The sequence below is a fragment of the Diadema antillarum genome, unplaced genomic scaffold, assembly GCF_040938485.1.
Source record: "Diadema antillarum isolate AM-2024a unplaced genomic scaffold, OU_Dant_1.0 seq00000957_RagTag, whole genome shotgun sequence".
Classification (NCBI taxonomy): domain Eukaryota; kingdom Metazoa; phylum Echinodermata; class Echinoidea; order Diadematoida; family Diadematidae; genus Diadema; species Diadema antillarum.
The window spans coordinates 347,063-601,271 of record NW_027271805.1 but is presented as its reverse complement, the minus strand read 5'-3'; the positions used below and the strand labels follow the sequence as shown (position 1 = coordinate 601,271).

The 254,209-nt window shown below is 38.2% G+C and overlaps 3 protein-coding genes and 2 long non-coding RNA genes across 6 annotated transcripts; 1 reads left to right on the top strand and 4 right to left on the bottom strand.

The window, feature by feature from the left end:
* Window positions 1–7,346: 7,346 nt before the first annotated feature.
* On the bottom strand, window positions 7,347–13,095 carry LOC139741850 (uncharacterized). Its single transcript, XR_011711646.1, has 3 exons — window positions 10,808–13,095; window positions 10,024–10,154; window positions 7,347–8,989 (listed from the first exon to the last, which is right to left on the bottom strand). It is a non-coding gene; the product is annotated as an uncharacterized lncRNA (long non-coding RNA).
* Window positions 13,096–27,177: 14,082 nt separating this feature from the next.
* Window positions 27,178–31,869, bottom strand: LOC139741861 (uncharacterized). The gene is made up of 4 exons (XR_011711647.1): window positions 29,875–31,869; window positions 29,279–29,423; window positions 28,434–28,525; window positions 27,178–27,791 (listed from the first exon to the last, which is right to left on the bottom strand). It is a non-coding gene; the product is annotated as an uncharacterized lncRNA (long non-coding RNA).
* Window positions 31,870–32,557: 688 nt separating this feature from the next.
* LOC139741860 (E3 ubiquitin-protein ligase RNF113A-like) lies at window positions 32,558–63,744 on the top strand. Its single transcript, XM_071652437.1, has 9 exons — window positions 32,558–32,654; window positions 47,292–47,365; window positions 48,163–48,261; window positions 50,019–50,126; window positions 55,038–55,147; window positions 57,981–58,180; window positions 58,574–58,670; window positions 62,468–62,574; window positions 63,234–63,744. The coding sequence occupies exons 1-9, from the start codon at window positions 32,570–32,572 to the stop codon at window positions 63,326–63,328; spliced, it is 975 nt and encodes a 324-aa protein (XP_071508538.1). The 5' UTR covers window positions 32,558–32,569; the 3' UTR covers window positions 63,329–63,744.
* Window positions 63,745–119,230: 55,486 nt separating this feature from the next.
* LOC139741859 (fibronectin-like) lies at window positions 119,231–163,175 on the bottom strand. The gene is made up of 21 exons (XM_071652435.1): window positions 162,833–163,175; window positions 161,540–161,731; window positions 157,465–157,566; window positions 156,465–156,740; window positions 155,523–155,804; window positions 153,862–154,143; window positions 151,485–151,763; window positions 149,178–149,450; window positions 147,996–148,343; window positions 147,048–147,320; window positions 142,019–142,306; window positions 141,387–141,698; window positions 140,268–140,427; window positions 135,400–135,545; window positions 134,859–134,975; window positions 130,179–130,394; window positions 127,960–128,107; window positions 125,913–125,992; window positions 124,575–124,779; window positions 121,336–121,416; window positions 119,231–119,980 (listed from the first exon to the last, which is right to left on the bottom strand). The coding sequence occupies exons 1-21, from the start codon at window positions 162,906–162,908 to the stop codon at window positions 119,974–119,976; spliced, it is 4,143 nt and encodes a 1,380-aa protein (XP_071508536.1). The 5' UTR covers window positions 162,909–163,175; the 3' UTR covers window positions 119,231–119,973.
* Window positions 163,176–174,077: 10,902 nt separating this feature from the next.
* On the bottom strand, window positions 174,078–251,207 carry LOC139741858 (uncharacterized). 2 transcript variants are annotated; one of them, XM_071652434.1, is made up of 10 exons: window positions 251,080–251,207; window positions 246,784–246,916; window positions 245,796–245,993; window positions 244,561–244,659; window positions 240,590–240,664; window positions 239,321–239,474; window positions 238,080–238,172; window positions 232,031–232,230; window positions 175,980–176,192; window positions 174,078–174,628 (listed from the first exon to the last, which is right to left on the bottom strand). In XM_071652434.1, the coding sequence occupies exons 2-10, from the start codon at window positions 246,889–246,891 to the stop codon at window positions 174,545–174,547; spliced, it is 1,224 nt and encodes a 407-aa protein (XP_071508535.1). In that variant the 5' UTR covers window positions 246,892–246,916; window positions 251,080–251,207; the 3' UTR covers window positions 174,078–174,544. The 2 variants fall into 2 exon arrangements, with proteins under 2 accessions (XP_071508535.1, XP_071508534.1); XM_071652433.1 differs by having other exon boundaries at window positions 251,053–251,201.
* Between the last annotated feature and the right edge of the window lie 3,002 nt (window positions 251,208–254,209).

Sequence of the window (254,209 nt, the reverse complement as noted above, 5' to 3'; positions counted from 1 at the left end):
TTACATGCAATAGTCCAAGACTAAGGTGTTATTTCATCAGCTCCTTGCATTACAATGGCTGGCAAAGACTAATTTAAATCATAGCAATCAAGTAATTCAAAAGCTGTGCTACACATATACCACATACATGATAGATTGAAATCTTGTTATACGTGATCAGTCAAAGGTGTCACTCTGTGTATTGGCAGTCTTACATGTATGAAGTATTCAATAATGTACATTACAACACGTGAATGCACATCACGATTTTGCATAAGATACACAATTCTTTTTACATTACTTTCTTTCCATTGATTTTCTTCTGCTCTTTATACTTATCATACCATAAAACAAGCTTTTCCTTAGAAGCATTTGATTTTCTGAATGAATAAATTTCATTTAGTTTTAATACATTTCAGTTTAGGATTAGAGTATCTATCAGTCATTTCTGCAATGCTACAATTGTTGTCTCTTTCTTTCACCTTGTCATGCATTACCAAAAAAGGAATAAATCAAGAAAAATCAAAGATCATTGTTTCTGTCATATTATGTCTTGTCTATTCAGTTGTTTTGAAGTTAGTCTTGTCACTTTTTGTCTTGTAATGCTACTATTTTCTGTTCACTAGTCTTGCTTACGTTGTTCAGGTCTCGTTTCATATTCACAAGCATATTTTGAGTGCATCCCTCAATTCTTTGCACTTTTGGTCATTGCATATTATTAGTAGCAGACATTGTAATGGACAAGCGTACATGTCAATGGATAACGTGTCTGGCTGTCATTATTGTTGTATACTCTACTTATCTCACATTGTTCTGTTTACCTTATTCTGTATTACAAAATGAAATACAATTTGTATATATATAATGAAAATACATTCTAAGTGATTTGAGTATACATTGTATGTGAAATTACTTTGAATACACAGACAATGTTACTCATAAAAAGAAAATTCATTAAAACTGAATTCTAATAGCCTCATGATAACTGTAGTAGAGTGGAATAACTTCAGTGTGAAGTGCATCAATACCTATGCTATATACATGATCAATCAATGTGTCACCTTCTGTAGTAGCGTCAAGTACATGTTGTTGATATCCATAAGAACACATCAATTTATGCACACATGAATCACTTGAACCTTGTCTCAGATTTTCATTGAAGTCACCAATAACTATGCATTTTGTACTTCTTTGCTGCAATTCTATGAGTAATCTCTTCAGTTTCTCACAAAATTGTTTCTTGTCATATCTAGGAGGTCTATATATCACTGAAATGAGAAATGAAGGACAAGTTACAGCAAATGTAATATATTCTAGATTATTGACATGTAAATCCAGCCTACTAATAGATTTGATTTTACTGTACACTGCAACTCCACCATGTGCTTGATTTTTCAGTGCAGAAAATAAAGGACTTTCATCTGAATAAGATTTTGACCGAGGCTGATTGTACATTTTAAACTGATCTAAATTCACATCAAAAATGTCATCATTAAGCCAAGTTTCAGTTAAACAAATAATATCAGAATTTCCAAATAAGAAATTTGATTGCATATCTTTGAAATGTGCTTTAAGACCTTGAATGTTATGTAACATTATACTCATACTTGCAATGGAGACATCTTTGTCAATGTTCTTTTCATCAACAAATGTTGGCATGCTCTCCAAGCTTTCTTTAACAACTGGATTGCAATACATAACTTTTGGATCAAAATCTTCAATTGTTAGTCCACATAATGATGTAACACGGCTCAGAGCTACATATGCTTGTCCGGGCAAAAATATATTTTTCAGAGAAACGACAGCTTTTTCCATCGTCATGCCTTGTACTTTATGTATGGTGCATGCGTATGCTAATTTCAAGGGAAATTGTTTCCTAGTATATTTTTTTCCAATTGATTCCTGTTGCCTTTCTATTGACTGAGTTCCTACTCTTTCGTTGTCAAATTTTACCAGCACACTTGTAGGTCGTGCATTTTCATTTACTCTTACTATGTCAGTTACAGTGCCAATGCAGCCATTTGATAAACCTTTGCTCACATTCACATTTTTGATAAGCATCACTCTAGAATTTTCAGCAATCCAAAGATATGCTGGCAAAGAAGCTTTTGTACATCTCCGTGGTTTGTCACATGTGTTATTTTTACCCTCATCACTGAGTTCAGAATCTTCTGCATCAATACAGATGATATTTGTGCATTTCTTGTGAAGCATTATTTTATTCCAGTCATTTACTTGTTTGTTTGAAGAATATATATGCAATGCATCCTCACATTGTTCTCCAGTTTGGCATGATTGAAGAACTGCTATATCATCACTAGATAATTCATCTTTCTTTTCTTTTATCCTTAATTTGTTCAAAAGAACAGCAAACTTTGCATCATCCTTTTGTCTCATTATTTCATCTAAGTTAATTATAGAGAAGTTGTCTGTCCATAAAGAACTTTGCAGTGTATCTTTATACAAAGGAGTACCTTTTACTGGGGGTAACTGATAGAAATCTCCAACTGCAATAACTGAAACCTTTCCAAATGGAGCATCATCACGTGTCTGCTTTATTTGCCTTAAACGTCCATGTATATACCACAATAGCTTCTGATCAACCATTGATATTTCATCAATTATTAGTATCTGCAGTTGACCCAGCTGATTACGTAGATGACTTATCTTTTCTTCTCCAAGCGGTTGGTATGGCAGTGTAGCAGAAATGGGTATGGACAGAGCATTATGAATAGTACTACCATCAATGTTGTAAGCTGCAATTCCAGTTGGAGCTACTTTCATAATTGAAATATCATCTGGATTATGCATCATTCTGCTAAGAATTCTTGTCCCTTCATTACATATGCATTTCACAAGATGACTTTTTCCTGTTCCAGCACCACCTGTCACAAATATCTGAAATGGTGTAGGTTCTTTTCCATTAACTCTGTCAAGACACCATTGTCGTATTTTGTAGAACACTTTTTGCTGCTTGCTATTTATAGTTCTTAATAAGACATTACTGTCTTCTTTCGAAATGCTACATGAGCGAAATTCTATGCCGTATGACTCTTTCTCCTGAGATTTAGACTCAAGATCTGGGATTCTAAATTCATTGTCAGTATCTTCAACTTCTTCATGGATTTTAGCTGTTTCATGTCTTTCAATTTCTGTTTCTGGACAGAGTAATCCCCATGCATCTTCTTGTGGACCAAATTTCTCAAGATATTCTTGTGCTTGATCAATTATATCAGCATTTTTTTGAAACTGCCTGAGATTTTCATTGACAATAACTTTGACACTTTCCAGGTTTTTATTATACATTCGTACAGATCCAGTTTCGTAAAATTCCTGATATGTCAAAAATTGATTAGGTTTTAACTGTTTATCAGTGCGGAATGGCAAATATAGTTGCAATATACTCTGATAATATTTCTCTGGGCTTACAGTCGGTGAAAAACGAGGATATCTCACTACAGCATCATTGGTTCTTGATCGTTTTTGTACAAAGCCCAGCTGATCTCTCAATTTGAACACATTCTGTTTCTGTTTCTTACCCTTCATATCAGATTCACTGAGCAGTCTATACTTTGAACAAAATGTGGCTAAACACATATTTTCAAATTCAAAACTATCAGGTCGGGCTTTATATTTATCAATTCTGTTTGGCATCCATGGACTCCTATCATCATCGTCTCGTCTGCTTTGAATAATACTCAATGGTAAACTCATTCTTACAGGGTTTGGTCCAACAGGTATAAACTCTACTTTTCTTGAGCATTCTTTCAATCTCAGGCTACAAACACGATACACACTTTCTTGTGCTGAAACTTCACGGTTTTGCATATACACATGTCCTATTTCCTTCATACTTTTTCGAGCATCTTCATTGCCCTCTTTCATTTCACTTTCTGCATTTTTCAAGAGCAAACTCATCTCTCTTTCTGCTTTTGACATGTATGACACAACATAAACAATGCAGGCATACTCATTTGTTATATACTGCAAATCCATATTGGCATTCCAAGCTCTGAGTAAGAATGGATTATATTGATTCACCCATATATCTTTTGGATTTCTTCTCATGACTATATCTTCTTTTGTAGCTACAGCATTATAGGCATCTTCAAATTCCTTTTGAGACATGCCAAGAACTTCAAAGAGCTGTCTCGCATTATCACATTTCCCTTCCATACATGATGAATTCTTTACTGTAGACAGAATATCTTGAGCTTCATCAGTAACTTCTGGATTATCATCAGGCTTCACAACAAATGTTTTCTCAGAAGGTGGTCTTGGAAAATTAAATCTACAAGAAGTTCCCTTTTTCTTGCATGATTTTGAATGTTTCTTTGAGTGAAGCTGAACATTCTTCACTATTTCATATAGTTCCTCATCTTCATCCTCACATGGAATGTTGCAGGATATGTATTTATCAACAAAATCTGTGACAGTTTCATCTTGGTCAATACCCAAGTTAGGTGCATTTTCAACCCAGAATAAACAGTGTGTGTGTGGAGATCCTCTTTGTTGAAATTCAATTCTGTAGAAGTAGTCAATTATCTTGCCAATAGGTTCTGCCTCGGAAAGAATCACTTTGTTCAAAAATGCATGAAAGCGTTTATCAAACATACGAGATACTGTCACTGGATTTGACTTTAATAAATTACACTTATCTGTCCAATCTAGATCATTTGCTTTTCTTCTATCACCTTGTTGATGTAGCAATGTATTAATAACTTCAGGCCATCTCATCTCAGCTGAGGAAAATGATGCAAACCATGTAGGTTTTCCAAGTTGTCTAACCATTGCTAATACATCTTTCTGTGTAGATTGCCAGTATGGAGGTGTTCCCCGTATTTGTTTCAGAAATTTGTATCCTTTATTCGAATCCAGTATCTCACGAACCTTTCTTGCATCTTTGAGATCTGAAGACTGCATCGATGTGGGATTATCTATTTCCTCTGAGCTTTTTCTGACAGCTATAGAAACATTAGAAAGTATTTGTTGCAGTTCATAAATACACTGAGCATAGAAGATATATTCTGTATTTTTTGCAAATCTGTTGTCTACATGCATCAGACGATTATGTAAATAACGACCAAGTGTTATGTCAATGTACCTAGTATCATGAAATGTTGGCTGGCCTGTTGGAAATAGAGCAGGAAAACATTTTGCCTCATTACTCTCATCCATCAGCAGTGATACAGGACTGTTCTTTTCACAAGGTGCACAACATATAATATCATCGAAAAATTGATCAAGCACTTCTTGCCTCATATCAACCTTCTGTAAACATGTGTTTAACTGAATTCCCTGTAACCGTCCAACTTGATCATCCTCTACATCATCGTCATCATCATTAATTTCACTTGAATCCAGCGGTTCAACACAAGCTGCTTGACTATTTTTCTCTGATAAATCAGAGCTCCATTCATTATTTATAGCAATATCAGAATACCACTTATTATTTTTCCTCAAATATTCCAATGCAGCTAGCACATTCTTTTTCTTGACAAACTGATATTCATAATGTCCTTTATATGACAGTTTCCTCTTCAGTTTTACACGAATTAATTGATCATCAGTCTCTGGTCGAGGTAATATCTTTACAGTTTCATCTGTGCGTGAAGGTACACAAACTGTTGGGCCATGTACTCCATACTGTCCTCCTTTTGGCAGGTTCAAAATTTTCATAAATGGAATGTTTAGTGCAATCAAATGTGTTTCCAACTGATTCAGATTTTCAAGTTCGGCAGGAATAGCATGTAATTCTAAGTTATTTCTGCTAGCTTCAGAAGGCATATTACCAGCTAATAATTTCCTGTGGCAAGTGTAACAAATCCATAAAGAATTTCTAGGTGAATTTACTATTTGACAGTCAACATCACAGTCATCACTGCATGTATGCAAGTACTCCTCTTTTAAGCATTTTGAATCATTATATTTTGCCTTCGTGCACTTCAATACTTGATTTCTGAATAATAATTTCAAACAGACACAACATACATATTCAGGGCCGTGTGAAATTATTTCCCTAAATTTTTTCAAAACATGATCACAATTTCTCATATTCATTTTTTCTCGCTTTTTTTGTTTCACATTTCTCAACGCAACCTGCTGTCTGTACACAAAATTTGTCTTGTACTTGATATTTGAAACTTTTCTCATAATTTTCTTACACCTCTCTCTAAATGATGCATTGTTTTGATATTTAGCTCTCCTCAGTTTCTTAAGCCTCTCTCGGAATAAAGCATTGTTTTGATATCTAGCTCTCCTCAGTTTCTTAAGCCTTTCTCGGAATAAAGCATTGTTTTGATATCTAGCTCTCCTCAGTTTCTTAAGCCTCTCTCTAAATGAAGCATTGTTTTGATATCTAGCTTTCCTCAGTTTCTTAAGCCTCTCTCTAAATGAAGCATTGTTTTGATATCTAGCTTTCCTCAGTTTCTTAAGCCTCTTTCTAAATGAACCATTGTTTTGATATCTAGCTCTCCTCAGCTTCTTAAGCCTCTCTCTGAATAAAGCATTGTTTTCATATTTAGCTTTGCTCAGTTTCTTAAGCCTCTCTCGGAATAAAGCATTGCTTTGATATTTAGCATTCCTCAGTTTCTTAAGCCTCTCTCGGAATAAAACATTGTTTTGATATCTAGCTCTCCTCAATTTCTTAAGCCTTTCTCGGAATAAAGCATTGCTTTGATAACTAGCCTTCCTCATTTTCTTAAGCCTTTCTCTGAATGTGGGATCCAAGGAGTACTTGTCTTTTTGCCTCTTCTTAATTTCCTCGTTCTTTTCTAACCTATAAGTTACATCTGTTTGATATTTTACTTTCTTTGCAGCTGCTTTTTTAAGTTTGCGGGATAGGTAAGGCTGATCATCTGATAAAAATTCTGTTTCTAACTGCCTTTGCTCATTTTTTTTCTTTTCTCTCTGTGCTCTCATTTGATCTCTATTTCTTTGTCGGGTAACATTAGCATTCCTTTTTTTTCTTTGTTTTTTCCTTTTTGTAGTCTGCATAGTAGTTTTAACTTCTTCAGATTCTTCAGTGTGCCTACTCATTTCAACTGCAGGTTCCATGTCATCCTCTAATACTTCATTGTTCAATACATTGATTTGACAATCACTGACAGGTTTTGTAACTTTCCTCTTTGTTGTGAGTTTTCTCTTTCTTGTCACAGGTGTTTCCATATCAGAAATATTTTGTGATGTTGACAGCTTTTGACATGAACCTGATTTTTGGATCGTTGGACATACAGATTCTACGACATCGTAATGATTGCCATTTGTGTGTTGCAAGTAAATACCTTTTTGTGATGTAATAATTCCAAACTGAAGTTTGCTCGCACCAAATAATTTCCAATTTGAACCATTATTTTCATATATATATATATCAGTATCTAGCAAATTTGATAAGGCCATTATTTCCAATTCTGTAGCCCATGTGCCATTGTTGAATACTCTTTCCTTTCCAATGTATTTTACAATATCTGTGTATCCTGATCTTAAAAGACTTACATAATCTTCCTTGTTTTGTAAAATATGTTTAACTATTGCTTTTCGAACATCACGGTGAGAATCTTCCTTGCCACATATAACATATGATATAGCTCTGTAAAAGCAATTTCCATCACCAGTAATTCTATAGATAGTCAATGGTTGTGACAGGATAGTAATATCATCCCTTTCTACCATATCTTTTTGCATATCATTACTGCTACATTTGTCATTAACCTTTATACCTAATTTGCAACAAAGCTTCTCTCTATCAGATTTATTCACAGGTCTGTACATGAGATCAATCTTTTTTATTTCTCCCACTTGTCTCACCTCAGATGCATCAATGTCCGCATTTACTGTCTCATCACATGTGTTTTGCAATGGAATTTGTGTCTCTTGCAGGTTTGATACCATTATTTGTTTTTGTGTCATTTTCCTCATTCTAACACTACATTTCTTTAATGTTAGGGTTTTAGTAATCTCACATGATAAATCATGACTTTCCTTCTTATTTTCTACACTTCTATCTGAATTCACATGGAATACAGGTAATTTCCCATTCAAAGTACTAGACAGAACAGTAGTTACACTTTCCACTGCGTCAAAATGATTGCCTCCAGTGAACAGAATATATATGGCTCTCTCAGTTGTTACTTTGTTGTAGTATCCAGGTTTCCTTGCAGACAGTATTTGCCAATTTTCTGTTCGATCATCATACACATATATATCACGATCTAGCATATGTGCCATTGAGCTAATATCAGTGTGACCAGCCCATGTTCCTAAATCCATCAATTTCTCTTGAAGAACAAAGTCCCTGACACTCTGATATTTCACTGTGTCTATCACATTTTTAAATAAATCACCCGTTTCCAGTAAATGTGCCACATTGGATTTCCTGAGAATGAAATGGTTTCTTTCGCTGCCAGTAACTACATGAGCAATACTTCTGTAAAAGCAGTTGCCATCACCCATAACTCTCTTGATATTTACAGGTTTCCCAATATACAAACTTTCATTTCTATCCTCCATTGATTCATTGGCAGTACCACTGTAACTGAAATTCAATTTATTGCACAAAGACTGTTTGTCTACGTATGTAATCGGCACAAATTTGAAATTTCGATCTCTTCTTTCTGTTGTCTTTTCAACTGAAACAAATTCAACTTCATTCTCATTCCCATAGCCATCACTGTTTACATTTACTCTGTTTTTCTTTGTTTCATTTTGAGTCTTACAGCTATCACTGTTAGTTCCTTTAACATGATCACAATGTTTTGAAATGTTGCTATTTTGATCATTTGTATTCCTCCATGCAGTATTTACTGAGTTTGATCTCTTGGAGCCACTAGTTGTCAATGCATTTTTCTTAGAATTGGATTCTAATGCCAGACCGGTTAGTTCAAACTGAGTAGTACGTAAATCACATGCCATTGATTTTGCCAAATTCAAACAGTGTACCTGTATACCTTGCCATGATGAAATGCTAAGCAAGACACTGCATCCATCTTGTACCAAGTACCCATCATGACTTCTGGAATGAGAATCAAATACATAATAACCATTGTCATGTGTAATGATTGCAAATGTACTCTCAGCAAAATTCATAAGACATGCATCATATCTGCATAGTTCTTGTTCTAAGGCTTGGCTCAATGACAAAGCACCAAAATTTGACAAATTGTTTTGATTTCCATCCAACACTCCATATTTTGATTCAGCATAGGTTATTTGAAATTTTTCATCCAGAATATGAAGTTCCTTGGGTAATTCATCTATCATTACAAGCTCTTCATTCAGTGGTGAATCCTTCTTTATGTAATAATACAACTCATTCCCAAGTGTCAGAATCTGATCAAGATCACGAGATCTCATTTCGATTCCATTCTTGGTTTGGGTGTAGAGAACTGCCACAAGGGAATTACATGCACATTGTTTGCCAGCAGTGTAACCAAATCGTTGATCACCTTGATTAAAATTTCCTTGTGCGATTGTTTTGGTCATAGGATATGATTGCCTTCTACCACATTCAGAACTTGAGAGTGAAACATGCTTACAGACGCGTTCTTCAGTCTCTAAATCACTTGCAGCTGGTTCATCATCTAATACATGTACTATTGATTCCTGTACATCATATGAATTGTGGTGGTCAGCACTTTTCGCAGAATCATCATTCATTACTATGCAGTCAGATGGATTAGTAGTTTTTTCACTTTCAGGCAAGAATATTGATTCATTACAAACTTCAGCACACTGTGTAGCTGAAACAGGTCTCTGACATGGAGAGTGAACACTTACATCTGTACAAGAATTCACAGGGAACAATTCCTTCACTGATATTTGTCTGTCACTTTCAACATCTTTTCTTTCACTGTAACATGGGTTCAGTTCATGCACATTGTGCATTCTGTCACGTTTCACTTTGGAGATATCATTCGAGCTTGTGTTGTCTCTACTTGTGGAATTACTGTCCTCATGGTCAGATGTTTCATTCTTACACAACTTTTCATTCTTTGCTACATGTTCTCCTTCAGGAATGTCAGGTTTGACCTTTCCATTATTACGCACCTGTGAGTCAGCATTTTTTTCCGGTAGCACACTTTGTCTGTTGATCTTGGTGAAACGACCTTTCTTTCTTGGTTGCCGTGCATTTCCACCTCCATAGAGCCTGTTCACATTCCAAACTTCTTTTTCAATGTCTGTGGAAGGGACAGAGGCACATGTAGTCTGATCACCATTCGGTACGCAACATTCATTACTCATATTCGGAGTGCTTTTAGCCACATCAGCCCAACTTCTCTGTGTTTTTGCATAGATCTGCTCAGTGTATTTTGCCATCACATGAGGTGACTGAACACACTTTGAATATACATTCAATACAGATTCAGTATATACCTGCAGACTATCATTTCGTTCTGTGTCCAAGTTTGCATTCACATTTTGCTTCACGAGTTTACCAGGTTCTTTTTGCTTTGTTTCTGCATTTGATTTCTTGCCCTTGCTGGTCTTGGCTCTTTTCTGTTTTTCAAGATAGTAGGCTTTCATTGCTTTGCCAATGTAGGTCACACCAGGTTGGAGAGGCACACCATTTACTGATCTCACTGAGCTCTTGTTAAAGGTCTTGGTCTTGGGATTGTCAGTCATTGTTTGGGATGTAGTCACTTTTGTCTTCCTTGATTTCACAGTTATCCAACCATCATCCACTGCAGTTTCTAATGGCTGAAATTGGCTCTTGGTCAGATTTGTCATGAAAGTCGAATCTGATTCATCTCTCTCACAATCTGCTCTTTTCTGCACACACACATTTGTCATTTCTAGAATTCCATTGTCCTTTCTTTTCACATACCGGTACCTCTTTTTCAGTCTCTTGCTTGGTTTCCTTCTCTGGTTGCAGCTCTTGCATGATGAATGTGAAACATCAGCACCAGAATCTTCATCACCAATGTCTTTGAGAAGCTCGTATCTGTTGAAATGACAGGGAATGCCAATTTTGTCAAAGATGCGATGGGCAATATTATTGCTTCCACATGCTGAACATATCCAAATCAACCTTGCATCACACAGTCTAGCCTCAGAAATAGTTCCTGTACACATCACATGAAACTGCTTGCCACAATCCTCACATGGTACTCTGCTTTCATTTTCATTGATCACATTACAACATGCATCACATTCACTGACCTCTAGATTTCTCAAGTCACAACTATGGAGGATATCTAGGATATCACCAATAACATTCTTGAATTCACTTGCTTCCATTGTCAAACTACAGGGCTTTGAAAGTAGGTACCTATTACCAAATAAATGTACTGTTCAATCAATATATTCCTTGAATCACTATACTTATATGAATCAGGTCTACCCCTGGTACTCTGTATTGCAATTGACAACAAAATTGTAGAATTGTATTGCCTTGAAAGCTAATATATACGTGAACTGTATTACACTGTACAATGTACTTGCAATGAGGCTGTGACACCAGTCCTTATAATGTTTCTACCAACAGGTGGCGCTTCTTATCTACCGAGAAAAATTATTTGTACAAGGTGTGTTGTTTAATTAGTTACTACCAACAGGTGTCGCTTTTTGTCTGCCAAGAAAAATTATTTTGTGCAATGTGTGTATTCTTAATTGTTTTCTACCAACAGGTGGCGCTCTTTGTCTATTACCTGCTAGTAATGGCTACTGCGGCAATTTCAGGAATGCGATTATAGCACTCGCACCTTTGCTTATCTTTGTGTACACCTATCTTGCCACCAGAAGAAGACTTGTATTGTCTACCGCAATAACGTTTATCACATATAATGCTTTTGTCTTAAGATGGCGCTCTTCAATTCTCTTTTACCGTAAATTCCCCACTCAAGACACCGTTTCTGAAGTGATGCAAGACTATATTTCTATTTTTAAATTTTCAGCAAACTTCTCGCCTCCTGTAAGAGAATTCTCTTTCAATTATGATTCTCTTCAATTCTGATTGCTTTATAGTTTTCACCTCCTTTACAGAATGCACTCTTTATTCAACACTCCTTAAAACTCTTTTGTTAGATTTCGACTCTTTTTCTCCTCAATTCTGACTCTTCCTCTCTTATTACTCTTTCTCTCTTTGATTCTAACTCTTTCTGTCTTTGATTCCGACTCTTTCTGCCTCTGATTCTGAGACTCTCTCTCTCTGATTCTCTTTGAAATTATTTCAAGTTCTTTCAAGATGAGTAGGATCAAAGATTCAGGTTTGCTGAAGATTCAAATTCAGTTAGAGCAGATAGAGTTTTATCTTTGTAATCACAGTCTTCTATTTGTGCAACTTTAAATATCCCAGGTTGGTTCCCTTTTTTTTACAAATTTGCCTATTTCTAAAGTATGTAATAGCAATTTTATAAGATTGTATTTACTCTAATCAAGCCCGTTTTTTCTCTATCACAATTTATATCCCAAGACAAATTCACAAATGACAATGTTTTTTAGTACTCATACTTTCAGATCTCTGTTTCTCCCTAATATCACTCTTTCCTCTTTTTAGTGTAATATCACTCTTTGTATTTAATCTCCAATATTACTCTTAACACTTATTCTGCAATTCCACCCCTTCTACTTATTCAGTTAAATCACTGGTTGCACTTTTTGTGTACTATCACTCTTTGCATTTATTTATTATGACTCTCTGCGCTTCTGTTCCAGTTTATATACAGGGGTTTCACTCGTTTCTTGTTTTCTTGATTGTATGTATACTTTCCAATTTTCTTGTTATATACAGGGGTTTCACCTGTTCTCCGGTTTTCTTGTTATACACAGGGGTTTCACCTGTTCTCCAGTTTTCTTGTTTTTTCAGGGGTTTCACCTGTTCTCTCGTTTATATACTTTCCAATTTTCTTGTTATATACAGGGGTTTCACCTGTTCTCCGGTTTTCTTGTTATATACAGGGGTTTCACCTGTTCTCCGGTTTTCTTGTTATATATACTTTCCAATTTTCTTGTTATATATACTTTCCAATTTTCTTGTTATATACAGGGGTTTCACCTGTTCTCCGGTTTTCTTGTTATATACAGGGGTTTCACCTGTTCTCCGGTTTTCTTGTTATATACACAGGGGTTTCACCTGTTCTCCGGTTTTCTTGTTATATACACAGGGGTTTCACCTGTTCTCCGGTTTTCTTGTTATATACACAGGGGTTTCACCTGTTCTCCGGTTTTCTTGTTATATACACAGGGGTTTCACCTGTTCTCCGGTTTTCTTGTTATATACACAGGGGTTTCACCTGTTCTCCGGTTTTCCACTATTACTAAAGAGGTCACTATGGGTAACGAAATTATGGTGGCAAAATCAAACTGATGATATCTGCTCTTCATTTCTTTTTTTTTTTTTATAATATAACCGGGAGGGGTAGCCATTATATTAGAGCGGAAAAACTAATATCATTTTCTTCATTCACTCAAAGTTAGCTTTCGAAGTTACTTCCTTTTGTGACCTGAGGGAAGCATAATTTTCCGAGACTTTCTTACGCAATAACACTTGCTGTCTTCCAATATAATGTTTTGTCTTCTAGATCTCCTTTGACAATATATTCCTCATCAATATACATGTAGTATTACCAAAAGATGCATAAAGTTTTGACATATATCTGATGCAAAAATAAAAAAATAGATAAATTTGACTTCTGACTGGCAGGACACTAAATGTGGACTTCATCACTCTCATCAATTGTGAACAAAATTGACATAGCAATAAACAAATAATTGGGAACACATGACCTCAACATGACTATTTTTCCTCATCCTCATCAGCACACTTGATATAATGACCATGATCATGTATACCAATGTACCAAGGGTGACACGACATTTGCTCCAGTCTACATATCTCGAAACATTAAAGGGTAAGGTCAAGGACATGATTTCATTTTTTGTTCAGAACAATGCAAAGTTTAGGATTAGGGTTAGCATTACAGTTAGCGTTAGGTTTAGGGTTATCATGGCAAAAGTAGACCGGAGCTACTGTTGCGAGAGCAAATGTCATGGAACCGTACCACATTAGAACATGATTCATGCAGAAATAAATAATTGAGAGGTACTGAAACAGTTTGTCTTCCAGACCCTAGCGCCCTCTCTCAACGGTATTTTAAAAATATTTTAAAGACATCAATGCACTTATTTACAAATTTACCAACTGAATATCATAAGTTACATGAAGACTATATTCTGTAATTTTCAACGCATTCCATGCAAGCGAACTGATTTTATGGCAAAGAGAAGCTTTCATTATTTTTGTTGGAAATGCCAGCAAAAATTATTTGTTATATAAAATTGCAAAATCTAACCCCGTAAACACATTTTTGTTTTTCATCCCCCTCACAGTTGTTTAAGATATAAACATTCAAATAATATATGAATAGACTGGAATGGTGACATGCTACCTTGATGGAATTTATGAATACTAAGGACAGGCCTTAAACAAAGTGCCAATTTCATGACAAAGTCAAAGTACTTTTTTATGCAAAATGATAAAGTAAAAATAAGGTCCTTTTGTCACAATCTTAACAATTCAATCAAAGTTTTTGGTACCAATGGCAAAGGTATTGGTATCAACGACAAAGGTAATTGGTATCAATTTAATGGCAGAGGTTACTGGTATCAATTCAATGGCAAAGGTAATTCGTATCAATGGCAAAGGTAATTGGTCTCAATGGAAAAGGTATTGGTATAATGGCAAAGGCAAGTATATTCCATCTTACAATGCATCTATTGTGAGTGCTACAGTAGTCTTCACGGATCTGAACAATCCAAAGTGACACACAGCAAACTAGGAAGCAGTGTGCTGATACATTTGGATTGTACTACTCATATCAGCAGGAATGTGAACAAACTCTTGGCATATTTCTGAATTGTGCTTACACACACCTTTTTACTAATTAATATGACATAATTTTTAATTAGCCAAATGGTTTTAGAGCTACACAAGTCTCCCACTTCACCCTTTGTCCCACTTGACCCCAGTCTTCCCTATTCCTTTACAGCAATACTAACCCTATAAACAAGGGATTTTGTAATCTCAAGTCAGTACACATTGCCAGTAATTTGAATCAACCATACAACAGTAGTGTAGTTTGGCAGTAGGCTATAAAAAATTGATGAAAACAAGCACAACTGGTGTAGGGCCTACACACAACACAGTGTACACCACTTAAGTGATGTCAATGTGTGCTATATTCCATTTGTCATCACCCACTGCAAAACTTGCACTTGTGTCCTTAGAGTACATTAAAACCCTCGTAAACAACTTGAAGAAGGAAACATTTCCTTTATAAACAAGACAATTGCCAAAATGTCTCTTGTCCGTTTGCACAGAATAGAAAAAATTCTAACTCTCAAAGTTTGGTAACCCATGTCTGTGACCTTTAACCTTGTAATGACCTTCAACTCTCCAAGAGATATCTACCAAATAAGATTCGTTCCAAACAGACATGTCCGTCAAGAGCTGTGAGAAATTACCAAAATGCACCCTAAAAAACATGACTTTGGCCCCTAAAAGATCATTGACCCCTGCCTGTGACCTTCAACCTTGTGGTGACCTTCATCTCCCAAGGAAACATTTACCACCTAAGTTTGGTTGCAAACAGACATGTCCATCAAAAGTCATGAGCCATTATCGAAACACGCCATCAAACACTTGTCTTCAGCCCTTAAAGTTCATTGACCCCTGCCTGTGACCTTTGACCTTAAGGTGACCTTGCTGTTTAGTAAAATGTGTAACTTTCCATAACCACTCTACCCTCCAAATTTCATTAAAATTGAACCCCTCAGTACAGATATTCCAGTTTTTGTAGCGTTACAGACAGACGACAGACAAGCCGACAATGGACGGTCGGACGCTGCACACAATCCCTTAGTCCCGCCCCTCACCTCCAATGGGCTCAACAAAAACCTACAATAGGCAATCACGTACAACTCAAATGAAGTCGTTCAGTGCCCTGTTCCATCTCTCATGAACCCAAGGTAAAACTGCACTATTAGTCTATTGAAGATACTGGTATCCTCACAATAGACTACACAAGCCTGATTCTTGTCCAAAAAAAAAAAACTGCAATAACTTATTCTCCTAAAGTGAATAATTGTACATCCTGCATAACCTTTAGTCACTACCAACAATACGCAAGTATTTACTTTAGTGGGATATACTATAGTGCAATGCCAGTTATCATAAACACCAATGGCAGACATATTCCTTCACAGGAATACTACATATTGCGCAGTGTTACGTCACATATTGCCTGTATTTTAAAGCTACCATGTAGACCTTACTGCAGTTTGGCACTAGGATGATGACTGATGAAATAACATCCAACTGCTGCACACAGATCACAATCTGCACCCCTGTGTGGTTTATTCAGTCTTTTAACACCCCAGTGCAAAACTGCACATGTGTCCTTGGTACATTAGCCTGCTAAAGATGAGTCCCAAGTATACTCAGTCTGGCGTCTAAGGAAAAAGCATTTTATATCAATATCAGTTCATTTTCATAAAAGAAATACTGCTATCTCCACAGTAGACTGCTCAATTCCAACTCCTGCCAAAAAATAACATTTGTACCTAAAGTGTTAAGGGTAATCGGCAATGCACAATAATTTAGCCCGCTAAAGTGAATTACCCAAACACTATACCACTTTGCTCTGTCCACAAAAAAAAAAAAAACCCGAATCCTCCACAGATCCAAATGATGATGAGGAATTCTGAAACAAAAAACAAAAATGCTATTATTCAATAAAATATATATCTTTTCTAATATAACATGCAAACATAAGTAACGTTTGAATATCATAACAATCATGAATAATTAACATTCCAGTATTCTTGGTTTTGACATAGACTGTCTCTAATGTATCGCATGTTGAATGGCCCAAACTTCTACACTGTTTGCTACTGAAACACATGAAGTAATAGTATTGCAACTCATGCCTTTCTGACTTGACAATATACCACCTAAATTTGGATCCAAACAGACATGCCCGTCAGAAGTTATGAGAAATTATCAAAATGCACCCTAAACAACTTTTTGGCTCCTAAGAGTTCATTGACCCCTGCCTGTGACCTCCGACCTTGTGGTTACCTTCATCTCCCAAGGAAACATTTACTACCTAAGATTGGTTGCAAACAGACATATCCATCAAAAGTTATGAGCCATCATCGAAACACGCCATAAAAAAACTTGACTTCCGCCCTTAAAGTTCACTGACCCCTGCCTGTGACCTTTGATCTTAAGGTGACCATGCTGTTTGGTAAAATGTGTAACTTTGCATAACCACAGTACCCTCCAAATTTGATTAAAATTGAAGCCCTCAGTACAGATATTCCAGTTTTTGTAGCGTTACAGACAGACGACAGACGAGCGGATAAAGGAGGGACAGACACTGCACACAATCCCTTAGTCCCGCCCCTCACCTCCAATGGGCTCGACAAAAACCTACAATAGGCAATCACGTACAACTCAAATGAAGTCATTCAGTGCTCTGTTCCATCTCTCATGAACCCAAGGTAAAACTGCACTATTAGTCTATTGAAGATACTGGTATCCTCACAATAGACCACACAAGCCCGATTCGTGTCCAAAAAAAAAAAACTGCAATAACTTACCCCCCTAAAGTGAATAATTGTATAACCTTTAGTCACTACCAACAATACGCAGGTATGGTGGGATATACTAAGTACTATAGTGCAATGCCAGTTATCATAAACACCAATGGCAGACATATTCCCTCACAGGAATACTACATATTGTACAGTGTTACATCACATTATATTGCCTGTATTTTAAAGCTACCATGTAGACCTTACTGCAGTTTGGCACTAGGATGATGACTGATGAAATAACATCCAACTGCTGCACACAGATCGAAATCTGTACCCCTAATATGATGTCACTGTGTGCTTTATTCAGTCTTTTAACACATGTACCCCAGTCCAAAACTGCACTTGTGTCCTTCATACATTAGCCTCTTGAAGATGAGTCCCAAGTATACACAATCTGGGGTCTAAGGAAAAAGCATTTCACATCAAAATCAGATCATCATCTAAAAAAAAAAATACTGCTATCTCCACAGCAGACTACCAAATCCCAACTCTTTCCAAAAAACAACATTTGTACCTGAAGTGTTAAAGATAATTGGCATTGCACAGTAATTTAGCCCGCTAAAGTGAATTACCCAAACACTATACCAGGAAAATGACCACTTTGCTCCGTCCACAAGAAGAAAAACCAAATCCTCCACAGATCCAAATGATGATTAGGAATTCTGAAACAAAAAACAAAAATGTTATTATGCAATAAAATATATATCTTTTCTAATATAACATGCAAACATAAGTAATCTTTGAATATCATAACAATCATAAATAATTAACATTCCAGCATATTTGGTTTTGACAGACTGTCTCTAATGTATCGCATGATGAATGGCCCAAACTTCTACAATGTTTGCTACTGAAACACATGAAGTAACAGTATTGCAACTCATGCCTTTCTGACTTGACAATATTCGCATGAAACAATGAAAAATTACCTGAAAATTTGTGCAGTTTTGATAGGATACCTAACAAAAATACTAGTCCAAAACTCTTTAAATAATGTCAAACATTTTGAAGGATATTAGGACAGAAACAGAAAAGAATAAAACCTTGTTTCATAATTATTAATAATATTTAAATACTGTAAAACATGATATATTGGCGGCACGAATTTTTCGCGAATTGGAACCGACAGCCTTTTTCGTGGCATGAAATTTTCGCGAAGTGCCACTGGCGTTCAATGCATGTAGTGTAAACAAGGACTTTCGCGTGCATTTTAATATCGCGATTCTTGGCGCTCGCGAAATTAAAGTGCACGCAAAAATTTGTTTTACAGTAAGAAAATTCGGGCAAATGATATCTATTTTCGGGCAAGTGTTTTGCAAGTATCAAAATTACCTAGCCTAATCAGGCAATTGCCCCCCCCCCCCCCCCCCCAAAAAAAAAAAAAAAACCAAGAAATTGTGTACCACCCTGAAACTGCCCTAATTATCCATTAAAGGGGAAGTTCAAGACTGGAACGGAGTTTGCAAATTTCCTAAAGAATCTTAGGTACGGTAATTATCCCAATTCCAATAAAGATACATTTCTGACAATTAAGAACTCGTACCTAAGTACAATGTAGTCTCTTCCCCTGTATGCCCCCTAAAAAAAAGGAAAAATGAAAGGGAGAAATGTTGTTTTTCGTATTTTATTACCACTTTTAAATCATTCTGATTATCTGCGCCACGTCATCCTCTAACCCTAAGGAGTCCATGAAAGAGTCTATGACTGAGCTCATCATATTAGGTTGATCACGTCACGCTCACTCTGTTCTAGGTTTCTGCTTACGTGCCTACCTCTGTCAAGCAGAGCTACCAAGTCTCACGCATGCTGCGCGAGACTCTAGAATTTAGGGGCCATCTCACAATCTCATGCATGACACCCATTTTTCTCACGCATAGGGCGAAGTCTGCAACTTGGACCTATAATAATGAGCATAGCTCAAAAGATTTAAGTGATAGTTGCAATTGAGGGTATATTTCCCTTTTGTCTGTCAAAATAAGAAAAAAAATAATCACTGAAGTGTGCACCTGACCGCACCATTAAGAGCAAAAAATTGAAAAAGCTCCCTACCGTGGGAGGCCACAGGAAGGAAAAACCCTCCCACACCCTCACTCGCGCGCACATTCGCACGCCGAGATACCAAGTTATGAAAATCTCACTCATAAAAATTGTTTGAACTTGGCATCCCTTGTCAAGTGGCAGTGTACAAGATAAATTTCCCTCCACCATAATGGAGTGTGTGCAGTGCATCTATGTACAGAGCATCTATTCACAGGGATGCCAAGTTCAATTTTTAGCTCTTAGACCGTTCTAGTCTTAATGGCACGATCAGGTGCATAATAAAGCGACCATCTTTTCTTTTACTTATTTTGAAAGACAAAAGGAAAATATAGGCCTAGACCTTATGTCTACCTTCAATTGTAACTATCACTTTAATCCTTTGAACCATGCTCCTTATTATGGGCCCTAATTCCAGACTTTGCCCCATACGTGAGAAAAATGGGTGCCATGCGTGAGATCGTGAGACGACCCCTAAATGCTTGAGTCTCACTCACAATGCGTGAGACTTGGTATGGTAGCTCTGTATTCATATCATGCACAGAAATCACTGCTATTACACCACATAAATACGCCCTCTATCGATCTGTTAGCTAAGAAATGGCGTCCGTATTTCGCCCATGGACCTACTGACGTACGTTCTACTATTGACCGAAAGATCGGTCTGTATCTGTCCGTCGGGGAATGTTCCGCGGAGACTGCGTCTGGCTTCACGGATCCCCTCCGTATACAGACCGAAGTCAATGATTGCGGCTCCTGTGTGGAGCAGTCGCGCACAGATCAAACGTTACGATAAACCAAATTTCAGACAGCTTTTTTACATTCAAACAAGTATGACATGACATGACACATTATGCAGCAATATTTGGGATAAATTTCTCACATTGTGCAATCGAAATACTCACATAACCTCGGTTATAATGCAGAAATTTTATCGATATCGCAACATCGCCGTTCGCGAGCAGTAAGTCGCCATTTTGAATCTGTAACAATTGCTAAGCCAATCACATGCGAGGTACGTGTTTTAGTAAAACAAACACGTAGAAACTACCTCGCATGTGATTGGCTAATAGATTCATAGTGTATGTTTCTGCAGTTTGAATGTGACGACGCGACAGGCTGTGTTTTACGTTGAAAATTCTCCTAAAATGTTGGATTATTCATTAATCTGGTGAGTGTAACCTATTCATAAAAAAATAAATTCACCATACAAGCTTAAATTTGCCGACCTAGGGCCGTGAATTAGACGCAATCGAGAAGGGTGAGGTACCTCACCCAATTTTCCATAGAGACAGTGGTTAAGAACATCCACACAGCAATGGGTACTGCAACCTTCCGTCTGTCTACGGGGGACAGCGTTAATGGCAAAATATAAAAGAGTCCTCCGGACAGACGGATCTTTCTGTCTAGTTCTACTACTACCCCTAAATCACTATCTCTTTGGAATTGAATGGAACTTAGGCTTCTTACAAATCTCACCTTGCCCATAGATTCAGGTAACATGGTCTAACATTAAATTCTACGTAACTACGTTAGAAACCTTGCTTGCGACCAACAGCCTCATACGCACTACAACGTACATTCAGGGAGGTATCTCCCTTGATTTTACTTTAATAGCTGCGGGGGCCTGCATGTGGTGCATACGGTGGGGCCAGATACCAAGAATCGAGTAAGGGGGACAGTCTGTGTTTAGACATGCCTGTGCACCTACCTGGTATGGTACTCGAGCTGAAAACTCAGTGTCAAACAAAGGTCGTGTCTTAGGCTAGGAAGAAATTAGACGTAGAGTAGTCGTAGAAAGTTTACAGTTACCATCACACCATAGCTTTACGTACGTCGTGATTGCATACAAAGTACTGTAGCACATCGTACCACTGTAAACACGCGTACTGTATACACGTACACGGTATAGGGATCGGAGAACATGTGTGTACGTGTATAGAGCGCACGCAGTTTGGTAGGTACATAGGCGGAAGCACAGAACATCAGTCTTACAAGGAGTTCTGTGGGCTGAAGACGTTGTCACGCACAAACGCTCAAACTATGGCAAGCCGAGTGTATTTCCTAACCATTAACTACAGTTCAAATTTACGATCAGCTCGATATCCGAAAGTTCGTTATTCCGAGGGCTCTTTATTTTTCTTTCTTTCTTCCACTTTCTGTGCAATAAATCAACAACAACAATGGCTATCAACCACACATTCTCCACATGTTTAGTTCATGTCACGAACATAATTCCATGAAATAACAACTACTTGATCAGACACCATCTTGGGTAGGTAAATTATGGTCAAAGGTCAAAAATGTCTAATCGTGTATCTTGATAAATGCACGTCCTATCTTTCCCACATTTTGCACACGTAAGGAACATGTTGCAAGAATCATTTCATAAAATAACTTTTTGCTCAGATGCCATCTTGGCTGTGTAAAGTGGAATCAAAGGTCAAATGTAAATATTTTCCACACACACATGGACCTCGATAGATGTATCATCTCATAAAATAACGACGATTTGGTCTGACGCCATTTTGGTTGTGCAAATGAGGTATTATCTCTATGGGAGTACATTTTTTCTGGAAATTTTAGTACATGTCAAGCACATATATTTCTCATAAAGTAAGTGATTCATCAGACAATGTCTTTTCTCGGTAAATTAGGGTCAGTAGTCACAACATTTATTTCCGAATAAATCGGATCACCTAATTTGTCAGTGTTGACAAATTCTAAGTCTAGTTATCTAATAGTTTTTGTAAGAAAATTTCGTAGGAAGAATTAACATCTTGGAGTTCAAAGACGTCATTCCATTGTTCTTCGAATAAATCTTGATTCAATGAATCAATATTTTGTGGCGTTTCATTTCGATACGTTTTCAAATACTGTTTGGGTTGGCAACGTATTGGAGTTGTTACAGATCTATCATTAATCATAAAAATCGGTAAATGATCAGATATATCTGAATAAAGAATACCGTTCATACAGGTTTCAGTTATAACATTAGACAGTATAACATCTATTAATGTTTTACTATGGGTGGTGTTATTTATTCCGGTATGTTTATTGATGTGGGGATGCAGTGAGTTGGAAAGTAATATGTCATGGAAATGGGTGGGTTGTAATAATGTTGCAAGACTACAAGGGATCAGCGCAGAATGATTGCAAAAAGATATACATCATTACATTTTAAGCATGGGAGAGGAAAAAAAAATAACCTAGCAAAATAAATATGAAACCTTATGATTATAGAATTTTGTGCAAAGCACCCATAAATAGGTTCAATACTGTAATATAGGCCCTAACATCAACTTGGAATATGGGTACTCCGAATGAGTTTTGCATAGGTCAATCCTTTCTTCTTCTTTTTTTACTCAAAAGACTTTGTTATCCTTTTTTTGGGGGGGGGGGGGGGATGACTAATTTGCCGTCAAGACATGGACATAAGCAACATCGAATGCCCATGTTGCAACATTTTCCCACCGATCATAAATCCCATCCAACACTGACAGAACACTTTCAAAATCCGACGTGAACTTATGTTTTTTTTTTCTTTTCATCATAAAATCACTTCTTAGATATTTGGCTAAATGCGACATGTTTTATTTAATGACTTCTGAAAAAATTATTTAATGGAATTATTCCCGGTGGAATTCTTCCAGTGACGTCGAACCTTTCAGGAGTTGCATACACAGGACGTGTACAGAGTTCTGTTCCGGTTGCATAAAGTATGATACTTCTCTCTCTTTCACTATAATCTGTTCCACGTAACCTTACTTCAGGATACAGGTTGTGACGAAGACGTTATTCCCACTGGCACCAGGGATAAGAAGGTGGAAGAGAGACCACCTCCCTGGTTTCACAAAGCCGGTTCTGCAGCAACCCTACTCTCTAAAAAAGAAAGAGTGAATTTTCACTCGATTTTCACTCCCCTTGGTAGTGACGTCAAGGATCACTAGAAGTGGAGTGAATTTCGAGTGAACAGAAATTTCACTCCAAAAGAGAGTGAAAAAAGACGGAAATGTTTTTGGTGGGATGTTCACTCCTTTCTCACTCTAAATTCACTCCTGACGTATTTCACTCTTTTGTCAGTCGTTTTTCACTCCTTTCTCACTCTCAATTCACTCCTATTTATTTCACTCTTCTTTAACTCCGGAGGTTTTTCACTCCTTTTTCAATCTTTTTTCAATCCTTTTTCAATCTTTTTTCAATCCCAAACGGAATTACACTCTACATGAGCACACATCTCTATCACAGCACTCAGTGCACTAGTTATTCAACCCTGGAAGAAAAAGGTGACAATGGTGATGAATTTGGGAATAATCTAGGTGGTCTGGAGCCATTTCTGGAATAATGAATACCAATCAAACTAATACAAACAAAAACAGCAAGCAACGTTCATAGTATAGATATTTGTTAATATTTATGCATGTATTTTGAAGCCAACGATCCACCACTGGTAGCCCAGTGCATTGCCAACTTTGTGTTTCAGTTTTGAAAGTCATTCCTACCCGGCCGACCTGGATCAATACATGAAACTGAATAAATATAAGCTAGTAATCCAATTGGCTGTTGTTTCATTCTTTCTTATTAATTTATTCTTTCTTTAAGTAGCATTGAGGGGGATATAAGAAGATAATGTACTAAATGCTATGCAAGATATGTTTTTTTTTTTATGAGCTGATTCTCTATATTAAATAAATGTGTGATGTCCACTGAATCACCTGAAATTTAAAAAAAAAGGAATATACCTCTTTAAATATCTAAACTTCAACTATATACAGAGCAGTACACCATTACAAACAGTCTTCATGTGCTGAGTATCTGGTTTTCCATGAATTATGTGGCCAATAATAATTATACATATTTTTATCATTTAAGAACAACTGTCACCATAATCATCACAAGGTCCTTGTAAATATGCTATTCTAGCTGTCATTCCCAAAGCTCTACAAATGAAGAGTTTGTTTGCAAAAACTGATAAGTTCATATGTGCCAAATGGAGATATTTGCGATTAAAGGTCAAGAAAAATACAGAGAATAATAAGAAAATGTTTGCTTCTTTGATCATAACTTCAAAAATGTACCTTTATATGTAGTGACCAATATATACTGTAATTCAAAAGGTATTATTTTGTACTTTATGACAGAGACCGTACTTCAAAATCTTCAAAAATGGACATATCGGTTTTTGCCAACAAACTCTTCAAATATTAGCATCACACATTTCCCCGAAAATATGCCAAATTCATAAAGTTTGTGCAAAAGTGAAAAATTTTACAAGTACCCTTCCTGAACATGTTTAATTTTCGACTACAAGTGAATATAATTATTGCATGTTCAATGATAAGCTACAAAAGACTTGCAATGTATAGTCACCATTATCTATATTATAATACAAAAACAATTACACATGTACCAGGAATTGTGATTGCTTTGAAAAATTGACAAAAATACAGACATTTTCAATACTGTATGGTTAATCAAGTTTGGATCCTCTGTCATGTAACACAGTGATGCTCTACAAGTACATTGCACAAATACCTAAACATACTCGATCAGAGAAGCATGGTCTTGACTTTAAGTAGGCTTTAGGTGGGGTATTTATGTAGATGATAGAGCCAGAGGGGGCCTCCCTGAAACCCCCCAGACCTCGGCCATCAACCGTGCGATCATTACAAAATCCACACACAAACTGCCTGTGACATAATCTATAAAACGGTAATGTTGATTTTCAACAACAAAAAAAGTCACTTGGCTAAATTATGCTAATTTGAGCATGAAATCAGACCATTTGCCATAACTAAAGTTCCAAAAAGGCACATTTGTTTTTTGTGTAAATATTCTTTCTAGCGTCCATAGCAAATGAAAGAGAAAAAAACTGTGCCATCAAAAAATTCTGAAGTATCTATTTTTTTCTATTTACTCATGTATTTCTTTGTTTCTTACTTTTTTTTTTTCATTGCCTTTTCAATGAAATTTGTCAGCGACACGTCCAGCATGAAAATATTTATGTTATTGATTACAATCAATAACCCCCCAAAATAATCATGCCTTCATGAAATTCGGCATGGAATGTCAAAGGGGAGGAGGGCTCATAGGCCCCCCCCCCTCAACCGGGCCTACTATTTATGGAAAAAGAATTGCAATCAATACAGTTGACACAACATGTATCATATCATTAATCTTCTTCACCTAAATAAGGCATCATTGTACAATATTGAACACTTGTAATCCTTCCGAGTTTTGCCAGATGTAGCAACTAATGCTGCAAACTGAATTTCTTATAGAGTGATTTGACGTCATGTTGGCCACCATAATGGTGGCTTCCATAGCAAAGGCGATCAATATTCATTCATGCATGCCTCTCTAACAAAGGTGTTCTTTTGCCTTAGGTTTCCCTGAAGTAAACATTGCTGCAGCTTTTGTATGCAGTCTTGATTTCTAGTCAGTTTAGGCAATTGACTTCGTTAGGCTGCGTTCACATAGAAGTATACGGTATATGGTATTCGCTATTCGCTATTCGGGCACCCAGTACACCATCACCCTCACCGTCAACTTGCCATCCCATGCAGTGAGGATTTCTTCCTCCTACATCCCAGCAAATCTTATTAACAATTTCTAAACTGCATCAGAATGTCAGTCTACATGCTTATTTTTGCTAAAGGGCAAATCCAGACCAAAATTGTCATTATTTCATAAACGTGAGACGGTATATGCTGCAGGAAAATCGAACAAGCTCGATTCCCACTTTGCTACACTATTCTATGCTATTCGGTACATTCAAATAGTGCCCTCTTATGTGAACCGGCGTTAGGAAATCCTATCGTTCGATTCAAGCTATTTGCGTGCCCTCGAAAACGAGCCCCGAATACCCAAATAGTATACTTCTATGTGAACGCAGCCTCATAGTGGGCAATTGTGACATCACTGCTAACACTCTATAACAAAATATGATTGTCAGTTGCAGGTTATCTTAATAATTTGTTATGAGGTCAAGGGAAGAATTATCCATAAGTTTGACTTGGCACATTGGTGAACTAATCTATTTGGCTCCATCTACTCTAATGCCATGGATTTATCAATGATGGGCTGCAGATGTTTCGTGGAAAAAGAAGTTGAACCAATTGAGCTTCTACCCACAAGTTTTTTCAAAGTACAGTACATCAATTACATAAAGGTGAAAATGTACAAAACTCTGGGTCCCGTAACCCTAGGGATCAATGATTCCCATCAATTTTGTTTTATTTTTTTTAAAAGATTTTTCCCTCTACTCCAAAGAAGATGGATGCAATAAATTTGAGCACATGCATATTGTACTGCATCACTGTTAATCAAAGGGGTGACAAATGTATGTGGTAACTTAATCACAACATGGAGACATAATCTTCATCCCAAGAGCATGGATGACCATTGGAAGATCCTACTATTTAGCTGCTATTTGTAGCATTCCCCCCCCCCCCCCAAAAAAAAAAAAAATGACGGAAAGAAAAAAAATACATACGAGTGTCTGTCAACAGTTTTCTCTCTTGAATATTAGACCATAAAAAGGTTTTATTAAAGAATTGCCTGGAGAGAAGGGGGTGCTTAATCATGAGCGCAGCCAGATTCGTATCATGCGGAATGCCAAGCTGTGTGTGGCCAAACATTCTTTCATATGCTTGGAACACCTTACAGATGAATGTATTGATTAACATGTGGCCATGAAGAGGAGATCTTTTCTTGACTATATAAGTCAAAACTATTTTCAGTTACTAGTATATACAACAATCAACAATTTAAAGCATTAACAATCACACATTCTATGCAACAAACTCTTTTCATCGGCGAGCCCTGTTCTACTTTTAATGTTGAAGTGCTGCAGTACATCCTGGTAACAGCTTCATGCTAAACTACCGCTGAGCCTGATGAGGCCGACTCTTCAACAAGAATGTAAGTTCCAACGTCAGAGGAGCATATACTGTATCTCAAAAGAGGAAAAAGCAAGGGTATTTAGACCTATACACCGATGGTAGCTGTCTCTTCTCATTGGGCTTCTAATCTAACGATGGAATGGTGCTCGGTCAGGTGCTTGGTGGGAGCTGCAACTACTCTCTCTCTCTGCCTGAGGTGATGAGTGGTGTCATAGCTCCTCAGGGTCTTAAAACGAAACTCAATGAATCCATGATCCTTGCCATACAGGTATACTCCTGAAATATAACAATGCATTGTAAGTCAAAGCTTTTTCTTGAGTCTCAACAAATTTGACTTTGGCACAGAGTAGACTATAACTGATGAAGATCTGATAGCAGTAGAAATACATGTAGTGGCATTCTTATGGAAGAAAACGAGAATAGGTTTATTATAAATGAACGGCGCAACTGGCATGTTGGAACTTAAGTTACATTACGTTACGTTGAAGTTAACGTTTAATATCGAACCTAAGTCATGGAATCAGGCCAATCTGCACACAACTTTATTAGACATCTATGAGAAGGTACATCAAAGATTATAAAAAGTCCCCACATTGCCTGTATATTTGCACAATAAGTTAATTAAGAAATAGATGCAATTTCCCTGTAAAGGCCATTTTTTTTTTGGGGGGGGGGGGGGGGGGGTCATGCCCATAACCTGAAAAACTTTGGGTCCTTGCCCCCTAACTGAACAAGGATGATCAACTCCTCGTTTGGTTGCTTAATTCTGTCCACTAGCTCTTGAGAAAAGTTGAAAATGTTGAAGGTTTTGCAAGCTAGATGAATAAGATACCATGTTACAAGGTATGTCACTTTAGCTTTCTGCTAAAGAGGGCTAAAAAAGTTGTAGATCACATAAACTTACGAGTATAAACTTACATGTCCTTTTGCACCTTGTGTGGTGTCTCACAAAGTGGGGTACTGCATCGCAACAGCCTTTGCTACAACATCCTTTGCTCACTACTTGGTATCTGAATGTAAAAAGAAAGCAAGAAGAATGTTAATCATATTCTAGGATGCAAATATATAACATCAAAAATTTGGCCCTCATTTTAATCTTTTAAGGGGCTGAACTATTTTTATGGTTTTTTTTTCTTGGCATTAATTTCTATTGCTATTCAGTACCACTGTTTCAAGTACATTTATTGCTACTTGAGCCAGATATCAGTTAATACATGTGAAAATTTCATGCAGATAGGTTAAGTGTGAATGTGCACAGTTAGTAGAAAAAATTTATACAAGATGTGATTATCCATTGAACTTCATGGCACATCAACTCCCACTTTTTTATTAATCATTGTGATGATTAAATCATAAGTATTAGGACTATTAATATGAAATCAATATACATGTGGCCCGATGGGGCTACCAAGAAAATAAGTCAGCGTGGAGTCTTGTACGTACACTCTGTTTACATGTCTCATACAAGTATACCAGTCTTTATTTTTAAATCTATAACCATCACTTCATTAACAATATTATACTTACCGGTCCCTTCTACTTTCTTTCTTCTTTTTTTTTTCGGGGGGGGGGGGGGGGGGGCAAATTTTAGTCTGCTTTTCTCTATACTTGAGAAGACCAAAAAAAAAAAAAAATGAACAGGCAAATTACATGGTTATATATTGGATGGAAATGTAGTACAAGACATGACAATGGGAAACTGGTATTCCAGACCAATAATATAATATATGAATAATAATAATATTTTAAATAATTGAACTTACGCTGTACAGTTTTCTGCTTCAATTTGCAACAACAAATATGCTGCAATGATCTGGGTGTGCAGATGTCTCCTCGGAACAGTCAGAACTCCTTCCCTCAGCTTTTGAAGTATCTCTTTCCCCTTGAAGTGATGTGTGTGTTGAATTCCTGGGCAAATAAGTAAAATTTAATGGCTTTATGAATAATACAAATGGCATGAGGATAGTAGGTTCCTCCAGTTTACATTATAAACTTGAAGAGCAAAATCATTTAACATACATATTTGACATAAGCAACAGCTCTACTTACACAACTCAAGACTGACCATAACATGGTTTTCACTTCTGTCGATACGGCAAGTACACGGTACACATTTTTCTTAAATACAAGTACTAACTTGTCAAGACATTCATTTTCAGAGGGAAGGACAGCTCCAAAACTGCTCCATGAAGTATCTTGAAAATCATTTCTTCAAACAAAATAAAACCAACCAAGCATTCAATCTCTTAATGTAGCCTCTTATGTAATTACTAAGACTCTAGAATGTAAAATAAATATAAATCAATTTCAAACTAGTCTCCCTTCATTAATCATAGTGGAAAACAACAGAATAGCTTACAGCAGGGTTAATGCAATGGAAGTCCATATCTCAGAGGCTCCTTCGCTGATGTTGGCCCGGTGTTTCCAGCATTCGTCAACCCTGAATTCAATGGCTAGTCGTTGACTACATCTGGTACTTTGTAATCTGGTGATCTGCACCCTCTTCGTGTGACAGAGACTGTACAGCTATCAATATCTGTCTTTGTTCCCCAAATGATGACCCCTACACCGAGTTCCTTTAAATCACCATCACTCCCAAAGAGCTGTCATGTCTACGTCTCTATCTGGAGGAAAGTATGAAAACACAAGGTTCAGAAATGGATTTAGAACTCATTTCCACAAGACAATAGTTATGCAGTTGTTTTGTCCACACAAATACTAAGTGAGCACCAATACAAAAGCTAGTACGGGGTAGGCCTAATTACTTTTTTTAGCTACATCAGCATATTTAATGTTAGAATTAAAGACCCAAAGATGATCTCTGCCAAATTTCAATACCGGTAGGCCTACATAAGGTCACCTGTAACTTTCATAAAAAAACAATGTTGAAAATAGTACCAGTCATCATCTGCTACAAGGGGGATCGATCTCCATGATGTGTGAGCACGCTGATCTTCAGCTAGAAGTGTGATGTCACAGTGGACCAACACTTAACACGAACAGAACACGCATCATACTTCTTACCTAGTACAGTAACGCTAGTAGGTGATTACGACACATGACGTGGGAGCTAGTGTATGTGGTATTCTCCCAGCTGTTTGGATGCTCGAATGTAGCGGCAAATAAAAGTCCTTTTTACTACATACAGTGTATATAATGAACAATAATCATAAATCACCAAATTTCACCATTCTTTACCGTCCTGATCGAGATCACCATCTCATCTGGCAACACAGACCAGTGTCAGTGATTCGGCTGTCAACTCAACAATAGCAATGTAGAGTACGTGTCTGGCGCTAGGCGCTTCTTAAATCTATTGCTTTAATTAGCACAGCTTAGTAACAGTTAAAGTTCGATCTCTACACTCGACCACAGTAATCTCTGTGTGATGATTAACTATACACAGCCCAGTCGTTGTACATTAAGACGTACCTACGTACAGCGACTGGGCTGTGTACTGTATATGTGATGATATTATGCTTACGAATGTCAATTCGGCATAATGGCTAACGACCAACGTTTCATTCATCACTCATTTTTTTTTTTGAATAGTTCAAGCCCTAGATCCCAACGTGTACAATTAAACTAAAGTCTAAAGACTCAACGTATTATTAGATCCCAACACCTAGTGTGTACCAGTTGAGTTTCGGCCTCTAGCTGTTCGTATTACGTGTTCTATGGTATGACCATCCCCATATAGCTAACTGTGCCACGGGCGGCCCGGGGTTATTCGTATAGAACCCTAAAGGTAACTTACTTATGATGGTCGTTTACGGAGAGGTATAACGTTAGACTAGCCCGTAATGCTGAAAATAACTCAATAAGTTATAATTATATATAGATCGATCTATGGTTTGCTTACCTTCAAAAATGTGAATAATATCTCCGCCCCACTCAATTTGAAGACAGACATTTTCTCACGTCCATCACGACATCCAGGCTCAGATTCTCACGATTGCACTTACACGCACGTAAATCTGTGATCCTATGCATAATTATACACGCACAGCTAGCACACAGCACGCAATTGCACACAGTCCACGCACAGCTAGGCGACGCGTCGCTGCGTCAGGTAAACCTGCTCGCGCCCAAGCCAGGGGAAATTGCGGCTGGTGATTGGCTTAGAGTAAACACATGACAGGGGAATTCTCAATTTCTATTGGCCTAGCCAAATGCGTTTAATTATGTATTCACTCGGAATTCACTCGGCTTAATTTTCACTCGGAATTCACTCGGCGAATGGGTTTCACACAAATTTCACTCGTTACAAGAGTGAAATTCACTCGACAACGAGTGAAAGTCACTCTTAATTGAGTGAAATTTTATTCACTCCTTCCGAGGAGTGAATTATTCACTCGAAATTTTTTAGAGAGTATCTTTTCAGTGATTCGATAGATACAGGGCAAGTTCATCTTTGTAGAATGGCGACTATTGCAAGTGTTGCTAATAAGGCAACATGAAATAGTCGTCTAACGGACTTCATTTGATACATTGCAAGTATTGTGAAATGGGAAATCATTCAAAAAATTGAGATGTAAAGATGTATAGACGACTCATGTTACCCTGATTCATTATAAGACATCTGACTGAATGATCAGGGAGGTACTATAGGGGCCTACTTTCACTCTAAAAACGCAAATGTTGAATCAACATTTAAAATGGGCCGAGGAGTGACAGCATTTTTGAAGTGTTGCATCCAACTTTTAAAATAACATTTTAAATGTTGAATCTAGCAGGAAAACCAACACTTTGAAAATGTTGTCACTCCTTGAGTCCTTGGCCCTTTTAAATGCTAATTCAACATTTGTGTTTTTAGAGTGTTCACCTCCCTTGAATGTTTTGTGACTTCGAAAGTTTCGACCGGCGGGAGATTTTCACAGTTTCGTCAAAAGAGGACGACATACAGTTCACCCACTCCCGAATCAACCGTGTACCAGACACAGAACTCTTACAGCTGAGTCGAGCAGAGCCAAGTTGATTGCAACGCTCTTCCTACACACACACTACTGCAATTCCAAAGAGTATACGACACTGTACTGAGTTGGCTGTTCGTGATGGCAGACAGCGTCACTGTGTCTTTTAAAAAGCGAGGACGTTTCGCACATGCGAGGAAGAGAAAGACAAGTGACAGCGACGATGGTAAGTCAAGTGATCAGTAATTTCAGGGTTTTCTCCCTTATAATTCTCGAAGCCATGCAATTACTTTATATTCTAAACTGAGTGACCTCTAACTTTAGACTAAAAAGAGGCAAGTGCTGAGTCCCATCTAGTGCAATTTGTGTAGGCCTAACGTTAGTATTCCGCGAACAGCGCAGCCGGCAGTTAACTCAGATCAGCGGGGGAAAATACGCGTAACGTTTATAGAACGTTTTAATAGTATCCACATGTTTTTGCTCCATATAACGGAAAGTTAGATTGACACGGATGAGTTCAGCACAATGCAACCGAAGGCCAACTGAAAACAGCCCTGAGCTGAGGCTAGTAGACTCTAGATAGATCTAGATCTAGTGATCGACTGATGATAGTGTTGTTGACTAAAATTAACTAGAATCTCTAGACTCTATTTACTAAGTAAATTACATTGTACGTAGACTAGACTCTATACAGTTATACACAGCCCGGCCGGCCCTGTCACGCTGTAACGTTACGGTTTTTGGGTTAGTGTTATTGTTTTTTTGTTTTTGTTTTTTTAACTGTATCGAAATATGATAAAGTTACACCTGTACATGATGATGTAGCCCGACCAGTAACTGCGACCAGCAACCCCAACGTACAACGTACAACGTACAGTGTTGGGGCTGCGCCGTTTTGGCATCGATATTTTAATGTTGTACCAAACGGGTGCCGTTCCGGCGCTGTATTTCCTTAATTTTTCAACAAAAACTACTGGGAATACTTACATGGGTCGACTAAACCTAAATGATTCACATCGGCGACTGTTTGATGCATTTCATTGCTTATGATGCAGAAAATGCTGTCTTATAAGGCAAATATCTTCAGCTCACCGATGCTCACTAAAACTCACAATCACTTGCACATGCGCACACAATGCATTCAGTGCAGTGCATTGACAGCTGTATTTACTCGCTACATGATGCATATTCACCGTGCGATGATGCATTATTCATATCCTTTTGCGTCCGTAACGTTGACGTCATTGTTTACGCATGCGTAGATGCGTACTGATGGATATACACGTTCAAAATAGCAGCAAAGCTCTCCACTAGGGCAGACCGCCTACTCCTAAAAAATGTGGAAAATTATGCAGTTTCCAGATAAATTGGTGAGAAGGACCAAGGCAATGGGGTAGTGTATATTTCATTGTATATTGTCACTGTGTTTATGATGGACATTTAGCCATGGTTTATTTGTGAAGTTGCCGTATATGTGGCAATAGGGAGTTGTTCGTAATTCTCACTTGAACGAAACTGCGGGGTAGCCGCCAGGACCCCGCCGCAGAGCGGCGGGTCTCCGGGGCTACCCGACCAGATGCTGTAAGTACGCTCTGCGAATACAGCGTCTGACAGGCGAGGCATGCAGCTTCAAAGTGAGGAATCTCAACACAACTAAAAAACTTATGAAAATTTATACTTTTATTCTACAAAGAATCTTTAGATCTATGTCAGTTCGGGAAACCCACTCACAAGGGGGGCCCCTCCTTATAAGTAACCCGTCCCCCTTATAAGTAACCCCGTCCCCCGGGGCACCCCTTATAAGGAGTCTCCACGCTTTTTTGCAATGCAACGCGAAAAAGAAAGGACTGCGGCAATTCGCTTGATTATTTCCATAAAGCTTCACAAGTTTCCTAGTTACTCACGAAATTTGAGCAAAATCGGTTCGAGGCATCATATCTAAAATCATGGATTTAAATGCGATGTCAAACGACCCATGCGAATGCTGAAATGCGAGCGATTACTGGCGTGAGTGTCACCAGGCGCGGCGGCGCGGCAATGCTTGAGTGCAGACGTGGCGACTGAGTACAGTTTTTGCTCAAATTTCGTGAGTAACTAGGAAACTTGTGAAGCTTTATGGACATAATCAAGCGAATTGCCGCAGTCCTTTCATTTTCGCGTTGCATTGCAAAAAAGCGTGGAGACTCCTTATAAGGGGTGCCCCGGGGGTTACTTATAAGGGGGACGGGGTTACTTATAAGGGGGACGGGTTACTTATAAGGAGGGGCCCCCCTTGTGAGTGGGTTTCCCGAACTGATGTCACTCACGCTAAATGCATGCTTGTGTAGGTATTATGGTACGGGCCTATGATGTAATACCTAACAATTACTCACCGAGTGGCCAACGGGACGACAGGGCTGAAGTAAAGTACCACCAGCAGGAATGGCAGCCGACCGTATGACAGTAGGGTATGGTCTGTAGAAAGCACCAGGGCACCAGTAGAGGTGAACAGTGTCCTTGAAATGGGTATTGCACTTCCCGAAATGATATTAAATAATATGGACTAACTCCGAATGCACTTTGGGTGTCCGAAGACGACAGTGTCCCATATAAATATGTACAAATGATCCAGCGACAGCGTGGAGTAGCCTCCGGGTGCCGCGGCTAGCACAAGCGAGGGTAGAATCCACCGCTGGAGCGCTGGGTCGAAGAACTGCGAGGTCCCTGATAGAGTCTGCACACCACCGACAGCACGCTAGCAGGACCGATGCAGCGATGTAACGACGCGAATCGCGTTGAATGCAGCTACACAGAAAATCCCCAGGTTGGAGTGTAGAGCATGAAGAAAGGGCGAGTCGCGATATAAAAAGGAGCGAATGTCGCGAAGTGTAAAATCCGGGAAAGTGTATCCGTATCGAGTATAATCCGTATGAAATGGCAGTCCACGGCGCGAGGTATCGTCAGCGCCAGAAGACGTGGGACGTACATACGGACGTAGTATGCGGACGTGAGTGACTTCAACGATTAGAACGTGCTCTCGGGATGAAAGCTAATCGTGAAGTGAGGAAGCGTGGAAAATGAAACAGCGTGATCGGAGAAAACGTGTCACGGACAGGAGCTTTGAGAGTGGTAATTGGCTGATGAGAATGCACAGCTCGCCACTAATTGGTAGGTTGTTTCCGTGACAGCAAAACAAGGGGTGTGTTTATGAAAATCCGACTACTGTTGGAATGTGAAATACGCGTACCTCGGCACGATGACAAAGGCGGAGAATGTAGTGCGCACCTGTCATGTGTCGGCGCACAAAGAAAGTTCGCGTGGATGTTGACAAAATACTGGGGTCGCCAGACAGCGTAATTTACAACAGCCAGAATGCCGGACAATATGATACATAGTAGAAAACCGCTACACTTGTATTACAGAAGAATTTTTCACCACACCGGGTCCATTGAGAGCCCTTGCGATAAGTCCGTGGAACAAAAAAATGACAATTTCTGGTGCAATTCCTGACCGTCCGGGTGCCGTTTATCGTTGCAGAATTCAAAATGGCGCCTTCATGCTCCAAAGCGAGCGCAGCGTATGCGGTGAGAACGTACTGTATTACAGAACCTATATATCGTATTGCATAGGGCCTACTGCCTAACGTCGTCTGCTGCGGAGAGATCTTATGTGTGCGTGCGCTGCTTGAGTGTGTAGCAGCACGGTCGATAGCATACAGCTCTATTGGGCATTCACATCACGTATACGTATTTGTATTCAAATTGGCCTGGCGTGAAAGACAATGTACCGTTTGGACATGCTGGATATAATCATCGATTTCGGTAAGTTTCATAACATAAATTTGAATACTGATAGCATAGATATAGAGTCTTATTCTTAAAGATTGTATTAGATGAGTTTGAGGTGACAAAAATGATCTTAAGTATCAAAATTGAAAGCGATTGGAATCCGATTACAGAGCTCTCTTTGCGGTTGGTAGTCCCGCCTGTACAGCCCTGTCGCGACGTACCTACGTACAGCGACTGGGCTGTGTATAGTTACTGTACATGTAGAGTGTAGGTCTGACGTTACACTTACACTTAATGTTACAGGTACCAGGTAGAACCTCAGCCAACAGGGCCCTGATTCTAAATAAAACTAACGATGCTAGTGTACTTTCGCACCTCCTCGTCAATTGATCTCCAAACATGCACAAACTCACTCTAAATATCAAGCAGCCACGAATATTTGCATCTGTGCTGTGTGAGACCCAAGTTCAGTAGACTCTAGAAATGGAATTTTCGCTGTATTGATACTTTTACATTTCTCGGAATAAGTTGATCGCAGCTAGTTTGCTCTGTGACAACTGCGTTGTACAGGAGCAGATGGTGCAGTGCACAATATACAAAATATGTTCACGGCACAGCAGCAAGTGCTGCGATTGATCTGAATGTAGCAATCTCACAGCGATCACAGCAAGTTCTTCTATGGTATCTTTAAAAAAGATAATCTGTTTTTCCACCTTTCCCTCAGCTTGTACCGAGTCTTGCAGTAGCAATTGATTAAGGTTTGGGGTTGTCGTTGATGTTGGGCTTGCGCCTGTGTGTGTGTGTGTGTGTTTGTGAAAAGTGTGGTTATAAGAAAGGGTGAAAGAATATAGAGAGAAAGCATAGGAAAAGGGGGGGGGGGGAAGGAAATAGATGAAAAGATACTAAAGAGGTAAACCTTGAAAAAATGAAACAAAAGGTTTACACTACAGAATAGAAAGTACACTTGAAATAAAAACAAAAAATAATGGAAGAAAAAAAAAGAGAAACTTGCATTATAAAGGAAAGCAAGGGAGAGATGAATGTTTGAAAAGAAAAGCAAGAAGCAAAAAAAAAAAAAAAGATTGACAACAAAAAAGCACTAGGTATTTTCCTAGATAATAGAATGAGACATTCATGAATCAAAACTGGATGAAAACAACGATGAATACGAAGGAAAGAAAGAATTGTACTACTACAGGTTGTAAATGAAATAAAGAAAAGTATACATCAAAGGGAAACAAATGTAGAAGAGAAACTGTATTTGACCTGCTCCTAGTTAGTAATCCAAAGTTAATCACTGATGTATCAGTTGTACCCAACATGTCACTCCGATTGGTTGCCCACTTCTCACAATTGCTAACAGAAGCAAGCGAGAAGGACTTACCCACACAAAAACAGTGCATTTATCTTCAGGCATGAAACATGCAGTTTAATGGAAGAAAAAAAAAAAGAAGGGAAATGAACATCTGAAGCAAAGCAGTTTGGGAAAAGTTTGCTGACTTCATGCAATTTCATGCAAGTTGAAGATAAGCTTGACTTGTTCTTGATGAACGAGGCATGGCTTATGTTCAAAACTGGAATAGAGAAGGGAATGGCAGAATTTACATGAGCTGACATCTAAAGAAGGATGACATACCAGGGGGTACCATTGATCACTAACAAGATTGAAAGGATGATCAGAAGGAGAGATACATGTAGGTTGAACAAAAAAAAAAAAAGAAGAAAAAAAGTCGGGATATGAATGGGCTCCTCCATTTTCAAGAAAATCAAGAAAATGCTGCAACAAGAGCTAAGGAGGGCATATTGGAGTCTCTTTTTTTGTACTGATGAAGACAACACAGAATTTGACAGTATGAAGAGATCTTGGAGTCATTAAGCACAACAGGACAGATAACAGAGGAATGACAGAATTGAAAACTGATAGTGCTACAGTCACTGACTTAATTGCAAAATCTGAAGGTGCTGATTTGACAGTTCAAAGGTGCTTTCACCAAGGAAACACCCATACCTGATGATCTACTATCTGCAACCTGCGGGCTTTAAAAAAATGGGGGATATTGTGTTCACACCTAAGGGTATAGAAAAGTTGCTTTGTGACCTAACGATACAGTGCTCCTCGAACAGATGGTATACATTGTAACTCTACAAGTCATGAAACATTTGGCTAAACTCTAGCTCCCATTTTTTGTGGGTAAAAATTCCGCTTGTCATATGATTTGAGTGAAATATCAAATGACTGGCGCGAGGCAGGTGTTGAACCAGTCTTCAAGAAAGGAAATTGATCCACTTCAGTAAACTACCGTCCCATTTTCATGCCTCCGCCACGAAGTGGTGCCGGAGGCATTATGTTTTCGGGTTGTCCGTATGTCCGTCCGCATTTGTTTACGTGATAACTTGGTTGAAGTATAAAGTGTGATGGGGCAATTACTTGATTAGATTTTGGGTGAAATCAGCCAAAGGTCAAAGGTCAAGGTCAAATCATGAAATTGTATATGTTTACGCGATAACTCAAGACTGGATCAAGCAAATTTCACCAAACTTTGTCAAAGGATTATGTATGGTGGGACAATTACTTGATAAATTTTTGAGTGAAATCAGACAAAGGTCAAAGGTCAAAGATCAAGGTAAAATCCTAAAATTTATCTTTTTACGTGATAACTCAAAACTGGATGAAGCAGCTTTCAGCAAACTTGGTCCAAGGATGATGTATGATACGGCAATTAGTTGAGTAGATTTTGGTGACATTGGCAAGAGGTCAAAGGTCAAAAGGTCAAGGTCAAATGCTAAAAATGTTGCTATTTCCCCATACATGTATCCATGCAATGCCCAAAGGTATTTTCTTGAAACTTAGTGTAGACATGTAATACTGCATAAAGATTCTCCAGAGAGAGTTTCATGTCATAAGGTCAAAGGTCAAAAGGTCAAAGATTAGGTGAAAATGTTACAATTTCACTTTTCTCACAAATGGTTCAATGTATCTTCGTGGAACTTGGTACATACGCATGTACTGACTGGCCAGGATTATCTAGGGAATTTAGGGGTCATGAGTCAATAGTCAGGGGTCAAAGGTCAAGGTCAACTTGTCAAAATTTTACTATTCCCTCATACTAGTATATATGCAATGCTTGCATTATCATTTTTAAGACTTAATATATATGTATTACCTAATGGAGATTCTCTTCTAAATTTCCTGCCAGAAGGTCAAAGGTCAAAGGTTAAGGGTCAAGGCCAGGTTTGAATGAAAAAAAAAAATCTATTTCATACTGTAATTACACTCTTTCTTAATACCTTGAAAATTACTCAATGCATAAACTTATAAAAGGGTCAGTCAGAAGTCAAGAAAAAATCCTCAATTCCCCAAATACATGTACCTGCACTCTTTAATAGACAATTATAGCAAACGTAGTTCAAGGAAAGTGAACATTTAAAATATTTCTGACAAACCTGTCATTTCAGTATTTTGCCAGTTATGTGAAACTGTTATCTCACATTGTGAAGACATTACATCCATTGGGAGAATCATGCATTATGGCGGAGGCATCAGTCGCCATAGCGACATTTCTAGTTCTGACATGTATCAGCTGCAAACTAGTGGAACATGTCCTAGCCAGCAATATTATGAAGTATAGGGACAAAGATAACATTATCTTCCCCCTTCAATATGACTTTTCATAAGAACTATCATGTGAACAATGATTCATAAGCTGAGAATGAGAAGGGCGTTAAGTTGCCACTAAACATATACCGTGTGTCTAAAAAAAAAACTATACACGTTTGAAATGGCTGCCAAATAAGAAATACAGTCAAACCTGTCTATAGAGGCCACCCTAGTGAAACGGAAAAAGTGGCCGTTATAGACAGGTGGCCGCTGTAGACAGGTAATCTAACTTTGTGCGCATTGCGTACATGCACATGTATCATCGTTGTATCCTTACATGTATGTATGTATGTGTGTACGTATGCACACACCGTGTGTTTCATGCATTTAACCATGCCGGTGTACAGGTGTACTGAAATTGTTGCACAGTTTTAGTATGTGTTTTGTCGTGAAGAAAGCTTTACACTAGTGCATTATTATGACTACATGAGGGATGAATGCAGCGGTGGCGATCACTAAACGTTGCCTGCACGGCTACAAAGCAGAAAAACACGCTGAATTATCGGCTCAGCTACAGCTCCATTGGATTTTTGGCCGCTTTAGACAGGTGAAAAACAAAATTTGTGGCCGCTGACCGCGTTAGACAGGTGGTCGCTATACACCGGGTCTTTAACATAGCTTTTCTCTCGGGGGGGGGAGATTTTCAGTGCCCGCTATAGACAGGTGGGGGAAAGGTTTATATGTATGGATAGCTTATGGACTCAACTTTCATATGACACCAAAAAGTCTAAAAATGATTCATGCTTGTATGAGCACTGCTCACTTTTGTAAAGGGTATCAAAATTAGGCTGCGCAGGAATTAGCCTTTAAATTTGCGACGGGTGAGTCCGTTGGAGCATACAAAACTGAAGTTGAAATGATAAATTTATGATCAATTGCGATCAGTTTGGGTTTGCTGAGTGAATTTTTTTGGTTTAGGGCAAGTCCAAGATATCGCGCACCTTACGTATGGGACATTCAGAGATTTCAAACCTCTGAAAAGTTATGAAGGAGCACTTGGATTTTAGTGTTTATCATCAGGAGGACTGGTATCCCTGAGAAGAATATTGTGTTTAAGTTTGATGTCATTTGACCTTGGGTTAATGGTTTTATTAAGAAAAATATGCCAACTTACGTATGGGACCAGAGAAAAACTGGATTTTTCAAAATAAAGTTTGAACTGAAAATTCTCTGAAAGTACCTTACTGATCAAGTTCTGTTTGGAAGTGAAGAAAGGTACAATACTGAAGTATCTTTCAGCAAAGTTTCACTGCAAAAGAATAAAGCATATTTTCATGAAGTTGGTTTAATTAACGAAAGTACACCTTACGTATGGGACATGGCTCAACTTACGTATGGGACATTTGTCTTTAGTGCACAAATGCATTCATGGGAATGACTTTAAATTTCTCCATAGTGACATATTCAGTTCCACAAATCATGCTTCAACATGTAACAAATGAAATAGACTTCTAAGTGGGTACTTTCCCAGTTCAGGTACCTAGCAAAAGCTAGAATAAAACAAATAAAAGTAATTACCAATTTACAATTAAATGTCTTAGTTTACATTCCGTCATGCATTAACACTGTCCTCATGATGTCTACACATACAGATATAGTATACTGACACTCTATTTCTAGCCCATTTGTAATTACTCTAGTCAATATTTTTTCATCAAATGAAAAATTAATGAGCGAATTCTAGCTTGTGACCTTGATATAGCATACATGTACATGTACAATAACTAATTTGTAGTCTTGATAATTTCAACTTTAGAATCAAATGTCATGTACAATGTAATTTGCAAATACAGTTTGAAGTGGGTACTTTCAGTAGCTCTAGGCTTACCTTGCAAGTTGTCTAAGTTTTTATAAAGCTTTATTATTGTTTGAAATGCAGCACAAAACACAACAACAACAACAAGAGTACTTCATTTTGCTCTGTAATTATCATGTTTTGCCATGTGAATTTTAGCTGAACTGCAATATCAATCAAATTTTAATGAAAGTTTTAGATTTGAAGGAGATAGAAGAATGTATGTACCAATGCTGGTTTTTTTTTTTTCAAATTGCTTGGCTTCATGTCTGAAACCAAAGATGACAAAATTTGTGTTACTTTGTACATACATACATGCTTGTGTAGTGATACAGGAAAGATTATCATTAAAAGACATTTGCACATTCAAATCTAGATTTGAAACACTTAAGTAACTCACTGATCTGCAAATTACAATTTTGAATAAATTCTAATAACCTCATTTGATCATACACTACCAGATTGCAATGCATAATGATAATTGTGTAGATGTGGGGTACAAATTAAGTATGAGTTGATGAAGGTGTCTCAAAGCACATCTGTCTCTTCAAACACGAAATAGAAAAGAATATTGAATTCCCTATTTGTTTGTGTAATTTGTGTTTTCAGCACTCCAACCACAGAACCAGTATTGATATTGTGGTTTATGGCAAATGTAAACTATAGTCTTCATTTTACAGGATTTTCAGAAATCATGTTCATGACCTTGATAAGTCATGACATATTCTGAGGGTGAGCAGTTGAAATATTAACAATCATATCAAAATAAAAAGTATTCTCATAGGGTTTTTCCTTTGCTATCAACTCTAGTAATGACAAAGTTACCTGCTGTCACCTCAAGTGATTTTTCTTTTCAGTAAGACCTGTAATGTTGTCAATGATGAGCGCCATAAGCACAATTGTTTTGATTTCCCTTTTGAGGCTGTACAACCTGTAGTACATGCTGAACAGTGTACTGCACCTAAAATGACACTCACAGAATCCCATTCTTGGACAAAATCATTTTGTAGAGAGGTAAAGTTGAAAATGATAACTGAATTAAGAAAATGTCCAATATCAAAATTTTAACGGGGAATGTTAATTTAAGACCAGCTGCACAGCCTGTAATGAAAATAAGAAAATACAAGTATAAATGAAATATTCTTTATTTTCCTTTCTTAATCATAGAATGACTCAATAATGCTGTTCTTACACTCTCCCTGAGGTCAACTGAGTAGGAGAGGCAGATATTTAGACATATCCTTCAGAGTAGGTGCAAAGATAACCATTAACCAAACAAATGTAAGGACATATAGCATCCATGTCAAAAGGAGGTTTTCCCATTCACTTTGCATGTAATGTCCCATACGTAAGGCATTTGTCCCATACGTAAGCAAACTTTAATTAGTTATAGGATGAAGGACTAATCAAATTTCCTCATTTAGTTTTGCTAATCTGGAGTTGAAATGAATAAATTAGAACTTCCTAAAGTATGATTGGTCAATGTTACAAATCTTCAGAAAAAACTTAAAAAAACATACTCAAATCCTTACGTATGGGACACTATGTTCTGGGAAAGTGCATAATTTGCATAATTAATGTGCTGACCTTGTCTTACCAATTGCAGATTATACTAACTCATACAGGGGTCATGTTCATAAAGGAACTAGGTCAAGGACAAATTCAACTGATTTTAGATGAATTTTTATAATTTGTCCCATACGTAAGGTTGGTTTTTGATTTATGCAAATCAAGGCCATATTTCTTGCATAAATTTGCATAATTTAATATTTTCTTTGCTGGAAATATATGATTTAACTCTTTGGATACAACATGATATCAATAACTTTTTGATAAAATCAAGATGAATTTTGAGCATCTGAGGGGACATTATCTTGGACTTGCCCTTTATTAAACCAAACTTTTATGCATGAGTAAACCGCAGTTGCATTTATTTTATTGTAGCATTGCAAATTGCCCTGGTAGACTCAGTGGTGTGTTCATATGAGTCAGGATATTGAAGGTGGAGGTACATGTTGCAATTTTCATGTTACACACTCTCATTTTTTTACAACTGTGACTTGAAGGAAAACCTTCGCCCCACATTGCAGTTATTTTCAGATTAGTAGAATAGCTCATTGATTTACTTAATAACCAGATGGGGATTATGTAAATTCATTATTCAAATACATTTTGTTGAAAAAAGAATGTCACAGCTACTGGCTACTTATTATTCAGGTTACTCATTGACCTGAAGAATAAATAGCTGACATCTTTGACATTCTTTTTTTTTTTTTTTACAATCCATAATTGAATATTCAATGTTGACCTCTCGCAAAATTGGAAGGCTAATTTCTGCGCAGCCTAATTTTCATACCCTTTACAAAAGTGAGCGGTGCTCATCTAAGCATGAAATATTTTCAGACTTTTTGGTGTCATATGAAAGTTGAGTCCATAAGCTATCCATTATATAAATCTTTCTGCCAGAATTGTGTATTTTTTATTCGGTGGGCATTTCAAAAGTGTATAGTTTTTTTGAGACACACAGCAGTGTTCGAGGCAACTTAACGCCCTTCTCATTTTCAGCCGATGCATTATTAGGATTCACATAAACGGCATTTTACACAATTTGGACTTCTATGGTATCAGAGGGAAAAATCTTAAATGGATCCAAAGGTTTCTCCATGGAAGAAGTCAGAGGGTCCTTTTGGATGGCATTAAATCTTCACCAATAACAGTAGAATCTGGAGTGCCATAAGGGTTAGTTCTTGGACCTTGTCTTTTTCTGTTAAATACATTTGACTTGCCTAATGGCCTAGCATCTAAGGTTCACCTATTTGCGGATGATGCAATTTCCTACAGGACCATCAACAACCAACACCATGCCCAAAATCTTCAACAAGGTCTCAACAGGATTGGAGGCTTGGCTAAAATATGGATTTAATGGTTTTGAACACAGACAAATGCAAGGTACTAATGATCTCCAGGAAAAGAAGAAAAGTTCAACATGTGTATCACATGAACAATACCCCTCTCAAATCTGTTTAATCCATAAAGTACATGGTTGTAGCCATTACTTCTGATCTAATGTGGACCCAACACATCAATAATACTGTCACCAAAGCCAATAATGTCCTTGCATTTCTAAGATGCGATCTTAGATGCATAATTCATAGATGCATAAAGTCCTCTTATCTTAAAGCCACTGCTTACAAAACGTTAGTTCAAAAAATTGTACATGTAAGAGTATGCCTCCTCTATTTGGGACCCAGCTTTCAAAAACCTCATTCACAAAGTGGAAAATAGTCTAGAGAAGAGCTGCGAGATTCACTCTGAATTACTACTGTAACACCTCAAGTGTCAACAAAATGCTGCAGGAACTGGATTGGACTACTCTACAACAACGCAAAGGAAATGGCAGGCTATCATGATAAACAAAATGCCCAATAATCTTGCTCATCTTTTGGCACAGGACTATAATATCAAACAGGTTACCCAGTTGACAAGAGCCACCAACCACATTCCCATCAGATACCATACTCAAGAACCAAATTGCGTCATCATTTGTTTTTTCCGAGAATAGTAAGGAGCTGGAATTCCCTGTCCTCGAAAATTGTCGCAGCGCCATCTGTGGGAGCCTTCTGTAAACTTACAAAATTTAACCAGAAGAAGAAGAAGAAGAGGAGGAGGAGGAGGCTCTAAGGCACTGATGACAGAGCCATGTTGAAAAATACCATTCGTAAAACTAATTATTTCTACCATGACAAACCTCTGTTCTGGCTTTAGTTGAACCTCATAGTTAAAGGCTACATGCAACTTTATAGACCTCCGCAAAAGTACAGAATAATCACCAAGGTGGTTGTGGTCACTATCACGGAAGAAAGCAAAGAAGAAGCCTCATGCAATCTAGGGTTTAAGGGGCCACTGCATGCACAGTCAATACTTATTTCCATAGTAAACTGTCCTTGATTAGACATGCTGCCATGTCAGTCTATGGGTTGGTATTTTTATGCCTCTACCACGAAGTGGTGCCGGAGGCATTATGTTTTCGGGTTGTCCGTCCGTCCATACGTACGTCCGAACGTCCGTACGTCCGTGCGTCCGTACATCCGTCCGCTTTCGTTTACGCAATAACTTGAGTAATATTGACTTGAATTCTACCAAACTTGGTTGAAGTATAGAGTATGATGGGGCAATTAGTGGATTAGATTTTGGGTGAAATCAGCCAAAGGTCAAAGGTCAAAGGTCAAGGTCAAATGATGAAATTGTATCCGTTTACGCGATAATTCAAGACTGGATCGAGCAAATTTCACCAAACTTTGTCGGAGGATGATGTATGATGGGACAATTACTTGATTAGTTTTTTAGTGAAATCGGATTGAGGTCAAAGGTCAAAGATCAAGGTCAAATCCTGAAATTTATCTGTTTATGTGATAACTCAAAACTGGATGAAGCAGCTTTCACCAAACTTGGTCAAAGGATGATGTATGATGGGGCAATTAGTTGAGTAGATTTTAGTGACATTGGCAAGAGGTCAAAGGTCAAAAGGTCAAGGTCAAATGCTAAAAATGTTGCTATTTCCCCAATATCTATGCAATGCCCTAAGGTATTTTCTTGAAACTTGGTGTAGACATGTACTACTGCATGTAGATTCTCCAGAGAGAGTTTCATGTCATAAGGTCTAAGGTCAAAAGGTCAAAGGTTAGGTGAAAATGTTGTAATATCACTTTTCTCACAAATGGTTCAATGTATCTTCATGGAACTTGGTACATACGCATGTACTGACTGACAGATTATCTCGGGAATTTAGGGGTCATAGGTCAATAGTCATGGGGTCAAGGTCAACTCCTCAAAATTTTACTATTTCCCTCATACACTAGTATATGAAATGCTTGCATTATTAGTTTTCAAACTTAATATATACATGCATTACCTAATGGAGATTCTCCAGGAAATTTCCAGCCAGAAGGTCAAAGGTCAAAGGTTAAGGGTCAAAGGCCAGGTTTCAATGCCCCCCCCCCAAAAAAAAAAAAAAAAAAAAAATCTATTTTGTACTGTAATTACACTCTTTCTTCATACCTTGGAAATTACTCAATGCATAAACTTATAAAAGGGTTCGTCAGAATTCAAGTAAAAATTCTCAATTTCCCAAATATGTGTACCTGCACTCTTCGACAATTATAGCAAACCCAGTTCAAGAAAAGTGAACATTCATGTCATTTCTGACAAATCTGTCATATCAATATTTTGCCAGTTATGTGAAACTGTCATGGATCACACATTGTGAAGACATTGTACTATATGCCAATTGGGAGAATCATACATTATGGCGGAGGCATCAGTCGCCATAGCGACATTTCTAGTTTGTATATGATTCAGCTTCTTCATCATGCTATTTTGATCAAATTTTGGCCTTGAAAGTTCACCTTTAAGTGCTGAAATTTCACATTGTGCACTTTGTCAGGAAATGGAGTTCCATACCACATGGCCATGGCATTGGTTCATGCATAAGTACTGTACGTTGCCTCTGCACAACATCTGTTGAGGATTCAGACTGTGTTTGAATTAGTGAAGGAATTTATGGATGGAGCAAAACTTGTTGGAGTAGACTTAATTTTGCACAAATTTTCATTGTATGTTTAAATGTGAATTATACTTAATCAGGAAGTGGAGGAGAAGGAAGTGCTGTAGTGAGGAAGGAAAGGAGAGCAGATCTGACCAATCCTATGAAACAAAGAGTAAGTTTGTAATCTCGTAAGCATCCTTGATTTGTTTGGTTTCATTTTGCAATAAAGTTCATATTGAAATTTCAAGGCGTCAAATTATTAGGCTTGCAAAAAAAAAAGTGAGTTCTAAGATATTAATCATGGTGTGGGAAAATGTTTATGCAGAAGTGACATCATTGCAAAATGTCTAAATATGCAATTTAGACACAATGTACCATTATGTTTTTTTCAGAATGAAAGGAATATATTTATCAAGTAGACTTGGAAATTTTGTATGTTTCACACACATTGTAGTTGAGTCAAGTGAGCCTTTATGACACTGCAGTTATTTTGTGAGTTCATTCTCACCTTTTCAAAGAGATATTGCTAGCAGTCAGTGTACCTTACCTTACTGTACCTGCATGATTATCCGACTCTATGTTCTGAAGAGTATACCAGTACTGAAAGAGAAATGGGAATATATATTTTTTTCCTGATAGCTAAGTAACATAATCATATAAATATTGTGGGATGCTTCATATGTGAAGGAAAAATAAAACCTCTGACACTCCAGGGTTGTTTGCCTGTAATAATGAACTCAGCAGCTACATGTATGTCTGTCACCCAGGGCTTATCATTGTTTTAAAGTGACTGATAATGAAACATGTACATGTAACCGCAGGAACCGACACAAGAAACAAGGTTTTCTTGACAAAATAGTACTGGTGTGACACTGAGTGACAGCGAATTATTCATTGTAGTTCATTCTTATTGCAATTTAGTGGAGTTTCTATGAAGTCTCATTCCTTAGAATCATTTTTATGTTGCAGACCAAGAAGTTGATGGGGAGACAAGATGTGACATACAGTGATAGCAGTGATGAGGAATCAAAGAAGACAACTGTGAATTACAAGTCAAGCAGATCAGCTGTAAGTGAAAGAATGTAAAAGGCTGTTGCTACATAATTATAGCATAGGTTTCCAAGATGTTTTAATGCAAACCACCATTTAGATTTCAAGACTGTTTGAATGAGCAGTGTCTGACAGACTGAAATTCGCACATTATTTGAATTTGAATTATAATTTCCTGTACAGGTATGTAATAAAAAAAAGCAGTGAGTGCTCATGCGCTGGCAACCACAGCTTTGTTTCTCTATGTCCCCTCTGATAGGCTGGGCATCATGCAGAGCTGTTACGATAAACTCAGGAAACAACTGATGGCATATTAAGACCATATCTGCTGTTAAAAATTTATTTTTGTAATTAGTCACATGTACCATCAAATTTTTACATGTAAATTGCACCTTTTCTAAGATCTTGGAAATGCTAAAGGGAGGAAGGGGTACCTTATATCAGGGAGGTGTTAGAAAAGGAGAGACAACTCTTCGTAATTCATGCAAACACATATTTTGGTTCAAAGCGTTACAATGGGATGTCTAGCATTCCACTATACGCTTTGAAGTCATGCCCTGCACCGCTCTAGTTGCAAGGCGAAGTTCGAAGATGAAGAACGCATTTCACCTTTCGTTCAATTACAAGCTTTATTTCCATGTAAAATTTTAAATGAAATACCCGAATTGATGAAGAGTAGTTTAGGAAAGAATTCAATATTATAAACATGTGTTTCTAGTTTCTTCGTAATGCGCAAATTGAAATGAAATGAAAATTAGGCCCTCTTTAAAACCTAATATTTTTCTATAATCCGCACATTTCCGCATGTTAGTTTTCTATCCTTTAATCTGGGATATTTTGATCTTTCAAATAAAGTACTCCGCTAAAGCGTGCACCAGCGTGCTTTTAAACTATTTGCTGTTAAAATTGTAGTTTTACACTGCATTTTGATTCGCTGCTCCAATTCAAGGTACACAAATTCATTGTTGCCATCACATTGAAAGAGAGAGAGCGAAATGCAGTAGGGGCAAGTATTTCTAGATGTGAGAGTGCTAGTCCCAATTATTGATGCTCTCTTTTGTCAAAGCACCTGATTTCCACCTGTAGTTACGCGCATAACTTCTCGGCGGTGCCGCGCATGACTTCAAAGGAGAGCAGGAGTTGTCTCTCCTTTTCTAACACCTCCCTGCTTATACAAGCATGGCAGAATCACCACTTGTCCACGAATAAACGATTCTAAGCCAGCATAGTCTCAGTGCTGGTTCCTCCATGGAATTTGGGGATGGAGTGCCATGAATACTCAGGACACTCTAGCCCTTTTCCATGAAGCAGATTTTGGACAACTTCATGTAAAATTATTAAGCTGCCACAAGTAGACATTAAGAAAAAAATGTTTACTGGGGGAAATGTGCAAGTTTGCAGAAGACCAGTGGGTAGGAAGAAAATCTAAGAGCTGCCAGCCAAAGGCAGTAACATGAACTCTAAGACTCCCCACACCCCACTTGTCATTTGCTATGGTAAAACTGGAAATAACGGAATAAGGAATCCAAAGATAGAATATCAAAAGGCAGCGTATTGTTGCCCTTCAACACCCCTTTAGACTGTCTTTCGTCACCTTCTAGGTTCAGCAGAGGTTAAAGGTTAGCTCTACACTCGACAGTGTTGGGGGAATTATGCAGCTACCAACAACATATACCAGGTACTGGACTTTGCATTACAACTCTAATCAGCAAATATGATGTCACTGCTGTTACATGCTCTTTGTGAGAATTTTTGTACATCTGTCCCATAAATAGAAACCAACAGGTCCTGATGATGCAGGTGCAACGGCAACCTTTAATATGGACACTGATCACAGTTTGGATGCCCAGGCACTGTTTGAGCACCAGAAGAAAATCAACGAGGTATGGCAAGATCATGCTTTGAATTTGTTTGTATTTCAAGTTGACATTGCTGTTTTTGCTGTCTTTGTGTGTGTGTGGACATTTGAGTAAGAGTTTGTGCAAGATCATGAAGTCATGTTAAGTTTTAATCTTTGTCATACATTGTAGGCCCACTCAATGTAATTGCAAAAGAGGCATGCAGTCACAGAGGTCATCATGCAAGACAGAGTTAGAGACAGATGTAGAGCAGCCAGTTAGAGACAAGCCCCAGCAAGAATGCACTTGGAGATCTGTTAGAATTTCATAACTTGTACCTATGAAGTGCTGCTTTTCTCTACAAACATTTAATGGCAAGAATTATGACCAATCAGCAAAAACTGTGTAAGAAGATGGGCATATAGCCATTCCAGTGGTTTGAAATGACTAACTGAATTTGTTAGTGCTGAATTATTACGATGAGGCATCATTAATTGAGTGAATGAGGAAAGAACTAAAAGTCCAGTGTTTTGCCTAATCTCTCTAGAGTCTTTAAACATCCATTGTACATGTATGGTTTCATTGCCATTCAGTCTAGCCAGTTTACTCAATTTATCCACCGTAATAATGACAAAAGCGATATTAACCCCAAACCAAAAGATAATAATAAAAAAATGGCTCTGTGAAAACATCTGTTCTATAGAAAAGAAATATAGCTCTTAATATACACTGCATGAGTTGACATGAGAGGGGGGGGGGGGGGGAGGCAAGTCTCTGAATAAAATCTTAAGCTTCTGCCACGTGTGCTCTGTGGAGCAAGAATTTAGTATCAATATTGTATACTCACTTATAAGGCATTAAATAATCTGGCTCTAACATATATTCAATCAGTGATTAAAACTAGTTCATTTCATTGTAGTACTCATTTAATAGCCCCGTAAATGTACCATATCCCCAGACTGAATACAAGAAACATTCATCCAGCTACATCGGGATGTCATTATTTAATGAACTTCCAAATTCGGTGCAAACTAGTTCCTCACTTCAACTTTCTAAAAACAAATGCAAAGGTGTAATACGTAGTCTGTAATAAATTATGTTACATTTACTCTGCACCTTGCAATATGACTAACCCATACAAGGTATTCCTTTTCTGAGGTAGGGGTGGGGGGGGGGGGGGACTAAGGGGTAGGGGAGGGGGAAGAGGGACAGGGACTTCAGATGGGGTAAGGGAGTGAGTTGTAATGTTGGGGGTGGGGTGAAGTTGTATTACTGTTGGTTAATTTTTCTTTTTGTAGTTTATTCCTGTGTTGTTCATTTGTTATTTTCAACAATACTGTGAATTGTTATTCATGTACTATGTCATATTATATTTTACTTTGTATTCTATGTACCTACAGGGCGTGCTTGCAAAGCAGTTTATTAAACTGAATGCACCTACCCTGTCATTTTTTTTTTTAAGAAGACATGAATAAAATAAATACAATAATGTAGTGACCTAGCCCAAACCCCTTTCCCTTTTGCAAAAATGGGGCACATTCTGTGGAATTGACTACAGTTGGCAAAGAGTCTGTAGACCAAACCAGTTATATTAGTTATCTGAAGCACTCAGACAAACATGTTTTCAGTGGGAGTTTTTCATTTTCACCACAGAGTTCATATATTTGCAAGGAATCAAATCTGAAAATGATATGTTGGGACCGTGCATCACAAAACCAACAAAAAGTCGCACACACTGATTTTGTGCAAGGACTGAAAATAGGTGAAATGGGTCAACCTAGCCAATCCTTAGTTTTTCATATTTTCTGAAAGAGCAAGTCTTCTTCGGCATTATGCTAGAGTTTGGGATCATAAAACGAACAGGAAATTGTGTTTTAGTAGTTTTTCTCGAACACTTTCTTGTAGAGTAGTGTGATTAGGCGTGTCTTATACAAACCCCTTTTCATTTCTTCAAACCCTGTACACACTCTTCACTTTCAACTCTAATAACTTTAGAAAGGATGATACTACTGCTTTAAAAGTTGGCATTAATCATGAACAGAATGTGTTAGTAATGCATGCTCAATTGTGGTGGTTTGCATCCTGATTTTTGTCCCATTCATTGCACAGCTAGCACGGCTTGGTAAAGATTAAGTGCTTGAATAGACCCTATACTTCAGAGCCTCTTTTAATACACAGTTTACACTTTTCTGGCATGTGTGTTTTCTTTACAATATCTACATATAAGTAGGTTAGGAGAGTCCATTTGAATTGAGTTATACATCATTCTAAAGCTTAAGGTCTGCTCTTTCAGAATCTGATTTGAACTAAAAATCCATTTCTGGCGACTTTTTGTTGTTTTTGTGGTGTAGGGTCACATTTGAAATAAGTACACAAACTGACTGTTGTTACATGTGTGTATGCTGTAATGCACATCACACTTTTGATTACAAAAATAGGCGATTATTATGGTGTAATATTATAATGTACCATAGTGAAGTAAATTATCAAAGTTTTGATGCAAAGTTATCTTTACTATCTCTTCTACATAAGTGAAAGATAAATGAACAAATACACCATGCGCTGAGAGCCTGTGGTTGGAATTATGGATTCCAAGATGATCAGAATTTTCTGAGGGGCACAGCCCCAAAGAAGATACCGCAATATCTGTCACCAAGGAACTATGATATTACTCGAAATAGTGCATGGTATATTTGTTTTATATCCTCAATAACATCTGTAAAAGAATGCCAAAGGTTTTCACTTAAAATAAATGTACCTCTAGTTTTTTTAGGTTTTTTTTTTGGTGTGTGTGACACACATTGCAGCAAGGATGATCATGCAGTATACCACATGCACAGTGGATGTGACAAAATACACAGTGGTCTTATGACACCAGTATCAATAGCACTTTATACATGCTATCAATGAATATACAATGAATATGACAACGCAGTATAGCTCACTTTTTATGCCTCCGCCACGAAGTGGTGCCGGAGGCATTATGTTTTCGGGTTGTCCGTCCGTCCGTCCTTCCGTCCGTCCTTCCGTCCGTCCTTCCGTCCATCCGTCCTTCCGTCCGTCCGTAATGAATTTTGTGGACAGGGTAACTATCAAAACCTTTTGAGGTATCCTAATAAAACTTGGCATGTATGTGTATTAAGGGCTTTTTACACTTGCGTTTCTTAACCCCGGACTTTCTCTGACCCAGGACTATCGTTAGTCCCGTACCAATTTTTTCAGCTTTTTACACTCGCCAATTAGTCCCGTACTATCTCTTGTCCGGGGCTAAGGAGAAAACTGACCTTTTTACACTCGTATTTCTTAGCCCCGGACTTTCCAAACCACATGAATATTCATAATTACGCTGTGTACTGTAGACGTACACGCACGCACCGGCAGCACTTGATTACCTCGTTTCTGATTGGTCAGTGAGGGTCGGACTTCGTCTCCGTCGCTTAGCCCAGGATTATTTTTTCGTTCTGTTTACACTCACTTGCTTGGCACTGCAATTGCGGTGCTAGCACCGCAATTGCGGTGCTAACCCCTGCTATTTTGCAGGGCCAGATAGTACCGTACTATCGGTGGGGCTAGCCCACTTTGGCAAAAACGAGTGTAAACAGAAAGTGGGCTAAGGATAGTCCCGTACCAACGGTGGGGCTAAGGCCCCCCCTTAGCCCCACCGTTGGTCCGGGGCTAAGCAAAAATTTACAAGTGTAAAAAGCCCTTTAGGGGGGGAAGTTGTGCCTATCAACTTTTGGGTGCACATACTCAAGGTCAAAGGTCAAAAGGTCAAGGTCAAATGCTTAAAATTTCACTATTTCCCCCATATCTATGCAATGCCTGAAGATATTTTCTTGAAACTTAGTGTATACATGTATTACCCAATTAAGATTCTCTGGTAAAAGTTTTGGGTCATGAGGTCAAAAGGTCAAAGGTCAAAATGTCAAGTAAAATGTTAAAATTTCACTTTTTTCTCTCTATCTTGGAAATTGTTCAAGGTATCTTTATGGAACAAAGTATATATACATGTACTGACTGGCAGTGGTTATCTAGGGAATTTGGGGTTCATGGGGTCAAAGGTCAGGGGTCAAAGGTCAAGTGCAATACTTCAAAATTTTACTATTTTCCTTATATTTATGCAATGCCAGCAGGATTATTTTTTTTTTAAACTTGATGTATGCATGTATAACCCACTAGATATTCTCTGGGATTTTTTTTTTCTTTTGCCAAGAAGGTCAAAGGTCAAAAGGTCAAAGATCAAGTGAAAGTGCTGAACTTACTTCTTTCTCCATATCTCGGAAGTGGCTCAAGTTATCTTTAAACTTAGTACATATTTATGTATGTTCTGCCTGACAGTGATTCTCTTATGAATCAAAGGCCAGATGAAAATGATAACAATTTACTGTTCAATACAGAAATTGCACTTTTACTCCATACCTTGAAACTTACTCAAGTTTGTAAACTTATGAAAGGGTCAAAGTCGAAGTTAAAGTTCTTAAATCCCCAAATACATGCTCTCCTATTCATCCAATTAAACATAGGTCAAGGAAGGTGAACATTCGATACATTTGTGACAAACATGTCATTTTAATATTTTGCCAATTTTGTGAAAATGTAATCACACATTGTCCACATGTACTATAGACCTATTAGGAGAATCACGTATTATGGCGGAGGCATACCAGTCGCCATAGCGACATTTCTAGTTCAATTGACATTTCTTTTTACTTTTTGTTTGTTTGTTTGTTTTTAGCAACATAGCAATGTTTTGTTTGGTCGTATGGCACTAAGTAGGCCAATCAGCACAGAGGATTTCATGGATGAAGGAAACAAAAAAAAATGTGTATCACAGCTGTATTGGAAATAATGAAAATATGACATTTTAAATCTTCTGTGCTTAAATCTCTCCAGAATTATGTACATACCATATGATGATATATTGATTATGCTTTATCTGAATCCCGTGATGTACAGGAGCTGAAAGATCAAGAGGATGATAAAAAGTACAGGGGAATGAACAACTACCACACGTACATTGAGAAAAAGGACACAGCACAAGGCAATGCAGCCAGTGGACATGTCAGGTTAGTCCACTCAGTTATCATCATGTAAATCATATCAAGGGTATCAAAGGTGACTTTACATGTTAGAGGAAGTTATTTTGATAAATCATCATTTGAAATCAGCAGATCTTTGAAACTGAGCAAATTACGACAAGGTGTAGAACGTTGTAACAGTTTGAGAGTAGAGGGGTTAAACATATAATCTTTGGAATTTGCCTTGAAGTCTCTATCTTATGATATCTATCATTTGCTTTGAGCTCAAGATGACCAAAATATTTCCTAATAGTTGCAGTGAACAAGCACTAGAAGCAGTAGAAGTAAATCCAAAGCATTGGAATTATTTTGCACTTGCAGCATCAAATATGGTTTTATCTGATCTGCCGATGCAAGTTAGTGGCTATCCTATGGCTGTATAAGTAGCGCAGCATCAGGAACAGCTTCAGAGCTTAGTTGTGTATGGGATGTTTAGAGTATCATAGGCTGCATCTGATATTATACAAATGATGCACAGGATAGAGTGTGTTAGTTTGCGCCTCGTGCATGTCGCACCATTGTCAATACTCTCGAGCGCGCCGCACCTTCACTAACGCCACGAAATAATCCTGTGCATCATTTGTTTTATAAAATGGGTCGAAAACTAACAGCATTATTCACGTACCTTTGTGGGTCAATACCAGTCAGCTACATGTAGCACTCGCTCAAAAGTCAAGATGTCCGAAGATGTTCGTCCCAAACATTTACGCACGTCGCACTCGGAAATCCCGCACATAAGTACTGTACGTACGTATAAGAGTATACGTACGCCACGTGTTATGCACAAGAAAGGCCGCCGGCTGTTGTGGCAGCCCGAACTAGAAGTTGTTTACAGGATTGACAGCGCGTATAGTAGCGAGTGACGCACTTGTAACAACTGATTGAGTGCGCACTGCTAGTGTAAACATTGTGACGTACGTCAGGCCGTGCATTTACTAAGAAATTAATGCACGCACACGTGACTCATTTCAGCGCTTCCAATTGGCTACATTCTTGAACCCATTTTATAATAGACCCTGAAATCCACTGTCTTTTGTCTGAACAGATTCTCACAAGCTGTGTACATGTAGCAATGTTTTTATGCATCAACATATTCATATTTGTTATCAATTCAATTCAATTCAGTTTGATTGTATTGTCCATTTGTGGAAATATGTTTTGTTTGCATGCACATATTCCATCAGTACATACACAGAATGCATTTAAACACAGAGCACTTGTATAACATAGATACATAAACACGATAGACATACAAGATATATACAACAATACAGTATCAATATCAATGCCAGACATGCATAGCATTGAAGGAAGTATTAAATCTGTACGTATGCGTCAACATCGTGTTTGTGTGATGTGCGTGTATACAGGTGTGTAATGTGTGTCAAATTGATATTAAGCCTATTAGAATTTTAAATGATATGAGTTAGTGTATTTTTATGTCTAAATGAGTGGTACCTATACTTTGTTAAAGGTACTTTTTACCATTGGGAGCAGTGATTTAAAAAATGTTCGAGATATCACATTTGATGCATATGTGTAGGTCAGTTGTATCACAAAACATCCTACATATAAACATTTTGCAATAGAGTATAAAATAGTAGAAGATATCGCTATTTCTCTCAATAAACCATAACTGTAGACGGTCAAGTCTAGAAACATTTTATTATATTGAATGGGTTAGTCAAATACCGGTTAGTGATTGGCTAAACAGAGTCACGTGATGGAGGTACATTCATTATGTTCTCCCATGGGCGAACATTCTTGGTAATGTTCTCCCATGGGAAAATATTTCCACGTAACAAATGACAGAAGGCAGGCCGAGGACCGCGCACGCACAGTGAATTTGGCTCTGCGCGAGCGAGCTATGTAGTGCGTAGTGCTAGCTGCACATGCATGCTATGCTGGTACATGGTGGCCGTGGCTGCAAAGTTTGTACACTGAATCTCTACGATCTTTGGTGGTTGACGTTGACGTATTTGACTAACCCATATAATATGACAGATGATGACTTTTGTTGTCGGGAACATGTACCAAACGTTCCACCCTCAGGGTTTGAAATGCTATTGAGGGAGGCTATAAGTCCCTCGACTTCGTCTTGGGACTTATATCCTCCCTCAATAGCATTTCAAACCCTTCGGGTGGAACATTCGGTATGTTCCTCCACCCCCCACCCCCCCCCCCCCCCCCCACCCCCGCCAGTCATCATCTATATAATAACTACTGTTCACATTTTGTATACACATATTTAACAATACTTAACATTGATTATACAGATTCAATTTTTACATTGGTTTTTTTTTTTCAATCCCTGATCCTCATTTTGGAATTATTTTGAAGCACTAAAACTGCATTTTTGTTTCATCTGCAAATGGTAAACACTGCCTTTAAAAGGATACCTACTTCATAAAGTTTATCAATGTATTGAGACATCAAAACTGTCTAGAGGGAGGTATGCCTAATCCTTGACCTGCCATCTTGCAAATGAAAATAAAACACCACCCAGAAGCTGGTGATACCTTTGTATGTATAGCTCAGTAGATGGTAATTAGCAGAGAGACATTCATGAATTTCCATACATAGTTGGGAAATAGTAGATTACATGTTTACAAAAACTTTGCTCTTTCTGTGAAATATGTCCACATTTGTCTTGTTGGTACTTTCGTGGATAGTATGTACTGGTATGCATGCTTGCATGCACATGCAAATTTTACACAATCTGGTATTGTCAAACTGTATCACTTTAATGGACCACATATAAAATGTTGTTACATTAAATTTGCATGTGAAGATGAAAATTGTGACCTTTGATCTTTTGCAGGAAAGGGCCAATAAGGGCACCCACAAACTTACGAGTCACAACTCGCTGGGACTATGCCCCTGATATCTGCAAAGACTACAAGGAGACAGGCTTCTGTGGCTTCGGTGACAGTTGCAAGTTCATGCATGACCGCTCTGACTACAAGTTTGGCTGGCAGCTTGAGAAAGAGTGGGATGAGGGAAAATATCAGCAGCAGCAAGGTGAGGCTTGACCATAATATTTGCAGTAGAATCTTAATTATGTCGGTCTCGGGGCTCCTAAAAGTGACCTACCCTTCTTCACCTCATAAGCAAGGAGCAATGTCAGATATGAGAAACAGGGGATAAAACAAAAAAACAAAACAATGTGCTGGCAGTTGGGTTGTTATCAATGGGGGTGCAATGGAAAGAAACATTTTATACTCCCTTCCTTTTTCCTTTATTTCATCATGATGAACAGTCAGTAAGATTTTATTTGCCTACCATGTCTCTAATTGAGCAGTAAATAGAGAATTATATGAGACACCACAAACTTGCCAGTGTGATTTGATTGGGCAACAGAGTATTGAAAGATGTTGTTATAGAAGGAAATATTGTTTGCCTTGTCTTCATCAGATCCCACCATGTATGAGATTGACAGTGATGATGAGGATGATCTCCCATTCAAGTGCTTCATATGTCGTCAATCTTTCACCAACCCTGTTGTCACCAAGTACGTAAACCATGTGTTTTAGTAAGACTTCACTTTGGTAAAGATGTATTATGGTACTTGTACTAGGTGTTACAAAAACATTTCCCACTTTTGATCCTTTATAGTTCAAAAACTATATATCAGATAACACTAACATTAATATGAGCAATAGCTGAATAGTGTACAATTTTGTTGTAGGTAATTTGAAAATGAAAACATGATTCATTTATGCTAAATTCAACATTAATTTTTCAGATAGGTTTCAGATTTTGCTCTGTTTTCAACCCTCTGTACAAAACTTTAACTTTGCACAGGGGTTATTGGTGTGTATAGGAGTGTGTTGTTGATACCCAGACAATGGCCCTGGACAATAGCCAGGATTGGTATACAAATAATGAATGTTTATGAGTGCAATGGACAGAAGATTTCATCAGGTGAAAGATGAAATAGTCCATTCAACAAGGCGCAGCCGAGTTGAATGGATCAAACATTTCATATTCCACCGAATGAAATATTCTGTCCATTGCACAAATGAAAAACATTTATTATTTGTTTTATATAACGCCCTAAAAAAAGATCCTTGTCATTTTAATATTTTATTAATTTAGAAACAAGACAGAATCTGAGATCGCGAGATAGTGCTCAATGAGCGCTTTTATATACGCTAGCACGCTGTCGCATACACACACACTGCAAACGCAAGCGTTTAACACGCGGTGTGTCCCAGGCTCTCAGCGAGCGTGCAATGGAGCAAATCGTATGGATCCAAAATTGCACGGTAAATGGAGCCACAATTGTACGGATGATGACATCATAGTTAAATGGGCGGAATGATCAATGTCAAACAACCAATCAAATGACAAGGATCTCTTCAGGTGTTATACAAAATGCTCTATTACATATTCATGAGGAATTCCACTATCACAGCTAGTCTTTATTCATTCTGAAATGTGATGTATGCAAGCACATGGAAACATGTGCTTACTTTGTTCATGTGCATGCATTTCACCCTGTGTCATGAATTCAGACTAGCAGTGCCCAGGGCAATCCATCATGAATAATCAATAAAGCATTCATGTGCCTTGGAGCAGAGCTCTGAACAGGTGGTATCCATGTCCATTGCTCAGGGTCATTGTAAGTACACACTCACATACACATCATTAGTTCCTGTGGTAAGTTCAGGTTTTGTACAGAGGGTTAAAATTTGATCAAAATCTGGAACCTAACATGGAAATAAATCATGGATTTCATGAAACTAATATAGGCTTTCATATTCAAATCACCTCCAACTAAATTGTACACTATTCAGCTATTACTCATGACAATGACAGTTTTATCTGATATATAGTTTTTTAACTATTAAGAATCAAAATTTGGAAATGTTTTTTGTAACACCTAGTACATTGTGTCTGAAAAAAGAAGTCCCCCCCAAAAAAAAAAAAAAAAAATGAAGAAGATGCAAATAGCTTTGGTCATGCTGTTGATCTTATCCGTACATGTACTAGGTGTTTCAAAAATCATTTCCCACTTTTGATCATTAATAGTTCAAAAACTATTCATCCGATAAAACTGTCATTGATATGAGTAATAGCCGAATAGTGTACAATTTTGTTGGAGGTAATTTGAATGTGAAAGCATAAATCAGTTTCATTAAATCTAAGATTGATTTTGAACTACAAGACTTCAGATTTTGGTCAAATTTTAACCCTCTGTACAAAAATTGAACTTTGCACAGGAACCAATGATGTGTATGTGAGTGTGTGCTGACAATGGCCCTGAACAATGGCATGCCTGAACCACCTGTTGACTAGGCATCAGTCTGGCACTCCCTGGCACATGAATGCTTAATCAATAATTCATGTGGATTGCCCTGGGCACTACTATTCTGAACTCATGCACGGTAAAGGGTAAAATGCATGCGCTTGGAAAAAGTAAGCACATGTTTCCATGTGCTTGCAAACACCACATTTCATTCTAGCTGGCAATCATTTTCAAATTTTGCTTCACATATCACTAAATTTGGGATATAAATAAGCATAAATGATCTAAAGTTCTTCATTTTAATACAACTGTCTACTAATAGTCTGACAAATTTGTCACTTTTTCGATAAAAAGAGATCATTTTTGGTAAAGAGTTCAGCAGCATTTTTCATTGGGCCGATTTGTTTCACAGTAGATTTATCTAAGGCTCCATGTACACAAGTGTATACTCTAATTGATTTTCTTTGCTTCCTGTCACCATGTTTACGACAGAACAGAAGGTATTCATTGTAATTTCGTTTTTCAGAAGTAGGGAGAGCACTGTCGCAACTCATTGACAGTATTGGCAGGCGTTTGACTTTACACAGATACTGCCAGAGGCTGAATAAAGACTAGTTGTGATAGTGGAATTTCTCATGAATAAATAATTAAGCATTCAAACCCTGGCCATTGTTCAGGACCATTGTCAGGGTGTTAACCACACACTCCCATACACACCCATTGCCCCCTGTGAAAGTTTTGTACAGAGGGTTGAAAATAGAGCAAAATCTGGAACCTAACTGTGAAATTAATCATGGATTTCATGAAACTGGTTTATGCTTTCATATTTAAACCACCTCCAACAAAATTGTACACTATTCAGCTATCACTCATATCAATGACAGTGTTATCTGATATATAGTTTTTGAACTATTAAGAATCAAAAGTGGGAAATGTTTTTTGAAACACCTAGTACATGTGCATCTACTTTCTCATAAATAAATGAAGAGATGTAGTTTAAAGGCCCGGTCACACTGCCCAAAAGTCGCATAAACGCATGAATCACGCAAGAAATTTGGTTGTGCGTGCCTGTCCGTCGAGAATCTTTGCTGATTTACGCGATGAAAATCACCGACGAATTGCGCGAGAACTATGGAAAGATCACGCAAAAATCACTAACAAACCACACACTTTCAGCGCATAGGCACGCAAAGGCCCCAAATAGGGCGAATTCGTGGTTGTGCGCTTCGACTGAGGTCCATGGAAAACCACGCATAATCTGCGCATTATCACTAATGAACTGCGTATGAATCGCGCATGATTCGCGCATGAACGCGATAGCGGCAACATTTTCGCGAATGATCACTGATATTCCACGCATTATTCGCGCATTGTTCGCGTAAGAACTACATAAACTACGCAAAAATTACGTAAAACAGCGCAATACTGCGTAAACTTTTATGCGAAGCCGAGTTTTGAGCTGCTCAAAACCTGGAATCGCGTAAAGCACCGATCCAGCGCACATCAGCGGACAACTACGAAGGTTCCACATCAGGGAAACTCATGAAATGCGCAAATCGCGCATGTATCGCGTAAGGCTCGGATTTCTTTCGTAATCCATGCGTTTACGAGACTTTTGGGCAGTGTGACCGGGCCTTAAGCTTGTATGAAGGAATACGGTAGAAATAGTGCCTTTGAAATTACTCAAACTTGCTGCGTAAATCACAATAGATGTCTTTTTAGTGGTTTATTCTGTAATGTAGTCAACATCGATCACATTTGACTGTTGGTTAAATGTCATGTGAAAAGCAAAACTGATGATCAATAACTTCTCACTATCTTTCAAGTAAATGTATTTTTTTCCCCTTTACAATAAGTATGTTACAGTAGTATCTTCAGAAGTTGAATCACTTTTAAACAGTAAATCACTATTTTCCAAGCTGTCTTTCCGTTTCGTTCAGATATGAACATTTACCACATTATGCATGTAAATGAGTGACTTAGCAAAGTGGGGAGAAAAAGAGGTTATGATACATTTATGGTTGATACCATGATTTTTGTTTCCTTTTTGTGAAAAGGTGCAAACACTATTTCTGTGAAAAGTGTGCCCTGAAACACTACAAGAAGAGCAGGAGGTGCTTTGTGTGTGGAGAGCAAACCAATGGTCTCTTCAATGTTGCCAGGGGTAAGTAGTAAAAATATGTGTTCTCAGAAAAAAAAAAAAATTGTGACTTTGGTGTAGAGGCATTTGTGTGGTCATATTTAATGTAGTAACTACAAAAATCTTGCAGTGGACCTCACTTGCTTATTATTCAGGTTATTCTTTCAATACTTTGTTTGTAAGTGTCCCAAAATATTTGCAAACACTTATTTTGGGACCAAATTAAGTAGGGGCTAAAAATTTTCAGCCTGCAAGTGTTGCATTTGTATTCAGTAGAGTGATTCTTTACTGTGTCTTCTAAAGGCATAATTCAGACCTTTCCTCTAGAAAAATTGTCAAAATCCTTTTTCTCATAAATCTTGTTACACAGTGTTTGCCAGTATATTACACTACTTAAAGGCACCAGGCTGACACTTTCCACTTGTCATGGAACGTGTATGGCAGTGATCTGATTAGTTGTTGATATTCATTTTAAAATTGAGAGACAATATGCAAGAAGATGCTTGGGCAGAGAATTCTACAACTGTAGAATTATCTTCCCATGTGTATTGGGACTTATTGAATGTTAACTGCACATGATTGCCATTGAACCAGTCTCACAAGTAACAGAGTAGTGCCATCATTAGTAGTTATACATTGTACTTCAGTTTGAGTTCTCATTTATGTTTTTACAATCTCCCCAGATCTCATTGCTAAACTGGAGAAGTACAAAGGAAAACCAGAAGAGAGTGATAGTGAGCCATTTGGAGGCCAGGATGTTTCCAGTGATGAAGGCTGAGAGTTCTGTAACTTGCTAGCATGGCACCATGAGTTTACAGATGGCTGTGGAGAGGACCAGTATGAGCACACTGCAAACCAATCAACCAGACCTATTCATAGGTATTGTGCTTGTCTGCGTCAGGAAAATTTGGCCTGCATTCCTGATATGTGGGTCAATCAGCCAGTATGCATGCTCAGGAAAGCTTTGTACTCTAGCTACAACTTGTAGATGAGATCATGATGACACACTACTGGTATGCAACTGTGCCTTGACAGCAGGCAGAGGTTAGAGAGGTTGGACCTGCAAGGTTGAATAATGATCAGATCTGCACTGCCATGGCAACAATGGCAACAATAATGAAGAATACCTTGAGTGTTTCTGAAAACAGTCAGCATCGCTTATGCTACGTTTACACCATGTTCCCAGCGGCTACAGCAGCCCCGTTTGCCCGAAATGTAGCCTGCCATGGGTAGATGAGATATTTTCATGTTTTTTCGCACGATCCCCTCTGTACTCAAGTCTTGTTTGTTCCAGTCCTGTCTCCAGTGAACATGTAGCTATCAGAGGCCGTTTTCACAGCATCTGGTCAGACTAGACTATACAATATTTTCCATCGTGTCCCAGTACAAATCACCTCCAAGTTTTGTTATGGCCTTTTACGTGCTGTCATGTTTTGTTGTGTTCACCCCATTTTATTATGGCCGACCAGGTTTCTCATTAGCACCGGGACTGCTGTGGCAAATTTTTTGACAGTTAAAAAAATCTGACACAGCATCAACGGCAATCGGGGCCTGTCACATTTGCTCATCCTGTCTCATGTTCATCCCGTTTTGTCCATTGTGGCCCAAAACGTGATTGCCGTGGTCGCTGGGAACATGCTGGGAACATGGTGTAAATGTGATAAATGTAATAAGGACTGAAAAAAAAATGGTTAGACCCTTTATGGGAAGTTTGTGGTTCACGTACAGCGAGTTTTCTTTGACTTACCAGGTATTCAACATTGCACTTATTAGTCAATGTTCAAAGTGAATGAAGAATGTGAGGATTTATTATTTTTTCCTCATATGATTTTATGTTCAAATTTTGCTTCTTGCCATGCTTGAAAGTGATAGAAAATGTGTTGTTTGCCTTGACCTACAAAACCATTATAGTAGAGTATAGTACAGCCATATGAGTGTGCACCACATTCCAACCTGTTATAACATGAAGTTATGCAACTACACATTTGCACTACTCATGCTGGCAGTCTGCCTTTTTCTAAGGGGCAGGGTTAACAGATCATGGTGTATAATCATGCTAATTGGAATCAATTTACTTTCTCAGTGAATATTTACTCCATAAAATAGTCTAGATCTGAATGCCTTTGTATGAATGCAGTTAAATTCTATCTATGCCTTATTATGTTTCATGCAATACAATGATTTCAAAATCAGGACTTTTATTTTGCCCTAAAGATAAGTGATATTCAGCTAATTCGACGTATGGCAGGTTGACTGTGTGTTTTGACATTAGATTATCAATCTCAATTAAGAGGAAAGACCTAAACTACGTCTGACAAAGGATGACAACGGTGCATTACTGTTGCATGAAAACACATTGCCAAAGATGCTTAATTTTCCCTGTCTGGCTCTCATTGTTTTTTCTTGTTGTCGTTTTGTATGCTTCAACACAAATCTATGTCAGATCAGATTAATCTGATATGCCTTGTAGTGATGAGCACTTGTATGCACAAAGGTAAAATGATGTGTATTGAACAGCAATTGATATGGCAGATGTCATGTGGAAGTCAGAGCTACCAAGTCTCACGCATTCTGAGTGAGACTCAAGCATTTAGGGGTTGTCTCACGATCTCACGCACGACACCCATTTTTCTCACGCATCGGGCAAAGTCTGCAATTTGGGCCCATAATAAGGAGCATAGCTCAAAGGATTAAAGTGATAGTTACAAATGAAGGTATATTTTCCTTTTGTCTTTCAAAATAAGTAAAAAATAGTCACTTAAGTATGCACCTGATCGCACCATTAAGAGCTAAAAATTGAAAAAGGTCCCTACCGTGGGAGGCCACGGTGGTGTGGGGGGGCCTCTCCCACATCCTCGCTTGCGCGCACATTTGCTCGCCGAGATGCCGAGTCGTGAAAATCTCACTCATAAAAAATTTTTGAACTTGGCATCCCTGGGAAGTAAAAATCCACTCAGTGCTCAGATTGACTTTAATTCAGCAGAATAGAGTCAAAGATGACAACAGAGGTTTTATCAAAATGATGTGATTATGTAATCTTACCACAACTTAAGAAACTTAGCATTCCATAACTTGATTTCATGAAAGTTCCATTGTTCTGTGAATGTATGTGATTGTAATTTGAAATCTGAGTGGAACTGCATGGCTACAGCTGCAAATTCACAACCATCATGCATTGCACACTGAAGTACCAGTCTCTGAAAGATTTTGTTGCAGTGTGTAATTCCATCATTACGTTCAAGGTGACCATATTGTGCTGGAAGTGTTTCAGGTTGAATCTACATAGGGGCAGGTACAGCCCACAAGTACACCCTTCTCTGTCATGTCCAATTTGTCCCTAATGAAAGAGTAGGAAGCATTTCAGAGGCAGTTGGCGATTCTCGCTTTTAATTTTGCAGGATAAAGATAAGCCCATAGTGTTGGTAACCATGAAAAAAAAGAGAAAAAAAAGAAAGATTTCAGAGTCTATTTGTTTCTTGATTATATGACCAAAAGCTTATAGAACATGTGTGCAAGTAGGATTAAACTTTGTGAATGTTGTAACAGTATCTGAGCTTTCAAAGACTAAATTTCAATACCTGTATAAGGTATTCAAATAAACAGCAAATATGGGAAAGTTTCACTTCTCCGTATCAGAAATGGCCGGTGTTTCCATGTCGTTCTTTTGCACAAATTATGAAGCCTGCAAGACATTCGACTTTGGTGCTTTTGCAGGCAGAATTGCTATACATGTATCAGCACTGGCACCAGCAATAATTATGAATTTGAAATCAGTCAGTGTTAGCAGGTTAACCCAAAACTTTGATAGTTTGATAATTGGTAATTATGATCATTGTCGCTTGCATTGATCAAACTGTGAATGTTTGAGCTTGATTTAATGCAGCCATTTTGGAGGCAACATCAGCACTAGCACTAGCACTGAACATGAAATCACCCATTTTAACTGTAGAGGCTTTCCATTTGGCTGTCTACTTGAATCCATTTTTGCATCAATACATGTACTCTATCTGAAAACCCAAAACAAATTTTAGTGAAGAGGAGAGCAGCATCACCGAGTGAGGGCTCACCATAAGAATGCATAGTAGGAGGCGCACATATTTTAGAAATGTAGCACGGCAATTCCTTTACAATGCTGCTTGCATAGCAAGGCCACCTGTGTAGAATATAAAATATGCATGCTTTCTTCTCTTGTTCTGCTTCCTTGAATCCCCGCTCATGCGTTCTTATGGTGAAGCTGCAATGTCATCATCCTTGTTCATTGCGATTTGTTATAAATTTTGAAAACATTCTTATTCCTTAACTCAATCACTATAAATTCTGATACTCTCTACCCAGTATTACCAATTAATAGTTGTATTTTATTAATTGTATTTTATTATTAAAATTATTTAGATTACATTGTCAATTGTGGGTCATGGGGTCAAGGGTCAAAGCTCAGGTGAATATTTTCAAATTCCCAAATACTTGTTCTCTTAAACAAGTCAGCCATCCATCCAAATAAAACCTTACTCAAGGAAAGTAAACACAAGTAAAACAAAGATGTCATTTCAGTTTTTGGTTTTTTTTTTTGCCAGTTATGAGAAATTGTCATCTCACGTTGTCGGGACGTACACCTACACTATACCTATAGGGAGAACCATGCATTTTGGCGAAGGCATACCAATTTAATGTGGAATGTAACTAATGCCTGCGATTATCACCTTGTCTTCTTCATTAAAAAAAAAAAATGGTGTAATTTCTGTCTTAAACTGCATGTTTAAAATGGGGAGTAGCCAAAAATGTAAAAATAGATTCTTACTATACAGGATGGGTAAAAAGAAAAAAAAACAACAAAAAGATACACACACACACATGCACATAGGGAAGACACACACATATGGAACACACTCACTAAACAGGCAGACACATTCTGTACCACTGTAAATGCAGACTGACCAAGTATGTTGGAAGAAACAATTCGTGTTGTCAGTGCACCAGACTTAAATGATGGTACTGGTATTGTGATTTAATTTAAATTCTATTTATTTTTATGTTAGATGGGATATTCATAATTTTACAGACGCCTTTATTATGTAATGACTTTGTTTCAAGTAGGTAACCACAAAAATTATGTTGTCATGCACCGTCATGATACAAGACAGAGAGAATAGTCAGACATTGCCACATTTATTCCCATAAGAATGTCAGCTTTCAATAGGCTTTGTCCTTTTCAGTGAGCTTGTGATCCAAAGCCTTGCCTGACTTAGCAGGCATCACATAAGCACTGAACAGGCAAATGATTCACAAAGAATGGCACCTTTCAGTGGGCTTTTGTCCTTACGTGCGAGCATGTACTTCAAACGCTTGTCTGACTTGGCAAGCATCCAGGCAGTCAACGATCAGCTAGGTGTGTGAGTACGTATGTGTGTGTGTGTGTGTGTGACTGGCTGAGTGTGACTGTGGATGTTTTGATATGTGTGGCATCATTCTGTTAGGGATGCTATTTGGATCTGGAAAGACCAAATGGATACCTAAATCCCAGTTCATGGGCGTCACAGGGGGGGGGGGGGGGGGGGTGCGCTGTGTGCTGGACATCCCTCCCTCCCCCCCCCCCCCCCCCGAAAGTTACCATACACCCGTTGTAATTTTTCCATAAGTTCATAACACCATATCAGAAGACTAAGCTCATGTAGGCCCTACATTAATGCACCTTTCTCTTACACTGTCATCATTTACTCTTTTGGCTTGTCATTTTCTATCATTATAACACATTAGACGCTAAACATAAGAAAAGGAGAGTTGATTTCACTGCAATTCATATTCCCTTAACATTAGCGAGGGACCCTTCGATATATAAAGCCATAGTTTCTGATAGGATCCGGGCACGGTTTTATGAAAGTTATCAGTCCTGACAAGCTGTCAGTTCCACACAATTACCAATCGTTGTAGGTCGATCAAAGCAGGTCCATGGTAACAAGTCAGTGACTCGAGCTTATCAATCAAGCAGAACCCATGGTTTTATTGAAATTGAGACTAACAAGATGTCATAACTGGCAACTTTTATCAAACGGTGCCCTAATCTGTCATTTGAGTAAAATTACAGCTTATTTTACATACAAGTAGAATTGTGCTAGTTTTCAAATTAAATGTTCTCGACACTTTAAGGGGAAATCCAGATCAAATATAAGCTAGTCTGATTAGAAAGAGTGAAATATTACGAGTTTAACGGTATTTTTTTTAATTTTTTATTTTTTTAAACAAAACACCCCTTGTTGTTAACGAAGTCTTTTGTCCTGCACCCTCTTTTTGAATAGATCTAGAGAGTTGTAGTTGACAATACTTTTTACATTAGGGCTGCTCAGCAGCTCTGTTTTATCCCGGCCATTTTAAGACTATTTTTTTTTCACAAAAACTTGAATCCTTCTTGGAATAACATGCTCTTTAATATTTCGTAAGGGGTTTCTAATTATCTCACCCAAAAGATGTTAAAAACTTGAAGTTAGGTCTCGATCAAAACCAGACGATATGAAAAAAATGTTGTTTTTTTTCAATTCAAATAGCAAACGTTGTTCGAAAATGACAATGAGAGACGTAATTTTCTGGGGGGGGGGGGGGGAGTTATTGCAAGATGGGTGATTGTTTGGAGCCTAATTTTAATAAGGAGTAATTGTCAAGGGAGGTAATGCTCTGCGGTGATCATTCCAAGGATATGACAATCTCTTCCCGCATCCTTGATATACTAGTTGTTAATGCCCAATGATGCAGTAGGGCAATTCTGAAATGAGCGTTAACGGTATAATAGTAAAACAGTTACAAAATTGATGAAACAATGCAAAGAAAGCAAATTAAGACAGAGACGAAGTACACAAATAAAGTTACAGTGTACTCCCGTTACAACGAACACGGTTATAACGAAATTTCGTTATAACGAAGCAAAACTTCTGATCCCCAAATTATCGCCATTAAAGTCTATGGTACAAAATTCGCTTATAACGAAGACGGTTATAACAAAATTATCGTTATCACGAAGTCTTTTCTGAGCGCCACTATGACAAAGAAAAACAAAAGAAATGTGCTCCGTTACAACGAAATGCGGATCGCATTCGAAAATGCGTAGCGGAACAAGCATTTTTATAGCGTCTCTGCATGCATGAGCTAACGCTTCACATCATTGTATGTTCACTCCGTGTATCACGTAGTTTCCGAGGGGAACTTGCGTTATTGTAATACAGTAATCTGAATTCAGATAAGGTTTGTTTCATTGTTCCGAAGTCCTTTAATACAAAAACACACAGATTCTGATACAATTAAATGTCCGTAATAGTTCGGAAATGAAATATTAAGCACATTTAGGCGTTTTTCCAAAGGTTCGTTAATCCGATAATAAAATATGGTTCTTATTCTTATTCTTATACGGTTCGTTAGTCCGAAAATGATAGGAATTCAAAACGTTCGTTAATCGGAACATTACAAAAAGAATCGTTAATCCATGGTGGAAAAAGGTGAGCACACTAACAAAACTTAAGAATTGCAATCCTTATAATCGTCTTAAGATAAATAAATCTTCGAAATAACTAACCTTTCTCATTTTTTTTTCATTAACAAACTTTCTTCGGAATAACGAACCTTATTTCATTTTCGGATGAAAAAGCCTTCGGAACAACGGACTTTCTGAATAGTGAACCTTTTTCATTTTTTGATTTATAATTGATATTCAGAATGACGAACCTCATTTCATTTTCAGATCAACGAACCTTCGGAAAATGAACAATATATTATTTTAATCTAAATTATGAACTTTCGGAATAATGATTCTTCGGAAATGCGAACCTTCAGATAAACAAACCATCGGAATCCCGGGAATGGCGAAACTTCGGAATAAGGAGCCTTCGGAGTAACGTACTTAAGTAAGAAAAGAACCTTTGGAATGGCGAACTGTAACCAAATCCTACACCGTCATTTTCTACACATGTGTGACAACACAAACAACTTTATGCTCTTTTAAAAATGTAATATTTAAACGAAATTAAAAAGGTACTCTCCCATTTCACATAGCTTCCCAGCGTATGATGAGGATTCAACAAACAGATTTTTTTTTTTTTTTTTATTTTTTTAATGCGTAATTTCCTTCTTTTCGTTATACATTGCATATTATATTTGTTCGGTTATAACGAAATTTCGTTAAAACGAAAAAAAAAATACAACAACAACTGCCGGTCCTGAGCATTTCGTCATAACGGGAGTGCACTGCACATGAACACACACGAGATAAATCCCTTGTAATGAGAGAAAGAGGAAAGGTGAGTAATGAATGACAGGAATAGACTACCTTCACGGTACATGGACAGAGAAAAGCGAGAGGGAAGAGGAAGATGATGGGTCAAAACCAGGGCACGTGAGGCATGAGATATAAGCTCCTCAAATTAAAGAAGTGTTACATGGAGTTGTGGTAAACGATAGACGATTGTGGTTAAAAAAAAATATTGCAAAAAGTGAAGTGTAACATTTCTTCAAAATGTCTTTAGTTCAATGGTAAAGGCAGTCAAACTTAAAACTTCTTTTATACTACCATCAAGAGAAATCCGAAATTTCGGAACAGTAAAAGAAAATACAGATTTAGCGAAAATAGTTTTGGTTAAAGGTATTGACATTTACTGGATTACCGGGTAGGACATGCAGGGACAGTTTCGTTTTTGATGAACATAGAGTCAAAATACAGAAGGGAGAAATTAAGCTTGTATACATAAATCGATAAAAACGATACAAATCGTAAATCCTTAAGATGTTGTTTTCATAAGATGAAGTATCAGTATGGCATCTCCGTGATTCCTGGCAAATGATACAAAGAACTTCGTTTCCTGTAGTAATAATATTCTTTTTATTAAAAGAAAGAGTGGGGGGGGGGGGCAATGACCCGGGGGGTAGTTATCCAGGGGGTAATTGACGTGGTGCACGGTCCTGGGGGTAATTTTCCTTTTGATAGTTATATAGGGGAGGGGGAGTTGTAGGCCTACTTATCCGGGGTAATCATCCATGGGAAGTTATCGGAGGGGGTAGTTATCGGGTGGAAGTTATCTGGGGTCTAGTTATCCGAGGAGGGGGTAGTTATACATGGGGATAATTATCCTGGTGGTAATTATCTGGGGGGTAGTTATCCGGAGGGTAATTATCCGGGGGATAATTATCCGAGGGGTAATTATCCGGGGGTAGTTATCCGGGGGGTAGTTACCAAGGGGGTAGTTCTCCGGGGGGTAGTTACCCAGGGGGTAGTTCTCCGGGGGGTAGTTATCCAGAGGGTAGTTCTCCGGGGGGTAGTTACCCAAGGGGTAGTTCTCCGGGGGGTAGTTATCCAGGGGGTAGTTATCCGCGGGGGTAGTTATCCAGGGGTAGTTATCCGAGAGGTAGTTATCCAGGGGGTAGTTTTTCCTAAGGGGGAATTGCCCGGGGGGGGGGGGGGGTGATTGCCCTAGGAGGGTAGTTGTCCGGGGGGTAGTTGTCCTAGGGGGTAATTACCCTGGAGGGTAATTGCCCTTGGAGGGTAGTTGTCCGGGGGGGTAGTTGCCCTAGGGGGGAATTTTCCTAGGGGGTAATTATCCGGGTGGTAGTTATCCGGAGGGTGGTTTTCCAGGGGGTAGTGTTCCTAGACCCTGGCAGCACTGATACTATACATACAGTGTTTACTATATATCTATCGACCGTACTGTATACGTAAGGTTTATTGAATTCATTGTGCAACGGATTATCAATTCAGAAAGTGCAAAAGCTCCGTCGCATGGGACGGAGATACCCCGCCCACACCCTCCTCCCCCGTTATCGGTCTCCAATCAATGGCGTAACTGGGGGGGGGGGGGGGGTGCCCCCCCCCCATCCGCTGGTACCAAAAAAAAAATATCAAAATGGTAATTCAAGGATTAGTAAGCTGCTTTTGAAATTGACATTTAAAAGGGTGAGCAAGATTTTTTTTTTCTCTAAGATTTCTTTTAACCATAATTAAAGAGGCATCAATAGTGTGAAACATTGTTCAAAAAGCCCGGAGCCGACAAAAGATTATGATTCAGCGTAATTCCTGGTTGGCATTCTGAATGATAAAGAGGATGGAGCAGTGTACTCAGAACATCCGAACGGCAAAGAGTCGCTGCAATGTTGCGCAATGTGATGTAGAATGTACACCTCTGTACCTTCCACTTCGTTATATCAAAGCTAGATCACCGAGTGTTGCATTACATACTATAGTCTACATTAAAATGCCCTGCATTGCTAATAATAAGACTTGATCTGGGCTATTTCCCAATTTTTCCATGTATAAAAACACACACACACAAACACAAACAATAATTAGGGGATGCTCTAAAGTGCAGATTTTGGACATCCTTCCCCCGCTTGGTCATACCTCCCCCAATCATGAACATAAATCGACATCCTTGACTACCAGTGGCGCACCTTCCCACCTTAATTTCCAAAGCGAAAAAACAAAGCTACAAACGGCAGTTTTTGGACTGTAAAATGTCAAAATGTTCACGCTCGCTCGCTCCGCTCGCTCGTATTTAATCGCTGTGCCATTCTCCTGATGTTGCTGCCAGTATTAAATTGCAAGCAGTTGGTGCGCCCCCCCCCCCCTCCTTAATTTCCAAAGCGAAAAGGAATAGCTACAGACGGCAGTTTTTAGACTGTAAAATGTCAAAATTTTCAAGCTCGCTCGCTCCGCTCGCTCGCATTTTAATCAATTCAATTCAATTCAATTCAATTCAAACTTTATTTCATTTTTCGAAAAGAACATAAACATTTCACCTTCTTTGGTAACATAGAATAAGGTTGCATAATCAAAACAAAGTAAATTGAGAAAACATAATTGTGGAACCTTGGGGTAACAAAAACGTTGTAAGGAAAATTGATTGACTGAAGTGATACGGACGATATTGTAATCGTTATGCCATTCTCCTGATGTTGCTGCCAGTAATTGCCAGCAGTTGCGCCCGGTGCGCCCCCCCCCCCCCCTTAATTTCGAAAACGAAAAAATATAGCTACAAACGGCAGTTTTTTGACTGTGTCAAAATTTTCAAGCTCGCTCGTTCCGCTCGCTCGCATTTAATTGTTTTGCCATTCTCCTGATGTTACTGACAGTAATTGCCAGCAGTTGCGCCCTACGCGCCCCCTTTAATTTCCAAAGCGAAGAAATATAGCTACAAACGGACGTTTTTTTGACAGTAAAATGTCAAATTTTTCAAGGTCACTCGCTCCGCTCGCTCGTATTTCATCGTTATTCCATTCTCCTGATGTTGTTGCCAGTAATTGCCAGCAGTTGCTCCCGGTGCGCCCTGCCTAATTTCCAAAGCGAAAAAATATAGCTACAAACGGTAATTTTTTTGCCTGTAAAATGTCCAAATTTTCAAGCTCGCTCGCATTTAATCGCTTTGCCATTCTCCTGATGTTACTGCCAGTAATTGCCAGCAGTTGCGCCCGGTGCGCCCCCCTTAATTTTCAAAGCGAAAAGATGTAGCTAAAATCGACATTTGTAGTTTACTGTAAAATGCCAAAATTTTCGAGCTCCCTCGCTTCGCTCTCTCGCATTTTATCGTTGTGCCATGCTCCTGACGTTGCTGCCAGTAATTGCCAGCAGTTGCGCCCGGTGCGCCACCCCCCCCCCCCCTTTAATCTCCAAAGCGAAAAAATAGAGCTAAAAACGGCAGTTTTTGGACTGTAAAATGTAAAAATTGTCAAGCTCGCTCGCATTTAATTGTTACGCCATTATCCTCATGTTACTGCCAGTAATTGCCAGCAGTTTGCGCCCGGTGCGCACCCCCCCCCCCCCTTAATTTCCAAAGCGAAAAAAAATATAGCTACAAACAGCAGTTTGGGATTGTAAAATATCAAAATTTTCAAGCTCGCTTGCTCGCATTTAATTGTTGTGCAATTCTCTTTTTTTTCTTTTCACAAAAAGTCCCTCCGTGGGAGGGGTGTCCCCTTCCGTGGGAGGGGTATCCCCCTCCTACACCCTCTCCCGCTCGGTTGCTTCGCTCCCTCGCCGAGGATCTCACACCACACCGTCACATAAAATGTACCCCCGTAATAGTCCTTCATAGTATATTTATTTTTACTATGCTCTATATGCGCGACTTTTACACTCTTGTTTTTACAAAAAGTTCCTACCCTGGGAGGGGGGTATCCCCCTCCCACACCCTCCGCAATGAAGGAGCGGAATAGATCATCGCCGAGGATCTCACACCGTCACATAATGAACCCCCGTATTAATAGTCCTTCATAGCGAAAGATTCGTGTTTGTATACACACTCATGTATGATGTACAATATACAATTGTATAGAGTATGTGTAAATGTACATGATGACACAGGAGCCAATAAATCAAATAAAAAAAAAAAATCTCACAGTTTACATTTACTGTCAAAACGCACCCCCTTGAAAAAAAGCTGGTGACACCCCTGCAGTGGGATTAATATTCAAACATCACATTAGCATTACCTCTTATTAAACAATGTCTCCTGTTCATCTAAGCGTGGACACATACCACACGAAAATGATACCAAATAATTTCTGATGCGACACTCTTCAAAACATGTATGATATAATCCTTCTGTTCATTATTATTATTTTTTTGTGTGTGTAAATGAATGACATATTGTCTGTGTATTTTTTTTTTTTGACTCACCTTGCAGATATCCAGTGGGTGAAGATCATTGCTTTCCAGTACTATTTGACTGCCATAAATTCAGGGTCAAAGATCTGAATGTTTTGAAGGAACCTGACACAGTCAATGTCCTTGTCAACTGAAAACTAACTTTTGATCCAGATAATGTAGAATAAAGTTGATGTAAATTGTATGGTAGGCCTATGGCCATATGCTTTTAAACCCACCACAGAAATACAGTATAACTGAATGAAGAGCAAAACATTTGAAAGCAAAGCATTGTCTGAAGTATGCTTTGTATGTAACTTTTGAATATGATTGTTGTCTTTATTTGAGAAAGGGCCTTTATATTTATATTTATTATTTGTCTGATTAAATTGCTGTTCAAGCTCTATGCAGACAAAATTTTGCTGCTGTGTGTGTTTTTGTTTTTCAAGGTTGTATGATCATTGGAGAAAAATACATATTTACACATGGTCTTTGCTTGCTGACCAGTGTTCATAATCATGTAGTATCATGGCTTTCTGATACTTTTTTATGCCTCCGCCACGAAGTGGTGCCGGAGGCATTATGTTTTCGGGTTGTCCGTCCGTCCGTACGTCCGTCCGCTTTCGTTTACGCGATAATATTGACTAGAATTTTACCAAACTTGGTCCAAGTGTAAAGTATGATGGGGAAATTACTTAATTAGACTTTGGGTGAAATCGACCAGAGGTCAAAGGTCAAGGTCAAATCATGAAATTGTATCCGTTTACGCGATAACTCATGACTGGATTGAGCAAATTTCACCAAACTTTGTCGGAGGATGATGTATGATGGGACAATTACTTAGTTATTTTTTTAGTGAAATCGGACAGAGGTCAAAGGTCAAAGATCAAGGTCAAATCCTGATATTTATCTGTTTACGTGATAACTCAAAACTGGATGAAGCAGCTTTCACCAAACTTATTCCAAGGATGATGTATGATGGGGCAATTAGTTGAGTAGATTTAAGTGACATTGTCAAAGGTCAAAAGGTCAAGGTCAAATGCTAAAAATGTTGCTATTTCCCCCATATCTATATGCAATGCCCAAAGGTATTTTCTTGAAACTTAGTGTAGACATGTACTACTGCGTAAAGATTCTCCAGAGAGAGTTTCATGTCATAAGGTCAAAGGTCAAAAGGTCAAAGGTTAGGTGAAAATGTTGCAATATCACTTATCTCGCAAATGGTTCAATGTATCTTCATGGAACTTGGTACATACGCACGTACTGACTGGCAGGGATTATCTAGGGAATTTAGGGGTCATGGGTCAATAGTCAGGGTGTCAACGGTCAAGGTCAACTCCTCAAAATTTTACTATTTCCCTCAAATACTAGTATATGCAATGCTTGCATTATTAGTTTTAAAACTTAATATATACATGCATTACCGAATGGAGATTCTCCGGGAAATTTCCAGCCAGAAGGTCAAAGGTCAAAGGTTAAGGGTCAAAGGCCAGTTTTCAATGCCCCCCCCCCCCAAAAAAAAAAAAATATATATATATATATATATATGTATATATCTATTTTGTACTGTAATTACACTTCCTTCATACCTTGGAAATTACTCAATGCATAAACTTATGAAAGGGTCCGTCAGAAGTCAAGTAAAAATTCTCAATTCCTAAAATATGTGTACCTGCACTCTTAGACAATTATAGCAAACCCAGTTCAAGGAAAGTGAACATTCAAGATATTTCTGACAAACCTGTCATTTCATTATTTTGCCAGTTATGTGAAACTGTCATCACACATTGTGAAGACATTGTACTATACACCTACTGGGAGAATCATGCATCATGGCGGAGGCATCAGTCGCCATAGCGACATTTCTAGTTTTTCTCAAGTAGCTCATTGGCACCAATCTATGGGGCTTATCAACTGAATCTTTCATTGACCACAAGCTGAATTCCTCTTAGAGTTATAAATTAAGATTGTATTGCTTACTTGATAATTTATCCAAACCAGAGTTGATATCATTATAATAATGTTGAAACTTACGTGATTCAAAGTTCCTTTAAATATTATGTACTCATGTAAGCGTGATGTATACATGTATTACTTTGTATTACTTTACATGGAAATAGAATCATTTTGAATTGAACTGAAATAATTTGTTCTTCGGTGATGTTTAGTGACACACAAACTTTAAGGTTCTCTAAAATACAAATGCATGTTGATATGTGTTGATTTATGATACCCTCAAGATCCCTTTTTGTCGAGCCCACCGGAGGTGCGGGGAGACTAAGGAATCCGTCTGTCCGTCCGTAACGCTACAAAAAATTTGAATAACTCTCTACTAAGGACTTCAATTTCAGTCAAACTTGGAGGGAAGAGTGGTTATGCAAAGTTACACATTTTACCAAACATGAAGTACACCTCAAGGTCAAAGGTCACAGGCAGTGGTCAATGAACTTTAGGGCCCAATGTTGTTTTTATGGCGCGTTTCGATTATGGCTCATAACTTTTGATATGTATGTCTGTTTGTGACCAAACTTGGATGGTAGATGTCCCTTGGGGAGTTGAAGGTCACCATAAGGTCAAAGGTCACTGGTAGGGGTCAACGAGCTTTCAGAGCCCAATGTTAAGTTTTTACGGAGCGTTTCGATTATGGCTCATAACTTTTGTTCCCTTATGTCCATTTGTGACCAAACTTGGATGGTAGATGTCCCTTGGGGAGTTGAAGGTCACCACAAGGTCAAAGGTCATAGGCGGGATCAATAAATTTCTGGGACTTGGAAAATATTAATTTCTTCTACGTGAATGGGCGAGACACATTTTGACACTTGCCTTGTGTGGTGAAACGAATATCTAGAAACATTCCATATATTTTTAATTAATTTTTCTTCTAATTTTCTTCAGATTACTTGGATACGCCCACAAAAACGCCTTCCAAACCAATATTCTTGTTGTGACCTCATCTGTCAACCATTGCTAAAGACATTAGAATGCACCTTCCCCTCGACTCAGCATAACTTGCATGTTCCCTCGCCACGTCTTTTTTTAGTCACATTAATATCACAAAAACATGCAATTAACCTTATAGCATATAGAAACTATGCAATGCAAATGAATGCTGACTTAATTGTGTTGATTCATGATACCCTGTACATCCATCATATGGCCAAGTAAATATCTAAATAAATACGTGCCATATATTTCATAATTTTTTCTACTATTGTTCTTCAGATTACTTGGATACGCCCCCAACACTCATACACTTTCCAAACCAAGATTCTGCCAGTTACATTATCTGTCAATCATTACTAAAGCACTAATATGTCTAAGTACTCAGTAATATAAGATTGCAACGCACCTTTTAGTAGAGGCTACTATGTAATCCCGTGAGATTTTCGTGCCAAAATTGATTTTTTTCGCTAACTTTGTCAATTTGGGGGTGCTGAATCCCAAAAACTTTGGTTCCATTTTTTCTGACCACGTCTTCAGCCGCCATTTTGAATTTCAAAATGGCCGCCCTTGCAGACTGTATTTTGACCCATATTTCATAGAGTGAGCATTGTAGAAGCTTAAAATTTGGTGCAAAATGCATGGGTGTGATGTCAGACACTCTGATAAATCTCTGTCTGATATTGTGGATTGTTTTGATACAATTTGTAGGCTGCCATATTGAATTTCAAAATGGCTGCCATAGCAAGCTGTATTTTTACCCATATCTCATAAAGTGAGCATTGTAGAAACCTCAAACTTGGTGCAAAATACATCGTTATAATGTCAAACACTCTGATATATCATTTTCTGATATTGTGGATTGCTTTGTAGAGTTTGTAGGCCGCCATCTTGAAATTCAAAATGGCCGCCATAACATTTTTACGCATATCTCAGTTTGCAATTATTGTAGAAGCATCAAATTTTTAAGAATGCACATGCTTGTGGTGTCCAATGGTCCAGCACAGCTGTTTCCCAATTGTGGGTCATTAGATAGACCACCATGTTGAAATTCAAGATGGCCGCCATAAAAACATAATTATAATACTGTGGTAAGCGCCTTAGATGAATGTGCCAAACTTGTCCTAGTTAGACTGAATTTATTTCCAGTTCACGCAGAATGACAGCCATCTCTCTATTCAAAATGGCCGCCATAAATTCAAAATTTAAGGATGAGGTTCTAATTACGTCATCAAGAGATGCTGAGGGGCAAGAACTGCGTAAGGGGGGAGAGGGCATACCACTGTCCGATAGTGTGGGCAAGCGTGTAAGCTATACATCCCATATAGCCAGGCGGGTATGCGGTTTGCAAACTGCGCGCTAAAACGGTTCGTTTTTGCCTCTCAGGCAACACGTTATTTTGCGTTGTGAAACCTCGTTAATGATTATATTTAATCCCAATCATTGAATATTTGTATAAAAGCAAGCATTGATGCAATTGAAGGTGATCTTAAAAAACTTGATGCTGCCTCAAGAGAATGAAGACAAACGAGGAAAAGTCTCGCAATGGCAAGAAATGCTATGGTCACCCTACCAGGCATCCCATTCACAAGCTTGTTTGTTGGCCAAAACTGAAACACTTAAGGTTTGATAGATATAATTATTTCTGGAATAACACAGAATGAAGAAGGAATAAGTAGGCTTTTCCTGATTGCCCTTGAGTGGGTCATCTTCAATTATCAAGACTTCCAAGATGCTTATTGCTGTACAGCCAATTATTCTAAAACTAAAAAGGAATAATGATAGCTCAGTTCTGTGGCGCTTGCATCCATCAGAATTCCTCCACAACTTAGAAGATCATCACACAAGGGTAATGTAAGAAATTGACACTGCCTTGAAGCTAATAAATGTGGTGGTTGCCACTGGTTGGTAGTCAGATATCAGAAACATTCAAGGGAGATACTCTAGAAAGAGATGAAAAGGGCAGTTTTAATGTTTTGTCCTAAGAATTTGTATCTGCGAGAATTAGAATATATTAATCTCCGGAATATTGTGAGAAAGGCCAGACATTCAGCTCGTGCGAAAAAAAATTACACCATGTAAGATTGGATCCAAAGTCATTAAGCTTAAGGGATCGCAAATTCTTCATAACATTTCTAATGGTTCTACAGCCTGATAAATGTAGACCTGTCATTATTCGGTCATTGCTGAACGATACAATTATTGAAAGGTATAAGTTCTAAGCAATTCCACAATCACTCTTCATCTCATTGTTTTATGGCCTTCTCCTCATTCTCCCTATTAAAGGTTCATTTTTCCTACCCATGAATGCCTTAGAAACTCACAAAACTGAGCCAAATAATAAGCCTGAAAGTTGAAATACTGAGCAGTCAATTCCATCTGACACAGAGACCATGGAAAGAAAAAAAAAAGAGTTCATCAAAGATGCCATGGGAGTTACTGTCACCCGTCACTCACAAGAGATAGCCTCATTCCATTGTATGTATTATAGAGCAACGAGAAAATCAGAGATATTGATTATTATTACGTAGACTCTAACATTTCAATTATCCTGATGGATCTTGTAGGTTTGCTTCACTTACTGCATTGCATGTAGTCTGCTCCATCACTGGAAAAGGAAATGATAAAGGTACAATGACAATTTTGAGAGACTGATTATGCTCTGCAGTTTGTTGCGAAAAAACAGGAACAGGTAAAGGTCTGCTTTTTAATGCCTTTCATGGTGCTGGCTGAAGTTGGAAATTTGAGGATATCTCCAAGAGCAGATGGACCAAGAAGTGTCTAAACCTTGAATCATGCAGAATGTGCTATGACACAGTCCGTGCCTTCCAGAAGTTTGGCGTGGATGACTTCAACCAGGACAATTTCCTTCTTTACCCTCGTAGAGACTTGACGATATAACCAGAGAACGAACCTCGTAAACTCTCACAACCTAATTTGTGCCTCTAATACATATAAATATATATTAGATTGTAGATATTTCGAAAGGGTATGCATAAATTGTTCAATTACTATAAAATGCTTCGAACTTCCTACATCAACGGTAGCCACAGAATTCATTATCATGCTCAAAAGCAGGAAATGCAAAAGTCATTATTTCTGGAAGAATTTAGAACTAATTCTCCCCTGTGTACAGCTTTAGAGTGCTGTTTCTAAACATGTGCAGGAATGAGCCTAGAAAACATATAATTATCTAAGTGACTATCCCATGAATTGTTAGAGTATATAGGGCTAATATTGTAAGTTCTTACAACCAAATCGTCTAAATGGGGCATTATTTAGTCAGTGAGACACAGTTATTGAGAGGTGTTTTTTGAAAGTCATTTGTTTTTAACATCAAAATCACGTGATTTCCCATTCACAAATTTTACCCAAATGCTATGCTTTTAAAGGAATGTTTCACATGGCAGCATTTTTGCATTTCAACACAACAGTGTACCTACAGGACAGGAAACACTTGAAGTGATTGACTTATACATGAGTGTTTCACCATGCTTGGGTTTGCAGTTTAAAGATCTTACAGCACCAAATATGGTCGAAATACATCTTGAATTTCAAGAGTGGCGACCAATACAAATAATCCATTATTACAGAATGTATAGACCCTATGTGTGTGTGTGTGTGTGTTTAAAGAATGTACACCGTAAGCCACCATTAACATTGATATGTCTAAAAGTTAGCTGAAAAGCAGCCATTTTGAACTCTAAGAAGGCAGCCTTGAAAGTTAGGCCTATCTGCAATTTTAGGGAGGGGAAAAGTGCATCTGAATGTTCAACATTATAAGCCCGGTTTATGCCCGAAATATGAACTGTCTGTATTGCGTACAACATGAGATATGGGTCAAAATATACATTCTGGTATGGCGGCCATTTTGAATTTCAAGATGGCCAACTTTAATATCAAAATGAACCATCGTTCACTCAGAAAAAGGTTTTCAGAATGTCTGACAACATACGTATGCTCTCTGCCCCAAATTAGAACCTTACACAATGCATACGATATGAGATACCGGTCCAATTACATTTGTTATGGTAGCCATTTTGAATTTCAAGATGGCCGCTAAGGAAAATGATCCATCATTAAATAAACAAATGTACATATTAGCATTGATGACTGACATCACAAGCATGCTTTTTGCCCCAAATTTATACTCTACATAGTGCTTTATACAACCTGAGATAAGGGTAAAGATATATTTAGCTATGGCGGCCATTTTGAATTTCAAGATGGCTGCCTAAAAATGTATCAAAGCTAGCTACAATATTAGAAATGGTGTATCAGAATGTCTGACATCACAAACATGCTTTTTGCATCAAATCTGAACCTGATATGATGCTCACATTATGCAAATTGGGTCAAAATACAGTTTGCTATGGCGGCCATTTTGAAATTCAAAATGGCGACTGAAGACGTGGTCGGAAAAAATGGAACCAAAGTTTTTTGGATTCAGCACCCCCAAATTGACCAAGTTAGCTAAAAAAATCAATTTTGGCACGAAAATCTCACGGGACCCAATATTTCGACATAGTAGACTGTACTATTTCCCTAGACTGAGCAGAATTTGCATGCTTCCATGTTACTACGGGTGTAGATAAGATAAGATACTACAGGAAAACACGCAAGTTATGTTCGTTCGTTCTTGGAAATTTGACAAACTTTACAACGTTGAGTTGTACCAAATATTTTGACTCATGGGGAACAATGGAGATGATGTGCATATAACATATGATTTATGAAAATGATTACAATAAGGAATAGAATAAATGTCGATGGAGCATGATAAATGTCTCGCAGCATTTGTCGAGGAGAATTTGTCGCAATGTTCAGAGTTATTGTCGGCGGAGCATTTGTCGTGTCACAATTCCAGGAGAATATATTTTGTGGACCTACCTTGCAGTGGTTTCGATGGAAAAATTACAACAAGAATAAAACAATGCACAGAAAAGATGGCACCTTGCTAATCAAGGCAGGGTATTGTTTTCATGTTGCACGTTCTTCGTTTTCTCCAGGGTCCCGTTGCATAAAACTTTTTTAGCAACCTTAAAAAATTCAGGTTGGGATTTGCCCAACCTGAATTTTTTAAGGTTACTAACCTAAGAATGTAAAATCCGTTGCATAAAAACTCTGGTTGGGAGCTTCTAACCGGAATTTTGTGATTTCAACCGGAAAAAAATCCGGTTGGAGTTTTATGCAACGGGCCCCAGGTGGTTCCAACAATGTTAGCGAAAGCAGCAGATTAACTTGCTGATTTTAACTGACACGCTGTCACATGACACTCATATGCTGACTTTGTGTTAGATTCCTGTTGAAATATAATAGACAAAAGTCGTGAACTAAACATTTTCAGCCCTGAGGAAAAAGGCAAGACGAAATAAGTCATGTTGAGTGCTTGCCATTGATCAGTTCTCACAATCATTCCAGCAACTCGCTGAAGTCGTTCAATTTCGCGGTACGATGGCATTGGCCAGGCGTTCTAGGATGATTATCGGAAACTACTTGTAAAGCAGGGAGGTGTTACAGAAGGAGAAGAAACAAGTACAATATTGTACATGTATTGTACCTCTTCTTTGTACCCATCATGTTCCGTGTCGCCCAGAAGTTGTGCGGTATATTGCAGGTGTTAATGAATTGCTTCGAAAAGACATTTCTATTCAAATTGCCCTTGACAACCACAAAGCTTGCCAGAGGTTTGCCCTATATACATGTACTTAGAAACAACTAAGTGAATTCCTGCCTGAGGAACTCCATGGGAGGGAAAATGTGAATTGAATACTTCGTTAAGGCTGCCGTAAAAGAAACATCTGTTTTACAAATGCAATACATTATAGAAACAGTCTATATTTTTTTACGTGACAGACATTCTATCTTTGATAGAACAGCAGATCGTGTTTCTTACGTATTAAAACTAGTCTGGTAGGAATGGGGGGGTCCCCATGCACCCTCCGAACACATTTTTTTAACTTACTTTTTTGTAACCCTTAGGGTGTCTAGTTAATGAAATTTCTTGTTCCCAAGAAAAAATCGTGTCCCATGGTGGTCATTGGCGGCCATCTTGGCAGCCATCTTGGATTTTCAGGGAAAATCATGAATGTCCATAACTTTTGAACTACACAACATACAATTACAAATAAAGCATTTATTCAGGATAAATGTGACATGAGGAATCGATTGAAGTTGTGATTTACATGATTAAAGCAAGTTTGAAACAAGAAAAGCCTAAAAATATGACAATTTCAGTGTCATTTACACCGAAAAATACCCAAATAGTTTTACTTTTGAATAACATAACATACAAAAACAAAGAAAATATTTCTGAAGAGTAAATACGGCATGAGGAATCGTTTGAGATAGTTATTTACTTGATTAAAGCAAGTTTCATACTAGAAAAGTCAAAAATAAGCGAGAAGAACTAGTGTCTTTTACTCTAGAAATTGACAAAAATAGTCCATATACATAGTACATGACAATCTCATACCTCATAAGAGTAACTGACCACTTTGTCTTAATAGTCTTGTAGTAACGGGGGATCTTCATACACCCTCCTTTTTGGTATCCCTTAGGGTGTCTATTTAATGATTTTTTTTCTGTTTCCAAGTAAAAATCGATTCCCATGGGGGTCATTGGCGGCCATCTTGGATTTGCGTGGAAAATCATTCATTTCTTTAACTTTTCAACTCTCCAACATACAAGGACTGATAAAAAATTTCTTCAGGGCAAATGTGGCATAAGGAATCGATTAAGATGGTTATTAACATGATTAAAGCAAGTTTGATACAAGAAAAGTCCGAAAATATGAAAAATTCAGTGTCGTTTTTATCGAAAAGTACCAAAATACTTCAACTTTTTAACTATACACAACTTACAGGGACACATAAAACATTTGTTCAGAGGAAAGGTAGCACGAGGAATTAATTGAGGTGGTCATTTACATGATGAAAGCAAGTTTGATACAAGAAATGTCCAAAAATATGAAAAATTTTCATGAAAAAAACAAAATGTTCAGTCGATTTCAAAAATGTAGCTGCCAGAATGTTTTTATTTAAACTTATTTAAGGCTGGGTTATAGAAGCAGTTCATTCAAATGTATTTGTTTAAAGCTTATCGTCCGAAAACAAAGAGCAAATTTTCACTTGACAGCCGGAAATCTACCCTGTGTAAAGGGACTGTTATAACAATGTGGATTGCTGCTACTTTTATTTAGGAATATTTGCATATGAATCGTTTTTCTGCTTACATTCTGTATTCAAAGTCAACAAAATACAGTTCAAATTGATTGGAATTAAGTTTTTTCTTTTCAAATTCTGTTAAAAGTTGTCTGATACAAGACACAATATTTAAGCTGTTATCAGAAGACAAAGTGATTACATCTGTGACGTGTGTGTATGCTTTCCATGAAGCATGGAAGTAACGTATATTGAAAAAATAAAGTAACACAATATGACTTCACTTTGCCAAATTATTCTGAATTCTCATCCTGTGTAACTGTACAAACAAAAGAAGCGGTAAGTGTTACGACCAAAATCACTCTGAGAAAGAAAAAAGAAACAATAAACTAATGTTCAGGCGGTTTATTAACAGTGATATTGTGGGTACAGACTCGTAATCGTTTTTAACATCAGTACAATAGTAATCAATATAAACAATTATGTATCAGTAATGGAATCACTTACATGTATTACAGCCAAATCTCAAATCACAAAATCCATGTAATCTCCTGGAAATGTCCAAATACGATGCTCAATGCACAGATGAATGATCCGCGATTCACCGATGAATGATCTGTGACTCACCGATGAATGATTCCTCCGACGTAAATCCAGAGGCGCTGGTTACAATTAATAGTCCAGGGTATATATCCACAGCGAAATATGTACAAATATCCAACGTTATGACGACCGCGTCTAGTCGATGCGTTGAATGATGATTCACTTTAATAATATCCAGCTAGGAATCCAGCCCGTCACAGCTTTGCCGTAGCAATGTCCGTTGACATTAAAATATGGAGTCTATCTCCAATGAAGGCAAAATAATTCTCTACAGGCAAAATGTCTCCCTAGCCTAATCTCCACAAACACAGTTTGTATAGCAGGTCAGCTGGTAACACAGGAATGACTATAACAAGTCGCTTCAGAGCCAGAAGTGACGTAACTCTCAGAGCAGAGGTGATGTTGGGTACTCTGCCTACCTCAGAATTTCCCCTTCTTACAATACTATCCATTCACCCCTTTCTTGAAGATTCTGTAATTTTCTCCAACCTGGGGCAACACACTTGTATATACTAGCAAGTCCAAGACGGTTCTAGAAATCCGAGCTGACTCACTGCCTAACTATGGGCAAAACAGCCTACTAAAAATAACTACCAATCACATTGGGCTACAGGGACAGTGCATCACTCAGCCAAATATGTAAGCACTTCCTGGAACATTCTAGATTGGGTGAGATACCATTCTAGATTGAGTGAGCTATAATGTACATGTATTTCCTGTCACATTCATGTACTGTAGCTACATTGTATACCACCTAGAAAATTCTCCACTAATCTGGTCAGCCTGTATGTACTATATACCAAATAGAATGTTCCTCTGGTCAACCTGTGTACATACAGATTAAAACAACCATGCATACAGTACATCATAATATGTTCATAACTACTAGTGTGTACATTTGTGACATAACAATATGTCAGCTTTTCATTTCACACTTCTGTAATTTCTAGTCATTAACAAACCATCATCGTAATCAATGTCTAGCTCATCCTCTTCATCCTTCTTTATCTCCTAAGTAATTTTCTGAAGCAAGTCAATGAGGGAGGTGGGAAAGATAGGGCCACTTGACCGCACTGGCTCCGTGATACCGAAGGCTGTCTTCTGCCATCCTTATCCAGAATCAAAGGGGTCATGCAATACAGAGCACCAGAAGATTGGCTGGTCAACTCTCTTTAAGATGGTAAGGCGATGGATAACATATTAAAAGTGTGAGATAAGGTTGTCTCTTCAAGGTTGGAGCATGGAGAAATCCACTTTGGAGTTGATCGTCATTTGTTCGCCTTCTCCCACCATCTGTTTCAGGATGATGCTGCTGTTAATAGACTTCTCCCAGGTCTCGTGGCCATACATTCGGCATGCGAATGCTCCAATCTCATCTGTCACCTCTGGCTCTACAGATCACCAATCACCAAGATTTATGAGGGGGGCAAAACATTGGCACATTATAAAGTCATGTTCTAAGATCTTAGCAGTGTTTATCAAATGTTATGTTGAACAATTTAATACATTTCAGTAAAATATTGCTGAAATTATAATATCAAACTACTCTCACCTGAATGCTGTGTGGTACATGGGGTGGCCTTGTAGATTCTTTAGGGGTCCGAATTTGTCCCTACCCTTGAAGGCACTTGTGACATCTTCCCCGGTAAACACTTGTAGTCCAAGTATTGTGGTACAGTAGTTAGCTCCCTTTGATTTTGTATGCCAGTTCACCGACATATACAATCTGGCAATGCTCGAAAATCCGTTTATCAAGGAATATAGAGCGAGTGACGGAGTGAGCATGGTGCAAGAGGATCAAGAAAATGTCTGTGTCTGGCGTCCTCACCACAACTGCTTTGTACCCATGCTCAGTGGAATACTCAAGGTAGAGCACTACCCTGGTGTCCATCTCCTGGTCGGACAGCAGCTCATGGATAGAGCTGATTGTCTCCTGGGACGCATCATTGTGTGAATAGAAATAATGTAACAGGAATCACTTGAGCTTCAGAGAATGAGATTTCTGTTACATTCCTTTCGTTTGCACAGTGATATATTCCAGGAGACGATAAACGATATCCATGAGCGGCTGTCTAACCAGGAGGATCAGACGGACACCAGGGTCGTGCTCTACCTCAAGTGCGCCCCTAAGCTTTGGTACAAGGTAGCTTTTGTGAGGACTCCTGACACAGACATTTTCGATCCCCTTGCTCCATGCTTAATCCATCGCCCTCACTTCTACAATGTAGTATCTTCCTTAATAAACGAACTGTCACGTATTGCCAGATAGTGAATGTCAGTGAAATTGAATGCAGAATCAAAATGAGCTGACTACTGTACCACAATACTTGGACTGTATGTGTTTACCGGGGAAGATGTAATAATTAAGTACCTTCAAGGGTTGAGCAAGGTACGTTGGACCCCTAAAGAACCTACAAAGCCACCCCATGTACCACATAGCATTCATGTGAGAGTAGTCTGATATCATAATTCCAGAAGTATTTTACTGAAATCTAGTAACTTGCTCAGTATTATCATAATAAACACTACTGTAAATCTTAAAATATGACTTCATTATGTGCCAATGTTTGTTTGCTTTTTCCTCAGAAATCTTGGTGATGGGTAGTCTGTGGAGCCAGAGGTGACAGATGACATTAAAGCATTCACATGCCAATGTATAGCAAGACCCGGGAGAAGTCTATTAATGGCGTCCGCAGCATCATGCTGAAGCAGATGATGGGAGAGGGCGAGCATCTGATGACCAAATCCAAGGTGGTTTTCTCCATGCTCCCACCTGGCAGAGGCAACCTTATCCAACACTGTCAATGTGTGAACCACCACCTTGCCATCTTTAAGCGAGCTGATCAGCCAGTCCTATGGCGCGCTAACCCCTTTGATCCTGGACAAGGGTGGCAGAAGACAGCCTTCGGTATCATGGACCCGGTGTGGTTAACTGGTCCTATCCTTACTACTTCCCTCATTGATTACTTCAGAAAATTACTGCGTAGATGGAGGATGAAGAGGAGCAGCCAGACATTAATTACAATGATCGTTTTGATGATGACTAGAAATTACAGAAGTGTGAAACCAAAAGCTATCATATCGCTTACCGCTTCTGTGTTTTGTATAATTGCACAGATGAGAATTCAGAATACTTTTGACAAAGTGAAGTCATATTGTGTTACTTTTCTCGATATACTTTAAGTCCATACTTCATGGAAAACACATACTGCAGTACACAAGTAACAAAATGTGACTAACCGCTTTGTCTGTTGATCAAAGGTTAAATATTTTGTCTTGTATCAGACAACTTTTAAAAGAATTTAAAAGAAAAGTTAATTTCAAACAATTTGAAATTTCTCTTTGTTGAAATAGAATACATATTATGTAAGCACATCAGCGATTCGTATGCAAATACGAAATATGAAAAATCAGTTGCCGCAATCCACATTGATATAGTAGTCTCTATTCACAGAGTGGATTTCTGGCTGTCAAGTGAAATTCATATGTTTATTTTCAGACAGAAAGGCTTTGAACAAATACGTTTGAATGAATCACTTTTAACTTAATCTTCAATAAGTTTTAATGATAACATTTTGGCACCTAAATTGTTGAAATCGGCAGAGCATCTTGGCAGAGTGATTGTTTTCATGAAAATACCCCAACTCAAACTCTTCATATGCAAATGAAGTGAAATAGAATGCACACAAAAAGTATTCAATTTCATTTTAGGTTCTACTCTTGTCGATTATCAACGGTCACTTTCACATGTTGTGATCAAAATCTGTATGTTCACCTCTTTTGATCTGCTATTTTAGGGGTATTTGCATATGGATTGCCATAGTGCTTACATTCTTCATTTGATTTCAACAAGTGAGAAGTCAGAATGCTTGGAGTTGATTTTTTAAAGATAATGTTGAATGTTCTTTTTCATACAAAACACCAGATCTTAGCTATGATCTAAAGACAAAGTGATAAGTCACTTTTGTGAAGTAGTTTGTGTCATGTATATATAAACGGATTATATAATGGGTACTCTACAGTGTAAATGACACTAAACTTTTCATATTTTTGACTTTTCTTGTATCAAACTTGCTTTAATCATGTAAATAACCATCTCAATCAATTCCTCGTGACACATTTACCCTGAAGAAATGGTATATTTGTCCCTGTATGTTGTGAAGTTCAAAAGTCATGAAAATTAATGATTTTCCTTGCAAATCCACGATGGCCGCCAATGGCTCCCATGGGAAACGATTTTTCTTGAAAAAAAAAATCATTCAATAGACACCCTAAGGGATACAAAAAAGGAGGGTGCATGGGGATCCCCAATTCCTTCAAGACAAAAGTGGTTAGTCACTCTTATGAGGTATGAGATTGTCATGTATATTATATGGACTATTTGGGCAATTTCCAGACCAAACGACACTGCTTTTTTTTTTCATTTTTGTACTTTTCTTGTTGCAGACTTGTCTTAATCATTTAAATAACCACCTCAACCGATTCCTCCTGCCACATTTACCCTGAAGAAACGTTTTATTTGTCCTTGCATGTTGGAAAGTTCAAAAGTTATAGACATTAATGATTTTCTTTGCAAATCCAAGATGGCGGCCAATGACCCCCATGTGACACGATTTTTACTTGGAAACGAAACAAAAATCATCATAAAGACACACTAACGGATACAAAAAGGAGGGTACATGGGACCCCCCCCCCCCAAGCTACTACCAGACTGTTAAGACAAAGTGGTTAGTCACTCATATGAGGTATGAGATTGTCATGCATGTATATGGACTATTTGGTCAATTTCTAGAGTAAACGACACTGGTTTTGCTTGCATTTTTGGACTTTTCTAGTATGAAACTTGCTTTAATCATGTACATAACTATCTCAAAAGATTCCTCATGCTATATTAACTCTGAAGAAATGTTTTATTTGTCCCTGTATGTTGGAAATGTGAAAAGTTATAGAAATTAATGATTTTCCTCGCAAATCCAAGATGGCCGCCAATGACCCCCATGGGAAACGATTTTTACGTGAAAACAAAAACAAAAATCATTAAATAGACACCCTAAGGGATACCAAAAAGGAGGGTGTATGAAGATCCCCCTTTACTACAAGACTATTAAGACAAAGTGGTCAGTCACTCTTATGAGGTATGAGATTGTCATGTACTATGTATATAGACTATTTGGTCAATTTCTAGAGTAAACGACACTAATTTTTCTTGCATTTTTTGACTTTTCTAGTATGAAACTTGCTTTAATCAAGTAAATAACTATCTCAAACGATTCCTCGTGCCGTATTTACTCTTCAGAAATGTTTTATTTGTCTCAGGATGTTATGTAATTCAAAAGTAAAACTATTTGGGTATTTTTCGGTGTAAATGACACTGAAATTGTCATATTTTTTGGCTTTTCTTGTTTCAATTTTTCTTTAATCATGTAAATAATCGTTTCAATCGATTCCTCATGTCACATTTACCCTGAAGAAATGCTTTATTTGTAATTGTATGCTGTGTAGTTCAAAAGTTATGGAAATTCATGATTTTCCCTGAAAATCCAAGATGGCTGCCAAGATGGCCGCCAATGACCCCCATGGGACACGATTTTTTCTTGGGAACAAAAAATTTCATTAACTAGACGCCCTAAGGGTTACAAAAAAGTAAGTTAAAAAAATGTGTTCGGAGGGTGCATGGGGACCCCCCATTCCTACCAGACTAAACCAAGGAGGTTCGAGAAATGGAGTCACAACAGTCTTATTCGCTTTGATCCCATGCTCGAAGCCGCCACTCAGTATGTGTCAAACTGGATCTACCGCTCAGATGCGAAGACAATTGACTCGTGTCTCATTGCGTAATCACCAGCCACTTTCCAAGGAAGATATGTTTTTGTGATGGTAATTACTTTTCGCTATCCCTACTTACAAACGATGGGCGATAGACAATGGTAAAGGCACGGGGGTGCGCGAATAGAAATTGCTCAAATATTGCTGAAATAGATATCAAATGTACTCGACTGTACGTGTCTGTACGATAATCTGACATATTAATTTATAGAGAACTATACTTGAAGATGATACCATATTAGTTTCATTTGGCGGAAATAAGGAAAAAAGTGATAAGACCGGCTTTCCATGAGGGTATAATTTCAAACACTTTCACAAAATACAGCTCAGATTTACACTTTTGCACATAATTTCGAATGGAATTGACTTTTGTTTTATATGCTTTATCATTAGGTGAAATTTCATTGCATTTGATATATAAACGAGCAGCATGTACCCAATATTATGTTAGCGTTAAAAATGAATCTTCAGATTGCTCAGAAAGATGGCGGCTTCAAGCATCGAACATCAAAGGCACAAATGCACCTGTGGAATTCTTTTGTCCATCCATATAAAGCTGATTGAATAATTATAGTCAGTTGTAACTCCATCTCTCAAACCTCCTTGTTAAAACTAAGGAGGTTCTGATAGCTGGCGTTCCAACTGGCTAGAATTGTTTAAAACGCTGTCAGGTTTCTGGGGATACACAAAATTAATGCCACAGTCTCATTCGTGCCTTTGTTGATCTGGATTTGATGCCGCCATCTTCTTGAGCAATCTGAATCATTTTTTAACTAACATAATGCATTTCATATTTTGCGTGTTTCCTCATCAAATGAAATGAAATTTCACTTCACGATAAAGCATCTAAAACAAAAGTCAATCCCGTCCACAACTACATGTGTATGTGCAAAAGTGTAAGTCAGGGCAGTATGTTGTGAAAGTGTTTCAAATGTAGGCCTACACTTCTTGAAAGCCGAATTTTCGTTAAATTTCCGCAAATCAAACCGAAATTATCATAAATATTCTAGAAGTATTTTTACGAATTTATACTATTGCATGCAGGAGACGTCGCGGAAACGCCCCGCGACCACTTTGCGAACAGCGAGACTCGAGTTGGCACTTATAATACTTACACATGTCATGAGGTAGGCCTACCTATTTCACTTAGCTCTATAAATTCTAGTTTTAAAAATGCCCCCCCCCCTCCCCGACCCAAAGGGGACATGGTACTCATAAACAAACTGAGATCCTATCACCCTATTATAGAGATGCTTTATATACCTGAAAAGTTTGGTGCAATCCGTCATGAGGTTTTCAACAAGAAGCTGAAAATGGAACAAAATTTACTGATGCTAGGGGATTATTGATCGCAATAGCACATGTACCCATAATTATGCATCTTCTGAATGTATGACCTTCAGAAAGAAATGGTGTGTTTCGATGGCTAGCTAACCAAATGCCAACACCCATCGTTTTAATTTACATATATCGGGTACATGATAATTCCATGTATAGATAAATAACAGTTTGACAGTTTCAATAGGAGATACTTAAGAAAAAAATCGATCAGAAACGCCGTGAGAAACATACCTTAGTTACCCACTTCAAAACAAGATGGCAATGAGCCAATTGATAGCCCCCATACTTGGTTAAATTCGGTGTATGTGCTGCTATATGGCTATCATATGCCTGAAAAAAAAAAAACCAATAAGAAAGAAGCAAACAAGCAAACAAACAAACAGACAAACAAACATAGTCAAAATTCCTTAAAGCGTCTTGTCAAAATCACAAAGAAACAGAACCTTTTCCAATGGTAATGTGTGCAGGTTGTGGAAATGAGTGCACGTCTTTCATACGAGCACATTGAAATCTTATTTCCATTTTCGTAAAATGTGGAAGCTCACAGGTAAATTTGTACCATGATAAATTATGAACTTGTTTTTACATCGGATATAGTTAGCGAGCTTCACTGCACTTGGAGATGAAAAATGCGAAATGCATAGCAACAGGAGACGTTGTGACAGTTTGTACATTGTAACACGCACTGTGTCATTTATTATGGACCTACACACATGGACTGATAACGAGTACATTCAAATGACGGATATTGGGTTTGCGGTTCACCATCACCATGTGGTAGTCCTGAAAAGGACTGTTCGTGTTGTAAGAGGAGATAGGAGATAATTGACGAGGAAAAAGCGAGAAAGAGAGTAAGTGACAGTAAAAGTATTCTTTCTTGAGAATGTGAGATGTTTGGACAATGGCGATTGAGTGTGCATTGTCACTGACAAAAGAACCGTTTCCCTTATTTCGGTCTTTATTTAACAGAGATGCCCTTTCAGACTCAACTGCCTTTTGATAAACACCGATAATGAGGAGCAGAAAACCTGATAACGTGACAATTTTCTGTCACAAAATTGGTTATTACTAAAGTGAACAGTGTCTTGTGGTCACGCTTGTAACGTTGCTTAATGATAAGACATATATCGTCTACGTTTACTGTCCATCTTTACTATAATGAAACGATTTGCAAAAAATGGGGGAGATAGATAAGCATTTGCTTATGCGAAATTCCTATGCGAATTCGTATGCGGAAGTGCGTGAGCAATGATTTTCCAAGGTACACTACGACCCCGTTTACAGTGCGAGGCTCGGCCGCGGCTCGGCCGCGCCCACCTTCATTTCAGTGTAAACGTGCAAAAGGTCAAATGCGAGGCCAAATTGGCCTCGCATTTGGCCACGCTCTGGAGGTGGTCTCGGCCGAGCCCGAGCCGCGGCTGAGCCCGGCTTTTTCTCAGTGTAAACGCAAACTGGGCCAAATGCGCGGCCAATTTTAGTCTGGCTTCCAAACCCTCTGCCTGTACTATTTTGTTGTTCAGGATATTAACCCCCTCAACGTCGAAAACTAGTACAGTTTAAGGTGGTTTTGTCCTGCAAATGATTTTTTCCTTCGGCAAAGGCCTTTGCCCGAACGGCGACTTCGTCGCCACGGAATTCATTTGGCAAAGGGTCTGAAAACCAGACAATATCAAATTGCGTTTGTTTACAAGCAGAGCGCCACTACGACAAAATATTGAAAGGTTTGAATCAAAAGCGCGGCCGAGCCTAGCCTTTAAACAAGGCGACTCGCTCTGCGTGCCCCCGTATAGCGCGTTTACCCCACAAACCTGTTGGCCGGCGAGTGGAGCGAGCCGCCTTTATCCACTCGTTCAGGGATGTGTACTTTTGTCGTTGTTGTTGCTTTATATTCTTTGACAAATTTGCGTACAAATTTGACGCAGAAAATACACACGGCACCAAGGCAAGCCTCGTTAATATTAAGTAACTATTCTTATTCTACTTAATATTAACGAGGCTTGCCTTGGTGCCGTGTGTATTTTCTGCGTCAAATTTGTACGCAAATTTGTCAAAGAATATAAAGCAACAACAACGACAAAAGTACACATCCCTGAACGAGTGGATAAAGGCGGCTCGCTCCACTCGCCGGCCAACAGGTTTGTGGGGTAAACGCGCTATACGGGGGCACGCAGAGCGAGTCGCCTTGTTTAAAGGCTAGGCCGAGCCCGGCAGTGTAAACGGACAAAATTGCGGGGCCCAGCCTCGCAATTGAGGCTGGGGTCGGCTGCGGCTCGGCCCAGGCCCGCACTTTAAACGGGGTCTACAACTGTATGCGCATGCATTTTTCTTGGTTCAAGAGTGTAACTAGTATCTTCTGCGCATGTAGATTTTAATTTCTCAAAGCGCCGTCTTGTTTTTCTCCAGGCTGGCTGTCGGCGGTAATATGAGATCAAAGTTAGAAAGCATGTTTAAAATGTTTTGTGACATTTCGACAGAAGCAGGTGCATGTAATCAATTAACGAGCGATAAATGTCTATGTGTAATAGGTCCATGGTTTGATGGTCTTCGTTCCTTTCTCGAGACGAATTCCGCCATTTCTGTCTTCTCGATTTGGAAGCATTCCCACTGCATTATGTTCGTCATGTTTTTGGCGCCTAGATTAGAGTAGAAATTCTTGGCGCGCGTATCCCACGCTGCAACGCTACACTGAAGTCTCCAACAATCCCTCAACAAGCATTCCTGCAAGAAAAGTTCAGGTTCCAATTTGTGATGAGTCAGCATTTACATTCATGCCCGTCAAGTCTTTCAACAGAGAATATTCTTAGGTATATAGGCACCATTACTTTCCCGCTTGGACATAGCTGACATGTAAATATCTGGGAAATCAGCGACATCTCTTTGACATGGCAATGACGAAAATTATCATATGAACAGTTTGCGACATTCTAACTGCATTTTCATAAAACCAAACAAAACAAGACAAAACAAAATAAAACAAAATGTACCCAATCAAAATGGTGTAACTTTCTAACGAAAATGTTTTGATAAAAATGATTTGGCAGGGGTGTTCCTACATTCATTGATTAACTGCAGTGTGAAAATGAGTGATCTGCAGGGTCATGCACGCATGTGAGGCAAAATGGTCACTTTGTTTTGTCTAGGAGTTATAAGCACTGGTGTTTCAATCTTTATTTTGCCAGTATTCTAAGGGTGTACAAAATAATTCTACAGGTGCAGTTGTTCCTATGGTGTACATAGTTCGACACCGCAAAGTTTTGAATGAAGATGTAAGTTGTAAGTATTGGTTCATCACGCCAACATTATATCTGGTAAATCTTGTTTTATTTCTTCATAAAGTAAACTGGAAGTCTGCCTTATGATAAAACATGACAAGCAAATTATGTACAGAAAGCAAATTATGTACAGAAAATATGTGAGTACAAGCTTGAATTTGAAGAAAATGAAAATTATTGGTACTCAGCTGTTCACCTGTGGGTACTGAATTATGACATATCAACTTATATTGGCGATTAAACCAGTGTATACCTCATCAGTTTCATCTGTCGGAGGTAATCTGAAAAGTGATATACTCAGTATTGGCTTTCCATTAGGGTACAATTACAAACACTTTCACAACGTGTAGCTCAGATTTACACTTTTGCACATATTTTGGATGGAACTGACATTTGTTTGTATGCTTTAGGTAACGTTTCATTTCATTCAATAAATAAACAAGAAAGATATATGGGGTATGACTTTTCTTCAGTTTGTCTTTCTCTGTACATATGAAATTTTCCGACATGTTTGTTAGAAATGTAGATCAGCAGTTGCGATCTTACAAAAACTTTCACTTGTACAGAGAGACACAAACTGAAGAAAAATCATACCCCATGTCTTCAACCCTCTGCTTGATCTGCCATGAACAAACTAGAATCTACAGTCACCATGCAATCGACATACTTTAGCACTAACTTAGCTCTTCGGGATCTATTGCCTCCCCACCTCCCCCCCCCCCCCCCCCCCCACCCCAACCAGGGGCATTGTGCCCCTTGGAGCCCCCGATGGGAATTGGTGCTCAATTGCAGAAATACATATTCTGTCACCCTGTCAATGATTTTTGCCAAATTTGGTAAAAATCTAACCATGAATTTTCAAGAAGATGAAAATGTGAAGATTGGCCCCAATGTGGTCTCCCTTCCCCTCCCCGGCTCAGCCACTAATCTAAATTACACACAAAGCACAAAGCCTTCTTTCTAGCCAGACCCAAGTCTGTGGGCGTTTAATCATCCACTGAGTATCGACTACACTAGGCCTACAGTAATATCAAAACAATCATGATATTCGAGAGAACCTTGAAATGTCTTACGTTTAGCACTGCATTCATCAGTTTTGTTCCGACTCCTTTTCCTGTTGCACAGTCAATTAAAAAAACAAGGAAAAATATCGTATGAGTACAGTCATAATGAAAACATGAAACGCCATGGAACACTAAATAGTGACCCAGACACTATCGCTAGAAACTCGAGTTTATTTTGAGATCAAACACGAATTGCCCGCAACTTTGCTGTAACAGATTTGTATTGTATGTACGTTTGGTTGCTATTTGCGTTCAATTATAAGAAACGCTGTCCTGCATTCATGTCGCAAGTGCAGATACTTTTGTGGTTATCTTACCCAAATTCTGCAAATCTCACACGTATTTCATGTAATTGCAATATACTAAGTGTTTCAAAAAACATTTTCCACTTTTGATCATTAATAGTTCAACAACTATTCATCCGATAAAACTGTCATTGATATGAGCAATAGCTGAATAGTGTACAATTTTGTTGAAGGTGATTTGAATGTGAAAGCATAAATCAGTTTCATTAAATCTAATATTGATTTTGAAGTAAGGTTTCAGGTTTTGGTCAAATCTTAACCCTCTGTACAAAAATTGAACTTTGCACAGGAACCAATGATGTGTATGTGAGTGTGTGCTGACAATGGCCCTTAACAATGGACATGCCTGAACCACCTGTTGACTAGGCGTCATTCTCGCGCTCCCAGGCACATGAAAGCTTGAAAATCAATAATTAGTAGTAATGTGGATTGCCCTGGGCACTGCTAGTCTGAATTCATGCACGGCAAAGGGTAAAAAAAAATGTATGCACATGGAAAAGGTAAGCACATGTTTCCATGTGCTTGCAAACACCTCATTTCATTCCAGCTGGCATTCATTTTGAAATTTTGCTTCATATATCAATAAATTAGGGAGATAGATAAGCATAAATTATCTAAAGTTCTTCATTTTTATACAACTATCTACTAATTAAATAGTCTGACAAATTGCTTTTTCGATAAAAAGAGATCATTTTTGGTAAAGAGTTCAGCAGCATTTATCATTGGGGCGATTTGTTTCACAGTAGATTAATTTAAGGCTCCATGTACACAAGTGTATACTCTAATTGATTTTCTTTGCTTCCTGTCACCATGTTTACGATAGAACAGAAGGTAATCATTGTAATTTCGTTTTTCAGAAGTAATAGGGAGAGCACTGTCACGACTCAACGACAGTATCGGCAGGCGTTTGACTTTACACAGATACTGCCTGAGGCTGAATAAAGACTAGTTGTGATAGTGGAATTTCTCATGAATAAATGATAAAGCATTCAAACCCTGGCCATTGTTCAGGACCATTGTCAGGGTGTTAACCACACACTCCCATACACACCCATTGACCCCTGTGCAAAGTGAAATTTTGTACAGAGGGTTGAAAATAGAGCAAAATCTGGACCCAAACTGTGAAATTAATCATGGATTTGAAAATTGAAACAGAAACGAACCCCCAGAATAATTGCCCATGAGTTACCTGATTGCTTGAAATATAAAGAAGAATCTTTGCTGGTTCGCAGAGGAAATATGTCTACATTTATCAAGTCAAAGGCAAAACCCACAGCATAATCTGTATTACCTTCAGGATAAAAGACAGGTGATGTCCGAGTTATGTCGGTGCATAATGAGTTTTGTGTAAAATTCACAATGATTTCTTAGCATGCACCCGACAATCTGGAATGATATACCGACTTTTACCAACTCATGCATTATAGTTACTGCGAGTGCTATACTTTCGAATGTTCATGTCGAATACCTTGCACTCTTCCTCACCTCTTTGATTTTATTCTTTCGTCATCTAGTATTCATCTTTCTTTCTTCAGCAATTGTTTTAAAATTCTTCCTAAGGCTACGGTCACAACCCCCAAAATCAGCCAGCTCTGCGACCGGTCGGCGAGTTTGTAGCCAATTTCGGTTGGACAACGACCGGTGATCGACCAGTGACAGACCAGGCACCACTGATTTTTAGGGCATCGGTCGGTCGCCGCTGAAGTTTTAACGCGGCGTTAAAATTTCAGCGGCGGCCGACCAGTTTTCACGGGGTCATCCCACTAGACCGACACCCACGAATCATACAGCCCACGAGTTCGACATTGAAAACAGGTCCATGAGTCATACAGCTCACGAGTCATACAGCCCATGAGTTCGACACTACGCAAATAAAGCCCATGAGTTCGACACTAGGTAAAAACAGCCCACGAGTTCGACAGACACAACACGGCGCGTAATGTCTCGTGGGCCTTGTTGGCTTAGTGTCGAACTCATGGGCTGTATGACTTGTGAGCTGTATGACTTCTGAGCTGTATGACTCGTGGGTGTCGGTCTCGTGACGTGCACCCGTTTTCACTCGCTGCCCAAAATACGCTCGGTGTCCGAGCGGCAACCGCCCAGGCACTGACCTAATCGAGCGGTCGCCGCCGAGCGATTTAGGGAACAAAAATAATAGAGACAAAAATGACAAAAGCTCAGAAGAAAACCAAGGGAATAGATCGAGCGGTCGCCATCGAGCGAATTAAGGATTAAAAATGATAAAGATAAAAATGACAGAAGCACTGGAGAAAACCAGGGACTAGATGGAGAAGAGAAGCCAGGGCAATGTGGAAGAAGCAGGGGGAGGGATAGAGGCATCGCAAGGAAACCCCACCAACACCTCACCATCTCAACATCTCGGCAACCAACATGAGGGACATGGAAGACAGGGACAACCACTTTGGGGTAAAAGAGATGAAAGCTAAAAGTATAGTGTTGATATGTAGACTTAATGGCTTGGTTATCTTATCATTTATTACAAGCCTATTAAATGAAGAAGTAATGAATGACAAGAGACAGGGAAAATAAAATATGAAATTAAATAGGAATAGAAAAATACTGTAGAATTTAGAAGCAAATAAAGATATTTTGAAAAAATTCTTATCTATTCTTATATTTGTTCCATCTTGGGTTTTCCTCCCTTTTGCTTGATTTCCTAATTTCTAGTTATCTGAGGTTTCACATAGCTGAAGTTTGGTAGTTGGTAATTTAACTCTTAAATATTTCGCCTCGAGTTTTATCTTAATTAATTAATCAATAGCTTGATTATCACGTCACAAATCACATAGGTACATGAATAAACTCAGGTAGCTCGTGAGAAATTTCCGGCAGAGACCAGCGGGCGGCCGCAGGTACGCCTACGGGACACCGGTAGATGACCTATCGATCACCTGTCGGTCGCTAAGCGATTTCGTAAAAATCGGCCGGTGGCCGGTGGGAGATCGTCCAGTTGCCAATGGGGCATCACTCGATGACTGCTAAGTCTTCGCGCGGAGAAGATCCCCATATTTCGCAAATTTTTTACCTAAAATCGACCGGTGACCGACAGGAAATCGACAGGGCATCGTTCGGGCACCGCTGGGGTTTATAGCCTGCTCGACATCTCCAAAGACTGCTGGGCGGTGCCAAAATTTCAGCGGCGACCGAGCAGGCTACAAATCTGTCGGTCGCCGCTCTGAATTGTGACCATAACCTTACTCTCACTTTCCCTCAACTTTCATTTTTCCTCACGAACCTTGTTGCACGTTATAGGTAAATAGGAATGGAATTGTATTCGTAATTTATAATAATGATAACGATAGATATATGTTGAAATGTGTAATCAAAGGAGAGTAAAAATTGCTCTCAATTCATTGGTTAGATAGTCTTGTAGACTAGATTGTGATATTTCTAAATTATTCATTTATTTCCGATCGTGTATTTTATTTTCGTCTTGCAATAATTTGAAAATGAATTAGAACCTGCTATCATCATCATAGCTCTCTTCTCCTCTCTTACATCCTTGTTCGGTTCTATATCAATGCTGGTATAGTGTTCGTCGCTTTGTTTATTCCATTTATAATTACTCGATCTCTTTCTCTTTCCCTGTTTTTTTTTTTGTTTTTGTTTTTTTTTTTGGTCACATTTCACAAAATCATCATTATTACTACTACTACCACCACTACTACTATTACTATTGCTATCATAATCTGGGGTAGGAATCATCGAACCAATAAGGTTTAGGTCCTATTGGTGCAGAAGTTCGCGTCATAGGCACAATTCGGTTCATTCGTTTATACTGTTTAGTGCTGTTTGAAGCTTAACTCGAGGGGATAAACAATTTCTAACACCCTTATTTAATATGTACATGTCCTTACCGTTTGCAGTCACAGACACAACTGGGAGTTTTTCATAGACTTGAAAGTGACGGACAAGACGGAAAAGATCCTCGCAGTCTCCCGCCTCCCCTCGTCGAACATTGTAAGAACACGTCATGAGAACCCTGGATTCTCTGCAAGACTAATGAAATAATCCAATGGAAAAACGTGTAAATCGTCGAACAAATTATAGCCTCGTGATGCACTTTGACAGACGACTTTGTATTTGTCTGCTGATATTAGTTCAAGACGTCTAAATGGGGTCATCCTACGAGATGGATCGGGACTTTGTAAACCGGATTATCTTTAACAATAGAAGTACAGGTATATGTTTCAACGGTAATTTGTTTTTATAGAGTTTTTATTGAAATAAAAGAATTTATATAAATACTGTACGAAGGTCATGTCAAGCCGGTCATTCTTTTTAATATGGATATGAATAGCACAGATTTGTTGACAATTATTGATATCTATGCATTACCAAATTAATGATTTTAAGAATGAGCGAATGACCGTTTAAATTCAGCATAAAGATATGTGGTTAAGTTTAATTTAAAATCAAAGGTTTTGGGCCAAAAAAGAAAATCAAGGGATGTAAAATCACAAAAAATGTATGGTATTTGAATCAACAATTTGCAAAAAATTTTGTGATTTAACGATGAGAGAAGGCCAAAATAATTTTTAGCATACGGAAGATGAAATTAATTGAATATCTACAACTCTCCTCAGTAAACTCAGACTTTCAATATAAGTTATTACATGGAGTTATTTATAATAATAATAATAACGATAATAATGATAAAAAACAACATTCCAAAGTTGTTTTTGTAGCAATTAGTTTGTGCTCATTTTGTAACAATTGCAATGTCAAAAAGTTAAAAGACATAATAGAAAGTGTGTTTCAGCTATTCCCTGATGTGCTTCCCTAAGATGGTTGGAGCAACCTCCTTGGTTGGAGAGACCCAAGGGCCATAGTGATTTTGATTGCCTTTTTCCAACCCGGCAACTTTGGGAAGCGGATCAGGGAAAGCCTGACGTCTTGTACCCTTGCATTACACTTGTTTTGTTTCTCTGTTGTTTAGTCATTCATCTGTATTGTCTTGGAAATGCTGACTAAATAATAATGATAATAATAATAATAATAATAATAATAATAATAACATTAATAACAATAATAATTATGATAATAACAATAACATTATCAATAATAATAGTATAGTATCGCATTATGATCTCATGTAAATTCGAGATATGCACTGGGCAGACATATTTGTTGGATTGTTCGGTAGTTCAGTGAGAATGAAGTTTGTCAACTCCTTGATCATTGATGAAATATAATATTATTTTTAGATCAAGGAGTGCATGCAGGTACTCTAATACCGTTTACTACAATTCAGAAAATAAAAGTAGAAAGCACTGGAGAGGAAAAGAAACTGGCAATCACAAGGGGAAATTAGGTATGCATTTAGTAGGGTGGGAATATGTCAATTAAAATGTCTGAGTAGGTCAGTGAATGAAGTCTCGATTTTAAAGGGATGGTCTTGTTGGAGATAAGGATTGGGCTTTGAACTTTTTACGAGATACTGTACCAAGAAACCACCTGTATATGAAACAGTACAGACCATGCCCTTCTAATAGAAATTCGAAGTTTACTTGATGGAAATCAGTTTTGGATTGGCTGAGACATGCATTAAAAAACAAACTAAAACAATGCGATCATAATAAAAGGTGGGTCCCATCTTTTATTAGGATTGCTATGTTTTTGGATATCTCGGTCTTTTCAAAACCAATTGTCATCAAATAAACATTGATTTCCTTTTGAAATTACATGCTCTTTCACAAGAGGTTTCTCATTATCTCAACAAAAAATGTTAGAAACCTGAAGTTAGGTCTCAACCAAAACTACACAATCCCTTTAAAGTTGTTGTTTTTTTCTTGATGGAGCGCTGTTGTGGTTTTTAAGGCTATAGATTAGTTTCATAATGGTTTAAATTTATACGTTTTTCTTCTGTTGCTCATTGTTGATGCCCAGTGACCTGTAATTTCATTCACCTTCAATCCATTATCTGAGGGTAAATGTACTTGGCATACATTAGTATTGATTTGTAGGGTAAATCTCCTGTAAATTTCAGGGTTGTGGTGAGCAACCTTTGTGTACAAGGTATGAATACGTTATGGAACTCCCTTTTCCAATATGATCTATTGCAGTGGAGGAGTGGATGTGAGCGGGAACCCTGAGACTGCATGGGGGGGGGGGTAAAAGGGGTAGGTAAGGGGGTATTTTTGTGTGTAAGTTTGTTTATAAATTTAAGATAAATGATGTGATCTTCGGGTCTCCTCACTTAATTTATTATGTTTTGTTTCGATTGATTATTGCATGTTGTTTGCGTACATCTCCATAGATGCCAAGTTCAAAAAATTTTTATGAGTGAGATTTTCATGACTCAGCACTCTGCGCGCGTGCACATGCGCGTGAGCGAGGGAGCGAGGGGAGGGTATGGCAGGGGGGTGTCCGCCCTCCCATGGTAGAGAGCTTTTTCAATTTGTAGCTCTTAATGATGCAAGCTGGTGCATACTTAAGTGACTATTTTTACTTATTTTGAAAGACAAAAGGAAGATAGGCCTTCAATTGCAACTCTCACTTTAATCCTTTAAGCTATGCCATACTATGCTCCCAATGCGTGAGAAAAATGGGTGTCATGCGTGAGATCGTGAGACAGACCCTAAATGCTTGAGTCTCACAATGCGTGAGACTTGGTAGCTCTGCATCTCGCATTCAAGATGAATGTTTTGTTATGTAAGAATTAAAGAAATCAAATAAAGATTATGGGGGGGGGGGTGTCTGTGTGTGTGCGTACGTTAGGGTAGGGGTAGCAGCACCCCACCGCCCCTACTCACACACATGCATACGAATGGCCTACTATGAAAGTCATTTCTGCCTTTTATCTCGTAGCAGAACGACCGTTAAAATTTGTTAAATGGTTTTATATTTTCACTGAGATTAGAATCTTAGATTTGTTTCTCCTAAATGATCTGTTGAGACACCCTGACATTAACTGGGTCTGAAAGTTAAACCAAGGAGTTACCTCTCCTTGGTTAAAACCTATAGTTTGCAGGCGCAAACCCTCGTCGGTCATAAAGGAATCTGCGCCATAAAGAATATAATTATGCATCACTGGCACTGTCGTGCACTGGAAGGGGGCAGCTGCAGGGCACTCGGAGGGGTTGCATGTAAACACCGTGAAAGAGATGCTTTGATACAGACTCCTTTACGACCAGAAAGGGTTTGTGACTGCAAACTAAATTAAACCTTTGGACGTCTATTCACTGGAGTTTATGGTAGCCAAATGCGCCATTATTAGACCTATACCTTTCCAACTTCAAATAAACTGGTGTAAAACTGTATACGAGAAGTGAGTCAATACATTATAATCGTGTTGACATGCGGGTAGTCGGAGTTACGTTAATAACATTATGTATGTTGCACTATTGAACATGAACACGCGAACATAATCCCAAAAGATTTGCATTGTAGTGAATACATTTCAATCCATCATCGAAGGGGAATAGGGGCCTACTTCCCTCCATGGTCACGATGCCGCTTAATTGTTAATTTTTTTAAACTAGATAGCGAACCCCTACATTTGAATATAATGTAGGCCCTATATGTTTTGTGTATATCCAATGTATACTGTATACGCAAAATATCAGGGTAAGCTCGTAGTGACGTCGGACGTCAATGGTAACACCTACCCGGTATCATTTTGGTAAGATCGGGGTCAAAAGTGAGAGGGGCTGCCGCCCCCTCCCCAGATTTACGGCCCTTAATGTATGTAAAAATATACATAGTTCAGATGCTACCATATAAAAAGCTTTCGTGTTGTTTTTGTTTTCATGTTAATAACTTTAATTCACGCTGCCAGCAGAGAACCGTCAAAGTACCTCATAAGCTTACCTTTGAATGCATATCATGTGCATGGAGTGTGTTGTGATTGTTTGTTGTAATGCGATGTTTAAAAACCTTATTTTGTTTTTGATATAGTTGGCTGTTCTCACGTGAATACATATTATTTTTTCAAGTATCTTTGAAAAGGATGTTAGTATATTAGTTTATCCTTGCAAAAGGCTAAAGGTGTTCTTTTAAATATTAATCGCATTACCCTACACACACACACACACATATATATATATATATATATAGTGTGATGATGCTGATATTCCTACCGCACGCCTCTGTCATCTTAAGTGAAATTATAGTTGAGACAATGTAGATAACAGAAGATGTCGCATGAAACCGGCAGAGTTGTGAAACTAGGGATAAGTGGCAAAACATCATCCCCTCCTTATCTGTACCCGGGTTTTATGTAAAATGAGACTGTATTTACGGAAAAGATAGAATGTTTGTAAAGGATTACAATTTTGTTATATCACGTGGGAATAGCATGAAGATTTTGTCAGCAATAATTTTGGCATATATTTTATTTCTATGTTGTGTACCTAGGGATAAGTGGCAAAACATCATCCCCTCCTTATCTGTACCCGGGTTTTATGTAAAATGAGACTGTATTTACGGAAAAGATAGAATGTTTGTAAAGGATTACAATTTTGTTATATCACGTGGGAATAGCATGAAGATTTTGTCAGCAATAATTTTGGCATATATTTTATTTCTATGTTGTGTACCTAGGGATAAGTGGCAAAACATCATTCCCTCCTTATCTGTACCCGGGTTTTATGTAAAATGAGACTGTATTTACGGAAAAGATAGAATGTTTGTAAAGGATTACAATTTTGTTATATCACGTGGGAATAGCATGAAGATTTTGTCAGCAATAATTTTGGCATATATTTTATTTCTATGTTGTGTACCTAGGGATTAGTGGCAAAACATCATCCCCTCCTTATCTGTACCCGGGTTTTATGTAAAATGAGACTGTATTTACGGAAAAGATAGAATGTTTGTAAAGGATTGCGATTTTTTGATGTTGTATTGGTTAACTAAGTGCACATTTGCATGAGTGTACACGCATCAACCCTCCTGCCTAGTGGGAATGGCAAACAGTCGGATTTTCAATGACGGATGAATGCTCTTCGCGTGTAGATCGCGCCGTAGGGAAGATAGCGCCCAAGTTCACTGCCAACTTACTAGACAGGCACGAAATTACAGATTACATGGAGGCCCATACGTGGATGGGTTAAAAAATGAGCACAATATTAACCAATGCCTTTAATATCAATGTCATGCACATCATGACTGCGACCACCACCATCACCAAAACGTCAATGTCTTATGAATTGCCAATACCAAAAATGCCAGTGGCATACTGATTAAACCTAACAAGCTTTAAAAACTTAGTAAAAATCACTCCTGAATTAAATAAATCTTTAAATTAAAAATAAGTATTTTTATGTCAATAGTGTCTCAATACAATTGTAATTACCCTTTACTCAAATTAGTTCGATAGCGAGCGACAAGATGAGCTCTGATTGACGGTATGCATCTTTGCTTGTACTCATGTATACTCTTATTCATTTTCTCTTTTCCTCGCCGCAATAAAAAAACGCGCATGCGTACTCTTATTCAGAAGACGTAAGTCATGAATATTCATATTATGTAGACTTGGGGTCCGGAACTTATGTGGAAAAAATAATTTCGCGGCCGGCGACGGCAGCGGCTCGGCCGCGGCCGAGACCACCTCCAGAGCGAGGCCAAATGCGAGGCCAATTTTGGCCTCGCATTTGGCCTTTTGCGCGTTTACACTGAAGGGAAGGTGGGCTCGGCCGCGGCCGTGCCTCGCACTGTAAACGGGGTCTATGGCTTAGGGTTGTGTTTCGGTTTTAGGTTTAGTTTAATGTGAGGATTAGGTTAACCGTTGAGGGTCATGTTTGTGGGTAGAATTCATATTTGGTTTGGCGTGCGGAAATTTCATGGAGCAATAAGGAAGTTCGGAGACAGCTCATGTGCACATGGGTACAAATGACCTTTCATTTTTCTCAGTTGGTTAGGCACTTCACTCAATATTCAAAGCGACATAATGCAGCAGCTTGCCCAACATAGCAATTTATGGAACTCGTATTCTAACAAAGAATGAACCTGTGTACATGAAGTGACCAGAATGATTCGTCAATCAACACTTTGGGAAGCACTGATTTTCATTGTGCTGTTTTGAATACATTAACAAACTTTTTCTGTTGACATTGCCAAATACCAGGCTTGCTGTCAGGTGGATGTACTGGCAGGCGGCACAGGGCAGGCACCATTTACAAGGACCATGAATAATATACAGATGCTTATCTCAGTGAAATTAAAAACCAACCTGTCTCTCGGTACAAATGACCTTTTTCTGCTCATGCTCATGGAACCCCGAACTGGCTTATTGTCGCGGGAGCAAGCGTCATGGAGCCGTCCAAAGGAAGAGAGTCCTCATAGCAAATCAACACAATCATGCAATGATGCCTAAACGAATATTAGGAATTTCAGTGGAAGTACCTTGGACTACATAATTGGTATGTTGTCCGCAGGCAGCGTTGAGCGTGACTAATACTCTAACGGGACTACCTGAAATCTTGAATGAATGACCATTTTTGTATTGTAGAAGGGGGTGGGGCTCTTGAATGAAAAAAACACTGTACACTTGCATTACGATTGAGTTACTTACCTTAGCTTGGTCGAGAACCTAATAAAGAATGTGATGACAACAGTCACTGTATATCATTTGGCAGTACTTCAGGGCCTTTCTCTGGCACGCCTACTCATGCATACAGGCACCCACTCCGCCGGGTTACTCCGCCGATGTGCCGGTGCATGGTCGCCTTGCCTTGCTGTATTATGAATACATGTATTATATAGGCTTCGTGCAAGGCTATTCGCTACATCCGTTTTCGCTTTTCTCGGGACCGAAAACCCCGGGGCAAAGGTGTTTATATCCATGGATATAAGAAGATTCGCTTCAGGGGAAATAACAATACACAGCAGAAGAGGAACAACCCAAGAGTGATAAGTCTATTATGAAAACAAATGTGTACTATGTATACATATTCATGCGTATGACCTAAAATATTACAATCGGACTGTCTGCATTGTTAACTGTCTTTTAAAGTAAAAAAAGAATTGAGCAATCACAAATTAATCTACAGAATCAGAGCGCCATATCCCTTCTGTCTTTCTAGTAATCTGCCAATCACAACATACATCCAGGGTCGATTAATGTTCTGGTGGTAGACTTCTGGCCTATTAAATCAGCCCGTGACAAAAATAGGTCAATATATTTTGTCAAGACTGCTATATTCTGATTATTGCGATGTTTTGCATGTGATAGCGGACTAGATGTCACGTAAGGCTGACAAAATCTCCCATGGGATGTAGCCTGGAATCCTCCCAATTTCTGCCTTACGTCTGTTTACACATTGTGGAGAGTTCACATAGGGCCTATATACACCCGCTGTTTGACTGAACGCTCACTTTTTTTCTTTTTTTTTAAAGAATCACCTTCTTCGAGCGTAACTTTGATTCCGATGCTAATCTATAATTATATAAATCGGTATATAAGTGAACATTGTTTTAAAACCAAAGCAGAAATCATTATACCTCGTAATCATATGATGAACATCTATAGTTTACGAGTCATAAGTTCGACAGTGAGTAACCAAATAAAGTCCGCAATAAATAGTGTAACGTTTGGCAATGTTCAACTTTGATTACTCATTTAATTGTCAATCGGTTTCACCGGTGTTAGTTTTGAAAGTCATCCTAATGGTTTGGGTTTGTCTTCTTCTTTCGTATGACTTTATACTTAAGATAAACTAAACTAAAGATGCAGATCGCAGATTGGCCAGCCAGGTGAATACAATCCCCACGGTTGTCTCGTGGATTTCGCCTAAGACCATTGGGGAAGCGGCGGAGTGGACAATCGTTCACAATGTGCTCCACCTGCTGATCTTCGCGACCCGACTGAAGGTATATAATAATAGGGCTATCTTTTACCTTCAATTATGTGAAGGTATTATAGCAAGCCGATTTAACATGGCGTGTACAGATGCGATTTAGCGTGACCCATTGCTTCCTTGGAGAGATCAACGTAAGCCTGCCGCCTCGGTGATCGAGTCGGAGATCAGATCGTTGTTACGGTGTTTCATCACTCCATTGTTTGCGCCATGTCGGTTGTACAATTTCAAACTCAGATACACTTTTTAGGATGAATCAGGAAGGTTGGTGTGATTATACGCAGTTTAGGCTCATCATCAAGATCTTCATGGACTGACAAGTCGGGATCTGTGTCAATTTTGGTTCGTAATCCATCACAAAAAATAAATGGAATTGCTATTTCACGTGAATTCCATTCCATATCGCAACATGTCATGTATCTATCATGCTACTTACAAACATAAGTATGTGGTTCTTCCATGAATTGCCGTGATACTGTCGAGTCGGAAATAAAAACTACTTTAATGGAATCTACAAAATAGCCAAACGGATAGTTTCAAATACGTGTAGATTACATTCTGAATGCTTTTTATAATGTGAAAGCAGCCGAATTCCATTTGTTCATAGGTTTGCCGCATGAAATTATACATCGCCTCGGTAATAGCAAATGCCTGCATATGTATGAAAGTGCATATCCTTTTTACGAAAGTCTTGATCTTGGGACTGGTTGTGTGAGGCTCGATCAACCGTTACCCCCTCGCGGGTTCGAATCCCAGTGAGTCTTACCAAGTAATGATGTGTGTTATTACATTGTACATGTATGTCGTCTCCTCTTGTAGAGGCAAAACACTTGACATAAAATGGTGGTCCCGCGATTCTGCTTTATTCATTCATAGCGAAGAGCGGGGTGCATACACCTGCCCAAAGTAGGCCCTACATACAACCGGACCCCATGAATGACCAGCTGGTACAGCTGAATATTGGCTATCCAGCCATTTTTTTTTCTCGTAGCCTACAGAGTGCAGATGGAATATGAATCAAACAGACGATGACATCGTGTCTAGAATATGTATGTTATAGGCCGTGTTCTATTTATACTCATTCCGGATACCATATTTTCTTTTCTTTCTTTCTTTCTTTTTTAAGTCACTAACAGGAGTATAACACATTCTCGTAGTAACATTATTAGAGTTTGTAGATGCAAATTTTTTGTGGTTTCTTGTTTTGTTTGGTTTAACTTTTCGCTTTCATAATATCCCCCCCCCCCCCGATCGACACCCCTGTTTAAGCCAGTTTACAGTTCCACTTTGCGGATGAGCAGAAAAAGGTCATTTGTACAGTCAGGCATGTTGGTTTTTAAATTCACTGAGACAAGCATCCCTGATGTAATGATGATTCATGTAAACCTTGTAAATGGTGCTTAATGGCAAATCCACCTGACAGCAAGCCTGGTATTTAGCAATGTTGGTAGAAAATGCATTCAACACAAAACAATAAAATACTTTAATGAATGCCTGCTGAAGTGCCAATTGACAGACCATTCTCGTCACCTGCTCTGCGTAAGTTCATTCTTTGTTTGAACGTCAATTCCATAAATTATGGGCATGCTTATGCACCACGCTGCTTTAAAAACGAATGAAGTGCCTAACCAATATCATTGAGAAAAAAAAATAAATACAGGTCATTTCATTTGTACCAATGTGTCCATGAGCTAACTGTGAACTGCAATGGTTTATACATGTACTTGACAGTTACATATACTGTTTAGTGTTTACTGTAAAACGAGGAATTTTCGCGTGCATTTTAATTTCGCGAATTTCGCGAGCGCCAAAATTCGCGAAATTAAAATGCACGCGAAAGTTTTTGTCTACACTACATGCATTGAACACCAGTGGCAATTCGAGAAAATTTCACGCCACGAAAAGGGCTGTCGGCTCCAATTCGCGAAAATTTCATGCCGCGAATATATCATGAGTCGACATTTATAAGTCGATAACTCGCGTAAGTCGACATTTTTCAGTTCCAACTGAGCTGAAATACATTGCACGTGTTAATTCCCTCGCCGAAGTCGACATAATCTTTCACTGCCCATACTCTGAAAAAGAATTGCTTTCCCGCTCCGATTCGTAGCATTACCACTCGGTAATTCGCTAGTGTACGGCGCGCCACCGTTCGCGCCATGGATCCGTTTATACGCCTGAATCTATAACAGGCATACACTCATTTACACTCGAGTACTACTACCGTACCCGAGCCCCGCAATTTTGTCCGTTTACACTGCCGGGCAGCGTGGTTTCTTTTTTTTTTTAGACGGCACTGATTGGGGACCCTAACCCTAACCCTAGCTCTAACCCTAACCATCAAACCCTAACCCTAACCCTAACCCTAACCCAACGTGTTTCCCATAGGTTTAATACGCGCCATGCCCCAATCTGTGCCGTCTTAAAAAAAAAACGCTGCCGGGCTCGGCCCAGGCTTTTAATTCAAACCTTTCAATATTTTGTCGTAGTGGCGCTCTGCTTGTAAACAAACCAGGACAAAACCTTGGTGCAGGAATATCAACGTGATGCAACCAAGGAGGTTTTATACATGGAGTTCCAGCTGGCTGTAATTATTCAAACAGTTGTCGGATTTCTATTCGATGTACAAAAGAATTCCACAGGTGCACTTGTGCCTTTGATGATCGATGTTCCAAGCCGCCGTCTTGCTGAGCAATCTGAAGATTCATTTTGAACGTTGTCATAATGTTGGCCATATTTTGCTTATTTATCAAATGCAATGAAATTTCACTTAATGATAAAGCATGTAAAACAAAAGTCAATCCCGTCCAGAAATGCGTGCAGAAGTGTAAATCAGAGCTTCAAAAAACATTTCCCACTTTTGATCATAAATATTTCAAAAACTATTCATTTGATAAAACTGTCATTGACATGAGTAATAGCTGGATAGTGTACAATTTGGTTGGAGGTGATTTGCACGTGAAAGCATAAATCAGTTTCATTAAATCTAAGATTGATTTTGAAGGAAGGTTTCAGATTTTGGTCAAATTTTAACCCTCTGTACAAAAATTGAACTTCGCACAGGAACCAATGATGTGTATGTGAGTGTGTGCTGACAATGGCCCTGAACAATGGACATGCCTGAACCATCTGTTGACTAGGCGTCAGTCTGGCGCTCCCTGGCACATGAATGCTTAATCAATAATTCATGTGGATTGCCCTGGGCACTGCTAGTCTGAATTCATGCACGGTAAAGTGCTTGCAAACACCACATTTCATTCCAGCTGGCAATCATTTTCAAATTTTGCTTCTGACATATCACCAAATTTGGGATATAGATAAGCATAAATGATCTAAAGTTCCTCATTTCAATACAACTGTCTACTAATTGGTAATAGTCTGACAAAATTTTCGCTTTTTCAATAAAAAGAGATCATTTTTGGTAAAGAGTTCAGCAGCATTTATCATTGGGGCGATTTGTTTCAGAGTAGATTTATTTAAGGCTCCATATACACAAGTGTATACTCTAATTGATTTTCTTTACTTCCTGTCACCACGTTTACGATAGCACAGAAGGTATTCATTGTAATTTTGTTTTTCAGAAGTAGGGAGAGCACTGACGCGACTTAACGACAGTATCGACAGGCGTTTGACTTTACACAGATACTGCCAGAGGCTGAATAAAGACTAGCTGTGATAGTGGAATTTCTCATGAATGAATAATGAAGCATTCAAACCCTGGCCATTGTTCAGGACCATTGTCAGGGTGTTAACCACACACTCCCATACACACCCATTGACCCCTGTGCAAAGTGAAATTTTGTACAGAGGGTTGAAAATAGAGCAAAGTCTGGAACCTAACTGTGAAATTAATCATGGATTTCATGAAACTTATTTATGCTTTCATATTTAAACCACCTTCAACCAAATTGTACACTATTCAGCTATCACTCATATCAATGACAGTGTTATCCGATATATAGTTTTTGAATTATTAAGAATCAAAAGTGGGAAATGTTTTTTGAAACACCTAGTATCTGCGCGGCAGATCCTGTTTGGCCCATGCTTCAAATATTTTTGAGCGGCGGCTTCGAACATGGTTCAAATAATCCATGGGTCAAGACCCGAAAAATGGGTTATTGGTACCACCCGAGGTGGCAAAACCTTTTTGGAGTCATTTTGTTTGTCGGACATAGATATGCTTATCAAGCTATGATAGCATTTCCAAATGAGTAGCTTAGTCATTATAAATGAATTTTTAACCAATTTGGTCTCGTTTTTATATCCCTATATACTTCTGAATCGAAACTAACCGCTATACAAAGAAGAGCACTGTCTTCTGTATGTCCACTGGTATTCTGTCGTAAACGCGGTGCGCTTAGTCTTTATTGAAGGCAGCGAAGGGAATATCCAAAGGTTAATGTCAACAGCTGTCACGCGGTGCGCTTAGTCTTTATCTAGAACAATGTACCGTTATCATATCTTAAGTTCATAATAAAAGGGATTATCTATACTGTTTTTATACTACCCTCTCCACAAATACATCAGTTTTAGACAAAAATCACTCTGTTCATTTACAACATTACTTATTATAATGTACTGTAGTGTACCGGTACATTGTTTTTGCATTATCTTTCAATGTTGGATGGAAATAAAGCGACATTGGCGTGGTATTAGCGTTTTCACCGGAGCGTTTTCACCGGAAAATGATAAATAATTGAAAAATACGGTAAAATTCACGAGGAATTGCTTCTTTGTTGTTGTTGTTTTTAGATAAAGGGATATACACTATATTATAGGCTTTGGATATTCCCTTCGCTGTCTTGAATATTAGACTAAGCGCTGTGGACATCATAACCCTTTGGATATTCCCTTCGCTGCCTTGAATAAAGACTAAGCGCACCGCGTTTACAACAGAACACCTGTGAACATACAGAAGACAGTGCTCTTCTTTGTATAGCGATTAGTTTCGATTCAGAAGTATAGGGATATAACAACGAGACTAAATGGGTTAAAAATTCATAATGACTAACCGCTCATTTGGAAATGCTATCATAGCTTGATAAGCATATCTATGCCCAACAAACAAAATGACACCAAAAAGGTTTTGCCACCTCAGGTGGTACCAATATCTGGCCTGGCCCATGGACTAAAAGGAATCACAGTAAATTCTCTTGAACCTCCTTGATGTAACTTACGGTGCAAACACGGAGCTAAAGCTGCATGGTCCAATGTGGGTGCAGCGCGGGAAATTGTTCTTGAACAATTTTTTTTTCTCGCTTTTTGTCATGTTTAATATAACATGCATTGTACCACAGGATGTACACTAGCCTTCAGCAAAGTCAAAAACATATTTTGTGTAATGCCAGTCAGTAAAAACCAGTCAGAAAATATTTACTTTCTACTGATAATCTTAGATAATTTAAATTGTTTTAATTCATGCTTGAGCTTTCACCTGTCCTGATGTCGCAGCACTTGGCGTGTTCTGTGTGCAGACTTCTCTTCTTTCTTCTCTCCTCTTCCTTTCCTGTCTTTTGTTCTTCGTAGACTTGTATTGTTACCGTCTTTTGTTCTTCGTAGACTTGTATTGTTACCGTCTTTTCTCCTCTTGGTACTGTCTCGCGTCTTACAGTGTATATACGTGTGGGTAATCGAATGTGTGTACGAACGTGTCGTCCTTGTCATATTTTCCCGGTACACGTGGTTCAGTGAGCAGTGTCCGGGCACTAGCATTGGTATTCTATATTTTTTTTCCCAACCGGTGTATCTCAAAATAATTACATGTATATTGTTATAGAATAGTATATCATTTACTCATTATTTATATAGCGATCCACGTCCGACAAGCTTTGCTTTTTAGTGGATCACTATTTTCCATAATCGAATTTATTTTCCGCTCGCCCACGAAGTATTTATACAGTGTTTTTCCTAAATATTGTACATGCTATATGTTGTTCTATAATTTGTCTCGTATATATATTACATGAACCTTTTGCAAACGTTTGAACAATATTATTTCATCACATGTATACTTTGTACTGTTTTTTTGATTTTCGATGATTGGAAATAAACTATGATTGAATTGAATTGAAAAAAAAAAATGTATACAATTTCGTCAAATATGCTTATATTAAACCTCCTCTCTGCACGCTCATCTTGTTGTTCACACAGCTTGCAGGGATATGTTTGTTACGGATGATTTTGTTTGTCCGAAACGCAATGAGGTTCGATCGTTATTGTGAAGATTAGGTATTCTCAAAACACACACAGTTTGTACACCTAGGTCCTAGTAGATATTCGTTATCGAAACATGAAATAGGCCTTTTCTTTAATCCGAATATTCTAGCGTCAATTATTCCCAAACGGGATTAGAAACTTGGGCCCGTTTCTAGAAACTTTGCGTTTAAATACAACTCAAAAAAAATCAATGCAGGTGTATCAAATCACACGCAATTTTGCATTTAAACGCAAGTGCGTTACTGAAAACACTTGCGTTTGATAATCATACCGATATAAGTAGAAAATTGTACGAAACTGACACTCAGTTCCGTTTAAACGCAACTCTAAAAATCAAATGCAGGTCCATCAAATCACACGCAACGCTAAACGCAAGAGCGTTGCAGAAAAGACTTGCGGTTTTTCGTACCAAACTAGAAACTGCGTTTGAACGCATCTCTAAAAATCAACGCAAATGCGTTGCTGAAAACACATGCATTTGATTTCGTACGCACAATCAAAATATCAAACGGAACTTTCGCCGTAACCGAATTTAGTAGGCCTAGCAGGGGAAAGACATTGCAACATTTACACGTTTCAAACTACCGAAACGCAATGCAGCTTCACGAAATATCAATGAAATATTATAACAAATTGTTACAGTTCGATATGCCGAAGGTTTAAATGTCAGTTCAAAGTTTAATTAGTCAGAAGATGGAATGAGGTTTGTTCTTACAAAGGTTAGTTAATCCGAAAATAAGATGTCGTTTTCGGATCAACAAACTGTTTTTTTTTTTTTTTGTTTTTTTTTTTTCAGACGGGACTGTGCCGTACAGAGCGGTAATAGGGAGGTTTAGATTTGCGGCGCGGACGTTTGAGACAACGCTTGAGGACGTTCTCCTCTTCCCTGCGTCGTGTTGAAAGTAGTTTTAGATTACGCCGAGACGCAACCTATAAAAAATAAAATGGCGCCCCCATATGATCGGTGCATGAAGTAGCTCTTTACATCGTGAATTGAGCGGAAGTAAAAATATCACAGAACGCGTAGTAAAAAATCAGCCGACGCAAGTTATTTTAATAGATCGACTTTGATACGCGATTTTGCGCATGCTCAGAGTAATTTTTTTTTTCCCCCTGTGAACGTTCCCGTCGCGAATATCTAAAGCTCCCTAATGTTGCGAATCGGAGCGCGAGAACAATTCATCTCCACAGTGTATGACAATAGAAATTTAAGCAAAATTTAAGCAAAAGAAATTTAAGCCAAATTTCACTTTTGCCGTCAGGTGAACCACATGAATAATCATTACATAAGAGATGCTCATCCCAGTGAATTCAAAAACCAACATGCCTGTTGGTACGAATGACCTTTTTTCTGCTCATGCACAAAGTGGAACTGAGAACTGGCTTACAGGTCTAGAGTACGTCTTGACAATGCAAGACAAGAGTTTCATATAATGAGCAAAAAATTAAAATGCGTTGAGTGGTTACTTCCTTAAACTAGGTTTCTTTGGCTGGATGACTAAATTGTTGAAGAGAGCAGATATCACGGGATTTGAGCATTTTGCTTAACCTTTGACCTTTGCCCTTAAACCCCATGGCCCACAATTCTTCAAATAATCGCTGACTGGTAACATTCATTTTTACGACAATACTTTGAGTTATTTTCAAAATAAGAGAAAAATTGTGACATTCAAACATTTTCCCTTGACCTTTGACCCCATGGCCAAAATCTTTCCCTACAGAATCATTGTGCAGTATGCATGTAATGCAATGTACCTACTTTTATTAAGTTTACGCATTGTGTTACCTCCAAGGTATGGGGGAAAAGTGTAATTTCAGCATTAAAGAATAGTTTAGCATTTTTACTTGACCTTAAACCCTCTGGCCCAAATATTCCCAAGAGGATCACTATCAGGCAGTACATGCATATGTACTAAGTTTCATGATGATACCTTCATTCATTTCAGAGATGAGAAAAAACAAACAAAACAGAAATGAAATTCTCACTTGACCTTTGACTTCTGTGCCCATGGCCTAAAACTTTCACATAGAATCTCTATCTGGTGTATGTATTATACAATACACTGAGTTTCAAGAAAATACCCTCAGGCATTGCAATGATATGGGAAAAAACTAAATTATGATAATTTGACCTTGACCTTTGACCCCATGACCCACTTTAAGTCCTATGAAAATCAGTCAGGCAGTATATGCATACAGTTTCACGACGATACATGAACCTTTACCCACTTCCAAGAAATGGAGAACAAAAATGAAATTTTAAGGACAAGTTCACCTTCATAAACATAAGGATTGAGAAACTGCAACAATATTAGTAGAACACATCAGTGAAAGTTTGAGGAAAATTGGACAATCGATGCAGAAGTTATGAATTTTTTAAATTTTTGTGTTGGAACCGCTGGATGAGGAGACTACTACAGCTTGTGAGTCATATGCGTACAACAGTATAAAGAAAATGTAAAAGAAAATTCAACATATTTTCACTTTTTTCGCATAATAAAAGAGCACTTGACTTGCCTCTTTCTAAAGGCAGGGGTTATGATATTACACATAACATTTGTCGGTAACAAGTCAGGGGAATGTGTACTTTTTTCAAAAGATGGAATTTTGTGAAATTCTCTTTATGTTTTCCTTATATTGTTGTACGCATGTGACATCTAAGTTATTCATACACTGCAGTAGTCTTCTCATCCAGCGGGTACTGCACAAAAACTTCAAAAATTCATAACTTTTGAACGGATTGTCTGATTTTCCTCAAACTTTCAATGATGTGTTCTACTAATATTGCTACATTCTCTCAATCCTTATGTTTATGAAGGTGAACTTGTCCTTTAAGCATTTTTGCTTGACCTTTTACTTTTGACCCCACAACCTTCGATTTTTCCCTGGAGAAAATCCTGCTAAACCAAATAAACTAAGTTTCAAGAAAATACTTTCAGGCATTGCATAGATAACAGGGAAATAGCAGTATTTTGAGAATTTGACCTTGACATTTGACCTTCAGCATGTGCACCCATAAGGTGATAGGCACAACTTAGTCCACTCTTACGTACATACATAATCATGCCAAGTTTCATTGCAATACCTCAGTTTTTTAGTTACCCTGTCCACAAAACTGATTACGGACGGATGGACTGAAGGATGGACGGATGGAAAGATGAATGGACAACCCCAAATCATTATGCCTCCAGTGACACTTCATGGCGGAGGCATAAAAATAACCAATTTTGTTCAATTAATATTCATTTATCATTAAAAAACAAGACAAAACATAGAAAGGTCATAACAACTCCACCTGCTCTTTGGCAAGTCTCACCAAATCTAACATAAATGCATCATGTGCATTTATTACATTTCCATACATACAGTAAAGCGTGAATGAAGTTCATGTAGTTCACAGATAAGGCAGGAAAACAAAGTTAAGACACAGATGTATTTTCTTTGCCAGATTTTATTAAAATCATGATAAAGCGTGGTTTACATCAGGTTAATTTCCCTAATTTCTACAACCACTACTATGAAAAGAAGAAATACAAATGATATTTCTTTCATACAGCACCAATGTAAAGTTCCTCTCGGACATGCTCAATCTAATGTGTCTCCAGGTGTGAGTCAGCAGCTTCGACATACAAAATGCAGACATCTCTTAACATGACAGCATCTTACACGTGGACAAGTAAGGAGAGAATACAGAGCAATAAAAATATACAGTTTTATTGTAATTGAGAAGGCACAGAATGAATACAATACTTTTATTAGAAAAATTCAAGGACCTGCTGTAATAATATGAAAATGCTTAGTTTCTGAAAATGAGAAGCACTTCAAAAAGTAAGTAACAGTTGAACTAGTCAACTAACATAGGAAGAACTTTTGTAGGAATTTGAGTCACAGCCAAGTTCCAGATTTGGCAGTTGGTGCAGGCACAGTGAATGATCTTCATTTCACACTTTCACAGTAATAATCTTGTAAGTTTGCAATTCATTAATATCATTTCATTCACAACACATTTCCATTGTAGAGGAATGAGCAATGTTTTAAGTTGGAAGTTCAACTCCTGGACCAAACATAGGTAATCCACATGACAGAAGGAAAGATGGGTTTAGTGTGATGTCTGCTGCTCATGTTACACAATAGTTCAGTCACTGCCCTTGGGAAGCTATCTCATTGCAAACCTGGGTATGGGCATTGTCACTCCATATTGAGCATGTTCTCTTCTTGTCTACGAAAATCCATGCTGAACATCAATTGACAATCTGGCATTTTAGAGCCTGCAACAAAGAAAGAGATAAAAAAAAATATTAGAGACAAAATATCAGAAATAAGTTGCAGTCTGCTTTCTTGCAATTCCTACAATCTCACCACTGGTATCCCTTTTAAAGCCAGCTTTGCCACACAAGGGCATATTACAAGTTAACAAGCTATTGTCTAGTACTTTAACATCTCCATAACGTCCCTATAAAGTCCTTTCAATAGCAAAAGCAATAATAAACTTCTTGACATCAGCAGTAATAGGTATCCTCGTTTGTTTGTTTGTTTGTTTGTAATCATTATTCTGTTCACTTGTGTGAATATCCAAGATCTCCTTGAGATGCCTGAAAAGGCTCAACATTGAATTCACCAAAGAAATTACAGGGAACCTGAACCAAAGAGCAATGTGGATTGAGTGAAAGCAGCAACATTAGTAGGACACAGTGAAAGTTTGAGGAAAATCGGACAATCGATGCAAAAAATATGAATTTTTAAAGTTTTGGTGTTGGAACCGCTGTATGAGGAAACTACTAGAGGCTGTGATGTATGTGTGGACAACAATATAGAGAAAATATAAAGGGAATTACACAAAAATTCGCTTTTCTAGCATAATGAAAGAGCACTTGACTAACCGCTTTCAAAAAGCAGGGGGAATAATTGCTACCCTTAACATATGTCAGTATCAAGTTGATGGAATGTGTAATTTTCATGAAAAATGAATTTTTGTGGAATTCCCTTTATAATGAAAAAGCAGCTCTACAGTTGTAGATCATGTCACAGACAATGTTGTGCAGTGATTTTCGTCACAATTGTGCTGTCGATGGCTACAATCGGGAATCAAGAATTAATGAAATCATTTTCACACTTGGAACACCATTGCATACAAATTTCACTGAAAAAAAGAACTCTAAAAGCAAAAAGTTGAAAAACAAAGAAATTTAAAAGATATAAACAACAGAATACATGTTAGTTTATGTGGCAAAGTTTTTTCACTTTGATTTGCTAAGAGCACTAGAAAGAATATTTACACCAAAAACATGCCTTTTTGGAGCTTAATCTAATGATTCATATAAATCACCATCAACAACAAAAAAAAACTCTACAGTTCTGTAGATGACATCGTAGGCAATGCGTGTGCCGATTTTCGTTACAATTGTGTTGTCGACGGCCAAGATTCCCCCTGGCTCTATCATCTATCTAAATAGCCCGGCCTAGTTAAGGTCAAGATTATGCAAGGGGAAAATCTTCTCGCGTGTATGAACTCTCCTTATATTGGTGTTTGTTTCAACTGATATTTCTTACAGTTACTCAATGAAAGCACGAAAACCCGATGGTAAGCGGTCTGATGAAAAAAAATAACAGGACTCATACATACTCATCGCAGTTAAGAGAGTTGACGTTCCAGATTTGTGTCATCTTGCCTGTAGGTTGACCAAGCTTGTCCACACACACACACCTGCAAAGGAGAGACAAAAGAGAGAGCTGAAGTGTCAAAGTGATGGAAGTATACAGTCACCTGCCGTAAACAACCACTAAACTCAATTCCCCCATAGAAAAGTCATGTTAAAGATCCTGTCTATAGCCGCCACCTGTCTACAACGGCCACTTTTTTCATCTCCCCTGGGTGGCTGCTGTAGACAGGTTTGAGTGTATCATGTATGATACTGCAGTTTGTATATAAAATCACAGTACTTGAGAAAGAGAAAAAAAGCAGGACATTAAACCTAAAGCAGCAAAATCATCATGTCTAGATCTAAAGGGGAATTCCAGACCAGTCGAAAGATAGTCTGATAAGAGTGAGTAAAATTGTAATCAGCACAACAGTGAAAATTAGATCAAAATTGGACAAAGATTAAGAAAATCAAGAAACCCTGAAATTTTACGGAGGTGATGTCATCGTCTCACAACTTGCCATAAAGTTTGTACACAAAATCTTGTAATAATTTCCTGTTGTTGTTTTTTGTTTCTTCAAATACCATTATGCCCCAATCTCAAATCCTAATATAAACTTATCATTAGTTTGAAGGAATTCAGCCAAGAATAATGTTAACACTTCTATACAGTGAAACCTCGTTATAACAAGGTCCGTAGGACCGGCGATATTACCTCGTTATTGAACCGGTATCTCGTTATAGCTGTACGCATCAAAAACACAGAAAAACATAAGCATGACGTCATATATCCGTCAATCAAACTTAAGAACATCCTTTGCGTTGTTATTACACAATTATGGATCGTTATTATTGAGACAATAAAGGGAAATTATTTGTGAATCGATACATAAAAAGGGCGGAAGAAAAGTAGGGGTTGAAATATGTTAATTCTTTATTTTTCTTCCAAAAATCTCTTCGCATAATAGTTGCACATTATGTTCTTGAGAAGTAGGTCTACTCGACAGGATCATATTTGTGATTCTTTCTTCACCTATCTCTTCCTCTTGTATCGAACCATTCTGAAAGAATGTTTTTTCATTTGTGAAATACAGTGTACAGTGTAAAATGACAATGAACAAAATCAGATTGTATAAAATGCGTTTACGTTTTACCAAACACCAGCGCAAATAGAGTAACATACATGCGTTGTTTATCGTAACTTGTGAGGTATATGTTACGCTGTTGGTGCCCAGCGGGAATGCAATGATTTCATGAATCATTTCGGCTGTAATCCTACACAATGTATGATTGTTGTGCCCGAAGGGATCAAAAAATGCGTTCTTTATTTTCTTCCGAAAATCTCTTCGCGTTTTGGACACCCGTTCTTGAAAAATATGCGACAGGGTTGCATTTGGAAGGTTGTGATCCTATGAATTTTTACGCAAATCTGTACCTCATTCTGAAAGAAAGAAAAATCTTCATAGTGAAATGCAGTGTTAAATGATAATGAACAAACCCAGATCTATTCTAGCTGTAAAATGCGTTTGTTTCTTTTCCTGAACACCAACTCAATTAAGCAGATTAACATGCGCTATTCAACTATTTTTATGCTACTGTTATCCAGCGGGATCACTATGATTTCATTAATTATTTCGGCTTTAATCATATACACTCATATTTACTAGCCAGCAAAACAACTGGAAGTCGGAACTAAAAATGGAAAGGATATAATGATGAGTTGCACACGCATTCCAATATTATTGTCCATTTTGGCCACGAGTGTCGCTACATGAAAAGTTTTTGAATGCATTGTATTTTTTTTTTTCTCTCATTGCGGCGTGGTATGACCTAATATCACGCATGCATATCTCTCGAAAAAGAAAATTGAATGACTTTATTCGATAACTTAGTAGGAACATCGGAAGGTATTTCTGTGTCTTATCACGTGGTTTAGAAGAAAACATGAACTACTCTGTATAACGGGAAAGAGACATGGATAGCATGAATTCGGTTTTCAAAGTTTCATTTGTCGCGTGTTTGAAAGCGGCACGTCAAGAAACGGAACCTTGCGAAAAAGAAAATGGAATGATTATGATTATGTTCTGTGATTTCAAAGAAAAAACGGAAGGAACGGTACTCGGTTATTCGTCATGGATAATGGGCGGTAAAGAAGGATAACGGTGGGACTGAAACATGTTTGTTTCCAAATCTTCCCGCTTCAGATAGTACATGCAGAGACTGAGATGGGACGGGCACTTGTGCAGTGTGTTACTGCGTTCAGCACAGACTCTGTAAAACAGGGATAGCATGAATTCGTTTTTCAATGTTTCGTTCATCGCGTGTTTGAAAGCGGCAGGTCAAGAAAGGGAACCTCTTTGTATCCGATCAAATTGCTTATGTTTTTCTTTATCGTGATGCACCAAAAATGTTCTTGTTATAACCAGAATCTTGTTATAACCAAACTCGTTATAACCGATTCGTTCTGCAATAGGTTTACACGTAAAGGAAAATGGACCGACGCAATCACCTCGTTATAAGCGGTTCCTCGTTATAACCGAACTCATTATAGCGGGGTTTCACAGTAGTAGAAAACTAAATTTTTGTCACCTTTTTGGATATTTCTAAAGAGCAATAGGAAATTGTGAGGTGATGACATCAGCTAACTCATTTGCATATATGGCAAAAATTAGTGAAACTTCACACTTTTTACAACTTCCCCAATTTTCATCCAATTTTGATCAATTTGACACTGTTATGCTTGTAAAACTGTACTCTTTCTTCTCAGACTTATATCTTACTGGTCTGGAATTCCCCTTTAACTGTACAATTGAAGAAGATGCATATCAAATACATAATACACAAATAACAACAAAAGACGAGGGCATTGAGAAGCAGAAAGTAGCAACAGGGCACTGACAGATAGTCTAAACACTGGTAAGGAGCATAGAAACACATAGGAAGACAAGGATAGCTGAAATGTGTCTCACATATGCAATAAGTAGCATGATTTTACATGTTGAACATCAAATTTAAAATCCAAATTCAAGCTTTGTTCACGGGCAGAATCTTCTGGAGTGTATATGAAACAGATATCTTCAACACTACACAATCTGGCACCATCATTGCAGAGGCTGTATAAAACAAGTCTTTCTAAACATCTTGTTTTGAAACACCTGATAATTCCATGGATAGTACAGTAGTCTTCACATAATCGAGCGGTGTCTGGTTCATGCTAACTTACATGGATCCCATGCACTGGATGTCATCATAGTAACCATCCTCCCTGCAGTTAGGGAGGGCTGATGCCATAAGAGGTATGCTGTTTTTGTGGCTCTCTTTGATAGCTTCCAGTGTGGCATCAAAGATTTGTTGGCAGGGGGCGGGGCTTACTTCCCTCATAGGCTCGTCTCCATACATGTCAGGATCATCACGTTGAACGCTTGAACCTGGAAAGTGACAGAAAGCTGGGTTTTCATCTTGCGAAATCATAACTCAAACTCATCCCACAATTATTTCTGTTATGCATTCTGTGGACGGGTAGCAACTGGTTATGCACAGTGTGGTGCTGCTGTCTGTGTGTGACACTGAAATCACTGGTGTAGTGTGCAAGGAATAATTTTCCTGGTATCGCATTGCAATTTGCTATGCACTTTTACACCACTGCTACACAAACTATCTTTTGTGTAGCAGTTTTCTTCCATAGAAATGTACAGTATACCATGTGAAATATTGTTCATCAGCTGAAATTGGAAAATTATTCCCTGGTGTGTGTACAAGCATTGGTGTTATGACCCTGCTGCAATACTGAGCTTAATGTTGCAACTAAAGTTTGTTTCATAAAGCACTGAATATTACTTTCACCCATTTTTTGACAACCCCAGGGTACAGTGCAGAAAAAAAAAAATCATCAAAATGGCAGATTTCTATTGGGTACCCAAGGGTACCCTAAAACAGATAATCTAACTTTATTGTTCTGAAACAGCACCTGGTTTCAAGCTGTCATTTGAAAGTTACTACTCTTGCACTGAACAAATGAGGCACTGCTGAATGTACCATGGTATTCAGGAAAAGGCAACAAGCGATTGTTTGGGTGGGTACAAATATACTATGACAGTAGTGCTGAGTACATTGTCAAGTTTGGTGATAATATGTAATTGGGTCCGTCAAGAAGCTGAAAATGTAAAAATTTAGGCATGACGAATGATGGACGACAACTCACAACTGACGCCAGATGATAAATAACTGCATAGCTCACTAGAGTCTTTGACCACATACACAGACATGCACACAAGCAGACCCCCCCCCCCCCAACAAATCAACCTTTTTTGTGTAAAATGATGAAACAAGCAAGGGTGCTACCACCAGAGGAAGTTACAAGCAGCTAAATTTTTGATGATACACTTACATACCAATTCATATAAAAATCCACTCAGAAACAAGGCCAAGTAGGCCTACTGTGTACACAACTGTGATGCAGCAGTGGCAGCATAACATTGCCAAATCCATAGTATCCTCTGCTACACATACCAGGGGTATACAATGACACATTTGATCTCCACACGTTGGTCACCAAACTTACCACATCCTGCACCATCAGTTGGCCTGACTGAAGCTGGCAACGCTCCAAGGCTCCTAGTACCTCTTGGGATGCACATGCAACTACAAGGGGTGACAGATGAAGGGTTTACATCATATTACTTTTTGACTGGATAAATTGACTACAACACAGTCTATCATCGTCTACATCACCCTCCCAGTTGATTAAAGACAAGAAATGATTTTTAAGAAAATAAATAAATATATAATTGCTGAGAAATGGTCATATGCAACAGGTTGAATTCACCAACTGCATATTTACCACAACTGACCCCACTATATGGAATAGTTACTCACAAAGACAGTCACAATATGTACATTAATGTGTCTATGGACACATATATTTGTTTATGAATCTATGAATCTATGTATATATATATATACACACACACACACACACACACACACACACATAATAGAAACTTTAATATTTATGTTTGCTTCACTTTGCTTCTAGATATAATTGTCTTATTTTCAACACACTGAGTCACTTATTGATGATCTCCTGATTTGTAATACCTCTGGAAAGCATTTAGTCTCAATCAAAAAAAAAGAAGAAGAATATATGATCACAAATTAAATCAAGACAAATTGTGTTCGTAAGTTGTGTTATCAAAGATATCATGAGGACACTACATGTCTAGGCAAAGTTAGAATCACTGATTGAAAAACAAACAAACAAACAAAGAAATTCAGCTTTTATTCTGCACTGGGCTTAAGAGACAACCTCACTAACACAACCCATCCCAGACAACCCCCCTCCCCCCCCCCCCCCCCCAAAAAAAGAAAAAAAAAGAAAAAGAAAACCAGAAATGTCACTACGGCGACTGGTGTATGCCTCCGCAATAATGCATGGTTCTCCTAATAGGTCTATAGTACAATGTCTTGACAATGTGTGATGACAGTTTCACACAATTGGCAAAATATAAAAAATGACTGGTTTGCCACAAATGTGCTGAATGTTCACTTTCCTAGAACTAGGTTCAATTGGATGAATGATTAAGACGTCAGAGTGCAGGTATTTGGGGGAACTGATGATTTTTACTTGACTTTTGACCCTTTTATAAATTTATGCATTGAGTAATTTTCAAGGTATTGAGAAAAAGTATAATTTCAGTATCAAATGGTAAAATAGTATTATCTAAACCTTGCCTTTGACCTTTGACCTCACAGTTCCAAAGAGAATCACTGTTAGGTAGAACATGCATAAATATGTAAGTTTCATGATAATACCTTGAGTTACTTATGAGATAAGGAGGAAGAAGTGCAATTTAGCACTTTCACTTGACCTTTTGACCTTTGACCTTTTGGCAAGAAACTTCCCACAGAATATATACTGGGTTATACATGCATACATCAAGTTAAAAAAAAAATCCTTCGGCCATGCATAAATATAAGGAAAGTATAGTGATATTTTGAGGAGTTGACCTTGACCTTTGACCCCTGACCTTTGACCCATGACCCCAACTTCCCTAGATAATCACTGCCCATCGGTACATGCATATATACTAAGTTCCATGAAGATACCTTGAACCATTTGCGAGATATGGAGAAAAACATGAAATTTCAACCTTTTTTCACAAAATAACCTGTGACCTGTGACCTTTGACCCGTGACCCTAAAATCTAAACAAAGTATTATCCCCCCAGGTTATACCCTCATACCAAGTTTGATGTAAAACCACCACACGGTTCTTGAGATATCGACAAAAACAAAACGGGACGGACGTACGGATGGACGGACGACCCGAAAACATAATGCCTCCGGCCACTTCGTTGGCGGAGGCATAAAAAATGTGTTCAAACCAATGTTGATATGAGAGCATATTAAGATATGATATGGAAGTGCTTTTAATCATTCAATGGAAACTAGAACAGCTATCCAACTTATAACAGCTGACTTATGAATTGCCCTACAACTACATAATGATGTCTTTCCTTCCTTATAAGACTGTAAGTGAACATATTACTATCTTTAGCTTATTGAACAATATCTTCACAGATCATGAGTAAGGAGAAAAAGGTACTTACACAGGTGACCACACACATGGAAAGTCATTGAAGTATTGGTCGCAGTATGGGACAGGCATACCAAGAGGGGGTACCACCCTTTCTGTGATCTGATTAATCCTCTGACGTGTCACATCTAAATGTGACTGACATGGTTCATCAGTGGGAGCTGAGAGGAGAAAGCAAAGTTGGAGTCAACTCTGTGGATATGCAGCTTGGTGGGAATTGCTCCCTTTGTATGGAAATAATACATATGTCATGAGCATTACTTGTTCCCAACCATGCAAGATGAAATCATCCTATTAAAGTAATTATCCAGAAAAAAAACAACTTACCTCTATACAAGGAAAAACATGGTTATGTAGATACCTCACATCAATTTTGGATAAACTACTCTTACCACTTGTTTTATCATTTATGATTATGACATTACACAATTGCACATGGTTGGAAAGAGCTGTTGAGGGAAGTATCATTTGTGTTCAATTAGTTTGTTTGTTTGGTTGTTTATCACTCATTCATTTGCACAACATAACCAAAAGAGACTGTACAGCATACATTTTCTTGTCAAATATCATATTGGCAAAGCCTTTCAATTGCAATTATTGGAATTATTACCTTTCTCTTGCCTTGATCATTCTCATAATGCACATAATAAATCAGCCCTTCTCATTGCATCATTAACATACATGTCACGAACGAGAGATGTAATTTCAAAACATTTCCACTTTATATAGAATATCAACAAACTGAATATGATGGTTGCCATTTAATCAAGTATATCTACAATGTAACTGACTCATTCATTTTAAATTCAGTGATGTTCTAATATCCTGAGTTTTTAATTCTTGGATGGGCAAGTCTGTATCTAGCAGCCATTAGGTCACTATTTACTTGGATTTTGTTAATGAATCAGAATGACTTTTTTTTGGTACTATTTCCTACTAACAAGTTTAGAAGTATCTCTTGCAAAACATGAACTTTGGGAGTGGGCTTCATGTTATGTTACATCCCCATGATGGTATGTTGTTCAATGAATTGCAACTAAGTTTGCAAATACCTCTAAAGAACTATATTGCATTATTCTTCTTACACTGTATAGTTTTGTACCATTCATGACCAAGAAAAGATGTAAAACATGTGACCTTGCATCACAGTACAAACAACAATATGCAAGACAGTGTTCATTTGTGAGGATACAATTTTATAAGAGGGTATTCTCTGCTACAATCTATCTGCATTGGATGTTCAAAATTACCAGTACCAGCATAAATGCTACATAATCAAACATTGCTGGAATGCTACAATTGTACTTATGTAAATGCGGACTTCAAAATGACTGTTCAAATTTATTGAGTTTTCCTTTATTGTTTGTAAATAAACTTAAATTCCATGGTTATCACCCTGAAGTGATATTCAAATTAACTTCATATATGGTGCACTCATTAAAACATTCTATTCATTATTACTTCAAAATTTACTGCTCTTTTTAAAACTTGTCCAAAAGGTTTACAAGCATACTCTTAAAACCAAATTCAGATGGACAAAAAAAAAATAAATCCTTAAAGGCCAACTGGAAAATCAGCTGAGCAACTGTATGTGGCTTTTGAGATGCCAAGTTATATGTGTTATCAGTTTTAGCCATGGGTCTCTGACTCTGGGTCCTTGTTGAGACCACCTATGCCATGACAACAGCTCAGTATATCCTGGTCTTTAAAATGGCTCCTATCTGATAATGTATTATACATAAGATGATGAAAACATGTATTGCTAACCCATCAGCCAAACCCAAACTTCTTGACCCATTAGGGACTACATTGCAGAAGCAAGCCATATTCTAGGAGTATCTATGTTAATATTGATTTGGTTGTACTACACCTCATTCTGAAGACCTTTGACCTTTCAAGACTGGTGCAGTTTCAGTAATTCAATTCAAATACAATTCAGGTTCAGATACTTGCTCTACTATTCCTGACAAGTTTGATTGAAATCTGATTGTGCTTTTGTAAGAAGGAGAGAATGTTGAGTTAAATCATTAGGACCTTCTCCAACTTGTTACCACATATGGTGCCCAATCAGGCTACCACTGCCATTCTTAAGAACAATGTTTATCCTTTACATCAGTAAGTCAATGACAGCAACAATCAATCAGTGAAAGGTCACTTTTCTTTCAAACTTTAAAGCAACTAGTACAAGTCTGTGATCATTTCTTTTCCTCTCTTCAAATGACAAAAACCCACCTGGTCTCTCTGCAATGGGCGTACTAAATTGAGTGACAGGTGTGAAAGGTCCCTTTTCTCCATCCCGGTAAACTGGCTGCACCTTGAAGCTGACTGTGGCACTTGTTGGCAGGTTAGGGATTACCACTCCTAAGTCACGAGCAGGACCAGACACTGAGGCCCATGTAGTATTGTCAAGAGACGGATCTGCTGCTGTGGTGTACTCCACATTGTAAGCTGACAGGAAAAAAGAAAAAAAGAAAGAAAGAAAGAAAGAAAGAGGGTATTGGTTTGTTTGTTTGTAAAGTATACAATAATAGATAGATATTTTGATAGACAGATAGATAAATGGTATTTTATTGAGAATTGAGATATTCATGTCTCGCAGTCATAGGACTGAATTGCACATAAAATTACATCATAAAAGAAATACATCGTAAAAGAGACAACAAGTATTACAAAACATGTTTTGTAATCTTGTTTACATAATGCTGAGGAAACTTGCGTATAAACTGTATACTTTCTGCATCCTGTGCCCTATGCATTAAGGCTTTGCCTGGTCCTACATCCTCCCGCCGTGTAGATAGTAAGCAAATAATCAACGTTGGTGAAGGTGATGGGTCAAACTATCACTTCCAAGGCGATCTGGATGTAGCTATCTTTCCGAAGCGCAGCTGAGGAAAGATAGCGTACACATTCAGATCGCCTCTGAAGTGATAGTTTGTCTCATTGCCTGAAACCATAAGTTGATTATTTGCTTTATATTCCACATCTAGGGTCCTAGAAAGTCCCATTTTATTCCACATCTGAAACCGTTTTAGCTGTCTTTAGGTATCCTTAGGGCTTAGGCTACATATGCGCGTAGATGACAAAACAATGTGAATTTGCTGCGCGCACTGCGCAGCACTTAAAGATGAAATCCAGGACTACATAAAGTCATGCTCAAATGAAAGAAAAAAATATGAAACGCTCAGATATGCTCTTAATTTCACAGATATTTGATGGAAAATATTTTTAATCATTTTGTTTAATATTTTCATTTTGTGAGACGCATTAAAAGTGAGCGAGACTGTTCTCTACCACAATGCAATTCCCGATGACGTACGACCCGCACTTCCGTTTTCTAAGATCGCTGCCCACAGAACTCTTCAGTTCTGTGTCGCTGCCTGCCCTTGCCACAGAAATTGTGTGTGTGTGCCACTTGTATAAAGTACTATGTGCGAGTGTGTGTGTATGTACGTGTGTTGTCGCAGCGTTCAGCTCACAGCGTGCGTCGCGTCGCGTCCCACTACACCGTGAACCATATACATATACGTACAGCATACAGTTCATACATCGCTTGTTCTTTCATTTATAATTTTCTCTCCGCTCTAATTAGCACCCATTTTGTTAATCTCCATTTATTGCCGTACGTTCATACTATGTGGTTTTACTACAAGTGTCATGTCGGGTCCACCTGGATATGCTTTCCAACCAGAGTGGAATCAAGAAGAACTGACCGAGAGGGCTGCCGCTGCCGGCAGTGCTGATGCACATATCCCATCACGCGCGCACGAATGTCATCCTGGAACCAGTGCGACTCAAAATGGTCTTCACATACGACTCGATTTGGATTAAATTTGTATGTCTTCACATCAAATTTATCCGTTCCAATGTTGTTAAGCCATTTTGTACACTGTTCCCTTTCTATTTCTGGGTTGGGTATCTGAAAGCTCTTTTTCTTGCCTTTCCCAGCGTGCATATCATGCATGCAGCTCAGTGTATACAACGCAGTTGCGCAAGGTTCACTACGTGCATTGAGCTCCTCCTAAGCTCCTCCTAAGCTCCTCCGCAAATAAACTTCGCTCGAGCAATGTGAGGGTGAAACGTCATCGGGTCACGAGATTGAAATGATAGTCCACAGTGCAACGCACTTTTATTTTTCCCCCCCGTACTCATCTCGCGTTAAGACTGTACGGACTGCCAGAGATCAGCAAAACAGGCAGCTGTCTTTATAGATGACAAAACAATGAATTTGCTGCGCGCACCGCGCGACACTGAAGGGAAAGTGCGTTGCACTGTGTACTATCAAGTGACCTAGTTCTTCTCAGGTGATGTGATGGGCAAAACTACGCTTTATCACATGATCAGCTCTTGACCAATCCTATAGCATGATTCTTAGTATGTGGAATATAATAAAGTGTACGCCCATTGTAAGTGTTTTGGTATAGGCATGACTGTGCACTTAACTGAAATTTTTGCACGATCATGTGATAAATTCTAACCCATCACAATGCATATTATACTTGACATATTTACTATTGTCTTATATGTCATACATAATACGGGAAAGGTGATATTAGGGACTCTGTTACTCTCTTGTAGCATAAATTCATGCTAATTTGTCTATTAGAGAATACAAAACATGTATTGATATCAGCATTTCAGAAAACTCAGCAAAATACCAAAAAAAAAATGCATAAACTGAACATGGGATTGTCATACAAAAAGCATATGAAAAGATGTTCAATAAAATGCATAATCGGTTTAAACACAAAAAAAAAATCAAAGCTGCAAACCGATAAGAATGAACCGTGACTGGTGATATGCTATGAAGTGTACTACATGAAAGGCATGGAACGAAATCCATTATTGTGACTTTGCAGCAGCTGAAATGTACAACGAGGCAAGTGCCATAATGTGTCTCACCCATTCGTGTACAAGAAATTGTATGCGAATGGGATATAACAGATAAAGAAAAAGAGATATAACAGATAAAAGGAGATATAAAAGGGTAAAAATTTATGGCAAAAAAGAAACGTGCCATAAAAACTTAACATTGGGCCCTTAAAGTTCATTGACCCCTGCCTGTGACCTTTGACCTTGTGGTGACCATCCACCCCCCAGGGGACATCTACCATCCAAGTTTGGTCACAAACGGACCTATGGATCAAAAGTTATGACCCACAATAGAAACGCGCCATAAAAACTGAACATTGGGCTCTAAAAGTTCGTTGACCCCTGCTTGTGACCATTGACCTTGTGGTGACCATCCACTCCCCAAGGGACATCTACCATCCAAGTTTAGTCACAAATGAAGTTATGAACCAAAGTTATGACCAATAATAGAAACGCGCCATAAAAACTTAACATTGGGCTCTAAAATTTTGTTGACCCCTGCTTGTGACCTTTGACCTTGTGGTGATCATCCACTCCCCAAGGAACATCTACAATCCAAGTTTGGTCACAAATGGACCTATGGATCAAAAGTTATGACCCATAATAGAAATGCACCATAAAAACTTAACATTGGGCTGTAAAAGTTCGTTGACCGCTGCTTGTGACCTTTGACCTTGTGATGATTATCCGCTCCCCAAGGGACATCTACCATCCAAGTTTGGTCACAAATGGAGTTATGGATCAAAAGTTATGACCCATAATAGAAACGTGCCATAAAAACTTATAATTGGGCCCTTAAGTTCATTGACCCCAGCCTGTGAGCTTTGACCTTGAGGTGACCTTCATATATGGTATAATGTGAAACTTTGTATGACCCCTCTTCCCTCAAAGTTTGATTGCAATTGAAGCCCGGAGCTATTGAAGTTTATGTAGCGTTACGGACAGACGACGGACGGACAGACGCCGCAGGCGATCCCTTAGTCTCCCCCACCTCCGGTGGGCTCGACAAAAATGCTGTGGGCAGTCACACTTCACGTCATCATATAAAAAAAACATGCATATTAACAATACCCTATGGACCAGCTGTGGTGAAGCTTGAAGAAAATTAACTTCATATTGTTATTCACTTCAATTCAACTGAATTCTTCATTTTTCTTCCACAAATCAGAATAAAGAAAATTACAAATAACCTTGAGTATACATTGGTAGACTGCAAGATGAAAATTAGTGGTAATAAATGATTTCTCATAAATGTCTCAATTTTCCCAAATTTATAGAGAATTATTCTGCCGTCACTTTCAGTATTTTTTTTTTTTTTTTTTTTTTTTTGGGGGGGGGCTAACTTTTATTTTTACTTTATTGAAATATAAGCATGTACTGTGTTCTCTTTTAAAAAAATTAATATACATAGGCCTACACATACAAGGAAATACACAATAAGGAATGTAGTACAGTTGAACCTCTCGTATCCGGACAAGTCGGGACCGGGGCTCATCCGGATAAGGGATTTGGCCGGATACGGGAGACTCGATGCTTTATACATGTACATAATATACATACACATGTACAGTAGCCCATTGTAGTACCACATGTAGTAATGTGCATACTGCAACCTTTTCATTGTTACACTCAGTAACAGACCCCAAAATAGAGGTTCGTGTTTGCAAGAATGAAATCATTTTCTTTTATAAATTTTTGGGATTATTTACCTAAATAACTATTAAGAAATGTATCAAGTACATGTAATTCATGTGTGTTTGTGTAGGAGTTCTCAAAGAGCTGGGAATCCCCCTTTCCTCCCGTAATCATTTTTAAAAAAATCACGGCGAGATTGCGTCTGTATAATAGAGAGATCCGGATAAAGGGAGGCCGGATATGAGAGGTTCAACTGTAGTTTACTCGGCAGGAGCCACAAGCCACTTTTCACACTTTAAGTGACACCATACAAAAGTGCAATGCAGTTTTCACTGGTATCAGTAATTTCTCAACTTAAAAAGAAATTCATCCAATGAGCTTGTCACTCTGGATATGATCTAAACCAACCTCTGATCCTGTCTGCATCATCCCTTGGTGGAAGCCAATTGAGAGTGGAGTGAACATTCTCTGGTATCTCAAGCAGAACTTGGGTGACCATTGGGAACTGAGGTGACCGTGAATCAACTTTGAATTAAAAAATACATAATATGGGAGAGGAATTATCAAGAGGAAATCAAAATGAACAAATGAACGAACGCAACCATTCAGCTAAACACATAATAGTATCATATTGAATTCTTCTGAACATCTTGAAAAAGAATATAAAACATTGCTCACACATGAAACAAAATGGATGCCTCAATTGCTACTATTTCTATCAAAATTGTATTTTGTGTGCTCTTTACATTTAAATGGGATGAATACAAAGTGTATATGTATATGTATAAAGAGCTACTGGATTTTCAAAATTTGCATGCACATTTGACAAAATTACAACACTGGGCTATTTCTTTCATCAATTCAAACACTGTTTTACAGTTCAAATATATTAATGAAACCACACAATTTTAAGTTCTATGGTTCTGTGTAAACAAGAAGAGTGCTTTACCATTACTAAATGTCCTGACAGCAAATGGATCACTGTAATCACTCATTCGTCCATTAAAAACCATGGCAACTTGGATATTGTACATTGTATCTGGTTGCAAGCCTTCAACAACTGCTGTCATCTCCCTTGAATTGGCATACACATCCCTGACAAAATAAGAAACACATTTAAGAGTCATTACGAAAATGTGCATTTGTGCAGGACTTTTAAAGACAGGGTAATGTGGGGATACCATGCAATGGGAAGGCTGGTCCGACTCACATATATTCAGAAATCTCTGCAACGAATTGTGTACAGCTTTATCACTAATCTCAAGTAAGTACACATGCAACTGATGGAATCTTGACTAAAATTGAACATTACCTATGAGTGCACTTTGATGCACGTATTTCCTGACAAGCAATTTTATTCTGGCAAGCCTGTAATAGTTGTGGTTTTTGAATGCACTCCAGTGGGCAGTGAGTGAAGATAAATTTAATTGGGCTGCACCTTACTCTTCCCACACTATCGGGTCTGTAATTACATTTTCCTTGCCATACAGCCCTACAGTTTATGATAATAATGATGTATGCCTCTGCCTTCTCATGTAATCACTATTTTCTTCAAGGCTCTTTAACTTACATTTAGATGAAAGCTTACCGATCTGACAGATGACCTGAAATTCTGCCCAATTATCACTACCGTGTTCATGCAAACATCTTTTTTTCTTTTCCCCTCCCCATCAAAATTACTTCACCACTGGGCATTCCCAACTGACATAATAGCTAAGAGTGATGAAAGTACAGTGACTGAGGCTTTGATTATGACCTTTCTTAATTACACACCTATCATTTCATACAACTAATTTTTTATTTCTTTCTACTCTTCCTACCAAATTATGTCTCTACTGGACATTTCAAGATGAAGATACAACTGAAAAATGTAAACTTTAGCAAAAATTCAGTGACCTTTAATTCAGTGACCTTTGACCTGGTGGGATTATGCCCCAAATCAAATGGTGCACCAATACCTCATGTAGTATACCCAGCCAGTAGGTAGCAAGAAAATTCATTAACTGGTTTTTCTTACAACAGTGGTAATGATCTGTGGAAAGGATGGACAAAAGACCCTGGAAAAGAGAAGACCTCCAGTGCCTTCCAAGCAAATACCTTAACAACAATTTAGTTTTCGCTTAAGTGACATTCGGGCTTGGCATTTGACTGTTCAGGCCTGTCATTTCAGGCCGTGTTAATAATTGCCTAACCTTCTTCTCTTTTAAAATAAGTATTACCACTGAGCATTCCCAACTAAGGTTATGGCAGGAAAACTGCGCTTTTAAGCAAAGTACAGTGACTGCTGACCTTGACCATAATTACCTCTGCCAGAAAGTGAAACCTATGGCAATCGGAGGTTACATTTTTGGTTCCATATGATTTTATCTGGCTGTCTGGTTGTGTACAAGCTAAAAACTTGAGAACAGATAGAATTTCACAAAATTTGCAAGGTATGTCCATTATAAGGGGAAAAAAAAAAAAAATCAAATTTTGGAGTCATGAGGTCAAGAATCAAAGGTCACATGGGTCATTTAACCCTATTCTAACGGGGGGGGGGGGGGGGGGGGGGGGCCTCGACATTTTGCACCACGATTCCGCAATGCGGAAAGATTTTGCCGCGGCGTTTCATGACTTTTTTCATTGAAGTCTCCGGCATATTTTGAGACCAAATTTGCGACGTCTGGGTACACCGCTCTGAAGTTACGCAATGTTTTGCATATGCATGTCAACCCAAAAACAGCTCAAATTCATGATTTTGTGTGCAAATCCAATGCAAATTGTGTTTTTTCGTCTAATTGATATAAATTAGATTATTTCAACTTTTTAAGGGATGGTACAGTTTTGGTGGAGATGAGAATTGGGCTTTTAACTTTTTGTGAGATACCCAGAAAACACTTAAGATATAGTACAGAACATACCATTTTAAGAGGAATTCAAAGTTTATTTAATGAAAATCGGGTTTGGAATGACTGAAACATCCAAAAACAAAGTAAAACAAAGCAATCCTAATAAAATGTGGGTCCCACACTTTATTAGAATCCCTGTTTTTTGGATATCTCAGCCATTTCAAAATCAATTTTCATCAAATAAACAGTGAATTTCTCATAGAATTACATGCTCTTTCATATATCATAAGAGGTTTCTCATTATCTCACCAAAAATGTAAAAAACCTGAAATTAGTTCTCAACCAAAACTATACGATCCCTTTAACCATCAAAATTAATCAATTCTAATGTAGATCAGCTTGGAAAAGTGCCTGCAACAAATTTTGGCAAAAACGCAATAGAAAACAAAAGGTCGAAAAAACAATAAAATACACAAGAAATTAACAAAACAATACAAAACAAAAGAAACTGATTTTGATTGTGCTATCTTTTTATAAGAAGATTGTTCGATATGTCTTGAGGAACTCTGACACAAAAATTTAGCAATCCTTCAATCTTTTTAATGGAGTTATAGGTGAAAATATGATTTCATGCGTAAATTTGCATAATTAATGTATTAAAAAATATAAAATCAAATTTTTTCCTATTGTATGACCATATAATCTTGTAGTTGACATCCTGCTCTATGTACAGGAAAAATTTTGTGGCAATCGCGCGATCGGCGGCCGAGATCTGAAGGGGGGGGGGGGGGGTCAAATTGAACCCCCCCCCCGTAAAAACTTGGTCTCAAATAGCCCAGTTAGAATAGGGTTAAAGGACATTAAATAAGCTTAGTCTCCCAATAACTCAAGAACGGATGATTGGATTTTCACCAAACTCGAGGGGTGTGTTTACTATAGAGAAAACAATTAAGTTTAGGGTCCTGGGGTCAAAGGTCATAGGGGTGATAAAAGGAAAAAAAGAAGCTAATCTCCCAATAATTTAAAAATAGATGCTCAGATTTTCACTGAATATGTTGTGTGGATGTCCCTCTACCTCTACGCTTGTGTTGAAGACACTGCCTATGAGATAGTGATAACATATATATATTAATCATGGCTGCTTGGCAGAAGTCGTTCGGGTGATCACGCAACTCTCAAGAAGTCTTGTGCCGCGGACATTGTTTTCTTTGTTTTTTCTTTTTCTTTTTTACTTTTCGGCGTTTACATTTCTCCAATTCACAAATTGTCATTCCTTTAATTACATATACCAAGTAAGAAATAATCTCACATCCACATCTGGGAATCTACACCCTACAAGCAATGCTTCTATGTAGATTCCTCATATTTCACATGTTTTATTGTCTTATAAGCTGTACTTGACGATTCATCCATGCTTTTGTATTGTGATGTTTATGTTTTCTGTATTTGTTGAAATGTGAAATATGGAACAATAAAAAACAAACAAAAACAAACAAACAAAAGTCTGCTCTCTCAGAGTGCTCAATCCTCTTGTTATCAATTCATTTCTACCCTGTCCACTAACTTTCATCACTCAACATTAATAGCTACATACATTAAACAAGGAAAAGTAGAAATTACGCGGTGCGTAATATATGTCCCCGCCGGAAGTAGCATTTAGTAGCAAAATGCACAATATAGGTAAAAAGATGAAGGTCAAAGGTCAAAGAAGTCAAAGGTCAAAATTCTATGTAGAAGTTTTGAAGCCCTCACCTAGTGCCATCACATAAAGCAAACGGAATCGAAATCGGGTTAGAAATGGAGAAGGAGTAGCATTTTGTAGGCAATGTGCAATATAGGTCAAAAATCAAGGTCAAAGGTCAAAGAAGTCAAAGGTCAAAATTCTGTGTAGAAGTTTTGAAGCCCTCACCTAGTGCCATCACTTAAAGCAAACGGAATTGAAATCGGGTTACAAATGGCAAAGGAGTAGCATTTTGTAGCAAAATGTACAATATAGGTCAAAAATCAAGGTCAAAGGTCAAAGAAGTCAAAGGTCAAAATTCTGTGTAGAAGTTTTGAAGCCCTCACCTAGTGCCATCACATAAAGCAAACGGAATCAAAATCGGGTTAGAAATGGCGAAGGAGTAGCATTTTGTAGGCAATGTGCAATATAGGTCAAAAATCAAGGTCAAAGGTCAAAGAAGTCAAAGGTCAAAATTCTGTGTAGAAGTTTTGAAGCCCTCACCTAGTGCCATCACTTAAAGCAAACGGAATTGAAATCGGGTTACAAATGGCGAAGGAGTAGCATTTTGTAGCAAAATGTACAATATAGGTCAAAAATCAAGGTCAAAGGTCAAAGAAGTCAAAGGTCAAAATTCTGTGTAGAAGTTTTGAAGCCCTCACCTAGTGCCATCATATAAAGCAAACGGAATCAAAATCGGGTTAGAAATGGCGAAGGAGTAGCATTTTGAAGCAAAATGTACAATATAGGTCAAAGGTCAAGGTCAAAGGTCACAATTGAAATTCTGTATAGAAGTTTCAAAGCTCCCATGTAGTGCTATCATATAAAGCAAACAGAATCAAAATTGGGTTAGAAATGGCGAAGGAGTAGCATTTTGAACGTTTTGATCACACACGGACGCACACACGGACGGACACACGGACGGACGGACGGACGGACGGACACACGGACACACGGACACACACACGTACGGAGCCCGTTTCATAGTCCCCTGCTCGAACTCGTTCGGCGGGGACAATAAAATCATGATGAGCAGTTAGCAGCTCTGCGTAAGTTACTACAGATTATCAACAGATTTATATGTTGACCTACTCTGAATGCAGCTTTAGTCAACAAATTCTGCATGAACAGTGATGAAAACAAACTCTTAATGCATATGTATCACATTATACAGCAGATTATTTGTGTCATATCCTTTTCCTTTTTACTTGCATGAATTTAGCTCCATTCTTTAACATATGGCTGAAAACAAATTGATAGCCTTCTCACCCAGCTGCTGGTGAACTGGCTCTGACAGTGTAGTAGATGTCTGGGCGTCGCCCACCAGAGGATTGCGGAGGTCCGGTGCGCACTGGGAAGTCCCAAGAGACGGACATGGTTGTTGGAGAAGTTGGGTCTGCCATAATGTTGATAGGTGGGATTGGCCCATCTGTACCAGCAAATGTTAAACAGGATTTCTGTTAAATTACTTGTTCAAGTTGAGGCAATATTCACCTGAAAAAATTTCAGAGGGTGGTGTGTGTGTATCCTCTCCCCCATTCCCACACCCGCCCATTACCACACACACGCACTAATTCAAATGGAATGTCACATATCGATCATTATATACTGCATAAATGATTCCTGTTCGTATACACATGAAACTCAGCAAGCCTACATCTTCTGAGAGTATCTATTAGAATATTCATGTTATCCCTGAAAAGGATCATTTAATTCTTACCCTGAAAGCAAGTAGTGTGCTGAATTTGCCTACCACAGGAAAAAAAAAAAAATTGCTAGAAATTTCACTTCTGATGCTGATCTGATGTCATATTTGAGCCCTAATCTTCACAATACATGTAAGAACAAATAACACTCTCAGAACATGTCAAACTGTGAACTACATTCCATGAATAACAGACTATAGAACAATTTATCCAGCTTGACTTTTACAGATTTCGCTAGAAAATGCATCTGTGAATCTGTCAATAATTGGCGATTAGTCAGCCATGTTTTTGCAAATTAGATTGTCAAGATCAATGAATTTCACTTGGGAAATGAATTTTTGGGACTCAGCATACCCAAAATGTTTTGACTCCCAACTTTTCCTAAATAATGCCGCTAGAACCTCTTGGTTGGTACGAAGCCTTTTTCATGAATCCTTCCAGATTAACAAAATGACCAACCACGAAGCAACCAACTGCCTGCCCAACAGATCACCTGCCCAACCACACTCCAATTACTACAAATACATATCCCCTTCATACTTTATTTGGCAGGGGAAAAACTTCTCTGTCTGATCACGCCTTGGGATGAATCAAAATCTACACTGACTGTTTGAAAGAGTTACATGTCAATGCTTTGAATTGGTCTGGTGTCCAACTGCTACAGTAACCGTAACATTCTCACCAATTGTTGTCATAACTTCTTGCACTACTACTGTGCTGAGGGTACCATCATGGTTGGCCGCCACCGACACTCGGTAATTGGTAGCTGGCAGCAGATTGTAGAAGGTGTGTTCCCTGGTGGAGTGGTGGAGAGTTATGCTCTCTCGTGGTCCAAGAGTTTCTCCGTTGTCATCCACGGCCTCCGCCACCACTACAAAGCTGTGAGGATGCTGGCCTCGTGCCATGACTGGGGGCTGCCATGAGACATCAATCTGAGTTCCCGTAGCAACAATTTCCACATTCTGAGGCTCCAGGCTGCCCTGTGGGAGTGGCTCTGCAGAAAATCATGCCGTTGCTTCAAATTTCTGTACAATCATTGCAATGCAAGATTTAGGTCTCTTTGTCCAATCACACTAGCATGAGATTGTATACAATACACTACTGGTCATTTTTCTTCTGAAGAAATTTTTGCTATTTCACATCATCATACTAATCTTAAATTTTCAATCATAAATCATGTTAGGCATATCATGGCATACACTTGAAAAACCTTCAGTGCAGAGGAAGAACAGTAATTTACAGGGTTTCAAATACCATGATTAGGAAGTGACAACTGGCCATAAAAGTGACAAGACGTGGTATGAATTGTCATACCTGTCGAGACAGTGCTTTGTTGTGGGTCACTGTAACCATCCTCATTGAAGGCCTCAATGGTCACTTCATACTCCTTGCCTGGATCCAGGTCAGTGAAGGCATAATTTTGCTGGTATCTGTCCACTTCGACTGAGTTCACTACATCCCCAGTCTCTGGGTCAGTCAGGGTCAGACGATAGCCAGTGACAGGACCTTGGGCTTGAGCCCAGCGAATGTTGACCCGGCTTGGAGTTGAAGTCAGGTCTATTCTTTCTGGGGTTGGTGGTGTCCTCCTGGGTGGGGCGGGCTCTGGTGGGAGAGGAGCACGTTATGTCAGGAAAATTCTGTCTGCTGTTCTATGCTAATAATGGACAGAGCATTATCTATTATCAGACCAGGGTCCTGTTTCATATAAAAAAGTCAATCATATCTGTAAGCAAGGGCTGTTGAGCACCAAACACACAATCTTTTATAACTCCAGGTTGTCTGTGTTTTGACGTTGCAATCATTGTTTTTAACATTACTTTGGACATGTATGATTTCATGCATTTTTGTACACATCATGATGTACAGCGTGTCCCAGAAAAAACGAAATTGGGTTTCCATGCAACTTTTTACTATCGAAATCATATATTTTCTTTATGAGATATAAATCAATGGAAAGATAAACTTTTCTTCTTTCATTTGATGTACAACTTAATGTTCATCATTCATGCATGACTGAGTTAGAACAATGAACAGCGGTGCTACCAAATTTTCATTTGCATGCGCAAATTGTGACTTTAAATGAGTTTTTCAGACTTTTAATGTTACGTTTTTGAAAAACAAAGTTCATTAGCCAAATATTCATATTTTCTTCTTTCATTTGAGACCTAACGCTTCAAATATGAATAATGCATGCTTGAGAAAAATTTGCATGAAAACATGCTTCATTTCTACCGATTCTACGGATAGTCGAAAAACAAGCATTCAGCTCTCCCAAACTTAGCATTAGACAATGGGCTCATCTGCACCATTGAATTCACACAAAACAACCGCAGTGCTACAGTGAATGTTATTCGGGGGGGGGGGGGGGGGGGGGAGGTATTTACAGAGAATGCTGTATGAGACGGAAAGCCCTTTGTTGTCATTTATTTAGAATAAGCTATGAGACATAACCAAAATTATTGAAGACTAATATTGTGAGTATGCTCAGGCTGCACGTAGTCCAATGGCTAAGGGAAATCAACATTACAACAATGATACACATTTTGATCGATTTTGTACCTCAAACTTATTTCACTGTTTTCATTCCTCTCTACATTTCCCTCACGCGTGGTTAGTCCTTCATCACTGATAGGGTTTTGAAGTTTTTGAAGGAGGAGGTGAAGAAGAAAGAGAGGGTACATCACTTTATTCATCACTGAACTTGCGCTTCTAACATTTCAAAGGTGCAAGTGCAGGGCAGAAAGTCATCTTTTTTTTTGGGGGGGGGGGGGGGGGGGGCTCGGAAGGTTTTTTTTTGGTCCGTTTCTCCCACCCCACCTTCCCAAACATTCTGCTGATGAACACCCTTTGCTCTGTAGTTAGCTGCATGGTCAGGCAAGCTCATGATCATGTGCTAATTTAAGACCCTATTCACAACCGAACGGTCAGTAACAATCTCTTTTACCCCCTCCCTTTATGTTTGTGTAAATTCATTGAAGCATGAAGAACACTGTTATCTGCCAAGTTGGGCATGTCAGAAAGCTAACTGGCTCCTTATTTACTATCTATCCATCTGGGTAAAATAGAAGCATATTTTCAAATTCAGCTTTCTCCAGCAGGCGTTAATCATTTTTGACGCATGGGATATCATATGAAAGGAAAAAGAATGGATATCAACCCTATTCTAACCTTGACATTTCGCGCCACGATTCCGCAACGCGCAAAGATTTTGCTGCAGCGTTTCATGACTTTTTTCATTGAAGTTTCCCGCATATTTTGAGACCAAATTTGCGACGTACGGGTACACCATTCTGAAGTTACGCAATGTTTCGCATATGCATGTCAACCAAAAAACAGCTCAAATTCATGGTTTTGTGTGCAAATCCATGATGCAAATTGTGCCTTTTTGTCTAATTGATATAAATTAGATTATTTCAACTTTTAACCATTGAAATTAATCAATTCTAATGTAGATCAGCTTGGAAAAGTGCTTGCAACAAATTTTGGCAAAAAAAACAGTAGAAACCAAAAGGTCGAAAAAACAATAAAATACATAAGAAATTAACAAAACAAAAGAAACTGATTTTGATTGCGCTATCTTTTTATAAGAAAATTGTTCGATATGTCTCGAGGAACTCTGACACAAAAATTTAGCAATCCTTCAATATTTTTAATGGAGTTATAGGTGAAAATATGATTTCATGCATAAATTTGCATAATTAATTTATTAAAAATATAAAATCAAATTTTTTCTATTGTATGACCATATAATCTTGTATTTGACATCCGGCTCTATGTACAGGCAAAATTTTGCGGCGATCGCGTGATCGGCGGCCGAGATCTGAAGGGGGGGGGGGGGGGTAAATTGACCCCCCACCCAGTAAAAACTTGGTCTCAAATAGCCCAGTTAGAATAGGGTTAAGGCTTTGATTTTATTGTTTGCAAAAGATTGCAGAAATAAGTCTGAAAAACTCAAAGTCGACATTTGCTAGTGCAAATGAAAATTTAGTAGCACTACTGTCTATTGTTCTAACACAGTCATGCACGAATTTTGAACAATGGGTTGTGCACCAACCAGGTGGGGCATGGTGCCCATTTGATGGAGTTGAGATTCTATCCCCCTAGGGATGCTACCTACCAAGTTTGGTGAAAATTTGTGATAGGGTTTTCAAGAAAAAGATGAAAATTTACAATTTCGGCCCAACTTTAGGCCCCCTGGGGCCCCCCAGGTGGGGCATGGTGCCCATTTGATAAGAATGAGATTCTTTACCCCTAGGGATGCTACCTGCTAACTTTGGTGAAAATTTATAATGGCATATTCAAGAAAAAGATGAAAATGTACCATTTGGGCCCCATTAGGACCCCTCCCCACCACCTCCCCTGGGTCCTAAGGGGGGCATCCCTGATTCCGCCATGAACAAACTTGAAACCACAGTCATCAATGTACTAATTCATAGTATTAACTTAGCTCTATCACTTCTGGTTCTAGAGAAGAAGATTTTTTAAGATTCCTTAATTTTGGGGGGTTTGGTATTGGTAACCTATCCCCCTAGGGATGCTACCTGCCAAGTTTGGTGAAAATTGGTCGAGGGGTTCTCAAGAAGATGAAAATGTAAAAAGTTCAGTATGACGGACGACGAACGACGGACGACGGAAGACGGACGAAGAGCGATCGCAATAGCTCACTTGAACCTTAGGCTCAGGTGAGCAAAAAATGAGAAAGGATTTAATTCCAATCAAAACATTTGGGGGAATTTCGATTTGTATTTCTGCATGTTTTAGAAAATCTTTGCTTGTTTGTTAAATTAATTTTTACAGGAAAGAGCCAAATGATGTAAGTTCAGTATCAGGGTTTTGAAGAATTATGTGTATATGCAAAATCTTGTTAAGTCTAACTTGAGAATAAAGCTTGTATGAAAAACAGCATACACGTTTGTGTTTCTTTCACAGATGCCTTTGTAGCTTGATATACAATAGTCAAGTATTGTGTGAAATAGCCCTTATTGCACAATGTATGTAGGGCACGTTTGTTTGTTTGTTTGTTCATTTCCATCTGAGAAGATGGCTGGACAGCCATATTCAGCTACGAAGCTGGTCTTCTATGGGGTCCAGTTGGATGTGAGGTGGGATCACTTCACTGGGTTAAGAACTCTGCTCTTTGCGATGAATGAATGAAGTGGGATCTTTGACGTGCACGAGTTGTGACTCTCTCATACATGGGAACTCCATTTTATGTCCTATCTGAGGGACAGAGAGTTTTGCCTCTTACTAGAGGGGACAGTATGATAACACACAACACAGCTCAGTCCAGACTCGGCTTCCTACCCGGGCCCTTAGGATCGTGAGGCAGATGTGCTACCAACCGAGCCAACTGTTGTACTGCAATCACTTTATTTATTTATTTATTTATTTATTTATTCAAGATTTCATGCGTGTTCACAAAATAGGAGTGCATACAAAATGTATGCAAGTACATCTCATATAGCCAAGACAGAATATATATACGATAAGTACACATTGATAAGAAGCAGTTACAGAAATAGTATACAACTCTAAGAGAGCTACATTATTCAAGGTAACGAACACGCAAAGGAATTGCAACATAAGCTTAAAGCTTGAAAATCGTTGCAACCCCCGTGCACACAATCTATATGCTTGCCAATATTTAAATGATGAGTTGAGGGGGGGGGGGGGTATTTACAAAGAGAGGAACATGAGGGGGGAAAGAAGAAATGCATGTGTGGTGCCTATTTGTCCTGTCGGACATTGACAAGAGAGAACAAAAAAAAAAAGATTAAAGTGTCAAGTCATTATAAGCGAATTATACTGATTAAATTTCTCATAAATCCCATTCAAATGTCGATTTCAGGGGAAATATATGATCATTGCAAGATTAATAGTTAATAGTACCCAGGAGTTCAGCGTGAAGCTGATAATAGAATATGTTTTTTCTGCAGTAACTTCCTTGTTTGTGCTGTGCTTTGTGTTACATGACTTTGTTTAATCTCTCCAAATTGGCACGGAAACAACCACCACATTTAAGTATGTAATGACAAAAACAAGTCGTCACTCCATTGCAAAATGTAGCATTGTCTGTAAAATTGATTAATTCATTGGATGAAATTGGGTTGCTCATTGGCACATTGCATCGTGTAGTATGTGATAAATAGTGGTCGTTAAACAGGCCACTTACTGATTTTGAAAGGCCATGATTTTGTGGAGTTGACACATAGGCCACAAAAAGCTTACCGCTTTATTCCCTTCAGAAGAGTGAAGCCTAATTGCTGGGGAATACAGTCCACAAACCTGTTCATTTATTTTTCCCTTTTTCACATTTCCGAAATCTGAAGTTGGAAAAACTAACCTGTTCTAAGCTTGGATGAAATGGGCTGTGAGCTCCCAACATCATTATAGCTCTGCAATTCTGCCTGATAGATGGTGTCTGGTTCCAGATCTTCAAAGGTGAAAGAAGTCGTTCTTGGGCTGAGGTTTTCTGAGTACTGCCTTGGGTAAGTGGCAGTGCCGAGAGACAGGGTGTAACCATCAATCGGAGTGCTCGGAGCTCGCCATGTCAGTGTGGCAGAGTTTGAGGTGGTGGAAGCTGCGAGCCCCTCTGGCCTTCCAGGAAGTGGACGCTCTACCACAAGTTTTAATGACCATCGAAACAGCACATTAAACACATGCTCAGAACTGATATTCAACATCCACATGACATGAACCCAACGGCAACCCCCTCCCCCATCTAACCAGTGAGCTCTCATTCCCACTCTCATTCCCATAGCCTATCTCAAGACAAACATTCCTTCACCTCATCTTACGTAAGTTGTCTTACAACACCTTTGAAAAGATTTTGTGTGTTCAAAATGAGATGTCAGAACTCAGTACAAAGAAAAATGAAAATCTTAAGATAGAAAAGTTTGTTTAATGGTAACAAATCAGATTTCAGGATTTGATCAATTTTTCTACAATTTTAAGATGTTTTATCAAAACCCCTTTAGATTTCTCAGGAGTCTGAAGAAAAAGAAAGTGAGAGAGAAAAAAACAACAAACAACCCTTTTTAAAGAGAAATCTCCAGTAAAATACATCCCCTTTTTCTAAACAGAAAAACACCTTGCGGCAGAGTCATAAATACAATGTTCTGTTTTAATTCTATTCACACAGATGTCCTGGGACAGTATCACTACATGCGTTACCATTAGCAGCTCATTATAAGGGTTCTACATCACCAATAGTTGCACAGGTGCAAATGTATGAAAACATGCTTAACATGGGATATAACAACAATTGTGCATGAATGCTATCCTGACAAACCTGTTCTTCCAGTAGCCATGGTAGGTGTGCTCTCTCCCATGTCATTAACAGCACTGACAGACACGAGATATTCCGTATCAGGTTCTAGATTCCTCAAGAGATACTGGGTCTTGGTGGACCGGACAGTCTGCTCAATCTCGTCGGAGCTGCCCGACCTTGCTCTCCCAGCCCGCACGATGTACCTGGACAGATCCTCGTTGGATGGGTTCCAGCTCACCCTCAGGTTGTTACCCTCTGTGTTTACAGACACCCCTGTTGGAGAGCGGGGAACACCCTGACCTTGGCCTCCTGTTCCACCTCCTGTTCCACCACCTGTTCCACCACCTGACCCACCACCTCTCTGATCTCCTGGATGGGCATCCATTTAGGGAGTGACAAGAGCACAAGCCATCATATGAGAATCAATAATAATAGTACATCTACAAATGTACTTATATAGCAATTCTCCCCATCACATATAGCTCTCCGAATCTGAATGCATGAGGCGCTCTCATTTTTTATCTTTAATTCTTGGGATATACCTTCCCGTTAAGAATGCACGATGTGTAAATGTACTCTTTTATACACATTGAATGCCGAAGTACTAGTATTCACAGGTGGTATAAAATTCTGTCTTATAATCTGTTGAATAATCCGTAACTTTACATTTGATGAATGGGATTCTTCTGCATAGTGAAACCCAATGCTGGACCGATGATGCAAAACAACGAAATTATGGAAAATATCCACAGATGAAGGACGTGACGTGGGTAAACCACAAAACCGGAAGTGTATGTCCCAAGAGCTATCGATCAGATATCAGTATTGCTAGTTGATATCGCTTGATAACGTCCATATGCGATAGGGAGAATTCACAGCAATTGAAATCGCAGTGCTTGACCAGTAAAAGTGGTCAGGAAGTTACTGTAGGTGTCTCATAAAAGTTGCTATAGTGAGAGTTGAGTATGGATGCTTGATGAAAGCAGATTCCAGCATACATGATGCCTAAAATTGGAAAGCATTGTCATTTGAAACTGAATTCTATTGAAACCATGTGTGTATTCAACCAAGGCAATATTGACTGTTATCTACAGTCTGAACTTGTTTCAGTCTTTCTGCTATAAGTGTATTGCAAAACATACAAACATAATTGATTTCGACCAACTTCAATCATTAATATTGTCAGAAATCTAGCAAACATACTTGTTCTGATGGTTTGTTGTATGGGCGGGCTTGTGGCATCACCCTTGTACGAGGTAAGCGACACCGTATAATCTGTTCCAGGATCCATGTTTTCAAATGTGTAAGAGTCATCAACGGGCGACAATGTTTCCTTTGCAACAACATTGGCAGGGCTACCAGCTGGTGCAACCTGAATGTTGTAGCCATCAACATTTTCTTGACTTGCAGGCCACCTAACTTCAATTGTGCTGTCCGAGGCACGCAGGTTCATGGAAGATGGTGGTGAGATATTCACTGTTAGCCAGGTAAGTTACCGCAAAGAAATCAACAAACAGAAAGAAAGAGGGAGAAAAGAGAGACACAGACAGAAATAAGAACTTTGTTTGTGTCAGTGCTTCATAACGCCCTACTATTTTGAAACGGAATTCTACAACTTTTTTTCTGTGATCCTTCCTGTACAGACATATTACACGCAAATAGGTTGAAAAAATAAAGAAATACATAAGATAATTTCAAAGAATAAATACAAATGAAATAAAAATCACAACCTATCATGTTCATTGAGGAATTGCTAACTTATAAAAGACATTTGTATCCAAAAATTACTATTCCTCAAAGGAAACCCAAACCCAAAGAGAATGTGGCTTGAGTGAAAGCAGCAACATTAGTACAACACATCAGTCAAGGTTTGAGGAGAATCAGACAATCGAAAAAGTTATGAATTTCTTAAGTTTTGGTGTTGGAACCGCTGGATGAGGAGGCTACTAGAGGTTGAGGCATCATGTGTGGACAACAATATAAGGAAAATATAAAGGGAATTCTACAAAAATTAATTTTTCTTGAAAATTACATATTCCATTAACTTGATACTGACATATGTTCCGGGTAGCAAATATTCCCCCTGCTTTCTAAAGCGGTTAGTCAAGTGCTCTTTTATAATGCTAGAAAAGTGAATTTTGGTGGAATTTTCTTTACATTTTCTTTATATTGTTGTCCACACATGCGTCATAACCTCTAGTAGTATATGCTCACTTGCGTTTTTGGCTCATGAGCTAACTAGAAATATCGCTACGGCGACTGATATGCCTCCACCATAATGCATGGTTCTCCTAATAGGTCTATAGTACAATGTCTTGACAATGTGTGATGACAGTTTCACACAATTATCAAAATATTAAAATGACAGGTTTGCCACAAATGTGCTAGATGTTCACTTTCCTAGAACTAGGTTCAATTGGATGAATGATTAAAACGTCAGAGTGCAGGTATATGGGGAACTGATAATTTTTACTTGACTTTTGATCCTTTTATAAGTTTATGCATTGAGTAATTTTCAAGGTATTGAGAAAAAGTATAATTTCAGTATCAAATGGTAAAAGAGCATTATCTAAACCTGGCCTTTGACCTTTGACCTCACAGTTCCAAAGAGAATCACTGTTAGGCTGAACATGCATAAATATGTAAGTTTCATGATGATACCTTGAGTTACTTTCAAGATATGGAGGAAAAGGTGCAATTTAGCACTTTCACTTGACCTTAGACCTTTTGGCAAGAAACTTCCCACAGAATATATATTGGGTAATACATGCATACATCAAGTTTAAAAAAAAAAACAACCTTCAGGCATTGCATAAATACAAGGAAAGTAGTGATATTTTGAGGAGTTGACCTTGACCTTTGACCCCCTGACCTTTGAACCATGACCCCAACTTCCCTAGATAATCACTGCCCATTGGAACAAGCATATATACTAAGTTCCATGAAGATACCTTGAACCATTTGCGAGATATGGAGAAAAACATGAATTTTTAAACTTTTTTTCACAAAATAACCTGTGACCTTTGACCTTTGACCCCATGACCCTAAAATCCAAACAAAGTATTATCCCCCCAGGATATACCCTCATACCAAGTTTGATGTAAAACCATCACACGGTTCTTGAGATATCGACAAAAACAAAACGGGACGGACGTACGGACGGACGTACGGACGGACGACCTGAAAACATAATGCCTCCGGCCACTTCGTTGGTGGAGGCATAAAAATGTTAGAACCTGAGAATCAAAACTGCTATGTCAGGGAGATAATAACTGTCTTCGTTTTAGAATTATCACCTCCACAATTAGCATTTCAAACCCCTCTGATAGCTGATGGAAGATTCCCTCCGCTAATAGTCATTATCTCTATGGTGACATTTTCACACGCTTTAGTGTACATTGAATACTGAAAAGAACTGGTGGTGTGAGGAAATGGTGGGCTCACTCTGAAAAGCTCCTGGGTTTACAATATTCTATCGGAGACAACAATTTTTTTCTTCTGAAAACTCACTTGTTCTAATAACCTGTCTAAGAGGCTGGCTCTCCACACCATTTTGCCCCAAGGAGAACAAGCTGACCTGGTACTCTGTGTTTGGATCGAGGTCAGGTACAGTAAAGCTGGTGACATCTGGTCTGAATGACTGAGAAAACTTGTTGGGTTCTGTGGCTGAGGCAACATTAAGTCTGTAGCCATTAATGTTACCGCGAGCTGCTCCCCACTCTACATCGATGGCATCAGAGCGACTTGTCATCCTAACTCCTGATGGTGGATTGGGGCCTTGAGCCGCCGCTGCACCATGTCAAAAAGAGAGGGAGAGGAAAAAAAAATAAAACATTTATCATTATAAGATTTTTTTTAATTGATTAAAAAGCTTTTCCAGCAATACAGCACACACACAGATACTCAGGAGTCCTCTAGAGCAAACTAGAAATGTCACTATGGCAACTGGTACGCCTCCCTACATGGTTTGCATTACCGGTCTCTAGTATGCCTTCTACAACACGAGACGACAGTGTCATATAACTGGCAAAAATTGTAATGACACATTTGTCACAAATATGTTGAGTGTTTACTTTCCTTAAACTAGGTTTCTTTTGGGTGGATGGATAGATTGTTAAAGAGAACAAGTATTTAGGAATTTGAGCAGTTACATATGTACACTTGACCTTACAACAACCACTGCCCTTTGACCCCATGGCAGACAATTCTTAATATAATCACTGGTAAAATCCATTTTCCTGACAATTCTTTGAGCTATTTTCAAAATATGGGGAAAAATTGACATTTTAACATTTTCACTTGACCTTTGACCCCATGGCCAAAATCTTTAAAACGAAATCATTGTGCAGTACAGTAATGCATGCGCACACTGTAAAACTAGAAATGTTTGCAAGCATTCAAATTTTGTGAATTTCGCAAGAGCATATAAATTTGCAAAATTAAAATACATACGAATGTTCTTGTCTACACAATGCATTGAATGCCAATGGCAAATCACACACACACACAAAAAGAGCCATCGGCACCAATTTGTGACAATTTCATGCTGGGAAAATATCTTGGTTTACAGTACCTAGTTTAAAACGAGGAATGTTCGCGTGCATTTTAATTTCATGAATTTCATGAGAGCTAAAATTCGCGGAATTAAAATGCACGCAAAAGTTCTTTTCTACACTATATGCATTAAATGTCAGAGGCAGCTCGCGAAAATTTCATGTGGCAAAACAGGCTGTCAGCTCCACTTCGCAAAAATATCGTATTTTAGAGTATATCTATGTGATGAGTAATCTAGAACTTATGGAGGATTTTAATATAATTCAATGCAATTCTAATGTAATTTCAGCATTAAACGGTAGAATTTTACCATTTTAACCTAACTTCTGGCTGTTGACCTTGACCTCATAACCCCAAATTCCAAAGAGAATCATTGTCAGGCTGTACATGATGCAAATTTCATGAAGATACCTTGAGCCATTTCCGAGATATGGAGAAAATATAACATTTTACCATTTTCACTTGACCTTTGACTTTGTGAGCTTTGAGCCGATGGCCAAAAACTTCCCCTAGAGAATCTTAATCTGGATATGCATGTACACACTACCCAGTAAGTTTCAACAAAATACCTTCAGGCAATGCATAGATATGGGGAATAAATAGCAAAAGTGAAATTGCACAAAAATGAATGAAAGGCATAAAAATTTCCACTTTCACAGTATGTGATGTCATGATCTGTAGTAGTCTTCTGATCCAGCAGTCTTGTTACCAAAACTTCAAAAATTCATAACTTTTGAACGGCCTGTCCAATTTTATTGTTGAGTTCATTAAATTACATGCATGTTTGAGTTTTATTTCCCTTTAACTTTTCTTTCTATTTGACTATGACCTTACTTAACAGGCAAAAAACAAAAAACAAAAACAAACTGAAAATTGGATTCATCTCTTTTCGCATTCAAGCTCTTCAATGGATAGGAAAAGTTAAAAACTTGCAATTGGCCAATATTTGAGATACATAGTTCTTGCAAATTCCTCCATAGCATGAAATGTCATGAAGAGGTAATTTGTCTTTGCAAGCTAAACTGCAAATCCTACAATGTCTTTATATTGAGTGCAAGTCTAGCGAGTTATTCTGTACCCTTTCCATATAAACAGGAAGCACGGTAGGAGTGAATCAAAGACTCCACAATTCATCCATTGCTCATGTTTTATCCTGTTCATATCTAGCTTTGCATATTTGATATAAGAAAAAGGAAACAAGAGGCAACTACTCTAATGAGTTTGGGAATGCTCACTTAATACTGGCATTACTGCACCTGTGACCATATGGTCACACACAAACACACATGCAAACCACTCTCACTAGTTCACATAAATATAACAGCATACTTACTTGTCCGCACATTTGACTGCACGGGCTGGCTTTGTCCGTTTCTGTTGACTGAACGGATAGACACAGTGTACTCAGTAGATGGGTTGAGGTTATCCACTCTGAAGAAATTGGTACCCCGGGGGATCTCCTCAGTAATCTGATTGGGATTACTCACTGGTCCAACATTGAGGATGTAGCTAGTGACATCACCCTCTGGTTCTCCCCATGCCACCTCAATGTTGTCTGGTCCTGAACTTGACTGCATACCAGTGGGAGGGGGTGGCCCCTGCACTCTAGCTGCCTCTGGGTTAGATGTCAGAAAAAAGTATCACGAGTCTCTTCGTACAGTTGTTTTTCAAGACAAAATGTTAATGTAAAAGCAATTATGAAAGAGGAAAGTACAGGAGAGTATGATACACTTTCAGCAATGAGCTAGATGTAAAATGTTCACCACTATGTTTTACACAAAAACAAACTTGAATGTAGCAGGGGTATCAAGCTCCTCCCCTGCAAATGTACAGACTGAAATATTTTTGTCAGCCTGCTGCTCTCAAGGATTTAATAAGACCATAACACCAATAGTTTCTTGAACATCAAGATAAAGTTTAAGAGTATATCAAATTAATTGTAACTTCAGGGGCCCTTCGTACAATCAATATTCTTACGTGCACAGGTACAATCAACAATTACAGTTACATATGATGCACTTCACGATGATGAGAGGATGATGTACAAATATTCATTGTTTTGGCTCTCCTGAGCCCTGCCTCCTTAATGACCTACATGCACATGCACCTTTTGAATAATTGTGTCTTCTGCTCCTACAAATATGATGCTTAACAAGGCTTGATTAATTTGATCCTGCACTATGCAGAAACTCATGACAAGTTTCCTTTGGGTCTCTATCGAGGACCTACTGATACAATCCTTGGCCATTTTATGTATGAGCAATGTTTGTCTTGTCTGATGTAGATATCCACATAAGTACAGGGCATGACTTCTTATAATCTGTAGTATGCTTCAAATGGCTATGCTTTGAGGCCTGCTTCTGATCCCTTGTGATATGTGTACATTTTGATTTTTGTAAATTATTCATCAAGTCTCTTCCTGCATTGTTAAAAAAATGACAATTAAACCTTTGACTACTGACCCTGTCTCAAGCTTGTTATCTGCTACACTAGCCACAAAAAAAAAAAAAAAACCCAACCTAGGACATACATGTCAGTCTATGCTCCAAAGAAATAAATTCTTTGACTTTACAAGTATCTGCATAAGTCATGACTTCACAATGTATTCAACAATTGGATTGTTTCAAAACTTTGGGACAACAAGCCTTAAAGCCAACATTTAACTTTGCATCCCTTGCTCTGAGAATGACTGCTACTGAGTTAAGATAAAACTTGGCCACAGGTTTAAATCACCATGTTAAAGCTTTTCATATCAAGGATAAGAGGTGACAGACATTGAATAATGAATGACAAGTGATTTACATATAGCTCACCCTAGCCTTTGGTATTGATGAATGAAAAAGGGAACTTGGACCAAAAATCTAGAATGATATCACTCTTCTTACTTTAGAGTCCTTTGTGCCCTAATCCCTGAAGAGACCCTTTGGAGCCAAGGGCTGATCAAACTGTATGACAAAACAAAAGGAGTGAAAAACACCTCCCTGTCTGACTTACGAGTACTGATCTTGTCAGAGATGGGCTGGCTGAATCCATATTGATTCATGGCCTTGACAGAAACAACATACACTTGCTCTGGCTGCAGTCCAGTCACTGTGGTGTAACGGTCGTTGCTTTCCAAAGAGATAGCCTGCTCTGTGGGATTGGAGTCAGGTCCTACCGTCAGTTCAAAGCCAGTGACACCTTGCTCATCTATCGCGTTATGGGACCACTCCACATCGATGCTGTCAGTGGTGGAGCGGAGGCGAATACTGTCTGGTGGGGAGGGCACAGGAACACCTACAACAGCCAGCAAAGAGAGGAAAGCAAAGTGAGACATGAATTCCCCTCTTGCTCTGCCATATTTAATCAGATTGTAAACAAATGAAATCCTCACTTGTTGCCTAGTTTTGTTACTGTCAACTTTTACTTCACTTCAAACTATAAAAGTGCAGTAATGCAATTGTAACAGGTATCAGTATCTTCCTGAAACCAGAGAACACCCCTCACTGACATGCAATTTTTTTCCTATGTAACACCAGGGGCGGATCCAGGAATGTCATTAAGGGGGGAGGGGGTGCAAAGAATATTTTTGGTGCTACTTCCGGGTTTCATCTAATTTTTTTCTTTTTATTTCTTTTGTTTTAACAAAAAATAAAGAGGGAGGTGCACGCTCATTTCTTCGTTATACAGTTCAGTGGTGCATGCCACCCAAGGCATCCCCGCCTCGCAATGTCAATCAAACCCTAAATCAAATGCCGTATTTTCATTTCCTTTTGCCATCAGATTAGTAGTTAATCTAAATTGTATTCTTATTTCTATTTAAAATCTATTTCTGACATTTTTATTACTATAATATTTCTTGGAGTACTAAATTCATTATTACCATTACCAATAAGAATACAACTAGCAAAGCAAATCAATGTATTCTTTATTTCACTTTCCATACCTGTGACCCACCTGTTTCTATATTGATGTTGAGGGCTGGACTCTGGACTCCACCTCTCACAGACTGAAGGGAGATCTGGTATGTGGTTCCAGCCTGAAGACCAGTTAGAGTGGTTCCCAACTCCTCCTGACTAACCTCTATCATGTTCTCATCTGGGGAGTTTATTCCATAGCCAACAATGTACCCATCAAATGATCCCTGGGGTGGGACCCAGTCCATGGTGATGCTAGTTCCTGATGCACTTGCTCTCACATTTTGCGGGGGATTTGGGGGAGGAGCTGCTTGCTCTTTTGTAAGAACAAAGAGATTAGAATAAACAATTAAACAAAGAACACAAAGAAAGAATATGGTAGAATAGAACAATAAATTGTATCTCCTACTATTGCTGTCATCTTCCAAAACACATCCTATTTTCCTCGTAATTAATGAAAAAATCCAACTTGAATAGACTATCATTCCGAAATCAAACATGGAGTAAATAGAATACCAGGGGCGGATCTAGCTTTTTATAAAGGGGGGAGGGTGTGGGAGGGGGGTGTCCCCCCTGCCACAGTAGGGAGAATTTTTGAAAATCTGTGTGTGAAAATGGCGTTTTCTTGCATCTAAAACACCACTATTTTTGGTATAGAGGTCAAAAAACATAAATAGAAAAAAATAAAATTACAAGTTTTAAAAAAAAGATAAGATTAAAAAAAAAATGGTCCCTGGAATTTTTTTTTTTTTTTTTTTTTTTTGGGGGGGGGGGGGGGGTAGGGGGGGGGGGTTGGGGTGGTTGCAACCCCCCAACCCCCCCCCCCCCCCCCCCCAGATCCGCTTCTGAATACTCATATTGACGAACGTTGTGTACATGTAATTCCCACACTATCAAATGATACAATGTGTGACAAGCTGACTCAGAAGAGTGCCAATGCAAGTGGAATAATCCCTGAGCCAGAATGCTAAACAAAAAGAAAAAGAAAAAAAAAAGGCCCAGGGTTATCACTAACTTCTGCACTTTACACTGTTTGTTACCTTGCCCAGTGGTGGTCTCTAGCCAATTTGTGAATCCTCCAACTTTTCCATTGCTGGTGATGGTAGCCATCTTTACCTCATACACAGACCCAGCTGCAAGATCTGCATTACCATAGAGACACACAACTGGCAGTTAAACCTTTGGCAAACTGTATGATAGGTTGAACATGTTTAAAAGTAGATCTGGAATAACATGTATTGCAGAGAATTCTTGAATTTTAAAAAAAAATGTAGAATTTACTTTTTCTCATCTTAACTCTTCATGTGCCACGTTCGCACGTCCAACTCAGTTGATGGCGTGCCAACTTCGCATATTCTGCTCAAACGCACAAACCCGCCCAAACTGATCAATAAATCGTCAAATGCTGCAGAACAATGAAAGCGTTTCTCGCATCTCCATTCCTCTCATATATAGCTTGCATTTTATGTTGTGATTGACCCTTATGTGATGTTCCCTGCTGAATTTGCTTGTAAACTCTAAGTTTCTGTCACTTTTTTGTGTGCAAAAGTCATGCCTTTACAATAATATTTAGCTTTAAGTCATTTGATAGAAAAACAATCATAAATTTGTCATACAATTAACAACGAAGCAAAGCTTGGCATTTTCTCGACATCTTTACTCACTATATGTGACCCTGCACCACAAAACAAACATAAAGTCACCAGACATGAAATTTCAGTTCAGAGCATATTCTGAAAGTGCAGACTTTAAGCTTTAAAATGATGTATAACTCAAAGCAAATAGACTCTCCTAACCTATGTTAGTATTGGAAAGAAGGCACACACTCGGGAAAAGTGTGAACTACGGAAAGAGTGTCTGAAGTACCAAGGAGCTTCAAAAGCTCCTTGGAAGTACAGTGTCCATTCAAGCGCTTAATCTTTACCAAGCTGTGCTGGCTGTGTGATGAATGGGACAAAAAACAGGATGTTAACCACTGGAGTAACAACAATGAAGGAATTATCAGATTAAACTGAAATTGAGCATGCCTTATCAACACATTCTGTCCTTAATTAATGCCAACTTTCAAAGCAGTACCATCATCCTTTCAAAAGTTACAGGAGTTGAAAGCGAAGAGAGTGAGCAAGATTTTAAGACAAATGAAAAGGGTACTCTAAAGACACACTTAAACTACAGTCTGCCAAAAAATGTTCGAGATAAACTGCTGAAAAACACACTTTCCTGCCCGTTTTATGATCCCAAATTTTAGCATAGTGTAGAAGAAGATCTGCAATTTAAAAAAATATGAAAAAGTCAAGATCGGCTCGGTTGACCCATTTCACCTATTTTCAGTCCTCACACAAAATCACTGTGTGTGACTTTTTGTTCGTTTTGCGATGCACGGTCACATATGTCCAGCTTAACAGAAATCTATAGAAGTAACAAAGATTTGAAAAACAGAATGTTTTCTCAAAGCATGACAACTTGGTGTCTCAGAATAATGTGGCGCTCTGGGGTTTTATACCATGGCACATAAAGAGTTAATGTCAAAATAATTCAAACATCAAGCAGGGCTGACAAATCAATACAAACGATTGTAAATGCATAACACAAGACTATAGAGTGATGAAGAACAAAGATCCATACATATGTCAGTTTTGAAATGGCTGAGAATTAAAAAAAAGTAAAACAAAGTGGTCCCTAACAAAAAGTTGGACCCACCTTTCATCAGGACCAATCAGTTTTTTGATATCTCAGTCATTTCAAAACCAATTTTCATCGAACAAACTTCATTCCTCTTAGAATTGTGTGCTCTTAAATGTTTCATATAAATGGTTCATAATTATCTCACCATCAGTTGAAGCCTGAAGCCCCATTCCCATTGCACTTCATAAGCTTTTGGTTAATCTTAAACTTCCAGTACAGAAACAGGTATGTTGATACTCTAATAAGCACTTGTGGATGTCACATAATGTTGTTGGCATTAAAGTGAATATGTTTACAATTTATAATGGACAGCTTTATTACGTATCTTAGGTATGGCAGGTTAGAGTGATGTTGGTCTGTAATTCCTAAATTTCCACCTTCTCTGATTTTTGTTTTCATACAAAAGAATGTGACATCAGGACAGTGTCCTTTCATGTTTAAAAGATACCTAGTGCTAATCTCTCTCAAGATTGTTTGATTCACTAAACTGAGTGCATTAGTTGAAAGTTCATCATTTCTTTTTCACAAAATCTGTTCTTTTGCTGAAAGTTCATCCAAGGTATGCTCTAACTTCCTTTCTAATTTTCACATAAGGAGTGCATGCTTATCACACGTGTGAACTTCGAAAAAGATAACACACTCCTTTCATTGTTCTTTAAATCCTCTATAAATCATTCTTCTCATAAACTCTTGTATTATCTATATGAACTTGCTTTGGCCAAGATTCTGCTGAAATGGCCTAAAGAACAAAACAAATTAGACAATAGTCACTTAAAGGTCCTGTTTACATTTGGGAGCAATGATTTAAAAAATGTTCAAGATATCACATTTGATGCATTTGTGTAGGTCTGCTGTACATATCACAAAACATCCCTCCATATAATTGTTTTTTTTTTAAAACAATATTTCAAGTCTAAAATGTAAGCAGATATCACTATTCTTCTCATTACACAGTAACTGTAGATGGTCTAGTCTGGAAACATTTTTATTATAACTATTGTTCACATTTTGTATATGTAACAATTCTTACATTGGTCATAAAAACTATAACATTCCTACTTTGCTATCAATCTCTTTACGGCTGATAAAGGCGATTTTTAATACCGCTATCATTGTGCCATCAAGCATCCAGGACTTTTTTTTACTTTACCATGAGATCTGCACAATGACAATGACATGTCTCTTTCACTAGCTGGCTTTGTGTATGAAGATATCAATGCCTTTTAGCTTTGGTCTTGCATTGTAGATGTCTTGCCACATGAAATATCTCAAGAACTTGCAGATGATCCGCCTTGACTAGCGTTGTTCTATGTTCTGTGATCCTGGGATGACGTTTTCAGGGTCAAGTGTAGGCCTGATACCGAGGTGCCAATGGACCACATCAATGATCAGGTGGTTGGTGTTTTCATCTTTGCACTCCGCGATTCTACATGGAAATTAAGGCATTGTCTTTGGGAGTACTATTTCTGCTCATCGCACAATCACTGCATTTCATTCAGCTGAACAATGTGATATTATCCGCACTAAGGACTTCAGCATCATAATTTCTCATAGTGTATTGGTGAAAATCAATTTGGATGGCTTCTTACATTTGTCGCATCACCTCCCCTTTGACTACATGAACTATAGCTTCAATAAGTCATGAATGGGTCTCTTCATTGATGGCTTTGTTGACACATCCAAATGGTATTGATCAGTTGGTGGTCAACCAAGGAGTCATACATTGTAGATTAACTGACCAGCTGGACATGGAGGTGATTTGCTGATAGAGACTGGTTTGCCCACTCCTGGTACGCGCTGTTGATCTTCTTCTTCCTCTTCTTCTTGCTATGGCACAATGTGCCTGGTTGATATCACTTGCTGACTATTGCTAATCTCATAAGGCGAATGAGGGGTTGATGCTTCCTTCCGATGGGATTCCCACTTCCTCGAGAAGTCCTGATCCTCAGAATGTTTATCAATTTTCTTTAAGATCGAGCATGTTTTCATCCTGAAGGCAGACGCTTGAAAAACATGATATGATGATTTAATTGTTGTTATTAAGATTGTTGTCGTATTTATCTGCTGCAGTGATCACTCAAACAGAACAACGATAGAAACATACAAAGACAGTTTGGCAGATTTTTATACAGAATGGAATGCCCTGTTCTATTTATCCGTTTTGCTCTAAAGCCACCATGAAAATGGTATAAACTTTACTCTGTAATTCACAGACTCTACATACCTCTCACACTGCAAATAGAGATAACCCTAAATATGCTATTCTGCAACTGAAATACTTCCTATCAAATCGAGGAAGTATTTGTATAGTTTGGATTTAGAATTCATGGGGAAAATGACATAAATTATGGAGAACATAGAGGAGAGAGCATGTGGTGTGGTGTAAGAACAGTATCTTAACAAGTTGACTGGAAAATATTAGAGGCATACCTGTGATGGTGTAAGTGCCTGCATCAGGAATGTCCAATTTCTTTTGGCTGCCATCTCCCTGCAATCTGTAGAGTATCTTATATCCACTGATGGTGAATCCACGGGGGACCTTCTTTGGTGGCTGCCATGACAATGTGACACTGGACGTGGTGACTGAATCGACACTTACACGCTGAGGTGGCCCTGCCTTTTCTGTGCAATGCATAGTGAGAAATGAAGAGAAACAAAATGTTCTGGCTAATCCACTGGAGAGTTCAGATTCTAGAAGCTGTCACTTTCAAAACAAAGCCAAGAGTCTCCAATAGACTTCAAAGTAATTGCTTACCAAAGATACTACTGTTACAGATCAGTGACTAAATCATGCACTTGTCAATGTATTAAACGTCCCACCTTGACCGAAAGGTCGGTCTCTTTCTGGTCATAGGGGAAATGTTCCGAGGAGACTGCGTCTGGCTTCATGGATCCTCCGGAGAGCAATAACGTCGACAAAATAAAAGACTCCTCCAGACAGACGGATCTTTCTGTCTACGTCCCACCCTGCTACCCCCGGACATGCATGGGTGCATCATTTCCTGATTTGGTCAGTCAAATTTGTGACCCAGGGGTGCATCATTTAACAAGGTTCATCTATCAGATTTGAGACCGTGGGGTGCATCTTACCCCTGTCCATGTCAGTCAAAAAAATGACAGAGGGTCAGTCATTGGTACGTCATTTGGCTTTAAACAAAAAAACAAACAAACAAACAAAACAAAAAAACAAAAAAAAAAACAGTGATGAATTGCAAGCATTAAAGTATAGGCCTACCGAGTAAGGCATCCAGCCTATGTAGTACTAGTAGATCACTTCTAATAGGATGCCTAATAAAGTAAAATAGTATTATACTAATTCGCTCTGCCTCTGCTGCTAGTCTGGGAATTAGATCTAAATATTAAATTTAAATTTCGAAGAAGGGTCTATCATCCATTGCCCACAAGAAAATCATTGACAGCATCTACACTAGGTCTTTCGATGGGTGTAATGCCATTTAGTAATCTACATCAACGCCGTCGTGAAGCGAAATGATAGTCCATACTCCAAACCACTGTGTCGTGTCTGAGTGCATTAGATTCTCAAGACATCCTACCTTGTGTTTCAATAATCACTGTTAGTAGACCTAGCTGTTAGCTAGCTGTTAGAGACATGACATACTACAGTAGTAACATGGTTAGTATATTGTCGATTTTGACGATAGTATGAAGAACAAAGGATACATCACAAAAAAATACATCGTGTCGTTCAAGCAATCCACTTACTTTTCTGCGCCTGCACAGAAACTATGAGCAGCGTCACAACAGTTACGAACAATAATCTCCGAGATGTAGGAACCATCTTCACAAGTTCTGGTAAAAATAGTTCGACGGTACTAGTATTTGCATTCCCTTCCTCTCTGAGAGATAGAACTGATCACATCATCGCAGCACACGCGAAAAGTGTGACGATTGAGATTGATGCGGTGCTCCGCTTACTTACACGTATGGCTTTCACCGCGAGTTGGAGTTTCGTCTGGCTACGTTCCCGAGAACAAAAATGACAGGTCAACAAGTTTTGGACGCCTACATAGATTAACGAAGGGGGTAGTAATTCAAATACCATTCATGGCAACTTGTGAGGTTACATATCATCATATGGAAAATAACTACAAGTACTGTTCTTTGAATTGTAATTAATGTTATCACAAAGAATAAATGCGTACCCGCACATGAAAGGGTTAACTCTTTTGTAATATTATTGATGTGTTTCCTAGTGTGTCTTCTATGGTCTGGTTTTTCACGATTTTGAAAATGGAACGGTCCATTCCCAGGGCACTGTGTTTTCCCCAAAGTGAGATAGGCGTTGTTGTTATTGTGTGGTATAAAAGCCTCTTGGGTAGTCGTTGTGTACACCGTGTATACAACGACATCGATTTACCAGAAAATGACGTTATGTGCTTAATTTTCGTAGAATATCCGCCCGGTGATAAAATTGCTGAGAATATTATGTTGATTAGATGGCCTGCCAATACGTTTGCGTTTGCCTCCGTCTTTTCAGATAACCATCCCCCACCTCCACCCCCACCCCAGTCAAATTCTGTCCCCGCGTGCCATAACATTTTCCAGATATTTATTTCACCTTTTCCTCCAAATCATAATGATGTGCCTTTTATTTAGGCCTAGAAGTTAGATAAGTTAGCTGTTCACAAATTTGACATTTGAAGACATAGAGGAGTGTCTTGCAGGGAGAATTGACCAATTCGCCATGATTTCGATAGCAGTTAGTTGGGTATGTCGAGATCACCAAGATGAACAAATAAAGAATAAAAATGGAAGCAGTTGCCTTGTAGATGTTTCTGATTAAACTGTTTTGTTTAGCGGAGGCCTCCCACACAGCTGATTATGTCCCCATAAACTTCAGGGCCGGCGGAGGAGGGGGGGGGGGAGGGTGGGGGTGAGGGGGTTTGCACCATACAAAGGAATACATAAGGTGTCACCACTTTGAGACCCCTCCCATCTTTTTTTTTTTTTTTTTTTTAACCCCGGAAGTGCATAAGTGTCACTAGGCAGAAATAGATATAACAGGGACGCCAAGTTAAAAAAAAAAAATTATGAGTGAGATTTTCATGATTCGGCATCTCGGCATGCTAATGTGCGTGCCAGCGATGGTGTGGGAGGGGTTTTTCGCCCCTGTGGCCTCCCACGGTAGGGAGCTTTTTCAGTTTTTAGCTCTTAATGGTGCGATCAGGTGCATACTACAAGTGACTATTTTTTACTTATTTTGAAAGACAAAAGGGAAATATACCTTCATTTGCAACTATCACTTTAATCTTTTGAGCTATGCTCATTATTATAGGCCCAAGTTGTAGACTTCGCCAGATGCGTGAGAAAAATGGGTGCCATGCGTGAGATCGTGAGATGGCCCCTAAATGCTTGAGTCTCACGCAGAATGCGTGAGACTTGGTAGCTCTGATATAAACCTTACATGTTTTGTTTCGTTTTGTTTTTGTTTGTTTGTTTGTTTTTTTGTTGCTTGTTAGCTGATGAAACCCAGAAGTGCCCCCCCCCCCCACTTTTGAAAATGTGGCGTCGGCCATGAACTTTGACGTGAAATGTAGGTGAAGTGTTCCGCTGAAGGATTCTAATAACTTGCTAGCTATTTTTTGTTCATCTCCCTGGTTTAAGTGAATAAAGGATATATTGATATGATTATGTACAGCCATAGCTGTGCAGTAGATGTGAAATGCTACAATGCATTCACCTCCCCATAAATCCATTACGATATTCATAATAACAATTCATCAATCTTGACATGCAGCTGGATCAAGCGTGTTGCATGTCAATGCCCTGGTGATATAAAGAAATACAAAAACACTTTGTTTTGTTCCACGCAAGTACAGAATTCGTTTGTTATTGTAAAACGTACAGGCTGAAACCTCACACACCAAAAAATTAATCAGCAAGAAACACACAATCCTGTAGGGCTGCTAAGATCAGTTAATATGTTATGATATGGAAGTAATTTAGATCAGCCATCCAGTATCATCTGCAACTTTGATTTTGGAAAGAAGATTGATTCATTGGTGCCTAAGAAAATGAAACATAAAACAGCAGAGAGAAAAAAGACCAACTTGCTATGTCATGGCCATAGATGGGGATGAATTAGATGAGTAATCACAAGAGTAATGGATCTGACCTGATGGCAACACATTATATCAATTCAGTCAGATATGAATATTCAGTTTTATCAATGGCACCAGAATTGCTTTAACTATTATCTTTAAAACCGACTCTTATCTTTAAAATGGTACCCCCCCCCCCCCACACACACATGGATTTAGCCATCTACTAGTACTTGCTCTTGGCCTTGAGAGGAACAGGTAAATGCATGGATGGGTCCAATTAAAAGTTATGCAACATGTGCTGGCAATGGACAGTTCTGTACTGCCTTTGATCTTTGTGGTTATGTATACAGTGTATTTCCTAAATATATTGTCCACTCGAGCAATCCCAAAGGATGAGCCACAAAACCCATTCAAGGCATCAATAAATAATTGCAGTACATGCCAGAATAAATTACCTCATTAGAACTGCCCCTGTTTTGATCGACTGTTTAGAATCTGTATTCAAGGCTACAGGGTTGTAGAGTCTACAAGGTAGTACTGCAGTAGTGAAATGCAATGGCAACTTGCGTGGGAAGGTTTATGAAATGGCCCATCAGGCCAAAGGTTTTGTTGCGTAAAATTTGTGTTTGTTCAGTAAATTACTTATTTAAAAAAGTTTCAGTGCCTCCCACTCCCCTTTCTCAGTTTAGCTTAAGAAGATGATGCTTCAGAGATTATTTAATCATGTGACTTCTTGAAAAGTCACAGGCAGCTTACTCAATTTTGACTGCATGATACATGTAGGCCCTACACACATAGTAAACAAAATGTACACGTAACAAAAAAGAGGAAAAATGTATGCTATGGTTTCCATTCAAAACCTTTACGTAAAATATAATGTACAAATATATAATCTTAAAAAGATCGGAACAAAAAAAAAAGAGAGAAAATATCTGTTATAATGCAACCGATGTGTACACCTATATCCCTGGTTGTAACACTGTGTTACTGTCTGTATGGGTTAAAGGACAATTCCAGACCACTTAAATGTTAGTCTGAAAGAAAAGCACAGCAGTGAAAGTTTGAAGGAGGTCTGTGAAGTGAGTTTCACATTTATTCCCAATATCAAACTTGGTCATTTTTGGTTAGCAATCCGTTAATCTAAACAGATGGGCTGAACCGATTTTCTGATTGTAAAAAAAAAAAAAAGAGCTAAAAAAGAGCTAAACAAAAACTCAATTGGAATCTTCCCTGTAGTTCTCTTCTCTGTACTTTTCCTATTCAGGTACCCCCTTATTCTTGTCCCTAATTCTCCTCTTTTTTTTTTCTATTTGTCCTTTTGTATCATTCCACCTTGTGTTGTCCCTTTCAGTCAAACTACATTTAAAATATACTTGAAAGTTTTACATTATATCTTCTATATGTGCATGCATACTGTTTTCTCAGATTTAAAAAAAAAGAAAAAAGAATTGTTCCAAGCTGTAATGCTTTAAGAGGCCACTGTCCAAGTCAAGCGATTTGCTTAATGACAAACGGTCTCCTCCAGCTGTATACTTACAGATTTGTTGTCATGAAATATACATATTATTTACATGATTATGTACTGAGAACTCCTGTTTATATGTCCATGACTGGTAAATGTTCGATATTGTCATACTTATTTTTGTTTTATACAGGTGGAGAAATAAAACTTACTGAAACTGAAAAAAAAAAACCCAAAATAAACCATTAGTAAATAAACCATATACAACTGCACGCATTTATCAATTAATGGTAGGGCCTACAATTCAGCATTTCTTGCTTCACATTAATGGTACAATTAATGGTGCAATTTAGCATATTTCTTGCTTCATATTGAAAGTGTGCATAATGCCAAAACAATTACCTGCTATGTTCCCGCATGTACCATTACATGTTGGCACAGTACTCTCCGCCAATGGGGTAGTGTCCAGCAGAGCATCTTACCCGAGTAACCGGAGAGCATGTTAATTCATTCACAATGCAGATGCCACATAGTAATCACACACCTCTCTGCGTCAGACACACAGCACGGTATGTCACCTACAGCCACTGCGGTTACAGCTCGTTATTCCGAAGGTTCGTTATTCCGAAGGCTCTTTATTCCTAAGATTCGTTATTCCGAAGGTTCATTGTTCCGAATTTCATTTTCCAATTAACCAATCTTCGGAATAACGAACCTTCGGAATAATGCCACAAATTTTCGGATCAACGAACCCTTTTTCATTTTCAGATTAACGTACCTCTGGGTATAGGGAATTTGCGCGTTTCGGATAAACGACCCTTCGGAATAAACGACCCTTCGGAATAACGAACCTTCGGAATAGCGAACCTTCGGAATAACGAACAGCACCCGCCACTGCTCATCTAAAGTCACACAACAGCCTTAGTTTAAGTGTCTTCAGCGTAATTTTGCGAACCAATCTGCTTCAGCTCCAAGTCCTCATCAAGCCACATGCATGCTTCTAATCATCAGTCATTTTGAAACTAGATTCCTATATGCATATACAGCTAAATGCTGCAACAAATTCTGCTGTGTCCCCATGTTTCATGGGAACTGTAAGTTGCTTTGTCTTTTTCAATTAATGGCCTGAATAAAGGTTAGAGTCTCAATGGAGTTAGTTTATTATGTTTTTCTCGCGAGCTAGCTAAAGCTCAATAGGCATGTCTACTTGTACCAGTAACACAGTGAATCAGTTGTACACTACACATGATTAGAACATCAACCTAAAGATTGGGTTAATTTGGAGAATTTCAACCTGTTTATCCGGAATGCCTACCCGATTATCCGGTAAATAAAACACACATTGAGAACTCTTTTTCAATTTTTTAGTCAATTAAGCGGAGAGTACTGTGCACGTAAAAATATGTAATATCAATTCTTTCAATAAACTAAATGGATCTTGCTAATTTTAAGAGGGATGAAAATAGTCACTTATTTTCATATAATTGTGCTCATCCAACAACAAAAAAGAGGGAAGCATAATGATAGGTGTAAGGGGGATAATTGATGGATGGTTAAGCAACAGTACTTGACATACTCAAGACACAAAATTTGTCAAAATTTTGTTCCACATCCCCCCCCCCAAAAAAAAAAAAAACTGACTCGTATGACTTTTGAGAAGTGACCATTTCATCTTTGATATGTGCTCACTCATGCATCACTCAAACATATCTTTCTCATTTTTCACTCTGATGTTAGGCAATGAGTGTTAAAAACCATTTTGTTTACCGGTAAAAGTTTTGCCAATCTGATTGGGGGGGGGGGGGGGGTACTTTTTTGCATATAGATTTTAACCCAGTCTTGATAGGAGTGGAAGATAGACAGTATGTGGATGTTTTATACAACCATGACTTGTGAAGAACTTAAGTCTAATTTGTGCTACATTGAAAGGGTTCACACAACTCTATCCCAGATGCAGTAAGACTTTTCAGTTTATTGGAAATGCCATAGTTTATTGAAGTGCCATGACACTTGTGGATGGAAGTGCTGATTTTATTTGCAATTATTCAGCATGCTCACTTCATAGCAATAAATGATACAGATAACATGCACTAATCATTATCTGAAGTACATAGACTTGATTGTAACATTTGGAATTCAGTAGTTATAAATAGGACATTTCTGGTATTGATAACATACATCAACAAACTCAGCACTGACCCAAGTAAATAACAACAAAATAATAGTACACTGTACACAGTAATTGTTGGATGTACATGTAGTATGAGAAAAAGAACATTCAGACAAGATGTCCAGTAAGATGAATCACAAATAGCATAACATGAAAATCATAGGAATTTCAAGAGCAAACAAATACAATGCACAATAAAATAGGAGCAGAATGTCAAAGTTAATCAACTTTTGTTTATTGTGCAATTTAGAACAAAACTTGCACCATGTACATACAAAAAATGAATTTGTTTCCCATGCCACTTTTCACTGGTTATATGTAATCTCTTGCTATTATGATCATTATCATTATTATCATTATCTTTTTGGGAAAGGGGGGGGGGGGGGGTTGGAGAGGGTGTTTTCCCCCTCTGAGCATCAAGCAGCATAGCATTTGCACTACAATCATCATCATACATAGGCAGTCCTCTGTGTAGAGCCCTAACCAATAAACTTTGTCTCCTAATGACAATTTGCATCAGACTATCATCTGTTAAGTTCAGTTTGAGTGCCATCACTTCATCATCATCAAATGAATATTTTTCTTTGTTTATTAAGGACAACCTAGAGATATTCGTCTACGCTTTTCACTGATTACTGGAATATGTCCATTTGAGGAGTTATTATTATTTCATAACAACAAGCACTTTTCTGTTCAGATTCAGCTATATTTTGCAAGTACAATGTAGGATACACTATAACTTATCCCCATGACAGCCATACAAAATCACCAAATATTAATTTCCTAGTTTTGGCATCTTCTAGATTTAGGCTTTCCAATGATACGTAACTTTAGAATGGAAAAGGTTGATCATCGTGGTGTAGAATGATAAGAGAGTACACTTGATCAGCAGTGACACGATGAAGCAAAAAGGAGTACATGTACTGCAATTACTCTTCATTGCTACGGTCTGTGACAACTGATTAAGTGCACTTTTTTATTGATATTACATCAACTTGTCAGATTTTATTGAAAAACCTATCACAGAAACAGCACAAAAGCTGGCTACCACACTCATCTTTGAGGTTTATGATGTAGTTAAGCATGCAGGCGATCTGGCATGCAACACAATAGATTAATTCATAATTACCTCAGTCACGTGCCCTATAAACAATACAGAGCTTCATATTTCAATTACTTCAAAATTAGAACAGGAGGCAGGATATGATATCAAACTTTTAATTTTTCACATATTTCAAACTTGCGTGTGTCTGTTTTTCTTTAATCAAATCATATATCATGTAAAAGTATACGGTACCTCTACTCCTCACTGTATTAGACAATCCTTTAAGAATGGGTGGCAATACAACACCACAATACCAGTAATTGGACACCAAGACTTATCACAAAGACATTGAAATATACAAGTCCGTCCTGTCAATTAAGATATCAATGAATAATCATGCCACTACCAGTGCATTATCCTGAATCAAATCTCAAACTAATTATTGTAAACATGTGGGAACCTGAGCAAACCACATGTAAGCCCAAGTCTGAAGTACATTATTTCAACACTCACACAATACCATGATGATAGTTAAAGGACAAGTTCACCTTCATAGACATGTGGGTTGAGTGAATGCAGCAATATTAGTAGAACACATCAGTGAGAGTTTGAGCAAAATCGGACAATCCGTGGAAAAGTTATGAATTTTTGAAGTTTCTGCTCAGTCACGGCCGGATGAAAAGACTACTATAGCTTGTGATGTCACATGAGTACAACGATATAAAGAAAGAATGAATAAAATTCAACATATTTCCATTTTCTCGCATAACAAAAGAACACTTGACTTCTCTCTTTCAGAAGGCAGGGGGAATAATATTACCCTTAACATACATAAGTAGCAAGTCGAAGAACTGTGCACTTTATTCAAAAAGTAAAGTTTTGTGAAATTCTCTTTTTATTTTCCTTATATAGTTGTATGCATGTGACATCATACACTGTAGTAGTCTTCTCTTCCCGCAGTGACTGCGCAGATATTTAAAATATTCGTAACTTTTGAACAGATTGTCCAATTTTCCTCAAACATTCACTGATGTGTTCTACTAATATTGCTGCATTCTCACAATCCTTATAATATGTATATGAAGGTGGACTTGTCCTATAATGGTGCATTGATAACAAGACTTGTGACTGGTTGAAGTAGTACCACATGACATTAATTCACAGCCTGAACTATACTTTTTGATTCTTGCTTAGAGAATCTGGTGTTACAGTGTATTTAAATTTGGATGACACCTGTATGTGGATATAATTTATACCCTTTTTGGAGGGAATAAGTTAATTCTCCACGGGTGGTGCATTAAAATGTTCAGTCAACCAGAAAGTTATAGTGTGTATGCTAGGATTTTTATTTTTCCATTTGTGCAAAAACTAAAATGGTCCTAGCCAAGGCCATATCAAGCCCAAACAAATCAATGCCAAGAATACACTTTATTAGTATTTAGAACTACAGGTGCATGCTCTTCCATGCACAATTCTAGCTAATATACACTTCAAGTGCATAATTAGCCCTCATGTAATTCTATTTCAACTCATCATTTGACCTCAGTGAAATAAACCTGCACTTGGGCTAATTAAGCATTTGTCATGCATATAATCTAGTATAGTGCATTCAAGATCATGTACTCCTTTATATTATTGCATATTTCCACAATCACAACATACACAAACATTAAGTGGGTGATTATCAATATTGAGTGCTTCCATAAAATATGTTTTGAATCTGTATTTATCAAACTACATTTTTTTTTTTCAAAATGTGGGTAACAGTTAGTCGCATATTTTAATGTATTCTTTTCAATGGCAAATTAAATTTTGAGATACTTGACATGTTCCCTTGAATCACAGTAACATAGTAGTGGCACAGATGGGTAACACATATAATCACATACATGTGAAAACAGAGCACATATCTCATGGATCTGGTGCACCCAACTAATTGCATTTTTGTGCAACCTTTATGTCAACCTGAAAAACAGACTTTAGCAAACAAACAAACAAACAAATAAACCAACGACAAATGATCAACGTGATTGACAGTTGTCACACTCCTGAACATTTTCTGATTCCTCTTTTGTGCGTGACAAACTGAAATTTTGCAAACTGCAGTTACGTCACATTAATATCAATAAGATTTGTATGATGAGAGAGTCCTTTACAGGTCACTAGTTGGTCTTGATAGTGTCCGCCAAACAACTGCACAATAGGTGATGTAACAGAGTGTACACAATCACACTATTTGAAGTTATCCTGGTTAACATAATTAGCATAAATAATATGGTCAATGAAACAAGTATCTACCCTTTGAGCAATGGAAACTAAAACAAATATAGAGTGTACAAAATGCCTCAATTTCAAACATCAGCCACACACATGTCCTTGAAGTATTTTAAGTGTTTCACAAATCAGCAAGTTATTCAAGGTTTTCATTAATGTGACACAATCACAAAATAACATCATTGCTTTATATACAAGAATGCAGACATGCCTTGCATGACTAACATAGTGGTCAACCTCCATAGTTGACTTGATATCTTAATTATGTCCTCACATTAGCGTCATACTCTTGAATGGTATCATATCTCATGCTCAGACTCTGTGAGTGATCATCATTTATTTCTTGTGAATTTCCTTCCTGTAATCCCCCTGCAAGAAAAACAGTATTGATTCTATGCTTTACATATAATTTTTTTCTTTCTTCATTGAACCAATACGAGAAAAGAGTTTACTATGCTTATAGAAACACTCAGCAATTGCCTGATGATTATGTATATATGTGGGCAATGGTGAGAAAGGTTATGGAACACAATGAAATGAAGTGACAACAGCTATAGCATATAACACAAGGCAAGTAAGTAAAGAAGTATTCTATTTCGTATGAAGATCTGTGATCCTTCCAAATTAAAATACATTTTGAATGTTCTTAATAAGACCCTTCCCCCCCCCCCCCCCAAAAAAAAAAGTTGTATTGGCGTAACGAGACCGATCCTAGAGATTTCCCCCCAAGAAAGATTCTTCGCTATTGCAATCAAAATAGCACAATAATTTGAATATCGATATTGCAATTGTTATTACTTCAGCACAGTCCCCATCTTTTCCCGTATTTCACCACTTCTCATTTGAGTTTCCCAACGTTCATTTTTTTTGTGTGCAATTTATCTGCTTGTTTTTATTCAATCTGTGTGTATAGTCGCATTATTTTTTTTAGGTTGTTTTCACAAGTTTTTTTTTTTTTTTTTTTTTTTTTTACTTCACCATGTGGAGTCATACAGTGTTCACTTCACTGCACAATGCCGCGTAAAAAAAAATATCAACCTATCTTCCCTATTTTCACATCAACCGGTACGCCTAAACAACTTTTTTTTTTTTTTTTTTTTGGCTAATTGTCCTGCATGTATTCCTACCACTGAAAGGGGTTACATCTGGAAAGATATTAAAACTGAACAATATTTCATGACTAGCAAATGAAACAATGCACAAAATTGATCAAATTGTACACACGCTGATTATTTGAACATCAGTTAGTCACTGGCACTGCATTTTTAAAGAATCTCAACAGAGTTTTGTCAATCATATGAATGTGTCATTAACAATGTTACACTTATCAACAATTTCATGCTTCAAATGTTCTAAAATTTCCAGCTTCCTAAAGTGAATCAGCAAAGGACAAAGCAGAAGCTAACCCACATCTTCCTATATGAAGAGATTTATCAAGAAAATAAGAATTTCTGTGCCTGCAACATTTCAGTCACATACCAAAGACCAATATCACAAGGACCCAATAATATGCTGTTTGGTACTTACTGTCAGTAAAACAATATTTTCTAACTTTATTACTTTTCTGATTTTATTCATATTTCCACTGATCTGCGCAAATCAATTTCATTCCAAACCAAATGCTCTCTTACTACAAGTGCACAACAATAAAAGGCAGTTGTCTTTCAGATGCTGCTGATATTTCTTCTCACGAGGGATTTGTTGCGCAAAAGGCATTTTCTGCTCCTACTGGCTCAGATATTGAACTACTAGTTTTAAAATGTGATTTTCCAACTGACATCATCTGACTCACATCCGTTGTGATGGATATACCAATTCTCAAGCCAGCATTCACACCATCTGTGTTTGGTTTGGGAGGGCAGCTAGATCAAACACAGCAGGTCACGCCACCTTGTTCATTGAACTTGCCAAGGACATCAACCCACCACCACCCCCCCCCCCCCCCAAGACAATCTAAGTTTTCTCCTTTCGATTCTATCAAAATCTGATTATGAGTGCTCTGAATATCGTGTTACAATACAGGCAGACATCAACAACAAAAACAATATCCCTGGCACTCTCTTTGAGGGCAATGCAAATAAAAGCAAAACAAAAAGAAGATGGAACAGAGTGTTCGTAATGCTTGCTGACATACATCCATCAAGTTTTCCTGAGATCAGCATCTTTGAGGAGGTTGTGTCAAGCAAGGCTTCCACTCTGGAAGTTATGAGTTCTTTAACAAAGAAAATTCTTCTTTTCCACCATGGAAGTTATGAGTTCCTTTAAAAAAGGACATTCTTCTTTTTTATTCTTGATGTTGTTGGGAGAGGTGCCAATGTGACTGGAACATAATTCTCACACTTTACTTTTCCAATGAAAACATTTCAGTTTTTGTGTCACTTTAAAAAAAAAGTTGGCTGGTTCTGCATTCTGCTGATTTTCATCCATCAGTTGTGATCTCTATAAACTGCTGCTCCTTTTCTGCATTGGCTGAACCCACTACCAACTCCCCACCTCCTTCAACCTGAGACAAAGATAAAGATAAGGTCATTGTTTAAAGGACAAGTTCACCTTCTTAGACATGTGGGTTGAGTGAATGCAGCGATATTAGTAGAACACTTCAGTGAGAGTTTGAGCAAAATCGGACAATCTGTTAAAAAGTTATGAATTTTTGAAGTTTCTGCTCAGTCGCGGCTGGATGAAAAGACTACTATAGCTTGTGATGTCACATGAGTACAACGATATAAAGAAAGAATAAAGAAAATTCAACATATTTCCATTTTTCTCTCATAACAAAAGAACACTCGACTTCTCTCTTTCAAAATGCAGGGGGAATAATATTACCCTTAACATACGTCAGTAGCAAGTCGAAGAAATGTGCACTTTATTCAAAAAGTGTGTAAAGTTTTGTGAAATTCTCTTTTTATTTTCCTTATATAGTTGTACGCATGTGACATCATACACTGTAGTAGTCTTCTCTTCCAGCAGTGACTGCGCAGATATTTAAAATATTCGTAACTTTTGAACGGATTGTCCAATTTTCCTCAAACTTTCACTGATGTGTTCTACTACTATTGCTGCATTCTCTCAATCCTTATGTATATGAAGGTGGACTTGTCCTTTAAAGACATGTGTGAGTGTGTGTGTGTGTGTGTGTGTGTGTGTGTGCGTGTGTGCGTGTGTGTGTGTGTGTGTTGTTGTTCTTAAGCAAAGTTTAGGCATCTACTTTTGGCACCATCACTATTCCATCAAACTCTGAGAGCAATAGGATCTTGATATCATCTGACTCATAAGACTTACTTCAGTATACAATCATTTCAACTTCAAAGAGGATCAGATGAAAACAAAAAATTTTTTTATTTCATCATGGAATCTGTTGACCAAGCAAATATACACAGACAATGAAGGTGGGACAATTCAGGACAGTCTTTCTTTATGTTGCTATCCTTCTCAGGCAAAACTTATTAAACTTTTCATGCTTAGGCCTACATGTTGGTATGTTTCTCATCTTTATCATTTTGTGAGGTGGGTGGAGAAAGAGGTTGAATAAAATTGAAGTTGAAGATTTATACAATTGATTTCCAGTTCAAATTTCAATGGAGATAAGTTAGATATACAGTGTACATTGAAATTCCGGTACTGATGATTACTAAATGCCCTTTAGTTTACACTAGGCATAGTTATGTGACTTCAAGTATTCAAAAGTGCTCTCCTCCAAGCTTGGTTTCTTGAATACATGTATTACCAAACCAGCGTGTACATGGTATATACTTGTACTAAGAGATAATGACTCAAATGACCAATGTGATAGTTATGGTGTCCTTTATTCATTATGAATTGCTAAGGAAAGGGAGGATTTATCCTGATAGGCTCACCTGTTGAATAATCTCCTCACTGGTGACAATACATATGCTGTCTGTGTCTAGCTCCTGCCCCGATTCCAGTTTGATGGCTACAGACTGTTGGGAGGATGAGCTTTCTTCTGGGATGACTGTTTGTATGGAGGACAGGTCAGATGCTGACATGTCCGCCTGCTCTCCTGCACTCACTATGGTGATTACCTTGTTGGCACCTGACGGACTCACAACCTAATCAGGGGAGACCAGTCACAAAAGATGGAGATGCCATTGAAGGGGATCAGACTTATAACTAGAAATGTCACTATATGGCGACTGGTATGCCTTTGCCATATCGCATGGTTCTCCCAATAGGTCTATAGTACAAATTGACGACAGTTTAACATAATTGGCAAAAAACAGAAATGACAATGTTTGTCACAAATGTGTTGAGTGTTTACTTTCCTTAAACTAGGTTTCAAGTGGATAGATGGCTAAATTGTTTAATAGAACAAGAATATGGGAATTTGAGCATTTTTCTTGACCTTTAACCCTTGCACTTTAAAACTATGGCCCACATTTGTTAAAATAATCATTAACTGGTAACATCCAATTTTCATGACAACACTTTGAGCTTTTTTCAGAATATGGGAAAAATTGTGACATTTTAATATTTTCACTTGACCTTTGACCCCTTTGTCAAAATCTTTCCCTACAAAAGCATCGTGCAGTAATGAATGTACATACCTAGTTTGATTAAGTTTATGCTTTGAGCAATCTCCAAGGCATCAAGAAAAAGTGTAATTTTGGTATTGAATAGGAGTATTTTACCATTTTTACCCATCCTTTGAATCTTGACCTGCCACCTCATGACCATAAAATTCCCAAGAGAATCACTGCCAGGCAGTACATGTATATGTACTAAGTTTCATGAAGATATTTTGAGCCATGTCCGAAATATGGAGAAAAAAGTGAAATTTGACTATCATTTTCACTTTTCAAGACCTTTGACGACATGGCCAAAAACTTTCCTGAGAGAATCTTTATCTAATAATACATCTATACATTTTAACCTTGAGCTTGTGCACCCAAAAGATGACAGGCACAACTTCGTCCATTCTACATATATACCGGTAAGCCAAGTTTCATTTGGGTACCTCAAGCAGTTCTGAAGTTACGCTGTTCACAAAATCAATTATGGACAGACAGAAAGACTGACGGAAGGACGGATGAAAGGACACCCCGAAATCACAATGTCTCTGGTGACACTTTGTGGCGGAGGCATAAAAAACAACTAATTTGAAATCACACTGTTTAAAAACATTTCTAAATGTGTTTTGGAGTTGATATTCAGACACTGAAATGAGTTACTATACAATAGCAACATCACAAACTCTACGATCATAACTATTCAAAGTCACTTTTGCTTCTGGAGAAGATTTTTATAGATGACTGTAGTCAACATTGCCTAAGTCAAATCCATTGGGACGGACAAAAACACTTCGACTTACGCGAAATTCGACTTCCGCGAAGTCAATTTTTTTTTACTTGTATTTCCTGATGAATTTTCATAATACAGCGTCTTTATATGTTTTATTGGCCGTTAAATTACAGTAGACGGTAGCAATATGTTGTATTTAGTGTTTTTGTTATGTTTGACTTTAAAAAAAATTATTGGACTGCCATAATCGATATGGGTTGCATGTAATGTGTGTTTTTTATGTGGTCACATCAAAAATGTCAAAATCCAACATTTGCATTTTAGTCTACAAAAGATCGCCAAACGAACGCAGGAGTTCAGAGGCGTTGTCAATTGTTTGGGGATGTTGTTTTTACTTTGGCAATAATTTCAAAACAGAAGAATTTTTTGCGAACCTTTTCCACACAATGCGCGTGATTTGACTTGTGTGATGGAAATAACATGTTTTTTCCACAAATCTGGACTTGAAATATCTTCGACATAGAACTTCGACTTGTGAGAGATTATTTTAAAGAAAGAAGTGACATTCAAGTGACTACTTTACTTTTAGATTGTTTGCTGATGATTCCAATCTATTTCATACATTTCCAGTCGGAAAGTACGAGATAGATTTGAGAGAAATAACCGCAGAATTAAAGAAAGTCCTAGACTGGTGTAATGTTAATAAAGTTACTATAAATTTGTCAAAGACAAATTACATGCTAATTAGAGGACGTAGACAGGCAATTAATGTGCAAGGCAGAATTCAGATCATGGATACAGATCTGCATGAAGTAGATGTTACAACTTTTATTGGAGTAGACAACAATAAACATTTGACATGGAAAAGTCATATTGCCAAAGTAAAATTATGTATACGCAAAAGGTTGGTATTCTATACCGACTGCGAAACTTTGTACCACAAAATATTTTGATTTTGCTATATAAGACATTCATACAGCCTCATATCACATATGGTATCGAAGTTTGGGGGGGGGGAGCTAAAAAAGTTGATCTTAATTCTATATTATTAATTCAAAAAATGGCACTACGTGTGATAACATTCAGTACGTACATGACAAGGTCAAGACCATTATTCATGGATTGATTTTAAGATACTTGATGTTTATCAACGCATAGATTATCTATCTGTAGTTTTATGTATGACTTGATTAATGAGAATTTGCTACATTCGCTGTCAGAATATTGTTCATTAATTCAACATGGATATAGTACAAGAGACCCGCGGGTCTAGCGCTCACCTGAGTATCGCAAGTTCACCTTTCACGCAGTCACTAATCTAAATCATTCACAGCTCTACCAAAATTTGACGAGGCATTCTCAAGTGGAAGATGAAAATGTACAATAAGGGCCCAATTTTTTCAAGATTCCTTAATTTGGGGGAATTGGGGCCCCCTGGGGCCCTCTGGGTGGGGCATGGTGCCCAGTTTGATAAATTGAGATCCTGACCACCTAGGGATGCTACCTGCCAAGTTTGACAAAAATCCATCATGAGGTTTTCAGGAAGAAGATGAAAATGTACAATTCAGGCCCCCATTTGGACCCTTCCAACCACCCCCCCCCCCTACCCCCAAGAGGGGCACCCCTGGATCTCCTATGAACAAACTTGAAACTACAGTCATTAATGTACTCACTCATAGTATTATCTCAGCTCTATAACTTCTGATTCTAGAGAAGATTTTTAAAGATTCCTTCATTTGGGGGGGTTTGTGCCCCCTGGGGGCCCCCTGGGCGGGGCATGGTGCCTATTTTAACAAATTGAGATCCTAACCCCCTAGGGATGCTACCTGCCAAGTTTGGTGAAAATGGGTCATGGGGTTCTCAAGAAGAAGATAAAAATGTACAATTTAGGCCCCATTAGGACCCCTCCTCACCCCCCCCCCCCCCCCCCCCCGGGTCCCAAGGGGGGGCACCTCTGATTCTGCCATGAACAAACTTGAAACTACAGTCATCAATGTGCTAACTCATAGTATTAACCTAGCTCTATCACTTCTGGTTCTAGAGAAGACGATTTTTGCGGATTCCTTAATTTTGGGGGGTTTGGGCCCCCTGGGGGCCCCCTGGGTGGGTCATGGTGCCCATTTTAACAAATGGAGTTCCTAACCCCCTAGGGATGCTACCTGCCAAGTTTGGTGAAAATGGGTCATGGAGTTCTCAAGAAGAAGATGAAAATGTACAATTTAGGCCCCATTAGAACCCTCCCCCACCCCCCTCCCCTGGGTCCCAAGGGGGGCACCCCTGATTCTGCCATGAACAAACTTGAAACTACAGTCATCAATGTACTAAGTCATAGTATTAACTTAGCTCTATCACTTCTGGTTCTAGAGAAGAAGATTTTTACAGATTCCTTAATTTTGGGGGGTTTGGGCCCCCCTGGGGGCCCCCTGGGTGGGGCATGGTGCCCATTTTAACAAATTGAGTTCCTAACCCCCTAGGGATGCTACCTGCCAAGTTTGATGAAAATCGGTCATGGGGTTTTCAAGAAGAAGATGAAAATGTAAAAAGTTTACGCACGACGCACGACGCACGACGGACGACGGACGACGGACGACGGACGACGGACGACGGACGCCGGACGAAGGGCGATCGCAATAGCTCACTTGAGCCTTTGGCTCAGGTGAGCTAACAAGGAAAAAAGAAGATGAGAATCTTTATATACCAAAGGTAAAAACGAGCTTGGGAAAAGAGTGTTTATCTTACCTGGGTACAATTTTTTGGAATGAACTACCAATCAAAATTAGGAAGAAACCATCAAGGTCAAGTTTTCGAAAAGCTGTCGTAGAACTTTTGTTAGAAAGTTAATGTACTCCTGACATTTTGTTAGCATATATTTAACCTTTTTAAATGTAAATACTACCTTTTCGCTATATATAGACATTGTTTATGTTTTTGATATACATGGATTACAGATTATCATCAGTAGATTCATTACGTCACAAAATGTTCATTTAATCAGATATTTTTTTTCCTTTCTTTAGTACTAGAGTTATTGATATTTGGTAATCGTAACACATTACTGAACGGTAATAAACTAAGAAATAATTATACTTTATAACTGCATAAATTGTAAGGGGCCAGACTTGACTAGCATTCATGCTATTTTCTGGTTCCTATTATCCTCGCTTTTTATGTAACTGATACGACTATAAACATGTACAATGATTGTTATTGCTTTGGATAATAAATTCATTCATTCATTCATTCATTCAAGTAAAGAGAAAATTGGGACGTTTCTGGAGTTTCGACTTGGACGAGTTTTCGACTTGTGCGAGGTCGACTTAGGCGAGGTTGACTGTACTTAATTTGAGGTCCTTTAGAGCCCCCCCCCCCCCCCCCCCCCCCCCCCGGGACACGGGGGGGGGGGGGGGGTGCATGGTAGCCTTATGAACACAGAAATTTCTTCAGTTCAAAGGACTTTGACTCATGTGAAGATTGCTGTATATTTTCCTCAGATACATGGTTGTATGCTATACAACATGCACACAACTAAAAGATGGCATGTATATCTTTATGCCCATTTCGGTTTCCACTCCAGTGTAAAAGATTATTTCAGCAGGACATAAAGACAACCACTCCCCACCATGTTATATCACATTCCTGAAAACTCCATGGTCCAAAAAAATCGTAATAGTAGACTTGCTAAGGGGGTAAACACTGCATTTTTTAGTACAAATGTCCTTCTTGGCATAGATGTTCCCTAGGGCAATTGAAAAATTTCCATCTAAAGAGACACTCTGTATCTATGCAAATAAGCCTTAATTTGCATAATTTATGCAGAAATACATATAAAAATTATCAAAAAATATGTGCATCCAGCAGAAATACCTAATTTGTTAGAAGTATTCTATAGAGTAAGTGGAAACAATTCCTGCAAAAATTGATTTCATACCTATTTAAATACGCATAAAATTTGCATAATTACTTAAGTTACTGTGCAAAAATCTCCATTTTTGAGAGAATTTCTAAACTATTAAGCACTGTATCTTGTAGTATAAAGTTTGAACCTGGGATGGATGTTCCTTGGGTCAAAAGTAAATGATTCATCTGAAGAGACAAACTGTCTCTATGCAAACAACCTGTTATTTGCATGATATGCATATCAATACCTACACATCTACAGATAATCAGAAAAAAAAAGCCTTAATGGGACAATGTCTTAAAATCGCTTTGAACTTAATATCCAAAAAGCTGATAGAATAAGACAATATTCTCACAACAATGCTTTTCAGTTGCTTAAATTGTTTCCATACTATTTAATTAACTTACGCATTTTATGCATAAATTATGTAAATAAGTACACCAGACGTGCAATTTCAAAACATATTGATCTTTGAAATGATTTTTGCTATTAATTTTCCCTCATTGCATAAATGCTTTGCAGGGTGGGAAAAATAGCAATCGATAGTGACACTCTTTAAATATGATTATGCAAATCCAACAGTAGTAGGGCCTACATATGAACAGATGCAAATTGGAACAATATTGCTTACGAAAGGAATGTTTTTCCCTTGCAAACAGTACACAACTGAGGTCATGGTTAGAAAATCATTACAAAAACGCTACCATAGTGAAAGTGTGAATTTTGATTTTTTATTGTATTTTGTAGGCAAACAAGCGAATAAGAGGCTTTTTACATCAAACTGATTATAAACTTGTCCAAATTATGTGGATGCAAGGGTATCTGCACACATTAAGAACTTACAAGCTTGAGTTAGAAACAAAGTCTGTTTCTGAAAAAAAAAAGTTAACTCAGTATACTATGAGCTACTATGGCATGGAAACTATGCTAGGAATTTTATACACAATAACATTTTGATACGGCAATAATATGCAAAACTTGTCATGTGAACAATAAAGGAGATGTTATACTTTAAGTCAAATAATCTCAGTCTCTGACTTAAAATCAGTCAATTTCAACCATAAATCAAAGCAGAAATAATATGTTCATAGCCATAAAAGAGTATATTCGATGGCTTTTACAATTACTAGGATGTGATTTGTCAACAGATCGTCACAGGCTACTGTTTACGAGAATTGTAAATGTCATATTCTCCCTGGTTATAATTGTTTTCCCTTGGGATAATGTAACTCCCTGGCGGTCCAAAGAATGTTGTATTCCACCACATATCAGCTAATACCTGTATAGATGATCATGACCTACATGATTTTGAAGCTTTTTCCAAAAAAAAAAAATAATTATGTTAACTGCTTTAGTGTAAAGATGTCAGAGATTAAATTAAAAGAAATACACAGGTAGAAATGTAAAAGTGCATGGCTGTGATCATGGGTACCCTTCATCCTGCAATATTTTTAACATCCATAGAATTTTGCTGACCGCACCAAGGTGCTATTTTCTGATAAAGATTTACCAAGGTAACAAAATGAAGCCAAGGAAGCTGTAAGACTAGTTTCATATTATTTAGAATAATATTTTTGTATTTACAGCCATTTTTAGATTTAAAAATGAAGTTTTTTGGCTTTTTAAACGTAACATTAGAAACAGCACAATTTCATGCCCATCATTAAAAGGAAGGATTGTGCTTTTTGTTGGACATTTGATGAATGAAATGTATGAAGTAGTATAGTACAAAAATTTTTATATTGAGAGCATGCCATGTGCTCTTCATATAAAAATATATGGATGTTATTAATATTTAGGGTTTTGTTCATAATTTTTGGTGTCCACCAAACATATATAAATAAATCACACAATTGCAGTTGATATTGCAATAGCTGTTTTGTAATATAGTATTCAAAAGAGATCAGAGTAACAGTCCAACAATTAATGAAAAATATCACTTAAGGTGATTAATACCCCCGCCCCGTGACGACAGTCTTACCCAAGGAATGATCTTTCCTTGATCTTCTGCCATTTAAATGCCGTTACCATGGCAACGCAGCTTCCGACACGTCCGAAAAACATGTCTTGCACATCTTCCCACCAAGACTATTGTGTGTGCCACATTTCATAAGCTTTTGTCAAAAACTGAGGAAGTAGTTCAATCCACAAGATCTTTCCTTGATCTTCCACCATTAATATGCCGTTACCATGGCAATGCAGCTTCCGACATGTCCAAAAAATATGTCTGCACATCTTCCCACCAAGACCAATGTGTGTGCCACATTTCATGAGCTTCAGTCGAATACAGAGGAAGTAGTTCAATCCGCAAGATCTTTCCTTGATCTTCTGCCATTTATATGCCGTTACCATGGCAACGCAGCTTCCGACACGTCCGAAAAATATGTCTTCCACATCTTCCCACCAAGATCAAGGTGTGTGCCACATTTCATAAGCTTTGGTCAAAAAACTGAGGAAGTAGTTAAATCCGCAAGATCTTTCCTTGATCTTCTGCCATTAATATGCCGTTACCATGGCAACATACTTTCGGGTACTGTCAAAAAATGCGTCTTGCACATCTGCAACCAAAGGCACACATCTGTACCAAGTTTCATGGAAATTGGGCAAAAACTGAGGAAGTAGTTTGCAACACAAAATTTTCCATCATTTTGGCTCATAATATGTGAGCTGTTACCATGGCAACATACTTTTTGTCACTGTCAAGAAATGTGTCATGCTGACCTATATCCTAAGACAAACATTCAATATGAATTCCATGAGAATTGGAAGAACACTGATGAAGCAGTTTTGCCATGAAGCATTTTGCCCTATATTTTACCAATAACATGCCGTTACCATGGCAACGCACTTTTTGCCACTGCGGAAATATGTGTCTTGCACATTAACATATTCAGATGAACATCTGTACCTAATTTCATAAAAATTGATCAAAAACTGTGGGAGGAGTTCGCGACGCAAGATTTGTACCCATTTTTGCCCATAATATGCCGTTACCATGGCAACGTACTTTTGGGTACTGTCAAAAAATACGTCTTGCACATCTACAACCCAAGGCACACATCTGTGCCAAGTTTTATGGGAATCGGTTGAAAACTGAGGAAGTAGTTCGCGACGCAAGATTTGCAACGGACCGACCGACCGCCCGACCGCCCCCGACCGTCCGCCCGACCGCCCGACCGTCCGCTGATTCCTATATACCCCCTTCAAACTTCGTTTGGCGGGGGTATAAAAAGGTTTTTATTCCCCATTACTCTGATATTAAAAATATACTATCACTTGCAACATCACTTGAATTTTTAGTGTCCACAGTTATGTACATAATACAGCCCTATTCTGAAGTAATGGAAAATCATTTTCTAAACTTTTGTATCACCAGGGATTGCTTACATGAAAATATAAGAAAATATTACTTCACATAAGCATTTCACATCTTTTTAAAAATTTTTCATCAATTACGAAAGTGGACATGGTTATGAACAAAAGATTTATGAACGTAAGATTCGGTTTTTATTTGATATCAATGTCAAAGTTATGTAGCTATTTCTTAACAATTCTAAACTATTCTGTCTTTTTCAGTATAAAAACACAAACTGCTAATGATTTAATGTGTTGTATACTACATACTGTTGTACTTCCTTTCATCTCTTCCTTATGTTCATAACCTGGACACCACGTCCAACAGTTATGAACATAACGTCAACTTCATAAAATTAAAACATTTATCTTAAATTAATTTTGTAAAATTAATTTGATTTTAAGTCATTATTTCTTTAGTCTTAACTAGTTACTTGTAAGTTTTGATGCATAAGAGTAATCGGTTTCTTTAAAATAACCATCAGTAGTGTCCTACAGTTATGAACATAATCTTTTTTGACAACAGCAAATTCTTACAGTGAAAAAGAATAAGAATGATTGCAACTTTAGTTATGTTATATGTTGGTCCACTCCATTGCCTTTGTTTATTGAAATGTTGTTAATGGGGATATGATATCAATTCAGGGATGTTTGCTAAATTTCTTTAGCACAGGTCACAAAATCTTATGTTCATAACTATTGTCCATAATGGATTCAATCACTATGCTTTGGTGAAGATGCAAATCCCTGAATTTCTGGTATATGATGATAGTCATAGCAATTATCAACTAATATATCACTGAAGTTTTTCTGAAACTGCTTCTATAAATGAATCAAAAAAAAAAAAAAGGAAATGGACATGGACATGGAGTTATGAACGAAGACACTTGATGTTTTGATGTTTGATCACATGTGCACTGCCCATGGAACAGCTCTTAAAATTGGTGTGTGAGTAATACAGAGTGTAAGGAAGATTGTAAGGAGAGAATCAGTTTCATTCCAAGAACTTCATTTTTGACCCCATATGTTACACTTTGGGTACCCATGATTGGAGCCATGCACAAAAGGTAAGAATGTCAGAGGTTATGTGTGCATCAAAATTAACTTCCATGCGACCAAAACATTAAATGTAATGATGGTGATGACTATACCATGTCACTGAATTCCATGTCCTTTCCTACTTATCAAGAGGAAACAAGAACACTTGAGAGGGGAGGGCTTAACATTTTTTCGATAATCAACAAAGGTATCACTGTCAGGTAGAACATGCACATATACTAGTGTACTAAGTTTCATGATACCTTGATTAACATTCAAGATATGAAAGAAAAAGTGAAATATAGCACTTTCATCAGAGCTTTGACATTTTGGCAGGAAATTTCCCAGAGAATATCCATTAGGTGATACATGTGTATATTAAGTTTCAAGAAAACTCCTACAAGCATTGCAAAAACATGAGGGAAATAGTGAAATTTTGAGGGCCCAATTGACCTTGATCTTTGACCCCTGACCTTTGACAAATGACCCCTAAATTCCCTAGAAAATCCCTGCCAGTACCAAGTTCCATGAAGACACCTTGAACCATTTGCGAGATACAGATAAAAAAAGTAAGATTGTAACATTTTCACCTGAACTTTGACCTTTGACCTCTTGACCTGAATTCTCCGGAGAATCTCATTTTGGTAGAACATTGTATGCAGTCAGTAAGTTTGAAGAAAGTACCTTCAGACGTTGCACAGATATGGGGAAAATAATGAAATTTTAGCACTGACCTTGAGCTTTTTGACCTTTGACCTCTTGACAATTTTACTTAAAAACTGCTTAATCACTTGCCCCATCATACGTCATCTTTGGACCAGGTTTAGTGAAATTTGCATAATCCAGTCTTGAGTTATCACGTAAACTGATACAATTTCTTAAGTCGACCTTGACCATTGACTTCTGGTACATTCGGGTATTAATATGCCCAATATGCTTATTAGGTGGTATTTGCATAGACAAATAGCGTTTTGATATTACAAACCATTTCCTTTTGACTAAAGGAAATGCATACTACTTCCGTAGTTTTCATTATAAAATGCAGTTCTTTGACTGTAAGAAAAACTTTAAAACTAATGTGTTTTGCTTTACTTTCTTTAGTAATTATGTTAATTAGCTGGTAATGATGGTTCAATTATTCGAATTCTTTTGTCATTTTGTTTCATGAAGTGTTTTGAATGGGTTATATCTATCTAGGATGAGATTTAAGGGGAGTTTCATTAAGGCTTCATAAAGGCTTTTTGTTGGTTCTGATTATCTATAGATGTGTAGGTATTGATATGCATACTACGCAAATAACAGGTTGTTTGCATAGAGACAGTTTGTCTCTTCAGATGAATCATTTACTTTTGACCCAAGGAACATCCATCCCAGGTTCAAACTTTGTATTGCAAGATCCAGTGCTTAATAGTTGAGAAATTCTTTCAAAAATTGAGATTGTTGCACAATAAATTGTGTAATTATGAAAATTTTATGTTTATTTACACCATGGCTTGTACCCTGAACTCCGCGCATGCGCAATTCGTTTCTGCCCTCGCACGCATCACAATGACGTCATTTTTCATTCATGAATCGGGAGCTACACAGAAGCTGCATCATCAGTGGCTCTTTACCCCCGTCATTTACATATTTTCCCACAACATTATAACATATGTGTGCGACGATTTCCAGTGCGATCGGCCGAACAGTTTGATACCAAACTCGGCATATTTACATCAAATTTTCGATTTTTGGCAAAATATTTTCCTCCTGCGGTGTAACCATGTATTCAGTGAAGCTATCGTTATGTTTGAGATTCGATAAGTCATATTTTTACATGATTTCAAGGTGTGAATTTGTGAAGTTGTTCGATGTGTTCGTTGGTGTGTGTGTATCAATACATGCGATAGGTATGGTAGCGACATGTACGGGTGTGGAGCGACACACATAAGAAGCTCAACACCACAATGCAAATTGGTCGCCATATTGTCTGGTTTGTGTAGCGTTGTGTACTTGCGCTGACGGGAGCTCTTCAGCGAGGTCACCGCCATAACCGCTACGTTACACAAAGGCAAGCACGCATGTTGAGTGCAAGGCATTGTGTACACCACACCGATCCATGGAGTACTGAATCTTGCACACTGCGCTGTGCAGGGAAGCGGACGGCCGGGCGATCAGCCAATCAGCGGCCCGGCTATCATTTCACAGCTTTCAACGGGGGAGTTTTTAAAGTGATTTACATAGGTATGAAATCAATTTTTACAGGAATTGTTTCCACATACTCTATAGAATACTTCTAACAAATTAGGTATTTCCGCTAGATGCACATATATTTTAAAATATGTATTTTTGCATAAATTATGCAAATTAAGGCGTATTTGCATAGATACAGATTGTCTCTTTAGATGAAAAAATTCCAATTGTACAGAGGAACATGTGTGCCAAACAGGACATTTGTACTATAAAATGCAGCGATCACCCCTTTTTTCGCCCTTAGCAAGCCTACTATAATGATGACTTTATTATTTGGCACCAGCTGGTTATACTACGGTATGTAGGTGGTCAGGAAAGCAAAACTGTTTTCAGTGTCAATCAAGAGATGCTAGAGCCAAATTGAATACCCCTTTCCAAACTATCTGATAAACAAATTTTTTGTAGTTGAATAACAGACAAATTGATATCACACATATATATGAGGTGCTTGCCAACACTTCTGGTTTGTTTCTTCCATAACAGAACCTCATTTCACTTGGAACTCTTCCAGGTCAAAAGCTATTGGTAGTAGTCTTTAAATTCTGGAGATAGAAGTCTCACATCTGCATTTTTGTTGAAACTTTTCGAGTGCAGTATACTAACATATCTATTTCCTGGAAATGTTTGGTAATCTCTGCAAAAATGCAATGATGCCCAAGTTATCTGGAAATCTGTAACTGCATATAGAGTAAGATAACTGTTCACCATTTATGGCTAGCTCACTGGCAATGGAAAAGATAGAAAAATTCTATTCAAATTTTTGACACTAGTAATAAGAAAAGCCACAAGTGTCCAATGGGTTTACCTAAAGCCATATACTATAGTGTTTTTTCATAAAGGCTACTTCAGTTGAAAATAACAGAGTCCTTGGAATTGCCAGTTTCATTCATTACATCAAAATTTGTTAACATTTATTACATCAAAATTTTGTTACAGCCAAACAAACATAAAGATGTATAGTTGATCATTTTGGGACCTAAATTTTACTTTGTTGTATCCAAAATTTTATTGTTACCTTGTTCATTAGGGAGTGCACTGCACTAAGGAACATGTTAGCAAAAGTGTTAATTCAACTGATTTCTGTGAAGCAGTATAACTTCAAACAATTTCACACACTCTCTTTCTCAGCAATTCCTGTTTATTCCTGTTTTTACTTTCAATTTTAGGAACAGAAATTAGGTGCAAAGAGAAAGAAAGGAGCATGGCATTTATAGAGGATAGAAGTCTATGAGCTCTTTAGGATAGGTCTCAATTTGTTTGAAAACATGCATATGAATGCATTTCATGCTCATCTCATAATCTTTGAAAGTCTGAGAGCAGGTTTGAATAGCAATACTCTAAAATGCATTTCACATTATAACATTTGGCTGAGCGTTTGGCACAGGAGTTTTCCTACTACATTTAGTGTGATTCTGGAGGCATGTTTGTAGTCTGACATGTTTGAGGTCAGAGGTCATGCTTGAGGTCAGATCTTAACTTCTTTACACACTTCTGTTTAACCACACATTTCTAGACAGGTCCATACATATTCTTGCATCCATGTGCATGAACTGGTGGAAAATGCACCTTTGATTGATACTTGGTGAAGTCTCAGGACAGATGGAAGAAAGAACTGAAATGATATATGAAGACTCATTTCAGTGTCTGAAGACTCTGTTACTCTCGACATAATGAGAAACAAGTTTCACAAATGCAACTACAAATTTGCAATGTGAAGACTGGACTATGATGTGACCAAGGAGTTATCAGACACGTGTCTGATAACTCCTTGATGTGACTTAGACTGTGACCCTAAGAAATACCATGGAGCTACAATCCATGGAAATACAGCAGTTGAAAGCAAGTCTGAATTTGACACTAGTTTGCCTGCTCTTCTCTATCAACTCAAGTACTAAGTGACTAACCAAGGCCAAAAGATTTAATGTTCACATCTGTGCCTCCAGCCACTGGACCCACAACATGTGGTTTGGATTTGATTTAGGATTTATCAAATCTTGTCTGATGACTCAAACAGAAGTTTTGTTCCCAGATGGAAAACAACCCATGGGTTGCTTGGTTACCACAAATAGTGCTTCCTGATACTCTCAAGGGCTTTTTACACTTGTAAATTTTTGCTTAGCCCCGGACCAACGGTGGGGCTAAGAAGGGGGGGGGGGCCTTAGCCCCACCGTTGGTACGGGACTATCCTTAGCCCACTTTCTGTTTACACTCGTTTTTGCCAAAGTGGGCTAGCCCCACCGATAGTACGGTACTATCTGGCCCTGCAAAATAGCAGGGGTTAGCACCGCAATTGCGGTGCCAAGCAAGTGAGTGTAAACAGAACGAAAAAATAATCCTGGGCGAAGCGACGGAGACGAAGTCCGACCCTCACTGACCAATCAGAAACGAGGTAATCAAGTGCTGCCGGTGCGTGCGTGTACGTGTACAGTACACAGCGTAATTATGAATATTCATGTGGTTTGGAAAGTCCGGGGCTAAGAAATATGAGTGTAAAAAGGTCAGTTTTCTCCTTAGCCCCGGACAAGAGATAGTACGGGACTAATTGGTGAGTGTAAAAAGCTGAAAAAATTGGTACGGGACTAACGATAGTCCTGGGTCAGAGAAAGTCCGGGGCTAAGAAACACAAGTGTAACTAGAGATTGTAATTTGTCATCACTGACAAATTAAGGTGATCCGATTTTTTTTTTAATCAATGATTCGAGTCCTGATCGTAATAGGCATGACAATAAAAGTTTCATCTGTGTTTAGAGACATTGGCCGTGTGAGGTTTGGATTCTCATTTAGAAAAGGGAGTCATATCTGCCATCTTTGGTACCAATTCTGTATACACTGAATAACGAAGATACAGCAACGAATACATATGACCTTTGACCCACCTTTACACTCCCAAGATGGCATCTGAGGAAAAAGTGGTTATTTTGTGAAATGATTCTTGCGACATCGTCTATATTCGTGTGCAAAATATGGCAAAGATAGGACAGGTATTCACCAAGATGCAAAATGCAAAGTCTTAGGTACAACATAAAATCTGGGAGAAATTCACCGAAGGGTAAGTGAGAGCTAGTGCTCGATAAAGAAAAGCATGTCGATTTTCACATTAAAAAAAATCCCTCCCATAGAGATAACACGTCATAACGAAAATACAGAAAGAAGTACATATGACCTTTGACCTCACTTTGCACACCCAAGATGGCGTCTGAGCAAAAAGTGGTTATTTTGTGAAATGATCCTTGTTACATGGTCTTTGTGTGTGCAAAATATGGGAAAGATAGGACATGTATTCACCAAGATACAGGATGAAACATTTATGACCTTTGACCCTAATTTACATACCCAAGATGGTGTCTGATCAAGTAGTTGTTATTTTATGAAATAATGTACGTGACATGAACTAAACATGTGCAAAATATGGGATTGATAGCCATTGTTGTTGTTCATCTATTGCACAGAAAGTAGTAGAAAGAAAGAAAAATAAAGAAAAAAATATGTTATTTTATAGAAATTTGAAGGAGAAGCGTAAAAAAATCAGAAAAAGATAAAGTTAGGAAGGGAGATTAAGACTAACTAAAGAAAAAGAAGAAAAAAAGTGTTTAAAAAAATGAAAAAAAAAATATTGGCAGGGGTGAGCCTCGAACCAGGGACCTTAGGATTACGAGTCGGATGCGCTATGCAATGACCTATTTCATGCTCCATAGGCCCTGTGTATTAAGCAAAATGACGCTGCATCGAAGCCTCGTGCCATTTTCAACCAAGTTTTTCGACGTGATGCCGACGTCGTATGAAAAAATGAAGGGCACACTTACGATAGCCCAAAGTCTCAGCTACAACATACTAAAATCTGGGAAAAATTCACCGAAGCAAAAGTGAGCTAGTGCTCGAAAAAGAGAGTCATGTCAATTTTCACTGCCAGAAAAACTGCTCTCCCATAGAGATAACACGTAAACTGGTCAAATTCTACAAGGATACATTCAATCCATTTTTACGAGGCGATGACGTCATCCAATCAAAATGTTGTTTTTACATTAATGAAAGAACATTTCATAAGCTACAACATACTGAAATATGGGAGAAAATTGGCAGAGGATAAGTGAGATACGCTCGAGTAAACTTGTAATTTGATGACGTCATTTTGAAAATTTACTTTTTTTACTTTATTAAGAAATTTGATATCTTTTAATCATTTTGTCAGCATTGCCTACCCATGAAATGACATGTACAACTCATCAGCTTTCAATATATGTAAAGAAAATGGGGGGTCACCGTCCATCCTGACGAGTAAAATCGGATTTAAAATTGGCAGTTTTTTGGCATAGTTGCACTGTATATCGCCATTGACGCGCGCGCGGAATTTCAACTTTGACGGCCCCGTATGACGTCATATTGAGTCGGATTGACTTGAAACGTGGTATAAATATTCCTTGACATTTCAGACATGCGATCAAAGTGAAAAAACTGGAAATTTCAATTGCATATGAGCTGTGCGTGCGTATATGCGCGCGCGCGTACGCGTCCGTCCGATTTTTTCAATTTTTCAAAAAATGCTCCAAATGGTCTGAAACGTGTGCAAAAAAATTTTGAGCTCCATTGGAGCATACAAATATTTCAACGCGCGCGTACGCGCACGTTTTAAGAGAAAATATGAATTTTGAGAACATGAGTAGAATGCGCATAACTTTAAATATATGTGACGTAAATTTCATTGAAAAATTCTATTTCATTAATGAGATATGATTGAGAATGTGTTTTCATATAATGACGTCATAGTGACGTCACGGTCGACTGATCACAATGATACATTAGATTTGCCGTCTTTGGGACATGATGCATACATGATATAATTTTGAAATTGACAGGCAGCGGACTTTCTGAGCTAACCTCTGCACAACTTTTGAGGAGAAATAAAGAAGAAGAAGAAGAAAAACAAAGAATCCGTACAGATACAGAAGGTGATCCGAGAGGATACTCGGATCACCTAAAAAGCCCTTCAGGTGCTACTACCCTCTCCAGTAAAGAGTTTTCTCTCCAATCCCCTGTTCTGAAGTGAGGTGAAGCCTGCTCTTGTAACTCTTCACTACCTGGTCTCTGTTGCATAAAACTCCAACCGGATTTTTGTCCGGTTGAAATCACAAAATTCCGGTTGGAAGCTCCCAACCAGAGTTTTTATGCAACGGATTTTACATTCTTAGGTTAGCAACCTTTAAAAATTCAGGTTGGGCAAATCCCAACCTGAATTTTTTTAAGGTTGCTAAAAAAGTTTATGCAACGGGACCCACTGGTTTTGTATTATTTTGAAGGTGTTTGCCCTCTTTCATGTAATGTGGTGTGTGGTCTTATCAAAAATAAAAATCCATCAAGGGTACTGGGGTATCCAGATTTGATGACTGGGAGTGAAACATGCATGCAATATTTAATCTACTCAATGAATGTCCTGATGAAGAAAGGATAATTTACCATAAACACATGAAGATCTTGTCCTCTAGCTGTACACTTTGTACTCTCAAAAGTATTCAAATTAAGGCAAAGGTAAAGCGTGGGGGATTTTGGAAAGCATTAATTTCTACTTCTTGCTGCAGCTCATGCATGACCCGAGTGTAAACTCTGAACAAGGTTGTGTTTCATAACGGTAGATTACGAAACTGAGTACTGTATACCACTTTTAATAGATCCTTTGGCTTTACAGGCAGTACTGGGGCATACACCAAAACTTGCTTCAGTCAGTGTATTAATTGGCACTGCAAGCAATTTTAACTTGTCTCTTGTCTCTTCTCAGGATCTGGTATCATGAAAGTCACTCCATGTTAAAATGTTATGACCAACTCCAACATATCTTTCCTGGAAACTATGCGTGGGTAGCCCATGGTATGATGTGGATGAGCCTAGTGAATGCGGTACATCAAACCCCTTGATTGCTGATACAGACATCCTAACACTTCCCAGCCTTCATTGCATTTGGCACTCCTCAAATTCATGAGCTTTGGGATCATGTCTCAAATATACATATATCTCCATACTTTCTTGTGTTGAAATTGAATTCATACATTTTAAAGGGACTGTAAAGTACTGGTTGAGGTGAGGATTCAGGTTTATAATGTTCCTAAGTGAGATAATGACAAACCTCTTATGAAACATGAAAGAGCATGTAGGCCTACAATGTAATTCTAAAAAGGATTCAACGTTTATTTGATGAAAATTGGTTTTCGAATGGCTGAGACAGCCAAAAAAGTGATAATGATAAAAGGCGACAGGCCATGCCTTTTGTTAGGATTTCTTTGTTTCACCTTGTTTTTTGATTTCTCAGAAAATTTCGAAACTGATTTTCATCACATAAAATTTTGAATCCCCACAGAATTGTATGATCTTTAACATCTCATATAGTGGTTTCTGAATATCTCGCAAAACATTAAAAGCTAAATTCTCACAAAACATTAAAAGCTAAATTCTCACCTCAACCAAAACTGTACAGTCTCTTTAAAGGGACGGTATAGTTTGGGTTGAGATGGGGTTTCAGGTTTCCAACTTTTCTTGTGAGATAATTAGTAACCACTTGTGAAATATTAAAGAGCATACAATTCTAAGAGGAAATCAAAGTTAATTTGATGACATTGTGAAACTTCAAGAACATAAGGAGTGCACGAGCTGTGCGCACTAGCGCGGATTATCTATAACGTGTAATTTCTAGCAACAAAATTCGTAGACTGTTGCAATATGTTGAAATATGTCATATTTCTTGTTGAGGGCACTGGAGGGGGCGAAGCGATTTGAAAAGTAGACAAAATTTTCTTTCTTTTCATGTAAAGATTTTTTCCGGAGAGTATTTATCTTCGCTGTTTTTCAAGTTTTAATTTGGTTAGGCATTTTCACTTCTTGTGAAAAGTCTATGGAAAATGAAGAAATTTCCACGACTTCGTACATGCTCGCTGGTTATCAACATCCATCAAACCAGAACAACATATCGTATCAACTTGGGGTGAAGTGTTTTGGAGAGTGTGGGCTGTAGTCTACATGACTATATAAAACTCATTGCTATTGGTTATTTAACTCCGCTGCTTTCTTAGGCTAAAACTACTGATCAATTGGAAAAATTGTCTCAAAAGTAGGAAACCTAGCGATGACGTAATGGGCGATACTATTCATCGCAATAGGGAGATGACCGGATGTACGTGGCATGTACATACAGTCCGTTGTCTCATTTCCCACGTGAGAAGAGCTGGATTGTGACAACGGTGATTTTCCCAAGGTATTTTGAAGAAGAATCCTCCTGTTTTGTCCGAAAAAAATCAGTACATCGGCCACGAAGGTGGTTAAAACGATCAAGTATGCTTTAAATGTCTGCATAGCCAGAAAATGAAGTAATTAATGAGGTCCTTAGGCGCCAAAAAATGAATGATTGTTTCGTTGCAATAAGTCCCACATGTACAAAGTTGCGTATGGTTAATTACAGTAGACTGGCTTCGATAATCGAGCTGTTATGCCCACAGAACTCTAGAGTTCTGTGGCAATGCCTGCTTGTGTAATCCTTGGAACATTTCAGGAAGCATTTTGTCCGACAAAGCTGTCAAACAAATTTACTCTCAGGCAATCAGATACAAGGATTTCTGTAGCTTGTAACAGTTTGTCAGAAAAATATCTGACCAAATCGCTTCATGAAATGCCCCCTTGCAATGCAGCGAACCTCTATTTTGATAATGGAAACGCCCGGTCTCTTTGTTATCTCCGTTCAAGCGTGAGCTGTGTAAACAATGTGACCCGGTGACCTGAACATGCACACACGTTGTTTCTCGGAAGGCTTGTGTCCAAAATTGAGGGAAAGTTTTCATTATGAATTGGTTTTGAAATGGCTGAGATATCCAAAAACAAAAAGGAGATAATAAAAGGTGGGGCCCACCTTTTACTAGAACCACATACTTTGTTTTACTTCGTTTTTTGATATCTCAGCCATTTCATTACCGATTTCATCAAATAAACTTTGAATTCCTCTTAGAATTGTATGCTCTATAATATTTCATAAGTGTTTCTTATTGTCTTCCCAAAAAAGTTAAAATCTGAATCCCCCTTCTCATCCAAAACTTTAATATCCCTTTCATACACAAACATTTCATGCTGCAGGCCTTAATTATTTCCTGGATATATACACAAGTGTCCTGCAGTCTAGGCTCACTAAAATATGCAGGGACTAGCATGTCTAACAAACATCATGACTACAATGATAAAAGATAGGACAAAGTCATAACAGACTGTAATACAATATAATATTTCCCCTGGCTCTACCAAGGAATATATCAGCAGAGGTTAAAAATTGTGTATAAAATAGCATGTTTTAGATCTGCAATGGGAATGCTAAGAGGATGCTAATTGGGAAGCAAGCAAAGGCGCTACCTGTCAAAGTTACAGGCAGCTATAAAAAATTTACATATTTAGATGAAACACAATCCATATGGAATTGTAATAAAATATATCAAACTGGCACCAAATTCCCATTCCCCCCCCCCCCCTGAAATTAGGCCCTATATTCAATTAACAATGTCACCAGATTATAATAAGGGAAGCAATATTCCCTCCTACAGTGCCTTTGTGTGTGAGGGGGGGGGGGGTGGGTATATAATATCTGATATACTACCCATTGAACAGGTATTGTTTCTGCCAAAGATTGGCAAAATTTTTGTCAGCATGGAATAACCATGGGAATAACGGTTGCTAGAAAAGTGACTATACCAAGGAGGGTCTGTGAATGTTGGCTAAATGCGCTTCAGTCACCACCTGATGCTGTGATGGTATGTCTTCCTCAGCAAGAGGCCTGGATTCTACAGCAGTAGTGGATGTGGCCTCTATGGGGTGAACTATTCCAAGTCAGCAAGTCAATGTGATTATGACGCTCTGAACACAGCTCATCTTTGCCCAAAAATTCAGGAACTGGTGAAAACCATTATACAGGCAAACAGTCCAGCAACATTCCTCTCATACCCAGTCTTAATACACTTTAACTCAGACCTTCTCCGTGTGTTCTCCAGAGATGAAACACCAGGTACCACAAACAGTTATCAAAAATGGGATGAACGATGAGTACACTGTCTTAATATAATAGGCATTGGTCAAACACCTTCTCCATAGATACGTGCAGTATGTTACTAGAACTCAGCTGTCACTGGTCAGTTTGTTACTGATAAGTGAGAAATGGATGTATATCACATCATAGCATTGCAGTATAGCATACATTGTACAGTATGTCCAAAAAAAAATTACGACGGGACCCCCCCCCCCGCAATGATATCTGTAAAAATAGTGAATCAATCTAAATACAAATTCAGGGCATGAAACTATAACTCATTGCCCACATCTTACAGAAAACCCCATTCGATTTGCTTCAGTGGTCAAAGAGAAATGAGGAATTTTGTAGAGGATGTCGGGAATCTCTTTTGTCCAAGTTCTGTCTATTATTCACGCACAAGAGCATTGAATTGCTAAAATTGGAAAAATTAGGCTCATGACATGCTTTACAACAATCTACATTTCTCTGTGATCGCTTAACCAAATTAAAAAAGGTTTTCTGCAAAATATAGCTAAGATGTTATATTTTAAGGCCTCGAAGTAGCACTGAGACAGGTCGATCATTTTGGATGTTATCAATTCGAAAATTTGATTGTAATTTTTGAGGGGCATACTGCAGTATGTCCCACAAAAATTACAATCAGATTTTTGCATTGATAACATCCAATATGATTATCTTTTTTCAATGCTACTTCAGGGTCTTAAAATATAACATCTTAGCTCCATTTTGCAGAAATCCCCATTCGATTTGGTTAAGCGGTCACAGAGAAATTGGGATTGTAGTAAAGCATGTCATGAGTCTGATTCTTCCAAGTTTAGCACTTCGATGATTTTGTGTGTGAACAATAGACAGAACTTGGACAAAAGAGATTCCCGACATCCTCTACAAAATTCCTCATTTCTCTTTGACCACCGAAGCAAATCGAATGGGGTTTTCTGTAAGATGTGGGCAATGAGTTATAGTTTCATACCCTGAATTTGTATTTAGATTGATGCAATATTTTTAAAGATATCATTGCGTAGGGCCCCGTTGTAATTTTTTTTTGGGACATACGGTACATGTGCTTACTGAATGATATCATTAGTAAATTACAGAAAGTTTGATAGGTCCTAAATCATAAAATCAGCAACATCGTTTACAACAAGAACGTGACAGCATTTCAGTGGTGTTGCAGACACAGGATTTAAGTGGCAGTGTCAGCAGCACAGGTCACATGACTTCCTGCTAAGGTGACGGCATCTCACCTCTCCAGGTAAGATTTCGCTTGAAAGCATCTAAGCGAGGTTTTCCCCAACGTCTGCTCGTCTTTTGAATATGTATGTTTTACAGCAGCTAAGCAGTAAACGAATGGACAGCGGCACGATCGGCAAGGACAAAATTTAAATGGATATTTAGCCGTCCTAAACAGTCTAAGTACAATGATACCCGACTTGAGAGTAAACTAAATGACGTATGTGAGCTGCATAGTATTCTGCAGTTGTGCAAAATACAATAAAATAACAGCATTCGTTGTTTTCATTTGGGCACGCCAATCACTGGCGAACGTCCCTGACACTGTACACAAATGCCTTTGTATGACCGCGGCGTTTATTACCATAATGAGAGTCCGAACGTATGTGCAATGCAACATGTACAGCGACAGGCTCAATGCATACGTTACACACCACTCTCTGCGATGGTATATTGCCCGTACCCATATAGTGCGTGTATAATCCACTGTCAGCTCCGCCAGCGATGAGCTGGGCGAGCGAGAATGCCCACTGTGCTATATACCACAGATTGTCATCGAGTTCTGTGTGTGCCACATGAGCCTGCGAGCTGGCGCGAGTTGTGTAAATCGTATATACTGTATACGCCGTTATTTTCGTGAGGGTTTTATTTTCGCAAATTTCGCGAGCTTCAGGCTGATCGCGAAATTAAAGACACACGAAAATATTACCCCGTCATACCTTATGTACAAATTGATGACAAAATGCATCCAACGCTGGCTGGACCAGAATGCGGCTGTTACACCGGCCAGTACGTACGCTACGGTGCGACCGATTGTGGAAGTGCAGTAGTACGATGCTAAACATGCATTAAAATGTGCAATCTCCATGCTATGTTACCCTACGCGAACGAACACCGGCTCGACGTGGTTGGACAGTGAGGCCTAGGGATGCATGTAGCCCGACCAGTGTAGACGCCGTGTGCGCAGGGCCGTCTATAGTTAGGATGCATGTTAGCCCGACCAGACGCCGTGCGCAGCTAGCGCAAAACTTGTGTACAGCGACAGGGCCGTGTACAATAGGATGCATGTAGAACTTTCGTTAGCGCTAGCACAGCTCTGAAACTTTGTCGTCTATCTATTTGTTGCAACATTTGGTATAGGTAATGAGTACTTGTGAATGCCATAATTGTTTCGTTTTATAAATCTTGTACAGTGTCTTTTCTATTTTCATTGAAGTCACAATGCAAATGGAAAAACGTTACGAGTACATTGGCAAGTGTTTGAACGTGTTTCTCGGGCTTGGCAGTAGACCCTACTATACTACTACTAGTATCAATCGCGAATTTAACAACACGCGAAAATGCCACTGATACCGTGATTCGCGGAAATATCTGTACGCGAAAATATTGGCATATACAGTACATCGTATGCGCGTGCGTGTGTCCACGAAAGATGATCAAGAGCTTTCACTGCACCCCATTATAACACTGAAGCGGGAGTCCCGCGAAATCGCTCCTTTTTCATTTTGCGCAGCTCTCGACGTCGACACGGAGGCGGAGCACGGACGAAACCCGGTTTAACTGGAAGAAGAGACCCTCCCGCTGCCAACGGCACCGGTCTCGGGCGCCCGGAGCCGACGGCTTCGGAGGAGATAGCTCCACAAAAAATCGCGTGCAAAACCTATGGCGGACCCCCAGCGTCGCCTTAGACCATTACTGTATATAATGAGGAATGTTCGCGTGCATTTTAATTTCGCGAATTTCGCAACAGCCACGATTTGCCAAATTAAAATGCATGCGAAAGTTCTTGTCTACACTATATGCATTGAATGTTAGAGGCAACTCACAAAAATTTCATGTCACGAAAAAGGCTGTCGGCTCCAATTTGCTAAAATTTCATGCTGCAAAAATATTGTGTTTTACAGTAGCTGACAGAGCATAAAGCCTGGACTGGATTTGTAATGGGGCAATTCCAGCATTACGGACATTATATTTAAAGAATTTTTTTTGTGACTTTGTGAGCATCTATTTCAACAACTAAGCATAATCATTCTTAAAGGGATCGTACAGTTCTGGTTGAGACCTAATTTCAGGTTTCTAACATTTTTAGGTGAGATAATGAGAAATCTCATATGAAATATGAAAGAGCATGCAATTTTATGAGGAATTCAATGTTTATATGATAAAAATTGGTTTTGAAATGGCCAAGATATCCAAAAAAGAACGATTCTAGTAAAGTGTGGGACCCACACTTTGTAACGATCGCTTTGTTTTATTTTGTTTTTGGATGTTTCAGTTATTCCAAACCCGATTTTCATCAAATAAACTTTGAATTCCTCTTAAAACGGTAGGCTCTGTACTATATCATAAGTGTTTTCTTGGTATCTTGCAAAAATTTAAAAGCCTAATTCTCATCTCAACCAAAACTGTACTATCCCTTTAATCCATTCATAGTTTATTCTAACCCATAGTCATCCTGAAATTTTAACAGTCTGAGTTTTAATCAGTTACTATAAATCATTTGGTAGATATTACACAAATGCTTGCCGTTACGGACATTACATTTTTTGGACACGATTATTTACCTCCATGTGGATATGTTGAGAAATTTATGAGCATCGAGTAAAAGAAATTTTCTTCTGAAATGAATGCTCAGGTCCTGCTTAAGTTGTAGATAGATAATTGTGTACAACACATTCAGCATTTACTCTACAGGTTCATAAATGTAGCGTTACGAACATTACAACTTTGTCCACTTTTTAAAGTCCCAATATTCATATTTTAACACAGTTCGTATCTCAGGCAAGGCTAATATTAGTGTTTTTTGGGTTCATTCTTAACCATGAACCACTTTGAAACAAATGCTGAAGTGTTGCTGAATATGGAATAATGAGAGTCAAAGATTGTGTGTTTTTACAAAATTTATCAAAAAAATTGCCCAAAAATGGGTTTTTAAGAAAAGAATGCCTAAATGCATTTCAATTGTATCAAAATACCACTCAAATGAAAGAATTTGACAAGTTCTAGTATTTGATACTAAATTTGTCCCTGTAGCTCATATATTTTTCAAATTATGCAGATTTAGGATTTTTTTAGGAAACTGTAGGAGGAGTTCGTAATGCAAGATTTTGCAACAGACCGACCAACCGCCCGACCGACCGCCCGCCTGCCGACCAACATCACGGTGATTCCTATATACCCCCTTCACACTATGTGTGGCGGGGGTATAATTATTATATCAAGAGGTCGCTTAAAGGGGGGAAAACGTGAGAGATTCTTCAATTTTCTGATTAACGAACCACTGGATGAATGAACTTTCAAAATGATAAACCTTATTCTATTTTTGGAATAACAAACCTTTGGAATAACACCACAAATGTTCTCATTAAAAACCCATTTTCCTTTTTGGATTAACAAACCTCTAAATATAGGGACTTTGTGTACTTTTGGAAAACAAACATTTGGAAGAACAAAAGATTAAGTTCCTAGCATAAAATTTACTTAAGAACTAAACTACCAGTACTGACTTACTATCATTGAACTTTTTGCATCTAATTTCCAATATGTGATTTCATCACCCACAAAAAAAAAAGAGATGAGTAAATGCATACAAAAGATTCTCATAATTCTTTTGAAGAGGAAGAATTGTTATATTAGTGAATGTGGAGAACAATAGTTATAGGCTTTTCTCCAAGTACACCCTTTAAAGCCCAATAATTTGGAATTTGTGAGTCTTTGCAAAATAGTCATGTATGTTGCATTGCTATTATATCAGGATGCGACAAATTTCAAAGTTCCTTCCTGTGGTTAGAAATGTTATATTCCACAGCTTCTGTGGTTTCCATCTACAAATGTTGTACATGCATAGCTTGTCAACCTTTTGGAAGACCTGAACGTAGATGCTGTCATTGTGTGAGTGTGAGTGTGAGTGTGTGTGTGTGTGTGTGTGTATGTATGTGTGTGGTGTGTGACTTGATTGATTTGTTTTTGTTTTTGTTTTTGAATTGTATTATGTATTGTCTTTTTCATGGTATGCTCAGAATGGGTTTAATTCATGTATAATTTGAATGAAATCAATTAAGATCAAGGGGAAAAAAAGTGGTGCAGCAAGTGAAAATGTGTATCACTGCCTTATTAGAGGACAAGTCCACTTTCTTATACATGTGGATGGAGTGAATGCAGCAATATTAGTAGAACACATCAGTGAGAATTTGAGGAAAATCGGACAATCCGTTCAAAAGTTATGAATTTTTGAAGTTCCTGCTCAGAAACGGCTGGATGAGAAGACTACTATAGCTTGTGATGTCACATGCGTACAACGATATAAGGAAAATAAGAAGAGAATTTCACAAAACTTTTCTTAAAATTAAAGTGCATGTTTCTTCGACTTGTTACCGATGTATGTTAAGGGTAATATTATTCCCCTTGCCTTCTGAAAGAGAGAAGTCGAGTGTTCTTTTGTTATGCAAGAAAAGTGAAAATATGTTGAATTTTCCTTGTACTTTCTTTATAACGTTGTACACATGTGACATCACAAGCTATAGTAGTCTTCTCATCCAGCTATAGTAGTCTTCTCATCCAGCCATGAGTGAGCAGAAACGTCAAAAATTCATAACTTTTGAACAGATTGTCTGATTTTCCTCAAACTCGACTGATGTGTTCTACTAATATTGCTGCATTCACTCAATCCACATGTCTATGAAGGTGAACTTGTCCTTTAATGCTCAACATAAATTTGTACTCTGCAATTTAATCTGCATGGTAATGATAATGAGATGCTCTTTTACTTTTGATCCTCGCAAAATGGTGAGACATTTTAGTACACGTGTATCTCCTCCAGTGAGCAGAGCATAAACAACACAGGAAAACCTCTACACTGTAGGTGACACAGCAGTAACTGGTACTTGCTTGAAATGATCTGAAATATTGGCATTCCCGTATAATGGGAGCATGTTATCATGTAGGGAAGATATTTACCAACGTTTTCACAAGAATGCTGGGTCACACTCAGAAAAGATTCTTTGTGAAGTGATATTGAAATTCATAATAGGGTAATTTTGGTTACAGGACAATGGCTAGGATCCAGTGCAATGCATTTCTGTTGGGTCAAGGGAATATAAAAGCAACTTATGAGGTCAGTTTCTGCTGGATATCTTTTTGTATGAATAACACATCAAGGTTGTTGGCCTATTTTTGATGGCTGATAAAGAAAACTGGTCAAATGTATATTGTTATACATAGCGACTATTACTTGCAGAGGAGAGTTTCTTATATCAGTAATCTGCATGGGTGCATGTTTTACAAACTCAATTTGGAAACTAGAGATTGTAATTTGTCATCACTGACAAATTAAGGTGATCCGATTTTTTTTATCAATGATTCGAGTCCTGATCGCAATAGGCATGACCATGAAAGTTTCATCTGTGTTTAGAGACATTAGCCGTGTGATGTTTGGATTCTCATTTAGCAAAGGGACTCATATCTGCCATGTTTGGTACCAAATTTTGTATACACTATAACGAAGAAACAGCAACAAGTACATATAACCTTTGTCCCACCTTTACACTCCCAAGATGGCATCTGATGAAATAGTGGTTATTTTGTGAAATGATTCTTGCGACATCGTCTATACGTGTAAAAAATATGGGAAAGATAGGACAGGTATTCACCAAGATACAAGATGAAACATTTGTGACCTTTGACCCTAATTTACATACCCAAGATGTTGTCCGATTAAGTGGTTGTTATTTTATGAAATAATGTACGTGACATGAACTAAACATGTGCAAAATATGGAAGTGATGGGGCATGTTTCTTTTGAGTTATTGCAAAGAAAGTTGCAGAAAGAAAGAAATATCTCAATACGTAGAAGATAAGATTTATTTTCAAACAAGTTTTTTAACCTGATGCTGACATCGTATGAAAAAAACGAAGGGCAGAAAATAATAGCGCAAAAGCTTAGCGGCTTGTGCCGAAAGGGTGGGTTGGGTGGTGGCGCGTCGCGTTAATGGAAACACCACCCTTCGTCCAAAGCCCCCCCCCCCCCCCCGGTTTTGCCGAAAGGGTGCGTTGGGAGCGTTGGGTCGCGTCGCGTTGACTGGAACCCCACCCTTCGTCCAAAGCCCCCCCCCCCCCCCCCCCCGGTTTTGCCGAAAGGGTGCGTTGGTACTTTTTCTTATGTAATATCAAAAGAATTGAATTTATATTTAACCTTCAAACAACCATTTCAAAGAGGCTATCGTCCGGATCAGTTTACACTCTAATACAACTTGGTCTACAGCCAGTTGGTCTAATAGACTGTTTAATATCAGTTGGTCTAATATGTACCAGTTGGTCTAGTCATCATTTCGTCCAATTACTGTTTGGTCTAATTGCTATTTGTTGTTTAATATCAGTTGGTTAGATATGAATTCAAAACTCGTCCTTTAACCCTATAAAGCCCAAGGGGGGGGGGGCACATTGTGCCCCCTACCCGATTTTCATTCGCCACTCCTTCGCCCTTAATTCAGTTTTAACCAAATTTGGTGACTTTTCTAAAAATCTTATTCCAAACATTTTGATATATGATTAAGCTATATTTGATATTGCTGGTTGCCATGGCAACAATAAAACTGACAACCATGTCAGTCAGATTTTGCATATTTTTCTGTTCCAATTCCAATTACCCATATTATAATGTATAAAATGGGCGTTTCTTGGCTGAAATTTGCTGAAGGAGCAAAATGTGAAGTAATTATGGCCCTGAAATGTTTTTCCTATTATTTCCTTTGTTTTTCTGTAACAATGCCATAAAACAGTAGATATAATAGAGATACTTGAAAATAACAGTATTTTCCAAAGATTGCCATTCTATTTTGTGTCATTTTGATTCCTCCACCCAAGTTATACCTCTAATATCATTTGTTTATCACATTATCAATCTGCAAACTTAAAATTCCGATATTATTGGTATATGAAATATGATAACTATATGCATGTACCTATCCCTAACAATACATCTCAGGTCTCATAATGTATTTCTTTATTTTGTTATGAATAGCGCCCCCATGTAGTGACCTTGAGAAATTTCGACCATAAAAAATAATGAGCTTTGACTTGCAAATCGTTTGTGGCAAATATGAAAAATATTGGTCTATGATAACACATAGTGGGGATAAAGAAATTATACAGAAAAATCATGTTTTTAGCATATTTCCTATGTATTTCTTTATATTTTGGTGAATAGCGCCCTCTATGTGTCACCATGAAAAAAATCAAGTATGCGGTCATGTAGACTATGAGTTGCTCTACCCATGTGCCGAATGTGACGATGAAACATCAAACAATAACATCAAGATAGCTTGGGCTTTATAGGGCTACATGAGAAAAAGAGAAAAAGTACCAACGCACCCTTTCGGCAAAACCGGGGGGGCTTTGGACGAAGGGTGGGGTTCCAGTCAACGCGACGCGATCCAACGCTCCCAACGCACCCTTTCGGCAAAACCGGGGGGGGGGGGGGCATTGGACGAAGGGGGGTGTTCCCATTAACGCGACGCGCCACCACCCAACCCACCCTTTCGGCACAAGCCAAGCTTAGCTACCACATATTAAAATCTGGGAGAAATTCACCAAAGGGTAAGTGAGCTAGTGCTCGGTAAAGACAATCATGTCAATTTTCACATCTAGAAAAATTTTCTCCCATAGAAATAACACGTCATAACGAAGACACAGAGAGAATTACATATGACCTTTGAACCCACTTTGCACACCGAGAATGGCATCTGAGCAAAAAGTGGTTATTTTGTGAAATGATTCTTGAAACATAGTCTTTGCGTGTGCAGAATATGGGAAAGATAGAACATGTATTCACCAAGATACAGCATGAAAGATTTATGACCTTTGACCCTAATTTACATACCCAAGATGGTGTTCGATCGAGTAGTTGTTATTTTATGAAATAAAGTTCGTGACATAAACTAAACATATGCAAAATATGAGGATGATAGGGGCTGTTTCTCTTGAGTTATTGCAAAGAAAGTTGCAGAAAGAAAGGAATATCTAAATACATCGAAGATAAGCTTGAATTTCAACCAAGTTTTTTGACGTGATCCGGACGTCGTCTGAAAAAACGATAACGATAGCGCAAAGTCTCAACCGCAACATCTGGGAAAATTCACGGAAGGGTAAGTGAGCTAGTGCTCGATATAGATAGTCATGTCAATTTTCATTTTCAGAAAAACTGCACTCCCGTGGAGATAACACGTAAACTGGTCAAATTTGACAAGGTTCCTTTTAAATCATTTTCCGAGGTGATGCAGTCATCCAATCAAATTGTAACGTAATAATAATGAAAGAACATTTAATAAGCTACAACATACTGAAATCTAGGGGGAAAGCGGCAAACGATAAGTGAGATACGCTCGAATAAACTTGAAATTTGATGACGTCATTTTGAAAATTCCTTTTTTTTATCTTATTAAGAAATTTGATATCTTTTAAACATTTTTCCAGCATCTCCAACCCATGAAATGACATGTACAACTCATTGGCTTTTAGAATGTGTAAAGAAAATGGGATATCAACGTCAATTAATTCTGACGAGTAAAATCGGATTTAAAATTGGCGGTTATTTCCAGAAAAACTGCACTCCAATATATAGAGCAAACACGCAAATGGGTCAAATTTGACAAGGTTACCTTCAATCAATTTTTAGGAGGTGAAGACTTCATTTGATGAAAATTTTGATTGATCAAAACTTATAGAGCATTAAATTAGCTACAACATACTGAAATCTGGGTGAAAATCGGCGAAGGATAAGTGAGATACGCTCGAGTAAACTTGAAAATTGATGACGTCATTTTAAAAATGTACTTTTTTTATTTCATTAAGAAATTTGATATCTTTTGATCATTTTCTAAGCATCGCCAACCCATGATTTGACATGTTCAACTCATCAGCTTTCAAAATATGTAAAGAAAATGGGGGGTCATCGTCCATCCTGACGAGCAAAATTGGATTTAAAATTGGCAGTTTTTTTGGCATAGTTACACTGTATATCGCCATTGACGCGCGCGCGGAATTTCAACTTTGACGGGCCCTTATGACGTCATATTGAGTCGGATTGACTTGAAACTTGGTAGAAATATTCCTTGACATTTCGGACATCCGATCCGATTGAAAAAACGGGGAATTCGTATGACATATGTGCTGTGCGCGCGCATATGTGCGCGCGCGTACGCGTCCGTCCATTTTTTTCAATTTTTCAAAAAATACTCCAAATGATCTGAAACGTGTGCAAAAAAATTTTGAGCTCGATTGGAGCATACAAATATTTCAACGCGCGCGTACGCGCACGTTTTAAGAGAATATATGAATTTTGAGAACATGAGTAAAATGCGCATAACTTGAAATATATGCGACGTAAATTTCATTGAAAAATTCTATTCCATTAATGAGATATGATTGAGAATGTGTTTTCATATAATGACGTCATAGTGACGTCACGGTCGACTGATCACAATGATACATTAGATTTGTCGTCTTTGGGACATGATGCATACATGGTATAATTTTGAAATTGATAGGCAGCGGACTTTTTGAGCTAACCTCTGCACAACTTTTGCGGAGAAATAAAGAAACAAAGAAGAAGAAAGAATCCGTACAGATACAGAAGGTGATCCGAAGGATACTCGGATCACCTAATGAAGCTAAGCTTTGATTTTAGCCGAGTTTTTCGACGTGATTTCGACGTAATTTCGACGTCGTAGGAAAAAACGGAGGACATATGCACGATAGCGCAAATTCTCAGCTACAACATATTAAAATCTGGGAGAAATTCACCAAAGGGTAAGTGAGCTAGTGCTCGGTAAAGACAATCATGTCAATTTTCACATCTGGAAAAATTCCCTGCCATAGAGATAACACGTCATAACGAAGATACAGAATGGAGCACATATGATCTTTGACCCCACTTTGCACAGACAAGATGGCATCTGAGCAAAAAGTGATAATTTTATGAAATGATTCTTGAAACATGGTCTTTGCGTGTGCAAAATATGGGAAAGATGGGACATATATTCACCAAGATACAGCATGAAACATTTATGACCTTTGACCCTAATTTACATACCCAAGATGGTGTCTGATCGATTAGTTGTTATTTTATGAAATAATGTACGTGACATAAACTAAACATGTGCAAAATATGGGGGTGATAGGGGCTCTCTCTTTTGAGTTATTGCAAAGAAAGTTGCAGAAAGAAAGGAATATCTCAATACATCGAAGATAAGCTTGAATTTCAACCAAGTTTTTTGACGTGATCCCAACATCGTATGAAGATACAGAGGGCACACTTACGATAGCCCTAAGTGTCAGCTACAACATATTAAAATCTGGGAGAAATTCACCGAAGCGTAAGTAAGCTAGTGCTCGATAAAGACAGTCATGTCAATTTTCATTTCCAGAAAAACTGCACTCCCATAGAGATAACACGTAAACTGGTCAAATTTGACAAGGTTACTTTCAATCCATTTGACGAGGTAAAGAAATCATCTGATTAAAACTTTAATTGATCAAAACTTATAGAGCATTAAATTAGCTACAACATACTGAAATCTGGGTGAAAATCGGCGAAGGATAAGTGAGATACGCTCGAGTAAACTTGAAAATTGATGACGTCATTTTAAAAATGTACTTTTTTTATTTCATTAAGAAATTTGATATCTTTTGATCATTTTCTAAGCATCGCCAACCCATGATTTGACATGTTCAACTCATCAGCTTTCAAAATATGTAAAGAAAATGGGGGGTCATCGTCCATCCTGACGAGCAAAATTGGATTTAAAATTGGCAGTTTTTTTGGCATAGTTACACTGTATATCGCCATTGACGCGCGCGCGGAATTTCAACTTTGACGGGCCCTTATGACGTCATATTGAGTCGGATTGACTTGAAACTTGGTAGAAATATTCCTTGACATTTCGGACATCCGATCCGATTGAAAAAACGGGGAATTCGTATGACATATGTGCTGTGCGCGCGCATATGTGCGCGCGCGTACGCGTCCGTCCATTTTTTTCAATTTTTCAAAAAATACTCCAAATGATCTGAAACGTGTGCAAAAAAATTTTGAGCTCGATTGGAGCATACAAATATTTCAACGCGCGCGTACGCGCACGTTTTAAGAGAATATATGAATTTTGAGAACATGAGTAAAATGCGCATAACTTGAAATATATGCGACGTAAATTTCATTGAAAAATTCTATTCCATTAATGAGATATGATTGAGAATGTGTTTTCATATAATGACGTCATAGTGACGTCACGGTCGACTGATCACAATGATACATTAGATTTGTCGTCTTTGGGACATGATGCATACATGGTATAATTTTGAAATTGATAGGCAGCGGACTTTTTGAGCTAACCTCTGCACAACTTTTGCGGAGAAATAAAGAAACAAAGAAGAAGAAAGAATCCGTACAGATACAGAAGGTGATCCGAAGGATACTCGGATCACCTAATGAAGCTAAGCTTTGATTTTAGCCGAGTTTTTCGACGTGATTTCGACGTAATTTCGACGTCGTAGGAAAAAACGGAGGACATATGCACGATAGCGCAAATTCTCAGCTACAACATATTAAAATCTGGGAGAAATTCACCAAAGGGTAAGTGAGCTAGTGCTCGGTAAAGACAATCATGTCAATTTTCACATCTGGAAAAATTCCCTGCCATAGAGATAACACGTCATAACGAAGATACAGAATGGAGCACATATGATCTTTGACCCCACTTTGCACAGACAAGATGGCATCTGAGCAAAAAGTGATAATTTTATGAAATGATTCTTGAAACATGGTCTTTGCGTGTGCAAAATATGGGAAAGATGGGACATATATTCACCAAGATACAGCATGAAACATTTATGACCTTTGACCCTAATTTACATACCCAAGATGGTGTCTGATCGATTAGTTGTTATTTTATGAAATAATGTACGTGACATAAACTAAACATGTGCAAAATATGGGGGTGATAGGGGCTCTCTCTTTTGAGTTATTGCAAAGAAAGTTGCAGAAAGAAAGGAATATCTCAATACATCGAAGATAAGCTTGAATTTCAACCAAGTTTTTTGACGTGATCCCAACATCGTATGAAGATACAGAGGGCACACTTACGATAGCCCTAAGTGTCAGCTACAACATATTAAAATCTGGGAGAAATTCACCGAAGCGTAAGTAAGCTAGTGCTCGATAAAGACAGTCATGTCAATTTTCATTTCCAGAAAAACTGCACTCCCATAGAGATAACACGTAAACTGGTCAAATTTGACAAGGTTACTTTCAATCCATTTGACGAGGTAAAGAAATCATCTGATTAAAACTTTAATTGATCAAAACTTATAGAGCATTAAATTAGCTACAACATACTGAAATCTGGGTGAAAATCGGCGAAGGATAAGTGAGATACGCTCGAGTAAACTTGAAAATTGATGACGTCATTTTAAAAATGTACTTTTTTTATTTCATTAAGAAATTTGATATCTTTTGATCATTTTCTAAGCATCGCCAACCCATGATTTGACATGTTCAACTCATCAGCTTTCAAAATATGTAAAGAAAATGGGGGGTCATCGTCCATCCTGACGAGCAAAATTGGATTTAAAATTGGCAGTTTTTTTGGCATAGTTACACTGTATATCGCCATTGACGCGCGCGCGGAATTTCAACTTTGACGGGCCCTTATGACGTCATATTGAGTCGGATTGACTTGAAACTTGGTAGAAATATTCCTTGACATTTCGGACATCCGATCCGATTGAAAAAACGGGGAATTCGTATGACATATGTGCTGTGCGCGCGCATATGTGCGCGCGCGTACGCGTCCGTCCATTTTTTTCAATTTTTCAAAAAATACTCCAAATGATCTGAAACGTGTGCAAAAAAATTTTGAGCTCGATTGGAGCATACAAATATTTCAACGCGCGCGTACGCGCACGTTTTAAGAGAATATATGAATTTTGAGAACATGAGTAAAATGCGCATAACTTGAAATATATGCGACGTAAATTTCATTGAAAAATTCTATTCCATTAATGAGATATGATTGAGAATGTGTTTTCATATAATGACGTCATAGTGACGTCACGGTCGACTGATCACAATGATACATTAGATTTGTCGTCTTTGGGACATGATGCATACATGGTATAATTTTGAAATTGATAGGCAGCGGACTTTTTGAGCTAACCTCTGCACAACTTTTGCGGAGAAATAAAGAAACAAAGAAGAAGAAAGAATCCGTACAGATACAGAAGGTGATCCGAAGGATACTCGGATCACCTAATAATTGTTATTTGGTTAACCACACACAACATGGAATAATTGTCCAATTTGGTTTACAACACACATCTCCTTAGTGTGAATACCAGGGTGAAAGAACACATGAAATAGATGTTCTTCAAATCTTATTTGAAAATGATCCATGATTTAGGATTGATTTCATGACTTGTCTTACATGACTGCAAGAAAAGCAGTGAATGCTTGTAAAGAAAGAATCACAGGAACAATGGCTTTAAAGGACAAGTTCAACTTTACACATGTGGATTGGGTGAATGCAGCAATATTAGTGGAACACATCAGTGAAAATTCGAGGAAAATCACAAAATATGTTAAAAAGTTATTAATTCTTAAAGTTTCAGTGCAGTCACTGCTGGATGAGATGACTACTACCGTTTATGATGTCCAATGCGCAGGCCTCGAAATAGGATTTTGGAGGGGCAAGGCCATTTAGAAAAGGGCACTTTTTCCAAGAGGCCAGGGCACTTAGGTCAGTCAGAGGGGCACCAAGGCCACATTGGAAAGGGCATGTTGGGTGTTTATGAAAAAAGAAAGAAGAAAAAAACCGAGAAAAACAAACAAACACACACACACACACACACACACACACACACACACAAAGTGCAACACACAACAAAAACCTCTTCCCTACAGCTGTAACACATTCCCGATTTCCGCGTTTCTATCAGGTGAAACGACATTTTTTTAAACAGGAATAAAACAACAGTAGGTATTGATTGAAACTCGACACCCTTTCAGGCCAGCCAGGCGAGGCTGCCGTGTAACTTCAAAGCACATTCCGACAGCTGGCTGGCAAAACCACATGACAAAGGAATTTGCGCGCGCGTGTGAATTGCTGGATGGAGGGCCTGGGAGCATGGGTGATTACTAGTAGTCTGTGAGCTATCAAAAGCAGACCTTTTGAACTGCAAACGTCATGATACTATTTTGTCTTCCTTTTGGCCTCAAAGAAAAACATCAAAAAGACGAGTTGAGTATCACGAGTTTGTACATCGCCATGCAAAAAGATTACTACACTCATGTCATGACACGAAATGAATAAATATTCCAAGACAAAAACAAAGCAGCCTCGGGTATCTATAGACGGTGACGTCGAGACACCATGCATTCACCATGCACTTTGGGGAGCAACGAGTTGGAGTTGGCAGGGAGGGGTGATCCAGGAGTTTGTGAGAACTTCCCGATACTCAGTGACAACACGATTGTGACAATTTCAAAACAAAGCTGAAGATTCTTGTGGTCTCATGCCCAGCAAATCTGCGTGCTAGTTCTCAATTCGAAGGAAGTTTATCTCTGATCTGTTGAGTTATTTTTGCTGAATAATAGGGGCTTATCATGCCTGAAGTTCAAATGGAAGGTTGCCAAAAATTTCATATTCACAAAGCTTCAGAATTTTCTGACACATTGCCTACTATATTCATTTGAAATGGCAAATTTAGAGGGTACAAATCAATGTGGATGATGATCATCCACATCTGATGATTATCCACATATTTGCATCCTCAAAATTTGACATTTCAAATGCATTAAAAATCTTCCGGTAATTTATTCTAGGCTGTCGATGCAGCAGTAAAGACGTCAGAAATTTCAAATGAACTTGAATATTACTCAGGATAAAGACAAAAAAAAAATCTGCACAAAAAAAAATACAATTCTTTCATTGTCACTGGTTGTCAAATTTGTGTTTTCACGAAAAATTTGACACTCTACTAACACCTCAAAATCGCAGGAGAGTGATAAGAAATAAAGAATCATTACGTTTGTAATCCTGGGTCTTCGCCCTGGGGCTTTGACTTGAGCTATATCTTTACTCAGTAATTAAACATTCTTTCCCTGTTCATCTCCAACACCCCAGACAGTTCATGACCTCCAAGAATGCGCCAGTCCGCGCGGTTTCTTCTGTTGATTGGTCTCTCTCTCTCCACCCCTCCCCATTCCCCAGAGCAGTCTGGCACCTTGGCATCGCGTGGGATTTTTCTTTTTTCTTGGTGAAGTTGGTGTTCACTCTTTACTACTCTATCTGAATATGCGCTGCCTAGCTAGTAACTCTATGGCCGCTGCGCTGCGGAGGCAGTCGGGACGGTAAAAGCCGGTCGGGCGTACATGTACGTACATGTCGTCTCCTAACTCGGAAAGATACTTTGAGTTTGAATCAGATATATTGGGACCCGAGTGAACTGAAGGTGTGATATTTGAGATCAGGAAAGTTGTTCAAGCTTAAAGTGTAGACTTTGAGAAAGGGCATATTATACGTCATAAATAATAACTTACATTCCCTGTAAAAGGGCACCACGGCCCCAAGAAAAAGGGCACATTTTTTTTTGGCCGTAACTTTGATCAAAAAACAAAGGGCATTGCGGCCAACAAGAGGGGCACCGACGGCCATGGCCGTCGGTGGCCGTCGGTTAATTCGAGGCCTGAATGCGGATAATGATATGAGGACTGATATCAAGAGAATTTCACAAATTTTTTGAATGAAGTACACATTCCCATGACTTGTCACTGGCATATGTTATGGGTAATATTACCCCCCTACCTTCTGATAGAGGCAAGTAAAGTGTTATTTCATTATGCAAGAAAAGTGAAAATATGTTGACTTTTCTTTATATCATTCTACACATGTGACATCGCAAGCTGTAGTGACCAGTCTTTTCATCCAGTGATAGTGGCATTGAAACTTCATAACTTTCGGACAGATTGTCCAATTTCCCTCAAACTTTCGCAAGGGGGGGGGGGGCAGCCCTGGATCTACAATGAACAAACTTGGAACTACAGTCATCAATGTACAAACTCATGGTATTAACTTTGCTTTATCACTTCTGGTTCTAGAGAAAATGATTTGTAAATATTCCTTAATGTTGGTGGGGGGGGGGGGGGGGATTGGGGCCCCTTGGGAGCCCCCAAGGGGAGCATGGTGCCCAGTTGAACAAATTGAGATATTAACCCCCTGGCATGCTACCTGCCAAGTTTGGTGAACATTCATCTAGGGGTTTTCAAGAAGAATATGAACATGTATAATTTAAGTCCCCATTTGGACCCATCCCACCCCTCTCCCCTGGGTCCAAAGGGGTGGGGGCACCCTTGAGTCTGCCACAAACAAACTTGAAACAAACAGTCATCAATATATTGACTCATTGTATCAATTTGGCTAAATCGCTTCTGGTTCTAGAGAAAATCTTTAAAGATTCCTTATGGGGGGGTGCATTGCCCCCCCCCCCCCCCCCCCAGGTAGGGCATGGTGCCCATTTGAAGGAATTAAGATTCTATCCCCCTAGGGATGCTACCTGTTAAGTTTGGTGAAAATTCACTGTAGGCATGGTGCCCATTTGAATAATTGAGATCCTGTCTTCCTAGGGATAATACCTGCCAAGTTTGGCGAAAATAGGTTATGGGGTTCTCAAGAAGAAGATGAAAATGTAAAAAATTTACGCACGATGGACAACAGACGACACACGACGCACGCCGGACGCCGGACGAAGAGCTCACCTGAGCAGAAGGCTCAGGTGAGCTAAAAATGCAGATATCAGCCTTTTAATAACTTAAAGGGAACACAAACCCAAAGAGCAATGTGGATTGAGTAAAAGCAGTAACATTAGTAGAACACATCAGTGAAAGTTTGAGGAAAATCGGACAATCGATGCAAAAGTTATGAATTTTCAAAGTTTTAGTGTTGGAACCGCTGGATGAGGAGACTACTAGAGGTTATGACGTATGAGAGGACCACAATATAAAGAAAATATAAAAGGAATTCCACAAAAATTCACTTTTCTAGCAAAATGAAAGAGTTCTTGACTAACCGCTTTCAGAAAGTAGGGGGAATAAGTGCTACCCCTAACATATGTCAGTATCAAGTTGATGGAATGTGTAATTTTCATGAAAAATGAATTTTCATTGAATTGAATTGAATTGAATTGAATTGAATTGAATTGAATTGAATTCCCTTTTTATTTTCTTTATATTGTAGTCCACTCATACGTCACAACCTCTAGTAGTCTCCTTACCCAGCAGTTGCAACACCAAAACTTTAAAAATTCATAACTTTTGCATCGATTGCCCGATTTTCCTCAAATTTTTACTGATGTGTTCTACTAATATTACTGCTTTCACTCAATCCACATTGCTCTTTGGGTTTACTTTCCCTTTAAGTACTAAACAAAGAATGCAAAATTTATTTTGTCTATTCCATCTAGTAAAATACATGACCAGGATACTCATATACTGTTTTTAAGTTTGAAAGTATTACATGTGGCCCTGCATCACAAAACCACCAAAAATGTTGCCACACATGAATTTCAACCTGTAGTGACAGACTCTGACACTGCAGACTCAAAGTTTTAAAACAAGACAAACACCAAGTGACATTTCATCTGCTTATCACAATTTGTGAGTATAGAGGCTTTTTTATGGAAGTTCATTGACCTTAGACCTGGTCAGACTTCAACAATACTTGATCTTCACTAGCATCTATAGGTGACAGACCTGTGGTGTGAGCTTGGTGGCCATGGCTCAAAGCTGTGGAAAGTTATTGAGAGTACACCACAGTAATGTGTATATACAGTGCTTATCAGGTACAGTTCATTGACCTATTGACCTCAGACTTTGTCAGACTTCACCCATATTTAAACTTGACCAGCATTTTAGGTTATGTACCTGTGGTGTCAGTTTGGTGGTCACAGCTCAAAGCCACGGAATATTACTGAGAGTATACAAAATTGTTGACGACGACGCCACCGCTGACAACAACGACAACAATGGAAAACTGATGCCATGTTATGTTCTGCTACACAGGCGAGACAATGACTTGTACCTCAATGCTAATCAGTGGCGTATCGTGGGTCAAGACATGGGGGGGGGGGCACCTCGTGGAAAAGTAATTTTTGAGGGTGTGTATGCTTGTGTGTGCATGCATGTGTATGAGTGTGTGCACGTGTGCGCGTGCGCTTTCAGTCTGCAAACTTAATGGGGACTACAATAAATAAGAGAATGTGACATATTCCACAGCGCAGTCATTGATCAACATTGTAAGTTTTCCTTACATGGATAATGGAATGACAGTGTGAAACGACAAATTAATGGCAGCAACATCAGGAGAATTGCATAACAATTAAATGCGAGCGAGCGGAGCAAGCGAGCTTGAAAATGTTGACATTTTACAGTCCCAAAACTGCCGTTTGTAGCTATATTTTTCACTTTGGAAATTAAGCGGGGCGCACTGGGCGCAACTGCTGGCACTGAAACTGGCAGCAACATACGGAGAATGGCATAACGATTAAACGCAAGCGAGCGAAGCGAGCGAGCTCGAAAATTTTGACATTTTACAGTCCCAAAACTGCCGTTTGTAGCTATATTTTTTTGCTTCGGAAAGTAAGGGGGGAGGGGCACACCGGGTGCAACTGCTGGCAGCTACTGGCAGCAACATCAGGGAATGGCATAACGATTCAATGCGAGCGAGCTTGAACATGTTGATTTTTTTACAGTCCAAAAACTGCCGTTTGTAGCTATATTTTTTCACTTTGGAAATAAAGGGGGGGGGAGGGATGCACCGGGCGCAACTGCTGGCAATTACTGGCAGCTACATCAGCAGAATGGCATAGCGATTAAATGCGAGCGAGCTTGAAAATATTGACATTTTACAGTCCCAAAACTGTCGTTTGCAGCTACATTTTTTCGCTTTGAAAACTTAAGGGGGGAGGGGCGCACTGGGCGCAACTGCTGGCAATTACTGGCAGCAACATCAGGAGAATGGCATAACGATTAAATGCGAGCGAGCTTGAAAATTTTGACATTTTACAGTTCAAAAACTGCCGTTTATAGCTATATTTTTCGATTTGGAAAGTAAGGGGGGGGGGGGGACGCCCGGTGCGCCCCCCTTGATCCGCCACTAGTAGTCAAGGGTATCAGTTTATGTTCATGATTGGGGCAGGTATGACTAGCGAGGGGGTATCGAAGTGACCAAGCGGGGGAAGGATGTCCAAAATCTGCACTTTAGAGCATCCCCTAATTGTTTGTGTTTGTGTGTGTGTGTGTTTTATACTATGGAAAAGTTAGGAAATACCCCAGGTCACGTCTTATAATTGGCAATGCAAGGCATTTTAATATAGAGTAGTATGTAAGGCAACACTGCAAAATCAATGATCTAGCTTTGATATAACGAAGCGTAAGGTACAAAGGTGTACATTCTACATCACATTGCGCAACATTGCTGTGACTCTTTTTGCCGTTCGGATGTTCTGAGTACACTGCGCACATCCTGCTTATATTCAGAATGCCAACCAGGAATCACGCTGAATCACAATCTTTTGTCGTCTCTGGGCTTTTTAATGTTTCACACTATATACCTCTTTAATTATGGTTAAAAGAAATCTTAGAAAAATATCTTATTTCTTGATCAGCCTTTCATGTCGTTTTCAAAAGCAGTTCACTAACCCTTGAGTTACCATTTTTTTTTTTTACCAACGGATTGGAGGGCACGTGCCCCCCCATGCCCCCCTGTAGTTACGCCACTGATGCTAATGGACTCTCCTAATCCTATCCAGATAATGGAAAGCAAGTATTCCCTCTGAAAAATGTTAAATGAGAAGAGAGGCCTTGAAGTTCAAGGTCTCTTCAAGCATTTAATATCACCCGATGGTGCTCTGTGCAGTGAATGCAACAACAAAAAAAAAAAAAGGATATTTCACTCTGCAGCAATTTTTACACTCATTAAAATCATTCTATTCATGACTAATACCAATTTTCAATGCAATAGCATCATCCTTTCAAAAGTTATTGCAGTCAAAAATAAAGAGTGTATTATGGGAACTGAAAATTGATCTGTAAGACAAACTCAATCACACAGACAGTAAAAAATAAGATTAAAGAAAACCTTGAAAAACTGGCAAAAATGGCAATATCCCAATTCCATCTATGATCCCAAACTATATAATTAACTAGAAATGTCGCTATGGCGACTGGTATGCCTCCGCCATAATGCATGATTCTCCTAATAGGTCTAAAATGTGTGATTACATTTTCACAAAATTGGCAAAATATTAAAATGACATGTTTGTCACAAATGTATTGAATGCTTACCTTCCTTGACCTATGTTTAATTGGATGAATAGGAGAGCATGTATTTGGGGATTTAAGAACTTTAACTTGACTTTGACCATTTCATAAGTTTATGCACTGAGTAATTTTCAAGGTATGGAGAAAAAGCGCAATTTCTGTATTGAACAGTAAATTGTTATCATTTTCATCTGGCCTTTGATTTATAAGAGAAGCACTGTCAGGCAGAACATACATAAATTCAGCATGTACTAAGTTTCAAGATAACTTGAGCCACTTCCGAGATATGGAGAAAAAAGTAAGTTCAGCACTTTCACTTGATCTTTGACCTTTTGACCTTTGACCTTCTTGGCAAAAAAAAAAAATCCCAGAGAATCTCTATTGGGTTAGACATGCATACATCAAGTTTAAAAAAAAAAAAAAAAATCCTGCTGGCATTGCATAAATATAAGGAAAATAGTAAGATTTTGAAGTATTGCCCTTGACCTTTGACCCCTGACCTTTGACCCCATGAACCCTAAATTCCCTAGATAACCACTGCCAGTCAGTAGACGCATATACACTATGTTCCATGAAGATACCTTGAACAATTTCCAAGATACAGAGAAAAAAGTGAAATTTTAACATTTTACTTGACCTTTTGACCTTTGACCTTTTGACCTCATGACCCCAAACTTTCACTAGAGAATCTTAATTGGGTAGTACATGTATACACTAAGTTTAAAGAAAATATCTTCAGGCATTGCATAGATATGGGGGAAATAGTAAAATTTTAAGCATTTGACCTTGACCTTTTGACCTTTGACCTTGAGCATGTGCACCCAAAAGTTGATAGGCACAACTTCACCCCCTAATACACATACACGCCAAGTTTCATTAGGATACCTCAAAAGGTTTTGGTAGTTACCCTGTCCACAAAATTCATTACGGACGGACGGAAGGACGGACGGACGGACGGACGGACAACCCGAAAACATAATGCCTCCGGCACCACTTCGTGGCGGAGGCATAAAAAGAGTAATTGCTCTTCAAAAATCTACAAAACTAAAAATTGAACAGGTTGACCCTTTTTACCTATTTTGATTCCTCACATAAGATATGACTTTTTATTGGTTTTGTGATGCATAGTCACATACACTATATGCACATACATGTATTTCCCCAACAACTGGAGTTGTCTTAGTCTTTCACATACACATTGTATTCACCATAGACAAAATTAAATCCTGACAATATACCACGTCCTTGCTTTTGAAAATCTCAGTGGAGTAGAGAAGAATTAATGAATCATATGTGACAATGCTAGAAGTGACATATAAAGTGATGAGTCTTGTTAGGGACAGGAAACCAAAGCTACATTTTCCTTGCATAAACTCAAGTTAATTTCCAAACCACAAACAGAACACAGCAGGGCCACTTCAATCAGCAATCGACATGTAGCACTGGCAGGAAGAACGGAAGTCTAGACACAGTTAATGTTGGATGTTTACAGGACATGATACGCCTGTGGAGTCCTAAATTTGTGTTTCAGGATGACTCACAAAATCCATTCAAGTCTAGGTCATTCCACAGGAAGCTACAAAGTACATATTGTAAATCATGGGGCAAATCCACAGACAGACACTACTTTTACACCTGTAGCTTGCAAAGAGATCCCATCTAGTGTTAAGTAAGTGGTGACTCAGAGCAATAAAATGAATTGATTGACTCCACTGTGGGAGCACAAACAAGGTTACCAAATTTGGAGGACAGAGTGAGAGTTGCATGCTGGGAGAGACTGATCCTCAGTCTGGCCTGAATTTGTTCTCCCTCTCTGCAGAGAAACTTTCATTCTTGACTCCCACACAACAGACAGAGAGCAAAGGGAAAAAAGTGCATCAGTGGCAAACACTCTCAATGAATGAGTCATATAACATACAGCAGGGAGGTGACCTCCCTGCATACACACAAGAGAATTCACTCGAACAAAACTGCACTTGCAAATGTAGTACCTGCACCTCAAGTTTTGGTGTGGGTACTGCAAAAAACAAAGAAAAGAATATACAGTATGTATGCATATACACATGCATATGTGGATGTGCATGTAAACTTTACAGGACTGGTGAATTGAAGTGTGACATACAGTAGTTTTGAAATATGAATTATCCCATGGAAAATAAACCCAACACTTTAGATATTTCTTGGTTCTTGATAACCTATGAAATTTTGAACAATTCCTAAAACAATCAATGCATTCCAATAGTAGTTTATGTTGTTGCGCCTCATGTCCATAGTAACAACCATTATGCAAGGTTTTTAGTCTCCTTTGAGTCTCTGAAGCCTAAAGATTTGTTTCTTATCATACATTGCATTTTGTCAAATGTATTCATTTCCCCCTAGAAATATTGCTTTTGTTTAGTTTTGTGGATAATTTCTGATGGTTGTCAGGGGCGGATCCAGGAATTCTGTAAAGGGGGGGGGGGTGACTAATATTTCTGGTGCCACTTCCGGGTTTCATTTCTTTTTTTTTCTTTTCTTTTCATTTCTTTTATTTTTAATGAAAAATACAGGGGGGGGGGTGCGCCGGTTGCACCCCCCTCTTGATCCGCCACTGGTTGTCATATCCCTGTAATCCATAATACATGAGGGCTGGAGGTGGGATACCATATAAAAAGTAGCAACAGTTTCTCCAGAATTTCACGTTTGATGTTTCACTTTGCACATTTACGATACACCTCCATTAGATGATGGTTGGTGGAAAAAAAAATGCAGATGCAGTTACAGTAATTAAAGGTGGCATTGCTCATCAAAAATTCTGAAGTAATGGACATTACTGGGAACACCAAAAACAATGTCACTGATTTCAGTATCAAGCATCATTGCCAAATTACTGTTGTTTGGGATACTTTTTGTGTGTGTTGTAATTATGCACAGAGTTCTTATGAAGAGATAGGGTTCAATTCTCTATCCTATCTGTATGGCCTTAATCCAACCCCATGGAGTAACAATGGAAATATGACATTTTCAAACTCATGTGCTTAAATCTCTCCAGGCTTGTGTTGAATGAGTCCCTCCCTTCCCCCCCCCCCCCCCCCAGAAAAAAAAAGTATAAATTTCTTCCCATAGCTTCAAATGCAATAGAAGAGTGGTTTTGTAGATTTCAAAATAGAATAATCCAAATCCTTACAAATAACCTTGACAGTCAAGGTGGAACCCTTGGTTGCAGAGCATAGCTGAGATTCTGACTACTAGTGAATGGCTGAGTGAGATATCCTGACAGCCAGTATGACACAAACTAGACCATGGCCATATATGCAGCAGGGAGGCAGGGTGGGGAAATATATGGTGATTGACTATCAGGTCAGCATCAAACACATGGGCCCAAATTCATGAAGGTGGTTTAAATCTAAACCAAGGCTTATGTAAATTTTGTCTGCGTAAATATGATTGACAGATTGCGTATGCCAACAGATGTCCAGTAACAAATGCGCCTTGATACGCGCATGTCAAAGGTACGCCTATTTCACGCTTATTTCAGACCATGGTCTAAATTTGTACTATGGTCTATTAAAGTTAAAACTACCTTCATGAATTTGGGCCATATTGGTTGTGATTCCGTGAAGGAACACAGCTCAGAGCTTAGTTCCCCATTGGTTGCAATTTCTGGTCGCAAGTCGAGTCAGTGTAGAAGACGTGTCAAGTCAGTTTATGAAGTATTGAGTCTGTCCGATATGCGTCAGATTTATGTTGTGTGGCTATCAGGCATGTCCAGCTGACTTTCTATGACAGTCTGTTGAATTCAATTCAATTCATTTATTTCATTCTTTTTTATTCCAGCAAAACATAACACAGAACAAATCAGGAATTATAACATAGGCATGTATTCGACTTTACATGATAGATAATAATGTCCAATGATGACAAACAGTCATTTGACAGGTTAAGCTGAGTCTGGGTCCTAGGGCTATTCTGGCATTGGTATCCTCTTTAGTGAACCTTGGTTCAAGTCTCTTAGAGCTTGTTGGTTCAGATTTCATCAGAACTCATCGAAATGATGGTATTATTTAATTTGGGGGCTCATATGAACTTCCAATGGTCAGCGGAAGGGGGGCATTGTATGCATCGTAAATGTAAATCCGAGGTGACTATAGTAATGCAATTTACTGCAATGACTGCCATCACAGGGGAGCATCAGGTAAGCCTTTTAAAATGTCAATCTTGACACATTGTTCAAAGCGGTTAGACACATCTTAGGCAATTTCATGTATAAGAATGATATAATACTGTATTTAATCAGAGTGGAGAATGGCACTATAGAAATTGTATGTATGTATTATTATCATTATTATACAAGCACATTAATAGCTTTTATTGAAAAAAAAACAGCTGCCTAAGGTACTTTTCCACAATGAGGTTAAAAATGATCCCTTCAGACAAGGACAAGGTAAACTAAGTACATTTTCAATGTCAATGAGGCCGAGAAAAATATAATTTCATAAATATCATCATTATTAATCACAACATCAATATTGGAATCATAAAGGGAATATCTTGTCTGAATCTTGTACAAACACCTTTAACATGTGATTACCCACAGATCCTACTAGTCCAGTCAATCTAGCGCTTTTTAGGGGGTAACCCACCACTAATTGCAACAGTAGGAATTTCACTTCAATGCAAGTCGTTGAGGCCTCCTGAACACCATACTAAAAGTCCCCAAAAATCCAGTGGGGCAAAATAGTGAAATTTGCATAATATGCAAATTAGCACATGTAATGAGAGAAAATTGACAGATCTCAGCCTCCCGTTATCCAATTTTAAAGATTTAAATGTATAAACTTACATTTTGTAGATCAATGAACACGATGGATGCCTTTTCGAATTGGTTATACAAAAGTAATTTACATAAAATGCAAATTAGCGGTAACTGTAAGAGTACATTCATAACAACAGTACTCACGTTGGCATAATGCACGTTTTGCATACAGGGACGCGGGGTTGAGGGGATAACTTTGGGCGCCTCCGAAGGGGCCGCTTTAAATGTGCACCCCTTTTTTATCGTAAAGCAATGTCTCCTGTATAGATAACATTGCATTTCTTAGAAACTAAAGTACCCTTGCTATAAGGCATGATCAAATTTTGACAGCATGTACGTTTGGAACATATATATTCGCATTATATGATATTATATGTTTTCTATATTGCCAAGAGGATAAAGGGCATTTTTGGGGCACACGCCACAGGGTCGCAATTCAATAAGTACCCTCTTCATTGTGTAGATCTTGTAAAGCAAATCTTCTTCTATCATTTTCATGACTTTTCATTTATATAAGAGTTTATTTGCTGTATTGCCGGACCTACTTTTAAAATCATTCACGCTAGAACAACTGTATTTGCGTTGCTAATATCCGTATTTTGTAATAAAGGGCGTGAGTGTAGGTGTAAATTTAGACACCTCCCAGAGATTACATTTGAATGTTCACCTTTTTGACAATGTAGTTATTGTAGAGCAATGTTTCCTCTATTAATTAGTTGCATTTTTTGGATACAAAAGTGCCTTTGCTATACGGCACGATGGAATTTCGAAAACATGTACATTTGGGACATATATTCGCGTTATATGATATTATATGTTTTCTATATTGCCGTAAGGGTGGAGTATTTTTTGGCACATCCCACAGGGTTGCTGTTTAATGCGCACCCTCTTCACTGTATAGATCTTGTAAAGTTAAGTCTCTTCTATCATTTCAATTACTTGTCATTGATGAAAACTGTTTTTGCTGTATTGCCGGGACTACTGTTACAACCATTCACGCCAGAACAACGGTATTTGCGTTGCTAATATCCGTATTTTGTAATAAAGGGCGTGAGTGTAGGTGTAAATTTAGACAACTCCCAGAGATTACATTTGAATGTACACCTTTTTGACAATATAGTTATTGTAGAGCAATGTCTCCTCTGTTAATTAGTTGTTTTTCTTTGAAACAAAAGTGACTTTGCTATACGGCATGATGGAATTTTGAAAACATGTACGTTTGGAACATATATATATTTGCGTTATATGTCATTATATGTTTTCTATATTGCTGTGAGGGTGAAATATTTTTTGGCACATCCCACAGGGTTGCCATTTAATGTGCATCCTGTTCACTGTATAGATCTTGTAAAGTTAAGCCTCTTCTATCATTTCCATGACTTTTCATTGATAAAAAGTGTATTTGCTGTATTTAAAACCATCCACGCTAGAACAACGGTGTTTGCGTTGCTAATATGTGTGTTTTGTCTTCAGGGGCGTGAGCGTAGGTGTAACTCTGGACCATTCCCAAGGGATTGTCTTTTAATGTTCACCCTTTTGACAATATGGATATTGTAGAGCAATGTCTCCTCTATTAACTACAGTGTATTTTTTAGAAAAAAAGTGCCATTGATGTACGGCACGATTGAAGTTTGAAAACATGTATGTTCGGAACATATAGTATATTCGCGTTAATGATATTCGATGTTTTCTATATTGCCATCAGGGTGGTGTACTTTGGGGCACATCCCACAGGATTGGCATTAATGTGCATCCTCTCACTGAATAGATATTGTGAAGCAATGCTTCTTCTATCATTTCCACGACATTCACTGATATAAAAGTGTGTAGCTGTATTGCCGAACTACTTCTAGAACCATGCACGAAAGAACGTGGGTATTTGCGTTCATAGTATCCGTGTGTTGTAATTATGGGGCTTGAGCGGAGGTGTAATTTTGGACACTTACCAAGGGAATGCTTTTGAATGTTCACCCTTTTGACAATGTAGTTAATGTAGAGCATTTTTTCTTCTTGTAATTATATTGCATTTCTTGAAACAAAAGGGCAATTGCTGTACAACTGTAACGACTATGTGAAGGCATGGAAAATTGGAACATATTCGTGCTATATGGTAGTGCATGTTTCCTATATTGCCCTGGAGGTTGGATGACTTTGAACACATCCCACTCAGTTGCCTTTGAATGTGCGCCCCTTTGACTAAATGATTATTGTAAAGCAGTGTCTCTACCATTTAAAAATCATGAAAAGTAAAGCGTCTTTATTTACCACCCGGCAAAACAACTTTCTACATGCATGTACAACTGAGTTTGCTTTGGCATATAGTGCATGTTTTGTTGACCTGTTTTGGGACCACGATGGTCAGGGTAGGGGTGATCTGGGCACTTCCCAAGGGCTTGCCTTTGAATGTCCACCTTTTTGACAAAATAGATCTTGTAAAGCAACGTCTCCTATATTACCTTAATTGCATTTTACGAAAATAAAAGCGTATGTGCTAGACAGGCGGAAGAACTTTTCAGAGGCATGTACCAATGGAACATTTTCGTGGTTGTATATACTGCATGTTTTTCATTGCCTTTAGGATGCATGGGGTTACTTTGAGCACCTCCCACAAGGTGGTCTCTGCAAGTGAACCCTTTGGACTGTATAGATATTGCAGATCAATGTTGTTATTTTATCTTTACCCCGGCAATTTTTATAGAAAAAAAAATTGTCTTGATATGGCAGGATTCAATTCAATACAATTCAATTCCATTTTAATTTCATTTTTCGACAAGAACATAATAGACATCACTTTTTTTTTGCAACAGAAAATGAGGTGCGTAAAACTATGTACGATGAAAAGAATACGTACTATGATTGTAGCACCTTATGATAATTATACATAGTCATAAAACTCAAGTGATAGTCATAAGACTCAAGGAACTACCTTTTTTTGAGACATGCACTTTTGGAACGACTGTAATTGCGTTGGTATTTGCGTTATAAGGGTCATGTATAGAGGCAATTAATGTGGGCACTTCCCATATAGTAGGCTCCCTTCGAATGATCACCACTTTTGTCAGTGTAAGTCAAAACTGCAGAGCAATATATCTTCTGTTAACCCCAATGAATTTCATTAAATAAAAGTTTCTTTGCTAGAGGACCAGAAGGACTGTTTAAAGGCATGTACCCATAGAACATAATTATGTATTTGCATTGGTACATGATTATTGCATGTCTTAAACTGCCTTTGGGTGGGGTAATTTTGGGCACCCTCCACCTGGTTGCCTTTGTATGTGAACCATTTTTACCTTATAGATATTGTAGAACAATAATTCTTTCTATAACTTCCACTGAATTTTAATTGAAAGGAAACGAAAAGAACGTTATAGAGGGCGGGGGGGTTTCGCTTCAAACAGCTGTATTCACGTGCGTATAATTATGTTTTGTACCGGGCTGTGAGGGCATAGGGATAAATTCGGGTACCTCCCTGCGAGTCGCTTTGACTGTGCACCACTTTTTAAAGATATACACATTGTAGAAAAATGTCTCCGCTGTCAATGCCAATTCAATTTCATGGAAATAAAAGAATCTTTGCTAGACGGCCAAAGGACTTTAAAAACAAAATCCTGTACGCTAGAACAACGGAAATCGCGTTGGTTGATGCATGTTTTGTAAATGGTCGTGGGGATAATATGATCGACAGGGATAACTTTGGGCACTACCCACAGGGTTTTGTTTGACTGTGCCATATTCAATATCTCAAAACCCTCAAGGATGCAGGAGCTGAATCATCAAGATTCGAATAAACCACCCTCCAAATAGAGTTCATTCATTACAAAATTGGATAAGTTATAGATGTTGACACTTGTTTAATTTCGTATTTTGATTCTACGTAATTAATGGATAAGCTATCATTATCTGTCTGATAACAAACTCTAATTTGCATATAAATATAATTCATGCTAGGTTACTAATGCTGTAAAGTTTGTTTTTGGTGAAGAGAAACTGAAATATCATATTTGAACACTCTTGATATGCTCATATCGGGCACTTTGATGCATTTGAATTTTCCGTTGGCTCGATACCCTTTGCATATTATGCAAATGAGGCCCAGATTATGTACATGGAAATGTTTGCATCGCTCTAACTGACATTGCAAACATAGGTTTTAACACTTTCGGTGTTCCAATCTGAAACCTAGAAGCATAGTTTTCCTGGAAACACTGTATTTTTATCATTATGGGAGCTAATTTGCATATTATGCAAATGAGGCCCAGATAATGTACATGGAAATGTTTGCAACGCACTAACTGACATTGCAGACATAGGTTTCAACTCCTGCGGTTTTCCAATCTGAAACCTAGAAGCATGGTTTTCATGGAAAAACTGTATTTTTATCATTATGGGAGCTAATTTGCATATTATGCAAATGAGGCCCAGATTGTGTACATGGAAATGTTTGCATCGCACTAACTGACATTGTAAACATAGCTTTCAACACTTTCGGTGTTCCAATCTGAAACCTAGAAGTATAGTTTTCTTGGAAACACTGTATTTTTGTCATTATGGGAGCTAATTTGCATATTATGCAAATGAGGCCCAGATAATGTACATGGAAATGTTTGCATCGCACTAACTGACATTGTAAACATAGGTTCCAACACTTGCGGTTTTTCAATCTGAAACCAAGAAGTATAGTTTTCATGGAAACACTGTATTTTTATCATTATGGGAGCTAATTTGCATATTATGCATATGAGGCCCAGATAATGTACATGGAAATGTTTGCATCGCACTAACTGACATTGTAAACATAGGTTCCAACACTTGCGGTTTTTCAATCTGAAACCTAGAAGTATAGTTTTCATGGAAACACTGTATTTTTATCATTATGGGAGCTAATTTGCACTATTATGCAAATGAGGCCCAGATAATGTACATGGAAATGTCTGCATCGCACTAACTGACATTGTAAACATAGGTTTCAACACTTTCGGTATTCCAATCTGAAACCTAGAAGCCTAGTTTTCATGGAAACACTGTATTTTTATAATTATGGGAGCTAATTTGCATATTATGCAAATTTAGCCACTTCGCCCCACTAGATTTCTTAGGACGTTTAGTATGGTGTTTCGGAGCCCATAACAAGTTGCACTACAGTGGAATTCCTACTGTTGCAATTAGTGGTGGGTGAAACCCTATTTTTACTGGACTATACAGACTGGTTTACTATCATCAAATTTTGATCTTTATAAAGAAAGGATGTTTTTTGCGAAATGCCCAACAGAGCAGCATCTAATGTGTACATACAAATAGGTAGAATAACTTGTTACTCCGTCTTCAGACAACAACCTATCTGTAAATTTCAGTGCATACAAATCTGTAGAATACATTGGTAATCTGGCTTACTGGAAGATACAAGAGATGGAACGAAGAGGAATGAAAGTCTCATGATTTCTAAAACTTTTTAAAGTAGCCTCTTATAGCTTTCTCAAGAGTAAGTTTGAGGAAAAATAATAAATTGATAAGGGATGTGGAGTGACAAATTTTCCATCTCAAGAAGGGGGGATTCTGCTACATTAGCCCATGAAATGAGTTAAACATAGTATTTTGGTTATCTCATAAAAATGCTGCAAATATGAAGTTTATGTGTGACATATATTGGTGATATGATGAGATATACAAAAGAACAAACAAATAACAACTGAAGAACAAAGGTGTGGACAACAAAATTCCAAAAATGAATTTGCTGATGGAATTCCAAAAATGAATTTACTGATCCCCCTTCAATTACAACCTTACTAATGACCAACATAATTTGTCTCATCATATTTGATTTGACTTACTGATGATTTCAAGGCATGTCATTTCTTCAAGAATATATTCAACTACAGATCTTTTATAACATAATTATGATGTATATTTTCAAATGCAGTCAGCTTTTTTTTTTTCACTTTCACTGTTCTACATTGGACTTGTGTAAAATTTAATTCAATTTAGAATAGTCTTTGAGTAAATAAAAATGATTTGAAACACAATAATTGGTCCTTGATCAAAGAACACAACAAAAGTGCGACAAAAGATCACAACGTCAAACCCCAAATCTGCATACTGAGAGCTCTGTTACATCATGTGCCTCACATAAGGTTTTACTGAATTTTATGATAAGCTGATGGGAAATTGGAAGATGAGATTGGACACTTTGTTTACAATACTAAAGGTTTTGTGACGAAAGTGTTTGATCTCATGGCAACATTATCTGGTTAGTTAAAAAGGGATCTTTTAATGCAAACAGTCAACTTGAATATGTTGTGTTGACATTTTAATAGTAGAGGTCAAATTACGAATCTGGCATTTCTTCTAACAATTTACCAATGATAGTTCCTCTTGTGGATCAGGTCTACGTTTTGGAAAAACTAAATATTTTCTGTATGAAAAAAAGACAACAGAAGTGTGGACAGTCTTCACTGCTGACCATACATTGCCACTGTGTGCATGCATGAATGATGATGACAAATTCCACTGGAGGACTGGTTGACAGTCTAAATCTTATGCTAGCAACTTATCTAGTGATAAGCAAGTTCATGTACACTGTTGTGGAACACTACCGTACCTGTATGAACCCAATGCTGGTCCCCCCGCCCACACCCCCAACAAGTAGGCCATGAAGAAGCTCAGGGACAGGTTGACAACAAGCCGGCGAGATTCGGAAATAACAATATTGGTAATTATCAACTAGATAGTTCACTCCAATTATTACAGAAAGCAGATCAAGGTTGGATTATTCAGTTTACAATAAACCTTGAAAGTGGAAAGTCTGTGAAAGTGAAAGGGCACAGATGCTGATGATTAAACTCTCAAATATCAATGTGTATAACAGCCACACACGTGGTGTCTTCAGAATCCTGCCGCATGTGTGTAGTCGAATACATGGTCTGAGGTGGCCTGATGCAGCCATACGTTTGTGACTGGACTGTATCTATACACAGAAAATTGAGACACTGGATATCACTGTACAGATATAATCAATGTACACCACAAACCATTCCACAAAGAGGCAAAAGTAACCTCATTTCTCATACCTTCTTGACAACTTATTTTCCTACCATGTTTTTCACTCCATTATCACCATCTTGGTTTTTGTTAAAAGGGCAAGATGGATTTAAAATCAAAAGCAAAGTTATGATTGATTAGGGAACTTGCAAATGACTAGAATCAATTGCAACGCTACAACGAAGTCTTGATACAGTCACATCAGATCCTTTGACTGTAGCTAGCTAGCTGCATAAACACCACAAAAACGTGTATGTGTGACCCTGATCATAACAAAGTGCATACATTATATCTGATAACCTAGTCACGTACATTCAGTAGCACTTGCAGTGTTGTGGCATGTGCCTGTAATCCAGCTACTTTGGAGGCAGGGGTGCTGATATGGCTCAGTTGGTAGTGCATCTGTCTGAAGATCCAAGGATACCGGGTTTGATCCCCGAGTTTCACTGAGCAATGTTGTGTGTAAGCATTCTGTCCCCTCTAGTAAGAGGCAAAACACTCTGTCCCTCAGATAGGACATTAAATGGAGGTCCCGTGTGTAAGTTACCCAAAACTCACACTCATAGAAAAATCCCACTTCATTCATTCATCGCAAAGAGCAGGGTGCCAACCTGGTGAAGTGGTCTCCTTACCCACCCTCACAAGAAAACAAGCAAATGATGCCGACCCCTCATGATTCACCCAAGGTGACTGGTAATAGTCAGCAAACAGTAAAAACCAGGAACATTGTGCCATACATTAGAAAAGGAAATAACACTTGCAACAATGCTGTAAGCAGAAGGGCCATCCCAGTGAGTTTGCATCAGCTAATTCCTCAAAATCAAAATTTTTCGAGTGGCATCACCTTTTGGAAAGGTGGGCAGACCGGCACTATCTTTGGTGCCTTTGCTGCACCCAACAACACACCTCTTCTCTATTTTGAGATATACACTCATATCCAAACGAAAACAAAAATTCCTTGCACCGTAAAGTACACAGTTTACGGCGAGATAATCGCAGTTCACTCCCCTTGCTACATGACAGGTCACCTGACAAGGCATGGGACTGGTCCCTACTTTTTCAAGGGGAAGGACAGACTACCTAATATATGAGCGACCTATGAAATTTTAAAGAAGTTTAAAGAAGAGCACAGATCTTCTCAATAAAAGATATACAAGCAATATTGACACAGTATTTTGATAATGTCATGCAATATCGGCCTAAATGACTTGCCCTTTAACACCTACACACACATATACCAGTTATCATTCAAGGTTACAGGAAACGAGAGCATACGGACTGATGGGAAAAGGTCAATATAGAAATCATGTCTGTACAAAACTTACATTTCTTGTGTCATGGAATATGAGTAGGTGAAAGTGCTTAATGCATTGCCCCACATACACGAACGAATGCACATAAACATTCACACAAACACAACACAATCTGATAACTGTCATTTTTTTTCTTTTTCAGTCTACCAATGGAGCCTGATTCATCATAATCTTCACTTGTAATAAAATGTATTTGACCTCTTTTACAATAATTTGATGATTAAAAAAGAAAAGACCTAGGCAATGTTTCTTCATTATTTCCAACCACGTTAAGAGTAAAAAAGGTACAATTTTCAAATTCTTAGTAAAGATTCAGTGTCGTCGCATCACACATATATTTTACCTGTTCTAATGTGACATCTCCAGCAATGGTTGTAGCATGAGAAGTCACAGAGGGCTTCCTGGGTTTTCTTGGTTTAGGCTTCTCCTTGGGCTTGGTGAGATTCAGGGCTATCCTCCCTGCCTCTGTCAGGGTGTATGTCTGGTTTGGCTGGATGGAGATGGAAGCATCCTGTAACCATGACAACGCTCCACTTGTAGACCCTGGGTGAGTTCATAAACCAAATGGTATTAAAAGGTTGCATTCAAATCAGATCACTGGTGCTCAGAACAAATGCTAGCTACTTCTATCCTTACAACCAAATACTTCGGAAGTTCTGAGCCCCTCACTCTTACCAGAAGATACAATATGTCATTCTATTAGAAACTTGTGGTAAATTTTCATAATGGCATGCCACTTGTCTTGGTTCTTGTTTGTGCATTGGACTGTTTTGGGCATCAATCCCATAGTTTTCACCAATATCAGTGAAGAAATATATGAGTTCAGTCTTTTTAACAGCTTTGCTAAAACAAGAGACCCGGGGGTCACGCACTCACCTGAGTATCGCAAGTTCACCTTCCATGCATTCTTGCAGACTCTTACCTGAGAACATTGGAAACTTATGGTGGAGGTAGATTTGAGAGTGGGGGCATGGTGTCCATTTACATAATACATCACACTGGTAAAAAATACTTACCAAGTACACTGTGCTTTATAGAATGTTGGATTATGCAGCTTGGGGAAAAAAACAAACAAACTGAAGCCCTATCACTTTTGATTAGAACTAGAGAAAACTAGAAATATCACTGAAGGTGATTAATACCCCCGCCCCGTGACGACAGTCTTACCCAAGGAATGATCTTTCCTTGATCTTCTGCCATTTAAATGCCGTTACCATGGCAACGCAGCTTCCGACACGTCCGAAAAATATGTCTTGCACGTCTTCCCACCAAGATCGTATTGTGTGTGCCACATTTCATAAGCTTTTGTCAAAAACTGAGGAAGTAGTTCAATCCACAAGATCTTTCCTTGATCTTCCGCCATTAATATGCCGTTACCATGGCAACGCAGCTTCCGACACGTCCAAAAAATATGTCTTGCACATCTTCCCACCAAGACCAATGTGTGTGCCACATTTCATGAGCTTCAGTCGAATACAGAGGAAGTAGTTCAATCCGCAAGATCTTTCCTTGATCTTCTGCCATTTATATGCCGTTACCATGGCAACGCAGCTTCTGACACGTCCGAAAAATATGTCTTCCACATCATCCCACCAAGATCAAGGTGTGTGCCACATTTCATAAGCTTTGGTCAAAAAACTGAGGAAGTGGTTAAATCCGCAAGATCTTTCCTTGATCTTCTGCTATTAATATGCCGTTACCATGGCAACGTACTTTCGGGTACTGTCAAAAAATGCGTCTTGCACATCTACAACCAAAGGCACACATCTGTACCAAGTTTCATGGAAATTGGACAAAAACTGAGGAAGTAGTTTGCAACACAAAATTTTCCATCATTTTGGCTCATAATATGTGAGCTGTTACCATGGCAACATACTTTTTGTCACTGTCAAGAAATGTGTCATGCTGACCTATATCCTAAGACAAACATTCAATATGAATTCCATGAGAATTGGAAGAACACTGATGAAGCAGTTTTGCCATGAAGCATTTTGCCCTATATTTTACCAATAACATGCCGTTACCATGGCAACGCACTTTTTGCCACTGCGGAAATATGTGTCTTGCACATTACCATATTCAGATGAACATCTGTACCTAATTTCATAAAAATTGATCAAAAACTGTGGGAGGAGTTCGCGACGCAATATTTGTACCCGTTTTTGCCCATAATATGCCGTTACCATGGCAACGTACTTTTGGGTACTGTCAAAAAATACGTCTTGCACATCTACAACCCAAGGCACACATCTGTGCCAAGTTTTATGGGAATCGGTTGAAAACTGAGGAAGTAGTTCGCGACGCAAGATTTGCAACGGACCGACCGCCCGACCGACCGCCCGACCGACCGCCCGACCGCCCGACCGTCCGCTGATTCCTATATACCCCCTTCAAACTTCGTTTGGCGGGGGTATAAATATTATTGAATATTCATTGGCCCCCAAGGAAAGCATGGTGGCCATTCAAACACTTTGAAATCTTATCCCCATGGGCATGCTACTTTATTGCCAAGTTTGGTGAAAATTCATTATGTTGTTTTAGGCAAGAAGATGAAAATCTAGGCTCGCATTTGGACCCTCCCCCCCCCCCCATCCCATCCCGCTTCCTTGGGTCCCAAGGGGGGGGGGGGGGGTTAGGGCACCCCTGATTTTCCCATGAACAAACTTGAAACAACAGTCATCAATATACTGACTCATTGTATCAACTTAGCTCAATCACTTCTGGTTCCAGAGAAAATCTGTAAAGATTCCTTACAAGGGGGGGGGGGGGGGGGGGGGGAGTGGACCCCTGGGGGCCCCAGGTGGGGCATGGTGCCCATTTGATGGAATTGAGATTCTATCCCCCTAGGGATGCTACCTGCCAAGTTTGGTGAAAATTTGTGGTAGGGTTTTCAAGAAAAAGATGACAATTTACAATTTCGGTCCAAATTTAGACCCCCTGGGCCCCCCCCCCCCCCAGGTGGGGCATGGTGCCCATTTGATGGAATTGAGATTCTATCCCCCTAGGGATGCTACCTGCCAAGTTTTGTGAAAATTTGCGATAGGGGTTTCAAGAAAAAGATGAAAATTTACAATTTCGGTCCAAATTTAGGCCCCCTGGAGCACCCCACGTGGGGCATGGTGCCCATTTGATAAGAATGAGATTCTTTCCCCCCTAGGGATGCTACCTGCCAACTTTGGTGAAAATTCATAATGGCATTTTCAAGAAAAAGATGAAAATGTACAATTTGGGCCCCATTAGGACCCCTCCCCACCCCCCTCCCCTGGGTCCCAAGGGCGGCACCCCTGATTCCGCCATGAACAAACATGAAACTACAGTCATCAATGTACTAATTCATAGTATTAATTTAGCTCTATCACTTCTGGTTCTAGAGAAGAAGATTTTTTAAGATTCCTTAATTTTGGGGGGTTTGGGCCCCTCTGAGGGCCCCCAGGTGGGGTATGGTGCTCACTTGAACAAATTGAGATCCTATCCCCCTAGGGATGCTACCTGCTAAGTTTGGTGAAAATCAGTTAAGTGGTTCTCAAGAAGAAGATGAAAAGGTAAAAAGTTTACGCACGACGGACAACGCACGCCGGACGAAGAGCGATCGCATTAGCTCACTTAACGGCTCAGGTGAGCTAAAAAAGGGGGAAAAAACAGTCACAAAGAGTGTGGCCAGTACAGTAAGCAAGCTAAATATGACCTTTGACCCTATAAAAGATGGGACACTGAGGGCAGCACTACCAAATACAACAGGTGTCTAGATTTGACCATCATACACCTGAGTACGAAATTTCAACAATATCCATTACAATACATCACCTGTATGGCGGACACAAGACACCCATCAAAATATTGTAAAAGCAGTTATTTTCATGAGGGCTTAATTCTCAAGAATTTTGAGAATCACTGTTGGGCCGCAAACTTACCAACACACAAAAATATCGCCCCATACAGTAAAGTGGTAGAGTGAAGAATAGCATTCGGTGTCAAATAGCAAAAAAATCTGTGACCTCCTCATTCATGGAAATATTTGAATGCAAAATAACAGCTTTTGAGGACATCGTCTTTGACCTCATATAAGGTGGAAAACTGGGGGCAGCATTACCAGAAACAATAGCGGTCTAAATTACACTGCGGTGCAGGTAAATATGAATTTTTAAAAATCAATCAAAAAAGTTTGGAGAGTAGAGCATACACAAGAAATATAAGATGGTGGCAGCCTTGAACCCAATAAAAGGCTGAACATTGGAGGCAGTACAAGCAAAGCAAGTACAAGTCAATTTGATGACACACTCTGTACACTGTACACAACTTGAAGGGAATCAGTACTTTGAGAAATGTGGCCAAGTAGAGTGCAGACAATAAGACCCTACAAATTCAACCATTTTGCATAATGAAGGAACAAGAGGGGTAATAACCACCAAAGGTTACATGCAGCTAGATTTCTAATACACCTTCATATCAAATTTCAATCAAATCTGTCAAGAAATGCAGCCATAGGCTAAATGTCACCATGATGCAACTCCATGACACTTTTGAAGAAAATCGATCGAGATATGTGCATGGTAGAGCACACTCAAGAAATGGTGGCTGCCACTGACACTGTAAAGGTGAAACATTGAGGGCAGCATTACCAAATATTATAGGGGTACAGATTTGACTATGATAAACTTCTGTACAAAACTTCAACAAAATCCTTCAAGAAATGTGACTATTAGGGCACAAACATACACACCCTCAGAAATCAATTTTTTGTGCATGAAGATGGAACAAGCGAGGATGCTAACACCAACAGTTATTGGCAACTAGATTTTTAAATGATACACCTCCATACTGAACTTGAATAAAATCTGTCCAGAAATATGGCCAGCTTTGGGCACACAAATGTGACTCAGAAGTAGCAACGAAACACACAGTGCTAAATCTAAAACTGCTCCTAAGTATCGAATGGTTTGAGCATGAAAACAAAAATCCCTGAATGACATTCCTGATTAACTGACTTGAAAAACAGTCTAGTTCTATCTCTCCTATGTTTGTACCTTTCTGATTGATTGCTTTTTTGGTATTGGTCTCGGCTATGTGTAATCTAAAACAGACCTTTGTCTGACTTCATGCATAACACATTTATACTGTTCATGAGAAGTCCCTTGTTCTATTCATTTTAATCACACATCCTTTCCCTCTCTTCAAACTTTTAGCTCTCCTCCTCCTTCTTCCTCCTCTGTCTTCTCTTATTTCTTTTCCTTTATTCTTTCACTAACTACTGTCCCCTTCCTTCATAATTCTTTCTTTTCTTTCTGTGCTTCAGAGTTCTTTTTGTCCATCCAACTTTTCCTGCAAGTAGCATCTGTGGCATGATAATCCTTAGCTCAAGTCTGTAGCTAAATGTTCTCATATAAAAATGAGGATACAAAATGAAAAGGATACATTATGCTATACTGCAATATAACAGTACTATTCTTACTTGCATGTTACTGTGTTTATGTGCAATATTTCCTTGGACAGGGTTGCAAAAGATCTTAAGCTTGTATCTCTATATGTGACCTGTTCACCGCCCAGCTCAAAACCGAAAAAGGCGGCCATATAATGAAATTCCACTTTTCTACATATGTAGTTTACAAAAGTATAAGCTTCTATGTTTCAAAATGATATATAACTTATTAATATTGGGCCATCCTAACCCATTCTAAAAGTGACTGAAATAGCAGAGACTTAGGAGGTGGAGCTTCATAGAAAAGGGAGAAAAGAGGATTTTAGTCCAGATGACAAATTTTGGTCCATTACATAGAATCCTAATTTGCAACTTTTTGTGCATTTTCAAAGGGAGGCAAGGGAGATCAGTAGCAACTTGGACTGGAAACTTTCAGAATTATACAGTTGCTAGGCTGCATCCCTTTAAACAACAGACAAGGAAGGCTGGTGTGAGCACATGCATGCCACAACAGCATACGTATTATGCTTGTGCAAATTGAAAGAAAAAGGATGAAGTTCCTACTATCCAATATGGAGCATGATACATCTTTAATGAGGCGCCCAATCTGCCTCATTTCTGTGTCCCGCTTCATAAAACTTGTTATCAGTGACAACTGCCACATTTCTGTGACAAATTTGCTCTTAGCCAATCAGATGCAAGGATTTCAGTAGCTTATATTAACTTTGACAACTTGTCACTGATAACAAGTTTTATGAAACGGGGCCCAGGTCTATTGTAAATGAGTTTTTGCTCTTTATTATAAAAAACCAGCTCATGAGAAGCACTTTGTCACACTGATTCAAATGCTGCTTAGATGTGAAGGATTTTTTTTTTCCTCTTGAATTTGAGACAGAGAGAAGGTTTGGCCCAAGTGGACTGACTCACTGGACTCTACATTAAAGCACTCTCAATGTCATTTTTCTTTTGTCACTACCTGCTGATTTGAGTGGCGCTGATGCTTCAGCTAATGCCGCTAGTGTTGCTAGTACTGATGTTGAACTTGTGTTTCCCTTCAGGCCTAGATCAACTAAAGAAAGGGAGGAGACAACAAATGATATGAAAAAAATATCATGCTGGCATTTACAGTGTCACACTTCCACCATCTTACACAGTATACACAAATACATTAACATGATTGTGATTTAATGCAGAGGTACAGAACTACAAAGTCTCGAAAACAAAAACTGCTCTTTTTTCGAATATCAACAAATGACAGACAATGAAAACTCATTATCTATAGAAAATCTCATGAGTCTTCCAAATGTACTTTTCTTTGTTTACAAGACCTATGCAATGTAAATGCATGCTGACTTGCATTGATTTATAATACCCTTATCATCATCATTTATGTGGCCAAATGAGCATCTAAATACATGCCATGTATTTTATCATATTTTTTCTGCTATTTTTCTTCAGATTACTTAGATAGACGAAACAAATCTTCTAAACCAAGATTCTGTTGATGCCATCATCTGTCAAGCACCGCTAAACTACTGATTAAGAAACTACAACAATGAAATAAACCATTTTAGAGTTAGCTCATTGGCACATTATTGGTACGAACGACCTTTCTTTTTTCTCAGTCAGTTAGGGGCACTTCATTTGTTTTCAGAGCAACATAATGCATAAGCTTTACATAACAATTTATAGGTTACATCAATCCTGTTCAAACAAAGAATGAACTTGCGTAGACCAGATGATCAGAATGCTCCATCAATTAACACTTGGGAAAGCATCCATTTCATTAATTTGCATTAAATGTATTAATAATCTCTTTCTATTGATGTTGTCAAATACCACATTTGCTGTCAGGTGGATGTGCTAGCAAGCAGCATTTTTTTTAAAGGATTACATGAATAATCATTTACATCACAGATGCTAATCCAAATGAATTTAAAAACCAATATGCCTGTTGGTACTAAAGACCATGCGCAAAGTGGAACTGTGAACTAGCTTTAACATCTTAGCCTACACTGACCAAACTTGCATGTTTTCACACAATAGCGAGCTTTGGATCTGCAACGCTAATCCTACAACATGGCTGTTAGACAAGAAATGCTGTTGTGCACATGCACAAGACAGCTGTTTCCATTGTCCAACCCAGGAGGAGGTACATCATAAACATTAGAGTCACAGATCTAAAGCTTCTAATGTCGGGAGATGTGCACTTCTTACCACTAATCTTGCCAGAACTTGTGATCTTGGCCTTTGGAGTGATGGCCGTGGTAGTTGTTTTGATGGTGTTTGCTACCGAAGGCGACGCAGTAGTTGATATGGTGACAGTACTCGATGCTGATGCCAGTGACGAAGTTCCTCCATTCTTCAAATGCTGAATCATATTTCAACAAAGAGAAGAAATTGCTGTTATCAATTACAGTGTATGTCACTGAGATATTAAAAACTATACAACATATATAAAACTATAAAACTATATATGGTCGTAAACAGTGATATAAAACATAGGATTCTCGAAATAAGGTAGAGGAGACAATGTTGACTTTGAAACGTGAAGGGATGTGCTTTACTTTGCATTTATCGATGTTGATGATTAATATTTAATGTATTTATAATCTGCTCATTTAGACTTGATATGATATGATCTACAATGTATATTCCACTCTTTAAGCTGTCCCGTTATTTCATTTCTATTTCATAAGAAAAGCCCATTTACATATTAAGTCAATGTAGATATGCTCAGTTCAGTTCAGTTCTGTTCATGCATCTGTTCATGTATCAGTTTATGCATCTTGTTTTGGGTAGTAGTAGGAAAGATATTTATTCACACAGATCCACACTTGCAGTCCAAAACTGAATTGTTGTGGCATACACAAAAATGTTTCAAATATCTTTCTTTTAAATATCCAAATAAAAATCATGAAATGTTCAATACTATAAACTGTTGCCAATCTACACAGTAACATATACAAGGAAGTGTTTGATTAAAGATTTTGTTACCAGTCACACCATAACAACGAAGTGAACAGATCAAACAAGACAATATGTTATAGAATGATGCTCCTTCTTATGAACAAAAATCTTCATGCATTTTGTTTAACAGGAGAGTCAGAAAGTGCATGGTTGCAACATTCCACAGGGCCCGTAATGTTTAACAGTTTAACAAAAACGAAAAAGTTTGTGACAGAGTCATCATGGAACCAGCTGCGTGTATGGCACAGATACATGCACAAAAGAAGGCTTCAATTTGTGACCAGGTAAGAGTGACTATGTTGACCTGTTTCACCAATTTTGAGTCCTCACATAAAATCAGGGCACACAACTTTTTGTTGGTTTTGTGATGCACGTCGACATTTATCTTTCAATGACATAACAAGAGTATATATTTGCATGTCATATAATAAACAGATTTATCTAGGATTGTTGTAAGAGTTTACACTCACTGCTCTCTGCTCTAGCATTCATCAAGGTATACCTATATGAACTCACCACAGTATTTGATAATAAGTTAATGATGACAGAATTGTTGTGCTCCCTTGCAATGTCCAGGCAGAGTTTGTCAAACTGGAAAATGAAAAATGAAAATGCATTTATAAACATATTACTTACACATAAAATATCACTGCAAAAATAATTCATATACAAAATCATTAAATCTAAAAGGGCACAGCAATGAATAAATGGTGCCATGTAATACTGGTAATACTACCCTTTCACATTAAAAAAAAATAATAATAATAAAAAGACACAGATCTTACTTCCCCAATAAGGGCATTTTGTCCTGCTTTCAAGAAATACCAGTGCCCTGTTGCATAAATGCTGAGATTAAACATAATAATAAGTCATACTTGATTCTGGTTGGCTGATATCTGACTTATGTTTGATTGCATCTGTTTATGCATCAGGGCCATGGTTATTGCATATGACAGGCCTGCACAACAAAAGTAACCAGTGTAGAGAACTGTACGAGCTACATCATGGGATAAATGATTACACATGACTATGATACCAATATCATCACTCTCTAAGCAATACCTGGTAATATAATAATAACTCTTTAAAAGTTTTTTTCTACTAGATAACATCTTGCACCAACAATTGTGCCATGTAAATTCCTACCTAGCAAACTACACTTGCTGCCATATAAAACTAGAAATATCCATTGCCACACAATGGAAGAGTATTGTGTATCTCCAGGCTGTTAATCAATAGGAGTTAACCCTATTTCAACTGGGCTATTTCAGACCAAGTTTTTACTGGGGGAGGGGGCAATTTGACCCCCCCCCCCCCCTTCAGATCTTTGCCGCCGATTGCGCGATCGCCGCAAAAATTTTGCCTGAACATAGAGCCGGATGTCAACTAAAAGATTACATGGTCATACAATAAAAAAATGTTGATTTTTATATTTTTAATAAATTAATTATGCAAATTTACGCATGAAATCATATTTTCACCTGTAACTCCATCAAAAAGAATGAAGGATTGCTAAATGTTTGTGTCAGAGTTCCTCAAGACACATCAAACAATTTTCTTGTAAAAAAAAAAGCGCAATCAAAATCAGTGTCTTTTGTTTTTATTGTTTTGTCAATTTCTTATGTATTTTATTGTTCTTTCAACCTTTTGTTTTTCTATTGTTTTTTGGCCATAATTTGTTGCAGGTACTTTTTCAAGCTTATCTACATTAGAATTGATTAATTTCAATGTTCAAAAGTTGAAATAATCTAATTTATATCAATTAAAAAAAAAAACACACAATTTGCATTGGATTTGCACACGAAATCATGAATTTGAGCTGTTTTCGGGTTGACATGCATATGCAAAACATTGCGTGACTTCAGAACGGTGTACCAGGACGTCGTAAATTTGGTCTCAAAATATGCAGGAGACTTCAATGAAAAAATTCATGAAACGACACGACAAAATCTTTGCGCATTGTGGAATCGTGGCGCGAAATGACCCCCCCCCCCCCACAGTTAAAGGACAAGTTCACCTTCATAAACATTAAGGATTGAGAAAATGCAACAATATTAGTAGAACACATCAGTGAAAGTTTGAGGAAAATTGGACAATCGATGCAAAAGTTATGAATTTTTTTAATTTTTGTGTTGGAACCGCTGGATGAGGAGACTACTACAGCTTGTGAGTCATATGCGTACAACAGTATAAAGAAAATATAAAAGAAAATTCAACATATTTTCACTTTTTTCGCATAATAAAAGAGCAATTGACTTGCCTCTTTCTAAAGGCAGGGGGAATAATATTACCCATAACATTTATCGGTAACAAGTCAGGGGAATGTGTACTTTTTTCAAAAGATGGAATTTTGTGAAATTCTCTTTATATTTTCCTTATATTGTTGTACGCATGTGACATCTAAGTTATTCATACACTGCAGTAGTCTTCTCATCCAGCGGGTACTGCAAAAAAACTTCAAAAATTCATAACTTTTGAACGGATTGTCTGATTTTCCTCAAACTTTCAATGATGTGTTCTACTAATATTGCTACATTCTCTCAATCCTTATGTTTATGAAGGTGAACTTGTCCTTTAAAATAGGGTTAAGTATACTGTATACGCTATAATTTTCGCGTACATAAATTTTCGCGAATTTCCGCTGTCACACATTTTCGCGAGTGGTTAAATTCGCGATTGGGGGACCAGAGAAAATATGAAGTGGCAAAGAAAGTGTGAATTTTCAACTTACTAGCAAATAAGAATGATACTAGTTATACACTGCATGAAAAAAACTTACCAAACTCTGCAAACTAGTAAGTTAGAATTCAACATTTTTGAAGTGGTTAAGTCCATCGCGCTAGATTTCTGACGAGTGGTCCCCTTGCGATAATGGATCGGCTCTCTACAGTATTCGTAAGTAGACGTGGACGTGCGTAAACAAGCTTAGCCAGTATGGTCTGTTCGGTAAGCCGTGACATGGTATACTAGTACTGAAATGTTTGTATCATCAAGGCAAGGGATTCAATTTGGAAGGTAATATTTTCGCGTGTTGTTGATTTCACAAATAGCTCCCGACTCGCGAAATTCGTGAAAATAAAACCCCCGCGAAATATATAGCGTATACAGTATACCATAGTGGACCTGCATACCAACTCCCTCCCCCCCCCCTCAAAAACAAAACAGCCATAAAGTGTGGCTAGTAGAGTGTACAAGGTGTGCCAGTCAGCAAACCTACATATTATGACCTTTGAACCTACAAAAGAAGAACATATAGGGCAGCATCACCAAAAATTAACAGGAGTCTAGATTTGACCATCACATGTCCAAGTAAAAAAAAAAGAGAAGAAATCAACAATGTTTGTCTCAAAAAGCCACCTATATGGCACGTCCATCAAAATATGACCTTTGACCCTATAAAAGACAAAACACAGGGAGCAACTAGTTCACATCTGGGGTCTAATTGCACCATGATGCAGGTCCATTATGTCCATAGAGTTTTGAAGAAAAAAATTCCATCAAGAAATGTGGATCATTGAGCACATACATGGTGGTGGCCTTTGACCCAATAAAGGGATGAACATTAGGGGCAGCACAACAAAACTAGTACAGGTCAAGATTTTGATGATGGTACACCTCTGTACAAAACTTTTAACAAATTCTGTCAAGAAATGTAGCCAATAGAGTGCAGACATGGAGACCTTTACAAAAAATCCTTCATTTCTTGTATAAAACCAGAACACATGAGTGTCCTACCACCAACAGTTACACTTTTAATGACATACCTCCATACTGGATTTGAATAAAATCTATCAAGAAACATGGCCACTGTAGATTAAGATGCTGGTCTCTTTTTTCTTTTCTTTTCTTTTCTTTTAGATTTTACACGCAATTCCTAAAAATTAAATCAAGTTTATCATGAATCAATGCAAATACTATGTCGTGCTCATCCTTACCTGATTCACTTTTGATCTACCACAAAACTTGTCTGGCTGGTGCAAATTGCCAGAATACTGAATTGTTTTGTAGTATTTTGAGACCAAGGAGTGTAAAATAATAAAAGTTGGTATACCAACTTTTATTCCAGAAGCGCCCTTTCCTGTTCAGTAGTAGGTGTGTAGAACATGGTGATCAAATTGTGTCCTAGTAGTGGTATTGAATGAATCTCACGCAGAACAAACTGCATGCACTTCAATCTTGTGAGCGGTGAATACCACTGTGGCTCGATGAATTGTAATTGATTTTATTGAATTTTAAACATTCAGTTGCAACCACGATCGGATAAGCTCTTAAACTGTAGCACTTCCAGTGAACCTTTTTCATCAATATTTAGCATTTCCATCATCACCAGCACCCAGTGGTAATCGTGTTATTATGAGGTTCTTTCATATATTAGTTATTCATTAATCTACAGTTTGAAGCAATTAGTCAACATTTCTGCAAGCACATGGGAACTTTGTTTTGGCTTTAATGTTAGAGTGAGAGCAAACTACTCTTTAGATACTTACTTTATTGAGTTTAGTGGCATCAGCACCTTTCCTCAGCAAACACTCCACCACATCTACATGTGCTCTCTCTACTGCCCAATGTAATGGAGTCATTTTTAGCTGTGAAGGCGATACAGACCAAACATTATGTACAAACATGTTTTCTCACTAATTAAAAAAAAAAGAAAAAAGAATCAATTACAAATTTCACCCTATTTAGACACAAGACTCTAAATGTTGGCGCATAAACAAAAAAAATTGATGAGTCCTACATTCTCAATTGAGTGAAGTAACAATTTGACAGAGAGGAGAGAAATTTCCTCATAGGCTTTCTGTTCCTGTATTCGTTTAGAAACAGAACTTCTGAACAGCCTTTTTTTTATCTTTCTTTCTTTTTTCTTTTTTTCTTTTTTTTTTGGTAAAACACTTGGGAATTTCTCTGTATTCTCTTCAGAAACCAAAACTCCTGAATGACTATTTCTTTCATGCTTTCATTCAAACAGGAACAGGGAAAATATATTTATCCAAATGCAGTGCATCCAAGGTTAAACAAGATGGCATTCAACAACTAGGTAAATTATTTTAAAGAAAACACACCATGGTTTGTACATATCAAAGAGGTCTCACAAGCCCTGGTTTGTCTATCTTTCAGCTCTCATTACTGTTAGGATAAAAATCACTGAAGGCTGCTTCATCAGATTACACTGGCACACCACCCAGACATCCTAACAATACAAATGTATTACACTCTTCAAATTGACATAATACTTCCAAACCATTATAAAGAGGATGAGTAAAAAAAAAAGAAAAAAAAGAAAGAACTTCACTGAAGGGACATGCAATAACACTTTTTCACCTGCTAGGGTTTAATTGCTCATCTCACTCACAGAGCAATTGATCACATAACTGCGACTAGCCCCGACGCGAAGCTCCCACAGTATAACTGTGTACAAGGAGCGCTCCGGGATTAATGATCACACATCTTTTTAATCACTGCTGCAAGAGATAGTGGAATTGTTAATTCTCTAGAGTTGATATAAAGTATGTAACAATAGCAGACATTGCAACAACAAAAAAAGAAAGAAGAAAGTGAAGGCAAAATTAATTGAAATTCATTATTATTTACTCACAGACCAACAAATGTTTTGCCTAGGATTTGGCATAATACGCCATCAAATTTAAGAAATGAGATTCATGGACTTTGAAAGGGCTTATAAAGAAGGCTCCCTACAGGGAAGGACTGCCATACAACATACCATGTCCTGTGCATTGATGTCAGCCCCATGAGACAACAACATCTCAGCCAGGAGAACATGACCTTCTTGACAGGCCATGTGGAGTGGAGTCCTATCAACCTTGGTCCTGGCATCTCGGCTGACTCCTGCACGGAGTAGGACTTCTGCTGTGCTTGCATGGCCATGTTTAGCAGCCCAGTGAAGAGGGGAAGACCCAAGCTGTGCAAAGAGGAAGGCACAATAACAGGAAGTTTTCACATTTGTTTCACTCCATAATGACACAAATTATATTTTCTATGAAGGATGGAATATCAACTGGGTGCTTTATGATCGCCATCAGCATCTAGAGTGTCTATAACAGTGTAGACATCATGAAATCTAATAACACATAATTACATGTAGTTGCTCAGGTCACTGCTTATTGCTTTTATTATTATTATTATCATTATTATTATTGTTGTTGTTGTTGGTGTTATTGTTGCTGTTGTTATTATTATTATGATCTCTTATGTACGGCTAACATGTGACGACATCCTGCTCTTGTGAAAAATAGTAAATACCAACTTTGAAACTCTCCGTTGGACCTTGTGTTGATAGCATAGAGATCTGTAATATGTTAATGATTGAAGTGTTTATCACAACAACACAGACCAACTCTGTGCTTCATGGTGCTTCTGAAGAACAGATAACCACAACATTGTGACACATAGCCACACACTTAACACACTTGACTTCTGATTAATAATGTAGAAAGACTGTGATAAGAATAAAAGAATGGCAGTTCAACCTTCACTTACTTTTAACACATACCGGTACATGCAATCAAAGCTGTGAATAATACCATGGTATGCATTTTAAAGCAGGGCAACAAGAAATACAAAATGAAAGAGATGAAACTGGGAGGCTTTGTTTTATTTCCTTTCACTCAAAACCACCAGGCAAGTGCTCTAATCACTGCTCCTAATCACAGCCACACTAACATTGATTCTTTGAACAGTACGGTATTTACCCAGTCTGTGGTGAAAGGTGCACCATTGGTCATGAGAACTCTGACTTCTTCATCTCGACCTCCTTTAGCTGCCTCAAGGAGTTTCTTGCCCAAGTCAACCAAGGACATAACTTATCAGCTTGGCACAGACCACCTGCAAAATAATCAATATAATTTTGACACTCGGAGCTTAACTTTTTTTTTTGTTTTGTTTAATGATAATTATGTCATACCCTTTTTCGTGCATGACCCAATACTACAAGCTATATCAGTAGCACAAATTCAAATCTAATTCAATGGACAATAATTAAACCTGTACCATGATTAATTTGTGTAGAATGTGTATGTGACTCGTCACATGAGAAGGTGTCATAATTCAGCAGGTTTCTGTTAATATGATATTTATCAGTCCACTGCTTTGATATGATACATAATCCAGTACCAGAAGTGTACATCCAGACCATATTCCAGTATAAAAAACACAATACATGATTGTTTAAAATGCCCAAGTAAATGACATTTCACTTGATCCATTACTCATAAAACTTTGGATATTACTGTTGTGATATGCGCCGCGCGGGTTCTTTTTACTTTAATTTCTTTACTCTTCGATCTCAGTTTATCGAGTCATCACGCATATCAAAAACAAAATGGGAGATTTAACTTGTGTATATACATAACATGCCTTGTTGCTTTTATTGCAGCACAAGTTTCCAAAACGACGAGTACATTCCACAACACCGACTAGATACATCCGGGCTGGGAGCTATCTATCCCATGGCTATACAACATCAGAGCTACAAGCTAGCCCATGTCTGACCTCCTCAAACTCCAGGTTCAGACTAGCTCTAACCGCAAATCAGAGCTACAAACTAGCCCATGTCTGAACTCCTCGAACTCCAGGGTTAGATTCTCCCTTCCTCCAAGAAAGCTAACCCGCAACAACTCAAAACAAAAGATACTACAGACAAAGTTCATTCCCACGAAGTTAATCCCCACTACGTACAGACCCAATTACATTCAGGGTATCCATTCAATTGGAAACAATGCAACCCCAACCTGTGCACGTAAAAAATTGTTCATGGCCCCAAGATACAAAAGAGCTGTAGATCCCTCTAAACGCATCTAAGCTACTTAATTCCTCTGGGAACACAACTTTACTGCCTACCCTGACAAATCCAAGAAAACAGTGCAAATCCATGAGTCAACTTCACTAACAATACAGACATCCGTAAAACGGGGTGAATAAGGACAAATTTACAGTTCTTATGATTGTATTTTTTTTTCATGCAGCCAAGAGACTCAATCTTATGTGGGGATTTCATGTCCACCTAAAATACCTTTAATTTGGTATTGTGAAAAAAAAAATATTAGGGGGAAAATCATGTTTTTTGATAAAATGATGCTGTCCATGTTGACCCTAAATTTGGGGTCAACAGGGACAACACAAATTTTGATCCCAAAAAAGCTGTTTGGAGGCATTTTTTTCAATCCATCCAATAGATTGGATTAAAGGAACACCTAGAGACTTTAAAAATGATATACAAACATTTCAGAGCAATCTATTCCATCGTTAAATCAATCTTTAACAAAAATTTGCAACAGCCCAACAAAATGAGCTAACATACAAAAATGTGAACCATCAAGTCAAAGGTTAAGATTGAAAAGTAAGTCAAAACTTTACTAATCCATTGAATTGCACTCAAATATTAACCCACTTCTTCCTCAAGTGGCAAATCATGATGTGCAATGTTATTCATACACTCTAGATTCAGTGTAACTTGACTCTAATGAAGTTGAGGATATTTTGGGAGTTCTTACAGTAATTATAAGCTGGCACCCGAAGTATGGGCTTGACCCCAACAGATGTGTTAATGGCATTAAAACATGCAGAAGACGGAAAAAAGGGTCATGAAATACAAGTGGAAAAGTCCTAGCTTGTCTTAGGCATAGAAAAAATTTCCAAGAGGGTTGGTACCCAGGGGCGGGGTTCCCAGACCCTTCCTGCTCTCGTTAGGGTTAAGACAGCAAAGTTCACTCTCATCTATGCATACAAAAGTGAAGCCACATATCCCAAGATCTTATTGCTCTCTTGTCAAGAGATTTAGAATAAAAATTCACACTTTTGGAAATAGCTGGACATAACAAACATTTCAGGGTAATTTATGACATTATAATAGTTAATCATACAGAAAGTTTAAAGGGCCAATCAAACAACACCGTGGTGTTCCTATTCACCCCAGTCTAACTGATTTTTTGCCCAAGAGAAATAAAAACGTGCTGTCATGAATTCCTGTTGGAATAATTATTTCAAATTCAAAGGTGTGGTGTAGGACCTAACAGGCTAGGTTCATGCACATTTTCAGTGAATTTCATTCATCAATAGCCACAGGAGCAGAAAAGTTTTGACCGCCCTGATCTTTTTGTGATTTTTTGAAAACTTTTTTTTTTTACCTCCTTTACCCTTTAAGAATTTTTTTCACATCAGGTGGACCACTTTCTGCACACTGTTGGATGGTCCTTCCACCCTGTGATAAAAATAAGAAAAAAAGTTCAAGCAAATATAGAACATGCACATTCAAAAAACTTTTCTCGGTTTTGTCCCTTTTCACCTCGCCGTCCCTGTTTACCCCGTTTTACGGCACTTGATTAAAAACTATACTATAACTTTGTAATTTCCTGCAGGAAGTTTTATACACTCAAGTCTAATTGCAACCTGAACTCTGCTGCTATTATCCACAAAAATTGTGATTTACTACATTACATTAAATTGAGCTTTGAGCAGTTGCTTGAGCTAGGGGAGCTAGAGCTCATGAACCTGCCTTACGACACCCTTGCCCAAGCTGTGAAACCTAACAGACAAGCAAAAAACAACAACAACAACAACAAAAAACACACACACACATACACACAAAACAAAACATTCTTCTAGCATAGTTATCTTGACATTTGGGTAACTAACAGAAAAAAACAACAATATTTTAAAGATTTCACGAAGCCAATCTGGCAATAAAGCTAATTTCACTTTCTCTTCCTTGCAGTTCCAACGCATTGTAAATTTAAAAAACAAGCACTGAGGTTCAACCACTTGTGCAAAAATTTGATGGTGTGCAAAAGCATAGATAGTGTTTACGTTGTAAAGGCAGCGGTTTAATTTTGGAGTGTTATTAGTTATGGTCAAATTATGGGCAGCTTGCTTTCATGGGTTTACTGAATTAACATCAGTTTTCTTTTTGAGGCGAGTGGTCACATACATGTGTAGAACATAAAATGCCACTGACTGTTTACAGCCAAAAGAAACTAATAAAACACTTCCATCACTACATAGTACATATTCTAACCGTTTTAATAGATCCATTTATAGACCTGATAGTCCATGCATACTATATCGTCGCTGGGGCGATAAGACCTCATATCTACAAAATGTCAAATGTTCAGGAGAGCCAAAAAACAGGGCGGCCGAAGCACTGTGGCGAATGGGATAGCCTTTCCTTTGACATGCCGTGGTGGCTTCATTTTTGGAGTAAGACAGTTGGGATTTGGACAGGGCATCACTTAACCCATTATTTGACCATTAATCCAAAAAAACTCATTTTCACCAAAATTGCACTTGCAGATACAAGGTCTTATCACCCCAGCGACGATATATATCATGCTAACTTAATAAAATCGTGAAATCAAATGGTGGTAAACTTATGGTTCCAAAAATTTTCACACATATGTATAGAATTTAGATTTTCATCTGCACTGTAAAATCTATCAATGATAACAATCCACCCCAGTCAAAATTTCCACTGGCCATTTGACTTGAGCAACTGCTCCATCCACCTACCCCGCGCTGCTGCTTTGTACAGTGAGCCTAGCCTACGCAGCGCGCAGTCAGTATGTACGTCGGGCAGCTCCAGGCAAGTGCTTGACATGCCAGTCGTCGAGGCCTCGAGAGGTGCGTACCGTCTTGCTTGTCCATATACTATACCACACACGGATGGCGGCGTAGGGCCGTATATATACAGTAGAGTGTGAACGAAGTCTAACATTACATGTTACCATCGTAATAAACGCAGATTGAAGATTCTCAAACCAGCACACCAAAAACATGACTTTGCTTTGGTGTTTCGAACTCTGATTAATTTATGTATTATGAGTTTGATATGACCCGCGTTTTGTTTACGGAAGTGAGAGGACTGCAGGGAAGACAAAAACCCACAGGAAGCATTTTTGGAACCCTCACTCATTTGCACCGGAAGCAAAAATGTCACAGTACATATGTCGAAGAAAGGTGTTACTTACAGGAAAATGCGACTTTCTATTACACACCTCTTGAAATCATTCGGCTGAGTAGTTTCTACGAAAACTACTCTCAGGGTATCAATTCGTAAATCTCTGTGAATTGATCAAAATCCCTCGAATTTAACATGGAGGCGGAAGTTCTCCTTATGTTTCCGGTACACGGGCTCGGAGCTCCATAGACGCCCTATAAATTTAGACGACATGTATATTATGTCCATTCTTTATCACGTACACGTACAGGCAGCAGTAACGTGAGCAGTGACGTACGTACGCGCGTGAACGCGCACGCCATCACACTATAAACGCACACGCCATTATAAAACAGCTTTAGGACTAGACTTTACTTGGTTGGGCATACAATTACAATGCAAGGTAATATTACTCATTACGGGGGGGGGGGGGGGGGGGGGGATAAAATGCTATCCAAACAACAAAATTCAGATCAATCGAAATTTATGCTGACTAAGAAATCAAATTTCCAGTGTACAATAATTATTCATTGCAACGACTTTACACCATCTTCGTGATATCTGTCACGCGTAGGAACGGGCCGTTTAGGCCTATATACTTCGACTGTCATGAAAAGGCTAACTGGTCGCGTCGGTCCAGCAGTGTGGGAAAATGTGATAATGCTCCCTCTTGGGCTGCCAAGTTAAAAAAAAAAAAGAACATACAAACAAACAACAACTAATTAGTCAATTATTTGAAGACCAAAATCAACAATAAAGGCACTTTTCTTGCGTAAAAAGCTGTCAATTTTAAAACTGAATATGCAAAATTGTCGCCCCTAACGGGGCGAAAATTATAATACACTATCAATATACATTATCATATCTTTATACACTAATATTTACTTTATGAGTAAATTTAGTGTATAGATGGTAGCCTCGCGTCCTCGAGTGTGCCCCGTGGAACATACCTTTAGTAAAGCCTACTTTTTTTCTTTTCTTCTATGCTTTCTTGTAATACAAGAATAATTTTATATTGCTCAAACAATGCGATTACGTTTTAGCTTTTAATGAATACATTTCAGACGAATGGCAAAGTGAGAGTGGCTCGCTCGCTCTGTCCATACTTATAATAGAATGAATAGTTTGCATATTTATGATCATAGTCCTTCGCGGGGATTTTTTTTACTGTGTTTAGTTCCCTAGGAATTTGATTTAAATGCTCTAGAAACGCGACTTTTATACTCTGTTTTTTACAAAAAGTCCCTATGCGTGGGACATGGGAAGAGGTATATCCCCCTCCCACACCCTTTCCCCGCTCTGTCGCTTCGCTCTCGCCGCGGATCTCACACCGTCTCATGAAATAATGTTATACCCCCGTATAATCATAGTCATTTGCAAATGATTCTATCCACTTTTTAATTTCCTAGAAATTTGCTTTTAAATGCTCCATAAACGCGACTTTTGTACTCCCCCTCCCCCCGCTCGGTCGCTTCGCTCCCTCGCCGAGGATCTCAAACCATCACGTCAATGTGCCCATCCCCGTCGAAATTTTGCCCCCCCCCCAAACCAGACATGTTCCACCGCGCTTGGGGCGCGGGTGGGGCTGCACCAACCCCCCCTCCCCTCCCCCCCCCCCCCAAAAAAAAAAAATATATATATATATGTTTGGCAAAAAAAGAGAGAGAGTGAGGCGGTTTCACCATTAAATGCCTTGAAATTATGTTACATCATATCAAGGAAGGAAAAAGAAGAACACAATAAATTTTCCCGCCAAATGGGCTGACAACCAAAGAGAAAAAAGTTCTCGCATTCTGTTCTTCCAAATTTTCATGTGAATCGGCTCATCACAAGCAAAAAACAAAACAAAACAAAACAAAACAAAAAACAAAAAGGAAGAAAGAAAGAAAAGAAGAGTCCTCACATTTTTGAGGCTCGAAATTGTCTCGCCAAATTGGCTGACAAGCAAGGAAATAAATAGACAAATAACTAATAGTCTTCGAAATTTGTCACACTGACAAATAAATATTAGGTGATCCGTTTAATTTCTGATCGGGGGCAATTGGCCGTATGTGCATGCAATTTCTGATATATTATTTATAAGAGAACAGAATTCGAACTTGGCGTCTTACGATAAGTTTCAGATTCTGCTCAGGCATACACCACGCCTAAAGGTAGGTCTATAAATATAGACAAAAATCTCGGTACATTGAGCCTGAGTTTCAAACTCAACGATTCAACCACATTCTTTGATAACGTAATTGCAACATCCATATCAACGGCCACGTGACAAAAGCCCAAAGTGCCAGTTATAACACAGGTCTATCGAAAATGGGAGAAATCCATCTAGTGATAAGTGAGCTACTGCTCAATGCATGAATATTTTTATAATGTCCATTTGCGTTTCATTGAAAAAGGACTGACATAATGAAAAACAAAACAAAACAAAACGTGAAATGGTCAAATTTGACAAGGGTATTTATGGCCTAGGCACCTATATGTAATTTCAATCGATTTTGTCACCAGGATGACGTCATCAAATTGTACAATTGTAAAGATAATTTCGATTGAGAATTTAATAGGCTACAACATACTAAAATTTTCTGTACTATTTTGATCAAGGATATGTGAGACACGTTCGAACAAATTTGAAGTCCGATGGCGTCTTTATCATAGTTCACATGTTTTTGTCGTTCACGCAGGAATTTTGATAACTTTGAATTATTTTGCAAGATGGACGCTATGGACATAGCTGACATCTACCACTCATCAGCTTTTAGCCTAATGTAACAAATTAGTGGGGGTTGGATCACGGCATCCATATATAAAACGAGCTCTAACGGATCTAAAATAAGCGTTGTTTTTCGCACATGTATATTTGCACTGTATAGCCATAGGACACATCGCCATTGACGAATGGGCTGCATTTCAACTTTGACGGGCCCGTATATAACTCTTAAGTTGGATAGACGTGACTTTTTTTATACTCTCCATTATCACAAAGTAACTCCATGCAAATATATGTATTATTCCAACTTGTACACTTGCGAAACAATTATTGGCGCGGACAGGATATGCACGATACAGAGTTGCACATTAATGTCCGTATATAAATACTGAATATCGAAGCCTAACTTTTGATTTCAGACAAGACATGATACAGAGTGTAGATATCAATCCAAGTATTGAAATAATTATTCCAAACACCC

Bases quoted from the DNA above. Each gene is read 5' to 3' on its own strand.
- LOC139741860 (XM_071652437.1), top strand. From the start codon at position 32,570: ATGGCAGACAGCGTCACTGTGTCTTTTAAAAAGCGAGGACGTTTCGCA. The intron at 55,148-57,980 runs GTTAGTCCACTC...GATCTTTTGCAG, and splicing joins GCAGCCAGTGGACATGTCAG to GAAAGGGCCAATAAGGGCAC. The intron at 58,181-58,573 runs GTGAGGCTTGAC...TGTCTTCATCAG, and splicing joins AAAATATCAGCAGCAGCAAG to ATCCCACCATGTATGAGATT.
- LOC139741859 (XM_071652435.1), bottom strand. From the start codon at position 162,908: ATGGTTCCTACATCTCGGAGATTATTGTTCGTAACTGTTGTGACGCTG. The intron at 155,805-156,464 runs GTGGGTCACAGG...TGGCTGTTGTAG, and splicing joins CAACATCAATATAGAAACAG to GTGTTCCTGTGCCCTCCCCA. The intron at 154,144-155,522 runs GTAAGTCAGACA...CATCTAACCCAG, and splicing joins CTCTGACAAGATCAGTACTC to AGGCAGCTAGAGTGCAGGGG.
- LOC139741858 (XM_071652434.1), bottom strand. From the start codon at position 246,891: ATGTCCTTGGTTGACTTGGGCAAGAAACTCCTTGAGGCAGCTAAAGGA. The intron at 240,665-244,560 runs GTAAGTATCTAA...TTCATTTTCCAG, and splicing joins ATGCCACTAAACTCAATAAA to TTTGACAAACTCTGCCTGGA. The intron at 174,629-175,979 runs GTGAGCCTATCA...TCTTTGTCTCAG, and splicing joins GTGAGGAGATTATTCAACAG to GTTGAAGGAGGTGGGGAGTT.